The sequence below is a fragment of the Tympanuchus pallidicinctus genome, unplaced genomic scaffold (genome assembly GCF_026119805.1).
Source record: "Tympanuchus pallidicinctus isolate F22 unplaced genomic scaffold, pur_lepc_1.0 scaffold1, whole genome shotgun sequence".
NCBI lineage: Eukaryota > Metazoa > Chordata > Aves > Galliformes > Phasianidae > Tympanuchus > Tympanuchus pallidicinctus.
In genome coordinates, this window is record NW_026294618.1 from 85,684,955 (window position 1) to 85,938,939 (window position 253,985).

The 253,985-nt window shown below is 37.4% G+C and overlaps 3 protein-coding genes and 3 long non-coding RNA genes across 13 annotated transcripts; 2 read left to right on the forward strand and 4 right to left on the reverse strand.

Annotated features, from left to right (window-relative positions):
* Positions 1–1,414: 1,414 nt before the first annotated feature.
* On the reverse strand, positions 1,415–121,761 carry MTA3 (metastasis associated 1 family member 3). Of its 6 annotated transcripts, none has more exons than XM_052691099.1 (20): positions 120,594–120,795; positions 119,479–119,546; positions 118,143–118,236; positions 100,439–100,565; positions 89,444–89,507; positions 88,111–88,228; positions 75,321–75,423; positions 68,462–68,561; positions 62,111–62,299; positions 56,860–56,934; positions 53,745–53,803; positions 51,470–51,594; positions 50,056–50,207; positions 49,163–49,385; positions 39,895–39,981; positions 35,312–35,458; positions 28,005–28,036; positions 20,943–21,097; positions 16,795–16,822; positions 4,892–5,015 (listed from the first exon to the last, which is right to left on the reverse strand). In XM_052691099.1, the coding sequence occupies exons 1-20, from the start codon at positions 120,778–120,780 to the stop codon at positions 5,004–5,006; spliced, it is 2,145 nt and encodes a 714-aa protein (XP_052547059.1). In that variant the 5' UTR covers positions 120,781–120,795; the 3' UTR covers positions 4,892–5,003. The 6 variants fall into 6 exon arrangements, with proteins under 6 accessions (XP_052547323.1, XP_052547143.1, XP_052546878.1 ...); XM_052691277.1 differs by lacking the exons at positions 4,892–5,015; positions 120,594–120,795 and adding exons at positions 15,190–15,282; positions 121,310–121,447; XM_052691009.1 differs by lacking the exon at positions 4,892–5,015 and adding an exon at positions 15,190–15,282.
* Positions 121,762–137,643: 15,882 nt separating this feature from the next.
* On the forward strand, positions 137,644–147,724 carry KCNG3 (potassium voltage-gated channel modifier subfamily G member 3). Of its 2 annotated transcripts, none has more exons than XM_052677087.1 (2): positions 137,644–138,391; positions 146,838–147,724. In XM_052677087.1, the coding sequence occupies exons 1-2, from the start codon at positions 137,736–137,738 to the stop codon at positions 147,481–147,483; spliced, it is 1,302 nt and encodes a 433-aa protein (XP_052533047.1). In that variant the 5' UTR covers positions 137,644–137,735; the 3' UTR covers positions 147,484–147,724. The 2 variants fall into 2 exon arrangements, with proteins under 2 accessions (XP_052533047.1, XP_052533056.1); XM_052677096.1 differs by having other exon boundaries at positions 137,647–138,358.
* On the reverse strand, positions 140,709–146,852 carry LOC128077635 (uncharacterized). The gene is made up of 2 exons (XR_008205110.1): positions 144,680–146,852; positions 140,709–143,982 (listed from the first exon to the last, which is right to left on the reverse strand). It is a non-coding gene; the product is annotated as an uncharacterized LOC128077635 (long non-coding RNA).
* Positions 147,725–151,744: 4,020 nt separating the features above from the next.
* On the reverse strand, positions 151,745–164,734 carry LOC128077648 (uncharacterized). Its single transcript, XR_008205113.1, has 4 exons — positions 164,505–164,734; positions 163,778–163,877; positions 153,762–158,425; positions 151,745–153,445 (listed from the first exon to the last, which is right to left on the reverse strand). It is a non-coding gene; the product is annotated as an uncharacterized LOC128077648 (long non-coding RNA).
* Positions 162,980–167,371, forward strand: LOC128077638 (cytochrome c oxidase subunit 7A-related protein, mitochondrial). 2 transcript variants are annotated; one of them, XM_052677120.1, is made up of 4 exons: positions 163,010–163,133; positions 164,093–164,168; positions 165,616–165,750; positions 166,580–167,371. In XM_052677120.1, exons 2-4 carry the CDS (start codon positions 164,154–164,156, stop codon positions 166,721–166,723), a joined length of 294 nt encoding a protein of 97 aa, XP_052533080.1. In that variant the 5' UTR covers positions 163,010–163,133; positions 164,093–164,153; the 3' UTR covers positions 166,724–167,371. The 2 variants fall into 2 exon arrangements, with proteins under 2 accessions (XP_052533089.1, XP_052533080.1); XM_052677129.1 differs by lacking the exon at positions 164,093–164,168 and having other exon boundaries at positions 162,980–163,133.
* Positions 167,372–193,855: 26,484 nt separating this feature from the next.
* Positions 193,856–201,812, reverse strand: LOC128078170 (uncharacterized). The gene is made up of 3 exons (XR_008205339.1): positions 201,712–201,812; positions 197,153–197,524; positions 193,856–194,221 (listed from the first exon to the last, which is right to left on the reverse strand). It is a non-coding gene; the product is annotated as an uncharacterized LOC128078170 (long non-coding RNA).
* Between the last annotated feature and the right edge of the window lie 52,173 nt (positions 201,813–253,985).

Genomic DNA, 253,985 nt, shown 5'->3' on the forward strand with positions numbered 1-253,985 from the left:
CCTACGCCTCTTGGCAGGAGAGGATGACAAAGAATATCCATTCTAATGCAAGCACTTGAAACAAAATTTACAGATGCCTCCAGGATAGATGGGGCAATTACGAGATGGAAAGAATTGCCTTGGACAAACCTGTGAAGCAGCAGTCCTGTTAGAATTCCAGTGTGTGGATCTCCTCCTCTGCAAAAAACCAAACCAAAACAAAACAAAAAACCAGCAAAACAACACCTATCCACCATAATTGAGGAAATTATTTTGCGCATTAGTAAAGAAAACTATCCAGTTTATATCCCATATTCTCATAGAAGTCACCAGTTCTAAGTGCAACCAAATTGAAAGCAGTGTAATTTTTTGACACTAATACTGACCTGCAAAGTTTGGATGCCAATGTCAATGCACTGAAGACTGTAATGCACACTGTATCTTCTAGTAACAGTCCTTTTACCTAGATTTCAGTTCAAACCTGGTTCAAACCATTTTTCTAGTTCCAATACAATGAACAATAAACAATACCTCATGTTTCTCTTTCTCACTGCCTTCTGAATCTTTTCTCTTTATCCACAGACAAGTATTTGTGTCTTTAACACCAGTGCAGTTTTAAAAGTTCATCACATTTCAGTTTGTTGTTTACTGAACAGCCTGTAAGATAGTGTCAATGCATAAATTTTTTTCCTGCAAAAAGGACGAAGAGTCACAAAGCTTGTGCACAAAGACACTTTAATGCAAATCAGACAGTAATATATTTCATTCTAAGGTGCTCCACATCCTCAAATATTCAGCATTGATCCTCCCAGTTTTACTATTCCTTTGAGAAATTCACTTGCAATCTAAAGAATTTAAAGAATTCTAAAAATGACAGCTTTTTATGCTTCTCTTTTTAATTTTCAATATTGTATTTCAGTAACAACTGTTAAACCTTCATGAGCAACAGGAGCATACTCTGCAAATCTGTGTTGATCATTGCATAGTACAATCTGAAAACTCTTACCCAAAACTCATGTATTCCAAAATTAGGTTTCCTCCCTCTACATGCAACATTTGAATAAAAAAGTCCTGACTTACTCCAAAAAATTCCACTCTGCAGTTATATAAACTTTTGACACCCACTCTGGTTTATGAAGACACGGGTTTACATAAAAGACCTTCAAGAAGAAATGTAAAACAAAAAATATTTTTGCTGACATTTCCAGAGGATTCTAACAGACTTCCATTACCACAGCATTGCACATATACAAATGCACTGTGTCTACTATATTGTATTTTGCAATATAATATTTCTGAAGGAGTATAATTGTTCTCTACACAAGGCTGTAGGATATAATGCTGTGACTATACCAGAAACTACTACGCAGCCATTCCATTTTATCTGTAACTTTATAATTAGGAAAGTGCCTAGGTTAAAATGATATTTATTAAAAACAAAAGGCTTGCTTCAGTTTAATAAAAGGTGCGCATCTTGTAAGTGCCGACTCTGGTTCATTCTTTTTCTACTCATTCATTCTTTTTGTTTTTAATTCCCATTTTCTCGTACCATGCTGTAAGTTTTGAACTACAGAAACAAATATTTGCTTTTGATCAAAATAAAAAACCAATTCAGAATGTAGTCGGAATGTCAGCAATGTATTTCAAGTATCCCCAGATCTCATTTTTCCATCCTACATAACCAAAGCTTCCTTGACCAAATCATAACCTCGAAAAATAATCTGAAAAAATATACTAAATATTTCAAGACTGCAGATTAGCTACATACTTGAAATTGGTAACATGGACATTTGAATTTTAACAAAATCTTCTTCCTCTTTATATGAGACCTCTGGACAAAAAAATGAGCATGTATTTTGCATGGTTTTTGAACTCTGTAGCTGTAAAGGGAGACGTGGTTTTTCAGATAGCTTTCTTATTTAGCTAACAAGAAAATAAATCATATTGCAAACACAGTACTGAAGCTGCCTAGATTTTCTTGCTCACATCCATGTTAAGAACCAAATGTCTTGTCCTTGCTTCTGAGGCATATGTTTATACTCAGCGTCATTGTTGATGACTGAGATATGTTAGCTAGGTTTAAAATAACTAGTTTGAGAAGCTTGATAAAAACAGTACTGTTGTAACTTACACAGGAATGTGCCATCTTTGCTCAAGGTCAGCAGGAAAAAAAAACCAAAATTCAACTCAACAGACAGCATGGAATTGCGAGGTGCTGCGGAAAGAACTGTCACAATTTCTACAGAAGTCAAATGAAGCAGGAACATATTTTCACCTAATTTTCCATCATTGCTTTCTGTTGAAATTCACAGGTAAATTCTGTATCCATCCCTGGAGAACATCTCACAGGAAGGGTAAGATTGAGAGAGAGCATGTAAAGACAAAGGTGCGATACGCGGCGTGCAGTTTCTCTGTGCACTGTGTGCATTTTAGAGGAAGGAAGGTCTCCACGCAGCTGCATGCAAAGCAGTTTGAGGATGGTTATATCAGTGTTATATCAGTGAACAGTCTCCACTGCGTTAAACCTCTGCGAGTGTTGGCTGTTGGCTATTGTGACCAGTGGCACAACTCTGCCAGGCAGGGTCACAGCATTACTTCTACTGCTTCCTGATGAATTCCCTTGGCTTGAAGCTGCAAGGGAGAACTCTTCCTTACCTTGGATGCTTGATGCAGAATATGTTAAGTTGCATCAAGGTGCATAACAGGGAGTCGTTATGAATCTCTCACTCCTCAGAGGGAAAGAAAAAAAAATGATGTCACAAGGGACTGTTACAAATACTAATACTTTTGTCAAAGGCAGAAACACACGAGGATTTTACAAAATACTGGCTAGATACTGTAGCACACTGACTGAAATAATTCGAATACAAGCTTAATAAGGCAGGGTAAAAAAAGATATCCATCACCTTACAGCAAAAGACACTTTGAAAATGAGTCTGTTGTATGTGATTTCAGGGGTGCCTGAGGGAGGCAAAGCACTTTCTGCTTATGTTTTTCATACTTTCAGTCAAATAGATTGCTGAATAATCATGCTTTCTTTATTTTAATATGTGAGAAAGCTATTATGCAGAAGGTGTTTCCATATGTCGCAGTTATTAAAGGCAATTCTTTCTAATAAGAATGAGTTGTGGCTGTTCAGTATCTGATGAAATACTCTCCTGTTGTGAGGAAAAAGCAGGTCGTGTGGATAGAAGAGAATCCCAGGGCTGCACACTTCAGTGGCTCCGGGAAAAAAATCTGTAAGTGGATGAATCCCAGGTCTTCTCCAATTGATTCCCAATCAGTGACATTCAGTAGGGTGCTCAGGGTATTAGAAACATTTCAGGTCCAAATCTCTCCTCCTTACTCACCCTTTGCTTGCTGGTGAAGGACAGTGGACAAGACCTGGATCCGTCACTCTGTAAAATCAACTTCCTTCAGAAGGTCAGTGTGCTTTCTTTCTCGAGGAAGCGTCTGGGTGACTGTCTCAAGTGTTCAAAATCTGACATGGTCAGCATGGCTAGTTACAGGCTGGTATCACAGATGATCTTTCAGACTGAAACTGTAAATAGCGTGGGGTGTATATTTCAGGAAGGGGAAGGGGGGGAATCACCAAGAGGTACGAGATACTACTTACACCTTCATCTTTCTAACCACAGAGCTGGGCATATCCATAGCCAGATAATACAGTGCCGCTAGAGTTACCTAGTAAAGAACTAGAAAAAACATCTTGAAGTTTATTCCAGCTTATGGCGATGCGTTCAGTGTCTGACTATCTGTTAAAAGCCATATGGAAACAAAATTTATTGAAAGATATAACTTGCTTAAGATAATCAGTATATCTCAGCTTAGGTTTATACAGCAGTGCTACACACTGCTTGCCTCTCGATCTCAAAGTAGGGCAGAGATTATTCACCTGTAAGTACCTGAGTAGAAAAAAGACCTGTCTCTGTTGCCATTCCCACTTTTAGGGGGACTGACAGCTTCCTACAAGTAGTTACAAAAGGCACATCATCTCTCCATGGTAAGTCTCCACCTGTAGCCTTACAAGTATGAATTTCAAAGCATTCTGCTGCAAGACAACTTTCTTGTCCATATGTATTAAAATGTAGTAATTATTTAGTGGAGAGTCATTGCTAATAGGAAATACTCTTATTTCCTCATGTTTTCCTGGGAATGGCATTCTGCTGGCTTTGACTGTTCAACTTAGACTTCAAGAAATGCTAAAAATCCCCAAACAAATAGGTGGATGCTTGCAAATATATAGATAACCATACCAGCCAGATGGTCATGTCCACACATGATACTTTCTAGGATTTTAACCAAAGTTAATATGGTCATTTTAAAATGGGCCACTAATTCTGAGTACTACCTAATTTGGTCCAAGTTTCAGAAGTGCTGAACAACTCTTCATTCTACCTCTGGTTGCTCAGCAGATCAGAAAATCAAATCCAAAGTGATTCAAGCCAATATTAAAAAATTCAAACATTTGAAGTCTGCAGCACTTTTTGAAGATGCTGACTTCTATAGGCTAAATCCTGTTACAAAGACACTGCAATTGTTTTTAAAGGTGCTTATTTTTGTATCACACCACTAGAAGGCATAGACAAAATTGTGGGGGGTACACTGCATCCATATTTCTTCCTTGCGGTCAGTATGAATAGTCCCTCTCTGACCATCCAAGTGTGATGAGGGGAAGTGGGGGAGATAGCAGGACAATCATCAATAGGCCTGCACAGCAAACCTTAAGTAGCCCTTACAGAGACAAAGGAGAACAAGGGCTACTGTTGGATCCTGACCAGAACACAGAACCCAGCCACAGTGTCCATACAGGTCCTGAAGATGTGGAAGGTCACACTGTATCTGTGTTCACAATTAAACAAGATTTTAACATAATTATGTTGCTGATGCTGTTGTGTCTTCAGTGCGTGATGGCTCTCGGCTCTATTCGTGCCTGCCTATCGTTCATGAGAGATTTTGTCTTCACAAGAATTGGAGAACAAGGTGTTCTGGAAGCTCTTTTCAGCTGCAACTTGGTAAACTTCTTACGGGTTTTTCTGTATGAAGGGAAGGAGAAAAGGAGGGAAAGAAGAAAGAGACAATAGCAGAGATAAATCTCAGTCTTTAACAGGCAGCTGAAGAGATAATAAGCAAACGAACAACTACTCTTACCAGAGGAGGAAGGCTAGTTCCTGGAAAAAGAGATTTTCAGTCAGCTAGACAGAGCCTGTCCATCAACTGGTGATTCACAGTTGTCTGCAACTAGTAACTGACATTCACTCAATGAATTGGTGTTAGAAAATATTGGGATGATAACAATTAATTATATGAAATCTTGGGACAGAATACTCAAATGTGTGATTTCAATATAATAATGAAGGGTCACAGAAGAAAGAACCTAAACAAATGTGTTATTTCTTTAAAAGTGATAGACTGGGAACAATTTTCAGTGTGGTTATTTTCACTGTACCAATTTTGCAAATAATGGATAGTCTGAGACTTTGGGCTTTTTGTGCTAGTACCCTACAGATGCAGTAAATTCACTTTAATTTTAGTCAAACATTAACTAGAGGTGGTCATGTTGTTTGTATTGTAATCTTATGCATTCAAGGATAATTAGTTTCATAGAAAAAGCTTAGTTAAGTTCCAACTGCACTACTGTCTCTGTATTGTTATAAATCAAAACCATAAACTATAACCAGAGCAAAGTAGCAGAAAACATGGAAATGATGAATACAGTATACTGAGAATCATCTTCATTGGCAGGGTCCAGAATATCACATGTTGGTGGAAAATTACTTATTTTCTGAATTCCCTCAGATTTGTTATCCCAGATTTCAGTTAGACAGTTTATAAATTACAAAGGTTTTGAGCTTATGGAAATGAACTACAGTGAATGCTGCCCTTTACCAATTAGAGAGATCAGATTTTCAAATTCAGACTTTCGAAGTTGAAAATCTGACCTGATTGCAAATTACATAGTGCTGATGTTCATCAGAGTGCATCAAGGTTTTGACACAGTAACCAAAGAATTGATTTTTTCCTTTCATCTTAATGGGCTGCTAACGCTGAAACTGAAAAATGGTGGTCCTTGAAATTGAAAATACAGGGACAGCTTAAAATATACTCTATGGAGTACTAAAATGGCTCTTATTTGCACATTAAATTTTCAAGTGCATATTTAGTTGCTGGTTGAGTTTTCAGGAATCTAAGCTACCAACCAAGTTACTGAGCCAGAGAAAAGAATCTAATCAAGGACAAAACAATAAGCCAAAAATCAGGAGAATATACTGAGCTCTGTTAAGGGAGCCTGAAAAATATGCCTATTTTGGTTTATGTTTTTGAAAGGCATAGGGAAGTATTTGTCTTAGCTGCCTGAAAGTAGGATGTCGTCAGCATCTCATGGTCTGGAATACCAAGCTAGGATTTAGCATCATTCAGTACTACGCATAATAAAAGAAAAGGAAATGAATTCCCAAAGAGCAAAGCTTCAGCTATTCATGCAGTCCCACAGAAATACAAACTTATTCATTGATTACTTCACATGGTCATCTCAATTTAAGCCTAAGGTGATATAAAATAAATTGACAAGGAATTGTATTCAAAATGTTAAGATCATAGAAACATAACCCAAAACTGTTAGAAATATGTATTTCTAAAACAATGAGATAGCAAGGCTTTATAAATTTATGTTAATAGACGACAGGTTTTTCCCTCAAATACTGTAATGGGGATCACTTCAGAAAAAGCCTACAGAACTGGATCCCTTTTTAATACATTTGTTACAGAATATGTATAGAATATTGAAAGAACTGATGTTTTCATTAAACTGAGAAGCCCACAGTTTACAAAATGGTTAGATAATAGTTCTCCCTTCTGACTTTATAATATGGAAACTTCATAAGCTGTCAATGAGTTCCTAACAGTGAAAAAAACATACAGCTCATACTAAATGTAAGGATAGTAAAATATCTGTGATTAGGATTTATGATTGTTAGGCAAGGATAGTAGATCAAGAGATGTATTTAACAACTAGCACAGAGAATGGCAGAATTGAAAACACCACTGGCATTGCATCAAGCAAACCACAAACCTGATTTGTCAGCCCTTCACTTATTATAAATGGAAGTAGCTCCATACAGGCAGTCAGAAGAGCTAATCTGGTACACGTTCTGAAAAGACAATCCAGAACTTCTATTTAAACAGAATTGTGAAAATGTTTCCAGTAATTAGCTTGCAGAAATAAAACTCGAAGGATGGAAATTTCCACTGACTTTAATAGCAAAAATATACAGAGTGGAGAAAATGGACTCATTATGCTGAAGAATTAACATCTAAAACAGTTACACTTTTTAAGAGCCACTGATCATGTTTTACAACCCTTCATCAGGTTTTTTGTTTTTTTTTTGGGTTTTTTTGAAACACTTGAGTAATCAGGTTATAATGGTAACTGACAAAAGGTAGGAAATTCTAAGATAAGGTTGTCGGCGCCTCTCTCTCTCAGAACACTTCAATACAATCTCCTCTCTCCCCAAGCAATACAGCAAATTAAGGGCAGAGTCACCTTTAATGTTCAATTTCCTGTCCCTTTTTCAGTTAATGCCAGCCATATGTTTTAATTACATACAGCTTTTTATTTGGTGCTGGCAAGTAAATGACTTTAATATCTGTAGCGGTGATAACATCCTTTGCAGTTGTTAGGAAAGAGTAATTGCCATTTTCACCTGCTTTTTCTTTCGATTCTTGTACTGGTGCTTGAAGCATGATGTGTTAAAGACTTCATTTGAAATGCTAATTAAAAAATGTTTTAAAGCCTTTGCATTGTACTTCTAGTCCTCCCGAGACCAAAAGTGGGAAAATGAATCGAACCTTCACACAGGGGATTGGTATATAAAGCCCAGTGCACTCATTTCTATGTCAGATGTGATGCACTGTTGCGAATATAGAGGGTGACAAATTACTTATGTACACATGATAGTAACTGCAGAATAAAGGTAAATAAGGTGCCTGGCAGCTATTCAGAGAAATATGGAAATGTATGTAAGTACTGCACACTATTAAGATGTATTTTCTCTTTGCAAGTTCTATGTAGGGACTGTGATACACTATGTAGAAACAGTGGTTACACTGAATAGTGCATTTATGCCATGCTTAAACATGATTAGACAAACAAGTTCATTGAACCAACCCGTTTTTAGGATTTAAGTGGATTCTGCACTTCTACTTCCTCTAAGTAACCATCTACTGAAGTTTACAACCTCTTGTGATATTTAGATTTTTCAGGAACAGAGATTTTCGTCTCAGACCCCATTTTGTCAGACTGCTCCTCTGTTGCTATCTGTTACATTGCAACAACATGTAATGGAGAATTGGTGGGAAGGTTTAACCAATCAACATCCACCTCTGACATTGTGGGTCAACTGAATAACACACAAAACAATACTTTTGGAGCAGCCACTGTATTATTACAGTTGTTGCTGGTAGTGCAACAGGAACAGGTCCATAGCAAGCATAAGAGAATGGATCAGCTGCACAGTCAACACTGAAATTTCACTGACACTTTGGATTGGGGTTCACTATTCACTGTGACTTGCCAATTGTATGCAGAAACTTAAATCTGCCAGCTTTACAAAATACTACCACTCTGAAGAGAGCAGAGTTTTAAATACTGACTACAACAAGGCGGAATTTTGCATTTTTGTATATGCTTTATGCAAAATTTGCAATCAGTGTTAATATCAAGACACACATTAAATAACAATTTTAAGTTTGCCATGTTCTATATTTCAAGTGACAAAGATGTGTGAAGTTGCTACTGCTGCTCCAAGGCAATGCAAACATGTGCAATGTAAGCTCTTTGAGCACAAGCTGAAGGCCACCCAGCAAAACACAGCTACTTAATAAGTAGCCATGATTCCTTGTGGCATAATTGTCTTAATTACCATTTATTTCCCTGAAGGCTTATTGTATCCAGAAGTACACTATAACTCTTTAGTGGATTAAATTACAAAAAAGGAGACTGTTTTAGGAGTCCTACAGTCTTTCCATTAATTTCAACAAGACTTTTAAACTAAGTGAAAGGCAATAAAGTGAGCAGTGCTGAGTCTGCTAAAAGAAAAATTAACTGAGATGAACTCTTAGATGCAGATACAGATCCTTCAAAACTTGGTAAACTCATAGCACTTCCTTCATTTTTACCTGTGTGAAAATGCAGAGTGGGAATGCTGTATTTTATTTGTCTGTTTGGCTTGCTGATATAGGCTTTTGTTTTTTTTTTTTTTTTTCCTCCCAACACTTTCAGGCTCAAGTGTACCCTAACCTCAAAATTATAGAAACTAGGACAATAAGCTCCTTTGTGAAATGCTCCTTTACAAAACAAAGTATGTTTTATTATGTACACAGTTACCAGAAAACACTTGCCTTGAGTCACTAGTTTACATTATAAAAGTAATACAGGTGGCAGAGCATGATAAAATCTTTATGAGATTAAAGAGGTGCTGCTGTAGATATTTGAGCATCATATAAATGCTTTTGGAGCAGCCACTGTATTATTACATAGTTGTTGCTGGTAGTGCAACAGGAACAAGTCCATTGCAAGCATAAGAAAATGGATTTGTTTTTTCTTTTGTCTTATTTTTTCCCTTCTAGCAAGGAAGTTTTTTCCTTTGCTTGTGGTTATCTTCCAATTTGGCACAGATATTAAGAGAAAAACTGTTCTCTGTGAACACTTTATAGACACACCAGCTAAAAGTCATTGTGCTAGATCTTCCTGAGAAGCTTAATATATTATTTTCAAACAACATACCACATTGAGGGCATTTTGTGTTTCAGAGCAGAGCAACAGCTTAGAGTTACTATGAATACATTAAGCAGTAAACAATGTTTTTGAGCCATTTCATTACGGAGAGGAAAAAGCCAGGTCAAGTGTTTGAAGTACAGACTTCTATGACAGTGTTGTGGAATGGCACAAGCTGCCTTTCTATCTCTTTCTACTTGCTGCTGGTTTAAAATCTACTAAAAAAATCCAACTTCCTTGGAGCAGAAACTATCTCTTCGTGTACATTTATTGAGTGACTCCTAGAGGGGACCTGATCTGTTATTGAAATTATTTATATCACTTTTACTGCAAACAACTGGCATGGCTCTCTGAAAAATCATCTCATCCTGCAGATTTTTCCATACTTTTGTTTTCTCTGAAAATTGCATGTTTCATTAATATTGTAAAGTGGCTTTGAGTGCTCTGAGAGAAAGAATTAAAGAAGTGCAAAATATTATTCTCAGCATTACTGTTAATTTTTCAGCTAAACGTTGGAACTGAGATAAACTTATCTATTAACCCCTAAGAAACGTTCTAAATAGATTCTGTCATAAAGCAGTCATCACATGATGACTAAACCTTAACAATCAACGATAGAATTATTCTCACAGTTCATCTGTGAGCTTGGTACTTACCACCAAGAGACTAAATTTACCCACTGCAGATGGCTAGGACAAAAATGACAGCACATCAGTTTGACTGCAACATGGGCTTGCTCACTTTTTGGCAATGCTGGCAGCACAGAAGCTGTGACTCCTTCCAGTCCCCTCTAAATTCATTTCAAAGAAAAACCTCAATATAGTTTGTAGGAATGACAGAACGCAAGTCTCACCATGGATTAAGTAGCTGGGGACTTGCCCTACCTCTCAGGTGTAGTTTTGCTAACTCAGCAATGACATTATCCCCTGCTGCAAGCCAAAAAGCAGTGCCTGTTGGAGAAGCACACACAGAGTCATGTTCCTCAGTTTCCATCAATGAAGGGAGAAAGGCCAGTCTGTGGAGTCGTGGCGTTCAACCACAGCACCCATCTTAGAGGGAATGAGACCTAGCAAAAGTAGATCAATGGAATGGGTGAAAAGTAAATTATTCACGTATTTTAAAACAAAACAATGTCTCAGGCTTCAACAGACCTGTAACCTGAGCTATGGGACAGCTGCTCTGAACCTTGTTTGAAATTAATTAGCCTCTCCTTAGTTAACACTGACTTTAGACAGCTTAAGGCATGAATTTGCTCTATTAAAGAAAGAGTTGCTTAACCTTTCCTTCCCTATCAGCGTACCTAGAAGATCACCACACATTTGTCAATATGTCTGCACTCTGTGAACCCAAGGAGTCAGAAAATCTTCCACGGGCACAAAAGCCAGAAGACCTCAAAGCAACTCCTTTATTCTTCCCCTAAAGGATGTGGGTGAATTCCCACACTATAGAATTTTATACTTTGCCAATAGAAATTGTCATCACCATCTAGTATTTTTAAGAAGAATAGTCACTCTGTATATTAAATATAACCCACTATTAGATGAAAATATATCCCACATGACAGCATACATTTTTTCCTTAGACAAAAAAATTGAGAGAAAACGCATCAGAACTGGCAGGGTAAATGAAGAAATGCTTTCACCTCCTTCCTGAACATCTTGCATAGTAATTTATGATTCCTGTGTTATTCCAGAAGACAGTTTTTTATATCTTTAAGAAGGGGTTAAGAACATACAGCGTCTGAGTTCTGGCCTTGGTCTACAAACATTCTGTGCCACATACATAGCAATAGATGGAATAAAACCCTACCTGGCTACTCTCACCATTTTGATTCAGAAAGATTTTTTTTTTGTTGATTTCAATTCTGAGATTATGTTTTGACTTGGATGGTTTGTCCTTTAAGCTAGGTATAGACTGGTCAGATGTTTTGGTGACACATGATCTAGCAGCATAATTTTCAAAAACATACATGAGCTCATATTTTAGTAGCTTTAAAGCAAAAAAAAAATTAAGAAAAAAAATGCTGAAGATAGAAACTGAAGAACATGAAAAATATTTTTCTATGACATGCTTAACAAAAAAAATATCTTCCATTCTGTTGTCTTTTCCACTTTCAATATGCTTCAAATACTCCAGTATAACTACTTTAGTATTTTATTTATTAGGAGAATACTTTCTATGACTTTATATTAAGCTTTTTGTTTGTTTCTTTTCTTACACTGTTTGATTATTTCAGCTGAGTTTAGTGGCCTGAACTCTATGTTTACAATTTTACATCTTATAATATCAATTGAAGTTGAAAAAAAGGCAATATTTTCTCTTTATCAATAATGCATATACTTTTCCTGGAATAATACATGTACTGATCAGAGTACACTTGGATGAGCTTCTTGGCACTATTTAATATTAAGCAAAGGAAGAAAATCAGAATTAATCCTTCAGACCAGAAAGAGCTGGATACCAAAATTTACCTTAAAAAAACTGACCCGAGGGGATTGCTCTGCAGCATCAATTACTTTCCTCCAAAGAGGAAAGCTCTGCCACACCATGACTTAATATGCTAATTTTTAAGGTAATCTTTATTGAAGATCAGAATTTTTATTTAATATTCATAGTACCAAGGGTCTACTCTAGTTTGTTTTCTGATTACACTCAGAAGATTTCATTCAGCTCTCCAGTCTTACAGCCAAAGGTTTCCTGCCAGTATTGCACAGTGTTGTTGGTCTGTTTAATTAAAAACTGCAGAACATCCATGAGAGTATCTGAATATTAATATTATTCAAATTTACAGGCTAAAAGCTGGAGCTACTCAGATGTTAAATGCCTTGTCTAGTGCAACAGGAATTGTGAAGCATGAATCTGAGCTTTTACCACTTACAGAATATTTCTATTGTATTTGGTCAAGTAAATATTTTAACCTCTATTCATTGCACAAGTAATGAAATCAACCACCCATCTTGTCTCCTTAAATGTCTGACAAGAAACTGACAGTTATTTCTGTGATTGTCTTTCACAATCATTACGTTCTCCAGTATTTTACATTTAAAATCCCAATGTACTTACTTATGCAAGCTTTTTCACAAAAAGAGACCAACATTTGCTTCTTCACAGCCTTACTTACATTAATGCTACAGAATCTTGCATTTAACAGATCTTAAGGAATTCAAGTACTTGGAAGAACATAACAAATAATAAATGATTGAATGTATACACTAATATATAGATTATTTCAGAATTAAATCTTCTGTCAGTAAAAAAAAAAAAAAAGTAATCTTTGAAAACTGAAATTTAGCAACAGTATTTGAGGATTACAGCCATTAATAGCAGAGAACTAATGCAATAAAACTCTATGGTTTAGGCTCAGAAATTGTGAGGAGAAGCTGCTTTTACTTCAGAACTAGTGTTACTTGAGCACTGCTACAGATAAAGTCTGCATACTCGATCTTGACTTTCTTTGATAATAAAGTATGTGGAAGACTATGCTGGTCTGACAAGTTAGCATTTTCATTACATTTTTATGTTTCCCAAGGCTCCATGAAAGTGTTTTTAAAATGGAAACTGGCTTCACATACAAATATGTTTTCTTATAGAAAATAAATTCATGTTCAAAATCAAATAAGTTTTTAACTCCCACAATAGAATAAGGCCAAGAATTACAAGGTGATACATTCCCACTGGGGACGTGGATTTAGGAAAACGCTGAGCAACCAGCTAACAAAAAGTAAGCCCTAAGACCTTCAGTTAAAACACCTTGTAAAGAGGATTGGGTTCAGCTACATGAAATCTACTGCACAAACACAAAAGATGGCTTTTGAGGGAAAACCTTTAGAAATGGCCAACAGTACTGCAAGAAATTCAAAGTTAAAAAAAAAAAACACACAAATTCTAAGAAAACAGGTGAAAAAAATTGCATGACATCCTAATTTAACATAAGGTTGAGTTACTGTCTGACACACTCAGTCTACCTGTCTGCACTCAGTGGGAGCCAAGCATGCATTTAAGAGCTTTAATGAACTGGGATTAGAAGGTCTAACAAAACAAATGAGGTTCCTGGAAAAGTTAAGTAATCTTACAGCAGCTTTTCCACCAACATCTGTGCTTAAGACAATCATTAACGAACTTACCATCCCCGTGTTTTATTTCAGCTCCTTTCCCCCTCCCCTCCAGGTTTCCCAGGAAAATAAAATTTTGCAAAAATCGTTTGAGAATTATATTTCCCCTCTCAAATATAAAATACACTGGCTATTTCCATGCCTTCTGTCTGACCATGAAATGACTCTTCTCAAAGTGAACGGAGGATGGGTGCAAGTGGTTGAGTAACACTTCTAAAAGTGTCATTGCTCTTTAGCTGAGTTGTGTAAATTAACCACACTTGACTCCTACCTAAAATGCAATTGCAAAATATGTTTTGGTATCTAAGCCACCATAGAGAAGCTGCATATGTGAATTTCTGCTCACAACAGGGTAGTATTCTACAAGATCATTTTACAAGATTCAACTGTGTGACTTTTCAGGCAGCAGTAACTAGGTCATTTACAACCATCTGTTCATAGCCCTCTGTCACCCTGCTGTCATCACTGAAGCTGTGGACTAATTAATTTTCACCTTCTAATCAGTGGAGATGGATCTGAAACTAACAAATTGCCCAGTCCCAGTCAGCAGCTTCTGGACTCCTGTGGATAGCATTTCCGTGAGACTTCATTATATATAAAGGTAAAAAGTGTCTGAAAGGCGATTCCTTCTGACATGCTCTGTGTATAACAGCCCTATGGAAGAATAAAGTAGTCTTCATTTGATTCTTCAGATGGAAAACTGATCTGTACATAATTATATTCAAATCTCCAACAAAGTATTTAGTCAGCTTATGAATTTTGCTATGAGGAGTCAGGCATCTAAATGCTTGGAGATACAAGCATGAGGTCTCACAGAAGCCTGTGAGGGAGCACCAAACTAAATCCAGTTTTCTCGTGTCCTGCGTAAGAGTGTCAACATCTTCCTCTTAGCTTGTAGCTTTAAACAAGATTAGTAGCTTACTACAACATCACTGAAACTTTATCTTAAACAGAGCTCCAAGCCAACATGGTTGTATTTCATTTGTTCTGAAGATTAACAAAACAAAATTCTTCACAGCTTATGCTCTTCAAGCCCAACAGCAACCAAGAATGTCATAACTTATACTGAACCAATCCTTAAATGAGAGAATAGGTGAAACACTGCAGCTCTGGAGTTGTTTTCCATGTAGATATCTATTATGCCTTTAACATGTTAAAAAAAAAATCTTCACTTCAAATGATGCTGATTTTAGTTTCATGGAAAAGTCCTGCTCTTAAAAACATCAGCATTATTACAGCAATATTACTTTGATTCAGAAGGTATCATAAAATGAGCTAGAAGAAAAGCACCTACAGATGAATAACATCAGAAACTATCTGCAGACCCATGAAAACTACTCAAAGAGAAACAAAGGTCAAGAGATTGTGACCTACTTTCTGTATTCCTGATAGGGATTCCGCATCACAGCACCTCAGCTAGAGTCAGGGGAGAATTAGCACTTATAAGGCATCAACAATACATAACATTCACCAATGTTCCACACTAAATAAGGTTAAAATAGCATTGAAATTCTTAGACTATAGATTTTTGCTTTGAGGAAAGTGACAAAATATAGCAACTTTGGATAATACTTAGCCATGTAGGACTTCTACCTGGAGCAGGGACAATTCCTCCTCAAACTCCCCATCTGCTGTATTGTACTAGAAATGATTGCAAGCTCACCTGGAGTCACATTCATCCAATCAATATTTACAATCCTATCAACAAGGATTAGACATAGTCCTAAAAGAGATATTCTAATTCTATAATCCCCGTTTTTCAAGATGTATGACAGTGATATAATCCAGCAGAAGTAAAGGAATCAGAAAAATGCATCTTTAGATGGTTATTTATTTTCTGATTAGAGATTTGCAGCTGGTGCATAGCATTGTTAGAGTTGCAGCTGATTCTCCAAGTGTGCAGTCAAGCATCTCCATGCAGTCAGGTACAGAATGGGAGTCATATGGCCATAGTTCCATGCAAGTAAAGAAATGAAAAGGCACTATGCTCTGTGATCCAATCATGAGAGGCTCAGATCTGGAATCCCAATTCAAATCAAACTGACTCATCTTTATGAAAAGCAGAGACCGCCCCTGAGTGAACATTAACAATACTTTTTTGGTGCACAACTTTAATAATAATGGAGGTTAACTGAGAAAAAAAGTATACATGTTCATGAGCGTTTCTGTGATGAGAAACCGCATGTGTGAAGAGCTCTTCCTCTTCAGAGTAAACAGTGGAATCCTGACTTTGATCCACACCTGCATGTATCTTCTTTAGTAAAGAACCAAGACACAGGAGATTTACCCCTCTACCCGTCCCTTTTCTCCCAGCAAGCCTCTCCAACTGTTAACTTCAACATAGTACTTGATATTAAAGCCCATGTTGGAAGGAGATGGGACAATGGCAAGTTATTAGCAACTTGTAATATAACAAGGGTTTGGTTCACTTAAGTTTAGGATTTACACTGATAGAACTACAGTGCATCAATTGCTAGCAGGAAATGCCAGAGCACCAGAATTAGTCTTCCCCACTTCTGCAAAAGAACAAGGCAACTGATGGCAAAAGCAAGATACAATATTTTGCTGAATATAGTTTGTGAGCACCACATTCTTTTTTTTTTTTTTTTTCTTTTTTTTCCAACATGCAACTTTAGCTTTAAGCTTTTGTGTGTGCTATGAGACATGCATAAGTAAAAATGAGTGCTATCAGGTAATTATCATAAACACCTTACATAGTAACTCAAAAAAATCAAAGGGAAGCTTTTTTGTTAGAGAGGAAGAACATGATGTGAAGAATATGAAAATTGCCTATATAATGCTGGCACAGAGATGCCTCTCAAACCATTTTATCAGCAAAAAGGAAGCAATGTCTGCTGGTAACAGCTAAAGATCACATTCTAATTTTAACAGTTGCAGTTAACTCATTCCCAATGGAGTTGCACTTACCGTGAGAAGGTTTCTAACTGCTTCAGCGCTGAAAGGAAACAAGCATTGAGTCATTCAACTGTGTTTCTATATGCAAATATGCTTCTTGGCCCATGAAGGGAAAGCATATGGAATCTGCAGCTATAACCCTTCCAGTCAAACCTTTCCAGACATTTCTTATAAAGCAAATGCTGAAAAAAATGTCATTTTCCACACAATATTTTAGCTGCCCCTGTACAAATATAATTGACAGCACACACACATGTTCTAGTAATGGACAGAGTGTTGTGTATAGAAACATATTGCATACCTAGAACTGGTAAGAAAAATAAAAATCTACAGATACTAGTTTTATTTACAAATTGTCATATGTAATGCAACTAATATTAAGCAAATATACTACATTCTCGTTAAGTTTCACTAGACCACATAAGAATTTTCCCAATTACTATATAAGACCCAGAATGGTAATTCATTACAAAGAATTTAATTTCACACACTGTAGCCATTTTTTGCATTAACCTCTAACAGAGCCTACAATAGAATCTACACTACAGCTAGTGAACAAAATGGAAATAAAACTCAGAAAGATTCCTTACGGCAAAGGTGATTTAGTACAATGATCTGAATGAAATTCTTTATAGTTATGAGACTACTCTCTGATCTCAATTATATACATAGTGGTAGGACAATCTCAGCAGCTAATATCAAACTATATTAAAAGGAAATAAGTAGACTCCCTTGGTGGGTAGTGATGAATATAAGGCTCTTTAAAGAGTGATTTTTCAGTGAATCATGTAAATAGATTTGCATTTTAGAATAAAAACTTGAGCGAGTAATTTTAGAGTAGGAAATGAGAATTTCTTTTTCATTCAGGAAGTGAATGAATAAAGAAAAATGTGAAAATATTAAATTCATTAAAGTTCAACATAAAATTGTGATGAAACTTTATGGTAAGTGCTTTTGAACTGTTACCTACTTCTCACCTAGATTAATTCCTGCTTTGATTGTGTGACTGAACACAGATGTTGAAATCCCAAGTAAGCTGAACTCACACAGGTGTCAGAAGTGCCTAATAGGCATTCAGGTCATGGTCTTAAAATTCTAGGATAATTCCAAGGATTGCCTTGGAAAAATTAGACTAGTTGTAATTTCTATAATTACTTTCCGTGCTCTGAATACTTAGAACCCTACTCATCCATCCCTACCAATACCCTGGAATCTGAACAATCTGACATACAGTATTGAACTTTATAGAAATATGATTGGAGCTTAAATTCAGAGGTGGGAAGAATGATAATAATTTCTTTTAAAATATCATTTAACATAAAAGTATAGGCATAAAAATATACTCAATTTACCTACTGAAAGACAACAATGTTTTGAATGCTTATGTTATACAACTTTGGCTTGGTTACAATGAAATCAAGTGGCACCTCATTTAGTTTAGAAGCATTATTGTGGTATAATTTTTTAGCTAAATGTCTAAGAATACCTAGACTTACTGCTGGAGGTTTTATAGAAATATGTACCTTAAACCTTAATTCACTGCACAAGCAAAAATATTTTTGGACAGAAATGAAAACTTTTATGTAGCATCCAATCCAAACATTATACTGAAAAAATATTGTAATTAGCATATGTCTTTCTCACCTGTATTTTTAACAAATACATATGATAATACATACGGGACTCTGATGCAGAAAAATAGGGAAACGTGCCTTAAAAAGCAAGTTGGTATCTTGACTCAAATGTGATTATTTTTTTCTGAACTGAGCAGTCAGCACATTTTTTAATGGCTGCCAACTGGCAAGTGAAGTATTTTCCTTTTTCATTCTATGGTAGGACTGGGTAAATTGTGTTTTGCTTTCACAGTCATCTCCTCCATACATAAAATATCTTTTCCCATTGCCACTGTGTGCATTCAACTATGTCATAGCCATGCTCAACTGTATGAACTCCTATCACAAGACAGGTCAATTGTTAGAGACCAATGCCTATTTGATCTTCTCTCCCAAGGAGCAGAACATTTAATAACTGTCTGGAAAATCAGTACACTATTAGCAGCAGGACCAGGTAGGGCTTTCTACTTCAAGTTACAAAGGCCAGAGGCCAATGAAAGCCAAGAATAGAATGAGCTACACTATATCTCTTTCAAATAATCTTAGAATAAGGGTGAAAGGAATCTAAAAAAACAAAGGAAAAAGCTAGGAAGGAGAAAACATTCCTGGAGTTATGGAAGGAATCAACTGGAAAAAAAAAAAAAAAGAAAAAAAAAGAAAAAAAAGAAAAAGAAAAAGAAAAGAAAAAAAAAAAAAAAGAAAAAAAAAAAAAAGGAAAAGACCTGCAATGAAATGGAGTTTCAAGGGATAGAAGTTGCTGTCTCACACTAATTACAATTTTGAATGTTGCACTTTGTTATGGCTGAGGTACTATTACTCCTGGTGTGCTGATACCACGGAAGGAAGGTAAGTGCCTGTGTACTTGTGCTAGACCTACAGCATTAGGTCTTATCAGACTGGAGAAAACTGTCCAGGAGTGGCTCAACCAATGCAAGTTCTTGAGCACTGCCTGCTGCACTTCTTTTAGTGATGCACTTTTAGACACTAGTTTTTTTGAAGGACAATCACTGAGGTCATATTCCCCTATGATCCCCATACAAGGGCCTTTCAAATGCCATTCAAATCATTAAAAAAGTAAAGAAAACAGCAGATAGAGTCACAACATCTAAACTCCTGTTTATCCATCATCATCAATGCAGAGTTGGAGACGGCACACGTTCTGCCTCACTCAGAACACAGGTAGAACTCAGTTCTACCTCAGCCCTGGTAGGGAATGGCCTCTGCAACCATGGAGATGGAGAGGGAGATTTGAGCAGACATAGCTACCTCAGATGAGTGTTTTTGCAAAGGTAAGACTCATATCGTTATAGTTCAATCGCTTAGAATTTAAACATCTAAACTAGCTGTCTGGGCTACATCTAAGATCAGTTGGGAGACATAGCTACCGTCAGCACAGGACTCATATTTTTTGACAGGCACCTCTCTATAATAAAAGGGAATAAAAGCATTTAAAACTTCTAAAACAGTTGGTGGCTTAGGTTACCTGTCACATTTTGGTGATATACTCGCTAGGGACTTGTTTGATAGTGGCTATTCACACTGAGCAGTATCAGACAAGCACTGAATTTTATCACTGAGGTAGACATCAGAAGCCTAAGAGCTTATCATTCTTCTACTTTTATCACCGAATTCCTGAGCCTCTCATGCAAAAGAAAATGGAGTACAATCTTGAAATAATCACCAAATTATCACATATGAATATCTACCATAAACCAAATTAAATATGTGTATTTTTCTTGGTTAGCTCTACATTTACATATATTATCCTACTCTTATTTTATTATTAACATTTTTTCTTTGATTGATAGCCTTTCTAGGCCTGTGAAATAATCACAGAATTGAAGATCAGTCTGATGTTACTTGCCCTAATAATCCTCTTGCTTAAAAGCTAAGGAAGATTTTAAAGTGCTTCTAAATAAGCAATCCAGCTTACAAAAATAAGACCAACTTCTTCTCATAGGTTGAGTTTAAAACTGGGAAAGGACAGATCTTAGCAGAGGAAAAAAAAAAAAAAAAAAAAAAAAAAAGAAGAATAGAGGAGATTCCACAAGCAATCCTGTGATATCAAACTCTTCTGGGAAAAGTAAGCGTTAATTAAATTTTACCAATTAATTTGGAAATGACAGACTGAAGAAGATTGTTACCTTAGTTGGAAATGAATAAATATTCCAGAAAAGACACTGACTGCTATATATTTCTCTCTTCTGTGTTATATATTTTTCCTAGTTCTGAAAATTTTGGTGTAGCCTCCATTGTGGAGACACATGCATTTTGCTGTGTGATCAGCCACAAACTTCATTGTATTTGAACTACAATTAGTAACACTTAAAAAGTTCTAGCCTCTGCCACATAAAGTATAAGACTGAAAAAGTGAAACACTGATAAAGTTAATAAGCAAGAGATGAAAATTGGGTGTACACTTTGATGTAACATGGCTCTTCACTGTAACACAACCTCAAATAATGACAAAAACTGTTATTCAAATAGCGAATCAATAACATGCATGCAGTTAAGCCTCTTTCCCTGCTTCAATTTCATTTCTCTTACCTGGTCTCTTCCGTGGCTATAAAGAAACCATCATCTGAAGCATCAAGCCAATTATGCCGCTGTCTCTTTATCACTGGAATGGCGCTTGTCTTAATGGTACTTGCACTGGCTTGCAAGGCCTTACCATTAGTTATATGAACACGGGGAGCAGCATGCTGAAATCATAACAAAAAAAAGAAAAAAAAAGAAAAGAAAGATATTTGCCAGGGAACAAGAATTGTTCTCTTAACTGATTCTGCTGTAAAGGGCAGCCTACACACACTGTCATTCTCAAAAAACAGTTAACTTTTCTCAAACAAGTACCTACCAATTAGACAACATCTCCTGATCATCTGTGCACAGTGACATGTTTTAGCCACAGAACTGAAAGCTTTTTAAAACCCACTTGTAAAAGGAGAAGCAAAGCATGAATTAATGTCATGAACCAAGCAAGTCTGCAACAGAAATCTGTTGATTTTGGGAGCAAATTAATTTTGCAAATTTTTCTGATCAAAACTCAGTATCCTAACCAATTATTTGTTTTTTGATCCGAGTACTGCATTAATCCAATAAACAATAAAAATTCCACATTTCTCACTTTATAGCTCCTTAATGTATCTGGCTTTATTTTAAATAAAAATCACTGTATGGGACAAGAACCTGGTACTGCTGTAAAAATTTTTAACATCATCTAGGCAGTTGCCATAGTTCGTTAGCTGACCCACCAGTCATTATATGTATTCTAGAGCTGACTGCAAAAATTCTACCTTCATTTTAACACAGATAACATTAAGCATAAAATGGAACATTGATCCATCACTACATGTTGGACTAATAGTTTAGCAAGATTTAGATACAACAGGTGTTGTCTCAGAAGGCTGCCTTCTGATATACATGCAAGTAGAGAGTGCAAGTGTTCTCTGCACTCTCTGTTAGAAACATTTTGGAGGAAAATTCCATGACGAGTACATTAATTCTTGAATTTAGAGTCTTGTTTGCTGCGCAACCAGTTGTCAGCAGGATTAAGTAATTGCAGTATTTGATAAAAATAGACATGTTAGAAGACATATGAATTCGAAAGTTTTGCTTATTTTATCTCACATAGATTCAGCATCATGTCCCCTCAGGAAAAAGTATTATTTCTTGCTGAAATAATCCAAGTATTCCTTATTACTGATTGTATTTTTTCTTTTTGTGTAATATATGGGGAAAAGTCTGCAGTCCTTCAGAAAGGAAGGTGCTGATAACGTGTACAAAGTTTGGCAGAACACATGAAGCTGATCTCTGAAATCATGCCACAAAAATGTAACAGTCAAATACTACACTTACATTTAATGTATTTCATTCCCATTATGCCACAAGTTTTGACACCCCAATCCAGACCACTTATAGTAGGAGAAATTTTATTCATTTGAGCACAAATTCCAGCATTCTTTACTTTAGTGTAACAAACTGAACAATCACCTCTAAGTTTTCTTAGATGCAATGGGGAAAGCAACAACTTCAGTGAGTCACAGATAATTCTTTCTTTGAACAAAATTATATACCTTTGCCTTAGAGACAAAGAAGGTTTGTGGTGAATTTAGCTGCTGTTGCACACAGGGCGACAAATCTTCCTTTGTAGGCCCTCTAATATTTGCCTAAATTTTTCCAGGTTTTCATTCACTGTCTAGACTGCAGTTTGATTTTCACATTTTGTTGTGTTGGCTTTGGTGGGGAGAAACAGGCAATGAAAATGCTGCTAGAAGTAATTCAGTTGTTATGTACAATAAAGGTAGGATAAAATACATAGTTTGGATAAATTTAAAAATCCAAAAGTTATTTAACTGATGATGTCTTAGTGCACAAAATGGATACTGCTCAAAAAGTGAGCAACAATTCATGCATAGAAAATGCAGTCATACAGCCCAGATGTACTGATTTTACACTGTATTCAAAGTGATTATTTTTACCTGGCAGTGAGCAGTGCCATACATTACAGAGGACCATTCAAGGGGTTGAAGAGCAATTTTTTTTGCTTCCCCAGACAGAAACAAGTTTAAGTTCTCACACAAAATGGTTAGTATCTTTTCCTTTCTAATATGCCACTGAATGTTTTCTCCACTCAAGTCACTCATAAACATGCAAAGTATGTTCAGGAATCATGCAACATACAAGAAGTGCATTTCCTACAGCAAAAACTTTGTAAAACAATTAAGCCTTATAGAAAAATTATGGGTTTTTTTTCATAATACTTTTTCTGTGGTAAAGACGGATGTCAATGCTAGTCCTGAACTGGTTTGTTTTTTTTTCCCATTTCTCAGAATCTAATTCTTATTCCAGGCAAGATACAGTATTACAGAAAATAGTGCAAAGGTTACAATATCGTCTCCTCTCTCTCACATCATAATGATTATTGTTTTTCCTTGTATTTCTCTTCTCCATGACACCTTTCAATTTATTCAGAGAAATTAATTATGCTTTGCTTAAAGATCAGTCTGTGTGCAGGGGACCACATTATCTTTAATTTTCAGTTAATAGGAACAATTGAACTTCTCAAACAATTTCAAAGTAGAAAAATCAGTTCAATTAGTTCCTCTAAAAAAATATATATTTACTGTTGTGTATTAAAATGAGCTTCCAGTGAAATGGTCATACTGACAGTACCCAGAGCAAACAGACCTTTCATACTAAGTACTTAAATGCTTTTTCTTTTTCCTTTTTTTTTTCCTTTTTCTTTTTTCTTTTTTTTTCCATGTTTCTCTTTTTTATTTTTCTCTCTGAGCATACACCATTGTAGAAGGATTATGGAAGCCTCAAGAATATTGCTAGCACTGCCACAGGATCTCTACTCAGTCAAACACCACGCACACAGAATGCTACGATAATTTCGTTGTAATGCTATTGTGTGCAACTTTGGCATTTTGATTTTGAGTATTTACTAATAAGCTGTGCTGCCATTTTCAACAAATCGCAGGTATGTTGAGTCCACTTAACAGTGGGAAAGTGCAGATCAGCAGGAGGCTTACTCAGAGTTTGCCAGCTGCATGTTGGACAAATCTACCTTCCCAATAAGTGACGACTTCCTCATACATTCTTTGTTATCCCAGTCTGAATGCATTCACTCTGATATTTTGTATCCCTAGAAGAAAACTGTTTCACACCCCAAAGATACTACGAGAAAACTTCTGAGAGCAACTGGAAGAGAAACACAAAGCACAAGAAGGTGTGGTTTGGGCAAAGCCTCCTAGGGGTAAACTGAGGAAATAAATGTTTAGAGTCTGCCCATGTGTCACAACAAATAACTCCTTGAAACACATTTCTGAGCTCAAGTGAGATGCCTAGAAAGGCACCTCCACACCACAGTTCGATAGGCCTAATAGAGAAAAGTGTCCTGATCATGTAATGTTTCAGTGCATTAATAAATGCATGCACTGAAGTTTTGGTGAGAAAACAAAGCTCTCACCAGTCAGCCTTACAACCCAAGCAGGGAATAAAAAAATCCCCATCACAACTTTAAGGCAACAATGGTGCATTCAATAAAGATTGGAGCACAGAGTGATCTCTTGTAAAAGTTTCACCTGCCAGGAAGGAGGTCTCCATGCTGAGGACTCTAAGACGTTCTCAGAGGCTTCTGAAAACAAGTCATCTTCTGAAGGTGTTCAGCAAGTCTCCAATGATGAGTTTATAGGATGATCATGTGTTTGTCACAGCAGCTTCACAGTGCCACCTGTCCCCCACTACAACATTTCTGCAGGGCTGCTATTCTCTGGTATTTAATCCACACACAGGCAGGTATGCAGCTCCATTTTTGACAGCTGCTTGCAAGTGCTGCTAATCAGCACCCAGCTGGCAGGGACATGACTTTCCCATTTGTGTACACAACTCTTCATTTCCTAATGAGTGCAAGTGAGGCACCTCCAGTTCTCAGTGAAAGCAATACTCTTTTTCACACAGAAGATACATTAAAAAAAGTGTTTGAAGTAAGCACATAACACCAGCAGGCACTATAAGCGTAATGTAAAAATTAATGAGGAATGTCTATGCTGGCTGTGACTGAAAAAATGTTTACCTGGATTATTGTAAAATCCTAACTGGCTTTGAATTTTTCATACCTAACTCTCTTCCCATCCTGAAAGGACATTTTTCCATGGCCTAAATCAGTGGGTTTTGTTTGTCTGTGGTTTACATTTTTTCTCATATAAATTTTTTTCTCAAACAAAATCCAACGGTAAGATAAGATCTCTAAACAAAGAAAAAAATCACTAGAGGAAATCACATGTGCACAACATGATTGGCAGCAATTTATAGTAATTGCTTCAATTTATTTAATTGACCTAATTATACAAGATATCATGTAAACCACATCTAGACACTGAGTTTAAATTAGGTATTGAATTTTCTAAATTATTTTTATTTTTTTTTTTTTGCCACATCTAAGCAGTTCTTATCTGCTCAGGCATTATCCCTCTCAAAAGAATCAAGGTTTGGAGCTAGTTTAGCTTACTTAGGGAGACTTGTGACAAATGCAAAAATTACAAAGCATGTTTACATGGACTCACTTCTGGTATAGAACTTCATTCAAGAAACTTGAAGGCTATTAAAAGTAATCAAAACAATAGATCATATGCAAGAAATTAAACAAATAGTCTACAGCATCATTTTGAACATTCTGATTGCTACTTAGTCTTCAACAAAATACCTGGACTAGAATTAATTCTGAAAATTGTAGTCAATGACTTCTGTGCAAGAAGAAGACTAAGAAAAGGCTCACTTTCCAAAGAAGCCAGGCTAAACTACTACCATGTTCATAGCATTTAGCAGAATTTAAACAAAAGCTATGTAACCTCTGAATAAACCACATCGTTAAATGTAGCGCTTTGAAGTAAATATTTATATAGATCAATTTAGTAATGAAAAACCATCCCAGCCATCTATTCATAGAATAACAAGAAATCTGTTTTATACTTAAAATGGAGAAGATACTCATTCCCCTCACACACAAACACACCCCTTGGCAGTTTTCTAGGTTTTTTATTTTTATGAGCAAGAATCTGAAACAAACAATAGGGGACAATACTGTACTTGAATGCACAATTCTTGAGCTTTAAAAATTGAAGATATACATAGTGTTCTCAGAAAAACTATGTGTTCTTTTCCATAGCAATGTACACTCTATTCCACGTTGGCTTTGATTTAAACACAAATCTGAAACTTCACAGAAAAGATCAGATCTAATATCTTACTTACACTATTTTTTCTCTCATTCTGTTTGATTAAATATTATGCTTAATTTTGTATCTGTTAGAAAATTAGCTATAATCAGTCAGAACAAGTGGACTTGATTTTAAAGTAATTTATTTATTGCAGTACTCATTCAAAAATGGACATCAACAGCATAGCTTCACTATCTCTGTGTTGAATAGACACTCTCATACTGCTTCTAATGAGCTGAATAATGTATTTTCTGGCTTTAGTGATATTATCTTCCTACTGAGCGGTAAGAAATTTTCCATTGCACATTCAGTTATTTTATTAGAGAAGAGTGGGCACTGTGATAGCCATTTGACACTGTCTAATTAGCGTTCTTATTTTTAATTGCACTTATATTTATTTAAGTGCAATGGACAACTACAGCATTGCTTTGGTTGCACAGCATTAGTCTGAAAGGTCTGAGTTCTCAGCAAGGAGGTCTGGGGAGGCTCAGAATGCAAGAAGGTTGAGAAAGTTATTCAAAAACCTCTCACTGCTTCAAATGCTTGGCCATATTTTGTGTAAGGACACACTTGTACAGGAAAAGAACATTTCTTTGGTTAAGTTCTTACAGCTGTTTTGATACACTGAAGAGACAAACTGTCAAAACGTGTTATCTTTGGAGGAAAATTAACAGGGGAAAAAATTACAGGGAAATGAAGAATGTTCTTTTCATCAGTCTCTTAACCTTTAGCTCTTTTTCTGACATCAGTGCAAAATTTGAAAAAATACTGAAAAATTTTTCAATCCCTTTCAACATGTTACAGCACAGAAATTCTACTGGTTAAACTTCTTATGTGGAAACAAGTCTACTTCAGTACAATTAATCACAGCAAGGATTATATCACACTCAGTAGATAAACAAAATGTTGCTTTTCAGATTTCTCCAGTGCTTTGAATTTTTGTGGTCTGTAGTCTTAACCAATTTATTACCTATTAGCATTAGACTATTAATGGTTATTGGTGATAAAGACAATGAATTACATTTACCCTTTCCTCTGTGTTGAATCAAGTTTCCGTGTGGAAATTCACGTCCCACAAATGATGCACATGTCTAAGAAGTAATTATTTTAAATGAACACTGAAAACCGTAGGAGTGACAACAAAGGCTCTAGTGACATCATGTTTTTTCCAGGTTGTTTTAAAATGTAAAAAGTCTGCCTCAAAAAATAAGTCTTTTTCTGAAGTGAATAGCTCTGACCCCAAATCCCTGCTAGATAGGCATATCCTACTCAGCCTTCTCCTTTAATTTTTGTTCAGTCCTTATCTAACTTTTATTAGGAGGCTGAAAGAGACTGATAAAATGTCTCACTCTATAAAAAAAACCAAGACAGACATGAAATCAATGACATTTTCATGCACAAAACTTTTTAATCTAACTTTTTAGAAGTTCATCAGTCAGTTTAAGTGCTTCCCTGTCCCTGGAACACAAACTATCAAACTTAAGATAAAGTCAGAAACCAACCTCACAGAAACACAATACAAGACATTACTCAACATCTTTTCAACTTTAAACATGCTCTGTTGTGATATATACATACAGTGTAAGAGATTTAATTGACTTCAATTTGACATAATTGAAAAAAAATCTCTTAAACACATAATACCAGAATTGTAATTGGATATTCACATACCTAACTGCCAGCACTGCAATTTCTTAAAATATTCACCCTACATCAAATTTTCTCCAAAATTTCCCATGAAATGACTCGCTTAAACTCAACAGTGATAGTGGACTTTATATGAAAACTTGCTAACAAGCTGACTTACAAAGCTAGCATACCTACTTTGTGTTAAATGACAAATCATTTCTATAGATTGATCTATACCTAAAATTTCCTTTATGCTTACCATTATTGTTCTTGTAGAGTGGCTGGATGATTCTGGAAAACAGAAGAACCACAGTGCATTAGAGTATTGTCTTTACTCATAAAAACCTTATTTTCTTGCGTTCACCCTGAAATATAAGATGTTTCTGCATGGCTACAAGGAGCATATCAGAAATGCAGAGACTGGGAAGATGTCTCATGAAACAAACATGAGAATCATCACTGAAAATACATAGCAGATAAAAGTATACTATTCCATGCACTCATTATTACCTATTCTTAATTGTCCTCTTCTGCAAGAAAATGAAAAAATAGAATTCATATTTCACATCTGAAATTTTTTTCTATGTTGCTTTTAAATTGTGGCATCATTTTTCATCAATGATTAGCATTGTAGAAAAAATACAAACAGTAATAATTCCATAACTATTCCCATTTTGAAAAGCTCTATGAAACTACATTGTCCTTTACATGAGAATTTTTACGGATTTTTACTCTAAATGGCAGAAGGAGATTGAGAATTATAACATTCAGAAATTTTAATTACTATCTCATATATGATAAATTACAAGACAGTCAATCAAACACACACATTTACATAATACTGCTGAGAAATCATGACCAGGCCAATAGCCAACACAGCCTTCATCCTGCTACTTAACTTACAGTACATTTCCTTTGTTGCTGTTGTTTTTACTTTCCCCACCAGGGACAGAAGACTTGTCCTTTGTGGCGTTACAATACTATAGGTGCTACATCACAACTATGCTCTTCCTAGTAGAGTAGAGTGAAGAAACCCATGATATGTGCAATTCATATCTTTACAGTGAAGTTATTTTTGTTATTACAAGTTTACTTACTGTTTTGACATTACAGCCAAATAACATTTGAGGAACGTTCCTGAGAAAACCCCGCGATTACCTTTGTGGAAGTAGATAACTCCTAAGAAAGGACTCACTATTTTTGCAAGCCCAACTTCCCAGAAACCAAAACAAAATGAAACAAAAGCAACAATGACACAACCTAAAAGAGCACAACTCCATTTTCTGAAATGCTGAAAATCAGGTTAAACAAAAAGAATATGGTTTCTTCTCTCTTGAAATACAAAGATGTGTTGCAGAGCAACACATCTCCACTCATTCACAATCAGACTGAAATGAACTAACTAAAGCACATACTTCCTATATTCAGATTCTCCAGAAATAAGAATATCTTCACTCTTTTTCAGAGGTACTGCCCTTTTGACACAGATTTATATGCTCAGTTCTATAAAGACATGCTTAGTCATGATTCTACTACCAGTGTTCCAGAATAATATCTTCTTTGATATTAATTGATATTAATACCAATATTGATATTGATATGAACTGGGGACTGCAACATGTAACATCAGAATGGACTTGGAGGTTGTTAAAAGCATTTTTGAACAATATTTTTACACACTTAATACAATGCCAACAGCTGTTGATTCTGGGATTTCAGCATTCTGATAACCTATTAATAATCAAGCAAAGAACTAAAGAAAGACCTGCTACACATGCAAGAGTGTTTACACTATCTAGGTGAGAATCATTTTTTGCTATATTTTGTTTCTATAAAGTGCTGCAGATACTGAAATAGAATCTCAGTTGTGAAACACCTTTTAGCCTTCTAGAAAGACTTGAGTAGATTTATAAATAAAAAAGTTACTGAAAGATCTCTTTAAGAAGTAGATGTAGACGAAAGATTCTAGATCTAGCAAAGGCTACTTAATAAAGTACTATTGTTACACAATTTAAACTGTCACATACTCTGTTAACTAAATATTCTTTGAAATAAAAAAAATGATGCCCTTTTATAAACCCTTCCCTCTAAATAAGCTTTATCATTGCCTTGTTATTGCATATAACCTTAAACTAAGAATTAATTTGAATTTATTTAAGGATGACTCTTTGTCTTCCAAGATCAAAATCTGAAACACTAGAGAGAGAATACACAGACAAGAAAAGCAAAAGAACACGGAAACATACAAATGTATCAAAAAGTATCTTCCCCAGATGAGGAACTTTCCAGTTAAACTGCTTAGGCAGTTTTTTGAAGGTGCCTTCCATATTGCATTATGCAATAAAGTACAACTTGTACACTGCAATCACAGCTTACAATAAATAATGAATCCACTTGGCAGTAATCATACACAGAATTACTAAGTACAAACTTCAGATCTCAAACCCAGTACATGTAATTTGTGAGGTAATTGTGCTCCTAACCCTATTAACCAACAGACAAGTTCTGTCTTTCTGCAACTTTAATTCTTTAAAACTCTACCACAGGGAAGTAAACAGAATCTGATTCCTGGAATGACCACCTGCACTGTTTTGTGAGCTAATTTGATTATAAAGTTGTTCTAATTGTTTGCTGTTTTAAGAGCTGGTTTATTCTGCCAATTATAAAAGATTGCATTACTGTGAAATAATGCCTACACCTTATCTATATGTATAAAAATAAATTCTTATTCAGCAGCAGAAACTGGGGACAGGTCAGGGGGCACCTCACTGTGAAATATCCTCAGCTCCCCCTGTGATCCCATTTAGCTTGCTCATTCTACTCAACTGCCAGTTTCAGATTTTCCTTAGTCCAACAAGATGGAAGCAACATACAGAATGCTCAAAGTGAGGCATCAAGGCTTGAATGCTAACCTATTTTGAAGTTCTCAGAACTGAATGTAAGTAACAAAGTCTTACAAATAAAGTATTTAATATCTTCATATAAATAAAAGCTCTGAGTCATATATAAGTTGGGAAATAACAAAGAGTTGTAAATGATTCTTTCACTGATGACTCTGCTTACCCAACAAATGGCAGTAACATTAGAGAAATATCCACATCTCCAGAGATATCTACTTCCTGTACTCACATTTCCATGTAGACAAGTATTTAAAAACTTTTCACACATTTCCGTGGTAAATTTCAGAGAAGAAAAGTCTGGCTTTAAAACAGTGAATAGCATTTGCATCTCACTTTTCAGAAAAATGGGTACACAATACAATATTAACTGCATGTTTTGTTTCAGCACAGGAGAAGCAGTTACAGAAGATTCACACAATAGCTTATCCCATCTCATTTCTTCTCTTTCAGTTTCAAATGACTGGTATATAAAATGAAGCTTAAAACAATTTATGTAGGCATATGGTTTATTAATGTGAAGAATACGCACACACAAAAAAAAGGTTTTATTTTTAAAATGAATGGAGTATCTGATGTTTTCCAATATGCATTCAGTGGTTGTAATCTGCTACCTTGGTAGAACTTCTCTATCTTTACCAAAACTAATATTGTGATAACAAAAAAAGCAGACACCATAGTGAAAAGGCATCTCTCTCTGCTGAGACATTCAATCCAACAGTGAAAATACCTTTTTCCTAACATAACTTCACACAAAGTTGTGTGAAATAAACTCCAAGGAAACATGTTATTATTTTTTTTTCTTTTTGAGCAGGAAAGATTTAGTTTCTCTGCTTGTCAGGCTGCTTAGAGTTTCATATATTTGATGGAGAGTCTCAAATTCCCAATGGAAAAAAAGAAAAACAACACAAAAACCAGGAGTAAAATATAAGCTTTCTTTCCTTGTTTATCTCTTCAATAGCCAATACTGTTAATCATAAAGAGTGAGAGGGACTGACCAAAATAGCACCTAGGAGAGAAGGTACAATTTTTTTAGGTGTTTCTCACTTCGTCAATTTCTCATGTCACTTTCTTATCTTTCTACAATAGAGATGCATGGTTTCCCATAAAAATGGGCCAATTAAATTTCTTTCTCATTCTTAGATACAGCTGAATCCTTCAGTAATTTATTCCCTGAGGAACTGAAGTATGACTGTTGAAAGAATCCTCTTGAAGTTATCAAGACATGTCAGGCTGAAATACAACATTGAATGTCTCAAAAGAGAAAAATGGGATCATAGTTGTTGATTAAAATCTCTTCAGCTATGAACAACTTGTACTTCTGCCCTTGAGTAGTGCAATTGGTATCACTGGGTACAGAATAATCTCTATACTCCATCAGTGACTGTATCATCTTGGACATCCTGTGGATATTCTTGGTTCTGATGCATATAAAAGCAAAGAAACAGTTGTCAGTTGACAGAGATTACATTGATGTAAAATAACTTTACCTGATCTTTCCAAATATGGAAAATTATCAATACAGATCCTACGAGAACAACATCCTGATGTGAAACTCAATTACTTGGAAGTACTGTTGTGCACAGTTAAGCATCTTGTGAGTGAAAGTAATTGTTTGAAATAATTTCAGACACAGTAATTTGAAGATCAGATTCAATACCTACAAAGCACCTCATAGTCACACCTAAGTCTTATAATCATCAACTCCAGTCATAAGATAGGATGCAAGAAACATTCTGCAATGCTGTGATCCTCTGAAGATATAAATTTCCCCATTTGAAAGAGACTGCCTTCACTACTGAAAATCATTCAAATATCTCGTGTTGATTTTCTTCTCAGCAGCAATGGAAATTCTGTATCTCAGAGTAGTTTAAAGCACCAGCACACATGTTACATGATGCTGTACACTTTTCCAGAACAGAAAAAAACTTTGATTTTTTTCTTTCTATCTTACAGAATGCAAGATTTCTTGTTATTTGAAAACAGACTAAAAGAGCACTTCTCTAAGATCATTCAGAAAAATTCTCCCTCCTACAAGAGAGAACACAAACACCTGGAAGAACTGGGAAAAGAAAAACAGTCTCTGATCACAACCTTTTTTTCTGAAAACACCAACAGTCTGTAACAACAGCCATAGTACTATAAATGGCACTTAAGCAGTGTTGTTTCATTCAGGTGTATGAATTACGTGTGGATGCATAGAACTAGAACTATGTCTCTTAGCCATCTGTGATTGAGAATCAGATTTTTAAGCATAAGCCTCACTATTTCCAAAAAGAGATAAATGAGCTCCCTCAGTTAACAAGGAATAATGGTCTGAAAATGACACACTCCCTCATCTGTACCAGTTGCACCAGTTTTTTGCTGGCATCATACATGGGACATGAAAGAGAATCTTGTACTGCATTGGCCATACTAAGGACTTTAGCCAACGTAAGACTTCCCTAAGAAATTGTAATGATGTTCTTATTCGGTCATAACTTACTTAAAAGCATTAAACCATGTATTACTGTTTTTTTCCTCAGTCTTCCCCTTCTCTGTCATAGATTTGTCAGTATGATATTCTGCAAAACTACAGCACTCAACTCACCTGGGCAACACAATTGATTTGAAATATGCTAATCTAAAAATATATTTACAAAAGCCTAGGTTGCATTTACTTGAATACCGTAAATTGTAGTGTATCTTAAACAAACATACTTCCATGGCTTAAAAAAATTTCTAATATTGTTCTGGAATAATTCTGGAATCTGCTAATTAATGCAATAAAACCAGAAACTATCAATAGTATTTTGGAAACAAAAAAGCCAAGGGAACCACAACCATTACTGAAAAATGGAGATTAAGATGATCCAAGTGATCATAGCCAGCAATGATCCTAAATAAAAATTATGGTTTAGGTTGATATGTGGCAGAGGATAATAATGCAACTGATTTTATGCTGAAAAAACTGTTAAGAAAACTTGAGGATATGTCAACAAAAGATAAGTTTTGGCCAGTAACTAAGTTTAGTGTTTATTAAATGTGTTTGACTTGGTAGAACAAAGTAGTCTGATGCAAATTATATTTCCATGATCATTGTTTTATCACATCCAGTGTGTCAAATTATTTTGCAGTTTGCACTGACTACACTTTGCAAGCTTTTAACTAAAGGGAAAACTAGGACAAGCACCAAAATACTAATTTTCATACAAAAATACACTTCCAAGAGTTCTATTACCTTGGATATATGCTTTCTTTACGATTTAATAGAAAATAGATAAGTAGAAATAATTGTCTCCTAAAGCAACAATTTACAGCTCTCAATAGTAATTTTTCAAATTAGATTTAGATTAGATTCAAATTGCTTTTATGTGCAAATTGTCTTAACACAGTTACGTATTTGATACAAACTAATCAATGTGGCTAATAACAAGCTTTATAAATACTTTATGTTGAAGAGAACATTCAAAATAAATAGAATAAAAATGTTATGAAGCTCATCTCTTTAAAGGGATATCATCAAAATAATGTTTACCTTCAACTTATTACTATAGCTTTCTTTGCTGTGGAAATGTAGTAAAATCTTTATTTCCAGGTGAAATTCATTCCTCACTCAAAGATTACAAAGCCAGTCCAGTCTAATGGCCAGCATTAGAGGAGAAAAAGCAGCTTTTGTTCATAATCACATGCAGAAACTATGAGATCAGCACGACAGTACTTCACAATGAACGTCCACAGTGAAAATTCTGCTGTGTGAAATGTACTGCATTTATAGCTGTGCCTATTAATGGTATCATTGTTTTATCACACAGTTGTCACCTTAGTCCATTGAATAGCTTGCGTTGCCATGCATGTTATTTGCCTACCATGAGCAAAGGTCCAAGTGATCCTGTCATACATATATAGTAAATAACCACTTTTTGTCAAAAAAATGTAGTGATTTCTAGGTATTGTTAAATGTACAGTAGGTATTTTCACTGCAAGATACAAATGACATTGGCAACGACAGAAAAACATGATTGTTCTGGTAAAATAATGGATTGAGCTTTCCCTCCTGTATTTGGAATACATTTCTATTATCTTGTCTAAAAAGAATCTTTCTCATTTCTACCTTGACCCGTGAAACATGAAAACAGAAAGTCACCTCTTTTGTGCTAATCATGTCTCAACAGCCTATTTTCAGAGCCTAACTTCTTTCAGATTTTCTACTTGCAACACCACACAGCAAATAATCTAATTGCTTACAGAAGCTACATTGCACAAGAAGAATTCAAGAAATGCAATGCATTTTAAATAATATTTTTTCAAATAAAAACACAATAAGGCAAAGTAAAGCATTTGCAGCATCTTTCTCTTTTCACTAAATTTGCTTTGTCTCTTTCTTATGCTTTTATATAGAGGTGAAAGATTAGTAAGAAAATTGGTACAAATAGGTTTTGTGAGACATGGCATTAATGGTATTAATGAATACTCACACTCAGTGAATACGCATCACCATTAATTGCATTACGAGTGCTGAAAATATGCTGTCTACACCTTAAATTTCTATGACTGTGCCTTCTTATTTAACATCATTTTTTAAAAACATACACCCTACAGAAAAGTCATAAAACTTTGCTGTTTCAGGTCCAGAGAAAATCGTGCAATTCAGAAATTTAATACGTTTCATTTATACTCCTGTACTTACCATCAAGACCATTATGATGGCTGTAGTTCCTTTTTCCTAAAATACTTAGTGAAGAGTGATTGGAGGGTGCAAGCAGTCGTTTTGTACTTGGACTTTGAAGGCTTGGTGTTGATCTGATTACATTGGGTTTCGCTGCAGGGTGAATCTCTGTTTAAGACAAAAAGGAGAGAGAGAAAGACAGACTTGATTTAAAAAGATTTTAGTCTAATTGGCTTACTAAATTTACACTTTAATTTCTAGTAAAACAGAAGTGGGTTTCTTCAGCATGAATGTGTTTATAGGACCTTGAATAACAATTTGAACACGTCTTCATACCTATTATTCTTCCAAATAAGGAAGAATCAATTTAATTTTACATTGCCTGTGTTTACTGCAATGGTGTGAGGTATTCACAAGTGAAGAGATAATAGAGATCAAACTGAAACAGTTCTGTGTTTTCTTTTCCCTCTTCTTTTGGGTTTTGTTTTGGAACTACACACCTACAGATTGTTAGTCAAGGAAACAAAAGCAACAGTGAAGCCCCCTCAGTGTCTTAACTTATCCCAAAATTTCTGTCAAAAGAGCAAGCTTTAAGAGATCGTCTCAAATACAGGTTGCTAGGTGCAAGGATCAGGGAGAGAGCTACAGCACTACCCCAAAACTGCAACATCATTACCTAGGTACTGCCAGACTTCAATACAGAACCATTATCATGGATTCAAATATTTGAGACTGTCTGAAAGAATTCACACAGGAGGATTATTTCAGAGATGGAAGAAGAAAAGCACATAAAAGCCAGTGAAACTCATCTGCCCAGTGGGATTCAGAGCAGGTAGCTGCTAAGTTTGCCAAAAGCTGGTGCAGTTGTATGGAAATTTCATAGTAAGCTGCCAGATGAAGTTGGCAAAGGCTCTGGGCAGCAGCACCCAATGCCACACGGGCTTCCCAAGGTGTGTGGCCCAGCTGAGACCTGCCACCTGAGTCTGCTGCCAGTCAGAGATGCCCTCTGACAGGGTAGGGGAGGCTTGCTAGCAAATCAGGAGCCAACTATCTGCAGAAAGTGAGAAAAGAAGGTAAAAATCAAAATGAAGTACTTCAGTAGTCCAGGTTTGCACCTGAAAGGTGACCCTTTCTGCTTTTTTTTTTTTTTGTTTATAAAATAAAGCACATGAGCTGGGAATGTGCAACATCTAAAAGGAGGCAGGATGTCCAAGCAGGAGGGCCTTCAGCCTCTGCTATTCATAGCAATTATGCAGGAGAAACCATTGTACAGGAGTCAAAGTACACCCCGATAGCACATTTTTTTTCTTCCACAAGTACTAAAGCCCAATATCAGTGTGCCCATTCTCACTGCAAACCTTCACGCCTACCCACACCAGGAGTCGGGGAGCTCAGCAAAAGGCCTGAGGCAGCCACAATAACCTTTAACCTTTAGGCAGAAAAAGGGAGGTGGGAGAGACAAACAGCCTTATTTGTAGAAAGGAGTATGATGGCCAGAGGGAGTCAGGCAGGCTGCATAGTGAGAAAGGGCAGCACCAACAAACTTTGCACTGGAAGACTATGGTTAACTTAGTTTTGGTCACAGCACGTAATCTTACTCTTAGAAGTATGAACACTCTTATCCAAGACGTTTCAAGAGGTTCAGATTAAAAAGAGTGGAGCAGGATAACACATTTTTAGTTGTTAGAATGACATTAAAGCCAGGGCTCTGGTAACTGCAAGACAGTCCTGTAAGGCTGCACATGTAAAGGCTAGTTCAATATCTCTGATGTTCCCACTGTTTGCTTAAGAGCTTTGATTCTAAAATGCTCATTTGGCAGTCTCTTTCAATTTTCTGAAGGAAACGATTCATATTCAGGGCTAATACCACTAAAATATTATCTATTTGCAAAAGAGCTCCAGCAGCAAACAAAATAATGCCCAGAGCTGGATCAACAGACTAGAACTCAAACTCCTTCTGTCTACAGTATAAAGGAGATATAACTCTGTACTTCTAGAAAGTGCTAACAGCTGAGAAAGGATGCATTTCCTTCCTTTGACATTTCTTCAGTTTGGAAGTCATTAATCCTCAGTTTGCCATTTAGACTGTCTTTTTCTGCAATGAGTAAAGTAGCAGGACCAAGTTTTACAAAAAAAACTTTATTAATCAGTCAGGACCATTTCTCAACAGTTTGAGTCCTTACACCATCTACTCTTATGCTCTACCTGTAGACTTGCTTCAAATACTTGCACTTTTAGGGATCTTTTTATTCCTACTGCTATTACCCTTATTCTACTGCCTAGTACTTTTATTCACTGAAAATCTCCTATCCATTTGCAGCTTCTGCTAACTTAGAGAATTAAATGTAACATGCAAATAATCCAAATTATCCCAATAGCTACGGAACAAATAACCAATTGGCCAAATTCAGATTCTATGATCACTTCTGAATATAAAAATGAAATGAGAAGAGAAACAATACTTCAATTACATATTTTTCAATTACAGGAACCTTTGTTATAAGACTGGCTTGCAGCCCCAAGTAATAGCAATAAAAACTCTAAAAGCTCCCATTTCCACTAATGTCACTGAGGTACTCTATACATATACAAAGCAAGCTAAGAAAATTTGAAGTCTCCTGCTGAGCCACTTAACTAACTAAGCAGCCTGAATTCCATAGGTGCTTAAGCAGTTGGATCTCTCTATCTCTTCTCAGCATGCATCTCTGCTGGAAACTCTAGACTGGTTTTCCTCATAACTGAGAGGAAAAATAGGGCATTTAATTATCTAAGGACTCACTTTAGGAGGGTTTGTTTTGTAAGTACAGTGAAGACTGAAGAGATTACAGGGGATTAACCCCAGGCTCTCTAGAGGACAGAGCTTAGTTTTAATACTTAACCTATTCCACCTGGGGAACCGGTGGCCCTGAAGCAGAAGAGACAAAGGAAGACAGTGACCTAGAATTGTACAGAGCACTGATATCCTCTCTGCCTCACCAGTAGGGCTCAAAAGAGTTGAGACACAGTTAACAGCATTTCAATAAATGCTTGTGGGTATGGCCTGGAAGGGACTTTAAAATCAAAACAGCTACCTCCTATGTAAGTTACCATGTGACATTTAACACTAAATTTTAAAATAAATAATGAAAGCACTACTTATTCACTGAAACACACTATTACTTCCCAGTTTTCTCTCCCCACCCAAAAAATGCCATAATAAAGCCATCCTTAGACAGCTAGCTTAGATGTATGCTCAGAACTATGTTGGGTATGCTTCATATCCCTATAAAAGGCATTGTTCGCCTTCTCTTGGGTAAGAAGCGAAACATCTCAATACAAGTGAATTCTAAGTGGATTCTACAGATACCTTGTATATTTTAGCACAAAACCCTCAACTAAGTGCACATAATGCTATCTAACATCATCCATCCATTTACTCCCATTAAATCTACAGACCTGTGCTCCCAGAGCTACTAAGATGATCCCTTTTAGCCTAGACAAAACAATATTAAAAACATACAACATTTCCTAAAATACTCATGCTGTCCTTTCTCCTTCTGGCTGCACAGATGGGGTCAGCCAGATGAGCCATCCCCTCCCTCAACCACAGCTCCTCCCAGTACGAGGAAACAGCCCTTCTCTCCTCCCTTCTGTACATAAGTAACATAGAACACATGGCAGGGATGCACGTAGGAAGTTAGCACTATCATTTTCCTTAAACTCCAAAGGAGGAAGAATCAAAATTCTGTGACAGTGGATATTAATTTTTCACTATCCTGTTTTTTGAAGCTTGGATTTTGTTAAACTTGGTGTTCTGGAAGAACAGTTATAATGACATTTATACCCGATTTCTGTTTCAGTAAGTCACAAGACCATTATTGTTTACTTTGTTGTACAACAAACAGCCTCCTGTTGGTTTAAATATTGAGCAGAAATATCTAAAATGAGTTCTAATTCCGTAGAACAGTGATGATACTCTGCAGAATCTCCCCCTGCTTCTGATCAATGGATTGATTTCTGTATTTATATCACAATAAATTAAAAGCCTCTTCGGTATTTCATCTCTTAGATGATAATGTAAATATTTAATTGTCAGTTCCTTAAAAAGAGGACCATTTCCTCTTTTTTTTAAAAATAACAATTACAATGTCTGGAATTCCTCCTCACTATCTTACATGAGCATTTCATCCTCTTGGCTATAGTATCAGTACAATTTGTGTCATCAAGTTAAAAGAAGGCCAGTGTTTTAGGTTGGCTCAAGTCTGCTCCATCAGAGAATGGGAATTTTGCACATCGATTCAAGATGCACAGAACAGCACACAGAATACTGAACATCTCCCCACTAAGTGCTAACGTTTTCAAACTACCAGACTGTTTTTTCCCGTTGTAAACTGCATCAGGTTTCACTCTGCCATTTTAAACCAGTATCAGAAGGCCTTTTGCCTTTCCATGATCAATCACACAATTTTCCAACTGAATGCAGTAGCAGACCAGAATATTTATTAATTTATTCACTTTATAGTTTTCTTTTTATTAAAAGCAAAAAATCTCTCATTTTATGCATATAGTATCAGTAAATACCAAATAGTCATTTGATTTATTTTATGCTAGAGGAAGATACCCACCTAAATACCCAATGATACATGACAGTGGTTTTCTGCTGCTTTTGATCTTCAGAGGATTTCCAGCAATTTCATAATGCCGATCTGCATCTGAGAATTTTAAAGAATAAAACTCAGTTTAAACATTTCACCATTACAAATATAATTAGGACACACTAGCCAGTTTCTGACTGACTTTCACCACAAATTTTTGCTTGATTTTCTTTCCTTTTTTTTTTTTTTTTTTCCCATCAATGCCAACAGTGATAAATAAAAGGTAGGCTATGTCTTCACTTATGTAATTGATTTTTAAATTATTTGAATGTTAATATAAGATCTAAGAGAAATTCCATTTTGCCTACAAAGTCATTTTGGATACAGTAAATTAGACAAATGAAACACAAATGAAAAAATATAAAATAAAGGCAGATCTGGCTATTAGCAAGAATTTACATTGACTTTTTCACTTTATTGATTTCCACAATTTTTGTCTGGCTCTAATTGGTGTATTACAGAACTTTGAGGCCTTTAATTCTGAAGCCTGAATTCTGTCATGTCTTACTCCCATGGTGTGGTGATTCACATAATCCCACTGTGACCATCATGAAGAGATGAATTTTAAACAAACAAACAAAAAAGAAAATACAAACAGAAAAAAACCTTTACTATAACATCTCAGCAAACTGGCCAATTTGTAACCAAGTATGTATGCCAGAGCTCAAAGGTTTCAAAGACCGTAAATTCCTGAAAATGAAATGAAAATAAGCAGTTCAGTAACTACCTAAATTTGATGCTATGACTACAATCTCACACCTTTAAAGGCACTGAGAATACACAAACAGAGACCTTCTCCATGCCCCAAATACAGAAGCGTTATAAAGAAGAGGTTCAGACCTCGGGATTAGAACCTATCAGCCCAAGGCAAAAATCCTCAGGACACCAAGTTTCATTAGTCAGTTTCAGGATTACTGGAATAAACTTTCTTTTTAAACTCTTTGGAAAGAACGGGTCATCTGTTTTACAAGATCATATAAATAATCCCCATCGAGAGTACACCCAGAACACAGATTTCATGCAGAACGACATTCATGTTTTGATTTTGTAGATCTAGGATTGTCTCACATAGCATTTCTTCTCGCATATACACACACCCATGTACACGTTGTTTTCTATGCATATCACGTGCACACAAATCTGCATTTTCTAACAAGCTTAACAAGAACTAGATATTAAAAATAGTTTATAGTAATTATAATTATACTTTGCATCCACAGTGCATGTTACTAAAATATTCCCGTGTGTTTCAATCCCGCGCAGGGGAATGAGTACATTACATACAGTGATTACACCTACATGAAAAGGGTAAGATACTATACAGAACAATTTATCTTTGAGGAAAAACATAACATTTGCCCTCTATACATACTCTATTCCAGATCACTGAAAAAATGTGCAGGTGATGTAACCACAGAACCACAGCAATGACAAAGAAGTACATGAGTCTGTTCACAGGTGTTTTAAACCCAGTAGGCAATGCTCAGCTTGTTTTAATGTTATTTTTTCTTAATGTAAGTAACAACATATGCTGTGCTCAGTGAAGAAAATGCACTGGAGCTAGTGCCTGGAATATTTTTAACATTCCATAACACTTCAACTATTTTAATTGAGAGTAGAAAGAAGCATCTCCACTGACACTCTTAGTAAAATAAGTACAGGCTACGCAGTGAATATTTTATAGTTTGGGAATAGTAGAGCATTGACTACTAAGAAATTAGCAAGAAGTTTTTCCACCTACATGTTTTCACTAAAGAAAAAAAGACACTGAATCATAGTGAGATGCTAATATGTTGAGAATACAGACTGTAAAAAGAGCGCAAATTCCACACTTGAGGCAAAACATTTTCACCAAAGGTGCTTGGTGGATATTCCAAAGCACTGCTGTCAATGAAACATGTTTAATGATGGCAGACTTTAACCCACAGTATGGTACTTCCATGATAAAGGTAATAACGTTCATGATCTTTATGTACTACTTGTGAAAAACAACAACAAAGTACTAACATCAAACATGACTATCCATATAGACACCAGATGGAATGGAAGCAATGAGAAATAAAAAAAAAAGGCATTGCAAAAAAAAAAAAAAAAAAAAAAAAAAGAACAATTCTTTAAAAAGGAGTATTTTATCTGATGGTGTGCATTTTTCAGACATATCAAAAACAAGAAGTGCTCTAGCACCTGTATCAATATGATGTGATCAGGTGTGATGCAAATACACAAGACAGTTAAAGACTTGTTAGGAAAAAGAAAAACCTAATTCTCTGTATCAGTATTCACTGGTGAGAAACTTAAGAGAAAATATTTCTCTTAAGTTCTCATATCTCATAAGTACATTACAACTATTTCATATAAAAGTGTCCACAGGAAATATTTCAAAACAAATTGATGAATAACAACAAGCTTCTGGGACCAGTGAGATTCATCCAGCCAGAAACTGCTGAGCATGTACAGTCGTGGTGTTCAATTATTACTTAAACTTCTCTCAATTCAAGAGAATAAAAACATGGTGAATGTGATACCATTCTTTAATAAGTAGTTTTGTAGACTGGAAAAAAGGGCTGAGCTATTAAGAGGCATACAGGTCAAACACCAAGAGCCAACAATGACCTTGAAAATGGAAAACACTTTTGTTGTGTTCACATTATTCAGCAACACACCCTTGCAACAAGGACAACTGCATGCTAGGCCTTCCTAGCATGGGTGCAGCCAGCAGGGAAAGGGAGCTAACCCCTCCCCTCTTCCTGGCTGCTATGAAACCACTGTTGAGTTCTGGAATCACCACTGCAAAAGAGAGATGGATATACTGGAGCAAATCCAGCTACTGGAAAATCACCAGGCTGGTGGGCCACCAGTATAGAACATAAAGAGAGGCTGAGGGAACTGGATCTGGCCAGCCTTTAGATAGGAAGGTCAAGGGAAGACTCGACTACCACCTGCAACTATCCAATAGAGGCTGTAGTGTCTCCATCCTCAGAGATTGGCAAAAGGCTCTGAGATTTATGCAGGTGGTTGGATCAGACATTCACAGGCCCCTTCCTACACATATTCTGTAAAACAGCAACTGCAAGTATCAGGGGTCTGCCAGGATCCTCTGGAGGATCTTGATACACTCACACACATCTGATCTGGCATCCAACTTGGAACTTCAAGCAGCTTTTGACAAAACATGTCACAAAAGACTGTAACATTTCAGTGGCTATGATGTAAAAGAAAGTTTTGTCAGGAATTAGAGCCTGATTAAAAGTAATTGTCTATGCAATCCCAAAAGGATGTGTACTGTTCAACATTTAAATTGGTAGGATTGGTAGGAAAAAATGTGATTATGGAGTTAAAGTAAACAAAAAACAAATGACTGAGCATTATCAAAACTAAAACTGATTGCCAATGATATCAGTGGGATCAAGCACTGAATGTAAAGTAATTCTTATAGAGTAGAATGACTGTAACATACAGATAAAACAATCAGTTCTGAACAACTAACACGCAGAACAGCACTCTCAGTGTCAGTGCAAATACCTTCTATAAGTAGCTGGGCAATACTTGAAAGTGGTTGCTTGGTGAAACGATGGTGAAATTTTTACAGTATTAGAAATTACTATGAGAAGAAGTGTAAGTGTTTTGGGGTAACCAAGCAGGCAGCTCAGCACCACAAGGTTGCTCACTCACCTCCTTCAACCCCCAGTGGAATGGGGGAAAGAACTGACAGAAAGGCACACACAAAAAAAATAACACAAACACAAAAACCAAAGTAGAACTTATTGGTTGAGATAAAAACTATTTGCTAGAACAGAAAAGAAAGAGGAAAAAATGTAATAGTAATTATATATATATATATATACACACACACACACATACACAGAAACACATGCACAAAAAAAAAAAAGTGATGCACAAGCAATTGCTCACCACCTGCTGACTGACGCCCAGCCAGTCCCTGAGCAGCAGCTGCCCCCCAGCTAACTCCCCATCATTTCTCAAGTTTTTTCCACATGATTCTATATGGTATGGAATATCTCCTTGGTCAGTTCAGGTCAGCTGTCCTGCTTCTGCCCCCTCCCAGCTCCTTGTGTCCCCTGGTCTCCTTGCTTGCAGGGCAGTACAAGAAGCTGAGAAACTGAAACTTCCTGGCTCTGTATAGAGCTGCTCACAACGACTAAAATATCATTATGTTATCAGCATTGTTTTTCTTCTAAAACCAAAATATAACATCACACTAGCCGTTATGAAGGGAAAAATCAGCTCTGTCCCAGTTGAAACCAGGAGCAAAATAGTGAGCGAAATAGAAAACATACAACACTCTAAAATTATGGGAAACCACAACCCTTTTTAAAAAGATACAGTACAAATAGAAAAGCTACAGGGAACAACATTACAAACCACAGTGTGAAATGGATTCTCTATGAGGTTTTAAACAGATTGATTCCTCAGCCTTGAAAAGGGATGACTGTTGTGAATACTAAGGAAATCAGGCATTCTAAGGAGATGATGATAGTAAATAGAGCTTGTCCTTTTAAATTTGAAAGCGATTTAAATTTTTTTGTACTTACTAGATTTGTAGCTTAGAGATTCTCACTTGTGAGTTATTTCTGACATTCTATTTCTGCCAAAACTCTAACAAATGTCCAACAAATTTACTGAAGATAATTTACCAATTTACTGAATTTTTTTCCTCTTAGTAACGCTGGGAAAAAGTCTCACATTCTTTTGATCATTTTTCTGGCTAAAAGAACTTAAAGATTACAGTAGAGCAAACATTTCCATCGTATGTACAGCCAAAGATCTTCTGCAGCTATGAAAATCTACAAGAAATGATTTCTGACTGGTAAATGTTTGTAAATGTTATTTGCTTAAGATTGGATAGTGTTTTGCCAGTATACAGACCGTATGCTTAGAAAGACAAATCAGTAACAACAGCTTTGCATACACTACTTAATTTTCACTTGTCTTTAACAAACAGTATTGTAAGACACAGCATCACGTACCAAATGTCTGTTATTAAATCTGCACACTTAAAGGCATATATTTTGATCATAGACTATTCACTGATAACATTTTGTCACCTGTATAGACAGTGTAACTACCCAAATATAAATTACTGTGATTATTATAGATAATTGTATCAATAAAACTGTACGTGAGGGCAGCAAACAAGCAAACAAAAAACAACCAATGAAATTAAAATTTACATTGAGGCAGTGAAGTTCACACGACAGTTCACACTGTCAGGCATCAACAACTTGCAAGATTGGATCTATCTCCAGCTGATCTGATTGCGGAGAAGAAAACCTACTACAGATTCCTTTAATGAAATCCATTGACAGAATTATTTTGCTCAACTTTCTAAAAACTTGTAAACTAATAAAAAGGTTGAATATTTTGCCTGATTCAAAGCATGAAAGTTTCCTTACTGAAACAGTTCACCAATTCTAATTATTCCTAAAAATCCACCAGACAAGTTTATAGTCTATTATCTCTAGACAGAACAAAGTTTGCGATTTCCACGATGGATCGAACTCCTAGCAAGAGACGCCATGATCTCTCAACCTTCTGGTGACCATCCTAGATTAAACGGAGATGTGAATGTATCTTCTCCATTTCTCCTGATGGCATCAGATCTAGGGTCATGCTACATGGTTCCCTAATGAAGAAAATCTAATTCTTTAAGCTAACCAAAGGAATGAAGAACACAAAACAGAGCCTTGTTCTCTGCTAGCACATGTAATGGGCTAAGGAAGATGATGTGGGTAGAATTACAGGAATCAAATAAATGCTCTGAAATCTGTGGAGTTTTCATTTGTTTTCGCACTATAAAAACTTCCATGCTCCTCCAAGACAAAAGCAGTGTCAGCAGATAAATTTAAGCGGAATGCAAATAACAATTTACTTTATGAGAAGTCTAGTAAAAGCTAGAAAATGAAAGCTAGAAATCCACTTTATGACTAGCTTGTTCAGACTTCCTTTCTCATAACAGGTAATTAATTTCACAGAAATCACAGAATTGTAGGGGTTGGAAGGGATCTCCAGAGATCATCAACAACCCAGCACTTGTACAATTTGCCTAAGACTAAGAAGGCATAAAAGTGGATACGCTGCTGGGGTTAGAGTGCCCTGCTTTCTTTTATTTTGATTTTAAGATTTTGGCATGGTGCCTATTGCAATATAGCTGTGAAATGCAGTTATAACTCCCAGCACTTGTTCTACACACAGAGAATTATGTAATTCTTAAAGAATCTTTAAAAAAAAAAATCAGATTCAAGTTTCAATGTACAAATATGGAAAACAAATTCTAACCATCTCATGCTAAATTGTAACCTATTTTGCCAAGGTTATCTTTAAAGCATGACTGTAAGTGTTGCAACAACAACAGCAGCATTCATTCAACATTGCAACTGCTCAGTGGTATTCAACGTATGAAATAATTACTGCTAATTAAGTACCTCATTTAAGATGATTAATATCAGGCTATCATTCAAAGATTCAAGGCATTCAGGGGAAAAAAAGTCTATTTAGATATAACATTAAAATCCACATAATGCACTGAACACAGGTCACCAATGTAAGTGCATGAACAAAACTAGAACAGTCCATTATTTAAAAGTTTCCTTAAGGGGCTTTACTGGAGTAAGAATATGACAAAAATCATAAGCAGGTAAGAACACTGTAAAATTCTATAGAAAGATGGCAAATAACAGAAAATATATATATGTGCATTTACACACAAACATTAACTTCATTTCATGAGACATAATTTGGTTAGCAGGACTATATATATTAACTTGAATGTTGTACTTAAACATCGACAACTGATTTATTGTTTTTTCCTTCCAATCTCTGTCAGATCTAAATCAGAAGCAGCAGCATTCACAAAGATGAAATAGCAAGGTCCAATTACTTCATGTAAAATGAATAATAAAAGATAGAAGCTACAGAAACAAACAAAATTGTTCCTGATGTTAATCTGATGTGGCACTTATTCACTTAAAGGAACAAAGATGAAGCAGTCACGACATCATTAGTCTGGTACAAGAATGACTCCTTCACGCTGAAAAGCTCAGCTTTTTACCTCCTTTGTTTTAAAAGTTGAGAAGTGACTATAACATTTGTTCTACTATGATGATTAATGCTTGGATGAAACCTTCTCCCTCCAACTTCTTGAACAAAAAGTTCATCTGCTGTATGAAGAAATAGATAAAAGTTTAAAGTTCAAGTGAACAAGTTTGCCCTTGCACTTGGTAGTGGTGAGGTCTCATCTCAAGCACTGTGTTCAGTTTTGGGCACCTCAGTACAGAAAGGACATTGAGGTGCTGGAGCAGGTCCAAAGAAGGGCAACAAGGCTTAAGAAGGGCTTGGAGAATATCCCTATGAGAGACTGAAGGAACTGGGGATGTTCAGTATGGGGAAAAGGAGGCTGAGGGGAGACCTTATTGCTCTCTTCCAATACCTGAAAGGTGAGTACAGCAAGAGCGGGGTTGGTCTCTTCTCACCAGTGACAGGAAATGGCCTGAAGTTGCTCCAGGGTAAGTTTAGGTTGGATATTAGGAAAAACTTTGCAGAAAGGGCTGTTAAGCACTGGAATAGGCTCCCCAGGGAGGTGTTTGAGTCACCATCCCTGGATGTGTTTAAAAACCGTATGGATGTGGTGCTCGGGGACATGATTTAGCAGAGGGTTGTTAGTTAGGATAGTATGGTTAGGTCGTGGTTGGACTCGATCTTTAAGGTCTTTTCCATCCTGAGCAATTTTATGATTCTGTTCTATGAAACTAATTCTAAAAATAATTATCCTCCATGATTTAGTAAAAAACAGTGCCAATTAAGTTAAAAGGTAAGTTAAAAGGTACAATCATTTCCTCTCAGAAAATAATGGTTATTTTGTATTAAGGATTAAAGATATAAGCACAGTCCAGCCTTGGAAATAATTGTCCCATGAAAGTATAGCCCATTTTATTGACACAATGGGCATACAGTTTCCTTAAATATGAAAGCTGTTCTTGACTTGGCTGTTTTCTTTCTTCTTTCAAAGCTGTACAATAGGACAAGTAAACAAATGAGGACAATGAGTAGAAATACTCATCAAGTTCTGGAAGTCGGCAGAAGCAGGTGAAGAGTTTGTATGTGAGAAACAGTTGGTGTTAAAGTACATTAGGGAAAAATACTCAAAACCAGATTTTAAGCCTCTCATTATTTCTTATAATTAACACTGATATCATTGGCATCCTGGGAAAACATTTAGCACTAATCTAGTGAACATGGTTTTAAAACCAATGTCTTATATTCTAAATAGCTCTCTTCAATTGTACTACATTTGGTAGCATGCCAGCACAGCTTGTTTTGGAATATCAAGTGCCTCATTGGAGAACTGTACTGATGAAGACCAAAATAGAACCAGGCGGTGTGAGCAGTAAAACTACGCTCTTAGTACAGATACAAAACCTACTGAAATAGTGAGTGACTTCATAGGACTGTGGAACAGAATCAAAACACATGAACATAGAGTAACTTCCTGATGCTATCAACAGCAACCCAAAACCATTTCTCATATGATTACTCAATCATTTCTTTGTTTTGACTACAAAAACAAAAGGCATCACACTGTATTTTATTTAAAACAAAATTTTAAAATAAAATGGACAAAAACCAGTACAACTATGGTGAAATGATGAACTTGGCTATCATTACCCACTTGATCACATGATAAACTGTTGCATTACACACCACATCTAAATTCTTACACATCCACAGCAATGCTACTTATTCTTTGGCCAATTCCACTGAGAAAAACTAAATTAAGTACAGCTCTATACTTTCTACTTAGTAGAAGAATAAACAACAATATAAATGCAAACTTCTTTCACATTATCTAGTTGGAAGCATGATTTCTGTCACAACATGGATCCTTCACAAGATTTTTTTTAAATGACATTTTTTGTAAGCAAATTAGGCAATGGCTATGTTCCTGTTAATTTACTTGAAATGCCCCCCACCTTTTCCAGCCCCCACCTCATCCCCGATCCTTCCAGCACCATCCAAAACATTCTGTTTTTGAAACAGACTGAAAACTCTTCAAGGCAGCCAGACTTTTTAGGAATGTGTTGGTGATGTGCTAGACAAATGAAAAAATGAAAAGCAAAAGCATATAGACAAGAGATGTTTATTGAAAAAGAAAATAAAATTAAAAGACAAAAATGGGTGGGAAGCACAGCACACAGAACTAAGAATTAAAAAAACATCTTACATTCTGCCTTAATGGCAGCACAGTTAATAGGAACAAAGGGACGTCTTGCTGCCTGCCGCAGCCGAAGGGTATTTTTGCAGACCTGACGGGCAAGTTTTGTCCAGCACGTTGTGTGAAGAAAGAAAGCTTGGCGTGTTTTCACAGCTGACTTTGGACTTCCAGTGTTACGAACTGGAGTTCCTTGTGTGGCCTGCCGGGACATATGAGTTCTAACATGGGATTCCTACAGAAATAAAACAAAAAATAATAACACAAACTTGAATTGCACAATCTGAATGTTCCCTACTTGTGACAGGTGGTACCAAAAATGATTATGTTTAACAAAAGAATCATCTAATGTTATTTGATCCTGTCACATCAAGTTGAAAGAACGAGCAGCCTTCTTCCACCAAACAAATGAAGAAAATGAACAAAAGATATTTTCCTCATAATTAATTAAAAATAATAATAATAATCCAAAACCTGAATAAATTCATAATGTTAATAAACTAACATGTGTAAGCGCTATTCAAAAAACTGGGGCTACATATATGAAGCTATGCAACACACTGGAGAGCTCTGCTGTGAACTGATATACATTAATATCATTCTAGATGAAATTAATGTTTTACAGTTCATATACAAATTTCTTGACAAGATGACATTCTCCAACAAAAGTGCATGAAGTGAACATTAGTCTACCTTTCCAAGACTTGGTCAAATAAAGACAAGTCTGGACTAGCACAGTGTTTAGCAATACAAAAGACAGGAAAAGGATTAAAAAGAGTAAGAGAAGTTTTCTAACATCATGGTTGAACACATATATAAAACGCATGCCATTAATTATTCAAACCACAATAGTGTTGTGAAGGCATCACACTTCACTTCAGGGAGGCTTATCTACACAATCCTACCTCTGCAGGTTGGCTGGAAGAGAGTTTATCTTCATCTGTCTGTGTGGGCATTTTCAGGCCACCGTATTTCTTCCAATAAATCCAACAAGAAGCACACAATCTACACTGCATATTAGGAGGACCCCAAGAGTACCACTGGTGAGATTGTGAAGCTAAGGATGAGAGAACACCACAACTAAATTGCATGCTACATTCAGAACAGTATATCCAAATACTGTAATGCATGGCATTTCCCAAAAGCATTACCACGAAAAATATTTAATCCATTTGATATGGAGAAAATAGCAACTTGTTTAAAAGCACCTCAAAAGTCAACTCCAAAAAACATTTCTGCATTTATTTTCAAACTTAGGACTCTCTATCAACATGAAGAGATTTTCTTCCAGGGGTCTTCAAACACAAAAGAAAACTGATCAAATAAAACAACCCCAAACAAATAAACCCCTCCAGTCTCACTCTCCATGATTTCTCAACTTAACATGGAAAACTGACTAATCAGGATGCTTGCTACTAAAGACGTTGTTTAAGATCCCTGTTTCTACTCTGTGACCTCCCAGTTACATGAAGCCAGTACTTATAAGTCAAGATCCTCTTAAGAAAAGGGTAAGCACATCAACTAGCTTTTCAGATGCGTGCCTATCTTTATCTCGTGCGTGTTCAGTCACGTTTGGAAACATTAATTTAGTCTTTTATTTTTGTAATCAAACTTTCACCAGAAAACTACTCTTTAAAAATATAACTTGAAAAACAACAGATGTATGTAACTGGGACTTTTTAAACTAAAATAATATTTTTGAAGTAATTGCTGTTTAAGACACAGAGAGCCATCACAAAAGTGAAGAACTTCTATATGCCAGGCTTTTTGAGCCTTTTCCAGTTCAGAATTCTATTATATCTTCTCTTATACTATCTACATCAGAAGCTGCTATTTCAAGAAGGAGCAATCACAAATGCACAAAATGCAAATGCACTAGAGAATTAAAAAAAAAAACACCCAGAACTACTCAATCTTGCCACAGCAACAACAGCAGCAAATTAAAAGCAAAAATAAAACAAAACAAAAAAAATCTGCAATAAAAAACCTTAAAAACAAATCTAAAGCACAAGCAAAAGTAAATATAGATTTAGAAGCCTGAAGGTAAAGGAATAACATCGCATCCATTACACCACTCAATACTTGATTGTTCCATACTTACTAAATTGCTGAAGAAAAAAAATGAAGTGGGTTTGAGTATTAACATTACATCGATGTATTGAAGGCAGTTCTAATCCGAAGTTATTTCTGCTGCGCAGTGGATCAAAAATTCTCTCTTACTTATAGTATGAAAATAAAAGTATATAGATTTTGTTTAATATGTATTAAGATTAGCCAAAACTCTTCAGTTATTCAAAAATTTACGAAAATTTGACTTACTATAGCAGCTTTCACAAGCCCTCCCTATTAGTGAGGCCTGTGCCTGGTAAGAGGCTCCCATTGCTCCATTGACCGTAGCAGGTTTCCCATTGTTGCTGGATATTTGATTGGGATTTGGTTTATTGCTAAAAAATAAAATAAAATAAAATAAAAATAAAAATCAGTTTCCATAAATTATTTTCTAACCTGCTAATAAAAACATAAACAACTTAATTTTGGAATTCCGTCTGGTGACAACATCTGTAAAAATTAACAAAAGAGTAATTGTCATGTTTTTCTGGTGTTTTCAACACAGAGTTGATGCGTAAAGAGCTGCTACAGTACTCAAATTTGCAGACCTTTGTAAAATGGTCAAACCTGCTTAGCAAGCTAAAGACAAAGCAAGCCTCAGTATCAAACACTGGAACAAGTCTGACACAGCATAGTTCCCCTCTGCAAGGCTTTACAAGTTGAGGTTGGTCTTTCTGTGAAATACATAACACATGAAAGTAGTAATGGTGCCTGTAATACAATAAGGCTGTCCAGAATAGAGGACAGGTTGCTGCTGTGTATCTAAATGATAGGCATGTAAGTTCCTACTAACTGCAATATGCTGCAGTCCTATAACCCTGGCACAGATCACTCATGTATGGGTTGTGTCCTAAACCACTCATTCTAAGAGGACTGAAGAACTTCACCACTCCTCTTTATGGTGTATTATATCCAGTAAGACACTCTTTCCAATTTCCAAATACTCTTTATCAAGTATCTTCCCAAAAGGTACTTCAGAGAAGCATACTGAGATAAAGACACAAGGAAGATCAAGAGGTAGTTAAGTCTCTTTTTACTTGAATATCTCTTGCTTAGTTACCTTCCATAGCAACCAGGAATTGAAAGGGACTCTGGTTATTGAGGAGATTCTTGCTTTTAAGGGAAGTACCTTCTGACAAGATCAAAAAGGTATTCAGCTCTAAGAATCAATGCTTCTCAGATTTCAAATACAATAAATTTGTCTTGAAATAGAGCGTTAGAACTATGTTTACCTACATGTGCCTCAGATTGCAGTTACCAATGTCTCAAGAATTCCTGTTCTAACAATTGACTATGGATTTTGTCTTGATGGTAAGTCAAAAGATGGTAGTAAACCAAACTGAAAGTAAGTATCTGTATTTCAGGTTAGGTAGGTTATGTCAAACAACGCAGCTAGTCCTTAACAATTTTTCTAAATTGACAACTTCACTGAGAGAACTATGTAATACTCATACAAGACTTTTCAGCATAACCCTCTAGTCTACGATGTGAAGAAGTATCCATGCTGCAAATATGACTTGAGCTGTAAAACTCACAATGCTTTTTCACAAATGAAATTAGAAGACTGAGATTAATAGTTTTGCTGTTTGTATTAAATCCGCATAAGAGAAAAAAAAGTCTGTATGAAATATGCAAATTAAGTTCTATTGCATCCAATTTATACATGCAATCAGAATGGCGACAATGGATTTTGAAAGTATTTTATCTGGTATTCTAGTCTTCTGTTATATAAACATTGATATTAATGGGTAAATTCACATACAAACTCAATATATCCACAAAAACCTGTAAAGAATGTCATCTATAACCCCCTCTCTTATCATAACCTTAAGGAAATTATAAATATGAAATAGAGATTAGATCTTGGTTCCATAAGCCACATATTAACGAAAGCAAATCTAGAATTGAGTTTAAATCTAAAGAACTAAAATACAAACCTCTCAGAGGAAAACAGAATTCATTAATAAGAACTGATCAAAGGCAAAAGATTTGGGGTTGTGTGCTACCTTTAATTTATAGACAGAACATCTTGTCTCTAACTCAAGAACAGATGATATCAAGATAAAACTAACCAAAGTGAGTATCTGATTTTATGTAACTACATTAACAACAGCTTCTATTTTAAAATTCTGAATTTACACAAATATTAAATGTTGAGCTACAGAGATTCTGAAGCAACTACTCCAGAAAAATTGCTTTTAAATGACAAGATCCTTCTTGCCTGTGAGCAGTTCGTGTAGCACTTGATCAAAATTTGCAGAAGTTTTCGCCTTTCCAGAACAGAAAGGTTGGTGGTCAAAGCCAATGGGTTGAAATAAGGATAAAGAATTTACAACATTTTCCAATTACACTTCAGCGTGTATGTACTACTTGTATATACATGTTAAAAGCATTAGGACAATATGAAGGAAATATCATGTGTGTTGATACACTTCACATTTTCACCTGTAAGTAATTCAAAAAAGAACTTTATTGTTATACTCACTAGGTGGGGATGTATACTTGTTTCAATTTACTTTCTGCTTCAGCTGCTTTCAGACGTTTCTAGATGAAAAATCAACACATGAAAATACTTTGTTATCTTCAAGTACACAAACTCATAAAACTGCACATAATCCAACCTTAAATTATTTGCGTTTCATTTCACAGTTCCACAAAAGACTCCAGGAAAAGTGTAGAAATCTAGAAGATGAAAGTCATTAAAAATTAGAGCTGTTCTATTTTATTATTGGTTTGAAATTACAGCATGCTGTCCTTCCTGGCAAAACTCACAATCCTTCAGCACATGACAACAAATCTGTAAAAACAACGAGTACTGTGTATATAAATTACATCTACCAAAAGAAAAAAGAGCAAGAAGAAAGAACAGCAGCATAACTGAGTTTTATCATACTTTTAATGCTGGTGGTTGTAAATTAATACAATTTTAACAACTCTTTTCCTTGTGTGTTTACTAAAATGAATCATATATTGTCTTCTATATAATAATTCCACAATGTTACTTCAGTATAAACTGTATTTTCACGCACTAAAATGGTGATTAACATTGTTCCCTACAAATAACAGAAAATATCACAGCTTTAAAGCTGGTCAGTCAGTATGAGTTCATATACTGTGAGAGAAGAAAGGATGCAGAAACGAAATCATCAACCAATAGTTGCAATTTGAGATGAACTTTCTGCCTATTGAAACGCAGAGAGCAAATGCTAAGAAACTGAAAAGATTCCAAAATCATGAGAAATCACACATAGATAACAGAAATTTGAGAAGGGAAAGTCTGAAAGTTGAAGCTGGAAGTGTTAGTATGACAACTACTTGTTTGTAAGGGTAATAAGAATAATAAAACACTGGAATAATGAATCAGATCTTTAAGAGGAAAATAATATGAAAACATTTCAATGAGTGAAATGGGTCATCTGGCTTTTCTCAGACGCTATATAATGTTGCGGTCACCAAGAATGATTACTGAAGGCCAGGATTAGTTTTACAGGTTCAGTAGCGACAGAAGGCTTCAATATAAATATTTCCCTTCACCTTTACTTGAAAGGAACATGCTCTAAAGGTGACAACAGTATCTCCATCACCATTAAATCACCATCCCTAGCTAGAAAGTATGAGTGACATTTAGAGGTTATTATGACAAAGAAACATTCATTACGACTGACACAACACAGCCAATTCATGCAAAGAAATAAACAATTAAAGGGCAAATTTTCATATTAAACTGCACAAAGTCCATACTTTATGTATGTATAATATGCAAGAATGTACATCAACATTTTCCTATTCCTCAAAGCTATTCCACACCTCAAGGACCGTATTTAGAGAAGAATGACTCCAAAATTGCCACTTTCTTAATGAACATATTTTCTTCCTGAAATGCATTCAATCATTACAGCTTGTTCTGGTAGGGGAAAATAAATAAATCGAAAAACAAAACCCATAGCACCCTAAAGATACCTTTTTTTTTTTTTTTTTTTTCCTGAACTGTATTATTTCTACCATTCCACAACAACCAAAACAACATCAGGATGAAGTTCTGATCTCTGATCAGGAGGATTGCAGATATGTTCGGTAGCGTACAAAAGAGATATCTGGTTTACACTGTTTATTACTGATAATCATGCATGACTTTGAAAAGATCTTGCTTAAAACGATAAATCCTGTGGTGTTATGCCATGTTTTGAGTTAGGACGTTACACCTTTATTATGCAAGCTCAATGTATCACATCTTTACAGTTGTGGCTGAGGAACAATAATGAAGCCCTACAAAAATTTAGAAAAGGAGCCTCAAGAATCTTTTGCCAACCAATCCAGAGCAAATGTTTCAGAAAAATTTCACAGAAAACATGATCAGCTCTGAGCAATCTCAAATCAGCTAACAAAACAAAATTTTCAGTTCAATTTATCCTTAATCCAAACCTTAGAGTCCCAATAAAACCTTTTTTTTTTTTATCTGATTCTCCAAGATTCTCCAGTGACAACTGAAAAAAAAATTCTTGAACGCAGTGCAAATCATTTTCTTTTCCTATTATCTAAAAGATCCTAGAGATAATTCAAAATTCAATTATGTGGCTAAAAAAAAAAAAATTAGAAACAAGCAAACACCTTTTCCCTTATTTTTCATATCCCAAATCAAGCAAAGAAACAAAAATTCAACCCAACACACACACACACACACACACACACACACAGAAAAAGAAAAAACAACTAAAACCACAGAGCAAGCTGCAGTAATCATCCTCTGACATATGGCAACAAAAAAATCTGGAACAACTCCAGACATCCACTTAACAATACAGCTGTCATCATTCATTAGAGCATAAAATTTATTTTCAACATTCTGTACTTCATATAAATTATACAAGTGAATGAGCTACAAACTAAAATGTTAAACTGTGAATTGCAGCAAAGTATTTTAAAATATTTTTTGAATTTTTGAATATCTAAATCAAGGAGTAAATAGGTAAATAGTATAATACATAAAAAGTACTAACACTAAAGTCTTGCATATATCTGTTTCAAGTAACCCAGCATAGGTATCCAAAATTTTATTATCATTCCTCTCTTACAGGAGGACTCATACATTCATTCAGAAGGATGAACATATTCATTGTGTGCAGAATGTTCTCAACTTCGTTTTTCTATCTTGATCATGCCAAAGTAATATTTTAAAATGAAGTATCAACAAAATGTTCAAAACACTAAGAACCACATTTAATACAATCTCTGTTTCGTTATCCTTTGATTCCTTACAGAGTTTCATAGCCTACAGCATTTGTTCCTTAGCCCATTTCTTTCTTCCACACCATAGCAAGATGCAGAAATCATACTGCTACAAATGAGCGTACAATCCACATGGCTTAAAAAGCACTTCACAGCTATGTAGTGTACAGTAGGCATTCTAGGATTTGGCAATACATCGTGTGAACAGCACAAAACCAGTATTCTGCATCCTAAAATATTACCATATGCCTCCTGCCACGTGTCTTTTTAAGAACACAAATGATTTTTTATTCTTTAAAATAAAAAAATCTCAGATTGCTATTTTTTTAAAGAATGTGTCAGAATTATTCATGCTGAAATAACCATTAAATTACCTGCTGCACATATCTGTCAGTAGTTTTCCACATGTAGTAATATTCAATGATACTAGTCAGCGACTTCCAAGGGAGCTGAAAAACATGTTACAAACTGAAGTAGTTCCAAGAAATTGCAGTATTCATTTTATTCAATACATCTTAAAAATCACGTATAGCTTATGCAGAAAATTTAAAATGTCTATGCATTAAATACCTACCTTAAAAATCCATATGTATATAAATGCATGTACTACTAATACTAACCTACCTTAAAAATCCATATGTATATAAATGCATGTACTACTAATACTAACAATCTTTCTTTATAATTAATAAAGATGCATAATTGCATGAAATAAATGACATATGGATTTGGATATGTAAGCCAGACAGTTAAACTAAATGATCAAAACAAAAGCAGGTGCATCAGGAAACACAAAGTTAAATCTGTTATGAAGTGCATCAGATTAAGAATGATATCAGGACTAAAATAAATCACCTTGACATGACTGTGTTGAAGTCTCATAATAGTTTTACTCTAAATAAGAAAAAAAATACACTGGTTGTAGTATTTAATTCACAGGTTTTTCAAGTCTCATAACAGCTCAGCTGCTCTTACAATACTGCTGGTTCTGCATCAACCACTACATACTCAACCATTAAGCACCAAACAAAAGGATGCAAGGGACAAATTGCAATAAGAGCAAAAGAGCAACAGAATACTTCACAAAAATTTCTGAGCAAGATCAGAGTAGTTGAATATTACTATTATGACCTTCTCAACAATTTTGGGTGCACAAATTTATCAGTGAAGTGATAATCTATGAGCACAAAATCACAGATTCATAGACTAGGTTTATGGAAAAAAATTAAGCACAGAGCAGCTATTTCTAATTAATATCCAACTATCTACTTCACAGAAAGATTCAATTCTATCAATTCTCTATTACTTAAATTAGTAAGAGCCATACAGAATTAATGCAATTTTTACTTATAACCTGGGAAGACATTAGTATTTTGTGCACAGTATTCAATGGAGGCATGCACGAATGCTAATAATAATCATGCTGTGAAAGCTTATCTTTGCAATCTTACTCATTTTACTAAGTGGGGCTTTCTCCATGTCCTAAGACAAAAGAATAAGTTCCTGAAAGCACCAGAAGAAAAACTGTATCAAACTACCTCTTCCAGCATACAGGAGCTTACAGCCAGTTTTTCACTCTGCTTGCTTTCAGACACTTGGACGAACTGAATTTGGCTCCCATTTCTACATTCAAGAGCTGGGATTTGGGTTCAGATTTAGTTGTGTCTTCTTTTTCAGACAGCATACCACACTGTATAAATCTCTGGTCCAAACGACAGCAAGGTTACCTGTTTGCATTTAACTAGCAAGTAGCAGTGCAGCAAATACATAAATTGATGCTGCAAAGAAACAGTAACACAATTCAGTTTACTGAAGTTCGTTTCCTTTCTCATGTAAACGATGCCTTAAGAGAAATCTGCCCAAGAAAGGGCTGGTGAGTAGCACACACACCTTTGGTGTGAGTTGGCAGGTGAGCTGCTTCTCAGAATGTCCATGTCCTTCATGACACCTAGGTGAAACCCTATCTGTTGTTGTCAGCTAGTCCATTTTAACTTCTCAATAGCTATTTTCTTTCCTCAGCATTTATGCTACTAATACATTCATGCCACAAAATATGTTTACCATTTCTCTAAACTTCCATCTGCTACAGCTATGACTGTGACATGAGTATGTTTGTTCACTCAATAGGCAACTGCAATTAATGGAAGATAATTAAGGTGGTTGAATTGGATAACCATAATCCTTTTTACACTGAGTCACACATCCCAGAAAACCTGTTTGACACACTGAGCATGAATTGCCTTTATTCTGTTTACTTGCACACCAAAATGATAACACACTGTAGAGACACAAGAATTTTCCTCAGGTCGCTCTTAACTGCCACAGAAACCATAAGCAGATACAGAATAATGTACTGCCATTATGAAATTATAGTAAAAAATTAATTGAAAGACATACAAATGATCACTTTACTGACATTTTTGCAGAACAAAAATAACAATGAGTTTTAAGCAGTACAAAACCAGGAAGAGATAATTTTTGAGCCCTGAGTTTTCTATGGGGCAAAAAAGGACCATTCAGACCAGCATGAAAAACAGAGGACTAAGTCATTTTAAAATGAATGTGTTAACTTTACAGCATATTTACAGGACTTTTTGATACTGGAATCTCATTCCTATTTTATGTAAATAGTTTGAGTCAGATTTTCAAGGCATTTTTTGAGATATGAATGTCACAAATTTGTGAAAAATTATGATCATGAAAAAGTAAGAATTAAAATGCTGCTTAGGAAAATATGTTTCGAGAACACAAAATATTCACTCTCTTTTCCCATTTTATCACTGAGGCAATTCAAGTAATTCAAGAAAATTAAGTAACTGTAATTAAATTAAAAAGTTTAGGTTGATTAAGATTCACATAGCTCCTTAAAGTCAGCAGAGCCTCAACAAATTAGCTCCTTTAACAGCTCATGAGTCAATAGCAGAAGAAAATGATTATTCAAAGACTAGATAGTAATTTGATAATAACTGAGCTGCTCCGGTCTATTAGAAAAGGTAAACTCCTTTATTCCATTTAATTTATAATAATTATTTTGCTTCCTAATATTTAATGTTATTGTATAAAGTTTGAACTGCAACATTAATGTCCACACAGTGCTGGTTCTTACTAATTGCTGGAAAGTAAATGAGCCTGCCCTTTAGAGAATCATAATATAAGGGCTGCAACCGCATCTTGCCTTGTAAACCTGGACTGATTCAGAAGACAACTCCTGTGGTACGTAATGAGTCAAAGCAGTATGGCATAACCCTCTTCTTCACAACGTTGCTATCAACTCCAGGACAGTCTTGCTTGCAAAGTGGCACCACGGTGCTGACTAAGCTGCTTAGGTTCAAGGTCTTAGACAGCATAGGATTAGATATAAAACGGGTGCTGAAACAAGTTAGCACACAGACTAGCAGTGCATTAACTTCTTTGTCTAGGCTTTTCCCACATATATAAGATTAACTTACAAGGTATGATAACTGGTAATCAATAAATGTATTCTAATGAATAATTAACTGCTGAGCACTAGAAATATAAAGCGATCTCAGCATGCAGTCTTTTCATATTATCCATAACTTATCTTAAGGGTCTATATTAGATGATTACTTGAAAATAAAGGATTGTTTTTAACATTCTTCAACTTTAGAATATTACAAAGCAAGTGAAAATATATAACTTTTACTTTGGAGAAATTAAGGTGGTATCTCACAAGATTACATGATTAATGCAGTGGAGAGCTTTCAAATTACATAAATTTTATCGCAAGATTGTGTGCACGGTTACCAACACTGTATGAAGTAATATGTAAAATACATCTTCTAATGGTGCTTTAAAAATGGCATGTCAATTTTCCAAAGGTTAAAAGAAAAGTGACTAAGGATAGATACCGTTCCTCTTTTAATTAAGGGACTGTAGTTGATTACTATCCCACATTCATTTCTGCTCTACTCCTGACTAATCATTAATGTACTCTCTTTAGGCTACAAAACTCTATCTTTAGATCTCTCACGTTTTGGGAGAACGGCAAGGGAAAACAAAGCACCCATGCTTTGGGAACTAATATTTGATGAAATAGGGAGGGTATCAGGAAAAACCTACCTGAGATAAAAATCAGATAGATTTTAAGCTACTTTAAATAGATTCAAAGCTCACTAAAGTAGCTATATTTGAACACTAAGACAAAAAAAAAAAAAAAAAAAAAAAAAGCTATATTTCTACAACATATTCTTGCACTGTTTCAATCAACAGAATTTAACTATGTGTAATAACACATTAAAATTATACAGAAGTTTCTTTTCCATAAATAACAGAGAAAAGGCTTAGATTTCCTTGATCACAAGTTGCTTTAGGTCACAACTTATAAACAGCAAATAAAATACACAGTAGATGCCTTAGCTAAATACTATTCATTACGAGACATTCAGTTAGAAGTCATAATAGTCAGCTACTCTATAATTACAGCTTAGGACCCACTTATCTGCATGATAATTAACAACCAAGTGTAGTTTGCATTGTTTTAGGTTCTAGAATTTTTTAATATTCCTTTTCACTCATTTTCTCAAATTTGAGAGCTCCTTCGTCCACAATGCAATTTTCTCCCTTAGAAATCAAGCAATTAAGCACGCACATATAATACACCTGTTAAAATGTTGGTTCTCCAGAAAAACAATGGCCTTCCCTTCCCACTTTTATTCAATTATCTGCTTTATTCCAGCAGAGCTTAGTGTTTAGTCTCTTCCCAGTGTCCCATACACTAACTTAAAAGGAATTCTATATTGTACTATATAGTACTACTTTTCCTTTCCAAAAGTGATTAGTAACACCTACAAAGAAAACTAAAATTTGAATTCTCAGGCTGAAATTGCCATGAAAATATTTCATTCAGCTTCAATCTTAAATCCAAACTTTACAATTTTTTTTGGCTTATATCCTAACCCTTTTCACAAAACCCAACTTGAATGATTTAGTACAACAAAGGAAATACTTTCCCTTGAAAAAAAGATTCTTCAAGAAACATGCAAGAAAAAATTGTAAACATTACTAACAATTTCAGCAATCAGTGCCAGAATTCATTTCATTTCATTACTCTGCAGTAGAATGCTGCAAGTTAAAGCTTTGCTGTCCTGTAGTCTGATGCTTATTAAAAAAAACCCTCTATTTAGAAGGTACTGGAAAACTTTTTAGAAATGCCAGAATATCTGATATGTCAAAGTTACTCACTGTAGTGGACTTGAAAGCTATCTGAATACTTTTTCTCTGCTAACCGTAGAAAGGAACCTTAGAGTTTCCAAAAAAAAAAACCAAACAACCCAGAGGAGTAAAGTGTATAGCTAATAAATTCCACTCAAAATTGTGAAGAAATTCTGACAATCTTCTGGAGCTTTTACAGATCTGTGTAAAATCCTCGTAAAATTCTCAAACAAAACACATTTTCATACAAGATGCCCTATCTGGCCAGGAGATTATCTTCTGCCAATATCTTTCTGAAGAACTCCAAACAAGAAAGAATATTTACTTTCATGTGGATAAAACATACACATTAATTACATATATTTCTCCTGCAGTTAATCTTAAAAACCTACAGAAAGTAGTTATGCTCACCCGTGTCACAGGAATAAAGAAGTAATCTACTTCAGTACTTACAAAGTCTTGTCGAATATCGTTGAAGTCCTTTCCATATTTTTCCAATGCCTCTTCAAACAAACTAGCTTCTGATGCTGACCATTCTTCCATTTCATCTCTACACAAGACAGGTCCTCCAAGTGGCACCAGAACACTGATGGCACTGCTCAAATCATAGTTATGTTTATGCAATGTATCCATTGCATGAAACTAGGAAGGAGAGAATGAAAAAAAAATAAAGCTTGTTTAATTAGACAGTAGTCTAATTAACACAAATTTAGTGTATTATTTTCTATATACTATGCAACAAGCATCAAGTAAAGCTAAATTTAGAATGTATTTTGATATCACAGGATTTCCACTGTGAAACATGAGGAAAATAAATTCTTTATTACTTAATCTGGGAAAGGAAACATCTTAATAAAATGTTTGCTAAAAATAACATCAGTTAATTAGATCCTGCAAATTACCAGCAAACATTTCTAGAGAATCTTTACTTGGTAGAAATTGGTTTCAAGTAACCCAGTGGAGACAACGGCCTATATTGACTGAGGAGCAATTTTAATTAGGAAAACTTCTAAATAGTAGCTGAAGAGCTTCTCAGATATACCTATGCTAAATATTCTCACTTCTCAAAAAGGAAATGATTTATTGTTTTCATTATCATCACATGGAAAAACAGGTAAGATTTTTGCCCCTTGATAAAACACTGGAGATGGAAAAATTAGGTGTTTGGTTTACTTTACTTTCCCTGTAAGTGGAAAAAGAAAACAAACACGTTACAGCTTTCTTCACTTCACAGGTAACACTGGACACTCACAAATTACTATGAACGTTAAAAGGAAGTTGTTATTTCACAGACCCACCTGCATGGAAAATGAGGAACATGCAGGAAGCCTTTCCAACTCAACATCCTGAAAGCCTATCATCACAACCTTAAATCACTGGGTTGAAGGCGGCATAAAAGGTATTAAGTGCAGTACAGTCTGTGTGTGATTGCATGTCATTGATTTGCCCCATGTTGGGCAGTGATAGCATGCAACCTGTCACATAGTCCTAAATTCATCTTATGAAAACTGAAACATTTCAAGGAAGGAATGGTCAGTATAGTGCATATACTGAAATTCCAGTTGAGTTTCTGCATACAAAATGCAAATAATGGATTCTCTTTATCTTTTGTCATCTCCTATGAGGTGCAAAGTCTTTCTCCAGCTCTCCATATACCTCTTTGAAAACTATCAGAGACAAGATTCTCAAACTGTTTAATCTGCAAAAGATAATGTCACCATTATCCTACAATAAGTTTCTTCACTTATGGTTCAAGCCACATTCACCAGCCTTGAGAAGAAGCCACTGTTAACATGAAGTATTCTAATATGGAAACACTGCGGACTAAAGTTTAAAAATTTAATTCAGAGAATTAAATTACTGATCTATGGCTTACAATGTGATAAAGCAAGCCTAAAGATTGAACTCTTACAATAAGTTTAAATTGCAGCCCTCATGGAAAAGCAAATTTTCCTGCAAATTTTCCAAGCTAAATCCAAATTCAATCATTGAAATCAATGTTCTTAAAAATTACAGTAGAATAAATCCTTGCTCTTTCTTTACATTCATTTTTCCACTTAAAATGAACCTATAACACCTATAAAGGTGGTTTTTGTTTTTGTTTTTTTTTTTCCTGATATTGCTGAAATTGACAAGAGTAATCTGTGGGAAGAACAATCTTTACTGAGCTGTTCTGCAACAGAAGACTACTTCCGAATTCCTACGGTAACACTATCTGCCTTCTGCAGGTCTGTCAGCCTCCACTTAAAGGAGATTCCCACATTACCATGAGTAAAATGCACCAGCAAAAGCAAGAATAACCAAAAGATACTGTCCAAGACAAAGTCCCGAAGTTTCTCTTTTTTATCTCTTTTTCCCCAAGGATGAGAAGACTACAAGAAACAACTAATGGGAACGCAATACCCAAGGAGCAGAAGGCTGGGAAGAGATATTAGTCAGTGACTCTCTCAGATAGAGACCAGAAGAAAACATGAGCCACTCACCCTAAGCAAATTTGCCCAGAGCATACTCTCCAACAGAAATGAGGGATCTCACCAGAGGAAAGATATTGCCCACACAGACAGAGGGAATTTCAAGCTCAAACTTTAACTGACAAAGAAAGAAGATGTCCACTAAGCCCAGAAAAGCAGGACAGAGCCAGGAAAAAAAGCACTAGCAGGGCATATTGTAAACAAGCTCTAATAGTTCCCAAAACAGATGCAATTTCAGTAATCAGTTAAATAAACTAGACTGAAGTGCCTCCAAGATAGCATTTGAACTGGAAACTGAATATGGATATTATAAATTCAACAATTTTGACATGATTATCTTATGTGCCACGTATACAGAAGTCTAGTAAAATTTAAAAGTCTTGTCATCAACAATTGGTGCAAAGAAACATATGTTCATACTTTAACTTTCAAGAGACATCCAAGAATAGATCTCCTTCTTTGTAGTAAAATAGCATGGGCTCATGAGAACAAGCCTCCCACAGCCAGCACAAACTGAATCTGTCAACCTCCTCTGCTTTAAGGGCACTCACCTCAGTGTACACATCTTGCAACATTTTGGAATTTGAAACATGAGACCTTTCTTCTCAGAGACCGATTTCATTCTAAAAGAAAACACTCTGTCTGGATGCACCGGAAACACTACCTTTAGTTGTCTCACCAGAGTGTATCATTGTAACAAACAAACAAAAAGCAGAAGTACACTATCGTCTAGGAAGTTAAACTCACATGGTTTCATGTCTTTCATGGAGATTTTCTAAATAACTTCGTAATTTCCTGCCTTATCTCATTACCTTTCCCAGATTTTCAAGATAAAAAAGACTGAAAGTAGCCTCTCACTGTTAATGTCACAAGACCTTTCCTAATTGCATACACCTACCCTGAATTTTCTTATGTTTATAAACTATGCTCTCAGATTGCTTACTGTCATCTCTAACTGGAACAACTAATTAAAAAGACTAGAAGCCCACAGACATGGCATACAGAATCTCCATTAATAAAACTTCAGGTGCAAGGGTTATCCAGCACTAAGAATACCGAAAGTTTAATTGTCTTAGTATTAGGCACCTACATCCTTTCTAAACCATAAATGAGACCCACCGCAAGTTCTGCAAACGTCTGTACTAACTTTAGCTGCTGTTCAAAACATGCTCCTAATTAACATGGGAAAATATGAAAGAATAATTACTAAAATGACAAATATGTCTTTTCTTAACTTAGAAGGAAGTACATTGCAAAAGAGGGTTTTAAAAAGCTTGTGGGGGTAGGAAAACGAGAGAGAGCAGACAGACACAATAATTAAATCTGGGGAGGTTCCTCTAGTGCCTCATTATAAGATATGCCTTTCATTAAGTGTAATAGAATTTAATGGATCATTTGCAACGCAGAAACTTTTATATGGCACTCAAATGTTAAATGCATCCCTTTATTAGCAGTGCTGCACACTTACCTTCAAACAGAGAGAAACTGCTATAAGAATCAATCTATTCTATTAACCATTGAATACAGTTAAGAAGGATGTACGTTGTGAGAGATTTATCACAAATTCTTAATCCAATGTAATATTAATAAAATAAAAAATGTCAAATGGAAGAACTGTTATGATGGAAAAACTGAAGTATTTATTGGGAACAGAATTATGCCAGCAAGGCCATATCAGCAAGCATGAAACAAAAAACAGCTTCAGAATACAGAACATACTCTCTTGAGCATTACTGAAAAAGTTACCTTCTGCCACTGCCATGCCACAGCAGTCCAGGCTGTCAGTTTCCTATTTAATAGCCCTTGAGAGTACATGGTAAAATGTAAGAAATCTAATATTTTTCTCATCATACTAATGAATATAATTTACCCAGAATATAAGAAGTGCCCTACTGAATCAGATCAGTCGACCACTTATTGAAGTATTCTTTCCTTGTCAGCAGAACTAGAAAACTTCACTTAGAGAGTAAGTCCTGGGAATTGCAAGTGCTAGATGATCAGCTTCTCTCTGGCTCTTACTATCAACTCACAGATCCATTGTCCGTAAGTTTTCTAATCTTTTTTTTTCCTGCTAGCATTTCTTGTTCCTTCAAAACCTTGAGGCATCGAATAGCAGAGGTGCTCTACTGAATAAGGCAATACCTCAATTCAAGATTTTCTAGCAACAGTTTCATTGAGTGTCCTCTAGTTCAAACATTCAATTACCTGATATGTAATGGACCTTCTTTACTATCATCTCTATACTGTACTTCATAGGTGTCCAACCTTTTGGCTTGCTTGGGCCACCCTGAATAAAGAGGAATTGTTCTGGGCCACATAAACATAGGTCACACCAAAAGTAATGTCTCCTATTTATTTTTATGGAAACTACAATAAATGCAATGAACATGGTAACTGTGTTTGATAGAGCAAATTCTCACCTACAGAACGCTGTTTTTCAATATGGTCACCACCATGAGCTATGCATGTTCGTCAGTGACGAACAAGAGCCTGCACGTCATGCTTGTCAAAACCTGCACCACTGGAGGTGACCCACAGACACTGTTATCATTGCTGAAATGCACCACCCACCACCTCACTATGTTCACATCCACTGTTTGGTCTCTGGAAATATTCAGCAAGCATCAATGAATGTCAATGGCTGCAGATTTTCCTGCACGGAGGTATTTAGCAGACTGTTCCTCTGCTGCCACCTGTTACACAGCAATAAATGTAATAGAATATTGGTGGGAAGGTTCAACCGCTATTGCCATGCCACCAACATCTGCCTCTGATATTGTGGGTGAATAAAATAGGAGGCATTACTTCCAGAGCAGCCTTTGTAAAATATATAAGCAATATGACTTATTTTAACTGTTTGTATTTGTATTAAAGCATTAAAATAAAAAAGCAACATAAACATAAAACTAGTGGAATATTTGACTTTTTTTTTACTTTTTTTTTTTTTTTTGGCAAACCTAATGCATCAATCTGGTTTCATTACAATCATTGCTGTTCTTAACAAGTTCTCAAGCTGCTTGTCAGAGATTTTTGATGAAATTTTACTATTCCTGTCCTTCATCCTTCAGAATAGCTGTTCACAAGTGTATATACTGCAAGAAATTGATGGATAAATAAGGCATGATTGTGAAGCAAGGGATGTTTTTCTGTGGTAAGAGTTCTTATGACACTCTGGTAAAGAGACATATTTAATTTTTCTGTGCGTTGAACACCTGATTGCAATTCTACACATTCCACTTAAAAATTCACAAGTAATACATTTATTGCAACTGAAATTAGAATCACAAATATATTAAAAAAATATATATTTTTTTCCAGAAATCTTGAAACCTACCCACAGATTCCTTTATCAGAATGCAAAGCAAGACTACGTGCTTTTTTTTGCTGTTCAAAGGACTGCGTGCAACCAACGTATCAAAATGCATACACTTTCCATGACTTACCACTATGTTGAGCCCTCCCTGTGTCTTAGTTTCAGCTCAGACAGTGTTAATAGCACACTGATGGTTTGGCTGTTGCTGAGTGATGGGTGTGTGCCTGGAACCAAGCCAGGCTGCTCGATGGGGAAGAATCTGCCTTTATAGCACAGAGCAAGGGGTGACTGCATTGTGAGCTGCGCTGGGTCACACTTGGTCCACCAGTTGGACATGCCTGCTATACTGTATCACCTCTCGGTATACAAATATTTAAAATAATGAACTCCTGCTGGTGTCTTTGGAAGCTAAAAATCAAACTAATTTCTATGAAAGAGTAAGATTTTGTTCTTATACTGCTTTCCTTTTAATCCCTGTAGCACATCTTGTCATCTCAGCCACTATGAATATGCAAAGATAAACTTAGGTCTGTAATTAGCATACTTTTAAACTTCCTCTAAAAGATGTAGGTGCTTATATCATAGTGACTACTTCAAGGAACTAGGTAAGCATCCTAAGGATATCCTAAGTAAAATGTTCTTCAAGAAGTTGTTTATATACTCTAGAAAATTTACAGGCACAGAGGTACAATCAGCTTTATTACAACATATTTTAATTGACACTACTTGTGGATTCTACTAGAGCTCTATGCAACGAACACTACCCTGTTTCCAGCAAAAATTATCACATGTGAAGATGTTTAAACAGATTTCATTTGAAGCCAAGTGATTTATGGTACGATTACAATGGCACTAACATGTTATAGAAAATGCATGGGATTTGCTACCATATACATGGAAATAATCCACACCGGTATCTAGGTGAATTCAAACATCCAGGGGACAAAGACTCCAGCTTAGAAACACACTACTGAAATCACAGATATAGAAAAGCTGTAGGGTTTTTAACAAGCCACCTACCAATGTGATGTCTCGGGAAGCAGCAGCCGCGCTCATGTGCAAACTAGGTTGCCTGACAGAACTACTACAGTCCAATGCCCGAGCAAACGTGCCAACCGCACTGCAACAGAGAAAGAGCACAGACAGTAAATGCATAAAGATTTTAAAGATCTATACCTTCTTTTTGAAAGACCAGACTATACAATACGCACAAAGGTGTAATATTAAAATAACAAGGCACATGCCGTAACTCTAAGATTTCAGATCTTTGCTAATTTTGTAAAGGCAATCTACTGAATACTGCAGTAAAAATTCTGACCTTCTTCTCCAAAAGTAATATCCCATATGTAAGAACAACTTGTTTGAAATCACCTACAAATGAAAAATACTCATTCTTGTGTAGCTTATTTCCTTAGAAGTCAAAGACTTTGTGTTTTGCAACTGTGACAACTTTTTCAAAATTAGAAAGCCAAACCATTGTATAATACAATTTTAAAATGTAGTTCACCAACATATTCCTGTGAGGAAATTAATAACATTTTATTCACTTCAGTAATTCTATTTCTGTTAGTAAACAAAACACAGTAGCACCTCCAAAGTCATACTTTCGTCACAGTTGTAAAGTAATAATGAACACGCAGATGCTTCACCCTAATTAATAAAAGCATAGCAGTATCACCAAAATGGGACATGATTTTCTCCAAACTTCTACCTTTTTGTGGCACAGAGATGGAGAATCAGTGTGATAGCATATCTGAACTGTGAAATTTTCTTAAGAGCACATCCATCAGATATTATGCATGGTGATGGGAAAGATCTACAGAATAATTTGACTGGGCTCAGCCCATCAGATAAGAAGTGAGCAAGTAATGATACGTGAGAAAGAAAATTAATAAAACAAATCACTCCACTACCCTTAGAGTTGAAAAAACGTTCTTAAAGTGCATTGTGGCACTGCAATTTTTGAAAAAATGATTTGCTCCAAATATAACACAATGCAAATCTCTCTAAATTGATATATCTAATTACAGTATCAAACATTTTTAATATAGCGTAAACCTCCGGACTAAAGACTGGAACCTCTTACAGTAGTTATATCTCACACAAGTTACAAGAGTGGGATTATATTCATGAAGTAAGTCAACCTCCACAGACATCAACATACATCAACCATCAGACTACTGCATACTACAAACCTAATATTCAGTGACAAAATAGTAAGCATCAAGACTTTTACTCACTATGAATTATTACAGGTAGTGGAGAAATTGGTAACAACATCTGTTACTGAAATATTATCCTCAATCTCAAAACATTTAATATTGAACACATTTCAGCACACCACAAAAAACATTTAAGACACAGTTAAGATTAAACAGCAGTGATTCATATACTGCAGACATTAACTGCTTCAATTTCTAAAGGCTGTGGAGTAAATAAGCAATATCCAAACACTGTTCTGTAATCTTTGCTCCTTCTTTACAGTGATAGCAAATACATGACAAACATCTACACACTGTTTTCTTTTTCTTTCTTTTTTTTAATACTTGGCTATATATAAATCAGTATCTGTCCACAGATCAGTCCCAGCAATCTACTGGGAACATATATCCTGATAGTCAGTCAACCCCTTTAAACATGTTGGCCTTGATGAGGGTTGCAGCTAACAATTTTTGCTGTGATCCTTCTGTTGCTGCTGCTCAAACCAGTAAGGCAGCATGCAGCATGACTGTATTTCCCTTCTGCTGCTACCTCTAGCTTATCTCTTTTCCTGCATAATTAACACTACTTTATTTGACCATAATTCTAAAATAAAATCAGAGCACATTAGGAAAATTACAAAATAGTTTCTACCACATTAAGCTGCTTACAAAATTTCCAGGCTAACTTCAGGGTAGAAGGGTACATGGATGACATTGCCCAGTACATAAAGTCAAAATTAAGAGACGTGATAGAACTAGGTTCATCTCAAGAAAGTGATAAAAAGATAAGAATTGAAGTACTAGTTGATATCACTTCCAATGCTGTACTGCGTAGGACAAGATCATAATCATGGTGATTGTTATGCTGGACTGTGGGTTATGTGAGTGCAAAACATCCCAGAAATGCCATAAAGCACAGGCAGTGTGCTGTTTTAAGGAGAAAGTATGGGGCATCTGCAGCTGTATTTCAAAATCAACTTATAAGTCAACTTCCCTGAAAATTTCTGAAAGACTGAGTTTTTCAGACAATCCAAAAAGGTGTAGAAATTCTAGAACATCTGACTGTTAAATATTTACAGTCTCAAAACTTAACACAGTAATACGCTGCCCTCCATATAAACCAGCCATGCAGTCAAAATGAAAACTTAAGTATTTACTTTAAAAATATTAAAAAACTCTGGCTATGGTTTTTTGTTTGTTTGTTTGTTTTGTTTTCCCACTGAAAACACACACATAAGGCATATATTCATATAAAGTCCATACATTTCCTTTATATTTCTTCCTTGAGTGACTTTTTAATAACACTACCATGAAAGAGTAATTTAAAAATGTTAAAAAGAAAAAAATCCTCATCAGTACTCTTTTCCAAATGACACCCTATTGCCTATACCTACCTGCTAGAAAAAAAAAATTTCACTCTTCAGCCAAAGTAGCCTAAACCACCACACTGTTCATTTTCTGCTTTTTTTTTTTCTACATTTAAGTGTATCTTTAATGTAAGATAACTAAAAATGTTCCTGCTATTGTCAAGCCTAGAGAGGAGAAGGCTCAGAGAGGATTTAACCTCAGTAGAGATGAAAAAGATGGAGCTAGATTTTTCTCAGCAGTACCCAGTGAAAGAAGAAAATGCAATAAGCAGAAAATGAAACACCAAAAATTCCATTTAAACACATGGAATTTTTTATTTCCCTTTTTTCTTTGGTTAGATTAGTACCCACCAATATCCACCAGTATTACATACCAGTGGATGCTAAGTCTGCAGGATCAGAACCACCAAAATGGCCAATGGCATCCTGGATTGTATCATCAACAGTGCTGCCAGCAGAAGCAGGGAGGTGATTGTCCCCCTGTAGTCAGCTCTGGTGAGGGCTGTACCTTGAGTACCGCATTCAGTTTTGGGCCCCTCACTAGAAAGAAACTGAAGCCCTAGAGGTGTGTCCAGAGAAGGGTAACAAAGCTGGTAAGGGGTCTGTAGCACACATCCTATGAGAAGCAGCTGAGGGAAATGGGATTGTTTAGTCTGGAGAAGAGGGCACTCAGGAGTAACCTTATAGCTCTCTTCAACTACCTGAAAGGAGGTTGTGGTGAGGTGGGGGTCAGCCTCTTCTCTCGTGTAACTAATGAAAGGACAAGAGTGGATAGCACCACAGGGAGATTCAGGTTGGATGTTAGGAAAAATTTCTTCTCTGAAGTAGTGGTCAGGCACTGGAATGGGCTGCCAGGGTGGTGAAGTCACTGTACCGGGAAGAGTTCAAGAAATATTTAGATGTTGTATTGAGGGACATGTTTTAGTGGAGAAATATTGGTGGCAGGTGTACGATTGGACTGGCTGATTTTGGAGGTCTTTTTAAAACTTGGTGTTTCTATGGTTATATGAAACATATAAATGTAGAAAAAGGCTTTTTGCTCTTGGGACACTAAACAAATCCCGTCAGACTACATACATAAGGAAAAATATATACATTCTTGCAAATGGGCAACACAAATAGAAAGAGTATTTTATCACCTTCTAACAAATACAGTATGCTTGAGTGACTGAAAAAGCTGTTGCCTATAACATCTCTTCTTTCATCTAAAGCAGATGAAAAAAACAACACATGGGAATACATACTGCATCAGGGGCATCACCTTTAAAAAAGATCATACAAAAAGGTTTTTATATGCCCTCTTAAAAAAAATTACACATAAGAAACCACTCAGGAAAAAGTTCTTATTGACAGAATTTCAAATTTGCCAGAACAATTTCCAGTCAACAGACAAATAACATCTCACTAGAAACGCAGCAGGCACAGCCAATGCCCAGATAACTGCAATGATGATATAGCAGATGGATCTTCCGAGTCTGTAGAAACATACATTAATTAGTCATACCATAATGCCAATTGCATAGTCAAGCAACTTTTACTGGTCCAGCATAATGATGAAAGCCTTTACCTGCAAGCACACAAAATGCTGAGTTTAAAGCTGCCCTGACTATCACAGGAGAATTTTTAAATCAGTAAGTCTGTTACAGAACCACACACACACAAAAAAAATTCTGATCCTGAAGCCTGTGAAAGCAAGCATACAGAGAAGCTTGGAAAATGTTCCTGTCAGTTCGAAAGCAGCAAAGATGAGTGGAAGTTTGTGGAAGAACATCAATAAGGCAACTGTCTCTAACAAGATGTTAGTCAGATGTCATTCACCTACCATAAGGTCTCTGATAGTTACAGTTATGCAGCTATAACCAAGACTCATTCTCTCTGTAAAAATATCCTGTGAAGTTTATCTATTTCTACATGAACGCAGACTTTGTCAGGTATACACAGCACTGCATATGATGTCATAGATAAGGGGAAGAAGAGATTCTCTCTCAAAATTTCAGTCATTTGTTCTATTACTTCCCAGTAGATTGCCTACTGGCACAATTGCTTCCAGAGGAGAACATTTTCAACTTGACAGTATACTACTTCACTACTTCAGCTCCCTAGGGTGGCTGCAAAATGGGAAGTGAAGGGAAGTGAAGGCAATGCATAAACTCTGCAAAAACATTCAATCAGTTTTGTAAATCTTCATCTTAGGACATAAGACCTTCCACTGATCATGGGAAGTTAATGCAATCTTTCCAGATCTCAGCAAAGCTTTTGATATTCTTTCTCACAGTATCATTCTGGAAAAAACGTCCACCAAACAGCTAGACAAGTACACAGTATCATGGGTGAATAGTTAGCTGACAAGTCAGGCTTAAAAGGCGAAAGTAAATGCAGTTACATCATGTTGGCAGCCAGTCACTAGTGGTCCCATTCTAGGGCTAGTTCTCTTCAATACTTTCATCAATGACAAGGATACAGAACTTGAAAGTACACTTAATAAATCCACAGGTAACGTTAAATTGGAGAGAGCTGTTGACACAGGAGAAGAGAAGACTTGCAGAGAGATCTTGACAAATTAAAGGACTGAGCAATCACCAATCCGGCAAGTGTTGGTCCCTGCACCTGCAGTAAGGCAACAGAGGATATACAATACAGACAAGAGAATGACAGGCTGGAGTGCAGTCCTATGGAAAGAGATTTGAGTGTTCTGGTTTATGGCAAGTTGAATATGAGTTAGGCGTGTACCCTGGCAGCCAAAAAGGCCAACTGCACTTTAGGGTGCCCCAGGCCTAGCAGTGCAAACTGGGTGAGAAGAAGGGTTATCTATACTCTGCTTTGCACAGCCTCACCTCCAGCATTTGGTGTAGGTGTGGGCGCCAGAATTTAAGGACATAAGCTATTAGAGAGCATGCAACAGAGGGCTTCAAAGACGGTGAAGGATCTGGAGGACAAGGTGTGTGAAGAGCATTGTGGTCCCTGGGTTTGCTCAGCCCAGAGCAGAGGAGCTGAGGGGAGTCCTCATGGAGCTACAGCTTCACAGAGTGGAGGGGCAGCGCTGATCTCTGCCCTCTGTGCACAGCAACAGGGCCCAAGGGAATGGCATGGAGCTGTGCCTGGCAGGGGCAGCTGGGGGTTAGAAAAAGATTCTGCACCAGAGAATGGTAGGCATAGCACAGGCTGCCCTGGGCAGCAGGCACTGCCCCGAGTTGCAGGAGTTGAAGGAACATCTGGACAGTGCTCTCATCAAGTTTGAATTTTGGGTGGTCCCATGCAGAGCCAGGAGTTCAGCTCCATGTTCTTTGTGTGTCCCTTTCAACACATTTCATCCTATGATTTTGAGAAAATAGTCAATCAGCAACTCAATTAATTCACTGCGCATGTAAGCTGGGAAGTATAAAGCAATTTCTCCTTTTGTTTTTTCCTCTTCTCCGGAACTGCTTTTTAAAAAGGGGAGAAAAGAAGAACAAAAATAGGAAACAGCATTAAAAGATTATTTGCCTAGCAGGATTAGAGAATATGCTCTGCAATCAGGTTAGAAAAAAAGAACAGAGACAGAACAAACCAAGATAACGTCTCTATGTCACCCACAATCAACAGTACTCCGTTAACATTTTTCTAAACGAGAACAGAACTTTTGTAATCTATTCCTAACTGTGAATTGAAGGACAAGAGAAACATGCTGTAGAATCATCCTTCAGTAAAAACATTTTCTAAAATTTATAAAAACTCTGTAAAGTGGAGAAATTACTTCAAAAGCATTTGTGAATTCCAATGGCTTCGATGGTCCTTAAATTAGTTTGCATAATCATATGTTAATTTATAAAACTGAACTGACCAATTCTTTTCCACTAACAAAAAGCATCACTTCACAACTGAAATAATTCCACTGCATATTAGTCAACTTATATCTGTTAGCAAATCTGGCAAGTTTTGCATTCATTGCAATTGTTTACACCTTCTTTATTTCTTCTTTATATTACACCATGAAATTCAAAACACTGTAGCACAAGACAAATATTAGCACTGAAATCCTATTTCAAATTACTCTGATAGGAAAACAGAATGATGTCTATATTTAAATATCAAAATCTACTACAATCTTAAATACAGGCAGTCTAGCACAACTCACTCTCTTTTTCTCTCTCTTCTGTACTGGTAAACTCAATAAATATTCAGAAGTTTATGTTCTGATTTTCTCTTAGCTAACTGTGGAAAACAGAAGGGCTCACAATATGGTAAACAAGTTGAGTAACATGATAAAGGGGAATAAATAATCAGTAGAAAAAGGAAAAGGATTCTTTTTTTATTAGAGGATTGTAATCTTACCGTGCTACAACTAAAAACTGGTCAATCTGACGGTCTGTAAGGGGGCTATCTGGATCCCATATTTTTACTTCCAGCTTTGCCTGTTCTCTGTCATCTAATTCTCCTGTCAAAAGGTAGATGGGACAAAACACTTATTACTCACAATGTTTTTCTCTATGTACTTCTTGAACTACTTTTAAAAGAGACATTGTACATTTTAATATAAACATATTGAGTACTTAATAATCAGCAGTCATTCATCTAAATTCCATACTGAAACATTTGTAAAATAAGTATCTTCCCTTAACAGAAGTATTTTAATTTGTTTTAAGGAGGCATTTTTAAAAGGTGCAGTATCAAAGAACTTTAATAAAATGTTATCAGGAGCTTGAAACCAAAACGTAAATAACCAGTGGGGATTTTAAATTGCTTCTCAACTATATTAAAGTTGCACTTCAGTCACATTAAAATTAATTTTACACTTAACCAGTTAGAGCAATTAAAAATCCAATTTGTAATCTGGATACAACTCCAAAACAGAAATTCTGGAGCAATGCTACCTACTACATTTAATTACTTTTTTCACCTCTTACTCTCATTCTTTACATTATCTGTATTATTAACATTAATCATATTATTACAATTGCATTGTACACTGGCTACTTAAACCCACTTACAAAATAATAAGGCTACAGCACAATAAAGTTACCATACAGTACATAATCATTTTCTAAGCCCAATTGTATACAGAGAGCAGTCTATGTACACACATGGCTGAAACAACAATGGAATTTTCAGAGATTTAATTTGCAGTGTTCATTATTAAAAAACATTATTTTTCCAAGCAATACACAAAGTATAAAAATACTAAAATGATTCACATTCATATTGAAGCTTAAATCTTTTCTCCACTATTATATCAATAACTACTACGGTGAAATGAGAAACACAACAGGCTGATTAAATAAGCAACACTCCATCTACTTAGCATAAGAATATCTACCTATGCAACACGGCCAACACAGTTGGAACCACAACAAATGAAGAGCAAATCATCATTCACCTTTGGTATTTTAGAACATAAGCATATTCTTCCTTCAGTGAAGATGTGATGAACTCAAGTGTTCAGTTAATTTCTAATGCTTCTCTCTGGCTTGTGTGAGATACTGCAAGAATAAAAACCTGCCTTTTCCCTCAAAAAGTTTGCTTGTGTAGGTATTTCTCACTGAGCACAGAGAAAATAACTATAGTCTCTGTTATTTCTCATGAGTTAATGGGAATGGATAGTCTATATATCCATAACATCACTAAGACATGAAAAACACTGTACTCATAAGAGTCTGGAAGCAGACTGCAAACCAAGCACCAGATCTTCTGAAATTCTATTAGGTATGGCATGTTTGCTTATTGTATCAAGTCTGCAAGGAAAACATGGTATATATTCATCCCTGTCATAAGCACAAGTTAGAATTGAATCATGATATTTAGCTAATGGGTCAGGAACACTCTTATAAAAACTAATCAAAATAACTTTTTTTGATGCACAAGCAATAAAACCTTGTTGGTCTAATAGGACTTATGCTTCTGTTTAAGCTAATACACATTCAGAACTAGAGACAAGATTTCTAACACTCTCAAGTATGATTTTTTGTCTATAAACTTATTCAATGGACTACACACTTGTCAATACAATCATTTATTCCATCTGTGGCAGACACATTGTGGGTGATGTTCTTTATTTTATAAATAACCTCAGAGCACTTCATTTCAATCTGTTAATATAGTTTTAAAGTACTTTTCATGTTACTTAACTGTTTCAGGACATCAAATCCTGGAGATCTTAAATGTACAAGTACGACAATACCCAACACCTGGATAGGCCATGGTTCACAAAAAGAAAAACTTCATACAAACAAAATACAGATATTCAACCGAAAGATGTCATTCTCCTGAATCAAGTTTGCAAAAGGATATTTAAAATTGACTAACAGATGTCCTACTTCAACTGGAGGTAATCAATTTTCTTTTACTACAAAATCTTATTTGAACTGCTGATAAAAGTAACTCTGAAATACTACTGAACTATAGTTTGCATACATAGATAAGATAAAAGCAACAGAATCTATACCAAAAGAATCCATATGACTTACAAGATAATTGTTGCAGCGACATTTAATATTTCAAATATGGTAGACAGGGAGGTATCCAATATATACGTAGTCTCTGACAAAAAGTAGTTACAAGATATGATTTCTTTCTGATTATTATTATTGTTATTTGCCAAAATGGCAGGAATTGTCAGTTCAGTAGGAAGAAAATGAACTTAAATAGGTTAAATTGCAGACAAGCAGAGCAGCTGAAGTCTTTTCTTCAGAAACAAAAATTGCATACATATCCTAAAGAAATCAGTTTTAAAAGATCCCATAAAATAAACAACTAAGCCTTCTTTTCAGAGGCATTCACTCAACATCACAGAATGCCAGAGTTTGAAGGGACCTCTGGAAATAATCTGGTCCAACTCCCCTGCTAAATCAGGTTCCCTACAGTAGGTTACATAGAAATGCATACAGATATCTCGAACACCTCCAGAGAAGGAGAATCCACAACCACCATTAGCAGCCTGTTTCAGTCTTCTGTAACCCTCAAGTAAATTCTTCCTCATGTTCATATGGAAATTCCTGTGTTCCAGTTTCTGGCAGCTGCCCCTCGTTCTGCTGCTGCTCACCACTGAAAAGAGTCCCCATCAGTTCAATACCCACACTTTAGGTATTAATAAACAGTGATGAGATCCCCCCTCAGCCTTCTCTTCTCCAGGCTGAACAGACCCAGGTTACTCAGCTCTTTCTTGTAAGGGAGATGCTCCAGACCCTTAATCATCTTTGTGGCCCTCACTGGACTCTATCTAGAAGATTCTTGTCTTTCTTGAACTGAGGAGCCCAGAACTGGACACAGTACTTCAAATGTGGTCTCAACTCCTTCAACCCGCTAACCATGCTCTTTGTAATGCATTTCAGAAAAGATCTGATCTCAGTGAACTCCTACCCTTTATTCTTCAGCTTTACGTCTGTGAAATGGGTACAGTATTTCTCAGCTATACTTCAAGGATATGGAAGATAGTTACTTAACATTTCTTACCCTCCCTTAGACCAGCACAGTGTGCAACACAATAAATTTCCATTACTGAAATACAGAACCAGAGTTAGGAGACACAGCTTTTAGCTGATTATTATCTGAACTGTCGGGAAGTATATTAACAGCAGGTAATCCTACATCTTTTAGAACACAGCTTCACATGCTATGTAACACTTCAAAAACAGAAAACTAATAACTAAAAATGAAATTTCAATTCAGGAACTACCTTCTTCATCTGACACTTAAGACTGCTGGAAAACAGTTTCTTTAACTTACAGAAGAAAAACAGTATCACACTTGTTTGTTTGTTTTTCTTGCAGTGTTTAACAATGAACAAAGTTCCAGATATCAAACTTGCTTGTCTAAAGAAAAACCTAAACATTCTCCTCCAATATCACTTCCTTAGTTCCACTCTTAAGCACTCAGCGTATTTCTCCTGTCTATAATGAATATACAGAGGTTAATTATCACAAAACATCACACAGCTTTTCATGAACAACTAACAGCAGGATGGGGGGTGAGAAAACAAGCTATAAAGTCTTCCCTGCCACTGGGAAAAGGAGTTTTACATTAAGGTTAGGATGAAAACATCTTTCAGACTGTTATACAAACTATTTACTGACACTTCATGAGTTCAACTTTACATATATTGAATTCATTGTAAATAGCTGAAACACTTGATCTTAACCAATGGAAATTACAATCTTCCTCATTAAAGCTCTGCAGACAATTCTTATTACTTGTTTTTTACTTTTTAAATGACTTCCAATTGTTGCTAGTATTGGCAATAAAAAAATCACCCAGAGAAAGATTCAAAACCTTAAACTCAACCTGATATACATGCTGCTAACTTCTCTGATGAAGTTACCATGGGAAAGCCTAGATTAGTTTAATATTATAAAGCAAAAGGAAAACTACCTGTTTATTGTTCAGTTACAGCACTGAACAATTTTTTCCCCTGACCACATTAATTTACCTGATAGTAGTATATACAAGATATTAATTAGTCCTTCAGACAATGTGTTCTATAATTTATAGAAGTGGTATTCTAAAACTTAATACATTAACATAACACACATAAAAACAGTAGTAGTGAAAAACAGTCTACATTAAGATTACATGTATAGAGACCTCGAAGCAAAGTTATCAGGAGATAGAAACACATTCTTGGTCTCCAGCAGGCAATTTAAAACAGCTGCTGACCATTTTTTAAGCCAGTAAATCACATATACTTCAATTGCCTCCTACCCTCTGGAGCTCTACTCTACAAATATTTTCAGTAATTCTTCACTTGGCTTCCAAATTAAACTTCCAACTCTATAGACTTCAGTGCTCTCCCAGCGCTTGGTCTTGTAGTGCTGACAGATTCGATGTTGGTGAACAAAAGGCAAGACCTCACAAAGCACTCAAAAGTAGTTCATTTCTAGAAATCTAGAACTTGATAAATTAAACAGAATTACTATTAGACTCAATACAAATTCAGCTGTTCCCAGGCAAGAATGACCAACTGCTCCATAATGCTGCCTCAAAAATGGCAGGAACATCTGTTCAGGACTGGAAGAAAGAAACTAATAATGTTTTCACTTTCACAAAACCCTGCAGATCAGTACTCAAAAAGAAACTTCCACAGACATGATAAAGCAGACAATAACATCCTCAAAACAGACCATTCCTCACTTTATTGTCCATACGCTGAAGCCACATTTAAAAAATAGTCCTTTCATGCTAACTTTTTATGGCAGATCTAAAGGTAATGACATATTGACATACTGCATAAAATCAGAAGGCCACCTTCTGGTTCAAAGGCAAGGGTAATTGTTCTAGAGATACCTGAAATTCACCTTTATTTTGGAACTGTCATCTTGAACTCCTTTGATATCTATGAATATACCTCAACAGCATGACCTGCAGCAAGATTCCTGCTCTCTTGACCCAATTTCAGCAGATGTTTAGGTCAATTTAGCATTGTGCTGTGGTCTAACACTAGTAACTACAATAATTTTTGTAGTAAAGAAAGAACAATCCATGAGGTCATGCAGTTTTCAGGAAAACATGGTGAAAAATAATACTATTTTTAAGTAAAAACATTACCATATATAGGCATTAACTATATTTTAAATAATTGTTTTGGGAAGAGGGATACCATAGCACATGGGCACCATGTTCTTCCAAGAGAAACGAACAAAGAAAGTCCCACACCATTAAATTATAATAAAACGTCTAGTCCTGCAATTTATTTATTTTTATATAAGCAATGTTATGAATATGTGCAATATCTGGCCACAGTACGCTAAGGATAAAATAGGACTATTTGTTTGCATAAATTTAAACCAAATATTTAATTCAGATAAGAACTTTTACTTTTTCTTTAGGAGGAAATATATTTTGAATTATTCAAGTGTAAAATGCATTTCATCTGCATCTGACATTTGTTTTTCATCTCCTACAAAATAAACTTGAAAAAAAATCATACTTTTAAAAATGCTTACAATAAAATGGCAAAGGACACACAAACTGAACATGCAATAAGCCCGTTTAGGCAAAGTTACTGAGGTGGAAAAATACAGCAAAGTCAATTAAACCCTAAGATGTTGTGACTTGAAAGGCAATTTGTGAGCTCACTCCATGGCATTACTTTGGATAATAAGCACATACACAGCATACAATACATAAGTGTATCTTTGTAAGGCCAACTACCGCACAGAACTCATTTGATATTTGAACAGCCTCAGAGAAATCTCCACAGCGATAATAAAGACATCTTTCCAACGACAATCACCTACAATCTTCCATATCAATAACACAGCACAGATCATTCATCATGGTATAAAATCAGTATGCCAAGAGAAAATAGCAGTTTGACCACCTCCTTCAAGCTGTTGAAAAACAAGATGCTCATAAAAACATATGAAAAGAATGGCAACAGATGTGCATCTCCTTGAGACGGAAATCATAGCTCTCTTGTTATGAATGCTAAAACTCTGACTTCTCCAAGTCTTAAACAAACTTAAGAACTACAGTCTTGCTTTTACAGGAGGGGGAAAAAAAAAAAGACAGACCACTCCAACAAGCAGAAACACCTGAATAACTGCCTTCAAACTGTTCAACGGTTTTTATAAGATGTAATTTCCAACTCTTCTAATTTATCATTTGACCGATAACACAGAAGTTGTGAATTATCTGAAAATCAAAGTTTAAAAATGTCCAAGTACCACGTTGTATAACATGGAAATACTAAAAGAAGCATCCAGTTAATAAACCATAGAATTATAGCTAAATGCAACAGATATTTTAAAATTAAGTGACCTAAAAGATAGGTGCACATTTCATTTCAGATCTATTTTTACATTTGTTACAAGACTCCATAGAACACCACGTTTCAGAAACCAAATTTACCAATACCTAATTGGGTGTCTGTACTATACATGGCTGCAGAGCTGAAGTACAGATTTCCCTTGTAAGTAAGCAAAAGTAAATGAAGTCTTTACCTAAAACAGGCAAAAAGAGGTCATTTACACGTGTTTTGTTTGTTCAATTTATAGTAGAACTGATCAAGAGCCCATAAACATTCATTTATTTGTTCAGCACAGAAATCACACAGCTGTCAAGAAAGTGACCAGTAAGAAAGATGTAAGTGGTATCATAACCCTTTAAGAGTTTGACACAATCAATATTGTAAAGAGTATTTTACTACTTAAGATAATCACGGATCTGACAGTTACAAAAAAAATTGCTTTGCTGAGTTTAATAACAAGAAAAAAAAATCTGCAAATCACACAAGAGATTACCATATTTAAACTTGCTAATGATCAAGAAACAGCTCCTTCTGAAGAAGATAACAGAAAAGCTTTTGATGTTAAGTCAAAAGTGCAACCAAGCAAAACTTCATTTGAGAAAATACAATTGAGAACACCCAAGAAAAAAACTTCATTTTAGTGTATTTATTGCCTTTGTCAAGGTTCATCACATCTACTCTTAAACACCCTCTAATCTATTCAGGTAACCATTTTCACGTGAGATGAATCACATCTCAGCATTATTTCTCTGCTTTGATCTTAAAAGAAATCCTACTTAGTTAGCAGAACTGTACCTTTTATATTTGGCATTCTATTGCAAGTCCCACAAGCAGGAACTCCTGAATCTGGTTGTGGTATTCTTTATTTCATATATCTTCTGACAAAATGCTTGCTTCAGTGAAATAGGAAATAGTCATCATCTATTTGAACTAATGACCCCCAAAGATCTCCCCCGCCTTCTGGCCTACTCTAAGACAAGCAGAGAAAATTCAGAGGTTACTTCCCTCTACAGTCTACTTTCTGGCTAATGATTTTGCATTAAATCTCAGGAAACAGCTCACGTTTTTACAAGAGAAAAAACAAAATTTTAAAGGTCATTGCTTGCTCTGTTTCCTGAATCACAAACTAGACACATGCAAAGCTTTTCAGTGTATTACCATTTGCATAATCAAAGTGTACAGATGATTTCTGGTTAAGTATTAATGCTGTTATGACATTAGTGTTTGAACTTGCTGATCTCCGAGTTCCTTGTTTCCAGGCTAAGATTTGCTAAATGCTCAAAGTCTGTCTCAACACATAACAGAAAAGTCAGGTGATATTAAGCATGCTAAAAGCAGCAGTGACTGAGTACGTACTAAGAATTTATTCGCTACAGTTAATTGTTTTGGTTTTGTGTGTGTGTGTGTGTGTGTGTGTGTGTGTGTGTGTGTGTTTCTTTGTTTTTCCTTCAGGCAGTAGTGAATGTTTTGGTTATTCACTTATCTTAGAAGTTACTGATCAGAGACAATTGGTAGCTGCACCAAAAATCATCTACCGCAGAGGACTAGGCACCTCGCTCCTAGACTGTACAGAAGAGATGCTTGATATAAGCAGCTCTTTACTCAAATAAGTGTTTCAGCTCTCTGAGATGAGCACTCAGATGAAAACAGAATGTTATCCCACAACAGAAACAGTTTTGAAAATAAACAAATAATATATTGCCAGAAAAAGCACTTAAACATGTGGTTAGAAGAGAAAGGACCTTATTTAGTCTCACTCTCATAAGAAATTAAATCAGTAGCATATAATCTCCTGTTCCTCAATACAATAAGAGCAACTGAAAAGACTCACAATCTTCAAACTGGAGCACATGACATAGAGGAGAGGGAAGGATTTCATTCAACCATCGTATTGTGGTCTAGTCTTTATACAAAACTATTGTCTTTACTAAGTATAACTCATTACTACAAATAAAAACAGCATAGATACAAAGTTGAGATATTTTCGATGAAATTTGTTTATTATAAGGACTGCAGGAATGTAGAGGATTGTCATTCTACAAATAAATTATGTTCTTCGTATTCTTCTTAAGCACTTACATTTCTAAAGGATTTCAGAAGGTAGGTTATCTTCTAAGTCTACCTAATACTGCCTTCTTGTGCACTATCAATTCTCAGTGACATCTTCACCCATCATCTGATTCACAGCAGACAGAATTCTGCACACCAGCTCATTGAGCAACCATTTGTACTCTTCCTCCATTTGTGTCCCTGTATTACATTTCCAAAACATTATTTAAAACACCCTCAAAATAAAAGGATTTCTCTCTTGATATGACCCTCTTTGGTACTCATACCTAAGAAATCCACGCTTCATAAATGTGTTTTAAACACTCCCTCTACTTATTTTTCCTCTTTCATGCATAAGCACCTCAGTCTTTGTGACTTCCAGACATTCAATTGGAGATATCCGCAACTTAATTTATCAGCATTTAGCAGCTGTATTTTCAAAGTATTAAGCCATACCTTCTTTATTTTGCATCTCTTTAGAAAACTATACGTCTAAAGTAGTAATTTTGCCAGATGACATCCTGAAATAATTCATACAACATCAGCAACAGGCAAAGAGAGATCAGAGGCAGAAGAAATATTGATGGTAAAGCCACGCTATGTAGGGAAGTGACATCAGGAAGTTTGTAAGAAAATTTGGGATTTTATGACTACCACTTCACTTATCCATACATCTGTTGAAACATATCTTAAACTACCACTGAAAACATCACTTTTCAATCTGATTATGGGTCAAATAATCAACTATAATTGAACAATGCTCAAACTGAAAGGCAAAATATATAAATACTTCAGCATTCTTCAATGTTTTTGATTAGGAAAATACTGTTCAAACTGACATCAACTAAACTTCAATAGTCCAGCATTTCTGCAAATCTAATCTTATGTTTTAGTTTAGTATCCAGAATTGACTCCAGCTTCTATTGGGAATCCAGCAGTCAAAGTTACATTCCCCATGCAGTCTTTTCTGAAATACATGAACCCTAGTAAGCAAAGAGGCCCAGGAAATTCAAGCTCTCTCCACCTTCCCCTTCATACATACATTCAAACACACCTAAACAGAAGTCCCTTCCCCAAAATGAATGAGAAGTAATGGAGTCGCTATAAACACTGATTCAGTTTTCTTTCTTGCTTGTTTTAGTTTACCTTTGTTTTGTTTTTCATTTTTAAAAGACTGAATCCTTTTGGAAGTCACTGGGATACTGAAACAGGTAAGTATTGCAGCCATTCATCAGATAAGAAAACTAATATATTAGTATTTGAAAGTGTATATATAAACAATACATTCCATCTTTTAGAAGGCTGTTTTACAATGATGCCAGTCAACGACCACCTCCTCATAAAGTTATTTGTACGCTTATCTATTGACAAGTAAGCATATAGTGACATGCACAGACTTTGGAAGTTGGATCTATAATATCTTCATGCATGCCCTGCTTTAAATAAATCTTTTAATCTTCTAAAAAGAAAACATTATTTTCTTTTAGTAAATTAAGATGACAAAGTTACACAGTTCACCCATGGGAGGAGAAAAACAGGCATGTTTTGTCATCCAAAGTTTGTCCTACGCGTGAAGTTTGAGTTTTCTTTTTAAATGAGAAATGATAATGTCAGTAAAAAATAAATAAATTCATTCCTGGAAAAAAGTAAAAAAAAATAAAAAATTTCTTAGTCTCCTGGAATCTACCAGTGCATTCATATCAAAATGGATTAACTCCCAAGCTGACAGCTTACACAGAGACACCGCAACAGCTGAATCGTCTTTTCCTCTAAGGTTTGAAGGCTACAGAAACACAAATTCACAATTAACCAAATCCACAGCGTTTTGGATATTTTTATCCTTCTAAAACAAAATTACTTTTTCCACAAGCCACTGCAAATATGTGTAGATCAGAAAAAAAAAAAAAAAAAAAGGGTCTCTAATGCCACCCGATCTTCGATTTGTGGGCAACTTTTGCTTCTGAATCTTAATAATTGATGGATTCTTACTGCTTACTGAAGATATCAAGAGGACTGCATCACTTACTACACTTCAGGGATTCAGCAGTGTGAAAAAACAAAGATAGTAACAGACTGAAATCCTGTCTTAATAATAGTAGAAGATTGATCTACTAATTCAACTGAAGCAAGGATTTAACAGAATCACAAGATTTGGAAGGCATAACTGGAAACCATCTAGTCTAAAACCCTCCACTAAAGCAACCTACAACAGGTTGCACAGGAGTGTCCAGGTGGGTCTTGAATATTTCAAGAGGAGACTCCACAGCCCCTCTCAACAGCTTGGCTAGAGCTCTGTGACCCTCAGTTTTTCTTCATATTCAAATGGAACTCCCTTTGTTTCAGTTTGTGCTCATTGCTCTTCATCCTGAAAAGAGCCTGATCTCATCCACCTGACTCCCACTTTACGTATTAATAAGCACAGATAAGATCACTTCTCTCTTCTCCATAATGAACAGCCTCAGGTCTCTCAGTCTTCCCTCATAAGGGAGGTGCTCCAGTCCCTTAATCATCTTTGTGGCCCTCCACTGGACTCTCTATAGAAGATCTGTCTTGAACCAAAAGCCCAGAACTGGACACAGTGCTCCAGCTGTGGCCTCACCAAGGCAGGGAGGAAGATCACCTCTCACGACCTGCTGACTGAGCTCTATTTAATGCACCCCAGGACACCAATGGCTTGGCCACAAGGGCACACTGTTGACTCATGGTCAACAGGTCCTTTTCTGTAGAGCTCCTCTCCAACAGGTGACCCCCCTAACCTGTAGTTACGCATGCAGCTATTCCGTCCTAGCTGTAGGATTCTGCACTTGCCATCATTGGACCTCATATGATTCCTCTCAAAGATAAGCTCCAGAATTTAGTAACATTTTTTTTTTTTTTTTTTTTAAATCAGATTCCTAAATGTTAAATTTCCATTAAAAACAAACCAACAAAAAATAAACATCACTTTAGATGTATTATTTATTGCTCCTGAATTAGTCTCTATTGTTAATAATTTTTCCTGCTATATTCTGCTACTTAAAAGCTTTCTATTTGGAAGACAATGGCAACTCATCCTAGAAGCCCTCACAATTCAGTCAACCACTTCAAACCACATTGTTGCTTTCTGATTTCTTCATTAAGTATATTAGGATTGTTGTTTTCTTAATCCTCTGAGAAACACTCTTCTTGAGCATAAAAACATCTATATAATATTCCCATTTTTGGGAAAGGAATATCTTATAGCAAGAAAAGCAGTGTATAATATTCTTGCCATTGCCTTGTTCCTAAATGTCTGTACTCTTTTAAACAAATCTAGAATAGTCCTCCCATAGCTTATTTTTTGTTATCAAAATAAGTACTATTACACATGAGCTTCTAAACTGCATCTAACCTCCTGTTTGCCAGAAATTGATTAATTCTTCTTTTATATAGTTCACTAAATAAAGTCTGAAGAAATAATACCTAATACCTGTTTTGTACATGAGACAGGTATAGTATACAAAAAAGTCCATCCCCAATAGAGAACACTCTATTTAAACTTAAAAATCTATGTATCCGGGTATTCACAATTATTTTGATTTAAGTTAAAGATGATTTTGCAACAATACTATTTTTTTTTTCTTTAATTAATGAAAGAATGTATAAATATTATTTTTAAGAATGTTGGTATATCTAGATGTTTCTCAGGAAGCTTTTTCTTTTCTTGGTGACCAATGTAGAATGCACATTTCACTGAAGAAAATTTAAAATTTACCAAGCAAGCATACTGTAATTCAAAATACAGACAGCTGCTCATGCGTCAACATCCAAAATAAATAAATACTGTATTTTCAATTCCGTTTTAAGAAAACAAAGATCCTATGTAAAAGACTAAAGCACACATACATCTTGTTCAGTTCTGCTAAAGAACAATGATTCGATATAAGCTAGTATTTTAAATTTTAAAATATGTAATCAAAATGGCACACATTATATAAGCAGAGTCTGTATTAAGAGGGAGAAAAAGAATACAGTTTTCACTTATTCTGTGACCATGTCATTGTTCTACAAAGTGAGTTGGACCTCCATTTTTTTTTTCCATGAGGTCTGCAAGAAAGATCTAACTGGACAGTACAATTTCTTAAAAAAAACATGAATGTGTAAATTGTTAACATCTTTTCAAGAGCTATTCAAGCAGCATTCCTTGTTTCTTCATAATACCTACTGATATTCATAGATATTTTAAGACAACTTTCCAAGACCTACTACTTTACTTTCTCAGCTTCAATACTGACAAGTTTAATTCAGAATGCTAACATAAATAATACTACATGATAAGGATATTTTTTTTTAACTATACAAGGAGCAAATATTTACCTTCTGCAAGCATGTCAGGCACATCTGCTTGATATCTGGGCCCCACTCTGATTTCTCCTTTGTCTGCCAAAAGCGTTTTCAGTGATGGATCATACACCAATGAATAAAAAAAAGTATCCTAAAAAAGAAGATACATTTGCAATAGCATAATGAATTTCAGAATTATCACTGTAGATCTACCTCACCTTCCATGTGAAAATTATTAAAGTAACCCTTCTCACACGCTTTTACAGACTACAGGTTTGGCAGAAGACTAAAAATTTTGAAACATTAATCATTTTAAAGAACGCAGATCTTTCACGTGAATACTTTTACATGGTTAATCAAAGCTTTTCTCATTGCTAGAAGTTATTTCAGAATAGAGCAGTAATCAATACTCATAAAACATACCAACAGATTAAAAAAAAAAAAAAAAAAAGACCGGTTACTCATTTTCTGAATTTAATGTTTCCTTTCCTAAATATTTTACCATACTGACTTTTCATACATTAGTCTCAAACAGCACAAGAAAACTGGGATTAAGTTGAAAAGGGCTTACACAAAAACAGAGTTGACATATCTTGTACAGTCATTTGTAGTAAAGGTTAAGTGTTGCTCTCAAAAACATTCTACAGATTATCAGTGGTTTTCGGTGTAGAAATATGAAAATAAAAAAATGCTAATTCCAACCAAAAAAACCACCATCTTAATATTACATGAAGATTTCCAAATAAAAATATATTTATTTTTAAAGGTATTTTGCATTACAAAACTAGCTTCAAGACTTACCTTTCAAATTCATGGATAATTTGTTTCCTTTCTAATAAAGCTAATTCCCTTCTACCAGAAAGGAAAGGAGATGTTTTGCTTACAGTAGTTCAAAGTACTAAAAATTAAACCGCTATGCTATGCTACCATCTAGAAGAGCACCCCATCTTTCATCCCATTGACTTCACAATACAATATTTTGTCTCTGGAAGACTTGTCCTTCTATAACACCTCAAGACAGAAAAATAACTGCACAAAAATTAGAGAACAATAAGAACAAAACCAGAAAAATACCACAATGTGAATTTCCCTCTAAGTAAAAGTCTACATATTTTTATTTTGTAAGATACCATGTGAATTACTTTGAGTTAACTATTTTTTAAGAAACCTGTAATGTGCCATTTCAGTTCTTGTTCCAAAGCACTTTCAAAATCAGTGTTCTCGACATTTTTCTAACATAACATCCAATAAAGCAATTGTTCGCCCACTTACTGAAAACAAAGGCATAAAGCAATCAAACAAAGCCAAACAGAATAAACATAAAACTATTCCCAATGTTTATGCAAATAGAAATCACAAACATTACCTCTTTCTCCAGATATGACAACACAGATTCTGTCTCATTCAGAAGTGCAACGCTGCATTTTCCCCTATAAATACATAAGAAATAACTGTTACTTTTGTAAAGTTAATTGTTTTTGTTGTCAAAAAACACTGCAAATTTATTTTTAGTCTAACTTTATTTTGGTACCTAACTCTTACTTAACTTCTATCAATTTGGGCAGTATTTATCATGAGGTCCTAGTGGTCTAGGACATAGAACAGGACTGTCTACACAAATCCATTCTATCTGCAACAGATTAGCACACAAATCAACACTAGAAAGGACAAACTACTTTAGAGATCTCTGGGATTTAAAGATGTAAAGACTCAAAGATATCATAGCAAAAATCCCTCATTTATTTCAAAGAATGTTTTCTCTTAAACTCAGCTGCAGATATTGCATGCCAATTGTTAACTGTAGAAAAAAAAAGAAAACCAACACAAAAAAAAAACAAACATCAAAAACATAGCTAATATCTCTTTCATTACTGCTAGAATAGAAACAGAGTTAGAACATTCATTAATATATAAGCTCTTGAATTTCTCTTAGTCTCAGTATTTGTCAAGAGAACCACAATTCCGAAGAGAAATGTTGGAAAAATTAGACTGAAAAACCTGAGCACAACACACAACAGTAAGTGAGAAGATTCCTGCAATAAGAAACGAGGAGAACATCTCTATTATCAATTGTGTATTTGAAGATTTTTTGGAGCTTTTGACCTTGATAATTCCAGAACACTAATATCTAAAGATTAATTCTATGCTATACCATGAAGACAGTTCACTACCTTTTTTTTTTTTTTTCAGTATTAAACCTGAATAGTTTACCTTCCCAGTTTACTTCTGTTCTGTTCAGTTCACTCCAGACTACCCTTATTTAACTCCAATTATGGCAGAGGCTTTCCTTCACTGCCAACGTGGCTGAAAGGGCATAGTATTGACTGACCTTATACCATATTGCTGGAAGTTTAAAAAGCTTTGTTTTATTTCATTAAGAGAGAAGATTAATTTCCACAGCACATCTCCCAACTGAGTGAATTTCTATTTGATATTAAATTTCTTTGTGCAGCATTTTAACCATCTAATGGCTGGAATCATAATTAGTATTTTATGTGCTTCTAAGATTTTTCACATGTATGAATTATAGCCTAAAAAATAAAAATAAATAAAAAAAAAAAACAAGGCTAACTGCTAAAATGAAAAAAAACAAAAACAAAACAAAAAAAAACAACATTTAGAAACAGGTAATCTGATCAACTATAAGGAACACCACAATAAAAAAAATCTGTATTATAGTTGCCAGCTTCCATGATCCATAAATGTGATATTCTTACTATAGATATATAGAAGCAAAAGGCATAAAATCCTATCATTTCTATATCTGTTCATTCTCTCTCCCTTTCCCCCCATGTTCCAACTAGAGGAAGATCCTCTCAGCCTACTATAAATGGTCATTTCTGTTGAAACAATGCACTTAGCTCAGTAAATTGTCACAAACCTATCAATCACGTATACTTAGGAAATAACTCAGTGCAGACTTAAGATGATGCAATCCTAAATATTCTTTTAACTACCATTGTACTCTTCACCTCTTCTTCCAATACTAATAATTAAAAAGCCCTATGAGAAAATTAATGTGGTTTAAACCACATTGCAACCAGACTGGTCTCAGTGACTGGATAAAGAGAAACATCACTGCCATTTGTAAGAAAGGATGGAACACTGCATCCAAGCCTAGGGGCCCCAGAACAAGACAGCTGCTGGAGCAGGTCCAGTGGAGGGCAACAAAAAAGACCAAGTGCTGGAGCACCTCTCCTATGAAGAAAGGCAGCGGGAGCTGGGCTTGTTCAGCATGCAAAAGTCAGAGCTCTGCGGAGAGCTCACTGCAGCCTTCTAGTATTTAAAGGCAGCTCATTATCAGGAGGGAGACAAGAATTTTTATGTCATCTGATAGTGGTAGGATGGGGGAAATGCTTTTCAATTAAAATTTTCATTTAGGGAATTTTCACCTAAAGCATGGTGAGGTGCTGGAACAGGTTGTCCAGAGAAGTTACAGATGCTCAGAGAAGTTACAACCACCTCCAAGGATGACATGTCCAAGGTCAGGTCAGATGGGTCCCTGGGCAAGCTGGACTAGTGTCTGACATACTGGTTGGCAAACTTGAAGGGAAGCTGGAAGTAGATGACCTTTAAAGATCCATTGAAACTTTCTGATTATCATTCAGTTGTAATTCTGATTTGAGCTATATTCCTCTATCATGCTGCATCCCTGACTTCACTGTTCTCAATAGCAAAAATTACTGGTAAATAGCATCAGAAGGAATCAAAGATGTTGCTATAACATTCCTGGTTTTGACTTTGTCTGTTTAGCTCTAAAAAATTGTTATTATTTCCCAGGGAATTGGGCAAAATTGATCTTGTATGAATGTTGAGTAGATCTTTCTGATACCTCAACAATGTATAAATTACAGCAAACAAAGTTAGCATTTATGCCTTCACTTACAATTTAATTTTGATAAAATTGCCACTTCAGAATCCGTTCTACTCTCAGAGGTACTTAAATGTACTTAAACTGATAAAAGATAAAAAGTTGCTCCATTTAGCTGACAATACCAACATAACTTGCCAGAGTATTAAATCAGTAAACAAACAAACAAGCAGGTTATTTACAGATCTTTCAATAAAAGGAAATAACGAAGCTTACCTGGGTATATGCTCATGGTATTATCAGCCTCTGTTATATAAACCAATCAGGATTCAATTACTTCTCCTATCCTAGAAAGCTCAGCTGTAACTCATTTTTTTCTTTAAACCAGTAACCATGTGAAAGTTGTTTACACACATTACACCTTCATTCATTGCTACCTTAGAAGTTTTTCCCAGTTGTTAAAGCTGAAAGATGCAACAAAAGATAACTCCACCACGATCTGACAATTCTCGGCCATATACACACATCAGCTAAAGGATGCCTAACAATCTCCTCCTTTTTTCATGCCTACCACCTACTTGAGTTATTTCAACAAAGCCATTCTGGTACAACACAGAATTGAAATCCAAGCACATTTCACACTAACTCTAAAACAGTATTTTTTTTGAGGAGAAACAAAAACCAAAGCAAACCAAAGCAACACACTTAAATGATTTTGCAGAAAATAAATTCTTCAGTAGGCCAAACAGTGAGCCTCAGTCTTAAAACCAACATGCTAACAATTTACAACTAAAACAGCAAATACACACAGGGAAACTAGTGAAGGTTATAAATAAATGGAAAGACATACTAGCCATCTTGGTATGCAGCAGTCCCAAGAAAGTGAACAAAAAAGTATTTCCTTCCTTTTTTCAGGGAGCTACTCTGCTTGTTTGCACTGTCCCTGTAATCACCTCTTAAGATTTTTCTTAAAGTAATCAATATTGTACATATATTTTATACAATTCCTCAACAAAAAATAATGATGAAAACCAGATCTTAAAAGTACCAGAATGAATCAAAATCAACAGCTATTTTTTATCATTTGAAGTTCTTGTTTTGGCCCAGTCCATCCTTTTAAAACAATAGAAACCTCTACAATTTCTGCTCTGTCACTCTTGCAGGCTATTTCGTCACCTGTTTTCACTAGATCAGTAAGACAGACCATGAGATGTAAGCCTTCTTTTAATAATTATCTGTTCAGACAGGAAATATACTAGCAAAAATTACAGAAATAAATTACAAAAGAAATGCAATACTTAAGCGTCTGTTAAGCAGCACAAGCCACAGAAGTGGAAAAGGCAGCCTGATGGCTAAAGTATTACGTCCCACAAATTTCCTGTTGTAATGTAGTTGTATCTTGGGTAAGACTGGCACAGACTATGAACTTTCAGAACTCACTGTTCTGGGTTCCCACCAAGTCAATGGAACTTGCAGTGCATTAGTCATGCTGATGCTATTTGAAGAAGAAAGGTAATATGTGCAGTGGTGACCCCACAGACTTTGAAATTCTGCTCTTAACAATTACTCATTGCCTTCCTGAATTTGACAAGATAACATCGGGTAATTCCATGCAGGTAAACCAATTGTCTCTTGATCTCGATCAAAAAATGCTGATCTTAGTAGAAATTTGAAATACGAAACTTTGCCACTATTTGGATAGTAAGAACAAAGTAATTGCAAAGAATATTAGGAAATGTTATGCTTATAAGGAAAATCTGATTTGATTTTAACATATGCTGCTGTTTCAACGACAACTAGAAATTAAACAGAAGATAAAGTGAAAAACTGAGAGGGGCTGTAAGGTTTTAAGCAAAACGAGACCACAAGAGCAACCCTTCTCCAATGAGTCATAAAGGAAAAAAGGGGAAAAAGGGCACAGAAAGTAAAGGATGAGACAGCTACCTTAAATGAACAAGGTATTTCCTGAATTATCTGAAATGTTTTTTGAAGATTTCCAAGTCATGACCGCTTACAAGAAGTCTAGATTGCAATGATTATTGCCAAATCACATACTAGGAGTTGCAGAGTTTTAGGACCTTGCTCTAATTACATAAAATTGATTCCCCACTTGTGGGAAGCAAATATCAAGTACACTTGCATATTTTGCTTTTAAGTGCAGCTCAGGGAGCACAGAACGATGCTGACAGACAGAAGTACATAGCAACTTCCAAGCTCTCCAAATTGCATGGATATTTACAAATGGAGTGCAAGATACTGCACTCCACGAAAATCTGTTGAGTAACATAAAAGCATTGTTGCAGTAACTAAAAGCTGTAACAGACTCCCCAGCTAGAGTTTTGTTTTGTTTTTTGTTTGTTTGTTTGTTAATATTCACAGTATATAGAAGATAGCTTCTGACAGAAGAGAGATCTGCCCTCCTTGATTCCTCTTGGGCAGAGTTTAACTCCAGTCATTTTCTGAACTCTCTCAAAGACAAGGGGGAAAAAGAGTCTCACTTGATAAATAAATAATACTGAGACTCATTTTTCCAACAAAACAATAAAAACTGCCCAGATAGTACAAGATCACATGTATGATACACATCTGTTGCCAAAAATGTAGATTTACCTGTTTAACAAAGAATTGATAAAGTGTAACTAAAAAATGAATGTACAGCCAACTGACTTATGTACATCTAAATGAGCCAGTAAGTGCCTGGCATCTGAATACATGCATAGATCACACATATGATCCAGAGTTTTTATGCTAAGTTTGACTGTCAATCTGAAAGTTCAAGGTTTTTAATCTTAATTCAAATTGAATTCCTGATTTTGAGAGCTTCAAATTGATGCTATTTAAAGGTTAAGTCTGTCTTCGAATGATTGTGCACAGCTGACACTAATTCAACAAAACTTGACAAAACTCCACAAAGTAATTTATAGACAATGTTCAAATTACCTATGGTTACCTATATGGTTAAATATTCCTGAATTCCAACTTTTAATGACAACCCAATCAGAAGAAAAAACATTTCCATGTGAAAAACCTCATTTTTAAAAGACAAATACGAAGACTTTCAATTCAGTACCAATTTATATAGTTTGTATACACAAACAATTACATAATTTGCAGAAGAGCCGAAGCATTCAGCAACATTACAATGAAAACTTACTGAACAGTTGTAGAAGATGTTAAGATAAAAAAAATCTACATCTATGAAAGTGTGCATGTGGGTGGCTGGCAACCCTGCCCATGGCAGTGGTGGTGGAACTAGATGACCTTTAATGTCCCTTCCAACCCAAGTCATCCTACAGTTCTATGAAATTATAATTTAAGACAGGATTTACAATAATACCACCCCAACTTAAATCACTGATTGCATTTTGAGTTCTGTTGCTAAGAAGGGTTTCCAGTAAGAGAATATATATGGAATAGAAAGAACAATGCCAAGAACAAGATCCAGATCATAATATGGAAACAATATCTTGAACTAGTCATGGCAGAACTGTGTTTTCTTATCTAGTTAATAATACATATAGTACAAATAACACATACTTCATACAGATTATACTAGGGAACTCAAGTCATTACTCTTTTTTCCTCAGGGATTAATTCAGTCTAAAAAGGAAAATAAATTACTTTTTAAACAGAGAAACAGCAATACACATGTATCTAAGAAAGCCATAGGAGGCTGGTTAGGAACAATTTTTCAGCATGAGATTACAGGGTCACCTAGCCCAGAAACAACACTCATTGCTCCTGAACTTTATAAGCTTTACACTACAGGAAAAATTGCAACTTGGCAATTATGTCGCTGTGGGAAAACCTATAATTTTCTTACGTTTAACTGACAGTCTTCTACCAATACTTTTTTCTTATACTCTGTTATTAGTATTAGCTATTGACTACAACTGAGAACAAGACAAAAGTACAATCTAGACCAGAAACTTTCCATTGTAAGAATTCTCCACATTCTACTGCCAAAGGAAAAAAAAAATTAGACAACAACACAACAAAACTAACAGGCATCAGACATGCTGCAAAAGCTACCCTGCTCTAAACAAACTTAATCCAGGAAGGAAGAATTCCTAAGCAATCCAAATGACCAATCACATGCCTATTCAAAGTAGATTCACTCATTGTATCTAGTTGTGTGACTTACATTAGAAAATAAAAAAGATTGAAAGTTCTTGTAAATTATCTAAACTTTGCAGCTTATGTATTTGTACCCATTTGTCTGCTGAAAGCTTCTTGCTTGCTGAGAACAACAACATCCTAAGATAATACCACCAATTCCTAGCATGCCATACCTTAAAAAGTCACAATGCTACTGTAAAATGACCTGTCCCATCCTACCAATTACCTGTCTTTGAGCTTCTGACTATTTGGTGCGTTCAACACAAAGGAATTGTAAGAAAGAAAAAAAAAGCATTATTCTATACCTGCATAGTTTAAAGTAGTAATACTAGGGTGAGGTCTGGCAAGGTCATAAGGAAGAAAAGTTCAGTATAATGAAAGTTGTGTGATTCATTATGCATCAAAGTTAAGGCAAGTAAGAGTTTATCTAACAGAAAATCCAAAAACTAACCTCAAACCTGAAACATAGGCTTGATAGATACAAGTAAAACTTAGCTAGTAGCAAGCAAAGATAATGAAATGGTAAAGTGAACCCTGATGGCTAAATAAGTTTTTACACACATTATATGAAGCATTACATTCAAAAGCAAGCACAAATAATCCAAGTAACTAATGTAGTCTTTTACAAGAATTGCCTACTAGCTCTTAAAACCTCAATGAAAAGTGAAAATACAAAGATCAAGATAACAAGTGCATCTTCCCAAAGAGATTTTTTTTTTTGTGAATTGTTATACAAATAGATCCTTTTCACCACATGCTGAGTTGCATGATGCACTTCATAACATCAACCAACAATTTCACCGTGATGACAACTTTTAAATAATTTTTTCCCTCTGCCTTATCATGACTTTCCAAAATGCTATATTTAGTAATTCTTAAATCTCTGCAAATCAAAGCTAAAATACACAGCACTTTGGCTCAACTCAGTCCCTTGCTGGGACCTGACACTGCTTAGATGAACTATCTGCACCATGAATTATGCATGCATTCACTATGTGATGTGTATACATACCCAATGAAGGAAAGGGCTCAGTGAATCCACAGCAGTATAACACCATTGTAAAATTTGGAGATTACAAGGCATGGCAAAACTGCATTTGTAATAAGCAAGAATTGGGAAGGAAGGAGGTAATTTATCACTGGAAGAGTGTTACTAATCTTACATATTTGAGGAAGGAGAAGTTTCACTTGTAATTTGTCAGGTAGGAACAAAGCTAACAAGCCCTGTAAACCCAAATGAGAACATCTTGACACTGTCCTTCACTGCATACCATCATTTCAGAAGTTAGTGCAATTGTAATTCTTCAACACATTCCACCACATCAGCACTGAGGCTACAAGACAACACTGCCACATCTGTCTCGTTCTGTGTGAAGCTGTGAGTTGGAATCAATTATCCTTTTGGTTCCCTTCTTATTCAAGATATTTTATGATTCTTGTATCTGTCTTTGCATATTTTCTAAATTTGTTGGGTTTTTTTGTTTGTTTGTTTTTTTTTTTTTGTTTTTTTGAGCTACAATGTATACCACTTCCTAAAGTTACTAAAATGGCAGTGACCATCACCTAACATAAAACACAAGATTAACATTAGGAAAAAAATTGTTTACATAAAAATGAATTATATTTAAAGAGAGTTACACATAATGTGCGTTGCAAAATACAAAGTACAGGAATATAGACTGAAACTGTATTACAAGTTTTTAAAAGCAAACAAATCACATCAGAATTATTCAACACAGCTTTACGGATCATACGACTTCAGAATTATTTGTACAACAAAGAAATTTAATCTGCTATAAATTTAAAGCACATTAATTATAAAGTGGTATCATCAAGTATGCAAAAGAGACATTGCTGTGTTTTTAATTATGAATTAGAATAAATTAGTCATGGGTGGGTTTCTTCAGAGGGAAGGATGGAAAGGAAACAACGTCATCTTCTCTGCCATTCGGGTTAAAGTTAAAATGATTTTATTGCCTTAAATTACACACAGAGAGAATTGTTGGTTTTTTTTTTTTTTCTTTGCTGAAGATGCCAGTAAAAGTTCAAGATCTGTAGTTACCAAGAGCAAGTGCATATAATTCAGCCTCCTCTATCACTTTTAGCTCTCTCCTCTTCCCTCTGAAGTGATTTAACTTGCCTTCTTACCCTTGACAGAATTTATCTCCTTTCTCCATTCTATTCCATCAAACTATTTATTCTCTTGTAAAACCATAGATTGTGGCAACTAACCAAAGTCCACAGGATAGAGCTACTGAGACTTTTAGTGCGTGTGTCTTTCCATATGGAGAATATTGGTTTGGTGGACTACTGACAGCAACAAATATCCTTTGCTGTGACTTCAGCAAAGCCTACAGCATGTCCTATATTGGCTTTTAACCATACCAGTAACATACAGGGTAGATAAGCAGACAATAAGGTTGGAAGAAAAATTAGCTGGCCCATCAGGCTAAAAAGGTTGTAATGAGTGGTTCAAAGTCCAACCAGCAGCTGATTACTGGCGGCTCCTCCCAGGTGCTAATACAAAGGCCAGCAGTTTCACATCTTAAGAGTAATCATTCACACACTCTTAAAGAAACAGATCCTACTACTGTCTTCAACTACCTAACGAAGAAGTAAATAAGAGAGATAGGCTATTTTCAGGGAAGCAAAGTGACAGAACAAGAAGCAATGGACAGGAAGTTCCAAAAGTGGTGGTCCCAATTAGACATCAGGAAAGACTGAAACAGACATTCAGAGAGACTTTGCAATCTTCATCCTTAGGTACATTCAAAACTCAACCAGACAAAGCCAGAAACAACCTGATCCTGCTTTCAGCAGGAGTCCAGACTAGATGACCTTAGAGATGTCTCTTCAAAAGCATATTATTCCACGGCTCTAAAACCTTTTTCTGAAATACTATTGGGAAAAAGGTGCAAGAGCAAGAACACTGCCTTCCCAGTATTTCAATCCTCACTCTATAGGAAAAGATCACAAATAAAATTTACATAAACGATCAAGAAGAGTTGAGTTTGTGAATGTTCAGAAGTTAACATGCTCTATAAGAACTATTTTGTAGGAGAGGTATTTGTTAAAAATTCATTAAACAACATACAACTTGTTCCAGAATGCATCTGGTAAAGGTCTTATTAGCCAATGACAGTATAGCACTACAGCATTTAAATGCTCTGAAAAGTTATTCAAGTCATGCCACTGTATTTGCCTACTGTGCAATGCTGCATGCACCATGAATTCATGTGCTTTTATGGACTCATTGTGAAGTGTGTACTGAAGAATCTCTTCTTCCTCCCTGAGTTGTGAGGTAAGAAGACGTTTACAATACTGCTTCTCTATATTCTCTCTGGATAGAGAATACCTTATTTCAATATTTAAATGTCAAAGTAAGCGAAAGAAACTGTGCAGGACTACTATCTCTATGCTGTATTTAGGAAAGCAGAGATTTGACATCTAAATGACTTTCTCCAAGTCAGAGAACAAGTGGATGAATCAAGCACAGGAAATTAATAAAACACACCCAACATCCAGTTTTTATTTTGGCAGCAAGAAAGATAAGAAGCCTCATTTGAGAAAGTACATACGGACATACAAATATTCTCTCTTACTGAAGCATATAACTACTTTTTTTTTTTTTCTAGCTGAAGAAAACGGTTTGAAATGGCTGAGGGGAGGTGGATGTACTGAGAAACTAAAAATTCCTTCAGAATGCAAACTTGTATGAATTCCTGTTTTACACTTACCACACTCCTCTTCCATTATGCTCCTGATTACTCTCTTCTATTTCCAGATACATTCCCCTCTTCCACTCCCCCCTCTCCCCCCAAAAAAACTGTTCGACTCCGAAATAAAAAGTAACTTGAGCACTTATAATATTTACAGAAAGACATTCAAAACTTTTTTTTTTTTTTTTCTTTTAAGCTTCTTACAATAGCACCGCAGTAATCTAAAAAATACTTGAAGTGTTTCTGCAACATTTAGCCAAACTCAATCATTACTTCTTCCCATTTACTAAAGTAAGCTGAGGTAATTTTATTTTTAAGTGTGTGCAGATCTGACCACTGAGTCAGACCGTTCCTTTCTAAACCCATCTGTGGTTTCCCTGGGCAAACAAAATGGCCATGTTTCCTTTGGACAGCAGAAGAATCAAGAATACACCTCCAAAGTAGGCATAGTCTGACTTTGTACAACATGATCACCTGATGTTTCAATTTGTAAGCTGGAGCTCTATCTATGACTCTGTCCCTTTCAAGGCTCAAATGCGAAGAGACAAAAGGCAATAGTGAGGGTGGTACCAAATCAATTCATGGCTCTACCTGGCACAACTCAGCTGTACACAATCACTCCCTTTTGTAAGATAAAGGCTGAAGTGTTCAAATGGCTACTGGCAGGCAATCCAGCTCAACAGAATACAGATAAGCAATATTTAATTCTTACCTGATGTGAGTTGCCGGAAGAGATTCATACTGGCGAGAAAGGAAGAGCTCTCTGTGTTTCAGCTGATGCTTCTGTTTATCAGTCAAGTCAACCTCAATTGTAGTTTCAGACTCTTCTTCAACTTCTTCTGCAGAGAAGCAGAGCGTAGGTCGAAATTAACTCTGTTACATAATACACTTACAGCCATTTTACTTGACATTTCCCCCACCCCTTAGCAACTTCCCTTAGTATTTAAAAGAAAAGATTAGTTCAATAAGACTAGTTTACGTAAGTTGACAGAATATTAAGTATTTTTAATTCCATACCTTCTACTTATACCCTTTACAAATTCCTCTCCTACTGTACTATGCACTGATGTCTTTCATACAGCTGTAAGAACAATCCTAACAAAATTACTCATTCTTTGTTCACCTTCTTTCACCTTTTTTTCCTCTAGGTATGCTTCTTCCTTGCTTACCAGTACATTCTGCTACTGATACCGGTATTACTACAGCTTTTACAAGGGTCCTGGGGAAAAGCATTTTATGAAACAGAAATTTACTAAATGCAACAGATTGGCAAATCACAGTCTGGGAAAACTGCCTTCCATTATGTTAACCTTAATGGAGACTAACAGCAAATATAATTTATTTGCATATTTACACAAGATTTGAAAATATTCCTCTTTCAAGAATACAGCACTATTTTGTCTAGAGGAAGACAGTAACTAAAAACAAGAAAGTCTTATGATATATTTTTGAGGGATTTTTGCAGTTGAAATCTGTCTTTTATAGTTGTTCTAATCTGAAATTGTCCAATATTACATTAAACATGATAAAACCAAAGGGGAAAAAAAACCTCCTTTGAAAGTTTTAAACAACCTGTAATGTGCTAACACAGAGGAAGAATTAAAAGCAGACACTAGAAAGTGTCCCACATAGAGTTAAAAAGCAATGTTCACAGCGGTTGCTAATATACTATATGGACGAACACGCCCTCCAAAATGCTATCTTGGGAGCTTCAAGGCTGAAATATGCCTTCTGAGAAGGACATGCAGAACTCCTACTCTAACTTCCCAGGAAGGACATAGTCTTAGAAATGCAGCATGCAAAAAACACAGACATTTTAATAACTTCTCAAAAGATTCAGCATTTTTCTACTTGCAGTATTATCCATCAGCTGCAAAACCAAATGTATTAAGATAGTATGTGTAGGGAAATTAATGAAACCTCAGACTTAGCTAGTATTTCATAAAGCTACCTAAGAACAAATCACCTCACCTGCTCTTCAGAAGAAACACCTTCTCGAACAACCTACCTCAAAACAAAGCCTGCCTGTATCCTCATGGCAACCTGGTTCTATCCAAATGCAACACTACTACAGAACTTTTTTTGTTTGTTTGTTTAAATTGTGACTACCTGTAGCTCATTTCACTTTTTCCCACAACAGTGATAAAATAGCATGATCTCATAACCAATTCTTCAAATTGAGTTCCGTCCACCATAAATCCATTTGGCTTGTAGGGTCCCATTCACCATCCCTGTTTTGGCATGCACTGTAGGAACAGTTTCAGCAAAAACAAAGCCTGACAGTCTCACCTAACAGATCTACAAGTGCAACTCATACCAGTCCTCTAAACTCAGTTCAGAGTTTTTATAATATCTGCCACACTGACTATAAATAAAGCTTAAAAATCCTTGTAAATGTAAAGCATTATTAAATAAAGCAAGTAAATAAAGAAAAACATACGTAATAATGTGAAAAGGTTTATGTTTCAAGCAAAAAAATATCTATAATTGCTTTCTACAATAAATGACTATTGTTAGCTATAGTTGTATTTCAAAGTTCAAGCACCAATATTCCTTAAAATATCCAGGTGTGCCAATGTTTTTTTGGGGGGGATTATGGGTGTTGTTTTTTTTTTTTTCTCCATTGTTGGTTCTTCATTTGTTTATGTCAGTACATGCACTGCTTGTAATATTTTAGAGGTCCAAAGTTCTCATTTGACTATTTACTTCCTCTCCTTCTTAAAAGATATCAAAAAGCACAAAGTAATCCAGTATTATAACTATCTGAAAACTAATGACAATTAACAGTCCATCAGAAAGCAATTCAGACTTTTAAATACAGGCATCCAGGGCTGTTTTAGATTGACATATCCAAAACATCTCACAATATGCATGGTACAAAACACAGGACAACGAATGCCAATTTGAAGTGGCAGCACAAAGCCAGAAATTATAACAGAGAGAGTTTAAAGTTGCTTTTTAGATAGCTATGCTGAAGTAACATAATAGCTCCCTTAAAGAGAAACTTTAAGAAATAAAATTGTGTGTTTATTGTACTAATGCTACATAAGGCTGGACTGTGTTGATCCAAGAGCCTGCAGCTGAAATAAGATCTTAGATGCAGCTTTTAAAATATTCCGAGCCCAAACATGAAAAAAAAAAAGTTATGCAGAGTTTCATTTTTTATCTTACACGTGAAAATCTGAGATGCTCCAAAAGCAGGACAAATAGCAGCCAGACAACTCTAGACACTGCATAGTTCCACCTCTTACTACAGCGTAATTTATCACTATGATAATTTTACAAATCTCTTGTAATAGTAATAAAAAAGTGAACACTGAACAGCAGAGTGAAAAAACTTAAACAATACACTTGATAGCAACACAAAGTATTCTGCAACTGAACCTTTAGATAGTTGCCTTCAAAGCAGGGATTTTTTTTAATTTGTTTGTTCTCGCACGGATCAGCTCCTAATGTCTATTAGAAGAAAGTTGGTAAAGACATTTCAGAACTTTTAAAGCTTTCTTCATCTTTCTGTCTTGTGTTAGCAGTGCATCTGAAACTTTATTTACCATCCAAGGAGGAGTTATTCTCGTCGAGAAGAGTAAAATGGAAGGTACCTACAGGAAATCATGAAGTAGCACTAAAGTTGAGCATACCTTCAGTGCTAAGGAAGAGAGCTGAAGAAGGCTCAAAGTGAACAAACATTTTAATGGAAAATGATGACAATGACATACACAGGCCTCATCATTCCAAGAGAAAAATGAATTGTTTTCTCTCTGAAGCTGTTCAGCTGAAAAAAATTATATATACGTATACATATATAGTCTTAGGTATGACTGCAAAGACTATAACAGTCAGATCTTGAAAACGACATAACCCCCTTCAGTTTGTGGGCAAAACTGAAGTACTGTTTTACAGTTCTTTATCTGGTCTACAAGAAACAATCACTTAAAAGAAAAATCTTTAAGAGCAAGAGTAGAGATATCTAGTGAACTTTTAAGGTTCTAGGACTATTTATTATACATGGGCTTCCTAATAGTCAACTGTAAATATTTACTTTGATCCTGTACACTAGAGTCATCTGGTGACACTGTCCCTGACAGTGGTACAGACATGCCCTCCCCTCTTCCTATCTGACATTAACTAAGACTGAAGTGACTCAAATCATCAATGTATTCTCTATAGTCAATGTGTAAACTCTGAAGAATCTCTAACCACAGAATCATAGGGGTTGGAAAGGACCTTTGAAGATCGTCTAGTCCAAAGCTCGGGATCCTCATACATTTTTCGTTTGCTCAACTTAAATACATTTGCTTTTCCACTGCTCTACTTAAATAAAATAAAATGTGAACAGTTTTTTTTCTTCTTCTATTTAACTTATGCGATACACCATTAGAAAACAGTGTTCTTGGTAAACTTCAGAAGACACTTTTCCATGCCACCTAATCTCTGTAGGTGTCTTTGTTTATAATTAATGTGCTGACTCAAGCTTGACACGAAGAAGAACCGCTTGGTTTTACAACAAAATCAACCCAAATTGAGGGCAAGCTTCTAGAAACACAACAAACATTTAATATAAAATGGCTTAAAAATAATGAGCTAAAATTCTGAAACATACCTAAGAAGGTTTAAATGCAAGTCAAAATGTTCCATGGTTAAAAATCTACTTGAAAATGTTACTTTCATCTAACCTATTACTCCTTCTAACCTAAGATAAAATATGTCCACCATACACTCCACTTGTCTACTGCAACAGAAAATAAGACGTGAGATTGAACACTGGAGGTTATCATCAGGAGCAAGTCTTTAGTTGTAAGAGGAAGAAGTTGTTCTTTTGCCAGCAAACTGCTGTTCGTTTCAGCTAGAGATTAACTGGACCACAGAACCATGGGAACACAAATAATTCAGGCTGGCAGGGCTTCAGGACATTTCCAGTGCAAACTTCTCCACAAAGTAGGCACAGACTGTGAAGTCAGCCAGGATACTCAGCAGAGACCACAAAGCCTCTTTGGCAACCTGCTCATGGTATAAAAGCTTTTCCTTGTATTGAATCTGAACCACTCCTTTTTCAATTTAGTTACTGCAAAGAGCCCAACTTCATCTTCCCTATAACCTCCTTACACATACTAGCAAGGTACATCTTCTCCAGGTGGAAGAAGCTCAATTTCCTTAGTCTCTCCTGCCACGGAAAGCGTTCCAGTCTCCTCTCCATCATTGTGGCAGCCTCTGCTGAAATTCCTCCAATAGATCATTAACTTCCCTGTGCCAGCAACCTAAAATTGGGTACACTGGAGTGCCGAGTTATCACAGGGGATAGCCATTTCTAGCCAATTCCCTCCAACTCCTGCTGTGTGCCTGGCAATACAGACTAGAGAACTGGCATGCCTCCTGTACTGCAAGTGCCTAGTTTGTGCCGTCACTCCCAGGGCCTCTCCTGCAGAGCTGCTACCTCCAGCCCTTCCATCTCCATCCTGTATTACAGTCAGAGGCTCTTCCTTCCCATGAGCCAGACTTGGCATTAACAATCAGTTTAAGCAATTTAATAGCGTTATAACAGCTTCACCAAGTTTAACACACTTTTAAAATTGTATTAGATCAGCGTAAAATTCAGTTCAAAGAGTGCCATTCAGCTTGACAGCTTCTAAACTTCTGTGATTTCCTATACATCTTTTTCTCTGAGCATAGACTGTACTATATGCAAGGTGTAAGTAGAGCGAAATCTATATACATGCGAGGTATCACCACCATATTTTAAAACCTATAGATAAAAGGCTAAGAATGCTGAGCAGCAGCAAGTTTACTGCGTATATCAGATGGCAGCGTGAGTCAAGCTTAGCCGGTTGCAGCAAAAGCATCAAGCATGCATTTGGCATTTGGACATTGCAATAGAAAGGAATTATAAATACAGATTTGAGAGAATAGAGAGTAGATCTGTTTGCTGTCAACATAAATACAAAAGGCAAACATTAAGACTACCTTTATGAATAAAACTATTCCTACCGTGAATGAAGTGCTCTCTTAAATGAGCAGTTGGCCAATTCACTCAGTCTGCATGAGGTTTCTTGCTGCATGCTGTGCTGTACTAACTTGGTTGTGATATTTAGTCCTCTAGTGCTGCAGTGAAGCAGCTTAATCAACTTTGGGAGCTAGAAGATGCATGGTTATACAGTCAGTTCAACTGAGAAAGTGTTTACCAAAGCTGAATTAAATCAGCTCTACTTACACCATGCCTGTTAGTACAGTCCTCAGACTGTATGTGACATGTACTTGGTATTTGCTGCTACTGTCAGATAGGATTAGAAGTCTGAAACACAACTTGTATGGACTGTGAGTCATTTTGATAGTATACTACTACCTCGTGTGAGCATCCTAGCAATTTAGCAGGTAGGAAAAAAAAGTGAAAAAAAAACTGGCCGGTTGTGCTTACAAGAAGCAGGTGTACTTTTTATTCCTGCTGGATAGCACAGATACATAAACTCACTGCCTGTATGGGGTTTTTCATTTTTCTTACACAATGAACCAAGTGATCCTCCCACACAACGATATCATCACTTTTCTAAAGGAGGTCAGAAATAATTGCATTCCACAACCATTAAGAACTAGGATGCCAGGATGCCACACCTACTGCCCAACAGAAAAAATATTTCTAAAACCAAGGACAAGGTTGTTTCAATATTTCTAAGTGGTATGCTACATAGTAACTACAGTAGCAATTCCCAGGATTTCAGTCACACAACTTGTAACTATTTCATGCTTATCTTAAGCCTGTAGCGTAATGAAAACCATGGCAATTCTCATTAGTAGAAAACTCCCCATTCCAAAACTTGATGGAGATTTTTGAGAGCAGCGACCTTGTCGGTGAAACACAGAGAAGGATTACCTTTACAAGTAGCATGAATCAGAAGTGATACATGAAGAAATATATAATGATAAGTTAAAAGCTACATGAATAAACGTAGGAGTAAGCATGCTATGGTTTAACAGCACTATTCGGTGATGCAAAATAGTTTATGACAACACCTCAAAAAAAAAAGGGTTTCAAAGAAGCATGAAAACAGTAATATACAGGCAGTGATGAAATACTGGCAATACTGTATCAAAAACCTAAAGGTAGACTTTTTAATTCCTTCCCCTCGACCTGGTTTCTGTTTTATTTATTCAAATAGTAACTACTTCAAGAGAAGAAAATATGCTGTTACAGAAATCAAAAAGTGTTTTGTCACGAATACACCTTTATAAACTGCAGCAACCTGTTGCAGCATGTGCAGGCAACAGTCCTGCACAGCGCGTTCCCTTTAGCAGTTCCTTAGAAAACAGCATACTCAAAATTGTGCCGTGGACAAAGCTACGAGTGTTGTGGTTAATATTTCCAGTGTCATCAGGCTCATCGGCTGAATCAGAGGCCAATTAGTAAATATTCTGAAGTGTAAATACATCTAGGCCTAGGCAGGAAGGCAAGTGAAAAGTTTTTGTTCTACCTTCACATCCAGGCTGGCAAACTACCCACAGAGCAGAACTGCATGCAGGCAATTTGACACTGTTCAAGAAAAACAAAAATATGAATCTAGCATCTGGCTCAACCAAATCATCTTTTCAACCCAATCATTTCTTCAGAGCGGCACAAACATACAAATCTTTTGGTACCAGAGTAGTCATGGGACACGTAAGAAATCTTCACCTTTATGACTAATTATTAGATATTGAGTGGGAGAAATCTGTATCTTCCATTTCCATGAGACTGATCCTATTAGCAATTTTTCCCACCAGTTAGATCTTAACTTTTCTACACAAACCACCTGCTCACAAGACCATTTCAGATGGCCTTTCCTTTAGAAACAGCTAAAGTATGTTTGACTGAACCAGTTACCAAGTGGTATAATTGCTTCTCCTTAATAAAATGCAGAGTAAATATTTAAAAAACACATATCACATAGAGTACTAGTAGCACCAAAAACCTTTAAGTGTTCCTTAAGAACCAACCCAGAGTCTGCATTTAAGATCTACACAAGTGTTTTCTTTTATCATGTTAGGATAATAAGCACAGAGTTTCAGAGATTTAAACTGTTTTTCTAACAGCTGATTTATATCCGCAGTAGCAGGTATAAACAGCTTTTCAAAATTTGTTGGCAAAGGAAAGGCACAGATTGTAGAAGCACTTTCCTCCCCCTACTCAGGATGGCATATGATTCTGCTTATAAAACACAAATTATTTATCTTCTACACTGCCTCCTTCCAGAAGGGCTGAATTTTTGTTCGATTTTTCAGGGAGGAAAGAAAGAATAGCAAAAAGTAAATATAAAATAAAGGAAAGAAAAGGATTTGTATATCCAGTTCCCGAGCAAAGTTAATTAAGACATATTAAAGTTTTGTGTTGAGGAATTTAAAACTACAATAATATTACTCAAGGTAACGTCCACTCTATGCCAACACTGTAAGAAAACTTTTGTTTATAGATTTGATGAGATGAGCAGGAAGAGAAGTTCATTCACCTTAATAGCCTTAGTCTTGAAAATTATTTTTTTTCCATCTTCAGCCATGTTAGAGCTTTATCTTCTTGGGTTTGTTCTTCCCTTGATGAATGTATAGAGATTTTAAGATTCTAATTACTGAGAACTATATATATATGAACTGGGAAATGTATAAAGAAATAAGAAAATATATGACTAAAAAAAACCCAAAAAACCAATAAAACTTTTAGTTGTGATGCCAGTTGTGTGAGGAAATCAGTGCAGAAATAAACATCTATTGTATTAGCCAGTCAAATCTTCTATATACATGGCATGTTGTTTTTTTTTATAAACTGAAATAAAAGGTCAAAAAATATGAAGTCTTTCTACTACTCATAGCATTTTGTTTTGTACACAACACACTCAAATACCATGTTTCCTATAGCACCAAGTAAAAATATCAAAAATAATCATTTCTACTCTTCATACACGTTGAATATTCAGTATTTTGATCCTTGACTTTGTTTCTTATTTAAAAAGAAAAAGAAGCCTGAAAACAGAAGAAGAGGGAAAAGTGCTGCGGAAGTATATGAAGTTAGTCACCCCTTGAAGGCAAAAATGCAGAAGCTGTCCATTTGTCATAGCCCTTTTTCTTTATGATATTTGGCCCCTTGAAGCCTTACAAAGAACAATAGCATCAGTATTTTAATCTTGAAGGCAGCAACAAAGGACCTAGCCCAAAGGACCTGTCACACAGCACAGAGCCACAGTGACCTGTAGGACCAGACCACAGATCACCAACTCTGCCAACACTGCATTTCCGCACTGATTTAAGCCAAAACAAGGGTGCACTTTTAATACAGGAAGCTGCAAAAAGTCACCATCTTCAGCATTGTACATTCTTCACAATCCCTAATGGAAACAAGAACTGAAATGAAAATTTAAGTCCATCACTTGGCACACCAAAATGGGAAGACAGCTAACTTAGTTTTTGATAGATGCTTAACCTGCTGTACGAGTAGAAAAACACATGTATTTACATAACCTCCGGATGTATGCATACATAGCACTTTATGTATCATAGCCCATCAACTATGCAATCTGTACCAAGACGATAAATCTGCAAACAAGTTTTGGATTCAGACAGCCTGCGACAGCCGAAATGAACTACTCAGCTCTCTGAAGTCTTTTAAGAATTTCATAACGTAAAACAGGCTTTTACTGGTAAAACTGCACTTTTCACCAGTCAAACTTGTTTTGCTCATGGGTGTGATACATTCCACGTTAGAATAAAACATCTATCTGCCAGGATCCTCACAGAAGCACTTGTGTAGCACATATAAACAGGTTCACACAACAAAGCTTCTCCTGCAAAGACAGAGCTACAAACAGTGAGGGGGAAAACAGAGTATCGATCAGACAGGCAAATCACGTCTCTAAACAGCACAGCTATTCCAGACACCCACTCTGCTACTCCATGCGGTCCAGGGCACATCAAACTCAGCATACAAGGCTGAGGATATGAGCCCATATCCTGTTATTCATGGAGGCTACATTTAACCAAAAAACTGAAAAATAAATTAAAAAAAAAAAAAAAGTAAAGGCAAACCTCTACATATAATCACAATACATAATCACTGTACATACGAATCTCATCTGCTGCCTCTACCTTTTCTGTAATACCTCACACCAAACAAATTCATCTGTCAGCTTGGGTAGGAAGCACCATGTCCTTTCTCACACAGTGCTCTGCCCAAGTTAATAAGCCCTGTCTCTATCATCCTATGTGAATTTAAAGGCATGCATAAGTATTACTGAGGACAGCTATCACAGACTTCATTTCACTGCACAATGTAGGCATATGCAAGAATTACTGCTGGGAAGCCTTTAAACCGTCAGACCTCACCCATGATTCATACACCTAATTGCCACTGTCAGATGGGAAAAAAGTCATTCTATATTACTAGTGAGTTTACATCACTTGGATTTGTAAGTAATACACTACTGATTCAAATAGATGATCAGAGAACTCTTTGAAGATGTAAAATGCATCCCTAATTGGAGCTTTAAAGATACAGACAACCTAGCAACGTGGGATTTTTTAGACTAAAATTTATGCCTTGAGTGCTTTTTCTCACTGGGGAAAAGATGAGAACAGTGTAGATTTCCACAATCTTGAATGTTTCTAGGAAAGACTCATTACCTTTGGGAGACAAACAATTATGATCAATAACAACAATTTAAACTAACTATATTTTGTAGGTCATCAAGAAAACAGTGTAGGATCACACCCTGGCCTGCAACATTGACAAACATTAAGGTGGTAAAAAGAAGTTAACATCTGAGAGATGACAGTTCACAAATCAAAGAAGAAGCAAAAACAGTACGCATGGCAATACTGATGCACATATTTAAGCTTGACCAAATGGAAACAAATCCCAAAAAACACTGGGAAGTAGAGAATGCACAATGCTTAGACACAATGTTCTCTGTGAATGCTGCCTCTATTCCAACAACTCAAACATGAAGAATTTATTTTGTGGGTAGAGCTATAGAAGTGCCTCCTTCTTTTGTGACCAAGTGAGCCACTCCCTACAGAATAAATGTCTTCAGTAAACAAGGAATAAAAACACAAGCCAAATTTCACAGATTTGTTAAACTTCTGAAATTAAACAGCTTTTAATACAAATATGTGGAAGTTGGTAATTTGCAGCTTTCTACTCTCCACAGTCAACCACAGAATCATAGAATCACAAGGTTGGAAATGACCTGTAAGATCATTTAGTCCAACTGTCCTCCCATTACCACCGCTACCACAAGCACTAAGCCATATCTCACAGCTCCTCATCCAGACGCCTCTTGAACACCGCCAGGGACCCCACCACCTCCCTGGGCAGCCATTCCAGTGCCTGACCACTCTCTGAGAGAAAAAGTTCTTCCTTATGTCTAACCTAAACCTCCTCTGGTACAACTTTTGGCCACTTCCTTGTGTCCTGTTTGTTGCCTGGGTTAAGAGGCCAAACCCCTCCTCATCACAGCCTCTCTTCAGGAAGTGTAGAGTGCAGTGAGGTCTCCCCTGAGCTTCCTCTTCTCCAGACTAAACAATCCCAGCTCTCTCAGCCACTTCTCATAAGACTTGTGCTCCAGACCCCTCACCAGTTTCGTCGCCCTTCTCTGGACACATTCCAGGGCTTCAATGTCTTTTTTGTAGTGAGGGGCCCAAAAAGATTCACAGAGTTAATCCAGATTTTGTTTTTAGTTTGTTTTTACATTCACAGAGATCAGTAGCAACGTCTTTAAGCCTTTTAAATTATGTATACTGAAAATGAGAGTTTGAAATTTAAAGTTAAAAGGGAAAAAAAAAAAAAAAAAAAAAAGAACTTCTAGGTATGGCTGTCTGAAATAATAAATCTATTCTTAAGAGATTAACATTCAAAGCTAGCAGCTAGTTTGCTAGTTCAATCGCACAAAGAACACACAGTGGACATGCAATAATTTTAACACACAATGTCCTACATACTCAACTGCAGATCCTACATACTCAAGTGAAAAAGTATACATACATGCTTGCAAGTCTACCATCAGAGTTATGATCTCCTGCAACTACAGACTTGGTTGGTACCCCATTCACTCCATTAAGAGAGCATGAACATTCACAATCTAACAAAACATTCTGCACCAAAGCAACTGGCTGAACAGCCACAGAAATTAGTAATTCCACACTGTTCTTAGAGCTGACAGTAAGCTGGCTAATGAGACAATATTCAGTACAGTTTACTGCTAATTCCAAAATGTCATTCACAAAAAGAAGACCTGTCAGAAGCAAAGAGCTCCTCATTACTGTTTCTTTATTGTTTTTATCACTGAGGGGAAAAAAAAAAAAAAAAATACACAGTTCCTGCACAAAAAATGGAAGGGAAAAAAAAAACCACAGTATGAGACAATCCAAAGCACCCTTGAAAAAGATAATTGGGAGCCTTGGGACAAGTTTCTCCTTGGTGACAAGGATGTGATTTTGGACAAGGCTTGCTCTATTTCTGTACTTCCTCCCCAGTAAATTAAACCTGAAGTAATTCTCTCCAGTAAACAAAGGAAAACTTCACATTCCCTTGTCTCTACAGATCAAAAAGGTCATGTCTTCCTCTACAATAACGTTCCCTCAAACTAATTTTTAGTGAAAGTGATAGTTATACAAAAATACCTTAGCATAAAAGCTATGCTACCACCGATTTAAGAATTTGTTATTGGTATCATTCTTAAGTGGTCCTCCTAAGGTGTGTCTTACTACATCAGAGACTTGAGGATACCCAGAAACAACATTACATACTTAACTTTGCTAGAACTTATTTACAGTCAACTGAGGGAGACATGTAAACCAAGCACAAAATATAAAATTCCACTTTCAAGCAAGTGATCCGCCGGAGCTCATTCTCCCAGGCCTTCCCAGCCTACCACATTTGTTTTGTATCTGCTTGCCATTTTGTCTTCCAAGCAAAGGCCTGAGTCTCCTGATGGCTTGCTCAGACACACTATCAAAAACTTCTCCTCAAAGAAAAGAGGACAGAAATGCTAGGTCAAAAAAAAAAATAAATCATTTTCTTACTTCTTTGCTACTAGAGAAGGCAAAAGCATCTAATCTGCATACAAACAGTAGTTATACTTACAGAAGCCTTGAAACTATAAAGGCAGCATCTCACTGTACCAGTTACACAAGTCTGCACACCCACTCCTCAGGCATATCTAGCAGCCAACCCTCCTCCTCAAGAAATGTTCTGAGATTCTCTTATCCCTGATTCCCAACTTTGCCCTCCCAGTCTTTAACTCATTTTCCTCCTAACACTCAGAAAAAAATGGTATACTTCATCATAAGGTAACACCAACAGATTTGTTTTCTTAACAGCGAGAGATAGGCCTTCTCACCTAGTGTAATTAAAAATAAAAGCTGCACCCTAACAGAAAACGTAATGTAGATTACTAAATCTCATGGAAAAAGAACAGTTACACATTACTGCAAAAGTAACAAACCAACAGAACTCCTGAGTTCCAAATACCCTTACTCCCCTCACATCACAACCATAAGTAAAATCCAAATGGATTTGTGTGGATCCACAAAGGTGGATAAAATTGATCATATGCAATGCAAGAATTAAACGTTCATCTCTGGCATTCATTTGACAAAACATCCTTCTGACTAAACTTACACTGGGGAAAAAAAATAGGTGTGCAAGCAAACTCGGAGGATCAGCCAATTTTATGTCTTCATATAAAACTTCAAAAGATATTTTATATTCTAATACATTAAATGATTTAAACTAAGTAACAAGAAAAGTCTCACATTGTAAAATTATTTTTCAGTGGGCATTTTGATTAAAGAAACATTTTATCCTTCTCATCATCAGCACTTTAGTTTTATGTACAAATAATACAATACAGGAAACAAACCAGCACAGCAATAACAACAATCACAAAAAAATAAAAAAAATCATACAGCTTTCTGGCTGTTGGCATCCTATTGGACAAAAATAATACAGAAATACTGGATTATTGAAGTTTTGAACTACACTCTACATGTCTCAGAAAAAAAAGACCACCACAAATTGTTTTAGGCACTTTACTTAGGAGTCCTTTACTGAAACTCCAGGGTTTCTACAGACGTACAATTTTTCTTTTATGAACTGAATATATGAATTGCCTTATTCCCATTTTAGTTCCACTTACTCCTGATAAAAATACTGAAAAACAAATTTTTAAGCCGCGTTTCCTGAAGAGGATTAATGAATTCTCATGTGTTCCACCTAAAACTGAGTACTTAAGACTACCACTATGCAACAGCAACCATGTATTCAGAAACCTGATGCCAAAAAAAATAAGTACAAATGTAGCTATATGTAATTTACTTTTATCAGTTTAAACCATGTAAGAAATGCTATCATGCGTACCATTTTACAGATAAAGAAAAGCACAGAGAGGATAAGTGATTTATCATCATGAGACGACAGTGTCAGATCAAGAACTGAGCAGAGACTTCAAACGTTTCACAGAACCCACCTGATCACTAGCCTCAGTGGTTCTTTGTTCCTAGAAATCTCTATGACAAACAAAATCCTGAAGGAGAAATATTATGTTGTATAGCAATGGAACAAGAAACCTGACTGTTTAAGAGAGAATGCAATAAAAAAGTCCTTTAAAAAGTGCAGTGATAAGATGCACAGACAGTAAGTGATCTCAACAAAGGGCATATGGACTTAAAGAATGGAAAAAAAAGATTTTTTTTCCTCAATTAAAAAAAAAATAACAACAACCAAAAACAGAAATACAAAAGAAGGAAATACAGAAGTTAAGCCCTTCACTGTAACACAAAATTCATGCTCAGCATAGCCCAGCTATTAAAGCCTTTCCCTACAATGTTTATAACAATCTTTATCTAAAGGATCAACTAAATCTCACAGATCAAACTACATTTGGCAATTTTTAACAACTTCCCACACCGGTAAGAAAACATTGCTATGCCATTCATTTATTTTTGCTTCTCCCATTTTAATGAGCTGTGTTTTTGTTCAATCTCTCCAAGTTAATTTCTTACACACTTTGGTCATCTGTTGCAATAGCTCTTGCCTGCCCTCTTCTCCCTACAAAGCCAGCCTTACTCTGTTGCGTGAGGAAGGAAAGACTCCCTTCCCTATGACCCCATGGCAGCAGTTACCAGCTGAGAGCTGCTGGGCACTGCACCTTGACAGAACTCAGCTTCTCTCCTTAGAAGGCTGTTGAGGATCAAGAAGTACATCTTGTCAACATTTTGTGTAGGCTTTCAAACTGGCCTTATCAGACCCTGTTTTACCAGTGTGTCAGCAGAAGTCAAAGGGGAAAATGTACTATCTTCAAGGGCTCATAAAACATTGAACACCATCCCCTAGATTCAAGTTCCTGCAGTTTGCTAATGAAATTACTTACAGATCAAGAACAGCATACACAATGCTGGTAGAGAAATAAAAATGCTATCTTAAGTTCCATCAGAAACATCAGGGGAAAAAAGAAGGGAAAAAAGAAGGGAAAAAAGAAGGGAAAAAAGAAGGGAAAAAAGAAGGGAAAAAAGAAGGGAAAAAAGAAGGGAAAAAAGAAGGGAAAAAAGAAGGGAAAAAAGAAGGGAAAAAAGAAGGGAAAAAAGAAGGGAAAAAAGAAGGGAAAAAAGAAGGGAAAAAAGAAGGGAAAAAAGAAGGGAAAAAAGAAGGGAAAAAAGAAGGGAAAAAAGAAGGGAAAAAAGAAGGGAAAAAAAGGGAAAAAAGGGAAAAAAAGGGAAAAAAGAAGGGAAAAAAGAAGGGAAAAAAGAAGGGAAAAAAGAAGGGAAAAAAGAAGGGAAAAAAGAAGGGAAAAAAGAAGGGAAAAAAGGGAAAAAAAAGCAACTTTCTCACACGTTAGAGGCAGGTTATTTGAAATTAAGGGAACTCCCCTATATCTGAGTATCAGGACACCTACTCTCCCCTTCATCTTTTCTATATACATATATATATATATACACACACTCACACACACTAAATTTTTAAAAAGACTTTACATATGCCGAATTCCCTACCAGGACCATTTCACAGATCTAAATCACTCAATTTATTTAAAATACATTTGAAGATTTTTCAAGTTACTGGGAAAAAAAAAAAGACTAAAGTTCCTAAATATTTTCTTATGAAGGCATTTTAGCTTATTAGACAGAACCTGTATCTACATCACAAAACGGCACCTCTGTAAACAGTGATGTTGCCCAAAAAAAGCCAGCCTTTTACCCAACTAAAAATCTCAAAATATATGTCAGTCACTATAGTTTTCAACATTCAGAAAGGAAAAGTAACAATCAATTGTTAGAGAAAATGTCATTAGAAAAGTTCAAGCAGATATATAGCTGAGACTTCTCTGGACATGCACATTGGAGTAACCTGTGACTAGACAGGAACTTCCATTTCACCAGAAATCCTTGTCTTTCAGCCTTCATCTTTAAACAAAGCCAGGTAGAAATGTTGAAGCACCAGCATGTTCAGTTGTATAAACATTCTGTCCACAAATATCCAAATATTTTGTTTATGTACATCATATTTTTTAAACAGAACACTGATATTTCAGAAACAAAACATTTAAATTGATTTGACATTTAAATACATCTGCTGTGTGAGCTGCACAAAGATGCAGTCCAGCAATTTTACACTATGTGCCATCCTCTGTAACGAAATAAACAGGTCACAAGACAGTTTGGCTGTGCAGATTTGTCAGAAGGAAAGCATCGTGTACTGAGAAAGCATCTACGGAGAAAATTAAATGCTAAGAACAATGGTTATAAGAATTACTACCTGTAAAACATAAAGGCATTCTAAAGAAGCTTTTTGGATCAGATAGAAATCACATCTTTATTTTCTCACTTGAAAACAGCAAGGGATTCTCAATATGGAAAGCACAGCAGAACACTCCCCTGGTGCTTCTACTGACTCCCAGCAATGCTAGCTGCTACCAGAGAGAAAGAGGATCATCAGCAAGTCCTTTGTGCTGAAGTGCTGACAAAATGGAAATCTACACCTCACTGAGGAGTTACAAAATCTTTTTTCACTTTTTCAGATTGAATGATGCCAAGAGAACTACCATTTCTTTTATTTGTTTCTTGGAATGCTTTAAAGTAGGAGTTGAAGATTCTTGTTTCAAAAATCAAATTCAAAACTTATATTTTCAGTAAAATAACTTTCTTTCTCATCCTTCCCTTCCCCGGCACAGAAAAGAGAAAGAAGTGTGGGAAAGTTCAGTGAGACTCACTTTAAGTTCTATGTTTCTATACATTTCACACAGAAGAACTGAAAAGACTGATGACACTGGAGGTGGACTATCATAAATAGGTCAACAATAATTCTCAAGTGTGTGCAACAGCACTTGCATCACTCTTCTAGATCATTATCAAAAGAACTCTTCCATTGAAACACCGTACTACATTTAGAAAATGTCATTCTGAAAAGAAATAGAAATCACCTTTTTCTGTATGTGATTTCTCCTTGCTTTAAAACCAAGCTAGTACTTTGTGCTACACGGTGAATTGGAAGTGATTTAGATAAAATCAGTGAAAGAGCAAATTAAAAGCCAAAACCTATCTGTTTCTCTTCACTGTGGGGACACACGAGTAACATTTATCAGAATTTGACCTGAAGTCAGTTGTAAGGTATTTTCTTAACAGTCCCATCATCCATCATTTACCTGCCCACAAGACATGGCATTAGATCACTTTTTTAAAGAGAGGCACTCAGATAAATTTCTGAATGGAGACTTAGGACACATACAATAATTCCGAAACTTCATTCATAACTGAGCTGTTATTTAACAGTGTATCACACCATTAGCAACAATGTTGCAGAAAAGTCTAGTGGTTCAGCTGTTGACCAAAAGGCAGCTCCCACAAACAGCTAAGCATATACAACAGTTTCTCCCTGTTACCATCACTTCACTGCTTCTCTGAAAAAAATAAAAAAAATAAAAAAAAACAAACCAGCAAGGTGGTATTTTATTAATAGCTGGTTCCAACAAGTGCACATCATAGCTATTTCACAATGTGCAGTGATTTTCACTCCCTTGGAATACACTTTCATCTTAACAATAGACCTTCTAGACGTATTTATGCCTGACCCAAGTCAAATCAAATTGCCATCAATGCTCTAAAGCTTAAAATGACTTATACCCAATATGCACTTTTGACATAAAAAAAGAAATATAGTTAGCTATTCCATTAAAAAAAAAAAAAAAAAAAAAAAAAGCATTGAAATGGAGAGTTCCCCTCACTTTAAGTACAGTTTAAAGCTCCAAGAAGCAATCACCAGAAACGGGGCCAATATCAGATAGCAATAAGAATCTAACAGGGTATTAATTAACACTTAATATAAATATATGTTACTCATGCCAAAGAAATTTGAAGTGCAAAAAGCGAGCAGGCTGTGATAGAAAGAGAAAATGCTCATGCAGTCTACTTACTAGCATGCTTATCTGCAAGCATTATGAGGCTGTTGGAAATATCTCTTCTCCTGTAGAAGCACACCACTTTTGCTTCCACATTTCCATTAGCAGTCTACAAAAGATAAATTAAATCAGAGTGTGTCTTTGCTCAGCTGAGTAACACAGACTGCACGTCCCCCACTTGCATTTTTCCCTTGTATTAAGCAGTTCTTACATGAATAGCCAGACTGAAATAGAATAGCAGAAGCTGCTTCCTGACATGGGCTAATCAATTTCATATCAAATTACAGTACTGATTATAAGTATTTACTCATATGGTAACACTCATTACTCAGCAACTAAGGGACGTAACACCAATATCATGCTAACATAAGAATACTTAAGAAGCAGTAGAACCTTGCAAAGACTTAAATATAAGCATATATATAATCTAGTTTTAGACTGAGATGGGGATATCAACAAGTGTATACTTTCAACATTTTTTTTTTCTAGAGTCATATTTTATATGACACGGTGTGTTTTAAAATTAACTTCGGCTTACAAGATAAATTAGCCAAATATATATATAACATATATATATATATATATATATATATATATATATATACATAACATCATGATAAGCATTTTGCACATTAACTTTTTACATCACAGTTTATTAGTAATTAATAATATTGCTTGATGGAATAGTAAAAAAAAAAACCACAACCACACTGCTTTATTATTTCTAAAAGTCACAGTAGTGTAAGAACTAAGAAATGTTCATGCTTTTCCCACACACTGAAAAATCTCCATCCCCCATATAAAAATACACTGGGGGCAAAGAGAGAGAATACAGTATCAATTTCAATTCACAATCCCCCATTTGAAGCTACAAAAAAGCAACGTAAGAAACATGCACGGGAGCTACATATTGTTACTGGATCGCTGAAAAGTCTCACTGACACCTACAAGCTCTTTACATAGGTATCCAGAAGCAGATACATTACATTATTGCCATCACTCCAGATGGAGTCAGTGTCATCATCATGAAAAGAATTAAATTTAGTAACTTCCTCAATCATCCACATGATTGGTTTGGATTTTTTTTTTTTAAACAGCAGGGAACTCCTGTTCACTGAGAATGATAAACTGGGCGTTTCCTTAGATAACAGGGGAGAATTCCAGCTTATCACATGGCAGTATTTTAATAACTGAAATACAAACAAACGCAGAACAAATCTCAAGGAAGTAGAAAAGGATTCAGAAAATTCTACCAACAGAAATCTTTTGGGATGTTGAAGTCACCCTTGGTTTTGGAAAAGTGCACTGACAGTTGCTGAAAACTAAGCAGGAGCCTTGGATGTTTGTGTACCTTGTTAAGCTCTTCAATTCGCCTAATGAGATACGGATTGCTGGAGGAATTTTCAAAATAAACATAATCTGCAATGAAAAAAAGAAAGAAAGAAAGAAAGACATTGTATTAATTAAAAAAATAACACAGCTAAAAATATATTTTTGTGCAAAAGTTTTTCTGAAGCTAGAGTGACCTCCAGGTGACCTGCAGAGGTCCTTCCCAACCTCAACCATTCTGTCATTAAGGGAGATTTAAGAAGAGAGGTCTTAATGAGTTTCTAGATTATAGAAATAATACCTGTGTAACATATGCTACCTCACATTCATTATCCCATTGCTTCAGTAACACAGTTGTCCAGATGAGTAATGCACATATTGTGATACTTGGCTTCGTTGCTATCTCTCCTCAGTAACACGTAAACTACATTCAACCATAACAGAGCCTCAAGTTGTGAGGTTATCCTGTGCCAAAATCTCTTCTAGGGTCATTATAGTAAAAGTATTCTCATAGAGTATATGGAAATTTGCTCACATCCTAAAAGCTACTCCCAAGGAACACGCAAACAACAACAACAAAAAAAAACTGACACACAAAACATCTCCTATAGGTTTCTCAAAACTTGTATCAAATGAAAAAGTAGCCATCAAACGATGATCACACTCTGCACTCAGTATCTGATTTCTGCACAATGTATCTCACAAGTTTTACTTAAAAAGAAAAGGGAGTGAGAGGAACAAGGATATAAAAAACCTTTTGCGATGCTTTGATGTGAGGTTAAAGCCAGGTAGAGCCTCAGGTACTTCAAATAGCACTGAAGGAAGATCTCTCTCTGGTTATCACCCACCCTTAAAGTTACGACAAATAAACTCAATGATCTAAGAAACGAACCCAACCAAGACATCAACAGCACTACTCGGGTAGGGATTACTGCAATGAGTAAAGGCTGATGGGATTACAGCCTCAACGCCCCGATGAAGGAGTGTGCAGAAGGGCGAACTGTGGGTATGTCAGCACACCTTGAATCCGACACAGAAAGAGACTGAAGAGATGGAAGAGAGGACACGGCTCCCTGCTAGCATCGCGCTTGGCAAGGAGCAGGAGCCAGGAATGAAAAGTAAACTTCTGCAATGCACCTGAGCGGCAGAACCGGAACACAGCCACGTTCGCTCCACGGCGGGGGAGGAGGGGATGGAAAGTTATCGGAGTCAATTTCGACAGGCCGGGGATGGAAAATCCAATGTTTCTTTCGCTCCCAAGAGACTCCTCGCTCCCGCCGTATACCAAGCGGCCATCTACCAGCGAGCCGGCAGATCCCTCCATCTACCCGTACCGATGCGCAATTCATCTCCAGGAGATGCAGGGAGGCGCGCAGGAACTCGGAGAGCTCCGAGGCGCGGCCCCCAGCGCAGCGCCCACGGACGGCCCCGTGCTGCCTGCCCGCACCACGCCGTCCGGGCCCGCCAGGCCGCAGCAGGGCCGGGCCCCGCCGTGCCAGAGGGACGGGGGCGCAGCGCCCGCCAGGCCGCCCGAGCCCACACGGCCGCCGCGAGAGGCGCGAAGGGCGGCCATGCCATGCCCGGCCCGGGAAAAAGCCGGCGGCGCCGCTCCCCTTTCCTTCCTTCCCTGCGGCGGGCAGCTTTGCCCTTGCGCCGCTCGGCGCGGGGCTGCGGGGAAGAACCCGCGTCCTGCGCTTCCCCCCGGGTCGGGCTCGGGTGCGCCGCTCGAGGCCGCGGCGCTGCGGAAGGAAAGCGATGGGGAGCGGCGAGCCCCTTCTCAGCCCAGCGGGTCGGGAGCGCCGCGGGACGCGGAGCCGCGGTCGCCGTGCGGGTGCTGCCCCGCCGCCACCTACCTCCCACTCGGTACATGTTGGCCGCCATGTCTGCGCTCTGCGCCCTCCTCCCGCTGCCGGGCCGGGCTGGGCGAAGAGGGAGCGGCTCCCGCGGCCCCCCCGCCCCGCTCTCGCCCCCACCCTGCGCCGGCCCTCCCCGCCCGGGCACAGGACACGGCGCCGCGCCTCGAGGGGCAGCCGCTTCCGGAGGCGCCCGGCGGGGAAGGGGTTAAAAACCGCCCCTGCCGCCTCCCCCCTCAGCGCGCACACCGACCCCGGGTCGGGCGCGGGGCTCGGCCGCAGCCTGCCGACCCCTTCAGGAGGAAGCCCCACCTGCGGCCGCACCCCCGAGGAGTCAGCGAACCGCTGCCGAGTCCCCTTGCCGCGTTGTGACTGTTTGTGCCCCTCTTGGGCCTTTGTTCCCCGCAGCCAAACGGCTTCTTTCTTCCCGTGGGCAGCTACTTGCGGCAGCTGGGGGAAAGTTTGGCACACGTGTGCGCGCAGCACCTGTTGATGGTCGATTGGGAGAGGGTTTGTTTCCCTACAAAGAGCGGGATGCGACCCAAGAGCACGCTTTGTGGCTTCACAAGCTGTCTGCTGTGCTCGGTGAGGGGCAGCAGAAAGCATCCTCGACAGGACAAAGATAGATGCCACAGCACCGCAGCGTAAGGAAGAGCTGAAGCAGCTGCTTGCAAATAATCTGTTGAGGGTGGCGGAAAGGGGGGGGGTGCCTGAAAAACATCGGTATTGATGTTGCAGGAAGGCACCTCCCTGTGTTTGTACACAGTCTGCACCACCGCAAACCATCTACGTACTTTATGGCCAATTTTACAATGCTCCCTTCGAGGAGAAGGGCTTTTTATCGTTGCTCTTGCAGGGATGGTGGTGATTTATCACACATTTCACACCCCAGATTTTTCTGCATGCATCTTGAGCAGTACGAAGCAAGATTTTTAGTTCATCCTGGAAGAAAAATGAGCTTCCCCAGTGTTTCAAGTGAAATTCTGAAATACTGCTTTGAGTGAAACAGATTACAGAATTGCTGAATGATGTGCACCTGGCATACAAAACACACAGTCAGGTGGTCCTCTTTAATAAACATCAACAAACTCAGGCATTGAAATGAAAGATCTGGTATCATCCTCTATTTTGTCTCCTGACAGGAACAACTGTGAGAGCTGACAGAAAGCCCTTGGGAGGCTGCAGCTCTACCTAACTTGTTCCCCCCAGACACAACAGCCCTACTGTGCCACGGATCCAAATAGAAGTGGCTAGAAGTTAGGTGGGGGGTTATTTTCACTCTCGTGGTTTACTGCCTGGTTAGTGAAACAGAGGTTGAACGTTGAAGCAGGAGAATAGTAAAAGCAAACAGTTGGCTTGTTGTAGTAGTTATCAATTAAACAAAACGCCTTCGAGCTCCTTCCCTTAGTTGAAACCTGCACTGCAACATGAGAGGAATTTCCCACACTCTGAAGCTCACATGTCCTCATCCAGCAAGGAGTGAATTTCAGTGGAGCAGACTCTCCCTCCCGTGATCTGAAGGCATAGGCATCTGAAGGCACGAGGAAGACAACTCCTGAATTTGCCATTCCAAAATCAGGAGTGAGCAAACAGCCCAGGAATTCCCACAGTCCTGAGCTGCTCCTCCAGGACAATAAATGGCCTGAAAGCAGCAAGATAAAACCTTATTTACAGTTGCCTGACTAAGGCATGCGTAACAGCCCAAATAAATAAAGAACGCCACTTATATACCTCAGCACAGAATCCCTGGGCCTGATTGTTCACACTAAAACAACTCTTACAGTCACAGGCTGCATGACCCGGTGTTGTGCAGTGTCCTGATTTTGCATGGCTCAGAGTTGCTGCTTCAAGCTGGGGAAAGCAAAGGCGCTCCTTGCTGTGCTGAGCTGCAGCACTATCAGTATATCTTATTTTGTTGAAACAAACACGAAAGCTTAGGCACAGTTTATTTTCTGTGCTATCTCAGAATAGGAAAAAATAAAGTTGTTTAAGCATCTTCACTTTTCTAAATTAAATATAATGGAAAACTTGAATGCCATCTTGTTCCAAGCACAACACTGCTGAGGAAAAAATAAAACACACAAGATTTTCATCTCAACCTGGTAAATGAACTTCACTTAGCTACAAACTATGCAGGTTTTGAACAACTTACATCCTATTTTGGGTCCAGATAACTTTATTTTCAAAGTTCCAATCCAGAATCTTCTCCATAAATCTAAAACAAACAAGCTAAAACAACAAGAAAAAAAGCAAGAAAACAAACAAAACAAAACCAACTCATATGAAACTTGCAGAATACGCCAATGATGAAGGCAAATCTTCCTACTAAATTAAACTGACACTTCAGAGTTAAAATACATTGACTGAAGTGTTCATAAGACTGAAGTATTTTTTGACCTTACCTGTAGGAACATCATGAACATCATACTGAAATAAACAAAAACAGTAAACAGCTGCTTTTACCTTAATGAAAGGTGATTATCTCCTTGTAGAGCTTTAATGGAGACACATCTTCATGTGGATACAACAGAGGGGAAAAGGCCTTCAGGGTTTCTAATCCTTGAGCCATATTTACAGTCCTAACTCAAGGTCCCTTGGACACTGAGTTTTGGCAACAGAAGAAACATTAAGCAAAAGTTTTATTCATTTGTGCCAAGGGAATGTGGCTGCCTTGTTAGTATGTCTTTGCTGCAATGGGTAAGCAGGCTGTATGTGTGTTCCCATACAAAGAGTTAAAGAACTTTACATTATGATCATTCCTTATCAGCCTAAGCTCCTGCTCACACTGGGAGTAATTCATTGCCACAGAGGACCCGGGTAGTTCACTGACTTGTCCATGAATCAAACATTATATGTAGCATATGCAAAGCCACTTTCATCTAGCATGGAAGAACGTGCCAGTTAGTACAGTTCCAGGTCTGGCAGACTGGGTTATGTACATGCCTGCAAAATCTCATAAATGATTTTCTAGCAGAAGAATAATTTCTATTGCTATCACTTATTCATGAATGTGTTCATAAAATCTTGAGATAACTTCCATTGTACAGAAGGTTTGAGGAAGATTTTTAAACTTACAAGAACATAGAATTCACTGTTTATTATCAAAATCAAAAATTGTGGCTGCCTTTGCTGAAGCATAAACTAGATGCAATCTGTTCCAGATGCTTCCATCTCAGCTTCTTTATAAATCAGTGAATAATAGTAAAAAAAATCCACCCCAAATCCTCTCAGAAAATCAAATCTCCTCTTCACATCAGAAATAACGTAGGGTTTTTTTGTTTGTTTTTTGTTTTTTTTTTTATCAGCTCTACGAATCAGATCTCTCTAGAGACAGATAGCTAAATATAATGTCACTGTTTTCATTAAATATGATTTAAACTATAGCATAAAGTTAATTGCTGAATTATCAGTACACTGCAGATTTAGAAGCTCAATCCAAATCTTAAAGCCCTAAGAATGCCACTAAATCAATGTGGAGGAAAGTGGTGCTTATGCTGGCAACAAGTCATTATTTGAGTGGGTATTGAAAAGAGATATTGGTAATGGTTTTCCACTAAGCATCATAGAGTTACGTAGATAGATCATATACGTTGCCATATGGCACTGCTTTGAAGCAGTGCATAATCTTATTTCCCATAAATCATACAATTAAATTAAGGAGATTTTGTGGGGAAAAAAAAAAAAAAAAAAAGTCAGACCTTGTATCAGTCTTCATATTCTGACTGCATTTGCTATAATGAAAGCCATTCTATCACAAATGAAAATACAACTATTAGTTTGAGGGAGGGATATTAAAGTGTGGTTTGCAATGAATCTCTAAGAAACTACTATTAATGACCATGTACTACTAAAGACTATATGTTCAAGAAATGCATTTATTTCATTCCATGGGCATAACTCTCACAGGTTTGGCTAGTAAACTCAGAAATAAAGTAAAGACCTTGTTTAATAATAAGATAAAAGAAGAAAGAAAAGAGAAAAAAAAGGGAAATTGACCCACTTGGAGATTTAGCTGGTAGCTGCCACTGTATTTTGCAGCTCACAACCTAACAGAAAAAAAGCGTATAGATCTAGGATTCAGACTGGTAACCTATTTTGTTTGCTAGCTTTACAGAAGACTCGAGTGCACATCTGGCTTCTCTTAGAGTCTGTGAGTTTTGTGGCTGACTATATTAGGACTAAGATGAGAGCTATTGTACACCTGCATTCGTTTTGACGTAAGTGAAGCTGAGAATCAGAGTAGTTGGAAGCACACTGCTGTGTTGCTTTCACACGCAGTCCTAAATGAAGCCTTTTTAGTCTTAAATATAATTATACCAGATAGAGATTAAACACGCTGTACTGGTTTTACTCTTTGTTTCTCCCCTTCCCTCAATCGATCTATTTTTCATGCTAAACACCTGCTAAAATGCTGTCAGAGGTGCTTAATGACACAGATTTAAGTAGAGTATGGTACATTCATTTGAGCAGAATTAATTTAAGTCAAGGACTCAGCGTCTGTTCAGCTCAGTTTTTCTGGGGACTGACTGATTACAGGCAAGTAGCACCCAAGTACAACTAATTGATCAAACGCACAGTTAGTCTCTCTGTGTCTCACCATGCCTCCAACCACTGTTATGTGTTTCCATTACGGAAGGGCTTGACCTAAAATTCTCAGTACTGTTCTTATTTCAGCTTGAAAATCAGAATAATTGCTTTATGACCCAACAATTGCTTGCTGCTCTGTTGGTATAAGAAACATCAGTTCTGAAATGGCTGGTTGAATTTCAGGGACATTTTATCTCTGGTGCAATACACATACACCTTCCTCTTTGGTCACTGGGAACTGCGCCTGCTCATACACAGTGAATTTACCTTCGTTATCAAATGATATTTATTTCTAAAAATAAGTAGTGCCACAGAGGAGTTCAGTTGCCCGCCTGGTTCACAGGCTGCTGACTTGATGACTCGCATCCCCACTCAGTGTGTGCAGAGGAGCAGCAGCACTCCCCAGGAATGTGGCAGCACTGTTATTTCTGAAAGAATCAGTGGCTGCTTTTAAGCTGGCAATAATCATATACCTGGCTGAAGACAGCAAAGTGCACGCAGCGTTTTCTCAGGAAAACACAAAACATACAGGTGGGCAGCAAGAGAGCTGGAGACAGTCCAGGTCAACACACCAAGCATGGGGTGATGACATGAGAAATATTGCAGGAAGAGAGGCTACAAGAGGCTCCCGAGGTGCAAAGCTGGCATGCTGTTTTGTTTATTTGCTTTAAATCAGTTCTTTGTTATGCCTGGCAAGAATAAGTAAACAGCTTGAAAACACTGTGCCCCATAGCACAAAATGACAGAACGAGAAAATGGTTACACCTAGAATGGGCCTGCAATTTCTTTGTTGCTTGCCAGGGAGCAGGAGATCTTACATATTTCATAAACAGGAATATGGCCAGGAGTGTAACTTTGGATGTTACACCAACTCATATGTCCTGCAAGTTCTGTAATTAAAATTATCTGGTCGTGCTGAGCAGGCACAAGAATAGCCAGGTTTGTTTCAAATAGGCACAAACTGAGTAACTGAACAAGTAACCACTCTCTAAAGCATCCACATCCATTGAAAATATTCTGATTATTGCAGTTGAGTCTCTTTTCTTTGTATGGAAGACAGATACCAATTGTACTATCTGATACCCCATGCCCATGCTCAGTCCATCAAGTTTTACTCTTCTCCCTGGCAGAGTGAAGATGTTCAGCTCTGCAATCTTCAGCACCATTTAGCAGATGAGTCTACCAATACATGTTAACATCCACAACTAGAAACTCTTGCATCTTGAGTCTTGGTTACTGCTAGGAATGGAAATCCATAAAATCTAGATAAACTAGATTAACAGTCTGTGAATACCTGAGTTTTAATATTCTACAGTATGGCCTAGCATACCAAGCAATATTTTCTGTGCTTACAAAAAAATAACTCCTATCATTTATATTTCAATATAAACAAAAACAACAAGCAAGGTACACCAGCTCCAGTGGGATGGAAAAGTACAGCATATAGCTGAGATAACTGAGCCCAAACTGAATGCTTCTACTCCTCTGCCTTCCTCAAAGCTCATCAACTGACTACTCTGAAACAGGAAATTCACAATGAGGAGAACTGCTTAGAGGGAAATCTCAAATTCTTGTTTTCAAGAAGAATATGGCCAAAAAAGTGCCTTTTGCAAAATGCTCTTTGAAATAACCTAGATTCCCTGATTCAATGGCTCTGTAATAGAAAACATTTCACAGTCTGTCCTGCAAGTGCTGCTTTGGGAAAGGACTCAGAAGTTCCAAGCAAACAATAAAGATTGAAGAAAGGAGCCTTGAGCTCACATGCATTACAGTGTGTTTGGTTTCTTATTCTTGCAAATACAAGAATAAGTTGTACTGGAATAACTACCTTTTGTACTGACACAGCTGTGTTCCACTGAGGAGTCTGTAAAAGTTTTCAAACTAATGCATATCAACAGCAATGATAAAAAATAAGACAAAACACAAAACACACATAGCACGAATAAAACCAAATGAAAAAACTAGGCAATAAGTGTTTGAGACTATTTTCACTGAAACCAGATCCTGAATTTCACTTGAGTAATTACCAGCTGTGAGGTCAAAGTACAAATATCTATGTATGCAAAATGCCCAATGACATCAGAGAGAAGATTATTACAGTTTATGGTGCTGAAGCACAATATTCTGTGAGAGAAGAGGCCAACTCACATGCCCAGGTCTGCTTCCTGAAGTTCTGGTCATACTCCCAAGAGAAGACAAAGCCTTTGAGGACCTTTGAGGGTCTGTAACCAAGCTGCAGTCAACACCCAAACCCATCCCTGTAGGTCTCAGATTTAAACAGCTGTTGAATGACAACTGCTTTCATTAATGTCAACTGGAGATGCAGAATATAAAGTATAGGTCTTAAACTCTGCATTACTGGAGAGGTTCTGGTAATAACTATTCATAACACCAGCTCCTTACAACCTTCTCCATGAAAAGAGTTCAAAATACTGGAGCATGAAAGGGAGGGGACAACTGCAATATTAATTTCCTAGTCATAGGAGTGTCAAGTCTTCCAGAATATTACATCTTTAATGAATATTTTAAGAAGATTACATGTCCTGATGGGGTTCTTTTCTGTCAGTTTCCCTACATTTTGTGATGAGGAAGGTTATTTATGATTGTTCAATGAATATTTTACTCAGAACACAAGTCGTGTTCAGCTATCAACCTTTTCTGTTTAGAAAATAAAATAACAAATAACTGAATATAGCCTTGTGATCTGTTGTGACAGGAGAAGCAGGAGAAGGTGTTTGTGCAGGGGTGTAGTGTTGCCTCCTATAGGATGGCGTGCAAATGTCAAGGAGTTCACACTACTAAATCTGAAGTTTTACCATGACTTCAACAAGCTTAATAAAATCCATAGAGCATAGAACATGTTAGGTTTATGTTGGTTCTTTTCTTAAAACTTGAAGAGGAAATTGTTATTTAAAGGTGACCAGCCATTTTTTAAAGGGCCGTTATGTGTTCAATTTTCCTCGTACACCCAAATGTAAAAAGAAGAGAGTGAAAGATTTCTGTCTGTTGAGGACTGAAAGCAGCATTTGCTGCTTTATCAGTTCTTAACAAATTCAAGTCTATTTCTGAAGGCAGCGCATAGTTCAAGCACTTTGTTGTTCAGCAGTGAGCTGTTTCCTAAAAGCCCTGGGAAAACCTCATCACACTTCCAGAACTATTTTCCCCACCACAGAGGACAGAAGTAACTCAACTTTTTCACGATCTTTCTGGAATTGAGTATTAAATTGAAATTCACCTTCTGTCTGGTGTTCTGAACACCAAAGGGTAGCGTTGCCATTTCAGACACATCAGTCTTGCAATCCTCTCTGAGCGCAAAATTTCTGGGCCCAGAGAACCCATCATGTCACCGTTCATAACTTCAAAATTTTCTCCATTGCTACTTCCATTACCAGCCTCTATTCCAAGGTTTATAACTTGGCAGCAATAATTTGTGCTAGGCTGAAATTTGTCCTGTGAAGTTTAAGGAACTCAGGAACTATTATTTATTTATTTATTTATTTATTAACTGCAGAATTATTTCTTTGGTTGTAGGAAACAGAGAAGATTGCTTTTCTGTCAACAAAATACACAAAGAGTCTAATGCCTGCAAACAACTGCACCAAGGAATTTGTCTATGAGAAATAACTGTTTTGTTACTCAAAATAGCTGTCTCTTGTGTTAGTTGACCTAAATGGTCATGTCTTTTTACAGTGCAGACTCTTTTCCATGGAATTTGTTACTGTAAGCTAAAAAAATTACTTTAATACATTGAATATTGGAGTACTAGACAGACTATCATTGCTAGTGATGAAAATGTATTATATTATTTGCCTACAGAGTCTTAGAAATACCCGGTCATAACTAACTCTCAGTCATACCACTATAAATTCAGCCTAAGAAATGGTTAAAAAAATGAAGAATAAAAATCAACAGCACAAGCAGACAATCTGATTATATCTTTGGCAGTGCCGAGTATTTTTTTCACATTCTGTTAAGTCACTGAAATATTGAATTCAAGAGATGAGGAGACTGTAAGGAATATTTAACAATTAATCTGTGGAAATAATGAGACAGAGCACCGGGCTGCGGCACATCGATTTGGTCCTGCTGGGACCCAGCCATGGCAACTGTATGCATCTTTGGATGGAGGGAGCTCTCCCCAGGCACAGCTCCGAAAGCATCGCATCTCTGAATGGGTAATTGCAGCCCCTCGGTTTTCTGCAAGCTGAGCACGGGACTCCTCCGGTTACACAGAGGCACAAAAGAGGAAGAGGAAGAACTCATCACTTCTTGAGTAGGACAGTCACAAAAGGGCTCCCTGCTTTTGTATTTCGTTCTTTAAAACAAACAAACAAACAAAACTAAAACATTTTCCTTCCCCATTCTTTTTCTTTCTGGGAGAAGGAATAATTTTTGTTAGACAAAAAACAAAACAAAACAAAATCAAAAAACCAAAAAACCCCAGCAATTTGAATTACTGACTTAGATGGATCTCAGAAATAAAGGTATAACTGCAGGAGGAAAGAACTCAAACAAACAAGGCACTGCAATCGTGAGATGTATGTTCCCAGTGCAAAGTCTGTTTGGCAGCACAAATGTTTAAACAGATGAAATTTCTAAAAAAGTGAGAAGAAATAAGAGTTGCATTTAAACTTGATGGAGAAAATAAAACATACTGATGATCCGATCGCAATATTCTTCAGAAAATTAAGGAAGAAAAATGATCTTAAGGTCATGTGTTGCAGCCTCGAGCATGAGGCCACAACAAAAAATAATATTAATTAAAAGGAGCCCAAATACCCACAAAGGAAGCTCCTCTAGCTTCTGAAACACACCATGGGAATAGAATACTGCAGTTCCTGGGCAGAGAGATCTGCCACATTAACTTGTTCCTGCAATTTCCCACCTTTCAGAACCGGAGCAATATTGCATTCACTCAAGTGCAACACCTGCAACACTGTGCAGAATGTCTCATTACATGGTATTAAGCTTTTCAAAGGGAAAAGTACAGATTTCTTTCTATTACATTTTTGAGAATGTTTGTGCAATAGACCCTCCCTACCTCTGCCCTACTTCCCCCCATCCCTCCAAAAAACTCCAGGCTACCAAAGGAAGATCTCATTTAGAATCTGAAGCAAGTGCTTTGTTTCATTCCAGCTCTTGCCATTGAAAGGCACCTAAACATGCCTGGCACCTAACACACAAAAACCAAATTGTACTGAATGTTTACCAAAGATCTTTATCAGAGTAAATTTGCATAGCTCTGCAGGCTGCAGTAACAATCTGCTTCTTGGCCGTTATTTCTAAGCCAGGCAAGATTTTTTTTTGTTATTGAGACTATGAAATTTTGTCCTGGTGCCATGTCCAGGCTGGGGTCAGCCCTAAGGTGATGGCGAAGTTGAGGTCCAAGTCCCCCCAGCCTCAACTGTTAGAGTTTGTTCCAGAAGGGATCTGAAAAATTAGAGGCTATTCAAACTACAAATGCCACAGTTCTCTGTGCTGCAGTCATGTTGGCAGAAGAGTCAGAGTGGCACTGGCCACTGCAGCAGTCTGAGTGGCACACTTGGGGTTTGCATGACACAACCACTTCTGAGAGCACACACCCCACTGTGGTGAAGCAACGTGTGTCCTCCAGCTGCAGTTTCATTATGGACTTGGCGTGCATTGTAGAGGAATATCACAGTCTACCTTCTCTTAATCCCATTCCTTCCTCCCCAAGGGGAGAGCAGGGTGTCCACCTTCCTTTTCCATCATTAGTAGGAAAAGAAAAATTAATGAACTTGATACGACTTCCCAAGAAGTGACCTCAGTGAGTCTAAAGCATAAGGACAGGCCTGCCTGCATGTAGGAAGGGTTGGCAGCTGCCATTAGAGAAACAGAAGTGTCTGTTTGAAAGAGGCAAAAATGTGCTTAAAAAAAAATCATTCATGAAATCAGTAATTGCAAAGAATGAACTACGGTAACTTAATCTAGAGGAGAACACTGCACAAAAATTGTACACAAATGAATATTTCTGCAGAGCAAAAAGAAAAAAAAACACCCATATTTTCTCATGTAGTTGGTTTAATCTCAAAAGTGTTTCAGCTGTTCTGATCACTTTTTAGAAAGAGAAAGTTAGCAATCTACTGTATAGTCCTGATGGGTTTTGCTGCAAGTATTCATACCCGGCCCAGAACATCTGTTGCTATATCCTGAAGTCACTCTTGACAGAAGTCATGAAGAATAGCCTACTACCACAAAAGGATAGATGTAGCACCTGTGGTGAGGTGATAGGTTGATAGCTGGACTAGATGATCTTAAAGGTTCTTTTAAACCTTAATGATTCCATGAACAGAGAGGAAAATTGAGATACTTTCTGGCTACAAGTGACATTTCTAGCTGTACAATGGAGACGATGGGATTATCACTTCCAAGGCATGACTGAGGAAGGAATCATTTGATATATGGGGTGAGAAGTTAGTACTTCTAGAACCAGATGCTATCTCATGCCTGGAGTGCAGCAGTGAACACAGGGAACATCCATGTAATTTACTTGGATGTTGAGAAAGATAACGTCGGCACTTGGGTAGGACTGTAAACAACTTCTTACAAGCATCTGGGGATAACACAGCCTCTTTGCCAGAAGCAGAGTACTGTCCAACACATTAAAGGTAAGCCAGATGAGTTGCAGAAAATACTGAGGGATCTTTAGGTTCTATCTGCACAGCAATGAGAGACAAACTTCCATTCAACATCCTATGGGCAAACAAACTCAGGAGAAGCTTTATTGGCTTCCCTGTAGCTATAATGGAACTATGCTCCAGTTGTTCCTGAAGCTTTTACAACACAAAGGTTTTAATACCTCATTGCACTGCAGAATTGGGTCTGCCAATGTCCTGAGGAGGGATATGAACTCAACGAATCCTCCAGCACTACCACAGTCTCAGGAAAGGAGGATTTTTATGAGGTCAGGTCTCCTCACTGAGAAGCAAAGGGATCTCTTTATGAACAGAACAAAAGACGCTGCTGTTTTATTAACTTTAACTGCATAAGTACTTTACTTCAGTTTTAGTATGTTAGGAACGTGAGCAGCTTCTTTAGGTTAAAAATAGTTACACAAACATTCTTCAATGTATGCAAACATGACAATTTTTTATAAACTGCAGTCAACAAGAAGACTTCCTGGAATTTCTGGAAGAACACGTAGGATTAGACAAAAAGATGAACTGTTCTTTTTCCAAATAAAAATCTGCACACAATTTGTTGAAGTGATTACATTATGTATCCTCAAGTCTAACAGTAACAGGGTTTCTAAGTCGCATCTCCTTCCCCTACGAGCTTTAATACCTGCAATGGAAAATTATACTGTTTCTCACTAAGGAACAAAACATTTTACCCAGTATTTTCTCTTTGGAATATTTTTTTCACATATCTGTAGAACTGTACTTACTGGGCAGTAACTTACTGTGGTTGAGTCTCTCCTATCATCACCTGCCAATGAATGAGCAGGCAGGCTCAGTCCTGTGCTGCCTCTGCTGGCCCTGCATTCTCTCCAGCCCTGGAATTCAGAGTCCCAGTACCCTTTTATGTTAGCTACTTCAAAAGATGTAAGATACCAACAAAATAAAACTTAGATGCATTCATCGGGACCAGTTTTCTCCCTCTTGTCAGAGCGAACACAACTTCCCTATGTCCCAGCATTTCTCTCCATCTCTGCAGAGTTTCCTTTCCTCTTGGTAAGAATTTGCAATGGATCTCAGCAGTGTGAAAATGTATTCCCGTGTTCTTCTCTCCTATGAAAATAAGCTCATGCCTTTGAATTCCCCATTAGCAAGTCTCCTTCTAATCACCTTCCTCAGGCAGGCAATGTCCTCCTGTCTGTGCTTGGTGTCTTCCTGCCTATGGTTCTCTGTAACAAGTTGGCTGAGCCCATCTCCAATCATGAGTGCTTCATAGGACCCACTGATCATTGAAATGTAATGAACTTCAATACTTAGCCCAGTATCATGTTCAAGAATCTTTGCCAGACTTTATCTCAACATGGAGGTAAAAAATAGGGAATGCAGTTGTACGTCATGCTACAAAAGCTCAGTATGACCCACACTGAGCTCCCGATATAAAATCCATTTATTCATGGCCAAATTTCCCAAACTGTTAGCATGTTTCATGCAATAAGTTAGTCTAATTCTAAATATCAACCACAGATTGTATTCTGTGCACATGGATATATATGTGAGTACCCAGCTCTCTCCTAAATGTCATTCAGCCGCTTTTAGAAACATTCATATTCAAAATTATTCAGATTTTTATAAGTGCCTCAGTGACAAGGGAACTGGTGCTCTCATGTCAGGTGCCACTGACAATCCCAGCTGCATCTGTCATTGGACTTTGGTTTGCAGTTCTACATGGCAATAGCCTCTCTTCTCATAGGTTTTCCAGGTAGCCCACAAGCCATACTGAAGCAGTGGGACTCTGGTGCGGAAAAGCCAGATTTAAGAAATAGTTCTAGCAGAAATTGTTTTTCCCCCAAGATCTAAACTAAAGATAACTGCAAACCACAGCCCATCTGTGCACACCGAACCTTCTGAAACATTTGTTCTATTCTTTCTTTATTGCCTCTTTGAGTAATTAAGATAAATTTTGTCAAAGCAGCCCCTTTAATACTGAAAAACAGTTTTCCTCTTCTAATTTTACATATACAAGCTGCATGCTACTTAAGCAGGAAAATCTTTAGTTCTGTATGTACAAATCCATCATTAGAGGATCCTGCTGCACAGCTGGATCTCCTGGTACAGCAGTCATAAAGCATCCAAGGATCCTGAGGGAAGACACCAGTAGCCAATGCTGCCTGCACTAACAGCACTCAGTAGCTCCCTAGACTGGAGCACAGTCTGACCTGGAGTTACAAGAGAAGCCTGACAGCAAAATACGCCGACTCACTCACAATAAAAGACTGAACAACTTCTGTTTTTAAGAGCAAACACAGTGCTGCACTCGAAATACAGAGCAATGGGCTCAGCATGAGGCCAGAGAGATTTGGAAATGGCAGAAAACATTTCAAGTTCATTAAATACCCTTAGGAGGCAATAGCACAGAGCAAGCCAGGAAAATAAATGTTGATACACAAATAGCTATTTTTATATAATGATTATTAATTGTGAAGTTCCTCCTGGGCAGCAAACTGTAACACCAGGAGAAATGCAGTTGCTTTGATACAACAGCCAGTGTATATTTCCAAAGCATTTTAAAACAAGGGCGATGCAGAGAAAAGAGCCCCCAACCACCTGGAGAGCTGAACTCAATCACTCCCCGGGAGAGGGCTTCACTGGACTTCAGGTTTTTAGCCAGCTCAGTTCCACTGGAGATCCACTTTAATCTCTGCAACCACAACCTTTAGAAGTGTCTTCTTCTGCTTATATTTGCACTTTTATTTTATGCTTATATTTTCTGTTTATGGTCACACTCAAGTCTTCAGGATGTGTCTTTCAGGATCATAGAATCATAGAATCACAAGGTTGGAAACGACCTATAAGATCATCTAGTCCAACTGTCTCCTCATCACCATTGCTACCACAAGCACTAAACCATATCACACAGCGCGTTGTCCAGACGCGTCTTGAACACTGCCCAGGGATGGTGACTCCACCACCTCCCTGGGCAGGTCATTCCAATGCCTGACCACTCTCTGAGAGAAAAAGTTCTTCCTTATGAACCTAAAGGATCTCCATCCTGTTCTTCAAATTTCTTCACTCACAAAATGCAACAACAAAAGTTTTTTCTGCTCAGTGAAACTTCCTGGGAAATAAGACACACAGTGATCTGACACTTGTAATGCCCAAGTAATTCCCATGAAAACATCCAAACTTCCGTGAGTTGACCAATAAAGCTGCGATTCCATTTCTACAGCAGCGTGACCAGCCGCAGAGGGCCACAGATCAGAACACTTTCTGGGAAATCTCAACTCCTGACTGAAATCTGAGTGTTTGTTCCCAGCAAATTGCTGTTCCTGGTGAGGGAGCGCATGGCTTACAGATACTGACACCAGCTAGATACAGCAAATCACTATTGAAATGTGGTAATACTGTAACTAAAGTAACTGAAGTGCAACATGCCTGACCACAGAGAGGGAAGAAAAAGGCAACCAACATTGCTGTCATCAAGTTAGTTTTGGTTACCAGCGTTGATCTAAAGGAGAAAATCACCGTATTCAGAAAAATTGAAAAACTCACATAGGAACCTGTAATGCTTCACCCGCTGGGTCACTTTCAAGCTACAACATGACTGCAGCACTCTCAGCATGTTACCTGCTCTGCCACGGGGCTTCACAGTGCACGGAGCTCCTCTGCCTCAGATTGATCTCCCGAAGGCACACTGCTGCGCTGTCTCACAGGGCCCTGCCTGCTCTGCTCTCCTCCTCTGCAAACTCACAGCAAACTAGCAGGTGGTGAGGTGTACAGAGCAGGAGGCACAGCACAGCGTGATACTGGAGGCACTCGGATAATCTCTTATTGCTGACACAGCTCCGGACAGATTCTGCTATTCTCTCTCTTTTCTTTTCTTTAACCAAATATTCTAATAATTGTGTCAGAAAGAAAGAAGGGTAGAAGCATACACGTCTAAGCAAATAAATAAATAAATAAGCGCAGAGATTTAGAAGAGCTTTTGCTGCTTATAAAATTAAAGAGCAGAAAAAGCACACGAATCAGCGGCAGTTGTTGGAAGCAAACACTTTTCCAGCCGTATGAAAAACAAAAGCCCAAAAGAATGCTCAAAAGAAAGCAGAAAGACGTTGATGAGGAGCTGAAGGGCTCACCTTCCCACCTTCCCAGCCGGCGTGGGGTGGTTCCCCGCTCCTCCCGGCGCTCTCGGGCAGAACAGTGACGCGCGGGGACCTCTAGCGGCCAAGCGGGGTCAGGCGGGGCGGTGGGACACAGACGACTTCATCGCCTCCTCCTTTCAATCACAGCCGCCGCTACAGAACGGCTCGACCGTCCATTTCTCCTCACACGTGTGCAAACCTCGGCTGCGAAAGTAACGTGGCGGAGGCAACAACAACCGTAAAGACAAACACATGTACCGAGCGACACAGAACGGGGACGGTGAACGCCATTCGGACCCGGGGGTGCTCCCGCAGCCTCACCACGGGTTGCGCCGGGCTGGGAGAGGCGCGGCCGGGAGAGCTGCGGTAGGACGACGGGGGAAACGAACGGACAGAGAGAGGGGTGGTGGGAAGGGACTCCCCGCGCGTGATGCGAACCCGTGAGCTCGGAGCGCTGGGGAGCTGCCAGCTGCTGGCGGGGTGATGTTGCCGTGCTGGAATAGGAACGCAGGCACGAGGGCTGAAGGCGCTGATTGACTTCAAACTACTCGCGGCGTCCACCCAGCAAAGGAGAGAGAAGAGAGAAAGAGGAGCGCCGCAGCCGCCTTCTCCAGCTGTGCAGGAGAGGAGGGTTGAAGGAGCCCAGCGACGGAGCCGGGCAGCCGCCGTCCACGGTGTGCGAGCAGCGCTCGAATCCCAACTCTGAGCTTTTTCGGGGTAAAACACCCTAAACTTCTCCCGCGCTTGGGCGGACGCTCGCGGGGCCGAGGCGAGGGCTGGGGCTCCGCGCGGCGCGGGGGAGGCGCGTCCCCTCCCTTCCCACCCCGCCTCCCGCCCGCCCGGCACCGCCAGCGGAGCGGTGCGGAGCGGAGCTCCCGGCCCCGCGGCCGCACCCGCGAGCGGAGCCCGAGCCCTCTGCCTTCCTTCCTTTTCCTCCTCCTCTTTCTCCTCCTCCCCCCGGCCCGTCGCCGAGCGCTGCGAGCGGAGCCGGGGCAGCTGCTGTCCCCCGCCGCTGCTCGCCGCCCTGCCCTGCCCGCCCCCCTCCTCCGTCCCGCCCAAGCCATGAACTTTGGCCGCGGCCCCGCCGTGGTATTGAACGTCGGGGGCACCCGGTACTCGTTCTCCCGGGAGGTGCTGAAGGATTTCCCGCTGCGGCGGGTGAGCCGCCTGCACGGCTGCCTGTCGGAGCAGGACGTGCTGGAGGTGTGCGACGACTACGACCGGGAGCGGAACGAGTACTTCTTCGACCGTCACTCGGAGGCCTTCGGCTTCATCATGCTCTACGTCCGGCACGGGCATCTCCGCTTTGTGCCGCACATGTGCGAGCTCTCCTTCTACAACGAGCTTATCTACTGGGGGCTGGAGGGCTCCCACCTCGACTACTGCTGCCAGCGCCGCCTCGACGACCGCATGTCCGAGACGTGCACCTATTACTCGGCCGAGGAGCCGCCGGGAGAGCACAGCGCCGGTCCGAGGGGCAAAGCCCGGCGGGCGGCGGCGGCCGAGGGAGGGAAGTGGCTGGAGAGGATGCGGCGGACTTTCGAGGAGCCCACGTCTTCGCTGGCAGCCCAGGTGCTGGCCACCGTCTCCATCCTCTTCGTCATCGTGTCCATGGTGGTGCTGTGCGCCAGCACCCTACCCGAGTGGCGGGCGCCGGAGAACAGCAGCGTGGAGGAGCAGAGCAGGTACACAGCAGAGTCAGTCAGGGAGCCCTCAGGGTAGGAGGATCCTTTATTTTCCCGCTGTCCCGTGTGTCCCGTCCCGTCTGTCCTGCCGCTCGTCCTCGTTCTCTGTAGCTGCAGCCGCGGCGGGGAAAGCCCCAGGGCCGGAACGGGAGCCGGGGGCTGGGGAGAGGGCGCTGCCCCGACGGCCTGGGTGGCTCCGCGTTCCGCTGCCGGGGGATCCGCCGGTACGGGTACAGCGCGGCTCCGCTCTCCGCGCAGCGTCTCGGAGCTGCCGCGCCCTCCCTCGTAGAAGCCGCGGGGCTCCTTACCCACAGAGAGAGATTCGCACGCTCGGGAAATCGCGTTAGACCGTACTGTCTATTTAGGAAATCGAAGCTTGAAAAAACGCAGGTCCTTTCTCCTTTCCTTTGGGGAAAACACTTCGGGTATTCACACAGGTCCTTCTGCTGGAGCAGACCCAGCGTGACGGATCTGACCTGGTAAAATCTAGCACGTGGGAGCAGCCTCACCCCGTCCCCTTTTGCCACTCAGCATCTCTAAGCAGACCATCGGGCTGAGCCCGGAGCTCCTGAAATGCTTCATCCCGTACCTCGCTGGGCGAGCGTAGCATATGTTTACATTTCTTAAAGACACAACACGTGTAAACCAGCTACACGTTGTGAAACAGTTGCAGAAACAAGAGCCCGGGTTTTAGGCTCAGCTCCGAGTCTTCCAAGCCAGAACAACCCCTTTGTTTTTCCTCTTTGTGACCTCGGCTCGGGGTTACAGCCATGTAACTGCTGACTTCAGTATCACCACTCTCCATCTTCTGCTCTCCTAGGGAACAGAATGAGCATTGCTCCACTAAGAGTTCTCTCATAAATAAGCCTCAGACAACACCAATTAAAGTAAACGCTTCTTGTATTTCCCACATCTCTTCGTTTAAAACCAATAGAATATTCAACAAAAAGTGTTCAGCTTCTACTCTGCTCAAGGGGCCCCACAGTGAAACTGCAGCCCCGTCATTATGAAATTACCATCTTTTACCATAGAGTTAATTGGAATGTGATATATCACATTCAGCTAAATTAATTCCTTGGAAAGTATTTTCCTAGTTTCCATTAACTTAATGGAAAGTGCACCTATATTTCTGTTTGTAGCCGAGCCAAAGCATTAATTGTATGAACAACAAGAAAGCAGCTACAGAGTGAGAAGCTCTTGGTTCCTGCCCAGATGCAGCTATGTCAGAAGCTGCTTTTACACGTTCTTCCAGTTAGGAAGCCTTACATAACCTCTGTGGACTTACTTCAAATGGGGGATGCTCTGCATGACCTCTGTGTAAGGCAGGACATGTAGATATCCCCACTAGATACGGGAAAATACGTGCAACAGCAACACAGAACCAATGCGATCAAAGAGACGGCACTTCGGCCATATCTTTGATCATGTCTTTATGATGTGGACATTAACGATTTTCCACTTAGAGTTTAATGTGCAGATGGACAAGGCAGATGACCAAATTTTTATTTCATAGTACCTTCGTCTTCAAGAACATGTATAGAAGCACATAGTTTTTTTCCTCTGATTGATTGTATGTTGCGTAACAAGTGTTGGGATCCTAAGTACTCATGAGATTTTCTGTATAGCCAAGCACCTGCCAGGGTAGGGAAGGCTGCTTTTAAAATGGAAAGGAGCACTGCCAACGATAGGGTAAGTTTCCTTAGAAGCAGCTGTAGTAGTCTATGGATTGGCAATAACAACTGTAAAAATTGCTGTGAACAATTTCTAACCTTCTTGAAAAAGTCCATTGCACACAAACACACAGGCTGGTTCATTTCATGTGTGTCTTAGCCCATGTACTATCTCTGTATGTCAGTCAATAGCAATTTAATGTGAACACACTGACAACAGGCACGAATGTATTCCTGCCTGTTCAGAGCTTGCTCCTGAGGTGGCCTTGTCCCTTAGAAGAGCCACTCCTTTCCTTGTTCTGGCTGCTGCATAATGACTAAAATGCCTGCGATGTCTGGAGAAAAGGAGTGAGCTACTGTTGCTTTTGAGCAACCCAGTTAAGTTGCATCTATTGACACTTGCCAGAGGATTTGACTTAATGTATCTGGTTGTCATCTGACTTCATGTCATTTACATTTCCTTAGATTTCCAAAACCTGAGCAGCTTACCTGAAAGTCTGACCTTAGAAATTGCACAGCAGTGCATAGAGTGCTGTACTCTAGCAGTACCACCTGTCAGTGAGAATGCTCGTAGAAACTTGCCACTGGTTTCCTAGCCATCCAAAAGTTTGAAGTGAAATTCTGTCTTTTGTTTATTAAGTGAGGTATCTTACTGAAACGAAGAAATTCTATGTAACATATAATATGCAAAAATGTTTATTGCCAAGAGAAATTGTGACATCATTGCAATATGGAGATGGGTTTTGACATATAGCACTGTAGTTACCAGTACAAAGACTTGACATCCTTAAAAACACATTTCAAAAACTTTTAGAAATAAAAATTGAATGAGCTTATCTAGAATTCAACAGAAGGGAGATTTTGGATAGAACTGACTATTCAAATCAGTATCCATCAGTACTTAGAGCAGATGAGCATTACCTCAGGAAATTCAGTGACCCTAAAATCTTGCTGACACTTTCAGTCTTTCATAGGTTTACCAATAAAAGCAAACAACTGTCCTTTTCTCAGTGTTATGTTACTTATGGTTGGAAAGGTGCCACACAAGTCATTTCTGTGGCTAAAGTGAGGTAACCGCCCACAGAACTGCTTAGGGCAGCTGTAGTGGAAACAGCTCAGCCAGGGTGTCTCCCCCATACCTGGACGTTGTTTCTAAGGGCAAGGTAGTGACTAATTCTATAATGTACAAAATTAGCCTCTTTAATGATGTTTGCAGTGAGGGTTACTACTGCTGCCAATTAATACCAGCTGTGTTTTTATCTTTTTTTTTCCCTCCCTATTATACAAACACCTCTTCACCAGAAGAGGAATTGAGTCCACCAAATTTTTCCCATATCCTTCTTGGAGACCCTCATGTTGTTATGACTTTTCACTATGATAGGACTGTCAAAAGGTGAACAACGTACATCTGTTTTTTGGTCCTCACAATAACACCCTTTAGAGGGCGGCAACGGAGAACTCCAAGGCTTTTAAAAGAGAGAGGGGATGAAGAATCTTATCTCTGAATTTCACAGATCTCAGAGACAACATAATTCCCTCATTTGAAGAGGGATTGCCTTCCTCAGGTCTACATTTAGGATGAGGGATGAGCTATTAAAATTTTCTCACATTCTATGATTTCTCTCTCTTGCCTAACTTGGCAAGTTTCACTTACCAGAACTAAAGATTTGCATCAGATCTGCACAGTTTAGGAGCAGACAGGAGGGACACATGTCTCCCTTCTGTTGCTTCTGGCAATTTCAAGTCATCTTTGCTCTCTTCTGAACTATGCCAACAGTTGCATTCTGAGAGTCTCTGATCACAGATCCATCCATAAACTGACCAGAAGCATCATCTTCTGAAGAGAGTTTAAGCCTGTGACAGGATGTAATTTGAAGCTGCTTGACTCAGAGCCAGTGCAGTTCTACCTACTATTTTTCTAAGACTAATATGAGTAGCTAGGTAGCATAAAAAGAGACTGTTGCCTCTTTTCCACTTATGATTAAATTGACATTGAAATAATCTCTCAGTTGTCACTCGTATATGATTGCTGTGTTGTTAGGCAAGAGAATTTAAAAAACATTTCTCAACAGATGCCAGTCAGCTTTTTTTTCTGTCTGCAAAACATCAGCTTAAAAAGTTACATTTGAATTTTAGAGGCACAAAAATCATTATTATTTCAGAACACCCAAACGTTCCTGCTCAACAACTGTTCATAAAAATAATAAATTCTTTCTTGGAGAAAATCTAAACACCTTTTTTCCCTAAATTCTAAAAGCAGGCTGAAGGTAATAAACAGAACTCCAGATTTAGTTTAAAAACCCAGATGTGGATTCTCCTTGTGAATTTAAGAGATTTTTGAAAAGTTGAGATAACACAATGAATGGACATGCATCACTCCCTGGCCACAGTGGCACCTGAACAATCTCACCAAGGCTGGGTGCTAATCCCATGTTCCAAGAATGTAACAAAAATGCTGAGGAACCTCAGGGCTGGAATGTTCCTATCCAGATGTTGCTTGGAAGCTGGGAAGCACATTTTCCTCTTCTCCAGCCACTGCTGGTCATTACACCTCCCCACAAGATGCAGGCACTAACCAACATTTAATGCATTAAGAGTTACTGCTACCAGAGCAGGGACAGAAGGGGAAAATGCCTGCAAAACTGGCTGTTCTATGGTCCTTGCTCTGCACTTTGTAGGCAGGCAGAAATCCTGTTGATTTCAAAAGGATTAAAAAAGGCTTTTTGCTGAAATGATGACGAATCTTCCTGAGTAGGAGTTTGATCTTTCTGGCTACTTCTTGGACGTTCTTCAGGTGACACGGAAATAGGATTTAGCAACAATTTAACACATCAGTGCTGACAGCCTTGAATCCTGCCATAGACTGTCTTTAACTGTTTCACGTTTTCCTCGTGTCTTGTTGATGTTCATGTTCTACTTATTACAAGCTCAATCAGTAACAGTGCCACAAATTAATATTTTGGGGAGATTTCAACTGAATCACAAGGGGATATTAAAAGTATACAAACTGGCACATTGGGCCAAGGCATAACAGCAAGCTTAAACACTTTATGATGTTATTATAGTAAAAAAAAATTAAATCATATAGCAAAACGAGTCTTGTTAGTGATTGAAAAATATTTTGCAAGCACTTTTATTTAGTGTACATAAAACTGCCTATTCCAAAAGGAAATTATCAGACGGAACAGAAAATTAAACACAGACTGGATTACAGAGGAAGTGAGGCTCAGAAAAGCTTCACTGACTGCCAGTTTATGGCCAAAAGACTCATTAAGTACCAAGAGGCAATGTCTTGAAAAACAACAACAAAATCTCATTCTCTTTTATGTGACTTAGGTCTGGGCCAATGAACAGTAAGTTTGAGCAGAAATAACCTATAATTAATTAAAAATTAGAACTTCATATTCTCTTTGGTTATTCAGATTTTGTGGGGTGTTATCAAATAAATACTTCATGAGCTTGTTTTTCATTTCCTGTCTCCTTTTTGGATCTCAGCTATTTTAAAACTGAATGGATAAAACAAACATACACTAAACAAGAACAGGTATTACATTTTACCAAATAAAGCTCATGATTTAATTATACACTTAGTTAGATACAGATGCTGAAGCAGCTTATTATTTCAGGAACAGGCAGTCTGTCATGTGAACATGCAGCAATATTTTAAGAATTGATTACAATTTGGTAACATTAGTCTTCTTAGTGAATTTCAATTGGCCTTAGCTTGATATAAATTCTTTTAAGGATTTTAATTTTCTTATTAGGTATTATGTCTCCATTAACAAGGATATAACTTAGTTATAAAGATAAGTCACTATAAGGAAGAGGGAGATGATCTGAAAGTGGAAACATAGTATGTAGCACTCTAGGTCTCACAACAGGTCAGAAGTTTCTAGTTGTGCTCACCAAATCACTTACTCTCTTAGGTGATTCATTAGGATGGTTGAAATCCATCTACAAATGAGGAAAAAAAAAAAGTGAGAGGAGGAACAACACATTTCACTTGTGTCTAAGTAGTAAGAAAATACCCTTATTTGTCAGCTCCCAAGCCAGTATGTATTGAAATTGATGAGAAAAAGGATTGATTAATAAAATATGTATATATATATATACATATATATATATGGAGAAATGGAAGTGCAATATATTGTCACGCAGATGTAATGCATCTCCACTATTTTGATCTTGCATTTCATTTTACATCATTGATGTTCCTTAGCTCTCTTCTAGTCCACAATAAAAGGTTCTTCAGTCCTTCCTAAAGCAGTATAACTGACTTACAGTATCTCTCATGCTCAGGACCATTGGAGTAAAAGAATGAATTCATCACATTTCATCTAACATGGATTTTGACTTGCACAACTGTTACCCAAAGTTGTACCAGAACACTCAAACAATTGTGATTCATAAAGATAACTTCTACTGAATCACAGTGATTAGGACTTAGCTTCTTCAAGATTTGACTCACAGATAACCTGCCAATTTGGGATACAATCGAGGAATTACACCACCATTGTTTTAGGGGCATCAGGAGGAAATACCAAATATAGCAATTTTTAGTGGTAAAATTAAGAATAGCTTTTTCATTTAAATGCTCAGTGTCATAGGTCACAGGTATTAATTAATTAATTAATTATCTGAGAAATCTCACAAGGAATGGAACAAAGTTGGTTGACATTATTGAATTCTTAGCTGCAAATTTATTTCCAGCCACATTTCTTGTAATAATTACAGGAAGATTCAGCCAACTTAGAAGCACTTCCAGCCTTCATCAGTTTATTCATTAGCATAACTTTTCTGTTTGGCTCCTTTTACTGAAGAAAGTTTTATGTATTTTCTAGCCATGTATGTAAAAAATGAGTGAAGTGAATTTACCCAATTACATTTTTCTCTCGATTTTTCAATGTGACGATAATTCACATTCATACAATAACTTTCATATATTCTGTACAAGACTTGTTCAGAAGGCGTTATGATCCGAACTTTCTTTTTAAAACCAAATTGGGATCTGACCTAGTTGCCATTCACTATTATTATTCACAAGAACACTAGTGTCTTCAAAGGCTCACTGTTTAAGAGAACACATAATTCTTAAGGGAAAGCTATTTTTGAAATTCGTGGGACCTTACATCAGAGGTTGCTAACATGAACAAGCAATTTATAAGCCCTTTATTAAGAATGGCTCCTTGCTTACAGGGCTTTCACTGGTATTTGTGAAACACAAATAAGATCATTATAAGGTCTGCGGCTGAAATCATAGCATACATTATGAATATACATCAACTGACTATTACTATTGCCTCTACTTTTTAGTATATAACTGAAGCGAATAAAGGAATAAAACAAAGTTAAAACAAAACTTTAGTGTATGAAGCTTTTGTGAAAGTTGTTTTATAGTCTGTTAACATAATTACAGCAGTTACAGAAGAATCTGTCTCTCTAGCAGCCCCCTGTCTTAACAACAATGTCAACAGATTTCAGAAACAGTAAATATGTATATATATATTAATGTGTTAAGGAAACAGAACTTTAAGTGACAGCTAAATTATTACTTACAAATCATTATTCTTCCTATAGACTGTACCTTATTAGAAAACCTGCAGTAGAAAAAAGTTGCATCTAGTATTTTCAGGTCTCCACTCTAAGGTCACTTAGGTGTCAGACCTGTTGGTAGAGACGGTACTGGTGAGTGGCTTTTTCCTTACACAAAAAGTTAGTGAAAGCAAACAAAGGAAAGAGGGAAATACTAATTGCCATTCCATCCAATATTAAGCAAGTGACAACAGTTTGAACAGTTTTTCCTAAAGAAAAGGGTTATTTTGAGATGTGATATTCAACAGAATGTGCACTACCGTTATCAAATAATTGCAGGGAAAATTTATCTTCTGTTTCTATCTTACGTAGAAGTTTCAATTTGAAAATGATCTCAAGTCTCACATGCTCATGCAGGACTTTAAAACACTCAAGAGAGTGCTGAAATCACCCTCCAGAAGAGCAGTGCTTTCTTTTATCAAGGCAGCTGTTTGTATTTGAGAAGACAATCCTGCCTATCATTTTGCTCCCTGACATTTTGTTATGGCACAGTTTAGAGGGAGTTACATTTAAAAGAAAATATAAAATTCAGTGATGCTCAGCATAAAGGCATACTAGATTATTACTTTGGTACTATGTTTACCCTATGGCGAAGAATAAAATACTATCTGTATTCAGTGGCAATACTATGAAATCTTGAATATAGTTCTAGGTAAGCCCCTGTTCGGGATGCAAATAAGGCTGGTTTCAGCTGGTTCTTAAAGAGCCAATTTGCATGAATTATCTGATGCAATAGCTGATTTCCACCTACTCCATCTTCATTTTCATTCTAGTTTAGCAATCTGGATGAACACATCACCAGTTCACTGATCCACAGTCCTTGGCATTCCTAAATGGATCAAGCCTCGCAAATTTAAAACAAAACCACAAAGTATTTTAGATTATGTTACACACTGGCATTGGTGGCACACCATTTTGTCTAGGGTCCCAGATTTTGTAGGCATATTTCTCCAGTATTAGGATAGGCATATATAATCCACAGAAAATGATCAGTGAATGAGGTCTTAGCACAGAGCAGTTTAAACTCCTCATTAGATCCTAAGGTTATTTGCTGAAATCTGGTGCTTCATGCTCAGAATAAAAACAGTGTGGCTTTCTGTTTGTCATTTGTGAAGGTCTGAATGTCAATTTGGTAATGTCTGTGAAAAAAAAAACATCAAACCTCCACCAAAGCCCTTTCACAGAACATAAATGCTGTACTTTCTTTTTTTTGACAGGATAATTGAAGCTATCTGCATAGGCTGGTTCACTGCAGAGTGCATTGTGAGGTTCATCGTTTCAAAGAACAAGTGTGAGTTTGTCAGAAGACCTCTCAACATTATTGATTTACTGGCAATTACTCCTTACTACATCTCTGTTCTAATGACAGTTTTTACAGGGGAAAATTCTCAGCTCCAGAGGGCTGGAGTCACCTTGAGGGTCTTAAGAATGATGAGGATTTTTTGGGTGATTAAACTGGCTCGTCATTTCATTGGCCTTCAAACACTTGGTCTGACTCTGAAGCGTTGTTACAGAGAGATGGTGATGCTCCTTGTCTTTATCTGTGTTGCTATGGCAATTTTCAGTGCACTTTCCCAGCTGCTTGAAAATGGGCTGGACTTGGGAACTAAGAATAAGGATTATGCCAGCATCCCTGCTGCTTGTTGGTGGGTGATCATCTCTATGACCACAGTTGGTTACGGTGACATGTGTCCCATCACAGTACCAGGAAGGATTCTTGGAGGAATCTGCGTGGTTAGTGGCATCGTTTTACTAGCCTTGCCAATCACTTTCATTTATCATAGCTTTGTGCAGTGTTACCATGAGCTCAAGTTCCGATCTGCTAGGTATGGTAGAAGCCTCTCTGCTGAATTCTTAAATTGATCCAACTTGAATTCTGTTGTAGTTACTTGCTAAGCTTTGTCTTAGCAGAGAATGGTGGGAAGTCCCTTCATGTTTCCTCCTTGACTGGACGGTCCTATGGAACAACATTCTCGCCTGCCCGGAGAAAGCCCATCACCATTCAGACAGGAAAGATGGCTACCTACCTTGGGCACTTTGCAAGGAGAGAGAGTGATGTTGCCAAATTTGAGAGAACAAAATGACAAAAAGGGATTCAGAAGTCCTCAACTCCAACTCCTCAACTCAAGACTCCAGCTTGATCTTGAGTTTGCCTCTCCGCACAAAAGCAGAACAAATTAATGGGCTTAACACTGAGGTCCATCATTCCCATAATTACATCTTATATCATTCAGAGCAATGTTTAGCAGAAGTACATGCAGCTCTGAATGTTGTAGCAAAGATCTCTCTAACCACAGTTACTTTCTTCTCTGGAATCAAACCTTTAATAGAAGTGTTGTGCTTTTTGAAGATCAACACAAAAGTACTGGCATTGATAAATGTATTTTGAGGTAGTTTAGTGAGAGAGCTATCCAAATTTTATATACGCTCAGTTCAACTCCATCCACCTGAAATTACATATTCATTAGCGTTGTTTTTTTTCCACTTAATTAAACATTTATATATATCACAGTGAAAGCTCTTAAGACAAATTATAAATACCATCACTTGAAACAGTCTGGAGAAAGCATGGAAAACAAAAGCAGCTGCTCCCTGTCAAATAAGACTCTCCATCATCTTTAAATTACACAGTCCCTAACCAAGGATACACTTCATGGAAGTATTAAAAGCAACTGCCCAAAAGATATCAAAGAAAGTGAAAAATAGAAGTGCAAGTTGCACTTGGCAAAAGGGTATATTCTCCAGTGTAACTACAAATTAAAATGAATCAAGTTAGGTTCTGAAATGCTGTTCACTACATTTCTTGTGTAGTACTGCTAAATAGCCTTGTACTGTATAATTCTGAAAAGCTGCTATGTAGAACTGTGCAGTTACATATTAAAACACGTTTAGGTACAGCTTTACAAATTCGGGTACCAATAAACATCAGTGAGGGACCTCATTACTAACCTCAAAGTTCAGAGTTGTCAGCATAGTTGAATTTGGTGTGCTTGCCTTAAAATAATGCATTTAATATTACTGCGCTGTAGAAGTATCTTTTGTATATGTATTTGTTAACAGCTTTAGAAATAAAATGAATACCACCTAGAAAACACAGATTTGGAACTGCTCTCTCAGAGAAAAGCATCACATTGTCCAGTGACTGGTATGTTCAAGGCTCTACTCTGAAAGAACACTTGAGACTTGAACAATTTATTAGCATTTTATGTGGTCTTAGTCTTAAGTAGTCTTAAGAAATACACTGAAAAATAAAATGTTTCTGAAGACCTGAAAATAATTTTAGCAGCTTTCTCAAAGACAAGCTTGACTTTTCCTTCAGCAGTTTTTAAAGAAATCATTATTGAGTACCATTGCAAACATACCTCCATTTCTTGTCACTGACACATTCTGGTGCGCAGGTGGTCAGCTGTAAACTTCCCTATTCTGCTATACTTATGCCTTTTGTATCAGAATTGTGTAGTTCAGGAATGTGCTCTTGCAACCACAAAGTGGTGAATATCAGTTGAACAAACAATTCTTAGGTGAGATTCACATCTGATGTTAGTTAGGCAAGCAGTGACTTCAGAGACACTCAGATGTCTTACTCCGGTGGAGATGCTGGCTCTGTATTCCTGCATGTGTACCTATATATATCCTGCATATATGATATATTATAGTCAGTTGCAATATTTTCTCCTCACAAAAAAACTCCTCCTTGATAGAACTGAAATTTCAACCTTAAATCCAAACAAAGCTGTTTGAAGAAAATGATATTTTCATCTTCTAATGAGAAGTTTATTTTGACAGTATAAAAATAATCCAAATTTTAAGGAGAAAACTTCTATTTTTTAAACTTCTCTCCAAATTTTTTTCTTTTAAAAATGGAAAAACAAAAACAAACAAAAACCAATACCCAGTTAAGATCTCCTACCTACAGATATTCATGTTATTTCTCAAGCATTAACCTAGGGAAAAATACCAATGAACGCCCTTAAAAATGACTTTGTCTTTTGTTCATTGACCAAATCAATATCTGAGGTAGAACCCTCCTCCCACAAAACAACTCATCATCAGGACGACAATTGTTTGAAATGAGTATACAATGGAAATGCACTTTAAAGTATGTTGCAATCTTGCTTCCAAGACAAAATAAAACACATCTCAGTATTACTCAATACTACCATAAATCTAATTTTTAGATGCCTGTACAAAGGAAAAAAATTAATGCACATGTTAACTTGTGAATATCAATTTGCTTCTTGAATCATTTTATATAAGCAATTAAGTACAGGAAAATTTCATAGATGAACAGATCCAGGTTATATTTGGTACACAAACAAAATGTTTGATCCTTTATGAATTGTTTTCCAGCTAATGAATTCGTTCCCCAGTATAAAAAGATTAGCTACAGAAAATAATTGTGTAAAGGAATAAGACTGTGGAAATATATGGAAATATATACTTTTTTTAAAGTTTATGTTCAATTTTTGTATGGCAAAACGTGGACAAAATGACCTTATGTATTTTTAATTCAGCTATAATAAAATATTATTTTGAAACTGCTCTCTTGATAAGACAACTAAGAAGAGATACTGTTGGGTTGGTTCTTCTGTTGTAAGTTTGGTGGGCTTTTTTTTTTTTTTTGGATGTTGTTTTGATTATCAGCATGTAGACTGGTTTCTCTAGAAACCACGCTGAAATAACATGACCTCAACAGTAACCTTAAAAGAGAATCTTATACTAAGCAATTAGGGTTCTTGATTTTTAGCAGTATATGTTATACCATTCTCTATGAACAAGTGTTTTTCTTATTTTTTTGTTTAGTGAAACCGTAAAGAAAATGAATTATATTCGTGGTCCAAAATAAGAACATATTTGAACAGGTGAAACTTTTACTGAAAGTGTACTTGAGATTGTGTTTTATGCAGCCATTGGGTACAGTGCTTTCTTTTAAAATATAGCATGTCAAAGCCAAATGAGGAAAAACTGGCTCATTTCTAGTATTTGCCAGTTTTAATCCAGTACAATAAGAATATTTAATGGTTGGTACCTCTTTGATCATGAGAAACATTTGCAATTGAAACAGATTAGATAATACAATCAATCAATCAATCAATAGAAAGGATTATTCTTTTCAGCAACAGTAATTGTATGGCATTAAAACAATCTCTGGACAGAGATCACTGACAAATGGTGCACTGCAGGGCTCAGTACTGAAACCGATGTTCTTTAGTATCTTCATCAATGTGGAACTGAGTTCACCCTCAGCAAGTCTGTGGATAATATCAACCTGTGTGATGTATTCAGTGCACCCAGGGACAGGACACCATCCAGGAACCTAGATAGGCTTAAGCAGTGGGCCCAGGAGAACCTCATGAAGTACAATATATCCAAGCACAAGGTCTTGCATCTGGGTTGAGAGAACCCCCACTATCAGTACAAGCAGGCAGATGAAAGGGTTGAGCATAGCCCTGCCAAAAAGAATTTGGGGATACTGGTGGATAGCAAGCTGGACATGAGCCAGCAATGTGCCCTCATAGCCCAGAATGCCAACTGTATCCTGGGCTGCATCAAAAGAAGTCAGCAGGGCAAGGGAGGTGATCCTGCCCATAAGTCTGTGACGGTGAGACCTCACCTGCAGTATTGCGTCCAGATGTGGAGTCCTCATTACAGGAGGGACATGGACCTGTTGGAGTGTGTCCAGAAGAGGGCCACAGAAATAATCCAAGGGATGGAACACCTCTCCTATGAAACAAGCTGAGAGAGCTGGGGCTGTTCAATCTGAGAGCGACCTTTCAGAATCTAAAGGGGGGCTATAAGAAAGAAGGGGCTAGACTCTAGCAGGGACTGCTATGACAGGACAAAGAAAATAGTTTCAAACAAAAAGAGGGGAGATATAGATTGGATATAAGAAAAATGCATTTTATGATAAAGGGTAGTGAAGTGCTGGAACAGGTTGCCTAGGAAGGTGGTGGATGTCCTGTTCTTGGAGTCTTTCAAGGTTAAGCTGGACAGGGCAGCCTCATTGAGCTGTAGGTCTTCTTGTTCATTGCAGGCAAGTTGGACTAGATGATCTTTAAAGGTCCCTTCCAACTCAAACAGTTCCATGTTGATGATAATTACAGGCAACAGAACTATTGGGAAAAAGAACAAAACAAAACCAAAAAACAAACAAACAAACAAAACAAACAAAATAACACCAAAACCACAACAGAAAAGAAAAAGCAACCATGTAGTACATTTGTTATTCCAGAAGAACAATCTAGAAAAATTGATCAAATTTGGCTTCAAGTTCACTGAAATATATTCATACTTCTGGAACTACAAAGTAACAAGAAAGTCCCCTAGTGCAATGCTTGCATTGCTGTGGCTCATGATAGGAGCTAAAGCGATGAACTAAGAGTAGAGATGCACTTTGGTGATTCATTAAGTGCAGCCATTTCAAGTGTACTTCCAAAAAATGAACACAACTAATGTTCTTCAGAAAAAAGTTTGAATATTTTAAGAGATCTCTGAATTATCAGCTACTTTGGCATCAGCTCACTGCATTATTATGAAAACGAACAGACTTTCGTTTAGAACTCATGAGCATTTCTACATCTCACTTATTTATCAGTTTACTAAGTTTTTACATGAAATAAATGATATGAGCATGCTCTGCAAACATTTTGTTAAAAGAACTTCTGAAATATTTTGGAAGCAAAAGTTCTCTTGTTTTTAATGTTTTAACACATTATTTTACAGACACCTTCAGCACTTGCATCTCCTATCAATCCAAGATGTAACCACAAATATACTGAATACCAAAAAGTAAAATAGGATTCTTGCTATCTCAGAGAACATTTAACACATTTTTTTTGTCATAAGAATTTCTAAAAGACAGTGAAGAGATTCAATAAAATCTAGAAAATCAAAAACTTCAAAAATGACATTATTTCCAGACATTGTATTCCAGAAACTCCTTCAGACTTCAATTTTTGTTTTTCTATTTCTTTCCATTCATGCTTCATCAATATTGAAGTAGCAACTAGGAACCAGGCTTCTGTTTTCCTAAGTAATATATAGCCATGGGTCAAAATTATAACGTTGCTGCAAAAAACAAAGAGAAAAACAAACAAAACAAAAAAAAATACAAGAAAAAAATCCATAATCCAAGACCAAATCACAACACCAAACAGGAAACAAGATGAAAGTGCAAGCAAGCAACACTGTTTTTCTCTGCAGCACGAACATCACTACTTTGTTGAGTCTGGTATACTTTTAAGTACTCAAATACAATTCCTCTCCTCCCCCTCCATTTTACAGTTGCTAAAACAGGATGCAGCATTTAGAAGTTGATTATTCCTATGTTGCCAAAAAACCTTTGTCATCAGTACCAGCTGTGCAAAGATAGCACAGCTTCTCACCATGATTTTTTTGCTAAGGTTTAACTGGATGTCAGTGGAATCACTTGATGGAAAGCTATGAACAAGTAAAACCAAGGCAGTTTATATGAATCCTGAATCCTTGACACGATATAAGGATGCTATTGTATAGAAACTATATAAATGTTATAGAAGAGAAACAATCCCAACAGGTTAATTTCTAAGCACAGTCAAGCAGAGGCCATGAAAAGAAAATCTTCAGTAACAAAAAATATTTCAGTAAAAAATGAACTCAAATCTAAAAGTGTGGATTCCTGCTACAAAGTCTGGCTTATAGCCTTCAAATTTATGTAGTTTCCGTGCGTATCCCTGCCTCTGTATGCAGTGACTTCAGGCTGTACCTGCTGGGTACAAACTGAGCGTATAGGTCACAACAGCTGTTTAAACTATGTTGCCTCAAGAGACTTAAGAATCAGGTATATCTGAAAAGAAATTAAAAAAAAAAATAGGGATGGACAATGAGTACAGAATTAAAGCTAGCTAAGATAAATTTTGCTTTGCTTCTAGAAAATTCTGCTTGACATCTGAATTTTGGAGGACAAAGGCTTGCATGTACCTGCCAGATTATTCTCAGCAAGACCAGGGACTACGAAGCCCACTGGCTTCCCTTTGAATAGCAGATACCATCTTCAGCATCTCTATCCTGCTTGTTTCCTTAGACTTTCTCTTTTTGCCTGATCCTCACTCAAGGAGCCTTAAGGTTAAACATTAACATCCCACAACTGAGGCACCTCTTACCTTTGCTTTCTTTTCACTTAGATTGTCACAGTCGCATTTGAAATGCTATTCAGATTAGATAGCTGAGAGCAAATATCCATTTCATTTCTCTGTGTCAGCGTAGGCTAAAAAACTCTCTCCTCCTCTGCAATAAGTGTCACATATAATGGGAAAGAAACAGTCATGCAAAGCAAAGCAGTAAGTCATGCGAAGCTTTTACAATGCAATACAGAATAGCCTAAATCATCCTACCCTTTGCCTACAGCTTCAGCCTGGCCCCTCACATCCTGCAGCCCACTCAAATCTACTCAAACATCTGCAGTAAAGCTCACCAACACTAGGTAACCTGGCAGCTGAATAGGTATTGCCAATAGAATATCCATGTTGCTGATCTGTAAGTATCAAAAAAATAGAATATCCTGAGTTGGAAGGGACCCACAAGAATCGTCAATTCCAACTCCTGGCTCCTCATAAGACCACTCAAGATTCAAAACCTATGTCTAATAGTGCTGTTAAAAGACTTATTGAACTCTGGCAGCTCGAGGCCACGACCACTGCTCTAGGCAGCCTGTTCCATGCCCACCACCCTGATGCAGAACCTTTCTGTAACCTCCAGCTGCCCCTCCCCTGACACATCTCCATGCCTTGCCCAAGGGTCCTGTTGCTGTCACAGAGAGCAGAGCTCAGCGCTGCCCTCCACTCCCATGAGGAGCTGCAGATTCCATGAGCCTCCACTAGCTCCTCTGCTCTGGGCCAAACAACTAAGAGACCTTAGCTGCTCCTCATGCACCTTGTCCTCCAAACCCTTTAACATCCTGGTAGATCTCCTTTGGATACTCATGTTTTATGTTCCTTTTAGATTGTGGCACCCAAACTGCACCCACTGCTCGAGGTGAGACTGCACAGTGCAGACCGGTGTCAGACAATTCCTTCCCACTCCTGGCTGCCAGTGCTAGGCCTGGGGCACACCAGGTATGGTTGGTCTTTTTGGCTGTCAGTGAACACTGCTGACACACATTCAGTATTTACCACTTTATTTTTTGGTTTATTATTCTAAGTCATTATTTCTTCCAAGCATCTGTAAAGCAAATCAGACAAGCTTGAAACAAGGCATGTCCACTGGCTAGATCCTTTCCAGCAGTATGTAGAAGCAGTGCTAGCAGCAACTGGCAGTTCAGAACTTGGGATGCTTTACTTTCACTTGGTGTTAAAGAATTCAGTTTAAGACCCAGTTGACGACTCATTACTTTATATTCCATGGCCTGGGGGCATTTATCACTTAGAGGCTAGGACTGTCGTGCAAACTCAAAGATCATCACAGAAGGCTGATTCATGGGGAAAAAAAAAAAAAAAAAGAGATGGGACTAGAGGGATAGGCAGAGGTTGAAAATACTCTAGCTGTGCAAAATGCGCTGAGACAATTATGAAGTCCTTTCTAAAAGCAACTCACCAAAAATTAAGAACAGACAATACAGATGATTCCCAGACACCAAACACAATAGGGCTGCATTGTTCTCCAGCCCTCCACCCCATCACTGTTAATGTCCTGCCATGCCCCTCCTGAGAACACATCTCTGCTTTCCTTTGTTAGACTTTTTTAATCCAACTCCCTTCCTCTTTGGTTCCTACCCTTTTCATAGCTGCCCCATTTTCTTTTTGTTACTAGCTGTACTGGCCTCTGTATGAGTACCAAACACTTCTGAAATGGTCTGCTTTCTCATCCTGTCTATTTCTTTCTGTTTTACTGTCGTCTCTGCAGGTACATCCATAAATCACTTCCTTCAAGGAACTGTATTAAAAAGCAGTTCTGCAGTCCACTCATCTCTTGTAAGCATAATCCAGTGGAAATCTGCCTCCTTTGATAAGAAACACTTTAAACCCTTTCTTCAGGTTACACTCTGTGACAATTTGTATTCCCAAATTTGTGATTTACTATTTCTCTCTAAACATCTTGTGGAAGTGTATGCCTACAGAAGCAATTTTTCATATCACAGAGAAGAAAATCTAGCATCAACCCAGCCCATTCAGCAGCTTTCTCTCTTTCCATTGACTGATAATGTCTACCCAAAAAACATACGGCATCTACAGTAAGGAGATCCAAGGACTGGTCTGTGCAGGCTGTAACGCAAAACACACATAAAAGCAAACAAAGGGCTTTGACTTAAAGGCTCAGAAAAGTTACATCTCCTTTGAGAAGAGTGCTGGAAATCTCCATGGACATGTGTCATCTCAGCATGGAAAGTCCCTATCCTAGCTTTTAATCATGACAGTTGATAGACTAAACACAACCTGTTGCTGCTTATACAAGCTGAAGTTGTAGACAGCGCCATGTCAGTCAGTTTCTTGCACTCCAGGCTAATACAAACATATGCAGCAAATTCTGCTGTGGTCCGTTCCAGAATCTGGGTTCCCAAGCAACATCCTTAGCAATTTTCTCCTGATATTCTAAAGTACAATATACTACAAACAATCCTTACTAATTTGCTTTTCAAAAGAGAATGAAACAAAAGCTCAGCTGAATTGTCTTGGAGACCACAGCAGGGAGATGACAACTACAGTACTGCATTAAGCATTTTCACTGCTAAAAGACAACACACGGATCTGAAACAAAAGGCATTCAATGTGCATGGATGGTACATTTCAGAGTAAAAACAGAGTAAATCCATTATAGAAACATGCAGTTATTTACCTGTAGTCATAAATAAACCATAAGATCTCTATGATGTCTCCTATTTCCTCTTCACCCATCAAATATGTAAATCATATTTCATTATTTCAGATTTTTTGTAACCAGCTTCAGGAAATTTTTAAGCTTTAGGGATAAAATGGCTCAAAAAGGAAAAAAGTGAAAACAAAAAGACAGGTATTGTTCCAAAGTCCAAACTAGTTTATGTGCGAAGCAAAGCCAGCTCTTAAATTACCCTGAGTATATATAGACCTTAAGTAAAAACTTTTTAATGGTGTTTGGAGAACAGTTCCCTTGTCTATACCCATAAAATTTTTCTGTAAGGATAGGAAGTAGATCTCACTCTCAATTCACTTCTTACTGCAGCAGTGCAAACATGATGTTATAAATATAATAACCTAGTGAAAGCAAAAAAGAAAGATGGAAAGAAATTACAGTAATATGGTTCCTTTTGTTTTAGCGTAATCTCTACATTATAAGGCAACTGTTTAGCCAATGCTGAGAGGCTTGAGTCTGTAGGTTCAGATTCTAGTAATCTAATATTGTCTGTGTGGTGGCAAATTGATTTGGGATGAGCAATTTAATTGGGGTCAAAGTAGTACCACCTCCAGCAATTCTGAGGACACATAGAAGCAAGTTTCTATTCTTTCTTTGAAAAGCAAGCAACAGGAGCTCTTGTCACACAGGGAATCCATCAAGAAACCATAATCCCATTGCAAAAATCTAAAAGGAGAACTAAATCAGGGATGTGAAACAATCAAGAAAACATGAATTAAAATGCAAGTAAAACCATGCTGCCAAAACTCAGTTCCCATACTTCCTCATCTTTTCAGCTCTCTGAAGCTACAAAGCGGGACAGTGCACTCTTACTAGAACATGCCTGCACTATGAATGCCTCTGCAAGCTCTAATACTCCCCAGCAAAAGGGAACTCAGATTTTTCCACTACAAGAGCCCAGACTCCTATACATTGAGCCAAATGAAAATCTTCACAAACAATTTTTATAACAGAATCAAAGCAAGACAAGTCAGGCAGAGTTGGTTCATCAAAGTTTACTGCGAAAAACCTTTAGCAGACAAGCTGGAGCACTCTAGCACTCTTCAGTCCATTTTTGCAGAGCTGCTACTGCATTTCCTTCTTTCCCTCAACTTCAGATTTTCTCAGTGTTCTCCCTCACTTTTAGCAAATCTTCGCAATTTCTTTCTCCTATGCAGGGAAATGCTGTTAGGGTTTTTTCATCTGCTGGGGCACCCAGTTTTACACGTTCCTTTTCTGACAACAGTAAGAAAGCACAGACAGGTATACAAGAGCTGACAATGAAAATATTTTAAAAAGTAAAAATATCACTTTAACATGGGAAGACAAAGAGTGAAAGCATCTAAAAACTTGCAAAAACCAAGTATATCTGAGTTACCCTACCATATGGAGAGACTGCACTGGCACACTTGATACCTGCTTACAGATGTCAGCGAGGCTACAGGATGCTGCAGGGAAATTAACAAGGGGAGTTACAAATGTATCACAGCATAAGAGATCCTGCTGCTGGCAGAATGCAATCTTCAAAAAATAACATTTTTAAACCTATTCAATTTTCAAAGCTGGAGACACTGATCACATGGCAGCAATCTATTTTTATTATGTTACCTCTGATGTACTAAATGATTCATAAAACAAGAACATTTTCTGTGAGAGAGCTTTCTCTAGTAACCACACAATTGACATTAGTATTACTAAATTTAAGCGTGTCTTTTTATATTTTCCCTTCTGCAAATCAGCCAAACAAAAACCCATTAGAGTACAGCCTGTTGAAAAATAATCTGAGCAAAGCTGGGCGTTCTGAGTGGGTATAGCAAGAGTTCAGTCAGCTCTCAATTGCTTTATCTCATGGCAGTACCTGGAATTGTGCCCTAGAGGTAGCAGCAGTGATTCTAGGCAGGCATCAGGATCCAGAAAATCCGTCTTCACATCCCATTTTCCACAACTTACCAGGCTATGCCCCCTGTGGGAAGTAGTGCAGACAAGCGATGGAGTGAAGTGCAGAACCGTGGATGCTGAGGATTGGACATCCACACCATGTACATTCCAGGTAGGATAATTTCAGATTACTTTTAGTCTGGGTCACTGCTAGGAAAGGATAAATTAAGTCCAAGTATTTCAGAACACTGTATAAGATAGGCAACTGATAAAGTCATAAGTGACTTATGAAAGGCAAGAAATTGAAAGACTTCAGCACTCAAATCAAGCCACCTGGTATAAATTGCCCTATGCGTTTCCAAAACAATTGTATTTAGCTGTTAATATTGAGAAACAGCAGAGAATCTTTCCTCAGCTTGACTCTATACTATTGTCTATCTGTCACATATTACACAAATTGCACAGAGTATTTTGTGTGCAGTGTTTTTGTGTTTTTTTTTGTTTTGTTTTGTTTTGTTTTTTTTGTTTGTTTATAAATCATCTTGCTTCATTTAGAGAACTGGCTGCAATATTGCTTAAATATGCAGTCATCTCTGGACTCCAGTCTTCATGCATTTGCACATGGAAAGGCTGACAAGAAGAAATGAAATATGATGACAATGCATCATCCTCCCAGTATCTACAACAAAGCTGAAAAATTAAGCATTTGCTGGGGACTATTGACTGCTTGGAGATAAACACTCACAGCCTAGGGAGAGGGAGAAGAGAGATGAAGAAAGATCTTGGCAACTGAGTAAAAATAAAATACCTTGAAGATAAATTTTAACACTAGATGTTCAATGATACAGCTCACTTCACTTGGGTGACTATTTCACTACACATATAATATCTAAAAGAAAAGACCAAATAGTTTAAGACTTCTCTTCTGGTCATAGAGGAAAAAAATATATCAGAGTAGAAAAACACAGATGTGCTTTTTCAGTACTGTTGTCTTCATCAGTCAAAAGCAAAGTGCAAAGGATCCCACCTCTCAGTACGGTGTTTCAAAAGTGATAAGCATTGTAAGCCATAAAGAGAAGGTACACAAATTTCAAGATTACTTTCTTTAAAAAGTATATATGGTGCTTAGGTAATTATGATTTTAATGACAGAGAACATGGATGTTTCAATCAGATGAAAAGCTTACCCTCAGTTCTGCAATTCAGATAATACAGGGAAAAATAAAAAGCAGAGACAACGAAACTGGGAAAAAGAGAAAGAAATATTTACTGGAGGTCCCTACAGTGCTTTTCACATCTGAAAATGGGAGAATTAAACAATATTTTGTCACTAACCTTGAACAAACAACTGCTTCCACAATTTCCAATGTGCTATTAAACACGTAACACAATTGCAAAGGAACAGACTACTAAAAGCATAACTTATTGCCCCAGAAGCTTTATTCAAGCACTGGGGTTTAGAAGAATTAGATCACCAAGTTTTCAATTCCTTACTTGTCTTTTTGAGTTAAGTTCTGTCCCCAAACCTGAAAAGAATCTTACATGACAAGAGATAGATTCCCCTAAATCAAATTCAACACCTTTGAGATGATTCCTCACTCATATGCTATAGCCAACACAATGCCATTTTTGCCAAAATTGCTATTGCTACCAAGTATCTCTCAAGCAGAAGCCCCCCATGAAGATGAAAGTGCCCATGAAGCAAAAGTGAAATAAATTGTTTCTAAACTCACATAGAAGATACATAACTCTCTTTAACTCTACATACCTCGTGAGAAAAAAATAATTTTAAAAAAATCAGAAGGATTTTTCTACGAGAAAGGCACAAAAACTGTGGTTAAATTTATACTCGTAACTACATGAATAGCTTTACAATTAAAAGCTATCTTAACCAATTTTCAACATTAAGTCTGTTGAAGAGAACTCTTTCAGCTAACAACAGTATTTCTGAGAATCATCTGTGATGTATCCAGTAAATTGAGCAATAAAGCACCAATAAATTCAGGTAGCTTTTATAAACAATCATGAAATTACCATTCTGTGCATAGGATTTGTTTCTTACAGTTGATAAAACTGTTCAGACAACATGTTTACAATGTCACAGTCTCTTACATTAATAGAGCTTATGCTTGGCGATCATCATGTAGTTAGGAGGTTTGTATATATTATACATATACACACACAGATACACAAGGCAAATATTAAACAAATCCAATCTAGTACTTTTAAAAAATGAGTATTGCATAAACAAAACATAAGTGCACACAGCAATTTTATGTTCTAAATCCACCCACATAGTTGTTCTCAGGAATTCAAGGACAGATCTGCATGGGCAGATTCACAGAATTTGAGTTGCAGACATCTGTGCTGAAATATTGATCAGCATACGAGGGTGTCGTTCATTAAGCAACTGAACAAGGTCTTGTTTTTTTATTTATTTTATCCTCAAATTGAAAATAAAAACATAACAATTTCATCAACAAAAAACCTAGTACTCAAGGTACTCTGCTTCCTCCATTTACTCCCCAAAATCTATTCCCCTAGAAGCATAACCTTAAATTTGCATGTATGAAATCAGCTACTTTAAAAAATCCTGGAAAAATAAATGGAAAAGATTAGACTACAGCATAGCTTGTAGACCACTGTTTTCTTCAGCTTCTGTCAGTATCACTCCACAGATGAAGGTAAAACAACCCTAACAGACTGGCTGTAGTTATCAGTCTCCACAAATTGCTCATCTCACTGCTTAGAAGTTAGACTTCAGCTTAAAGTCTGATGCAGGAACTCTCCTCCTGCTGGGACACTTTGTTTACATTAGCAGTGCATACTTCCATGGTTCACAGAAATGGCCCATCCTCCTCTAACCCTGCTAGGGAGAGTGGCCTTTTTTTGCCCCCAGTTACTTCCTATAGCAGCAGTTTTACAATCTAATTCCATATCCTGTCAGCAAGGCTGATACCCAAACATCTACAGACTAAAAGAAAATTGGACCAAGAGCCTAAAGCACAAACAATTTTCTTCCTTTAACAGGAAAGGCTTCATATTATCCTTTATTTTATTTTCCTTTTCAGGGAATATCTCTGTGCTTTTGTGTTATGAGAACAATGGAAGCTCCAATTGTAATTAATTTTAATTGTCCTCCCATGTATCTCTTTTGCAAGGCAAAGAATTCCCAACCTTCAGTTTTCTGAGCTAAAACAAGAGACAGTCCCTAGGTTTATGTTTCAACAGCTCACTTGTAAGTATTATAACTCAAATTAGTTAACTGAAAAAAAAGTGGTGCATTTGTACATTTTTCATTTCCTCCTCAGAGCTCCTTTCTGTAGCTTTCAGTCAATACTGAACATTTTAAGAACTGGACTCAACAAAGCAAGGAAAGTGGCATCATCTCCATATGTGAGCTGCTGAAAATCCTTCTCCAAGATTCTGGATGCGTTCACATTGGAACAAAATGCAGAGGAATGAGATGTGACACAACTTTAGTAAAAGAGCTTGCTAAGCAAACCTATTTGTCTTCACAAATACTGAAAGAGCAGGGCAGGGGGAACTAAGGTGAACATGCAGAAAATCAAGCCTCAGGAAAGGGTCTGCAGCAGTCATGGTACAAACCAGCTCTAACGGACATCAGCAGACTGAAACAGTTTGCATAAGGAACATAGCCACGATTCCATTCTAAAAGAACACACATATCCTATCTTCAGCATCTCTGTTTTCTTACAGGCAGATTTGCAGTCAAGCTCATCTTCCAGTTTAGTTTTACCAGAAATAAGCAGAATTCTGAGCTGCAAAATCCTTTCCACAATAAACAAACAAACAAATAAATAATAAAATAAAATAAATGCAGCCCTCATTCCAATTCATTTATACTTCCCAGTCTTTAAAGCTACAGGGATTTCAGAATTCTTCCTGTAACATTTACAAAACGCTTTCATAAATCTCCTACTTACTGAGCAAATAATGCAGCACTGCTGGTTAATGCCCCTAATACCATGAGTAGATGTTTTGTGTCACACGTGCAGCACCACCCTGCCTCTCCAGAGGACAGCAGAGATGGACCTAGTGGAACAGCACCCTTCCCGGTGATGACATCTCCTCAGAGGCACAGCTGGGGCTGCACTCTGTGCTCACTGCACCCACGGGGCACCTGTGGTCCCACACGGCCCAATAACCATGAAGCACTACCACTGGAACATCTTTTATTATGCGGAGTTGAGACCCCAGAGTCAGCCTGGGCAGACAATTTGCAGGGCATAAGCATTTGCGCTGTGAGACGCATGTAACCGCAGCAAGCTTTCACCACCAAGAAGCTCAGAGCAAACTGCCCCACACCCACGAAGCAGACACAGGGCACGGATCGCGGCACGGTGCTCCCCTCCATCGACCTCTACCACCTTGGCACCACTGACCGACCGACAGACTTCCGACCGCAGCCGCCGCGCATGCGCAAAGCTGCCCGCCCTCCCTCAGGGCGCCTTCCCTGTGCCTGACGGCCGCTGCCTGCCCGGCTCCAGCGTGGCACCGCAGCGCACCGAGCCTTGTGTTGCCGCGCGCGCGGGCATCGCTCTGTCCTCGCTCCTTCGACTTCTCCTCCGGGCGCTGCACGCAGGCGCTCGCCACGGACACCCGCAGGTCCTCGCTTGTCCGGGCGGCGGCCAGGAGGCGGCGGGGTCCTTCCGCGCCGCGCGTCGCCGCCGGTGGGTCGTGAGAGCTCGCGTGCCCACCATGTACTACAAGTTCAACGGCTTCACGCAGCGCCTCGTCGGGGCTGCGGCCTCCGCCGCCTACAACCCGCAGGTAACAGCGCTGCCGCAGCCGCCGCCGCCGCCCTAAGCGCCGTGGCGGGCGTGACCTTCGCTGCCCTCGGCCCCTGGGGCGGTTGTGCGGCCCGGAGCCCTGCAGGCAGTGCGGGATAGCGGCTGGCAGCTGAGCAGCGCTGCGCTCGTCCGCCTCTCTGGTCTGTGCGTGTGGAGATTGCAGCTACTGAAAGCATTACAACCCTTGTTTCAGAGACTAGGCGGATATAGCAGTTTGCTTACAGAAAGATTAAAAAAAAACAAAAACAGCCATTCTTTTGCACGGTGCTTACTCATCTACTTCAGGAAGCGTTTTGCTGACAGTAACATAACTGCTGGTACTAACAAAAAATCCCTTAGCTTGAGACCTGTACCATGCTTTCTGTCTTAGCCTTAGCATTCTTAAAAGACTTCATTTTGCACTTATTTAAATTATGTAACATAGCATGAATAATTCAGCCCGGTTGAATAAATGGGAACTTTTTCAGCCAGTGCAGGTGAGGAGTAAAGCTAAAAACTGCTGCTTCTATTTAAGAGGTTAATGACTGCGATGACCATTACATATACAAACTGTTCACTCAGACAATGGGCTTGTATTCAAAAAAGTAGTAATGGAACCATTCGTAAATGCTCATCTAATCTTACCGGATAGCTTTTCCCTAGTTCTTCAAGTCTGGCCATAGCCTGCGTAGAAATTTTGTCATGCTGCTCTATCTTCAGCTGATACACCTTACTTTGCTTGTACCTACTAAAAAAAAATAATAATAATAATTAAAAAATCCACTAACCACAGATCTTTTAACTAGGGTGAGTTGCTTGGACTTGGTTGAGAAACTTGCTGTTTCTCTATTTTCTCATTCTGTGATTCAGATTTGCCAATTTCCCTAAAATTTATAAACTTAAGTGTGGTGCTATTTCTAGTAACTGTGCTCCTAATCTTTAACTCTTTTGTGCTGTCAGGAAAATGTAAATCTGCCTTGGGATTCATGCTAGCAAGGCAGACAGCTGTACAGAAAATAACATGCCTGGTCTACAGGTATGTAGGCATAAAATAATACAAATCTGACTTCACAAACTACAGAATCATAGAAGTAGGAAGGGACCACTGGAGATCATCTAATCCAAACCCTCTGATAAAATAGGTTTTGTACAGTAGGTTGTACAGGAAAGCATGCAGGTAGGTTTTGAATATCTTCAGAGAATGGGACTCCACATCCTCTCTGGGCAGCTTGTTTCAATGCTCTATCACCTTCAAAGAAATTTTTCTTCATATTCGGATGGAACTTCCTGGGTTCCAGTTTTTGCCTGTTGCCTCTTGTTATCTTGGTGGGCACCACTGAAAAGATCCTGGCCCCATCTACTTGACACCTACCTGTTAGATATTTATAAGCATTGATAAGATCCCCTCTCAGTCTTCTCCAGGATAAACAATCCCAGGTTTCTCAGCTCAAAACATTGTTCAGTTTCTTAAACATTAAATGTATCGTGTAGTCCTTTGAGCAGAAACTAGAATTCCAGGTGCAGCCTTAGCTGCTTACTAACATAGATCACTATGAAGATCAATTACTCCTATTTGAAATGTAACACAAGCAGGTTAACACAATAGTGTTATGTCTTTTTTTATGGCAAGTTAGAAAAAAACAAACGGTTATTTCAGGAGCTATAATGTAAAACATCACTGTCATGTGCTGAACTATAATGGCTAAATATAACAATAAAGGTAAGGAGGCCACTTCATGACTACAGTGACTCTGTACACTTAAAATTTAATCCATCGAACTGGATTACATAGGTTTTATCTCAGAGTACAGCCATCTGAACTGAAAGGCAATTAAATTGTGCTGACTTATAAGAGATACGTGAGGGATGAAAAGCTGCAGCAGTATGCAAATTAGGGGATGTTAGATTTGTGTAAAACAGCCACCAATTCAGGGCTTCTTGTGTCCTTGAACACCTAGCCTGCGTCTCCCTCACATTTTTTTTTTTTTTTTTTTTTTCTATTTTCTTTTTCCTTGCTTCCTCTCTTCCTCCAACCTATGCATTCTGATTATTTAAGGCTCAACTATATAGCAACTGCTTGGAATATTTGGGAGGAAGAGTTAGAAGTCTCCTTGCTCTGTCTGACACAAGCGTTGGGGATTTCCTCTCCCAAACCTACTGCTGACCTGGGTACTCTGTGTAAAAACAGAATGACTTAGGACAAGTACCAGCCCAGAAAAGCTTATGATAGCTATAGATTTGTCACTACAAAAAAAAAAAAAAAAAAATTTCTATCATCCTTGCTAAGTCCAAAGTTGTAGCTAAGAATGTCTTTCGTTAGTTTTCACTTTTTTTTGTTGTTTTGTTTAAACCATGGGTCTTAATACCAAATATATATTTTTATAATGTATCCTTGTAATGACTGGCAGTGTGCCTGTCTAGCATGACAACTGGTACATTTGCAAGTATTATATACCTTTATATTTTAATCTTTATTTATGCAGGGACTCAAACCAATAGTTTCCACTGAATCCCCAGCTCTGGTTTTTGGGACAACAACTAAACTTGCTTCAGATTTACCAGCAACTGATTCTTTCTTGGGTAAAAACCAGGTGCCAGACCTACAGAAACTTTTTCAGGTAATGACAACTTTGGGAGTAAATTACAGAAAATGAAAGAGTCATCCATATCTTGCTCTATTTTAACGTGGCTGACCACTTCCATCATTCTACAATGCATACATTTTTCTAGTTAAGGAAGTATAGTATAACTTGTATTTCTTCCTCAGCCTTGCATGGACATAAGTACAGAAAGTCTAGTAAGTTTATCTTTTCATTTGCTTCAAAAAAACGTTTATTGTATTATTTGACTAGTGGAAGCACCTTACATCTGGAATCCAAGCATATGACTGCAAGTAGAATAGGAGGAGCAAAGCAAATCGTTTTGTGTGTAATAATTTGAATATTACAGGTTCTGTTGTTAATGCAGTGTTAAAGAGCACAGTAAGAGCCAGTTTGTTTTAGCTGTTCAATTTCTAAGCATACTGAGTCTTCTCATAAAATATTTTTTTTCTCTTGTTGTTAATAAAAACATCAAGAATGTATTTTATAATGTACCCTTTTCTCTTTCATGCCACTTGCACTTGGAATATATCAGTCTGACTCGGTGAATAACCTTTTCTACATAACTTTTCACATTCTTTTGTTAGCGTCATTTTTCTCACCCAGGTCCTCTTTAGAAATATTTCACAATATATTTTTTCTGCCTGCATTTAATGCCTTTAACTAATACAATTAACTTGCTTTGCATTCGTCTTGCTAAATGAAAAGCACTTAGTATATCTGTACATAGCCTATCAGAGGGGAGGTTTTCCTTATGAAAGTCTCTTAGTTCACCTGAGGTATCTTGTTCATTGTGTCTTCTATATGTGTTTATTTTATTCTATTTATTTCTAAACTCTTCCCACAGAAAGCAGATGGGCTGCCTGTACACCTGAAACGAGGAGTTCCGGATAAGCTGCTTTATCGGACCACTATGGCTCTCACAATAGGCGGGACAATCTACTGTCTAGTAGCACTGTACATGGCCTCACAACCAAGAAGCCAAAAGTAGATGAACCATGACTCACAGGACTCAATTCTTGGAAAGACCTCTTGCGTGTTTCTCTTTACCTGCTTCTTAATTCTGTGATCATTTAATGTTCATCTTTTCAGATCAAAGCTCTTGGAGGAAGATGTTTTTACGTTGGTTGCCTCAAGTGTTTTAGAAATCAATATAAACAATGACTTTTAGTCATCATCTTAACTTACGGTTGCAGCTCGGTAATTTGTTGTCTCACAGGAGCGTATGAAGTTGGAGAAAGCTGAACTTTTTCTTCTAATCCCCACTCAGCTTCAATAATGTTGGAGATAGGACAGAAGTACCACTTTCTGGACTAGGCTCCACATTTGTTAGCGGGAGCTTGCTGCTAGTTTCCAAAAGAGTAAAAGAAAATCATTTAATTTTTATGAGATACACTGCTCATTTTACATAAGCAAGTGGCAGTGGAACTTCTCTAAATGTTGGCATATCATTAAATACTTGTTCCTCTGATGGTAGGGCAAACAGCTTATCTCCTTGGAACGTGTAAACTGGATTTATTTAATGTGAACATCACGGTATGCAGCAGTACTCTAGCATCAGTTGTACCAGTTTTTGGACTTCTTGGACTCATTTGTCAGATGCTCTCATGCAATAAAAATAAATACACAAGTAATAAAATGGACAAGTCTTGAACATTTCATACCATTTCAGCTGACCTGGTAGTACTGATACACTGTTATTCAGGTTTAACTTGTAGATCACAAACCAGAAAATTGGTTGATCTATCTTACTGTAATCTTTTAAAGATGTTAGCCTTCTTCAAAACCTACCTTGGAATTCGTTTGTTGTTTTAATTATGTTTTAGTGAAACAGGTCACTGCATTTCATAGCTCAGCTGTGTATTCTTTCCAGTGCATGCACAAATTTATGTACATCTAGGTAATACTGTCCCTAACACAAGAAAGATGTAGAGCTGTTGTAGCAGATCCAGAAGAGGTCCATGAAGATGACCAGAGGGCTGAAACACCTCTTCTATGGGAGATCTCCAGGGAGACCTCAATGTAGCCTTCCAGAGCTTAAAAAGAGCTTATAGGCAAGAGGCAGACCAACTTTTTACACATACAAGTAGCAATAAAACAAGGAGGAATGATTTAAAACTGAAGAGGGGAGGTTTAGATTTGATGTTAGAAAATTTTTCACTCAGAGTAGTGAGGTGCTGGAACAGGCTGTCCACAGAAGCTGTGAATCCCCTTGAAGGGGATCAAGGCCAGGTTGGATGTGGCTGTGGGCAGCCCCTGCTGGGGGGAGAAGTGAGGGGGAAGCAGCCATCTCAAAAGAAAGGGATTGGAATTAGGGTCCCTTCCAATCCAAGCTATTCTCTAGTTTTATGACATACGAGCATCAATGTCCTTTTCTGTGTGGGTGGAGGTGAAACTAATAAAGCTTTGGGCTTTTTTCCCCCTGTAATATCATAGCCTTGAATTGCAAGTTTTACCTAAGTAAAAGGTATCCTCTAATTTGATAGATTCTGCTCTAATTTACAAACAGAATATTCACTTCCAATCGCTCAGGCAATGAGTCTGGGTAAGCATTGGCCTCTGTGAGGATTCATCTCTCATAAAGGTGAAGAAAAAATGTAAATTATCAAAAAAATGTAAATTAAGCAAAACAATTGATAAAGGAACATGAGACTTCCATTGGATCACTCTTTTACTGAAGAACTGATTTGTTTTGTAGTTAAGTTATACTAAAGCCTTGTTACTCTTTAACAGGAAGGAAAATAGCTGCTTGTATTGTGATCAGAATTCAGTCAATGCTGGTATTTCAAGAATGGAGAGATGAAGTTACTAAATAAGAAAATTGTAAGGATAGCAACACTCAAAGAATAATATAATGTTTTCCAGGAACTGACAGCTACGTTGCTTCAACTGAAAATATATTTTATATTCAGTAATACATGCCTCCATAGCTTTAAGAATCTTAAGTAGGCTGCTAAACTTTTCTATTTTGTAAGAGTAATTAAATAAATAAAGCAGCATGGAGGTCATTGTCTTTCCTGCATACCATATATTAAGCACTCTCCTACAATCCTTCTAATAAAGGATACTTTGCAAACAAACTTCACAGGGAAATTTCCATGAGGATGAGTTTCTGCTTTCCATTTGTTGCTGCAGTAGATGTGGTTAAATTAACTGAACTGTTATCCCAGAGCATATTAATCAAGTGCAATACTTGTACAAGTACTTGTGGAAAGAACAGCAGAGACATGTTGCTCAGCTTCACATTTATTTTGAAAGGAACTCAGCTAGAATATTGGGTTTATATATTACAGTAGCAGTCTTGGCTGGAGCTATGGATATCAAAAAAATAGTCTGATTCTCCTTGGTCTAGCTTTTTCCAGTTCACTGTCAGATTTAGCATGTGTGCTAAACTGAAGAGAAAATACTATAAAACTTTGCAGATAACCAGATACTAGATAATGCATTATTTTATTATAAGCACTGTAGGTTCTGAAAAAAAAATTTCAATTGTTCATTCTCAAAAAAAGAAAAAAAACAAACACACAAAACAAGCATGATAGAGCTGAATCAGGATGTGAACACTCCTTCAGTTTGTCAGGTTCACATCCGTACTTGAGTTGGAGATTAAAAAGCAAAGTGTTACCAGCTGCCATTGGGCAGGGGTTGCAGTCCTGAGAAAAGGAGTAAAGTGTATATCTATTCCCTCAGCAAAGAAGAAAACAACTTGGAAGCTGCAGCCAGAGGGTTAGGATATAGAAGTAAAAATCCTGCCTCAGTTCTCAATTAGTTTTGAGATGATCATAATAAAAAGGATTTAATGTTGCAATTTTTTTTTTCCTAAGAAGAACAACATAAAACAACAACAAGCTATTGGATACCTACTTTAAAATATTTGAATGCCACAGACCTTATGAAGATTGAGAGGATTTAAGTGCTTCGAATTATTCTTTATGATGGAGGGATCTAATCTTCTTATCCTGGAGTCCTCAAGAACACACTTAAATAATCTCTCTCCCTGGCTGGATGCCAAACAAGGACTTAAATAAGGAAAACAAGTAAGGAAAATGATGAATGAATGTTGGTGTTAAGAAGGCTACTTCATTGACACAAATAAGAATCAGAATTGGGTAACACAAATTTCACTATGCACTCTTCTTAAAAAAGAAAAAAAAAAAAAAGTACTTTTTGACTGTACCTCAAAATTTACACAACATATCAGCAGCAAGGTCCAAGAAAACAAGTTGCATTTTTTAAGCGATAGCTTCTACCCAGATGTTTTGGCTTGAATACAGAGTAGAGAATAAATTGTAATAAACTCATATTCCATGGAGCTGGGGTTGGAAGGGAAAACAGCTGAGATTTACAATACTCAGGAATAAAATTATCTCATGATAATCATTCATCCCCATGACATTATCTTATGGTTGAGAGACCATCTTTCTCCTTCTTAAATGATCTCTCTGGCAGCCTGGATTCAACAGTTATATCTTCGTAATGTTTTTTAAATAAGATCTCTCTCCCTTCTTTTTATGTGGGTGTTCTGGAATAAATGCACTTGAGAAGATGTTGATGGCATGCAAGTATGTCTTCCAGCAGCTTTAAAAATAAGAGTAAGCTAAGAAGAGGATTCCTTCCCAGTATTATAGCATAACCGTGTCATTTCAACAGATTTTTGCCTCAACATTTTAAATCATCAGTAGCCTGATTATTTCAATGTTAATTCATTAATTGATGTTCCTTTAAAGCATAGGTGTCCAAACTTTTGGCTTACTTGAGCTGCACTAAATGGAGAGGAATTGTCTTAGGCCTCATAAAATATGTAATACATGTAACTATCAAAACTTTTTTTTTTTTATATTGAACAACTGTTTTGTAGCTGAGAATTCGTTCTATCAAATAGTGCTATTGTGCTCTTTGTAGCTGATGTCATTTCTACAGAAATAAATAGGAAGTGTTACTTTCAGAGCAACCTATGTTGTTAACTCAGCAGTTCACATCTGCTTTAGCTATGCAGGTGAATCCCTTCCCACATTGTCGAGTCTTTGAAGAAGCCATTACACTGCTGTACAGATGTAGGGGCAGCAAAAGACTTTCTGCTTCCAGGCATCTCACTGTCTGTCTCAGAGAAGTGCAGGAAATATTTTATTTCCCTGCAACATTCTTACAGTTACATTGTCTCAAATGTGTATCATAGTCTTCTTCTCCTTTTTTCTTCTTTTTTAAAATATCTTTCACATAATGCAGTCATACACATCAATCTTGCTTCTAATCACTCTATGTGTTTATGGTCTGCTGCTAGCTCAGACCTGAAGAGCATCATAGAATACCTTGTGTTGGAAGAGACCTCAAGGATCATCGAATCCAACTGCTGGCTCCACGCAGCACTACTCAACAGTCAAACCCTATGTCTGAGAGTTTTGCCCAGATGCTCCTTGAACTCCAGCAGCTTTAGGCTGTGCCCACCATCCTCTCGTGTAGAGCCTGCCCCTCTCCTGGCACAGCTCCATGCCGTTCCCTCAGGCCCTGTCACTGTCACACAGAGCAGAGCTCAGCGCTGCCCTCCACTCCCTGTGAGGAGCTGCAGCTGCTTTGAAGCCTTCCCTCAGTTCCTCTGGGTTGAGCAAACCCAGGGACCTCACCTATTCCTCATACTTCTTGCCCTCTAGGCTCTTCATAGCACTCTTTCCTACACTTTCTGATAGTTTCATGTCCTTCTTTCATTGTATCACCCAAATCCACACCCATTGCTGGAGGTGAGGCTGCACAGTGCAGAGCAGGGCAACTCCTTCCCACACTTGAAACCAGGGGAGAAAAACTAATGAACAACTCCTCGTTGAACTTAGTACTGCATAAATGTAATAAAAAAAGTTGGTCTTTTAATTAGAACTGATGAGATAAAGCTGATATCCACAACAAAACACACACGAGCACACTCATCATTAACAGTGCGACCCAACAGAATTTACTGGAGTTGAGACGACTTTTCAGGCTTTTATGAAACAACAGCAAAATCTTATTTTGCAATAAAGCAGTCTGGAGTCTATGCAGGATCACCAAGATGTGGAAAAACCAACAGTTTCCAGTGCTGTGATCTTAAAATCTCTGTTAAGAGAAGTATTCTTTAAAAACAATGAAAATGTGATTTCTGGCAAGCTCAAAATCAGATTCCCTGGTTTCTCAAAATTTCACCTGAAGGCCTTTCTAAAGCCCTAAAAAACAGTTTTTCATGGCAAGCCTGTTAGACAAAAGTCTGGACTTCTGTGTAGACATACTCCTAGTTGTGCAGATTGTAAATAACGCCTGTTAGATCTGTCTACAGAGAATCCACATTTGATCCCTCCAGTACAAAATGTGAATATCTTACTAACGCACCATTTTCTAAGTTTGACAATATCAGAGTGATTGAATAATTCAGAGCAGTACGTAACCTTAAAGAAATTTCTCATTTCTACACGGCACATTTTTACTTTCACTGACCAACAGATTGTGAGAAAACCTATGTAATACGATTTCTTGGATTTCAGACTCAAATCCCACATTCTGTATTTAAATCTTATGAGATAAACAAATCCATGTAAAAATTAGAAAATCTATCAGAAGCAGTTTTAACCACAGCCTTCCTCTCTCCTTGACTTGCTGCTCCTCCTTTCCAGGAATGGCTGTCAGTGTCTCTGTTTCTGGGAATAGGAAGCCACAAGCAAACACATGCTGATAGTATAACCTTTCTTACTCATAGAATGAGGGAGATAGGGTGGCAATAGGACAGTTCTTTCTATGACACCAATTACTTTCTTTTATGGATGCAACTAAACAGCAAGACCGCACTTTTCTCTGAAATTTTAGCACCTCACATGCCTGACTTGTCTAAGGAGGAGGGGATAAATACTCTGGCTGGTCTAACAGCAAATCTAGCTACCATGGTTGGCACTTAGGTACAAGTGATAGAAGTCTGTGAAAAGTTTTAACAAGCATTTTTTTGTTAATGGTTTTGTTTTGTGAAAAATTACAAGGATCCCATATGCTGTCATTTTTAGACTCAGCTTTGTCAGCACAAAATGTTTGGCCAGAACTGGAAGAACCCTGCTAGGTTGCCATGTATCAGGTGGATCCTCTCTTCTGGGAGGAATTAGAACAAGATGCTAGTTCATTTTCTGGTTCTATTTCCATACTTTTCACTATTTTATTACAAAAAAATTATGTTTGTTCAGAGTTGCTTAGCAATCTCCCCCAGTTTAACTTCCACTGGCAAAATCTAAGCCAGAGTGGGTACATATATAAGAAAGATGTTCTTTATATTTCTGTTACAATGGTCTGTTATACAAACATCCAAAGTTAAGTTTGAGGGCATTAGAAAATAAAACACCAATAAACAAAACACCAAAAGAAGTTCCTGCCCATTTTCACAGATTATGATGGGAAGTAGCACCTATGGGTTACAGCACCACCATACTCACCAACCCTCAATATTTATTTCTGATTTTATCTGTCCTGATCAGAAAGATCAAGTTGCAGAGAGCAATTACATTTTTATGAAGCGGTTTGCAATAGGCCACGTGTCGGCAGCTCCAGACAGGGCTCGTGCTGACACCAATGGAAGTTTTAAATGTAAAAGTGACAATATATATGACCCAGTTTTATGCTCTTCTGGGAGTGAAAATGCAGAGCGTAGATCAAACTATAAAGGAAATATACAAAAAATAGTTCTTTTGTCATCTGAAGTATCCAACATAGATCTACAAGATCATACCTGCATAGTGAAACAATGCAGTCCTGATTGTCAAGTCTGCAGAAGTGTTGTGGAATGGAAAGTGGTGTGTGTTCAGTAAATGGTAGACTGTAAGTCTACCATATGCAAACAATGCTTCTATCAAACATTATGATCACATCTGAGAAAACAACGGGAAAATCGACACCCCAACCACTGAAAAGGGCAATTTCTAACTGGACATACTGGAATAAATGAAAAAGTATATTAACTTCCTTAGATTTACTCAGAACCCACCTTCATCTCATACAAAGTCAGTTGTGCATTACAAAATGCAGTAGCATTTTTCTTTAACAGCGATGGCACTGACTACTGTAAGCATCTTCATAGTTGTGTTTGTGGTGAACAACTGGGTTGTCTGGGCTGGAAGAGTCTGTCAGATCTCACAGCCTGAATGGCCATGAGATGTCATCTTATAATCTTTTGTTGTTGTTGAATGTAGGCCAAGCTCCGGTATTTATTTCAATAGCTCAATTTTTATTTTTTACTTTTTTTCATCTAGAGTTCAACCCAAATGCGATTTATTCTATTAATCCTTCATTAATAATATTTGGTTAGACGTGAACTATGAAGGTGTTTCATTCTAATACAGTAATAAAAGGTTTGAAATGTATTTCGCATCATGCACAAGAGGATTGGGGAAATAAAAGAGGCCTACTTCTCAATTTATCAGCTGTAATTGTAATATCTGTTCAAAATAAACTTAGGATAATGACATTTTAATTCAGTAAGAAAAATCCTCCTTGATTTCTATTTCAAGTTGAGCTTAAAACAGTCCATTCATCTTGAAACAAAATATTCTGCTCTCAGGTGATTTAACCTTCAAAAGTTAACTTGAAAATAGAAAAAAGTAAATGCTTTTTCTGAAGCATTATACGACATACATAAAAACACAAAAAATAACCAATTTATGGAATAAGCCCACGTTCAATATTTCTTACTGTGTTTTTTTTTTTTGTTTGTTTGTTTTTTTTTTTTTTTTTTTTTCTTCCTCATGCAGATGAAGCTTTCATTGAATTTAACCCAAGACTGAGCAAGTTTTAGCTTTCTCCAAGATGAACTCTAACAGATTTTTTGAAAAACAGAATAAGATGTACCTGGCTCTAGTGCAAATACCTTAAGGGTGTTTTAACATGTGCATTTATCTTTCACAGGGTTAAATCAGTAGAGTACATGTGCTAGAATAAAAAATGCAGTACAGAGGAAAAGAGGAAAGACAAAAGCTAATCTGAAGGCTAATTTAGCATAATGAGGACTGAAAAAAAAAATATGAAAGAAAAAAATAGAGCATGGTTTTCTAGTAAAAGAGACTTCAACAAGACTAGACTAGTACACGAGTTGAAATCCATACTCTACTTCTTCGAGAAGAAATAGAAAGAAGCATTCAAAGAGCAGAAGAGAAAAATGATGGCAATGTGAATTTCCCTCTAGTGTTTCCCCAGCACGTCCAAGCTATCACAAAGAAAAATTATCCAAATAGTTCTATTAGAGCCAACAGAAATAACTGCATTTGTGATGGAAACGTTCATCTGTGAGTTGAAAGAAGGCAGACCTTCCATTACAGACCATTAAAAGCATTGTATGAACAGAACTTTGTTCCTCTCAGAAGGCAATGAGGGCATTGAGACATCTCAGTGAAGAGGACTGTTTATTTACGTTTCTCAAACAAACATAGGCTGAGACTATAGACCTCAAAATGGAGAAGTCTGTTGATGAACACTTGAGAACAAGCTTGATTTGTACACTATTTTGTGGAAATTTAATGAAATAGAAAACTGAAGAATTTAATAACATCACATAGAATAGTGCTTTCTGTCTGGAACTTACAATTAGATTATTAATTAAAGTGACTGTACTGCTTCTTCTAGCTAGAATGATTTGGAAATAATTCCTGGTTGATTGACCTCTGTGTTTTACCCTATCTATTGAATTTTAATGTTGCAGTGTTTCATGTAAATATGTTTTTGTCTTCTTTGTTGAAGAGATGTGATTCTCCATTTCAAAAGTACTTAAAACTTAGTGAGATAATACCTTCGAAATATTTTCATTGGAATTTGAAAATTACCTAATATTAAGACAATGTAAGATTATCCTGAGACTCACAGCCATTTGGACAGACACACAGCTTCAGAACAAACATCCCTGAGCACCAAGAAGGGGCAGACATGAAGCATTAAGAATGAAGAGGAAATTAAAATCTATTTTATACAAGGCTATATGAAAAGGAAACACAGAAGGCTGATGATATGAAAAATTCTCCCTAGATTTCTTGTGTTCAAAATTTTTCACTGTTGCAATGGGAGTTTTGCTGAAAATCTGTGATGTTTTGCTATCAGCCCTATTAATGTCCCTAGACTTAGTCCTTAGCCCCAGTGAAAGACCATAGCCCCTACTGGATAAGTTATTGAACATTTGCAGTTCAACTTCACAAAGGAAACAATAAGCATTCAACACTTGATAGGATTAGAGTGTAGTAGTTATCATGATTGCTTTGCCTGAGACTGACCTTGGGAATTTATCTCATTGAAAAACATGGGCAAAAAAATCCTTCAGTACCTGTTTTGAAAGCACAAAAGGGCATAAAAGTTAGGGGCCATTTGTGGAAGACTTGTAAGGCTTTGATCTTCAGCCTGACTAATGCTAACACAATTGTACAGATTATGCCTAACTGCTTTACAATCTCATTGTGCCCCACATTTGTTTTTCTAGGGCTTCTTCTCACATCAAAACCCAAGACACGATGTATTTTAATAAATTTCATTCAATATTGATAACCACTTTGGAAAGGACATTTTCAGGTAACTCTGAGAGGACAGTGTATGTTCACAAGGCAGCGTGGAAGAACTGAATCCAAACTGTTCTATATGCAACAAAAATAGTAATGACTCTCCTACAGTACTCATGCTTTAAACCTCAGTCTTGCCCTTCCTTTGAGGTAAACTCCTAGATCCCTTTAATATTTTAATCAGGGAACAGATAATAACGAGCTACAGACAGGCAAACAAATTGCTCCAACAAATCACAAGCAGCATTTGAGTTCTGCCTGCTTTTCCTAACACTGGTACCATAAGTCTCAACTCTCTACTCTGTCAAGGCACTGATTTTTAAGAAGCTTACAGGAATTTAATTTTTCAGAATTTGAAGGAGATCAGCAAAAACATTTAAAACAGTGTAAATTTGCAACTGAAAGATAAACAGTAGGCCAAATCACAAGTTGCATAACCAATCCACAGCATTGCAAGAAAGTCTTTGGGCCAGTGCAGAGGGGAGAGATGGCAGTGCACCAAGACAGTACTACTCTGAAGGACTGAGACTGCTGATGTAACTTGCAGTGATAGCCTATAGGACCCGAATTGGTTTGTGGGCTTTGTGATGCTTTGCCAAAACATATTTGCTGGTGAGCATTATCTTTGTAGGAAAAGGTGCAAGAAGGTATGATTCACTCAGGGACATAGTGATGTAGTGCCAAACAGCCAGAGTATTGGAGAACCCAACTCATTGCATTCTGCTGCATCTATATCAAGCTAGAACATGATCATCAGCAACTGATGTTATTAAAAATATCCATAATACAGTAAAATGCTGTTTAACTAATTGTTTAACCAGGACAAGCAATGTTAACAAACACTGAAAACTGCATCAAACTTTGTGGGCCATCAAATGCTATTCAATAAAATAATAAAAAGATTTAATGAGTTGCCATCGTGCCTCAGGCATATCCTTTGCTCATAGCATCCTACTGTGTATCAGGCAGCATCATTCCCTAGCAACACCAAACATTATAATTAGCATTTTAAGTCCCAAGGTTATTAGCCAGCTATGAACTCGCAGTAGTTGGAAGATAAAAACGGAATATTTTTTATTGCTCTCATTCACCAGGTGGTGTTTTAATCATGATGGTGCCTCATTAAAAAGCATTACATTAATGCTGTCTGTTAGTAGAATCTGCAAAGCCTGTTGCACATTGCCTTTTAAAAAAATCTGTCAGCTTCCTATATTTTCAGAGTGCTTTGAGGTTTAAGTAAAAACCTTTGTGAAGAATGGAATAACTACACACTGGAGTTTTCCCCTCCAGTAGAAACCATGTTTGTGAAACTGAAGTCTGAGCAGATAAGTGAGCTATATGCAGAAACTGACTTTGTGAACTTGCAAGTGGAAGGAATGCAGGAGGACTGTCTAGCCTTTGGCTTCCACTCCCAAGATTCTTCTCAACAGAGGGAAGCATTTTCCCATATTTGCCCAGCACAGCAGTGCCTCCGCCTTATTCAAAAGGGTCCATCAATGGGCTAGAAAATTCTTAGAAATATATGAATTGTATTTACAAACAAAATAAGTAAAAGCATTGCTATAGAATAAAAATCTTCCAGTCCCTGAAAACAGTCTACTCCCCAAGTAAATGAAGGTAAAGGAAGCCCTTTGGCACCTATGTTGTGCTGGGCAGGCTACAAACCAGGCCCCTTCTGGCAACTTCTGCTCCACCTATTTTGCTCTTCACGCTCTTTATTAGTCCACTTCTGCTTTCATGCAAAGACCTTTTGAAACTGTTTACAGAGGCTCAGATTTTAAAAGAATTAGTTTTGCTGAGAAATTGTCTTCCCCAGTCTTGCCAGTCTTGGAGACTCCCTTTCAGAGCACTGCTCCTGATGACTACGGCTGCATCACACAGCATGGGATGAAGCAAGCTGGCCTTTTTCCTTTGAGTTTGAAAATTACACACACAGGTTGTCCATAATTTCTCATTTGAAGACATCGAGTGTCACAGCTCTACCTGTGCCACGCTGCATTCAACCACACCACTACTAAGATGTACTTTCCCCACTTCTTAATATAACATGTTTTACAAGAAGTGAAAACCTAAACAGAATCAAAACTAGTCCTGTGTTTGCAAGATGTCTGAGACAAAAAAGAGAAAAAAATCAGCTTTCAGCTCACCTACAATGTCAATCTCTCTCATCCACATGTTCCTTCTGTTGTGGCACTAAGCCTTAAGTAGAAATCATCTAGGGATAATTCTAAATTGGCTCACCAGTTGCCCTCCTATTCAGCATATAGCAGCAACTTTCCAATTAACAGACATTCTTTCACTGGAGCCTACACTCTAAGACTCATTATTCTAAATTTATCCACAGATTGAACATCTGTAATCAGGCCAGGTACTAGCAAATCCCTAGTACCTCCCTCATCTAATCACATTATTGCTCATTAATTTTCTCCTTCAGTGTTGTTGTCAACTACCCACACAACTTCAGCTAAACAAGTGGACCCTTATATCTGATTTTTATTAGTAGTAAAATTTAAACATTTATATTCACCTCTGTAAATCTGAATCTTGTTCATGCTGCATATCATTACATAGGAGTGTCTACAGAGAGGCTTGTACAGACCCTTCCAGTCTAAGAATAATTTCAGTTTTTTAATTTTTCGAGCTGGAACACGAGAAATTCTGAGACTACATTTAAGAAATCTGAGCACTAAATGGATAAGAACTAAAAGAGAAAGGAGGCAAGTCCACTTTCTCCTAGCAGGTGAACATTAAAAACAACAACAAAAAAAGTCCAAAAAAATTCCAATACCATCGCAGATGGTTTGAAATCTAAAAAGAGACAGTGACACATCTGTTCAGTATGTGATGAAAACGAGCTGTAATTCATGAAAATAATATTTAAGAAAAAAATCCTCAAACATAAGAAATACATTCATAAAAGAGATCAGCAGAATCCACATCTGTGGTCACTCTGTCTTCCTTTTGCTTAGTGCTCCTTTCTTTCTCCTCTGGCACACATTGCATGCCTTCATCACGACCAGTTTGTGACTTTCCTCCCAGCCCCAGCACTTTGCATTTCTGCAATGGGACCAGACCCCTGAATGAGCAGAGGCAAACACACAGTCAACCTTTCGATCTCAGCAATGATGCTGTTTTCAGACACAGTACTCCCTCTTGATGCCTCATGTTTCTCTTGGTGTGTCCTGCAAGTGTGTACAAAATATAAACAATCAGTGATGAACTGCAGCATGAGCTGCACAGCTACCCCTGCAATTCTTTCCATTAACACCAGACTGTGGTGTCACCTTTCCTTGCCAAGCATTTTCCCCATTATTTTATCCAGCATGAAACCTAAATACTCTATCATCTAATACTCAGTAGAGCCCTATTGCATGAAGCTTTGTCACAGCAAATGTCCTAAAGAAGCAGAGGAGCTCTTCCTACTGTGTTCTTTGCTGTGCCGTTCCTTGGACAGCAGCATCTGGCCACTTGCAAAAGGAAATGCAACTGAGCCCTTTCAGGCTCCAATAATTTAGATAAGAATCACCCTTAACAGAAGATGATGAAAACAAGAAGGAGAATACCTCAGCCCACATACCATTCTCAAAGGCAAAAAAATGCCTTTTTAAAAGAGTAATTTTTCTTTCTAAAAATGAAATAAGATGAGGACCAGACAGTGTAACACTGTGCCTTCTTCAGGCTGACATTTTAAAATGCTATTTGTCCTTCATTCTTCACAGACCTCAAAATGAACACTCATCCATACTGTCAGTGAAATAACATTATTTTAACTGCCTCAGAATGCTTCTTCCAGTTTTTGTACTAAATTTTTCCAGCTCTTATAAGCTGAGCTATACAATCTATTATAGCTTTTATCTTCACACTAACCACTTCAGGAGCAATCTGTGGATATTCTAATCTTTCTTTTTCTAACACCATAATCTCCTGATCTTTAATCACAAAAAATAAAAAAAAGATTTGAAAAGCTGTTCTGTGCCTCCTGTTCCATGTTAGCAGTTGCTAAGTCACTTTGCTGAATTACTGCCGAGGAGCTGAGCCTTTCTCCTCTACTTGATATTTACTTTAAGTTATGCTCCCTTTGTTCACCTTCCACTGATTCTTCATTAATCTAGGAATGAAGAAATGAATAATATGTGCTTTCAGTGTTCTCTATTACTCAATGACATTGCTTGTGACACCTTCATTCAGTACCACATGAAAAACAAGCACATGATGTTTATTGAGCTAGACTAATGTAAGGTGAATGCAGATGTATTTTCCAGCCATTGTTATTTTTTTCTTTTTTCCTCCCCAGTGTTTAATAAATGGGAGCCAATTGTAAGATAATCTAGTTATACCAGACTGAACATTTACATGAATCAACGTTAATGCTGAAGTGAGATTTTTTTGGATAAAGAAGCTACACTGATCTCCACGAAGATCTGCAGAGGCCCCTTCCAGCATATGGTTTTCTATGACTAATTCCAGTCTTCTCCAGTTTTGTCCAAATTACATTTTTCCTTTGAATTTTCCTCTGCTTTGCCACCCAGGCTTTCTTTCAACACAGGCAATATAAAGTCCTTCTCTTTAAGACCACGTATCCATGTATTTATGAACAGCTAGTCTTTCAATAAAGCAATTCAGGGTCAAGTCTTTCCTGTCTATAGACTCTCTTTTCTTTCATGTTCCAGAGCAATTCCTGAAATAGCTGCTTTAGATTTATTGATGCTTTTTCTCTTTGCACTGGGACTTCACTAGACTGAGGGCTACCTTCTCCCAGGTAATCATCTTTAATACTAAATTGTTTATCATGTTGTCTGGTTCCATTCCAATTCTCTTCTAGGTAGATAACCTTCAATTACTTTGCTCTGGGGTATAACATATCCAAGTGAAGAGAGACTATACTGTTGTATAATCAATGTATATTAAGATGTATAATCAGTGGATATTAAGATGTTACAATCACAAAAAAAGAACAAGAGAGTTAGGCAAAGTAGACTAAGGTAACAAGAGAGAATAGATGGAAGGCTTACCTGTACGCTTGGCTCACCCACAAAAAAACACCAGAAAAGGGGATCTCCAGATGAGATCCTTCCCCACTGGTAGGCAGCTCTTAAATAGGTCTAGGAGGGCTGGAGCCTGGCTCCACCACTTCCTGCAGCACAGGTGAATTGCCTTCACCTGTGCTCCTCTGGCTGACTCATGGCTCACCTCAGGTGATCAATCAGAGGTTCAGGCCATGACTCAGCAGTTCCCATACAACTGTCATCCTTTTTGTAGTTTTAAAAGACTTGTGATGTGTACACACACACTACAGCCTCTGTTTAAAGAAAACAACAAAATAAATGAAGAAAAGCCTCTCTGCCTTCCTCCCAGTTGCTCAGTATTGACAGGGGGACTATAAGAAAGGACAGACTCTTTAGAAGTGTCTGTTGTGATAGGGCAAGGAAAATGGTTTCAAACTAAAAGAGGGGAGATTTAGATGGAATACAAGCAAGAATTCTTTTACAGTCAGAATTGTTGGGCACTGGCACAGGTTGCCTAGAGGTGGTGGATGCCCCATCCCTAGAGACATTCAAGGTCAGTCTGGAGGGACTCTGAGAAACCTGGTTAAGCTGTAGGTGTCCCTGTTTGTTGCACAGGAATTGGTCTGAATGGCCTTTCAGGGTCCCTTCCAACTTAAATGATTCTATAATTCAGATGAAGCCAAAACTTATTTTCACAGACCCAGAAGAGTCACACTGATCACCTCTCATGTGTTTCTAAGCCAATGAAACAATATTTTTCAACTTCATTAATGGCACAAAGAATTACACTCGGGTTATTTCTCTCTTAGAAATTAGTATTTATAACTTATTCCTGCATCCACTCAAACAGAAAAAAACTATGACTAATGTGAAGAGGCTGCCATTGTTACGTTAAATAGTGCATTGGAAAAGCAATTTCTTCTGCCTAAATGCTTCCTCAGTGCTATTGCTAAGGTTAGACAAAAGGTCACAAACTTACTTTTCTGCCCTTGTTAGGTCTAGTACATGTATTGTGCAACAACAGTTCTGCAAGCTGGTTACTTCTGTTGCATCACATAATTAAATGCTTTCAGTCATCTCTGAGGGGCTCATAAGAAAGCAAGTGTCACTTCCATCCACCCCTACAAATCCCACCCAATGCCTATTTACATGTTCTTCAGAAAAAGGGATGTCTCACCCAGTGTGTAGTTATAGGGTGCAGCTCAACAATCTGCTATGGCCTCAGGACACTAATATCAGGGAAAGTGTTAACAACTGAGGTCGTGGTGTGAAACACAGCCATGGACCAAAAGCTTCATATAATTATTTGAAATAAGTATTAACTAATTCTTTTTTGGTGGATGACTTTCTTCAGTACAAACAACCAGATGAAGTTTTGAAGGAGTATGTGAGAACATAAGTGGGATGTTAATGAGTGAGCAGGGTGGTATTACCATGCCCCAAAGAGAATGTTATCTCTGCGCTATGAAAGAAGCTAAAAATGATACCTGCCAACTATGGAACTTTTTCTGCTTGAAGAAATAAAAGATTAAATAGCTTCAGAAAATGCCAGGGAAGATGAGTAATTATTCAGGAAGTCCATATTATTTTACATTAAGGGTGATGGAGCACTGGAACAGGTTGCCCAGAAGGGTTGTTAAGTCTCCTTCTGTGGAGATACGTAAGACCTGTCTGGACAACTACCTGTGTGACCTATAGTAGGGTACCTGTTTTAGCAGCAGTTTGGACTCAATAACTTCTTGAGATCTCTTCTAATCCCTGCGATTCTGTGATGTTAGTTACAGCTTGGAAAGAAAATTCCTGGTAGGGATGTTTCTGTAAGTTTACATCACTGAAGGAGAAACTTTCATGTTCTGTGTAATGAACTGAATAATAAAAATATTATACTAATCACAAAAATAAATAGTAAAGAAAACCCAACAAAATCACAACCGAAAAAGAAAACCATAAGAAAAAGAAAAAGCAAGCAAAAACGTACAGAGATCTCGTGCTGTAGGAAACCATACTTTATGAACAGGAACCAAGAGCTACTTAGAATTGCCCATAATTTCTCTGCTAGGCCAGGAAATCCAATATAGAAATGTACCCCAAGATGTTTTGTTAATATTCTGCCTTTAAAATAATTCAAACAATATAAATCAAGAACCATGCAAAGTCCTTTGCAGAACATTTAAATCTATAAATTTAAACTATGGAGGGAAGAACCTTGTGAAAAGTCAAGAAAACCTGAACAATAAGAGTCCCTCAGGAGAAAAAAATACAATTTTGTTCATCTACATAACCTTTCAGTAAAGCATAAAGAAATAACAAATTGATGAAATTCCCTTCTTTACTTAGGGAGATAACTGTGGTACCACAGCAGTCTCTCTGTCCAGAATTATAAAGATTGCGTGGGGGCAATTACATTAACATCAGTTGCAGCAACCGGCAATTACAATAACACAAGCCCTGCATTGTGATTTGTCTTATTAAAGAAAATGCCATACATATCAAGACTACGTGATTGTCAGCTTCCAGTCCAATCAAAACTGAGCATTCCAAGCTTTCATGAGCTTCCTAGTCTTACACACACAATACAAAAACTCACAATAGTACTTTCAGAATCAGCTCAACAGCTTCTAACAAAAATAAATGTTAAAACAACAATAAATTGAGGTGATGCTTGAATTTAACAATTTCACATGCCTTGAGGAATTGTCATCAACTAGCTCTTTCTAGCAACACAGTATCACACAGAATGAATATCTGAAAGCTAATACAATTTTAGTATTTCCACACATAGCAATAAAAAATTCTCTGTGGCTCATCCAAAATCCCCTCTCTATATACAATGATCTCCAGACAAATTTCATCTTTTTAGACATTTGTGTCACTTCAGGTAGCTAACAGATGCCATGGCTTCTGCCATGATGAAAATTCAATAAAATCTAGATATGATATTACAAACATATCAGGCCATACCTTAACTAGATCACATTTATTCCTAAACACTTGTTCATTAGCAACTGCTGCAGATCCAGGGATCCTATACTACAACCACATTCACACAAGGCTATGCCAATAACTCCTCTTATGATTTCAGGCTCTGAGATCACCACCATCACCCCCCACTATTAAACTAAACTCAGAAACTACTAAACTAAACTCAGAAGGTATTTACTTACCTCTAAGGACGCTTCAGCTCCTCTAGTCTTGCCATTATGAGCTAAGGAAAGACTTACAACAGATCAACGAACCAGGAAAACTTTTCAGTAGGAGGAAAAAATGAAGCAACACCAGGAGAAACAAATCCCAAGCAGATAGTAAGGGCAACATCCAGCTGGCACTCTCCACCCCCTGTTGATTGACTATTTGTTACCTTGCAATCTGACTCCTCCTGGCATAAATACCTTTTCCTCTTTTTTTTTTTGGCAGCAGATCCTGAAAGCCATTCCTTAGGAATTAGAAAATGTACTATCTAAAATCAAACAACAAACCAAACATACAAAAAACCATACCTGAAAACTCAGTGAAATCCTTGTTTTTAAAAGGAATGGAAAATATAAGTGGTTATCTGAGAACAATCTTGATACTTCTGCAGTCCATTGACTGCTTTGTCTAGATCTTATGTATGATTTTCTATCCCTCTTTCAAATCTTCTCTCTTAGGAAGAATAAGAATTCCTAATTGTTCCATATTTGCACATTTTTCAGAATATCTGAGCTTTGTTCCTGTCTGGTCCTTAATTCCACATTAAAAGAATAAAAGCCGAATGTTCAAAATGTTAGAAAAAAAACAAAAACAATTAGACAGAAGCACGAACGTAGGAAACAATAACACCTGATGTAAGGAACATGTTGGTTTTGAGACTGTGGTCTATTTATTTATTTATTTATTTATTCTTCCTGAGAGAAGAAAAGCTTTGTGAACCTAGACTTCAGAGTACAGTTTTGGGTGAAGAGATTTAGGATGTTGAGAGCAGCCTAGAAGATAATGCAGGATACAGTACACCTGTGTTTGCAAAGGCATGTTAAGTAAGCCTCGTTTTCCTTTTGAGGGCTGAGAAAATGATTTATACTCAATGTTTTGTGGGGTTTTTTTTGCTCTAGAAGATATCAAAATGTTTGGCTGTGAAAAAGGAAAGAATACTTGTTAAAGGGTGTATTGTTATGTCTAATGAATGGATCAGGAGTACTAGGTATTTACCTCCTCAAGAGGGAAAACAAACAAAAACGCAAAGAAAAATCACCAAGTTAATTGTTGTATGAAGTTAGAGAAGGGTGAGCACTCAGGTCTGTAATTGACCTACAAGCAGTCCACAGTTTAAATTATAAGTTTATTTCAAACTGATTAGTTTTCCTTTTGTCTTAGAATAAGAGTTCTTCAGCCTCAGGATCTGTAGAGAAAGTCAGTTCTTTTCATTGAACATTTTTTGTATTTTTCCTAATTAAAAGTTAGCTATTTAACCAAATGAGGCATTTGGTTTGATCTTAGATACTCTTCAAAATCGCCTAGAGAGAGAAATTGTTAGTTAAGAAAATCCCAAAATTCCAACCTCTTTTCCAAGCAGTGCTTTCATTAAGAAGGTTAGCGAAGCCCATATTCACAGTGTGTTTGTCTTCAGTGTTTTTCCTCTTCCAGAATTGTTTATTCTTGTTTGGTAAACAGTGTACTTATGGGAATGCCTCATATTTTGAAGTCCTCATCCAAAGACAATTCACAAAGAAATGCTCATCATTGTTTGACTTGCAGTTTCAGCTTTTATTTTTTCTTGGTCTTTCTGTGCCTATATATGTAAGTGAATTGTTTGCCTCCAGCCTATTCTACCTAGCGACAGCAATTAGTTAGTCAATTAGCTGTAGACCTGCTCACAGCTTTGTCAGTTAAATTGACATTCAAAATGGGATAATATCAAGTCAAGGCTGTGTTGAACTGTCACACTAATGTGTTTCACTAGATGGAAAAGAATGTTTTGGGGTTTTTTTTAGTTGTAAGGACCACAGGGGCAGTTTTAGCAAGAGATGGAAGGTCTTCAGAGCAAGTCTACTATAGTGTGAGAACAGGAGCTAGCAGCTTGGGGGATTAGTATAGACCCAGGATCAAACCATAGGATCTAAATTTATTCTGTGCTCTCTGGTAACTGTTTTCAGCCTAAAAGCCTAGCGGGGATCTGCCTCAGTCAATGCAGCATGCTAACCAGTCACTGTGTCTAATAGAACTCCCTGCACAATACAAAACACAGTTTCAGGCTGTGTGTTCTGAAGCCCTATACTCCATACATCCCATACATCTCAGCTAAGCATATCAACATGAATCAAAATCAATAACAGCATACAAAATTTCAGATATGCTGATGGATTAACTCAGCCAGTAAGATCTGTTTGTCTTTGTTATCCTGGATTGTTACATGGCCATGTTGCTTTCCTGAAGCATTGGTGTTGTGTAGGCAGGTGCTAACAAACATGAATCCCTTGCAATTTCTTTTTAATAAACTGAAAGTGATTAAACAAATACAATGAAATGAAAAATGTATATACTACAGAAACAGCTATCTTTGGCAATAAATCTATCCTTGATTACACTGTTTTGTTTTTTTTTTGTTTGTTTGTTTTGTTTTTTTGTGCTCTTTGACTGAAGACAACTTTTATGCTCCTCTGGCTCTATTTTGTATTTCTAGAAAGTTTCAGCCCTGGCGATGCTTTTCAGTGTACAACCTTTTTATATGTTTTCTTGATTTATTTTACCTCTGGTATCAAATATAATTCAGAAAAGATGCAGACTCAAGCATTTTGTTTATTCAATCCTGTACAGTTTACTTTGTGCAGAGAAAGCTTCTTCACTCCACAATATCATCCCTCTGATTCCCTTGAAAAGTTCCTGCAAATGGAAGCATAGCATAGCCTGGATGTAAGCACATACACCAAAAGCCATGCTTGAATTATTAGAGCTAAGCTGAGGCTGTACTTCACTATTGTTGCCAGAATCTCTAGAGAAATATCTTACTGTTATTAGCACTGCTCTAAGCCACTTTATGATTGTTTTATTGAAAAGACAAAAGTTCAAAGCTCCCTTTGGGAGATTCTGGCCAAAACCAATCCATTTTCATATTTTTTCAGCACTCCATGAAGTGGAATATAGTCCACATTTTTTCTTTCCTTTGGGTGTATCTTTTCCTGGCAATTTTCTGAAGGGGAGAATACCATCGTTTCCTTGAAAAAAAAATATCATCAGCGTTCTCTGCAATACTTATCTGAGCCTTTTTGGTCATTGTATTTCGTTTTCCTACAAATTAAATTGATTTGCAGAGACAGAACTCTTCAAAGATATTCCCATAAGATCTTGGGTTAGATTAAGCCAGTGCTTCAAACGATAATGAATCTGTTTCTGAAAAACAAATGTTTGTCTCTTCCAAATTGTGCCTGGGGTTCCCTTGAGCTTTACAATTCAGTGAGCATTAATGTTACATAGCACAAATGATGGGACTTCTCTGAGAAGACAGAATGCAGCTGCTAGTGATTAATTAAAAGTTGTAAGATTTGGTGGGTTGCTCTGATCTCTTTGTTGTTTCTCCACATTTTGAGAAAAACATCTATCAGACAAAATATATGCTGCACATTTGTCTAAGTGAAAATCATTAGCGGGGACCATCTCTAAAGATTTCAGAAGAAAAGGACAATTCCTGTCAAGATAATAAAATTTACACACTTAATTGCATTTGTATTGTTTTTTTTTTAGATCTGTGTTAACAATAAATGCTTCTTACATGTTCAGATTGCAAGCAGATGAAAGTAAAGTGGTTTGCACACAACAACAAATATAGTTGCCAAAAGCCATTTATACCTCATTTATGTGAATATCAAATGCTCAAGAAACCTATACCACGTAATATGCAGCTTTGCATCACTGCAGAACTTTGATACAAGTACTGGGGCAAGACCAGAATGGGTCAGAGGTAGCATAAGATGCTGCTGGAATGGGTATAAGTAAGATTCCATACTGCTGCATGAGCTATAGCAAGAAGGATCTCATTGCTTTCCTATCTGCCCAAGGAGTGGCACAGCTTCTAATGAGGAGATTGCTTAGCATGGTTTGAAGAAAAGGGGCTATGCTGCACCAATTCAAATAGTAACAAAAGCAGGGAAACCTGCAGTTCTCCCTCTCTTAGTGTATTTTGGAAAAGACATCAACATGTTTGCCTAAGGAGGTTTGGATGCCCCATCCCTGGAGGCATTCTAGGCCAGGCTGGATGTGGCTCTGGGCAGCCTGGTCTGGTGGTTGGTGACCCTGCACATAGCGGGGGAGTTGAAAAAACTAGATGATCATTGTAGTCCTTTTCAATCCAGGCCATTCTATGATTCTGTGATGTCTAGACAGTGCTCCAGAGCACAGGGCAGAGCATCTGAGCTAGCACAACCAGGCTGAGAGATGCATCTGAACGCAGGCACAGGTAGACATAGCAAAGCCCTTTTAAACCCTGTGCTGCCTCTCTATCCAGCAGTGCGTTGTCTTGCAAAGATGCAGCACGCTGAAAATAACTTGAAAATCTCTGTTCTCTCTGCTATGCACATTGGATATACCCTTACTTTAATCTCTGTAAGTCCTGTAGGTGATTTTATAGCTGAATAAAAAAAGAAGCATGAATGATCTCTCCTTAGTCTCTGCATAGCACATACTACTCACTACATTTAAATTTGCTTGAGGATGTCTCTCATTAGTCACCAGGGTTAATTTTCTTCATCTTCTCAATCTGATATTGTGAATCTCTATAGTAAAAGGAAAACCAACATTGTACTGATTCACCCTTTAAAATCAGTGTTTTGATTAGAATTGTCATGTTGCTGTTTCAGGCAAATACAGTCCAAAACTTGCTGTCTTTTGAACACAACTTTGTACAGAATAAAATGCTCACTGTGTGGCCTTATTTAAGCTACCTGAGACGAATAAAAAGAAAGAATTCCTTGTAACTCTAGGAGGATTTGCGTAACATCTCTTTAAAAGATCAAATGTTCAGTAATCAAAATCTTCAGCCACTGTTGTTACCATGAAATATTTCACAAAAAGAGTACCCAATTCAATAACTTTAAAAGAATTTTTAAATGAGCAATTATGACACAGAATAAAACTCCATCTTCTGTTGATTTCGATCATTAATGATTTCCTAACTCACTACAAATCTAACACAGACACAGAAAAATTATCTAAAGAAGAGGAGAATCATCTATGAAAATAACTGGAAACATGACATTTTAACAGTCTTGATTTCTTGATAGAATCATTTTAACAGTAATGAATCTGTATGACTCACAGCCTTTTGAAGCCAATGGAAAAATGCCTACTTTAAATTTGGATTTGACTCCATTACATACAAAAAGAACTTTAGGTTTACATTTTCAAAAGTGCCACATGGTTGCTTTGAAAGCATCTGCCTTAGTGATGGCTACTGACTTGAAATCTCTATTTATGATGATATCTGCCTGATTTGCAGTTTTGATCATAGGCTTGTACGAGACACAGCAAGCGGTGTGAAACAAACTCAGCCCTGCTCCCTTCTCTCTGGTGGTCCCTGCTCTTTACAGCCTCCACAACCTGCCAACAGTCCCTGCCTCAGCTCTCTTGCTTCAGCTGAACCACTACTGCAGAGGCGGTGCAATCACCAAAGGAAGAAGTGAATAGTCCTTCTTGCCTTGCCCTTATGTTGGCATTGCTCAGAAATGCATTTTACAGTTTTTGACATATATCAACTAGACATGTAGAACTTTAGGCTGGATGTATGCATCTACTTTTATTTCAGTTTATTTAACCTGAGGAGGTGGAAAGAGCAATAGGTGAAAACAACCTCTGTTGAACTGCCATCCCACCAGAGCAGAGATCTAACACTTTTTTTCAGCCTAATGAGAGCTGAAAGTGAGGAACTCAAGTTGCAGTCATCATCTCCCCATATCCCAATTGACTGGACACTTCTCAACTCAGCTAAAGCAAAGTTAAATAAAAAACAGAAAAATGCTTTGGGACAAATGCATAACTGGGATGCTGAGAAGGGAAATTCTACTTATATAAAGCATCTCTGTTACTCTCAGTTTTGAGTAGATAAACCAAAATCAGAAGTTAACGCCTCTAGCTAGCAACGCACATGATGGACAGTTTTGAAAGCTTTATCACATCAAATCCTCATGTATTGCAGCATATATCTATACCCACACAAAATACAACTGTCAGTCCCTGCCTAGCAAGGCTGCAACAGGGCTGGTCTCCAGCTCTCCACATCTCTGCCCCCATGAGCCTACACCCTGGCCTGGACTGAAAAGATCTGCTGACAGAGGCATAGAAGTAGAAAATAGAGAGAAAACACCATTCCATAGAATCTACAGAACTTTACTCTTCCGTTTCACTACAACAAGAATCTTATTCTTGCAGTTTTTCTGTCCAACTTGGAAAATAAAAAACATTTTACATCAACTGGTAATAATTTTATCAATAATGTTCTCAAGAAATTTTTCTGAACCCCGTATTTGCACTCCATGGCATTCACCTGTAGTACAGGTGTGGCTGGTGCATATGATCAGTTACAGGCTTTCAGAGGTAGCTGTACACAGTCCTACTACCTTCTTGAATACTGTTACATAAGAGTTTATCTTTCAAGATTTATGTGGCTTCATTTTGAACACTCACCACTTAGTTTAAATACAGATTACTCTTCCTGTATTAGATCAAAAATATTTAGGGTTACAACTTAAGAAGAGGATTGAAGAGTAATAGAGAAAGCTTAACTATACATACAGTAGTACTTAGTGATATGTACTGCTTAAAGCTCTTACGAAAAAAAACGTAAGTCCCTAATCACCCACAATCATGCCATTGAAGGCAGTATCCAGGCAATGGATAAATGCTATTGTGTATCTTTACTAGTAGGTAACAACATCACTGATAATAGCATCTCATCATGCTACTGTGGAGCTTTAAAGACATTTTCTATATTGAAAGCAAAATATGACATATGCAGACAGAATTTAGACTTCTTCTGTTAACGTGACAGAAAGAAGAACAGTGTGGCTTTAAGTCCAGGGGCAGATAAATTGTTGGTCTTTACCTCATATATTCATTTATGCACAAGTAGCTATCTGTGTAGACAAAGGAAATGTCTGCCTAGGGCATGCTCTGTGAAACAGTAGAGCCACACTGATTTTTCTAGCACCTGAAAAACCAATCTGGCTGCTGCTGCTATGAAAACTGAGGGTTATTTACTTGAGGTGAATAGAATAGTTCATTTGGAAGGGATCTGCAAAGCCCACAGAGTCTCACTGCTTGGAGCACAGAACTGCCTGTAGTATTCAAGGCAAAGCTGCACCAATGTTAATACAGTGGGAGAATCAGCACATCTGGCTATGCTATGTTTAATACACCCCATAATGCAGTTTGCTTTCTTGGCTGGCTGGGCACAATGCTGGCTCATGCTCAGCCTAGGTTGACCAGCAACTCCAAATGGTGGCTGTCACTATAATTGCAGGTGGTACAAACAGAAGTGACTTCCCAGGACTTAGCTGTCTCTGACCAACCTCCAGCCTTACCTGGAATGGCAAAATTCTTCATTTCATATAATGCTGATAAACCTTGAACAAATAGCTATGAAATAAGAACAGAAATTAATCGTACCTTTTACTTGGCAGAATTATAAAATATAAAGCTTGGAAAGACCTCTAAGATCATCTAGTCCAATCATTCACCTATACCAATATTGCCCTCTGATTACTTAATCTAAGCAGCTACAAGGCTCTAGAAGTTGGAAGTTCATTAGCTGTCTTAGCAATAAATAATGCAAAAGGCAGAAGTTCTAAAGAGAACAGAATTTGCCTGAGAGCTCCTATCAGACTTGTTACTGAACTCTGCTGAAATTAAGAGTGTATCTTCATGGACAAATGCAGACAAGACCATATTCAGAGTTCCTGCTACGAGATGACATAATTTTAGTTGGTATTTCCAGTCCAATTCACAACACAGGTGTATTACAACAGAATGACTGTCAGGTTGGAGCCAGAGCAGAGGAGCTCATTACTCATCTCTCCTTTTAGATGTAGCTTGACTTGCTTGGGAATCTTACTCTCCTTTTCTGAACCACCTTTCATAGAACAGTAATTTAACTCCTCTTTAGATAATCTTCAGCAAGGTTTCAGGAATATGAATTTACCAAACCTTTCTATAAATAGTGTAGAAATGCACAGGGCAATTTCCTATCTAGGCTCTCTGCCCTCAAATCACCTTCTTTTAACTTGAGGTAAACAATCCCTTCTATGGCGTTGAATATTTTTGGAAATGTACCTTCTGTATTGGTGCTGGAGTAGGAAGCAGCAGAAGGTGAATGCGCCTTAATGTTTGGATCACGCTGGGAGAGCACTTTTGCAGCTAGTCTCCTATCACAATGCAAGTACTGCTTTTCTCATTTTGAGGCATTTTTAATTATGAATTGCAAACAGTGTGTTAAAGGGCAAGTATTTTTCTACACTTCAGCTTCTTTTATTTGCTTGTTCTTTGCCATCTGATATATGAATTCTCAGGAGATTTCTAACGTTGCACTTCTAAATGAAAGTTCCTGTTTTTAAAATTAGTTTGGTATTTTAACACAAATTGATGAGGGGTGAAGGTGGCTGCACAAAGAAAACAGTTGAAGTGTTTCATTATGAAAGGTATTAACATACATGGCAAAGTATTAGTTATTTTGTAGATCAAACCTCAGGATAGCGTGTTCATTTGCTAAGCGAGATAACAGCATTTTTCATAAATGAAATAATCAAAGTAATCCTCTGGCACTGAAAACTGAATATCCACTTGCAAGGTGTGTTTATTACCATGTAACATGGTAGGATTGCAGTAGGTGGAAACTTAGACTCCAAGCACCATCTAATGCTTCCCTTGTAGTAAGTGCTGCTAAGTCATTTCTCCAAGTTCTGATTAAAAAATAAAATAAAATCTCAAATGCCCTGATTTTGTTGAAACACAATGTGGAGTGAGCTCAAGAACTAAGAAAAAAATTAGGATATCCTAATGGTGATACTCAGTTCTAATAGTGATAGGACAAGGGGGAATGTCTTTAAATTAAAGGAAGGGAAATTTAGATTAGATGTTAGGGGGAAGATTTTACTGTTAGGGTGTCCAGAGAGGTTGTGGTGTCCCATTCCTGGTGGTGTTTAAGGCCAGGTTGGATAAGGCCTTGGGCAGTATGGTCTGGTGGCTGGCAACCCTGCCTGTGGCAGTTAACTTTCACTTTCTACCCAAACAACTTCATTTTGATATTTTCACCACCTTGGTTGGTGCTTATGTTTATTTCCAACTATAAATGCCCTTCACATCAATGTATTTACCTTTTGAACACCGGAGATCACAGAAGTTTCTAAATTTCAGGTTTTTTACTGTCAACTGGGAAAAAAATATATATCAAAGTGAGTGCAAATGTTTATAACTGTGTTTTTTTTTTTTTTTTTTTTTGTGTGTGTGTGTGTGTGTGTGTGTGTGTGTGTGTGTGTATTTCATTTTGTTTTTCAGCTTTTAGTGAACAGAAAGATAAATTCCTTTATGAAACAACCTTTACATCAAAACATAGTCACATGTCACCATTAAATATAAACGCATATGCCAGGCCACTCAAGAGTTTGCATGGTATAGTGCACTTACGTTAGTATACACAGTGTGGATAGATATCAGGTAAATACAGGAGTTCTCTACATCAGTGTGCAATTTTCATAGAGTAAACAGAAAGCCACAGAAACAAAGGAAAGGAACACTCTGAAAGAACCCAAGCAAAGCAAAACCCATGTAGAGATTTTGGACCAAGAGTACCATATAGCAGGCTGCAAGCAGTGCTCAAAGCAACAGTCTGCTGTTGCTTTGTTCTGCTCCACGCTGGAAAACAAAACCTTGTACGTGATTTTCAAAAAGATATTATTCTATCAGAGAAATCTCCGCTGTCATCAGATTTGCCTCCTACAAAAAGCAAAAGCAATGTTTGCTTCATCCTTCCTGTTTAGTGTTGGTAAGTGCAACATAATTCAATTGTTTACTAAATGCATTCCTATCTTGGCATTCTTTAAGCTGTTTATAAGACAGAGAATCACTCCAGAAAAAATAAAAAAAGAGACTAATGTTTGATAGAAGAATATACTATTGATTAAATATTCAAAATTAAGTGCCTACCTTTCAGTTCATAGGATTTACTTATAGGCATCCATTAGCTTCACGCTCTGAAGCTTACTTCATGAATAGAGAAGAACATGCTCTGCTCTTGGATCCAGAGTTTACAATGTTCACAATGAAAGTCAAAGATCCAATATCTGCAAGCCACATCACCTCATTTCACAAAGAATCACCTGACCCAGAAGTACTGCAGCCCATATTCTTAAGCTTTCCTGGCTTCATATTCAGATGACCAATGCTTCAATTTTTTTCTGACTGTCTAAGCCAACAGGTGATGCACAGATTTCTATAGCACTTATCTGCCAGTACTAACCAATCATACCTTCAGATGATTTTATCATTCAATATGTTGAATATTTTTGGAAATGTACCTTCTGTATTGGTGCTGGAGTAGGAAATGGCAGAAGATGTATGTGTTTTAATGTTTGGATCATGCTGGGAAAGCACTTTTGCAGCAAGTCCGCCAGTCATGACTATTTCCTGCACCACGGATGGCCTTATGAAAGTGTCTCAAAGCAATCAAACTTGGCTCCTTTCAGATTAATGCTCAGCTTAAAGACATGCTAGGAGCATCCCTCTTGTTTGGAGGCAGCCAGCCCAGGTGAGGGCTGGTCCAAGCCATCCCATTGGCTCCACAAACACATGGAGTGCAGGTGCTATATCCACAGCATTGACTGTTTTGTTCTCCTGTTGAACTCTACTACTTGCTAATATAGACATAGCCATATTCAGAAGAGTTGGCATCATACTCCCGAAGTCATGGCAATAATGGCATACCCACAGTACATGATAGGGAATGGGGAAAAAATGTAGCTCATGGCTGTTTTTAATCAGTAGGGACATTGGGGAAAAATCTAGCTAAGGATTTCTATACTTGGGTCCTTAATGTTACATCTTAGCTTCAGTTCTTACTGCTGTGCTGTGCCATAAGGCTGTATCAGTGCCAGAAGAACAATCCTGTCCAGTGATGTTCCCTTTTGTGCTGTGGAGTCCCTTCTCACTGCATTATTTCTCACTTTTTTTTTGTCTCCAAAATTTCCAGAAGTTAACAATGTAGCACTCATCAGACAAGGATTTATTGTAAAGAAAAAAAATATTGTAGAAGAATACTGGGGAATATACAGTTTAAAGGTAAAGGCAATCATTTCCAGTGGAGAAGGGAGGGGGGAAAAACAGTGTTAAACTTATAAAGAAAATAATTTAGATTTTTCTACTTGCTGCATATGCTGATAGTAATTGTTATTTGCACATCAGGCAACATATCACAAAAAAATTTTTTTTTCTTGTGCACATTTCCTTCTCCTGGATAAGGCTATTATTATGCTTGGCTTTTGCTTTCAAACGTGCAAGTGTAGAATAATCAGCAAATCTATTTTTTATAAAAGCAATATATATAGAACAATTTTCCCCACAGTAAGATGCTAAAACTTGCATTCACAAAGATGAATTAGTTCTCCACAAAGCTGTGCTACAAGTCTGGGGAGAGCACATGGGAACAATGAGAGAAATTACTACCTAACAGTCTTGCTGATTCTGTGACTATCAGTGATGTTTAAGGACATTCCATAGCCAATAGGACAGTTTTGAGGCTGGAAGTGGTACTGGAACTTATTCATATGATATTGATGAAGTATACGAGGACCACTTCTGCATGTGTACAAGGAAATTAGAAAGATTGCATATTTTGTGAAAATTGCTAATAAATCTTGTGTCATACTCCAAGCATTAACACTTAATGTCTTCCTTTCTTCCTGGAGAAACAATTGTAATGTGACTCCCATTCAAAGCCCAAGGACATCAGTGGTAAAGTCACAAATATATTAACTTTTGGCCATATTGAGCAAGTGACCTCTTTTTGTGGAATGAAGTCACTTGACAGCTAGGGCAACTTTACTCTTACTGTACTATCATCCCAGGACAAATAGGAACAGACTTTCAGGCTCTATCACATGATGGGTTGCAATACACCTCTTACCCCAGTGAGTTCTGCATCACTAAAACAATACTGTGCATGAATGGTTAAATAGGTAGTCTATGTACTCACATTGTGTACAACAGTTATTTCACTGACTGCCTATAGACAAATGTTTAGGTACTTCATATACTTCTAACACCACAGGCATATAAATCATTGAAGTTTTCATTACATTGACAAATGTCTTTTCCCATATATATTTTTTTTAAAAATTAAATATTAAATAATCACACAGTAGAAGACCAAAAGAAAAACAACCCCACCTCCAAGCAAGAACAAACATAAAACCAACAAAACGAAAAAACACCACCAAATGGAGAGAATTACAGAAAATCTATTCCAAATCAAAGGGCTTGTACTTCTGAATTCTTTACTACTTTTGAGTATTCTTAGGAAATCAGCATCTGTTAAAGACTTCCCTTTCTTTTTCCTTGATTTATCCAAACATTTAAAAAGGACTGGAAATAGTGTTATCATTTTCAAAATACAATGGTAGAGCTGAACATCTAAATTTAATTGACTATAAAACCTCAAAAAGCAGTTACATAAAAACATGCTAAATATAAAGATTCAAGGCATGAAAATCAAATCTTCAAAAATGTACATATCCAAAAATGTGCTCAGCATGTAGATAAACACCAGCTTCTAAGAAAATCTATAAAAATGACTAAGAGAGTGAAACTGGCAAGAAGATACTTCTAGAAGAGAAGAAGTATTGAGAGAAAGGATTTTGAAAGTGCACTGACCTTGAAACATTCTTTAAATGATTGTTACTTAAAAACATATATCCAGTTGAAGTCTTGAAGTAACAACTCTACTTTGTCCTTTGCCCACAGTATTTCCTATGTTGAAAATTCTCACAGTTTTCAGTCCTTCCTATGGCACTTTCTGATGGCTGAAAGTAAAAGACCAGCAGTCTAGCATGAGCTTGTTTTTATTAGTTCCATTGAAGAAAAGCAGCCATCTGAAGCTTATTAGGAGGCACTATCACCTGAATAACCAGACATTTTACCCACAGTCATGACTATAATCTTCAGAGCAAGGATACTACTGGCCTTTGCAAGGAATTGTTCCTTGTGTTGCTGAAATGGACTGCTTCTTTGTGTTTGAAAGTAGATCTATAGCAAGAAAAAACATACAAGTAAGCACATACACAGAAGGTACAACACTTTACAAAGCAGCTCTAGGTGTAGCTTAAAAAACTGTGATGCTACCTGAGGTCACAGTGCAAGATCCTGAACTGCTGGAGCTAGACTGCCACCTACACTCCAGACAGAAAGAGGTCTATACTTGTCACAGATTGATTCTTAAAATAGAAATATTTATTTAAACTGCCAAGTAGCTTGTGAGGACTCATCCAGTAACTTTTCATTGACTTTTCTTTTCCTTCATGACAACCAAAAGTTATTTCAATGGGAAAGACATTATGGAAAAGGTAGTATTGTATTCCACAAAGGTGGAGGAAGAATAGAGGACATGAAGCACTGATAATGATTGAATTATCAAAGGTTTCCATGTACTATTGGTCAGGGAAGAATTTGCCCTATAGCTTCACAGAAACTAGAAAATTCTGATGATCCAGAAATAACTGACAGAAAAGGATATTCTAAAAAGAATCAGTTCCAACACCCATAGGGAAATGACCTCTTCTGTACTTTGTAGGTTTCCCATATTAAGCAGATGAATGCAGTGCAGTTTTGAAAAGGTGCCTTTTAACCTCTTTCTCCCTTTTTTATCTTTTATTTTTAAACACAGACCTCTTCAAATAGCTTGTTTTCAATATATTTCTGAAAGGGAACTACCATGTGTCTCTCTGAGAAGGTTGAGGGCATGTTTTGTGTGAGCCAGATAGCAGTGCTAGCAGTTGTATCCATTTCAATTCTCCAACAAATGCTCTCTCCAGCATAAGCCCTATTCATACAGTTCCATTTCAGGTATATTCTAAGGAGTAAGGACAATCATATATAGATAAATAAAACAAAGTATGCAGAAGAAAACTATAACATTCAGTAAAACTACTTTCTGAATTCTTGTTTCAAATGCATTTCAAGCATTTCCATATAACGTACTAAGACAACCAGGTAATTCAATCCACATGCTTTCCTTTTGAGTCACAGTCAAAATGAAGCTTCCTGTGCTTCCCAGGCATTGGTTTCTGTTAACAAAAACACAGCTTGGTACAACGTTACTAATTTTTACTTCATTTTGAACTGGTTCAGATCACAAGTACTCACATGTGTTTTGAGTCCTACAAGACCTTGAGTAACATTTAACCAGTTAATCCCAATCAAAGCATACTTACATTTTCTCTAAGCATGTGATTAATTTACCATTAAAGTTTTCTCAATATTGGTTTTCATTTACTTTATTTTGGAAACACTGGCTCTTAAGTAGTTTATCACATTTGGAACTCATCCCAGTGTTAGCCACATGGATTCAAATCCATTCTTCCCATTGAAGAAGTTCTTTAATTTCACTGAGGTAACTTATAAAAAAGTTTTCACTTACTCTACATCTGTTAGTAATGATTCATAGAGCTGAACAGTGTTAGTAACATACTGACACCATCTCCAAATTCTCCCTTCCAACTTGTCTTAGACTTGTATAGAATATGCTGATGTTCCTAGCAAAGGACATTTTGTGCCTTGGCAGATTTCATTGCTTGAATTTGAGTACAACAATGGAATAGAACCTTGTCCTATTTTCCTCACGAGAGCTATTTGCTGACGTATTAAAGGTTTCCTCCTCTTTACTGGTGCTAAAGAGCATAAGTCAACTAATCCAGACAGAGCTGAAATCATCCTACTGCGCTGTTATTTCTCCTGCTCTAATGGTTGTGCTGACATTTCCAAAGTGTAGTTGTGCTATTTCTTGAAATCTTTTTAATTGTGATTTTTACATCTGACAAGCATTCCGTTCCTCATGCTGACAGCATTCCTTTAATTTCTGATGTATTTGCCAATTCCAAGAGAGTATAGACTCCTCCCATGAGGCACAGAGGTAACTTTTTTTGAAGAAAAGAAGAAGAGAAGAAAAGAAGAAGAGAAGAAAAGAAGAAGAGAAGAAAAGAAGAAGAGAAGAAAAGAAGAAGAGAAGAAAAGAAGAAGAGAAGAAAAGAAGAAGAGAAGAAAAGAAGAAGAGAAGAAAAGAAGAAGAGAAGAAAAGAAGAAGAGAAGAAAAGAAGAAGAGAAGAAAAGAAGAAGAGAAGAAAAGAAGAAGAGAAGAAAAGAAGAAGAGAAGAAAAGAAGAAGAGAAGAAAAGAAGAAGAGAAGAAAAGAAGAAGAGAAGAAAAGAAGAAGAGAAGAAAAGAAGAAGAGAAGAAAAGAAGAAGAGAAGAAAAGAAGAAGAGAAGAAAAGAAGAAGAGAAGAAAAGAAGAAGAGAAGAAAAGAAGAAGAGAAGAAAAGAAGAAGAGAAGAAAAGAAGAAGAGAAGAAAAGAAGAAGAGAAGAAAAGAAGAAGAGAAGAAAAGAAGAAGAGAAGAAAAGAAGAAGAGAAGAAAAGAAGAAGAGAAGAAAAGAAGAAGAGAAGAAAAGAAGAAGAGAAGAAAAGAAGAAGAGAAGAAAAGAAGAAGAGAAGAAAAGAAGAAGAGAAGAAAAGAAGAAGAGAAGAAAAGAAGAAGAGAAGAAAAGAAGAAGAGAAGAAAAGAAGAAGAGAAGAAAAGAAGAAGAGAAGAAAAGAAGAAGAGAAGAAAAGAAGAAGAGAAGAAAAGAAGAAGAGAAGAAAAGAAGAAGAGAAGAAAAGAAGAAGAGAAGAAAAGAAGAAGAGAAGAAAAGAAGAAGAGAAGAAAAGAAGAAGAGAAGAAAAGAAGAAGAGAAGAAAAGAAGAAGAGAAGAAAAAAAGAAGAGAAGAAAAAAAGAAGAGAAGAAAAAAAGAAGAGAAGAAAAAAAGAAGAGAAGAAAAAAAGAAGAGAAGAAAAAAAAAGAAAAAAAGAAAAAAAGAAAAAAAGAAAAAAAGAAAAAAAGAAAAAAAGAAAAAAAGAAAAAAAGAAAAAAAGAAAAAAAGAAAAAAAGAAAAAAAGAAAAAAAGAAAAAAAAGAAAAAAAAGAAAAAAAAGAAAAAAAAGAAAAAAAAGAAAAAAAAGAAAAAAAAGAAAAAAAAGAAAAAAAAGAAAAAAAAGAAAAAAAAGAAAAAAAAGAAAAAAAAGAAAAAAAAGAAAAAGGGATAAAGTAATTCATTATTTGGATTCAGTTGCCCCAAGCTCACTCTCACTTTGAGTTGGTGAGTCATCCGGGTTTCTCCTTTTGATCGAGAGCCAGAGCCAGTAATGAGCTACATTCATCAACTGTATTTTTATTTTTATTTTTTAAATACCAGAGCAGTTGGTGGCTGCATATGAATACAAAATACAAGCTTGCCATGGGGGAAAAAAAAAAAGTCTCATTGAAGTTTTAACATTTTCTCATTTGGAAGTTAATAACTGCCTAATAGTTTAGTCATGTACAAGAGATCACAAGTGTTCTGCTGCAGAAATTCAAGGTTTTTCAGAATACAGAAGGTTGAGTGCCAAAACTGGTTCCAGATAAGACAAAGACTTTGAATAAAAGAAGAGCCAAATAGAACTCAAAGAATGTGTTTTCAGATAAAGACCACGTCTTGTCAGCATTTGTAATTAGCATGTAAACTTCACAGCCCATCCTTTCTGAAGAGCTTATAGCCATCCATGGAAGCACCCCAGTTGTGAGAGTGGTTCCATCATGTTTTGATGGTGGCTATTATGTCATAGTCCTAAGGGACTTGCAGTAAATTTTACTGGGGAGTTGGCTTATACAGGTCATCACAGGTGATAGCAGAAGATAGTTTTAATGAGAAATTACATATTTTAGACTTTTTGCATAGAAGGTAATTTCTTTGCATCCTCATTTGGAAGTGTGTGCAGACTATTGGACAGAAGATTCCAAAACATTTTTTTGGACAGAATTGGACAGAAGATTCCAGGTTGGGGTATAACTCAGAGTTGTCAGACACTTTTTATAACCTTCCCCAACTTATTTTATTTCTGCACAGCATTTTTTTTTTTTTTTTTTTTTTTTTTTGGGGGCTATCTTCACTCCCTTTACCACCATACTTTAGAAGCCACAGACATCCCTACTCTCCAGCTACACTGTGTTCTTTCCTCTCTATGAGCTGTAACATCTTGTTTACTAAGCACATGAGTGATATATGGATATATAACATTCTTATGCTTAACTTCTCATTTCTTCAAGGGAATGTTAAGCAGTTCCCGAGCTTTTGTGATTATTACAGTTGGTGTTACAGCTGAAAAGATTACCGTGGTGAAAAGAAACAAACAGGGAAGGAATACTCACCTACATCCACATGTCTAGGTTCACAGGAAAGATTCCATAGAGGAGGGATCTCCAGAAAAAGATTCTTCCCCAGTGGTAGTCAGCCCTTAAATGGGGTCTAGAAGAGGTGCAGCCAGACTCCACCCCTTCTGGTCATACAGCTGAATTGCCTTCATCTGTCATCCTCAGGTGATCAATCAGTGGTTCAGGCCATGACTCAACAGCTCCCATACACTGATTAAGCAAGGAAGGAACTCTGATGTTTAATCTATTACCTCCATTATAAATACTCACGGTATGTATTGGACTATATCATGCTACAGAATTCTAAACATGTATATCAAGAGAATTTGCCTAAAAAATAAAATTATCTTTCTACACCTGATTTCTACAATGTTTCTCTAAGATGTGCAAACATCTGAAATTTTAATTCTGGTCTACAAGGCATATGGTAAAACTTTTCACCACTGTTTCTTTTTTAAGAAGTATACTGCTAAACCCATGTGTTAACTGGAGAGGCTCATAAAACCATTGATTTTATTGTTGTTTTTAATGGAATTGACTGATGCTGTTTTCACCTTAATGTTTACTCCCTCTTTTTCAAAGTAAAACATGACAAGACTTTTCTGCACAAACTGCTGACCTAAAAATTATAATCTCTGGTTTTGTTTACCTGTTTGTTTTTAAGTATACTTTCAACAGCAAGATCACCTGTGGGTAGAAACATCAGAAAAAGCAATGTAAGAAATATGTGTGAGAAAAAAATCTCTAAGTTTGGCAACACAGCAAATATGTCTATTCAAAACACAAACATATAAAAATGTTTGAGCTGGATATAAAAATAGATATGGATATATACGGTACAGTATTACTGAAGGTGTCTGTGCTTCACTTACAGATTTTAAATTGTCACCTACTCTCCTATACCAAACAGCATTGGATATTTATGAAGAGAGTGTATGGCAGCAGAGCAGGCATACAATGTTATTTCCATGGCCAACCCAGGTAGCACCTAAAAATCAGCAGCTCAGGGGCTTTCTGGGACAGAGGGTTCAAAGAGACTAGTCTACTTAGTAGCCATCAATAGATCTATATCCCATCAATTTCGTTTACCTCTTTTTAAGATTATTTATGCTTTCAAACTTCTGTGATAATAAATGCATTACAACCTCTTATTCCTTCTGACATCAGGAACAGGAATGATATTCCCCTATTCATATTCCTACCCTTCATGGTATGATACACTTGAACAGTAGATCTTTTACCTGCCTCACTTTCAGGCTGGAGTACCTTCTTACATATCCAATTCTGATTTTGACTTTTTAATGTCATTTTCTCAAGTGGAAGCTGTTCTGTTCTTATCTAACTATGCTTTGACTTTTTTAAGACTTACTACAGCATATGTGGGCACACGTTCTTTTTCATTCTGTTCCTTTTCTAATAGTTTCTAACAGTTGGTCTAACGTTTTTTTTTCTTTTTTTTTCTTTTTCTCCTGCTGATATTTTTGGAGAACAGACACTTAAAGGTCTTAGTGACCCCAGAATCATCCCTGACTGGTAAGAGCTAATAGCTCATCACAATGTATACTTATCCTACTATTGCTTTATCATTCATCCCATTCCCCAGCATCAGGAGAGCCTACTGCATTTCCTCTGGCAGAATTTTTTGGCTATCCTCGTTGCTCTTACAGACCCTGCAGGCTGTGCTGCACTACAGGTGCCCTCTCTCACAGCCATACACCACCTGAGCCCAGCAGCACCAGCCCTGGCCATCCCCAACACCTCTGCATCCTGTTCTCTCTGTGCAAAAGGACTTCTCTTCCCCACTCCTGCTCCTCACCTTTGTAAACATCCCCAGATCCCAGTTGGGTTTGGAAGGGGGCTGAAAAATACGGCAATTGAAATATCTTGTTGTCCACTGGAGGGAAACACCTCTGTGACCAGGATTTAACATATGACCATACAGATCTAGGAAAATCATCTGTGTTTCTGAATTGTGAGGTACCTTTCATTTTGAATTCTGATACTAATGATCAAATGAACAAATGAATAAACTCTTTTTGTAAGGACGCTGACACATTAGGTAATTAATAACCTCTTAAATTGAATTGTGTTAGACCTATCTTAATGCAGGATTCTCTGTTCAATAAACGCTTGCTTATGGCTTAATAGACTCCCAGGAAATTGCTCTAGAAGAACAATTAAAGAAAATGAAGTTAGATTTGAATTTCTAGCAAAATCTGTATTGTGTTCAGCTACCCTAAAATACAAATAACATTAACCTTTCATGAAATGATGTTAAATTACTTTCAGATCATTTTAACTCTAATAAAAGATGAGTCATAAAGAAAAGTCACCTGAATAATCTTATGCTTATCTCTCAATCTTTTTCATTCTGCTATTTATATGGTACTCTCAACTTAAAACTGAGACAGGTAGAGGTACCTACCTACTCAAACACTTCAGCACATGGGCTGTTTTGTAAATCTGAACAGAATATGCTCATGGTGAGAAACCTGTGATATAAGAACCTAAATTTTTTATTCCCACAAATTTTTTTAACCTGAGTACAAGAGAAATAGTTATGTACAAATATAGTATGGCTATACAACATTTTCATTACAAAAACCTGATTGATGGATACCATTTTTATCACATTTTAGTAATACAACAAAAATACTGTGATGACTTTGAATACATTAAAACCTTTCAACAGACTTATCAACTTATAAGATTTCAGATCTGAAACCCTTGCACAATAGCTTGGTATTCGAGTCAGGTTTGAGCTCCTATTTCACTGAAACTCTTCCATCACTACTCTTGAATTAAACAAGTAACAATCTTTATACTTAATGGAAATCAAATATAACATCGTGCTATCCTCATTATTTTGAGCAAATCTGACTCTAAATAGTTTTTCAGATCTCTAAACAGTTACTGTCTTGTGTCTCTTGTTCTTCTGTGCCAGAGCTCTGCACAGTGTTTCATGCTGAGTCTGTATACTAAGACTACTCAACCTCTCATTTCAGTACTCTAAATATCATTTCAATGCATTGCATCCTTCTATTTGCATTAGTGCCAGCTAAGTACAACTTCTCTTATCTCACCACATGGAATCATTTGTAGTTTGTTACATGCTGCATGGGAATTGCCAGCATAAGGTGAAACACTTCCAGCCTGTCACAGAAATCCTCCCTTGAGGTTTCCTATGGAGAAAGAGAGGCACGGGATAAATGCAACCCTCTGTCCTCTGCTCCCCCTGCAGTTGCTTTGCACTTTATGAGGAATCAGAGTTTTAGGCAGGGAGCAGCCTATATCCCTATATGGTTCTGGTAAAACAGGACCTCCTGCATGCTGCTCTTGGATCTGCTTCAAAGTGAGGGCACCAGGAAGGCTCTCCCTTCTAGATGCCCTCAACTGGGAGCCTCCATCCTTTCCATAAAGCCAGCAGTTCAGGAGGAAGGGTATGCAGGGGCTGCAACTCCTTCCATCCCTCTTGGGGTTTGGGAACTGCTATGTACAGGCTAGAGCACGGGGTCCTCATTGGTGGGCTCAGAAATGCAACATGAAGCACTGGGCCTGTGGTATCAAGGCTCTTAAAGACAATGTCCTTGAATGGCATGGGCAAAATAACTTAAAATAATGCAAACATTGTGATTTTGTTTTAGCTGAGCACAAAACTCTGGTTGACTAGCTAGTTTGACATGAAATTTCCATTTCCATTTGAAAGACTCACATTTTCAGTAAGCATTCCTCCTAAACTCAGCCTTTCTGAGAATGTGAGGGTTCTGGAGAAGCCCTCGCATTGTGAACTAAACACCTATTTCCACACACTCTCCACTGCCTCACTGTCTCCTTCATAGCTCTTTCAGACAACATGGCACACCTCAATTTCACAAGGTGTTTTTCACATCACACCAGCAAAGTGCTAAATAAACGACTTTCCTGCAGAGCAAACTGTTTAATGAGGGCTTTTTCTTCTGGTTCTGTTCAGAGCACAAACTGAAAAAAGATGTTCACTTACCACAGTCCTGAGCAGCGGTTGGGGAATGAATGATCTGCAGAAGACAAAGTTTAAATGTCACGGCTTTCAGCTGAAAAATACAGAATTTTGACCCAGCTTCCGAAGTCTAAGAACTAATTAGCAGTGACTAGACTGCTTAGAGCTAATGGATTCCCTACGCTGTCAGTCTATCATTTTGCTTAAACTCTAATGGAAGTGAAATGCTCCCTCCGCAATCAGCAGGCTGCAGCAGCACAGCAGAAATGAGAACGGAGAATAGGTGGGTGTTCTTGTGCTGGGTATCAAAACTTTGTGGAAGGAAACACATTTCTTTGTGAGAACACAATGGGGATGTTGAAAGGCTTGAGGAAGGATTTCAAAAATAGAGTGCAGGAACAATGTTTTACACTGAATAGGTCAGAAAGGGCTCTCTGCTGTCTGAAGACACACAAAGCTATGCCTGGCTGTTTGATACAGCATGCTGCTTTCATACTGCATCTGACACACGCACAGCTGCCCAGTTCTGAGTGGGGAGAGTGATGTGTCAAAGTGTTCAGGGTGGTTCACCTGTTCATCCTCTTCTGTCTTTGTCAAGTGTTCTCCTACAGAGGAACTGAGAGGCAAAATCTCCAGGAGTGGCCACTAATTTGGAGACTTTCTGTGCATACGACTAGAAAACCTTGCTGGTAAAGAGGTCTGAGCAATATGGTTCACTGCTTCAGGGGAAAGACACTGCATTCCAGCGTGTTTCAGAAGAGAGAGCGAACAAATTTTAAACTTTTTTTTCTTTTAATAACATCTTGTTTGACAGCCTTTTTAAGTTCTATTTTCCACACCTATGATATGTGGTATTGTAATACTATACATCAAGAGTAATATCATTAGCCATCCCCTTCACATAGGTATTTGGACATATGAACAAGTAATATTAAGCTGAATTATTTAAATGCAGAAAATTAAGGCCAGTTGATAGCAGAGGGGACAGATTTTTTTTTTGAAGGTCCACTGCTGGCAGACTTCCTTGACCTTCAGAAAAAAAAAAAGAAATCTTATTTAGTTCATCTCAGGTGATTAGATATAAACAGAGTAGACATATCTGCTAACATTGCAATAATTCAGGCTACAAAATTATTTACATTATAGCTATCTATCCCTAGTAGTTTTCAGGCATTCATAACTTTCTGAAAAATTAATAAGTTCTGAAATTTATTATGCGCCCAGGGCTCAGTCTTGCAATGTACAGCTAAGCTGGTGCCAGCATTTATATTCACATGTTAGCACAGAATCAAAGCAGCAGAAAATAAGGCAGGAAGGCACACTATGGGATGGCTGAGTTCCTCCTCTGGCACTTCCATCCCATAGGCCTATATATGTGATTTATATATTCTGTAAGCAAACAGCTTTGGGGTCATTGAAGCACACAGTGTTCTTTTAAGGCCATACAAGACCTTACATTTAAAGATTCCAGCTACCCTGGAATCAAGCCTTTAGTTTGTCTCCCTCTCCAAATTGAGATAATTTTTAACACTTGGTGAATCTGTGCTCTTTGCCAGGGTAGTTTTTAATATACTGTTTCCCCACAGAAACCTTTAGTTTGACACCAACCAGAAGTTGTACCCAGTGATGAACATACTAGAAATATGACTATGGCAAAGAACAGAAGTGGATTTATATCTTTAAATAATGGGTAATGCTTTGACAGCAGTACTTATTTAATTTTTGTAAACAACCATATCCCAGTAGAATTAAAAAATGTTCTGCCATAAGTTCTCTTCAAGAAAATATGCAGCAAACTGTGTCATTTGGTTGTTCATGCGAAACAAAGAGCCGAAATTGTCAATTTTGCTCCTGGATTTTTTTCTCTGAAGGCTCAGGGGAAAAAAAAACAAAAAAAAAAACAAACAAGAAAACCAAAAAAGAAACAGATCTATATTTGAATATATATAGTGTTTTCCAGGCAGTATCTAGAAGTATTTCCATAGTCGTCATAATGTTTGATTCCCAGACCCTATACAACCCCAAAGCCCAGAACAACACCTCTCAGTCCTTGCTGCTTCTCCCTGCCCACTGACATACTCACTTTGCTATAGGTTGAAAGAAAAAATGTATATACATATCTTTTTATGCAGGGTGTATTCCCCTATTTTGATGCCTTTGGTAGTTTTTGGATAATGTGGATTTCCTGCAGCACTACAGCACTCTTGTTCCAATCTGGCAAAATATTTACTGAGCTTGGCTGAATTTGAATAGAAATAAATGTTTTTTTCTCTATTTTTCTTGAGCTTGTTGCTCACACCCATAAAGTGACTGATATAAAATCATACAAAAAAAAAAAAAATCAGACTTAGCTTGAAGACAGGAATTTTACTTCCAAATTACTCAATAAATCAACTTTACAGACACTAATATCATAAGATTAAAAAATTACTGTTTATAATGGAAGAACAGCGCAGGTATTTCAGTCCCTACCCTTTTGATTACTGGTACAGTTACAAGTAATCAAACCTCAGGCACATTTATACCATACTTGGATCCTAATAATATAATTTATCACTTTTCCTCTTATGCTTTTTGAGAGGTGATAAGTTAGCAAAATGCATTTTTAATCTCTGTTTGCTACAAGTAAAACTGCCTCTGAAATACTGGACATTTATTTCTACAGCTGGTTCTGAATTCAAATGTATTTGTTATAAATAATTTCTGAGACCCATGTAATATTTATGCAGGAAATCTGGAACTTCATGTCGTGTTAGGAAAAATGATACTCAGGGAGGAGAGTTTACTCATTGGTGCAGGCTAAAGGATCTGATACCATGCTTCCAAGAACAAGGGAGCAGAAGTTGCTGCACTGCATTGCTAAAGGAACAGAAAGTCTCCCACTGGCAGTCTATGCACTCTCACAGTGGTTTGAAACATCAGTTTGTCCCTGCACATTCCTGCCCTTTGCAAAGCTGCCAGCCTTCACGTCAAGAAATAACGGCATCTTCTTGAATCTATCCAAATGTTTGAGGGTTTGCCTCCATGCAACAAAATATAGAAAAACAGCTGGGATTGGTGTTCTGCATTTTTACTCCCCAAAGGTTTTTTTGTTTATTTTTCCCCATTTATTTGTCTATTTTAACCCTTGGAGGAGATGTTTAGGCATGTATCTATGACACTGCCTTGCTCAACACTATGTGTTCTGTTTGAGTTGAATTTAACTGTCCATCTTTCAGGTGAGAATTATTTTAACATAAGGCTAAGTGGGATAGCTCTGACTGAGCTGGGTTCCCTGTACAGTCGGTAGTAAAAATAGGTACAATTTTGGGGCAGATAATTTTAAGTGTATTTAGGAAGAAGTTAGTCACACCCTAGATCCCACTGTCTCTGTGTGCAGAAAGAGGTACTGTACATATCATTCAGATCATTCTCCACACATACTGTCAGTTAGGACCTCAAACAATACCATATGGTAATAATTCCTTGATATGCTAATATCATCCCCATTGCCTTATATTTACTTAAGACCCACAGAGTGAAAATGAAAGCCCAGAGAAAAATGTGCTTGCTTGCAGTGTGGAAGGGGGTAATATGGCTCCACCCCATGAAGGATCAATATGGGTAAAGCCGTAGCACCAGCCCAGGATGGGAGCTCACACTCACCTCCAGGCTGTCAGGCCTCTGCAGAGGGCTCGTGTGGTGTATGGAGAGGCATTTGTTCCTGAGAGGGCAAAAGAAGAAGGGATTATGCTATCTAGTGCCCACTTGGACCCTGCTCCTTCAGGAGGTGATCAGGGCTGGCTTAAGTCAAGCTGGCGATGAGGAGAAAATGCGACCTAAGGGAGAAGTGGGATCACCTCTTCTGAAAGAATAAGATTGAGGGGAAAGAATATGCAAACAATCTTTAAATATCTGGAACACTAATGCAAAAATGGAGCAACCCGTTCACCATATTAGTAGCAGAGAAAACAAGAAGTTATTGACCTGAGGTAAAACAAGAGCTAATTAACCTTCCTGAAGATTTTTTAGTGCTAAGATTACCAAAGCACTGTAATAAATGACAAGATCAGGATCTCCATCACAGGAAGAGACAGTCAGGAATGTTGTGGGAGAGAAACAGATACTGTACCTTGCCAGGCTTTTTTTCCAGCTTTATTTTCCTACAGTTTTGTGCGTAAGCAGCTGATGCAGGAGGAAATAAATGCTCTTGTGACATACCACAGACAACAGATAATGATCTGAACACCAAATGGCTTGCAGATCCATGGCCCTCAGGTTTGTCCAGGCAGTTAGAACATTACACAGCATTAAAATCAGATGAAGCAGACTATGTTAACCCAATAAGAATTCCAGGTGGTTTTATTGCAGAACTCTTAAAATCAGCTTGAATATTGAAACTAGGCATCAGTCAGTGGGGTGTTAGAAAACAGCCGTTCCTCAGTACTGAAATCAACAAACTTCTTCATATTACAAAACTCTATATTGAAGTCATTTTAATGAAGACTGTGGCCAGAAGCTAACTAGATTAAATCAATGTAGAATACCATGCCACTCGCAATGACCATTTTGATTCAGCGCCCTGAAAGTACATTAGAGGAATGCTTAGCAGCAGATTACATTGCTTAGGTCATGGAAGTAGAACAGCAGTAACAAGGGAAACATATTGTAGCCCTATTCCATTCAAAGATGACATGAAGCATTGCTATTCTCTCCTTTTTAAAAACAAAAAGCAAAAAACAAAGTTCCATTAATACTTCTACGATATCTAAGCCAGAGTACTTGGAGTATTAATGCTAAAGCAAGTGAAGCTGACTGAACAACCAGGAGGTAGAAAATAACAAGATAAATAAATGTGCTAAGAAAAGAACAGAATTGGAGTAAGACATTTGGAGTAGCAATAAATACAATAGGAAGTCTCATTATGGCAAACCAGGAACTAAAAAGGGAGAGAAGGAAAGCGATTTAAAGCTTTGGCTAAAGCAAGAGAAGCAGTTATGGGAAGCAAGGGCTTTGAAATGCTGACACTTCAAACATATGAATGCTGACAAGGAAAAAGGGAGAGAATCACTAAGCCAGCCTTGACTGACAAGTGAAAATTTTGCTACCTGACAAGGAAAATGAATGAAAACATCTAGTGTGGATAAAAAAGATACAGACATCTTCTGTTGGCAAGATTATCGGAAAAGTCCTTCAGCAATATTTGGAATCCATTTAGACAGTTTGCATTATGCACACTAAAATCTTCAGAATAAATAAGATCTTTTTCTGGGGAAAAGCATTTAAAAATAGATAATGTTACAAATTCTGATCTTTAGAGAAATTAGAAGTTGAAATGTGCTATAATGTGACTTACAGAAAAGGTAATTCTCATTCTAGTTAAGAATCTGGAAGAATGGGGAAGATGACAAGGGGCTAGTGCGGGGCTGGAAGCTAGATGCAATGCCTTAATATGTTAATGCTATGCTCATATGTTAATGACAATGCAATGGAAGACCTAACAGCTTCAGAGCTATACTGTATTGAGCAGTGTCTCAAAGTGAAATTTGAATTTGTAGTTTGGCACCTGACATTTCTATACAGTACAGGATAATTTAGAAGTTTCCAGAGAGCAAGGATCCAAGAAAACTATTGTGCAGGAAACTCCCTGAAGCTAGCCAACAGGTAGCATAACAGAACGCAGGACTGCACATGAGCTTGTCACCTCACCAGAGGTTTCATAGCTCACCAAGAGCTCCTTAACTTAGCTGGGAGCTTCCAACAGAACTCCCAGCAAGAGAGTAGTCTATGAGAGTTCGTCAGGAAAGGTGAGCATCACTCCGGTTGAAATTAATGTGGTGGTGCTAGCACAGTTTTTTAAAATATATGTATGTCATTTTAATAATCTTTAACAAAGCCAAATAGGGCTTTAACCCAAACACCAAAGGACTGTTGCAACCTCTACCTAAGAAAACAAATTGCGTTTTGATTCTCTTTGAGTCCTGAATTTTCTGTGTTTGTCCACATGGTGGCAACTTCAAGAAAAACAAATGCCATGTTAAGAATCAGCAAGAATAAAACTTAGCAAAACACTAGACTGTTCCTTTAAGAAGAGAACTTGCTTTTCCCAGGTGCACAAGACAGTGCTCAAAGTAACTTATGAGCACAGGGCTACTGTGAAACATAAAAATTACAGTCTGCGGCTGCTCCAGCTCAAGTCTTGAACAGAGAACATGCAAATGTTGTTTGTGGAAACACAAGTATCTGTTCCTATACAGCTAGATAGAGCAACTCAGAAACCTTTCTCTTGCTCTAAGCAATGCAGCTTGGTTTGTGTCCACCAAACTGTATTTTTGCCCAGGGAGGTTGTGGTTTCTCCTTCCCTGAACTACTTGTGTAGCCTGCTGTATGGGGCCTGTTTTGCAGGGAGCTGGATTCAATGACTTCTAGAGGTCCCTTCCAGCCCCTACAATTCTGTGATTCTCTATTTAGTGCTAAACTGAGAGAACCCAGATGCTTATTAGAAGAGATTGTTGTTCCTCTTATTCTATCCATGTCTACTTTGAAGAGTACCAGAATATCACAAATCAAAACTGATATTGGGAAAATGCTAATAGATAAGCAGGATGAATGATTCTAGACCTGAAAATCCCATCTGAAAGCCAGATCCTACTCTGGTTTGCTTAAAGAGCTGAGCTTTTTAGGCTAAGGCCATTAGGGGCATTTGCAAGCCTATAGCATTTCTGAAATTTAAGACAAAAAAAAAACCCCACCAACAAACCAACAAAGAAATCATCCCAACAACAGTGGCCTCCAGTGAATTTAGATGGTAACAAAACCAGGTTACTTCTGGAAGGGAACAGACAAAACATTTGGATCAGATTCAGGACTTGGATGCACTGATTCCTCTTAGAGTCTGGTGTCTCTGCTCTCCGCTGGTTAAATCAGGCCATTACCACTTGCCTGCTTCCCAGCGCTGTTATGAGACTCACTGCAGGACTGCGAGGCGATCAGATACTTCAGTAAGTTGCTATCAGCACCCCTGGGGATCTTCTGCCTCTCGTAATCCTGCAGGAGCTGCCAATATGCAGAGCTCTTCCTCAGACTTCCTATAACAGGCTGTTGCTTAGCCACAACACATCCCTCTGAGGCTATATAACTCCAGATGTCAACATGCGGTTAATCCTTGTGTGGGCGACAGGCCAGAGGTACAAATGTCTGTATGTAATTGCCATTTTCTCATGACTAAACACCAGCCCATGCTCAGCGCCCACCTATCTCAGAAATTCTTTGCAGCATTAAGTCTCCCTCACTCCTGCTTCATTAAGAGCTTGTAGATCTTGTGACTATTTTATTGACTGGTTTTGCTTGAAAAAGCGAAACGTAGCTACTGTGCTAGCACCATATTTTAAATGATATTTACTTGCAGGTGGCATATGCCCTCTGAACCAGGGCAACGAGCCCAATACTCCTGTTTTAGGAATATAAATTTGTCTTTTCCCTTGAAGTTTTCACTTCTCCTAATAGCATATTTCTTCAAGTGAAGAACAGGAGAGCCCTCCTGTGGCTAATTTAACACCTGTAGTGTCTCACAGATGGTACATACAGCGGTAGAAAATATATTATACTTAAATTTCCTTTTGCTTTTAGCTCTGGCCTCACCAGTCATTAAATATGGTTGATTTAATCAGCTTCAAATTTGTTTGCCAGGCAGTTATATTTCAAAATTGTTTCTTTCCCATTTAAAATGAACAAGCCATTCCTTGTGAAGTATCTGTGCTTCATTTCCCAGATTTGACAATAGGAATGTAAATTATAAAGTAACCCTCTCTGAAATGTTTCTCTTGTGGGCTGTAGGGCAGAAGAGAAGCATATGGGGGATTTATTATGCACAATGACCTCATTCTTTCCAAGTTCCCTTGCTCTCAGAAGACATATTTGCAATTCACACACACAGTTCAAAACTACTAGGCTACATGTCTGCTGTTCACACACAAACAACTTCTTACATCACATGAGGACAACAGGCAATAAGGTGGGAGCTCACATTGTTTTTGCATTAGGGCTCAATCCAAAGGTAGATTAAGCCAACCTTAAACATCCCCTATATTCTGGAAGAGCTTCTCAAAGGCATTGCAAAGATAAGACAGTCCAACCACCAGGGGCCCATTTAAATAGAAACAATTGTTCTTTATATACTTTTGGAGTCAAGCAGATGGGTTTTTTTCCTTATTTCTTCTCACAGTGTAATTCAGGGATAAATTAATCCAAGTCTTATATTTGAATTCTTACTGATGTCAACAGGAATTGGGTCTCTTACATGCTTTCTTAAGAGTATTTAGGCTTTGTGAGGCACATGTTATTATGCAGATAACATGACAGATTAAATAGCAGCTCAAAAGAAAAGAAATCCTTCAACTTCTCAAAGGAACCTAGTCCCTGCTCTGTCTGCAATGCAGACATCATGCTCACCATACTTTATACCTATTCAACACTATTTATCTTCTCTTCCTCTTCCTACTTTTAAACTACAATGAACAGATGCCAGGGCAATGCTGCTGGCCCCGTAGTTAGCGAAACACTGGATCTTCAGGGATATCAGGGTGGAAAGCAATTTTTCATTTGGTTTCTAAATTTGCTTTTTGCTGTACCTGAATTATTTCTCACATAACATGTAACTATTGTGATTTAGGAAAACAACTTTCCAAATTACCAATCAAGAATACCAAAAACTGTACGATTATCTGGCCAAACAGTCCATAATAACATTGCATAAAATTTTATGACTGAAAACTGATTACTTCTGGAAAATCCCAATCGAGGTGCAATTTAGCAGAAATTGGTGGCAATCTAGAAGCTCAGCCTACTCATTTTGTGTGTCAGCCAGAGGATTTACACAAACTTTACTTTCAAAGAGAGTAAAAAAGTCTTGAAACAGCATATCCTAAGGCTCTGTATGCAGACACTGCCTGAATCAGCTCAGATGAAGTATCATGGAAGCCTAATCTGAGATGACAAAAGCATAAAACAACATAAACTCTGTTTGCAGAAGATGTGACTTTTCTCAAAATTGGGTAGCTGGGATTAAGGACACTGGACTGCCTTCTAAAGGGGAGACTGAGGCTAATTTTAGGCCTAAAATAAATAAAAAACCCACATGATTTCCTGTACCTATCTTCCTGGTCTAATCCTACATTCTTTTCTTCACTGTGACGTGAAATCAGTAGAAAAGGTGGAGGCTGTTCTCAACCCAATCAAGCTGATGATGCAATGAAGTAGTTTGATAGCTTTGAGGCAGGGACAGATCTCTGTGTGACAAATAATAAACTATCTAGAAGAACTGGCACCACTTCTACCACCTGAAAGCCACGGGAGATATAATAGTCAATGTTATGACTATTATAACTGTTATAACTCTAAAAGGAACATGCAGACAAAACTAGAGCTTTTTGAAGTTGGGCTGCTTCTTCACGCAGGGGACAGATCCAATCTCATGTATGATAGATAAGTACTTAGAATATTAAAGCTCTTTTTTTTTTTTTTTAATAAATGATGTTTTTGTCTCAGTTTCTCTAGGCAGAGATATATTCTGCAGCAGCATGACAAGGGAATTTGAAGCCAGAGGATTTCCCACTTTTTCTATTCTATATTTTCATTAGTCTGCTTGGTCAGAGGTGACAGACAGGTTTAAAATTTCCAAGGCACAAATCAAATCTGTTTGGGAAAGATCAGCAGTTCATCTGAATGCCTGGAGACCTAGGGGTTGGGCCAATTTATTAAGTTTGCTATTAAAAAAAAGAGGGTAGAAAAATGCTTTCCTCTTGTACAAGCAGAAAGTGGCCATTTAACTCAGATGCTGCACTATGGCATTCTTTTAAAGTGTTTCTTTGTGATAGACTTTTTTCCACACTGAAGAGCCAGACTTATTTATAAATAACATACTCTATCTCTGGTCTCCAGTTAGATGACATGTACAAGCTTTCATGTATTCTTGGCTATAGAACGCCGGTGAAGTCTCATATATATGTAAGCACACATATAATATATGTATAGGATCATGTAAATAATTTGCCTTAAAAGAACAGAAATAATTATTTTAATAGGATATCCCTAGGCATAATTGAGACTGAAGGGTTATGTCTCAATTTTGTTTACTGAACAGAGGCTTGTATGTTAGCCATGAAGCTGAAAAAGTTAATCTGTGTATTCTTTGAGACAAACTGCAATTCATTGCAGGGATATACAATTAGAAGGAATCTCCCATAGACACACAGATGTCTGTTAGAAATGGAAGTCATTTTACTTCCTTAAATTACAAGAGCAAGACTTGAGCATTGAGAAATCATCTCCTATTTTGTGCATTTTTATGACACAGAGCATAATGACAAAAGGTTTGGTACTGAGGTATTTTGAAATACCAATAGTTTTTGCCAGCTACTTAAAAAAATACTCTTCTGTACCTTTCCACTGTAAATCATCCATTTAATCTTTAAAATCAATTTAACTTTGATGTTTTTGTTATTTTGCTGTCATATTAGTAATTCAGATCTTCAAAGGTAAGAACATATTAGCCATTCAAAGCCAAAAATCAAATGAAACTACATTCTCTGCTCTCTAATCAGAGCTTTCATCTGCACATTTATGATCTCAGGAAGAAGCCAAATCAATCCTAATTGCCTCTAATTTAACTTGGCCATTCAAACAGGGTATGAGATCACAGTTTATCATACAGTGGATATTTTAAATACTAGCATACGCAGACTGGGGATATTGCTGTGCACAAAGAAAAACCTATTTTATCATAGAACTTAAGTCATAGTTAAAAATTGTATGTAGGAACAGATAAGTTCTCTTTTTCATTTTAAAACTGTAGACATCAGACAAAACATTCTTCAGTATGACATGCATGTGAGGTTTTAGGTTGCCTTATTAATTGCATTCATTAAATAATTTTTTAACGTCCAAGGTTTTTAAGCTGCAAGTGACATGACATACCCGTTGCAATTTCTACAGCGTTATGTAGCTTTACTTGAGAAGACACTTCCAGTTAAGGCAGGTGCTGGGAGAAGGGGTACATCAGAGCTGCTTGGGCAGAGCCAATGTATGCTCCTGACTGCACCTGGGTAGGAAGGAGGCAGCAGCCTCCACAGCCCTTAAGGCATGTCAGTTTGCCATCATCTCCCCATCATCTCCTGCTTCAGTAACCACTACAGCTTTGCAAGAGAACTTGGGAATACTTGGGGTCAGCCAAAGGGCTGAAGCAATCAAGTTTGCATTAATGTGCTGGATCAGCATAAATTACAAACTCTCTAATTTCACTTACCATATGTTAGTTTTGATTTTCGACTGTAAGTGAAATATCTAATTATCACTTCAGCACTCTTTTACTTAATTATCTACCAGTTTACATCTGCTGATAATATCTTTCATTTGAAATGCAATGATCAAATATAGTTAAAAGAATATTCTCAAACAAGACTTTAAGTAATTTAATGCTTTTTTTTTTGGCCATTTTGGTGCTCCTAAGAGAGCCTGTGAAGACAGTGGCAAATCAGGAGTGTTCCTGACAACAAACTAGAGAGGAAGCAAATGTTACCCATTTATGTTAAAGCAGAAGAGCTGGGTAGGACAAATTTTGTAATCAGAAATCCTTGACTGGTGAGACTATTTATAAGAGTTATGTGTAACTGGGGAATGTGGATGCCACGTAACCTCTGTATTTAATAAATGTTCAGAAGTTCAATGTTTTTATTACTGGAAATTATTGGAAAATTTACAGACCAAACATTATTCATTGCAGTTATCTGGCAAGTAAATTTGGATAATGGAAGCGTCATGCAATGGAGGAGTCACAGTTGTTAGTTGTGGTCTATAAGTTATTTTCCTCCCCTACACAGAGGAGCTTGGCATTTGTTAAGGAGGACATTTTCAGTAATATAGCATAGCAGTTCAGAACTCAATTCTGTGGAAATCTAATTCTCTTCTCTTCTAATTCTCTAATTCTAATTCTGTTGTACTTGTGCTCCTAAATCAACTCACATCTCTGCTGAGCAGTTAAACGTCTTTGGGATGGGGAGAGAGAAGCTTGTGCATGGATTAATAACGTATTTCTCTTCCACACTGAGATGTAAAGCTTAACACAAGGGTGCTCTGGGTGGTCTTAAATTAAGGAAATTTCTTCCCTCTGCACAGAGAGAAAAAGTATGTATAGCATGACAGCTTTTACTTATTCTTGCAAGGACCAGGGAGAGAAAGTGACAGAAACTACAAAACGTCTACAGAAGTGCTTTCTAGATGAGATTGAATACAGTAATGTTTTCCACTGAAGGCCCTTGTTCCTCTTGGTTCCCAGAGTGTGGGAACATCTCCCATTTTAGTCCTAGACTTCAAAGTTCCTTAAAGCATATGGCTCCAGTAGTGGATAGTTCTAGGTATATGAAGACAGCATTCCTTTACTGCAGCCTCTTTCCCTAATCTGCGTTGTTTCAATTTCTATTATGCACAGCAGCATTCTGAGAAAAAAATAAATAAACAAGAAACCTAAATGCCTAAATCTGCACCAGAGCTAATAAATAAAGCATTCTTGCATTGCAAAAGACATTTTTTAGTAACAGAAAACTGCCAGAGCATGTCAGAGTGGAGGTCTGCTATCTGGTCTGATAGGAGCACCCCAGAGAAAGAGGTCACACAGCTGCTGTACTTCAGCAGCCAACTTAGTTTAGCACAAGAATGAACAGTAGGTAGGTATTTGTGATAACTTTTGAGACAACAGGTGAAACATTTCTGCAGCATTCGGCCACTGGCATATAGCCTATCTGGACTAATATTCAGAAAGTGTGCTCTGTCATAGACCTTTTAAAAATGCCTGTATTTGCTCTGTAGTGTTTGGATCTGTTATTCCTCTGCACAAGAGGTTAACTTGTTTTTCTCACAGAAGACATATTTCAGAGCCAGCAAATATTAGGGAAGAAACAGTCCTTAATGAAATGTAACAAAATTGCTATGGAAAGTAGATAGAAGTGCTATGGAAAAGCGATAAAAGTATTACAGATTTGTACGGGCCAAGCTAGAGATTTAGTCATGGCTTGATAATTCTAGGGTGAAGACAAAATAGCTTAGCCAAAACAGCCTTCTCATGGTCACGTCTGTCTGAGGAAACACATCAAAATGGAAAAACACGTCCAGGATAGAAACCAACTTGTGGGTGAACTGGCTCTCCCTTTCCCATCCTCCCCCTATGGGAAAATGAATAGCTAGGTGCCGGTTTCCAATTGGAGGATTCTTGGCTCACAAAAAGGAGATCTCAGGATGATTAACTAATAGTTTCCCTGGAGAGGGGAACGCTGGGGAACAGGATGAGAGAAAATAGCGATTGCAAGGCTCACAGCTCAACTGCTCACATTGGAGCCTATGGGATCTCACGCAGGACATGAAAGCAGTTTTCAGAAGAGCTTCCAAGTACTTTTTCTTGCATTACAGAAGCAAACAAAAATACTGAGTGGCACTCAGGTCCACTGGCACTAAAGACAATCTAAAGTCTGGAAACCTAATACTTTTAAGGGAATTTGGATTTTTATTTTAATAAGCAATTTGCTAAGAAGAATTTGGTATGTTTCTTTGCAGTGCAGGGAGAAACACTATGTTTTGATTGCAAATTATCCTGAGAATGGTGGGTATTTTGGAATCAGAAACATTTCTTGTTGAAATCTTTCAGAAAACTGGCTTTAAATCACATTTAACCCCTTGATTCCTCTAAGTAAGCTGAGTTATGATTAATATTCAGCATTCCTGCTAGCTATCTGTAGACATAAGTTTCCTTGCTGTACAGTCTGTTTTGTATGCATTGGCCTTTGATATATGTTAAACACAAATAAGATACAGTTCTGTTACTCTATTTCTTACAGATCATGCTGTTACATTCCCAACATTGCTCTATTGTAGAATATGTGTTATTACTTGACAGGCTGTGTTGTTGAAAGTCAAAGTTTATTTTCCCCTTATTATTTTGTTTACTGCCTTGTGTGGGAAGACAATCAAGCACCAAATATGAGGAAATATGCATGAAGAGATAGCATGGAATAAGAATAATGGGACTACTCTCATGCCAATCTGATCACAAATATCTCTTCCCTACTTGATATTTCAGCATGATTAAATGCTTTTCTCAGGTGGATTTTGTTCAGACTCTCCACCATATGTTGAGTTTTCTAGTTGCCAGTTCCTGACTGAGGGCATTACAGCTAAGTCTATAACAACTTGGCACATTTCACCTCTTAACTGCTCAGAGTATCAGTAGACTGGATGCTGACACCAATTGGCTGCTTGCCTTTTATTTGTTTCATGAGTCATGATATACAAGCTCCTTCTGACCTGCAGGACATGCCCTCCACAGCGTATCTGCAGTGTGTTACTACGGGCATCCTTGCTTTCTCCATAGCAATCCAAAGCTTAAAGACCTGAAGGGCACAATGAGCAGGGAGTAAGTGCTGCCAGCTGAAAAACTGCCTCTCTTTAATAGGAGATCCTAAGCCCTTATTAACAGCTGGCCAGTAAAACTGACTGGAACGTTGTCAGAAGTCATGCCATCTGAATGCTCACCAGGTTTCAAACTACAGGAGAACAAAAAATGCTTGGTCACAGGTTAGAGCATTATCATTACCATTTCTAAGTGTGCTCTTGTTCTGTCCTAAGCTTTTATTCCTAGTGAAAGCTGAATCCTCCTACACGATCCAAATTACTGAACCCTAGAGCACTTATCTCTGCTTCTCTTCATACCAAGTTGGCTTTCATAAATCATAAACTAAGGTGGCCCAGGCAGCTAAACCAGATGATAAATTCATGAGTTTTGTTTCCTTAGTTTTTATGTGGGCTTGGGAAAAGCATCATCTGACTACAGGAGAATTTCTGCTATAGGAGAAGGCAGCTGGAAAACAGTGATATATGGAAAAGGATAGGAGCAAAGCACTCACATGCTGTTGCATGAATAGCTCTCAGATTTAAGCTTATTTTGTAAAACCAGGACAACATAACCTAAAAGGTCTGTTTTCTTGTTCCAAGTTTGAAGAAAAACACTACATATCTATCTACCCATATCAGTGTTTCATATATGAAAATCCTCAGGTTAAAAGGCAGAGATTCAGGTCCAAGATATTGCTTGCAAGTTTGTTCTCTAGTCAGAATGTACCAAAGCCAGAGCTGATCTTGTATATGCGGATCTCATGTCTTTGGTTTAAAAGATAAATTAAATAATCAGATTGCATCCGAGGAGAACCTGCCTTGTACATCTGCCATTAGTTCTCTAGTTGGAAACACATATTTACAGTATTTAATCCTTACTTGATGCTACCTCATTATGGAGTCTGAATATTCAAAATTCCCTGGGGACAACACATGGATTTCCACCCTTTCTTTTTCCCAATATTTTATTAATTCTCATTCTAGACTGCTTACATTTTTCTCTTTTTCTTTCTTTTTTTTTTTCTCCTGGCTATCTTTACTTCTTGCTTACCCTGTCTCTTAGAGAACACAGCTGTCAAACCCAATAAACAGGTCAAACTGGGTCCTCAAGCCGACTGAAATTCTTTGAAAACCACAGGGTTTGCAGAGCAGAGGTACCACTTCAGACTAAATGTCCACAGTTCCTTGACAACTGATATTCCCTCCCCTCTTAAATAGTCAGTTTGACACCACATATTTAGAACTATATCCAGATAATAGTTAAAACAAGAACAAGCAAAAAAGTTCTTCTGTATCACTGCTTGTCCCATAGCATTTTTCATTGCATTTTTCCTCTCACCACCAAACCAACAAAGAGTGAATTATTTTCTAAAGTGTTAACTTATTTTAAAGTGTTATAAACAATTCTGAAAGTCTGCTACACATATTATACTACAAGGAGCTTTGAGAAGTAAAGCTATAAAATGAATGGCTCCACAGTAGTGGAAAAGATACCAATTAATGTAACTGTACAGCCCTTTATAAGACAGTAGAGCTACCACCTTAAGCCACTGCTGCAATTCCAGCAAGTTATTTTATCTACTTACTGTCGAAGTCCATAAAAAGTCTGTGCTAGTTCTCAGACAAATTAAGGCAATTTGAAAAAATTCACCTAACATGACTATAGCCCCAGCACTGTTGTAACGGGGGTTCTCAGATCTGTGCAAATCCCATCACGACTAGCAATACACTAAAGTGAATTTTATTTGCCAATCCAAATCTGCTATAGTGTAAGGAAGTGGAAGGGGAAAAATAAAATCCCTACGCATAGCACAGCTATGGAATATTTCTATGTCAATAGGTGTTCAGAGAAGTCATTTTCTGAAATACTTGGCTGTAACACAGCAAAATCTTGCTCTGTCTTTGTAAACATGCACTGGCAATTAAAAAGAAATAAAAAGAAGAAAATCAGAGTGAAGTGAGGCAGTGTCTACATATATATGTAGACACAGCTCTCATAATACTTAAAAGTAGATTCTTGATGCCATTCTATTCTGTTGCTAAGTGAAGCCAAGTATGTGTAGATGCTGCAGATACTGGTGCTATTTCAAGTCAGGTAACAGTCTTCAGTGCAGTGACTTCACCTTTAACTATTTGCCTATTTGCTTTGTTCAGTAATGTGCATTTTAGATGAGGTTTCAGAATTGTGGCCTTTATTAAAAAAAAAACAAAAAACAAAAACACCTGGATGAAGGGATAGAGTCCATCCTCAGCAAGTTTGCTGATGATAAGTAGCTGGAAGGAGTGACTGACATACTGGAAAATTGTGCTACCATTCAATAAGACCTGGACAGACTGGAATGGAGAGTTGGGCAGGGAAGAACCTGATGAGGTTTAACAAGAGAAATTGTAGAGTCTTGCACCTAAGGAGGAATAGCCATGTGTATCAGTACAGGTTAGGGAATGAACTGATGGAGACGAGGTCTGTAGAAGGACCTAGGTATTCTGGTGGACAACAGGTTGACCATGAGCCAGCAGTGTGCCCTTGTGGACAAGACCAGTGGTATTCTGGAGTACATTAAAAAGAGCGTGGCCAGCAGGTAGAGAGAGGTGACCCTGTACTCTGCCCTGGTGAGGCCACAGTTAGACTACTATGTCCAGTTCTGGGAAAAACAGGGAACTCCTAGAAGGAGTACAGTGGAGAGCCACAAATATGATAAAAGGCATGAAGCATCTCCCATGTGAGGTAAGGCTGAGTAACCTGGGACTGTTCAGCCTGGGAAAAAGAAGAATGAGGAGGGATCTGAATAATGTTTATAAATATTTAAAGGAAGGTGAAAGGCAAATGGATGAGGCCAGGCTTTTCTCAGTGGTGGGTAGTAATGGGACAAGGAGTAATGGCCTGAAACTCATACACAGGAAGTTCCATACAAACACGTGGAAGGAATTCTTTACAGTAAGGGTGATGCAGCTCTGGAAACAGGCTGCCCAGAGTGGTTATAGAGTCTCCTTCTATGGAGATTTTCAAGACCTTTCTGTGTGTCTGCTTGTGTGACATATTTTAGGGTACCTGCCTCAGTGGGGGAGGTGGAGGGAGGGTGTTGGACTCTATGATGTCTTGTAGTCCCTCCCAATCCCTGCAATTTTGTGATTCTATGTGATCTCGTGTTTAAACGAGGAAAATGAATTAGAATGAACTCTGGCAGTTTGAGGCAGGCCAAAGAATTTAAGGAACAACTTATATAAGGCAGAAAACACGACAAATCCTTTTCTCAAAACCATTACAATACAGAATTTTGCCAGGAATTGTACAATAAGTGATCCAGACACAAAAGAAGCATTTGAGTAGAAAAGGTCAGAGCAGATAAATACAATGAATTATTATGCATAGTGAATATGGAGGAGTTAAGAAAATTCTGCACTAGAAGCATGCTCCCCACAACTCACTTTTTTTTTAATAAAAAAAATATATTTTATGAAAAATTTTATGAAAAATACCTCAAAAGGTTCTACATTCAACTGAACTCCAGAAGAATCTATAAAACAGGTTCATCAGGACAAGAGGTTATTCACCCAAGAGCATGGAAGTAAGTGAAGCATGAAATAGCTTAAGTAATAGGTGCAGCGTATGAATTCTTATTTAAGAATGCCCAAGTACATAGGCAATACCGATAGAAAATGGGACAGAATTTAAAAAAGCTAGCTAAAAAAAGGCAAACAACCAAAATAGATCAACCAACCCAAACTGATTCTTTCTGCTGTGTTAAGTGGTTTGAACCATGTGAATGGAATCTGTGGATTCAAAGAAGAGGCAGCACAGATTTCTGAAAGAGGTCATGAGATCTCCGAGGGCTTTGAAGATGACAAGAGGATATATAAAGAAAATAAAGTTGAACCAATCTCTTTTGATTTTCAAAATTTTTGGTCCCTCAAAGGCTCAAAAATGAAGCTGAGGGAATCAGATGGTCACCATTTAAACAAATAAGAGAGTATTTGGGAGATCTGAACACTTAATTATCCATTAGCTGTTTGGTGGAAGAAGACTATATTTGAATCTCACAAGAATTACAACTTTGTAAAAGGACTTTGTTTGATCAAAGATGGCAAATACTCTTACGTTATCTGTTTCGTAATAGGTCCTCACACCATGTGCATCTTTTGTTCTTAGTTGTGCTTAAAAGAATCTAAGCAGGAAAAAGCTGAATCTTCCCCAGGGCACAGCAGAGGACATTTGAAGGGCTGCAGTGTTGTGGCAGGCCAAAGGAGAAAGAGGAAGAAGCGCAAAGAAAGGGCACTTGTGCAGGCAAAGCTTTCTCTGACTTGATCCCAGTGTCTGCATTTGTCCCTTCAAACACCACAACTTACTCAACTTTCTCAATTCTAAAGGAAGCATGGCTATTTTCTCACAAGCTATCCTAAACAAACAACAAAAACAACAACAACAAAAAGCGAGAAAACATTCCTAAGAACATTTACTTGGGAATGTTTCTCCTCCTTACACATGGCATATAGTGAAACAATTACATCAAACAACCAATTTCAAAAAGGGTGAGCAATACTAAGCTTGTTTAAAATGAGACCTTTATTTTCATAGTGGGCAGCACAATTTTGTTTTGAAATACTCGATAACATTGTATTTTGTAAGATTTACAGTCTCACTTCTCCTTAACAGCATGTAAACCAGAAGATGCATGTCTGTACTAAAAGCTGTTTTTCCAGTCTATTATCACTATGGAGATATATATATATATACATATATTAATCTATAGTGACCATAATATCCTCCAGAAATCAGTTTTCCTTCACAAGACTCTCAGTAAAATTTATTTAAATTACACCTCAAAGCTCTAACTAGTTACGCCTCCGTGGAGTCTTTCAGATGAGGCATCTCCAGCCTCAGGCTCTTGTACATTCTGGTCTTTATTTTTCTGTATTATTTGCGCAATAGAAGCAGCACATTAGGTACTCCATGGACAAACATGAAAAATAGCCAGATGTTTCTTTATGGCCTGGCATCTGTGCAGTCACTTCACATGCTCAGGAAAAAGACTAAATGGGACCATTATGTTTGAACAATAATTTACACCCAGTTCACACTAGTACAATCAGATTCATACCCTGGATGAAAAACAGAGAAGTACAATATTGCTCATATCTTGCTAGTACCATGAGCAACTGAAAATAATTGATGTCTTTCATCCAGCCCTCTCAAATAAGCATTTATGGGATGGGATATGTTTTAGTATTCTGAGCATAATTCACCTACATACAGTTTATGCTGGTTGATCAACCAGACAAAGTGACCAGCAGAATTCATGCAGAAGACACTAATGCACTCTTATCACTCTGTAAGTACGTTACAGTTAGTGGTGAGTATTCACCAAAACGCCCTTTGCCTCCATCATAAAAAGTGCTAATTCTACACTCTTTTGTCTATATGGCATTTAGAACAACTTCAAACAAGTAATTTATAATTGCTGTTCCTATTCTCTTCTTTGCAAGCATTGTAATGATTGGATATTACTAAATAAAGATATGACTGACAGAGTAGTTTGATTTATTTGCAGTAAATTACAAAGCTGAAATGCATCTCTTAAGGGAATATTCTCATTTTTCAAGAAGCAGTATCAACTTTCACAGGGGAAAGAAGGAGTATTTTCCTTAGAAAACAGAATTTACCATAAGTATAAGTCCTGCTTTCATTTTCCTCTATGGGAAAACAAGTACAAATCACAATGAACCTAAAACACTCTGCCATTACTTCTGGTTCTGTGAAAGACTTAAAAAACCATTCTCACCTACAATTTATGTCCAAATATAGGTACTTGTTCCCTTTCTCTTGATGTGCCTGATGGAAGGCTACATAGTTGAACTTAAACCTCACAAGAATCACTGCCTCAGCAGCCAGAGCTCAAGGATAGCCTCTCAGCCTGTAGCTGGGGAATGCTGTAAGGGCAACTCAGAATGGATATCCTGCAGTCACACACATTGTTTGTTCACCAGATAGAGAAAATTATTTTTGACCGAAGGAGGCAAATGACATCTTGATGAATGCCAACTTCTATTAGCAGACATTAATTTTCAAAAGATTACTTATGAGTATAATATTTGGAAGAGCAGTGCATATGCTAATGCAGCTAACAAAACATGTCATGCTACCCTTGTTTCCACAAACTCTCTAAATCAATTGCTAGTTTCCAGATCTTCATGTTTGTCATGATCATCAAAGAAGTAGCAGTATGGCATATGTGGTGGAATTAAAAAATATAATAAAAAAATCATGTGAATTCAAGCTCCTCCTCTCAAACTGGTTCATGAGGACTAAAATGAAAGCTCATCCCCAATGCAGTCCACTGCTGAATCCATTTTCTGCTCTATTTTCTATGCAACTATTTTGAAAATGCAACTAATGTCAAATAAGCATTAAAACAATGTTGCTCAATTGCTGTGAAATGAAAAACAAGACAAAAGCTCCCCAATTACACTTCAGAATACTTCCAAAAATTTTATTCAAATTGTGCAACTTTCTCCAAAAGTCTGTGGTAAACGTTTTAATCCTCACAGAGAGGCATGCATTACTTTGGACCCCTGTTGTGCTTTGGCTTGAGGTAACTCATTCCATTGCTTTATCTACTGGTTATCCAACAAAGGAGATGAAAAAAAAACAAACAACAGAGAGGTGAAGGGAAGAAATTTTTCTGATTAAGAACATTTTTACACTGATGACTACAGTCCCTTTAGAAAAGAGTTGTTAAATTAGCCTCCATGCAGAAATACAGTTTCTTTCTAAAACCATGGGAGTTGTTTCTAGGGAATTTCCTACAGAACAGGAGCAATCAATCATCAGTACATAAGCTGCACATCCATTAACAACTTGTTCTGTAGTGTTCTTTACCTAACATGTCTCTATGGGACAGACTCAGAGGGATGTCCTCAATCAATCTTGTGGCAGAGTGGAGATGGCCTCCAGGGGCCATCACCTTGACTCAGTGGCCCTAGGAACAGGCATGCATCAGAAATCAGCCTGTATCCTGCTTCTTTAGAGCATCTGTCACAACAGTTCTTGTTCCCATAACTCTTAAGAAAAAAATTAATGCACAATTTCTTTGGGCAGTCTGGGGGACTTCCAAGTACAGCTATAATTTGTGCAAAACTACAAGTTTATGGCCCCTCATGCTCTGAGAAGCAAAAAAAATCTTGAAGCTGTGGCACTGCACTGTGAATAATTTAGAAGGATGCCATCACTGTGTGGGGTCTGGATGAGAAGGGAAATAGATTTGATTTCCAATCTCTGGGCAACAGCTCAAACTGTATCAGTGTTGACATGAAGGCTTCATTCCCTTCAGTTTCTGTGCAGAGGTTGTGCTCCGGAATAGTGTGAGGAAGCCCCAGTAAAAGAAGGTTCAAAGTGAATTTGCAATGTAGAAATATACAGCATGCTTTCAGAATCGTATATATATAACTTCATAAATACTGGTTAACTCAGCGCAGTATATTAATTACATGTATGTCTTATAACATACATGATAAATATATATAGTAAACACTGAAAATAAGGAATAAACTGTGTATCATATAAACCTATGATCCAATTTGGATGCTGGTTCTGTTTTGTGAGGTAGGCTGGATTAGATGACACGCAAGAAGTTCATTTCACCTTCAGCTATTCTATTATTAGCTCTGGAAGTCACTCACTACCTTGAAGTCCTTGCTATAGTTACTTGTTTCTTATATAAGCATGGCTAGCTGAGCTATCAATTTTTTTTTTTTTTTTTTTTTTTTTTTTTAAGAAAGCACCCTTACTTAACAAAAAAGGCTGTCATAGGAAGAGAAAATAACTCCTAAGCACTAACTGTAGGAATATATAAAAGCATCTTCATCTGTCACTTTGAGTTTTCTTTTCTGAACTAACTTACATTCACCAAATACAAATTTATTATATTTTCTGTAAATCTACCATGAACTTTTGCCAGTCTGGCTACCATGTTTATGAAAAGCAACTTAAGTGATCAGATGGCATCGATTTAACATAGCATACACAAGGAAATTAATTTCAGTAATATTCAAAATCCTTACAAGATCAAATTTGAATTGTTTAATAATCACTTCCATAGACAGGGGCAAAGGTATGGTGGGCTAAAAATGAAATTCAGTGGCTCAAGCGAATGCTCTCAAGACTTACAGGGGTACATGCACTCATGGCATAACTAAATTACTTGACTTCACTGACAGTGAGATTGGGGAATATTCATTCTGAGCCACTCTGAGTGACTTCAGGGTGACTTTGAGTCCCTGCCTCGGGCAATATTAGTTTTTGCAGAAGTGCTATACTTTGAGGGTTTGGACATTTGTAAACAGCAGATGTTAGAGGATACCCAAGAAATCTATAGGGCAGATTTTACTAAGAATATAAACACTGCTGAAAATCTGGGACCCACAGGCCTGATTTACTTTGAAGAAGAGGATTTTGTTGAGCATGATCTTTCTTCTGTAATCTAAAGAAGGCCTTACTACAGCTCAGTAAATGTCTAACATCCCACCCTAATTTGTGACACAGTATCTACATATTGTCAAAAAACAAGTAACATTCTGCAAAATGAAGACTGAAGAAATTGCAAATTCAGTGGCAGACTTGAAATCTTAGGAGGGAAAAAAAGTACAGACCAATACAAATTTCTTCATAATCCCTTGCTATGCATAATTCTGTCACCTGAACACAGCAGTATCATCACGGCTGTATTATTCTCTATAGGTCAACCTGATAATAATTACCATTTCAGCAGGGGACAGCAAGCTTTGCATGCACATGGCAAGCAGGAGCTCCCTGCTGCACTCTTCTACGCCTGCTGTGCCAACCAGCATGCTGGCTTGCCCTTGGTATCCCTGCTCAGTGCTCACAGTGAGGAAGAGGAGAACAGCTGCCACAGAGGCTGCCAGACACAGGATTTTGCATGGTAATGAGCAATGCTGCACAAGGAATAAAGCATACAGGTGTCAGCTTGAAGGTAAGTGTCTCAAGTTCATGGATCAATTCACAATCACTAAAAGCTTTACTTCAATTAGATCGTGAGCAGCGCAGTTTTTGCACATTAGAGGAATAGTCCATAAAACAATCCATTTCTGTCCTTGTATTCTTGATTTTAAGACCAGTTCTTTTAGATAACATTAGATGGTCTTTGAGTTGTTGCCAGTGTAATAACCAGAATAGGGGAAACAAACGCAGAAAATAAGAAAATCTTTGATTTCTCATTTTCCCCCATACAAACTGAAGAGAAACAAAAGTCCTATAAGGAGGTGACCATTTTTCTCTGCTCTGCCCTTATGAGGCCCCATCTGGACTACCGCAACTGGGTCTGAGGCCACCAGCATGAGAAAGACAGAGCTGCTGAGGAGGGTCCAGAGGAGACCATAAGGATGATCAGAGGGTTGGAGCACCTCTCCTGTGAAGAAAGGCTGAGGAAATTGGGTTTGTTTAGCCTGGAGAAGAGAAGGATCCAAGGAGACTTCATTGCAGCCTTTGACTACTTGAAGAGAGCTGACATGCAGAAGGGGGGGCTGACTTTTTACACAGTCTGATGGTGACAGGACAAGGGAAAATGGCTTTGAATTAAAAGAGAAAAGATTTAGGTTAGATGTTAGGGGAAAATTTTTCACTTAGTGAGTGGTGAGGTAGTTGGCACAGCTGCCAAGAGAAGCTGTGGTGCACCATCCCAGGAAGCATTTGAGGCAGCCCTGCCTCAGCTGGAACTGGATGGGCTTTAATGGACCCTTCAACCCAAACTATTCTATGATTCCATAACTGATATATCTAATTTTAAATTTCAGATTACCCTATTGGATAAGTAAATAAATAAATAAATATAAAAATAAATAAAAATAATAAAAAGCAGGGAACACAGTTGTCACACTACACAGAAATTCTGTATTAATAAAGCATTTTATTTACCTAGTGTAGGGGGGTTGGACTCGATGATCTCTGGAGGTCCCTTCCAACCCCTACAATTCTGTGATTCTGTGGCAATTCTGTAATATTCAGGTACATAACTGCTTTCCATCACTATAAAACTGTGCATTAGAAAAGAGTTCAGAAAGAATAAGTAATCTATTGAATGCATTTGAAGTTCCCAGTTATCTAATCAGAAAAAAAAAAAGAAATATATTAGAATGGGTACACTGCCAACCACTACACTAACACAAAAGCTGTAAGGTGGTTTAAATTGATTAAATATCTTGTCTGCGTTTCTAACTCCATGCAGACTTTAATCCAGCAATCAAAACTGCATTAAACTACTGAAAAAAATGAGAGAAAATCTTCAAGATGAAGATGAGGAACACCATGCAAGTCTGTCACAATTTTTTTTTCAACATCTGATAAAAGAACTAGTAAAAAATTATACAAATGAAAGAGCCATTCTCAAAGACTGGCAAAAGTTCAGAAGACCACAGAGGAATAATATATATGCTCCCAAAAGAGCAGCCATCCTGAGGAGCCCAGGTCTTAACAGGAGCTTTCCCGCCCCAGAACCAGTCTGACTGCTTTTGCACTCCAATTAGCTGAAGTCAAGCTAAGCTTAAAGTGTTTCTTCATTCTTCCTAAATTCCTTCTGTGTTTTATTGTGAGGATAGGGAAATTGAAGGCCACTGGCAGATTATGGTCCAGGCTCTCAGGACCATCATCCCTGATCCAGAGAATGGTACTCAGGGACAGGGTAGGGCATTCTGGTCAGTCTCCTGCCTTCAGAGTCCCAAATAGCTATTTTACTTGACATAACAACAAGATGCCTAAGGGAAATACTGTAATCAAAAGGCAATTTTCCTTCTAATGACAGCTGTATCATAGGATCCATAAATAGTAAATTATATGATAATTAACCACTGGCTACTTGATGATTTCCATTAGAAATTATTCCAAGGAAGTAACCATTTAAAACATGCATATATTTATTATGAATTAGTTTATGACTAGATCAACTGGGAATATTCAGTTAATTGTGAGAATCAGATGGCATCAAAGAATTGCTTATAGATCTACTGATCAACCTTTTGTAAGCGCAGTAATAAAGTGTATGTTATTAAAAGATACACAGAGATGTTTGAGTCGGCCTGTCTTCTCAATTGTTTGAAGACCTTCAAGAGAAGTCCTGACACATTTAATTTTCTTCCAGACTACAAGGCTGGCAGTTCGCTATGGCTGAGGTGTAGCACGTCTAGCATTTATTCACTTGAAAATTATTTTATCACACATAGCTGAAAAGGTTATTTGAAAATAAATGTGGGATTCCAAAACAGAATGTAATACTAGTGTGAATGAATATATTTCTGCTGATTGCCATCTAAAGCAGCCCAAAAATTGCCATGACCAAGGGTTTCTGAGTTTTTCGGAGGGCCCCCCTACCAATAGAGACCTGATTTGAAAACAGGTGAAGCTAAAGCAAAGGGCAGTTTTCTGCCTTTCCCTGATGGGAACAAAGGCAGTATATACTTCTGAGTCAAATTATGAACTCCTCCAATGTGCTTGCCAGGAAAATAATCTTCATCTAGAAAACAAAGGCTCAAAATTGAATCAGTGAAGAGTATTATTCTAATCATAATGACCTAATCTAATCTAAATGTAAATACAACATCAATTTATCAGTGCGAAGACACTTTCAAAGAAAGCATTTGGGAAATTCAGCCTGCAGATGTTGAATATGACCACAACCTAATGCATGTAAGCTGAGGAGGAAATTTCTCTGTTTCATTCAATTTTTTAAGCCTGAAAACAGACTTATTTTATGTACAGCAAAATGAGTCATATTTGTGACAGAGAAATTCTATAGTACTTAACTCTGCACCCTGTTCTCAGACAGAAAAGCTCAGTAAAAGGTATGTCTGAAAGCAGCCACTATTAGAATATAATGCAGCAGCATCCATAGCACCACTGTATAATATAATCCAGTGGCAGTTTTATGGCGTATTTAATATTTTGACTGGTTCTAAACTGTATTATTCAATAGGAGGACAATGACATTGCAGAGATATTAAATACTGGGCATTGCCGAAAAACGTGTCTCAAGAGGCTGGGAAATGGGAGAGTATCCTGGGAAATCTCTTTAAAAATGCTAGTTTGACAAATTAATCTTCATGTTAATTTGAGACAGAGAGTATATATGTAACAGTAACAGAGCATATCAATATAGCATCTAGGATTCTAGTTCTGAAAGCCTCTATTTCAACTTTATTTGTTTGTTCTAGAATTATATGTAACTCTCTCATCACATCAACTTTAATTTCTGGTGCACCATCTGTGAAGTCACAATACTGTCAACATTAATTTGTAATCATAAGCATCTTAAAACTTCTCACAAAAATACCAGTGTGGGCTTATCTCTCTTAAGTGTGACCTGTTTCCTTTAAAAGTATATATTTTTTTAAACAAAAACTTTATTTGAAGTTAAACAAAACTGAGAGCTTATTCACCTCCGTCCAAGGCAGACGCACCCTGTTATCAGGCAGAGAACACCATAGGTGATAGTATCAGAAAATAAGCCAGAGTAAGAAAACATCAACTGCCACAGACCACAAAGAGTAGGAGTATGTATTTGGATGTGTATGGGAAAAAGCATTAACAATATATTTTTTTTAAAATTTGTTTGGATTGAACTATTTCTCAATCTCTTCCACAACATTATTCCTAATTCTATTTGTGTTCCTACACAGCACAATTAATAATTCATAGCAGCACACTACAAAGTATGAATAGCAATGCATAAGTACCTTTTACCTTGTTCTCTACTTGTAACGTGCTTCAGAAATCCAATGAAAACAGACATTTTCAGATGCCAAAATACAGACTAAAGGTAAGAAAAGCTCACTTTTGCCCTCTTCCAACAATCATGCTTAAAGGAGGCCCCTGGATCTACTGCTTACAGTCCTTGACCATTTTTTTGCCCCACAGCTGTGCTATTGCATAGGTCTACTCACTTTTTGCCAACGTCCATCAGTCAATTTTGACAAGACTTGGTCAACAGAACCAACACCACCTCCCTACAGAAACCACATCCCCCATTTACAGGAGAACAACATTCCCACCTGGTTACCCAGGTCACTCCTATATGCAAATTGGTGTGGAGGAGTGGGTGTTATTCATTCAGGTGAGGAGCAGTGCAGATGAACCTAATCAAGGTGATGTCCTTCTCCTGCTGTGTTTGTGGGGCTTTCTAAATTATTATAATTGTTTTTTCCTCCTGAGTTTATCTCAGAAAAAGAGAGGAAGCAGAATGAAAAATGAGAGTTCTCTTGTGACATACGGCATTGGTTTCTCAGCAAGGGCTTGAAGGCCTTGCATACAGACAGTTTATGAGTGATGATGTAGCACTGTAGAGATACTCCTATAAATATTTACACACATGATTATTAACTAGTTAAGGGGAAAGACCTTTGTATTTCTCCTCCTGGGCAAAGCTCAGGATCATATAAGAAAAGAGTGAATGAATAGAAACCCCAGCCTGTTGTTGTAAATATATCCATAGACTACAACAAAAAATAGTGGTCCTCTTTGTGTCTAAAGTCTAAGCAATCAATAGCAAAACTTTCCTCTATCCCTGTGCTTTTTGACCTTCCTCTTTCTCTTCACTTCACCCTTCTGCAGCCTGCTGTAAGCATTTAGCTTGTAACCTGCAACACTGCCCAGAAAAAATGCCTCCCAACATCTCTGTACTTCCAGGAGGTGAATTACTGCGATAGTTACAAGTTCACCCCTGTTGGTCTCCATAACATAGATGCGTGTGTTTATCATACCCTTGTGGTAACTGTGTGAAATAGTTAAAACTTTATTTGACTAGCCCAGGTCTGTATCTTTCTTATGCTGGGGGCCTCAGAATTGATGGTAGCACTGCAGCTGTGGTCTCACAACAGCAGAGCAGAAGCGACAACCTTGCTCCTCAACCTGCTGACTACAGTTCTTTTGAAGCAGCTCAGAATCTACTTGACTTTCTGGGTGGTGAGTCCCATTGTTGGCCTGTCATCCAAAATCAGGCTAACATTGAATTTTTTATCTATCAACAACCCCAGTCTCTTCTCCATCCATTCTCTTCTCACTCTGTGTTTGTGCTTAGGGTTGCCCTGACTGAGGTGCAAGACCTTGGACTTGGCCTTGTTGAACTTCATGAGGTTTTCAGAGGTCCACACCTCAAACCTGTCCAGGTCTTTCTGGGTGGCATCCCTTCCCTTCATTGTGTCATTTACAGTGCTCGGGATATAAAATTGCACACACGTAAATGATTGTAATACGAGGCCTGAAAAATACATGAGTGGAACAGTGATAAATCTAGACTTATGCTATAATTTTGTGCTGCAAGCTAAATAGTCTGCATAATCAAAATGATAAATTGGCAACACGGTTTTGGGATCCATTTGTACAAGGAACCCTGCATTGTTCTATTTACCTTCATTGTCAGTGAATAATTTTATACTTATTGTTACACTAAAATTAAATTCTCTATAATAACAACATGACTCAAATGCAGAGGTGTTGCTGTTCCTTATGTTCCATGCTGACCAATTAACAGGCTTGATTACAGCCATAAATTAATTTAACTGAAACTATAACTAGATTTTATAGCTCAGATGACAGATTGTTTCATTCCTTACAGAGCGCTCTGTACAACACAGTAGTACACACTGTTAACAGTAATCAACAGCAATACATATTTTCAGGCCATTACACAGTTCTTGGTTTTGTCTTTTTCTATTTCTATATTTTATTGCCTGTATTTTAAGGCCTCAATGCTGCTAGAAACCATGATGTTGTTAATGAGTTACGGTTTTCTTCCAAAGCACATAAAATAGATCAAAGTCTCCCTCAGAAGACTTCAGTTGATCTCGACTTTAATGAGTACAGGCAAGAAGGGATTACTCTGATAAGCAAGCTTTACTGAGATGGTTTAAATAGACTTCTTTGGCCCAGTACATTGTAAGATGACATGGAATTTATAGTGTATCAGCAACGTCTTTGCTGTTTTTTGCTTCTCCTCTGTCTTTTTGGAAGGCTATATGAAGCTTGACACTTTTTTTTAGACAACATTTTTTCAGGAATATAACTCTAGTTATAAGAGGAAAGCTAAGCTTAGAAAAATCTAAATCTGACTATCAATCAAAAAAAACCATGATCTTAAACTCTAGTCAAGCCTGGAGGATTGAGAAATCTCTGAATGCGTTACATTGCTGCTTTACATATATTATTGTAACAGTCAGCTCTATTCCAGACTTAGATAAGTAACAGAAGCCTTTGTTTGAACTGAACACTAAATAGTCTTCTTTGTGAAGGAGATAATTTTCTTTTGTTTTCATGGATTTATTTGCACTGCTAAGCTGTAGCTTTTCTGTCAAGGAATATTGGCAAACCAAGTAATTATCTGTCTTGCATTTCTTAGTAGCTGATACATGGTCTTAGAATCCATTGCTTGCTCTGAAGATCCATTACAAACTCATCTGAACTGGCACAAACTCTTAAGCATTTGTTAACCTAGAGGCATTTTTGAGCATATGTTAATGCTGTTTATATTCAAGATTTTAAAAGTAATTTAGCAGACTGCCATAAAGCATGGGAACATCCATCTGTCTAATGATATCTCTACTGAAAACAGAACTGAAACCATGAAAATTGCTTGACAATAGCAACTCCTTAAAAAAAAAAACAACATCTTTTGACAGTAAAAACATTTCCTGTAGTCTTACTGTCAAAAAGATTTTAAAAGAAGTTGTTTCAGAATGTTACATACTGATATACACACTTTAGAGTCCCTATTTAGCCAGCTTCTGGTCACGTTTCTGACCCCTGCACACGAGAGTAGCAATAATTGTGTTCAGCTACATTTGTCTTCACATCTGATTATCCCCTGTTATACCTGTGTAAAGCTTGATGGGTCTCAATCCTGACCTACCTGAAAAAGAAAGATAATGTTTTAGACAGGGTATAGTGGTTGTATAAGTGCCTCAGGTGGTATGAACATCTCCCCTGATGAAGTTCTGAACTTAAGATTTGGGATGAAAGATTTGACCAAAAGTTATTTAATTATTTAAAATTGCATTAAGTGGAAAAACTTAATATTCGGGGGACTTTGTCATGTTGTCATATTATACTTTCATTTAATAACTTAATGTTTAGTAAAATGACAGCCTGCGTCAAAATTTAAGCCTGACTATAGTAGATGATAACCTCAAGTCTGTTTGGTAATGAATCAGAATGACTTCTATGCATATAAATAAGAGTTTGATGGCTGCATGTGTTGTAAACACTGATTAAAACCATAATTAGAGCTAGCTGGAAGAGCTGACGTGAACTAATTTTAATATTGCAGTAGTCTGATCACACATCATAGTGATACAAGAAAAAAGGGTGAGGAATAGAGCACTGCAGGCCAAGGAAAGCCACATTCTCCTTCCTCCTTCTAATGCAAGAGAGATGGTGTTGTTGTTTTTAGAGATTATTTCAAATCTTTTTATGAATTTATTTAGGAAAAATTCTGATTGTGAGAGTAACGAAGAACACCTGGAAAATCCATCCCAAGTGTTAGCCCATGCCAATGGGCTCATTATTCCTCAGCATCTATAGAGAATAGCAAGCATCACTACCTACTGTATTGCGAAGTTTTTTATTTACCTTACCCTTCACTTCTTTGTCTCTACTCCCATGAATCAGATGACTAAGTTTTCATATGTGAAAAGCCAAAACCAGAGTATACACTATAGCAAATAGGGGAAAGAACACTGACACAGTCTTCTAAGTTGGTCCAGTCAGAACACCCTCCAAGTGTGAGTCAGGACCTGTCTTTGCCACGTATTGGACCTAAGAGCCTGGGTGTTTGAGATAGAATGCTAGATTTTAACAAAGGTTAATAATTGCAGATAATGTAATATACAGAAGTTAAAATGTATATGTGGAGATTGTATAATAACAGACATTAAAAATTATAATTAATTTTTAGAAATCCAATGACCTTCAAGTGAGCGGAATGAAGAAAACAACCACGCAGTTAACTCAATGAGCTTTTCATGAACACTAAAAATATAAAAAAGTGAAAACCTGCAATCTTCATCTTGAGTTGGGAAGAGAAGCCTCTATGGCTGAGCCAATATTTAGCACTGCTGATGGAGCACAGCAGCAGTTTCCACCTTCATAAAGCATTTGTGAAGAGCATCTTATCTTAGCCTAACAATAACTTACAGGGAGAGAGGAAGCGAGGCTGCTGGTTCTTGCTTAATTAAATTTCTGCTGTTACAAGGAGGAAATTTGGTGCTAATCATCTTAAAGCAATCTCTGCTGTAATTGTCTCTTTGTGAAAACAAGAATCCAATAATGTGGACAGCTGAGGCAAAAAACAGGCTGCCCTCCTCGCATCTGCCTGCCAACCTGCTTTGGGCAAGGAGCAGTTGCATGCCAGTGTAAATGCGTCATCAGGGCCACCCCAACAGCTATGTCTGGCTGAGAACTCCCAAGTGTGGCAAAGCATTTACTGCCCAAACCCACCTTACTGCATCCACTTGCACAACGAAAGCAAGTAACACCACCTAATGGTATGCCAGTAAATGTCTCTCCTATGTCACAGATCGGTTCTTGTTCTTAATTTAGATAGTCATTGGTAAAATATTTACTGCAGATGATTAATATTAAGAATAATGAGAAGCAGGAAAGAGCTGCACATCCTTGGGAACACATTTAATGACTTACATTCCATCATGTTATCTCATTTTGCGAGGCCATGAATCCCAGTATACACAGTGACACTTGAATGATATCTTTGCTCTCTAAGCTTCTCAGCACGCAACAGTAATATTTTCTCTTTCCAGAGATGAAGATATTGCATCGTTTGCCTTTGCACCATTCAAGATGAAGCCTGAAGTGATTTTCTACACTGCAGGATGGAGAAATCTGTTATCTCATTCTTATTTCTTCAGGAATGTGTCCACTTTGATAACAACAATGCAGTCTGAAGTGTGTGGGTACTATAATCAGTACAGTGCATGTAGTTATTTGCTGATCAGAGCCCCTGCTTTGGAGAGAAAGGATAACTGATCAAACCTCTTGTGTACAATACATAGTTTAAACTAAGATATTTTAACTCTGTAAAGCTCCACACTCAAAATATTTGCATTACAACATTAAATATATTAAACCAACTTTTGAGCAAACTTTTGTTTACTACCACTAAATTGTAAAAATACATAAAAAATTGGCCTAACATTGATTTCTCATTGTGTTCTTTCACATTTAAAGCTAGAGCCTGGAGTACATACCAGGGAAACTCCAGGTAAAAATCACTGAATATTCCTACAAATATTTGATTGTGAATGTTCTTTTTTAATGCATATTGTCATATCTTATCTTATATCATATATGTGTATAAGATATTATGAATCTAAACATCTGAGTAACTGAGCTGTTCATTTCACTTTCCAGGCTAATGAATGACATGGTTCAGTTGCGACATATATCCTAACACTAACCTCTTGGAGCAGAGTCTGTAGCATGGAAGTTACTACAGTTCTTTTGAGCTCAAAGAGCTGTATTCAATCATGCAAGTTTAGAGTATTTTATCTTAAAACATGTTCAATTTAGGAATTCCCATTTTTTTCTTTCCTTCACTTGTGTCTAGAACCTAACTAGTTAAACAACCACACAATGATGCTGAAGTTGATGATGTTACGCTGGATAAAAGAGACAGCCTTTACCATAGATTTGTTTCTACTATCTAGGATCTAAACAAGAGCTGGTTTTCTAATAATTTGCCTCTGAAAACGAAAGCATGAGAAAATAGTTTTTACAACAGACTGGATGCTCATGAAGTATGAAAAATGTCCTGAGGAAAGAATCTAATTACTTAGAAAGACACCCGTTTAAGGAAAGAAAAAAATAAAAATGGAGTACTAGCCAAGTTCCATGCAGAGATAAAAATCAGAGTCAACATTAATGTGCTAAGCATGATTTACAAAGTATTGTAGAAGAAAATACAGAAAAATCTGTGGTATCTTGCTTTTTTAATAGCATAAGCTTTCACACTTATAGATAAGTTTCTTTTGCCAAGATTTAGTTTTTTGACCAAATTTGTTTTAAAAAAGGCAAGCAACTAAAAGCATACTTACAGATTCAGTATGAAGACATCCTGCTTTTCCCTAAATCAAAAACATTTGTCTGATATGTTTAAAATATGAGTGTCCAGAGTCATACAGAGATTCATGAAAGTTTTACTATTTGACCATAAGAACATAAAAGGTTTTCCAAACAGATTTTGAATTCTCTTAATAAAGAGATCTCTGGATTTAATAATGCAAGAATACACTATCTAGATAGAAAAGAGCAATTGTATATCAGATTGTAGAACTAAAACCCCCTGAGGTAGTACAAATCACTGAAATATGGTGTAGCAAAACTCACAATGACATGTTACTTTATTGACACTTATTCAAAATTCGTTACCCCATAAAGTTATGCCATCACTACCAATGAGAAGTTCTTAACCCACAACAGTAAAATCTTTACATAATCATATAAAACAGGCTGTCATCAGGTGGTTAATATTATAAAACTGTTATGTTAAGCCCAGATGAAAGTACAGTAAGGTGATTTAAAAAAAAAAAAAAAAAAAAAAGTCAACTGCCTTTTTTTCCTGGGCAAACTCTGGGGAAACAGAATTTTAAAAAGCTAAAAGCTAGTATATCAATAACATATTTGGGAGACATCTGCCAGCTTTCGCAAAATTCAAGATTTTCAGCTCTGAGAGAAGTCAGATGAAGACCTTCAAATCGCTTAAGAGGAGGCAGACTGGGGTAAAGGCACACGTGTTTTGATAGAAAAGCTTCCCATCTGCCACCCGTCCCTTCCAGCTCTGCCCACCCAACTCCCATATGCTCAATCTTCATTCTTATTTCCAGATCGTTTTCCTCACTAGCTTATTCACTACAGGTTTCTTTTAATTCACCATCTAGCCCCTTTCTTTTCATTTTCCATGCCTATTTTCTCCACAATTCCTTAAATTTCTTCTAGATTTGAAAAATAACACTTTTTTTTTCTAGACAGATGTTACAGAGACTATGAATTAGTATTTTTTTTAGTATCCCAAACATGTTTACTGTGAAGTTTGCTCTTAGTAGTAAACTGGACAGGTAGTTTGTTCTGTTTCTGTGAAAAGAGGACTTTTATAGACACCCATCAGGGGCAATTACCACTCCTTGGAGGTGCCAATTTCTCTGACGGTTTTTTTCTTTCAACTTCCAGTGTCCCTTTTTGTTTAAATGAGCTTAATCTCCTCCAATAGATTTGAGCTTTCATATGGAATAACCATAGAGAGGAGCTTTCCACACAGACTTTTGTGAGAAAGTCAAACAGTATTCTTAAGAGCAAAACCTTTCTCCTAAGAAGCCCATTCAGGTAAACTCTATTAAACATATATCCGCTTGTATGTAAAAAGAAAGAAGTTTTCTCCCTTCCACCAGTGAAAAAACACTTTTTGTTATTATCAGAATCATGTCGTCAAAAACACGAATCTCCAAAGTTCCGAGTACCAACAACCATAATTTTGATGAAGCATAAACTGCTAAAATAACGTTAACCAAGCTTAAAAATCTCTTCACGCTGGGTGAAATTCAGACTGCAGAAATAAATACCATTCAAAACTGTTTAAGTAAATACGTGATTTCTGATCCAGGCAACGTGACTACAGATATCTCTATCTCCATACACTCTGCTTTCTGGACATACTCTACCTCTTACAAAGAATATGTTACAATACTTTACCTTCTATTTCTACACGTTACCCTGATGCTGCTCTTGATGTTGAAATTACATGCAGAAACTTCATTCAGCCATTATCAGGGTACAGAAGGCAGCTGTTGATACTGAAATAAATTATTTGCTGTTTTGTTTGAATTATTTTTGCATATCAAATAATTTTGAAACAGATATTATGCTGATTATGTAGTGTTTATCACTGAGTAAAATGCAATTGTGCTAAAAAGATTTAACAAGAAGATATTTTATTAGTTTCTAATCTGAAATATATTTGAGAAACTTTTCAGTTTGTGCCTGCCAGCAATAGCTAGTAAGGAAGTTTATTAAAGAAGACCTGAAATACATCAGAGGAATCTTATAAAGGAACAAGAAAAAAATATATTTTGGTGGCTTTTATAATTGAAGCTTGCTACCAAAGGCAGAAATTTCTATTCAGTGCATTGTATACATTTCAAGTAACATCTGCTCCCTTCAGCATTTTTCCACCTCTTAGTTTAAATGTAGTCAATATAAATACAGATTAAGAAAAAAATTCTGCCTATTTTACATTTTTTTAAAATTTTTATTTAAGTTGGTGTTATGGCAGTGGAGGTTGAGTCTTCCTGCCAGAATTCCTTTACATTTTGTTTCTGTGCAACAGATGGCAGTAGAGGGAATAGTCTGACATAACGACAAAGGAAGCAAGCACGTGGAATTTGATTCCTCTGCATGGAAAAAATTTCATCCATTGATATTCACCGATGCTTGCTGAATGTTTATGGAGACCAAACAGCGGGTGTTAGCACAGTGAAGCAGTGGGTGGTGCAGTTCAACAATGTAAAAACAATGGCAAAAGCAATGTAAAGGACAAGCCATGTCCCGGATAGCCATGCCAATTTTCACAAGTACGAAATGTAGGCTTTTGTCCATTGCTGGTGAAAATGCATAGCTAATGGTGGTGATTGTGTTTAAAAATAGAGTTTTGTAGATGAAAAAAACTTCTCTATCAAATAGTGTTACTGTGCTCTTCATATTGGTTGTAATTTCCATGGAAATAAATATGAGGCATTACATTTGGAGCAGCCTATGTACTTTTTACAGCTTAAATAGGCTTCAGGCTGTAGGGAAGGTCTGTGCTTTCATTCTCAGAAAAGAAGTTACAAAAAAAATTCCTACTCATCTCATCTTTTTAGTCTCATAATTTGCATTGTATGTAATGAAAAATGATTATGAACAGGGTTTTACAAGTGAACTATAGGCTACAGTAGAGGACTCAAACTGTCAGAGGTGTTCACGAACCATTAAAAATTTAGAGTAATATAATTCCGTACTCTTCAGGTATAGTTCAGCTCTAAATTCAAGTTCCCACTGAAACTACTTACATTTTGCTCATCACCAATAACGTGAACTGGGTAGTCATCAGTTCTGGTTTCAGACGCCAACTTTCCCTTGCTGCAGAATATAGCTGAAACACTTCGTACATCACAGAGCACTGAATCAAATGATTTACGAGTATCTCACAGGGAACTGATGCTTCTAATTCATCAATCAAAAGTGTAAGCTGCAACAAAAATCATAGAGTTTTTGGTATCCTCACATACCCATCAAGGCACATGGAAACATAAGGCAAATAGAAAACTCCTGCGAGGTTTACGAAGAATCCTAGGAATTTTCATGCATGCATGGTCTTACCCTCCCACTAAGCTGTTCTAAGGGTGCCAGAGCAACCGAGGAACTTCCACATATCTCTGCTTCAGGGTCTCTAGTGCTGCAGTATGGCATTAAGCTCCACAGGGCTTGGATTCCTCATCCCCAATCTCAGACTGGGCAGTTTTACAATGGGACTCCCCTCACAAAGGAAAAATAGCGTTTCTCCCTTTCTACAGACAGTAAATCCATATATGCTGATTTGGTATTTTATACCTAGAGTTTTGTTTTTGGTTCCATCTTGTTTGCAGAAAGACCAAGAAAAAATGATAATACAGTGATAAACCTTCTTTTGCTTTAGTCTGGTATTTCTAGTACATTCCCTGTTCTCCCCATGGTACATTTCCAGTATATTAGCAATATGACATATTGCTTCATCTAGACTCTGTGGATTATTGAAGTATTTCTTCCTCTTAATGAGAGAAATTGGGCATTTGTTTACCATAAGTCCTACCTTACTCATTTCAGGCTGTGGTAAATGTTTGTTCAATGTCCCCTATCAGCTACAGTAATAACTCATATTCTTAGGGGATCACAGTGTCTCACTATTAAGACAAATGTTTTCGCTTTTTTTTTTTTTCCTTTCTGAAATTTCATTATGTACAAAGTAATTTCCTCTCTGTAAGTTATTTATGCTGTTGCAAGCACTAAGGAAGGATCACAATTCATTCAAACATCAAGAGACAAAAAGAAAATCCACATAGAAAGCAATGTCTCTGAAGAACTGCCCTAGAGCAAACATAGCTTAACCTAGAAAATAAGTTTCTCTGAAGAAACATGAAGAACAGGAAAAGGAAGAATAACCTGGGTGGACTACCTCACCCTCCAAAGTGTGTTGCCCCTTGAGCTTGCTGCCCCATTTTGCACAGTCAGGGAGTATGGATCCAGCCAGATTCTTAGAGCCAGCTCTGCCCTGAGTATAAAAAGCTCCTTATGGCACAGACTTGCTGCGTTGATAGCTTTGTGCATTTAAAATGCCTGCAACTGCATCTTGCATCTATATACCTTTAGAAGAGTTTGGTTTTTTTTCAGTGTTGTTTCAGTGATAGGGTACTTTGTCTAAAAGTTGTTTTATAAATGAACTTGAACACTATTTTCTTACTGCACAAAAATACTGATTTTAAACCTCTGTTTGCACTTAACTCCCAACTAGGAGGCTTAGATTCATGAGTTCAAGTTGGAAAAAAAAACTGAGTTGCAGTACTACTGGCCATTCACATTTTCCATGGGATTCTTATCTCACACAACCTGCTGAGACATTATTTTACGAAGCAGTGATAGATAGCCTTGTCGTACTGCTGAGGCTAACTGCTGCTTTTGATTCTAAAAACTGCAACGTTACAAGTTTACAATGGAAAAAAGAAAACAGATGTTAAAACTGCTGTAGTCTCTGGGGACAAAATTACAGCTCATTTCTGGTATTGTGAGTAGCTAGACTCAGTGTAATTACAGTCTCATTTTAATCCCAAAATTAAATGGATTTCTCCTTGGCACTTCCCAGCTCATGGGCTCACTGCTATGTAGCAATGCATGTTAAACTGTGCTCCAATTTACCATCGGGCCAGCAAGTACTAGAAATGTGTATGTACATAAAATGTGTTTGAACCACTGGAGGGTGGGCATGACTAAGTTATATACTCTAGCAGAGCCTCAATCGATCTTTTTTAGATTCTTAAACCCCTTTGAATGTGGATTTTAACTTTTGTGCCTTAAATTTCCTTGATTATCTTGAGTCTTATGATAGTTCTTTCTTTCAAAAATAATCAAATTTTATTTTAGAGAAAGAAATTCTAGTGCTTATACCTTCAGAAAACATCTCAAAAACTTGACCGTAAAAGCTCAGAAAACAGGAGAAAACTAAAATGACCTTTTTTTTCCTTTTCTTCTCTCCTCTTTGACTCTTTCACTCTCCCTTCCCCCCCACCTTTTTTTTTTTTTTTTTTTTTTTTAATTTTATGATTTGGAAAGTGGTAAAAAAGAGTCATGATTTCTGAAGATATGCAATTCATCCTTCACAAACTGCTGTAGCTTTATTGTGTGTTCCAGATGAGTAAAGACAACCTACTCTAAATGGAATTTAGGATTGCAAAGGTAATAAAAATAATTCCATTTCTATTTTACATTTTAAAAAATAAACAGAAATATGCCAACATCCTAAAATTTAAGTTAAGTTTTCTGATGAATAATTTGTTCAGGAGAAGGTAGAGTCCCCAGGACACATCGGTCCAAAGGCTCATCACAACACAGGTTCTTTCTTGAAAGACAAATATAAAAAACTTCCTTGTCACCTAATGTAGGCATATGCACACACTTCTGCCAATATCTCTTTTAATGTGGCATCACCTTCTACGCCTTCAAAACCTTCCCTTCAGTTCTCAAATATTCAGAGGGATGTCACCTCCTTCGCTTGTCCTTCCCAGTGCTTGTCTAGACTCCTGAGACTCTCTGCTCTTGAGATATCCTCCTTCACTTGCTTCTTGCCTGACTGAAGAAACCTTGCACTAGGTCCCTTCTGGTCTCTGACCTTCTTCTCCCTAGTCTAGAGAGAAGGTACCTTTATATATTCTTCCTTTGAGTAACTTACATACAGAGTCTTACTCTTCTTTCTGTTGCTCCTCCTCTACCCTTCAGCCCAACTTCTTATAGTTGATACTATCTGCCCTTAAAATTTACTAGAGAATGGGTCTGGGGACATAGAAGTTTGATTTCAACTTCAAACAGCAGGACTGCCAAATCTGCATAAGCCCTGTTACGTAAAAATGGCAGAGCAGTCACAACAATATAGGCACAACCTTGGGACCAGGACTTCTCCTTATCTAACTCATACCCTGATGATTTTAAAATGCTTCTGTCATCACATCCTACATTTATCCTCATGGTTAATGAGCCTGGGTACATCTGAGGTCAGACTGCCAACATCGCAAAATCCAGCCATTGTTCAGCTTTTCCCATACAGGAAACAAATACCACAATCTATCACTGGAGGAAACTGATTTGATTTCACTTGCAAATTCCCTCTCCTTACATTATTCCAGATAGTACTGCATGGATACTGCAGTACTTTTCCTCTTTTTACATACTGTAAAGTACTTGGCTGGGAATTCTCCATGCTCTAATGTGGTTGATCAAGAATTTAACTACTTCCTATAATTTAATTGAGAAATGAACACTTCCTCCTCCTTCAGATGATGTTTCCATGGAAACTGTTCATGGTATTGTTGCTACAGAATACAGGGATTTTATTAATGGGTCTTTCTATTACTTCTGAATTTAAAAAACAGCTCTTGCTCAGAGTCTTGAGGCTTCCACATTTCTCATTTGTTGCAGAAAAATATATTCAAGTAATGAGGTATATAAAACAGGCTACAATAACAGAGTAAGAGAGCCTAAATTCTTTGCTCTGTAGAATTTAGGCTGAGAAGCAATAGTTCAGGTGGAGTTGCATTTTCCATTTAAAACTGTTCATGTAAAATGAAACCAGATACCTGTTATGTGGTAGTATATTTTTGATTTCAGAAGCTGATTCTAGTCATCACTGATTAGAGACATTTTGAGTCCAGTGGGAGTCTCCTGAAAACCAATTACATGTGAGAAGCACCATTAGTGTGATGGAAGCATCAACTTCTTATCTTTTTGATACACCTTCTTATCAGAAAGCATGCTTAGCAACACCTTTCTACAACTATCCATGTGAATATCCAGACCACAAAGCAGATCCCATTTTATCATGCCAAATTATATCACACTGTGTCCATAGACACTGTGAGTAAATGGACTCAATCTTTTGCACCATGAAATTTCCATGTAGGACAAGAAGCTTTTTGATAACTGAGCCATGATTTACCTCTGTTTCAGTCAGGAAAGACTTTCTGGCATTTGGTCTCCATCTGGGAAAAATCTAAAGCAAAGTCTACGTCTCTTCTACCTAGCAGCATGGAAAGATTGGATTTATGCTGTGGTATTAAGGACCATTCACAGCTAAAAATTTGGAGAAGTCTCTTCCACTCAGTGTATTCACTGATTTTACACTATAAAGCAAACTTTTCTACTCACCTAGAAAATACTTACGTGACTATTACAAAAAGAGAATTCAGCTCTGGGTACTGCTCCTCCTGAAGGATGCCTGAAGAGTCAGGTGGCGAAGCCACAAAGCTTAAACTATGTCTCCAAGATTTCATCTACAACTGCTAGGATTAAAGAAATATTTCCTAAAAGGAAGAATGTGAAATGGCAGAAATTATACAATGTCCCTTATCTCCTTCAAATCTATGTAGACTTCTAGTTGGTAAGTCCTGGAGAAATGAGAAAACTGCAAAAACCTGTTTTGCTGATATAATTTTACATCGAAAAGAGAAAGAGCAAGCCCTTATCTAGAAGTTATGCTAGCACTCGAAGAAAAATAACCATGTTATGTATATTATATATATTATATATTGTCATGCATACATGACAATTTTACTTCCTCTTCTGTTACTAAACACAAAATGGTCTTTGTCATCCATTTCTTTTGTGTTTTTGCTGTTAATTAGCAAGCCCAGAATAAAGAAAACATGACTTAAAAGAAGTCAACAGGAGGCAATGTTCTGATTACATATGAAGATGCCATTGTATCTTACTAAAGAAATCCCATCTTAGAACTTAGCCACCTATATCTGGAGGTTTCAATTTGTTACTTTTGATCTAGGATTATATGACCCCTTTTCCTCTTGTTAATTAACTACTTCAGAATTTGCTGAACATCCTATGATCTTTGATGAAGCTCTTCTCAGTGCTTTTCATCTGTTTACAGAGATCCATTCAATAACACTGGCAAGATAATGTCATCTGAAGTCTTGATATTTGTGAGAATGATAGTCATCTTTGGCACTGTTACAAATCATGATAGATTCTCCTGAAACTTAAGGTTTTCCCATTTGGTAATCACGTTTTTGGAGCTGTTGGGGAAAAAGTGTTTAAGTATGTTCTTTTTTTGATGCTAATATCTGAATTGCACCAGGTAACAAATGGCTCACAATGAAAGAATTCCCATAGTGCATTGTTAGAATGTGTCTAATGTTTCTACTACTAAATGATCAGTACAAATAACAAGTATAACAGAAATAAATGACATGGAAAGAATACCTTTCGATATTGCTACCTCTGTTTTTACCTACAAGCAAACCTTGCATTTTCTAAGGAAAATGGAAAATAAAAATCTGTAGCCTCTATATCATTTGCTGCATGTGAGAAAATGTTGCTTGACTATGCATAAATCATGCCCAAAAGCATTGCTAGACATGCTTCTACAGATTTTTTTTTTTTTAGTGGAGCAGTTTTGTTTTATTTTCAATTTACCCTGCTGATTTCGAAATGAGGAGAGCTAGCAACTTTTTGCCAGTTTCACAGACTTTAATACACTTGCTAGATGAAGTGTTCTGATAGCTTTCCCATGGCCTCCTGAATTTTACAGCTTTTAAGTCTGAAAAAAACCCCACACCTGTCTGTAAAAGCTATTTCTATAACACTGTATAGATGGAGGAGAACTAGGTCTTATAGCAAAGAGAAATCTAAGCTGGTTTTCCCTACTGCTGACTTCAGACACTCACCTTTACTTCAGTGAAGCTCTAGATTTTTTGCAATCCAGTTCCTTCCCTTGTAAGATGTAAAGACACAACTTGCTTCACAGTCACAAGGTATTACCGGCCACTTGTTAAATTAAGATTGGCAGAGTACGTACCATGTCCTCCCTGTCCCTTGTTCAGATATTCCCATGCCTGATCCTCCACAGAGCTAGAAATGGCAGGATTGCATACTCATGTGAGTCTGGTGAAGACAGTTAACTTCAATCTCCACTGGATATTCTTTTGATTGTCTGCATCCCAGCTAAGGCAACAAAGTGATTCTTTTCACTTGGAAAATTGAATTTTCATTCTTTTCATTCATGTGACCATTTACACAAAAAACAAGCCCACTACTAGTATGCATGCAAGATAATATTCAGAGCTGGGTAGAGAGATTTGACGGTTCTTAATTAATTGAGGAGGCTTTTGGAGTGCCAGCCTGCAGAATTTATGCATTAGTTTGTTGCCACTGCCATTTTCTGAAGTTGTAACGTCATAACTTGAAGGCTGACTGGATAAGAGCTTCTACAGGCCATTTTACTTTAAAGAAAGGAAACAAAGATTTGCCACATTATATTTCCTTAGCTGTACAGGGGAGCTCAATCCATTTATTATTGATTCTGTAATCATTACCTAGAGCATTCTTCTCAAAAGAAAGCAAGATTAGTGAGAACAGTTATAACATCTTTGAGAAACATTTTATATCAACAAGGATTGTAATGCATGTAAACTATACTTTGATGAGAATAAGGAGAGGGACTGTGCAGAAACATGCAGAGCATCATACTTTGGAGTCCCTAGAAGCAGGGCTTACAGCATCAGGCATTGCAATCTGCTGTCTTATCCATAAATATTTTACAATATAAAGTTCACACTTTTCTCTTAAAATTACTGCATAGTCTTTTTTAGAAAAGAAACTTACCCATGAAATTTCAGTACTAAAACACTAATATAGTTTTTACTTAAAGTCTTAAGACAAACAAAGATCTTTAAAACAGCTAAATCAAGTAGCCACCCCATTTTGTCTAATGCGTGGATGTTGTGACTTAGGTCTGCTGGCAAGAGCTACCATCAGAAGGCTGAGTCAAAGTATAGCTTTGTAAAGAACAACTTATAAAAGCAAGTGCTTATACTCTGCTTCTGATATTTTATTGATCAGTGTGGGTGTTCAAATGGTGATTCTCCACTGCCAGCTCTGCTGAGTAATAACTTGTGAGCTCTTTAAATATTAAATATAGCTGGAAGACTTGTTTTCCACAGACAGGGGAATCCCATTGTTTAGATCTTTTTTTTTGGGGTTATTGTATTACGAATAATTGAAGAAACAGAACCAAAAGGTTAAAGCTCTAAGCAGCTCTTCCACAACTCCGAGAAGAGCTGGCTAAGAACTAATGGAAAAATGACCCAAAGTTTGGTGGTTCATTTCATTAGCTTTTAAACACTGGTATTATTCTCATAAGCAAATTGTAATTTGCAACAAAGAAATCATGAAAGCTGATCTGGAATCATTCCACATATCAATGTAATCAAGATTTCCAATAGTCTTTTTTAGCTTTCTTGGCAGAAATCCTAGGAACAGAAATCAAACAGATCATAAAGGACAGGAGCATAAATGCTAGGAGATTAGTGAAGCAAGGTTTTGCAAGGACACTAAAAAGTCCTCAGACAAAGCCAGCTCTTCTAACTGGATTAGAAATAAAGATGTACACATATTGTCTGATTACCTTGTGGCTGTTGGCTACAAGATAGGCTGGTATTGAATCTGCAATACCTGGTGCTTGCGCTCAGAATTGCTCCACTATAAACAAGGATGTATTCACAATTCTTCTGAATAAATTGATCCTGTATTTATCTGAAGATAAATAGGTTTATCTGAAGAAATATATTTTTCATTCATGGAGTTGTCAAACTGCTGAAAAAAAAAAAAAAAACACAAGGTAAGTTGGTTGTACTATATGTAAAATGGCTGTAAAGCAGAGAGGAATGGCAAGCTGAACCTGGAAACAGTTTATTTATCAAAGCTAAAATGGCAGAAAATCCTCTCTTTCCTAAGCTAGACAAGTTTTAAGAATCAAAACAGCACTAGGAAAGCAAACACTTTTGTTTAACTGTCATTAGATAAGCAGATTTAGGTCTAATATCACTGTAAACACATAAGAAATGTGTTTATTTTCTTCCAGGCAAGCTCTATTAGTTACCAAAGAAAACAACACTGGCACACTAGCTGTTTCTTGAAAATAGAATCACATTAAGAACCACTGAAGAAGCCTAACATCTATGCACTCATCTTCTTTAAGGAGCAAACAGTCAGGTTTAAAATATCTTATTCATCCTGTTGCTGCTGAATTTTAAGAACAAGATGAACTGTAAACTAAACAGTACTGTCAACGGTTTACGGGCTGGTTCGGCCCGGTTCCATGACGAGCGGGGCGGAGGGATCCGCAGATCCGCGCCTCCGGAAAAAAAGGAAACAGGAGACCCCAAAATAATTAAAACAGCGGCACTGATCTGAGGAGAAACAAACTAATTTACTAAGTATATTATCGGAATGCAAGATAACACACTATAATACAATATAATCAGAATTGAAGCTAATAAATCAAATATAATGAGAAAGAGAATGTCTGAAAGGTGGATGGGCCTCACCACAACTCTGAGGTGAGATGCGCAGTCCAGTTGAGCAGCAGGGAGACGGGAGCAGTGTCCACGATGAAGTGCAGGCGAGAAAGAGAGATAAAGTGACCTTGCCAGGAGTTAAACCTCCTCTCCCTGACCGCAAAGTCCCCGGAGAATGTAGTTCTTGTTCTCTTCAGGGCAGGTACCCAGGACTTGAGCATTAACAGTTAAAGTCCCAGTGCCCCACATGATGTTATGATGTGGAATACCGAAAGCCAAAAATCACAAAACCATGACAAGTACCATGCACATTAAAGTGATACAATTTACAGTTAGAAATTTATCACACTGTTAATATGACACAGCTTAACAGTTCAGGAATAAGCACAATCCTAGAAGAAAAGAGGGGGTCTCAGTTTGCTTACCTTTTTTTACCTTATAAAGTTTGTTGTTGACTTTGCATGCATGAATGAAGCATGATTACTGTTGTCACCTAAAGGAACACCTTAAAGTTTCAACTTTCTATTACTTTTAGAATTTGATCACATTCTCCCAATCCTCGGAGGAGAGTTTTGAGGCAAAATAAATCTTCATCTGTAAAAATTAAATTACATTGCTCAGGTCACCTACACAAAATCTCCACATTTTTTCAACAAATGGATTCACTACTATAACTTGTCTTTAAACATTCAAGGAATATTTACATAATGTTGTAAGCACTGAAAGCTCCTGTAGTGCTCACAGGAGGATATGAGGATTTCAACTGCATACAACTCTCATTAAAATTCAGCAAACTACAGAGGAATTGGAAAATCACACAGAAGTTAAACAAAGGAAAATCAAAACAGGCAAATAGCCTTTAAGTTAAAGAAGGAAAGAAGGTGCTTTTGTACAAGACCCTTCCCATCCACAGTGGGATAAGAAGCAGCTCTGTCACTATTGGTCTATCGCTGTCCACTGTTCTTGGTTGTCCTCTTTTTCTGGAATAATCTGAAATGATGGAGGGAGAAATTAGTAGCTCAGATTCAGCCATCTACCGCTTCTACCTCTGCAGGCTTCTGCATGCAGTCTGCATTTTTTATTTGCAATCCATGTGTATTTTGGAGCAAGAATAGGCAGTTCAGTAGAGCAAACCTGCATCCTATGGAATAACCCTGCTCTGCACAGCAATTTGAATTTGATTCTCACTACATGTTTGATGATGAAGGAAAGCACATTGGCTATGCTTACAGAGTACCTCTGTTTTTCTCTGGGCAGACCCTAGAGTATATTAGAGATTTGACAAATCTGGCTGCATTCACAGATAAATGACCCCAGGCCATAAGTGCAAGTGAGCACTACCAAATGATTCTATTAATTTCACTTAATACACCAAACTCATGCAAATGATTTGCTGTGATGCTGTGAGAGCTGAGGAGTAGCTCAGACAGGGAACAATTCTGTTTGAATAACAACTGCCTTCTTTTCATCTTAATCTCTGAAAAAATGATGAAGTAGACCCTGCAGGCAAGGGTATCCATGAGCCTGATAGGATGCCATTAGCTAACACTTTGCTTTAATGTTTAAAGAGCCAATGAATCTATTGTTTTGTTTAGCTCTATGAACTGTTTTTTATACGACAGCTGTTGGATACTTAGATTAATTTGTGGATTGTTGTGTGTCCTTACATCTTTCAGTGTAACCTTTAGCAGTCTTTTACAGTTAATCTCAGCTGAAAAGGAATATTACCCTAAAAATTCTAAGAAAATAATTTTTTTCCTCCTTTCCTAGTGGCATTTATCAGACACCAAACTAGAAAAGAATGATATTTAAAGGTTGTTTTCTTGGAGCTACAAGCTTTCACTTTTAATTCATTCTACAAGTAAAGCTGACAGGTTGTGACCAGCTTCATTGTTATCAGAAGATATTTTAGGGAAAATAACTGTAAAAACATAAGCCGAGTATTCACATACACAGCCTAAATACTGGCTCGGCTGTTAGACCACCAATTACTGGTACATCCTTTGTTCTCCACACATTGATCCCCACCAGGAACAGAAATGAAATTCTTCTTGCCATGCAAAGCAAGGCAAAGTGCAGCATATAATAAAGTCACACCGTCCATCACAAGAAGAGAAAAGACAAAAGAAAATAATTTCCTACCCTATAAAGTCAATGGCTTCCTCTTGTCCATTGTTTTTATCAAGATATGTAGCATAGAAAGGAAGGGTTTCAAGAATGCTAACTTCTTGCTTTGCTTTGTCTCTTTTGATGCTGCATCTGAGCTATTGTAATTGCAGCGAGAGCAGGGTGGGTTGGTCTCTTCTCACTGGTGACAAGGGGAAACGGCCTCAAGATGCACCAGAAAAGGTTTAGGTTGGATATCAGGAAACACTTCACAGAAAGGGTTGTTAAACACTGGAATAGGCTCCCCCAGAGAGGTGGTTGAGTCACCATCCCTGGATGTGTTTAAAAACTGTTTGGATATGGTGCTCAGGGACATGATTTAGTGGCAGGTTTTTAGAGTTTGGGTAGTATGGTTAGGTTGTGGTTGGACTTGATGATCTTTAAGGTCTCTTCCAACCAATTCTACAATTCCATGATTCTAGTATCCATTTTTGTGTATCTTCTGATAATGTTATCTCAGAGTTTATAAACACACACTACTTGCACATGATGTAGGTCTCAGCTGTTCCTCTGAATGATACAGGTTTCTGGTGTTCCTCAATAGGCAGTTTAGAGACAAAATGCTCCTGGAATGACAAGGAAATCTCATCAGATTTCCCAGCACTGTGCTTCAGGGAACTCCTCATGTTAAATTCTGCTGTCAGGCTAAAGTTTTCATTTGTCTTATTTCTGTGCCCTGATTTGGTGTTACACTCATCTCCTGCACAGTAAAATAATCCTTGTCAAAAGAAGACTTAGTCATTTCTTTTCTGCCTAGCATTAATGTAACTGTATCTACTAGATGCAATGTGCTTATACCTGAGAGTAGAAATATGTGCTTAAAAATATAAATGTATTTCCTGGCTTTGATAATGAAGTCAGTAGTACAATTCTATCAGGCTATTTGCCCCAGGCATTCTGGGTGTTGATTTTCCATTTCCCACCAGACCCTTCATCCAGACACCACCCAGCTGGAGAGCGATGAACAACGTCTGAACATTTCTTTCCAGAGAACACACTTCATTGCTTTCCCAGTGATTCTGTATCTGACAATAGTAAGACAGAAAGATAGCATAAATATGAAGAA

What these genes read in the sequence shown, in the direction of transcription:
- MTA3 (XM_052690918.1), bottom strand. Translation starts at nt 120,780, where the DNA reads ATGGAGGGATCTGCCGGCTCGCTGGTAGATGGCCGCTTGGTATACGGC. An exon ending in CTTCCCGAGACATCACATTG is followed by an intron (nt 62,300 to 68,461) that starts GTAGGTGGCTTG and finishes TCTCCTTCCTAG; the next exon opens with TTTCATGCAATGGATACATT. An exon ending in ACTCTACAAGAACAATAATG is followed by an intron (nt 21,098 to 28,004) that starts GTAAGCATAAAG and finishes TTATGATTTCAG; the next exon opens with CATGCTGCTCCCCGTGTTCA.
- KCNG3 (XM_052677087.1), top strand. Translation starts at nt 137,736, where the DNA reads ATGAACTTTGGCCGCGGCCCCGCCGTGGTATTGAACGTCGGGGGCACC. An exon ending in TCAGTCAGGGAGCCCTCAGG is followed by an intron (nt 138,392 to 146,837) that starts GTAGGAGGATCC and finishes TTTTTTTGACAG; the next exon opens with GATAATTGAAGCTATCTGCA.
- LOC128077638 (XM_052677129.1), top strand. Translation starts at nt 163,062, where the DNA reads ATGTACTACAAGTTCAACGGCTTCACGCAGCGCCTCGTCGGGGCTGCG. An exon ending in CCGCCGCCTACAACCCGCAG is followed by an intron (nt 163,134 to 165,615) that starts GTAACAGCGCTG and finishes TTATTTATGCAG; the next exon opens with GGACTCAAACCAATAGTTTC. An exon ending in ACCTACAGAAACTTTTTCAG is followed by an intron (nt 165,751 to 166,579) that starts GTAATGACAACT and finishes CTCTTCCCACAG; the next exon opens with AAAGCAGATGGGCTGCCTGT.